At 47.6% G+C, this 243,666-nt stretch overlaps 7 protein-coding genes across 37 annotated transcripts; 4 read left to right on the top strand and 3 right to left on the bottom strand.

Moving 5' to 3' along the window:
• Positions 1-12,889: 12,889 nt before the first annotated feature.
• Positions 12,890-33,304, top strand: NAGK (N-acetylglucosamine kinase). Of its 2 annotated transcripts, XM_088660739.1 has the most exons (11): positions 12,964-13,113; positions 19,523-19,683; positions 20,253-20,337; positions 21,457-21,555; positions 22,341-22,482; positions 24,372-24,482; positions 25,159-25,271; positions 27,524-27,611; positions 31,365-31,462; positions 32,596-32,674; positions 32,940-33,304. In XM_088660739.1, exons 4-11 carry the CDS (start codon positions 21,496-21,498, stop codon positions 33,128-33,130), a joined length of 882 nt encoding a protein of 293 aa, XP_088516865.1. In that variant the 5' UTR covers positions 12,964-13,113; positions 19,523-19,683; positions 20,253-20,337; positions 21,457-21,495; the 3' UTR covers positions 33,131-33,304. The 2 variants fall into 2 exon arrangements, with proteins under 2 accessions (XP_034959607.3, XP_088516865.1); XM_035103716.3 differs by lacking the exon at positions 19,523-19,683 and having other exon boundaries at positions 12,890-13,113.
• A 1,735-nt stretch (positions 33,305-35,039) lies between these two features.
• On the bottom strand, positions 35,040-71,284 carry PAIP2B (poly(A) binding protein interacting protein 2B). Of its 5 annotated transcripts, XM_088660751.1 has the most exons (5): positions 48,372-48,542; positions 47,278-47,325; positions 45,028-45,191; positions 38,124-38,309; positions 35,040-37,470 (listed from the first exon to the last, which is right to left on the bottom strand). In XM_088660751.1, the coding sequence occupies exons 3-5, from the start codon at positions 45,181-45,183 to the stop codon at positions 37,414-37,416; spliced, it is 399 nt and encodes a 132-aa protein (XP_088516877.1). In that variant the 5' UTR covers positions 45,184-45,191; positions 47,278-47,325; positions 48,372-48,542; the 3' UTR covers positions 35,040-37,413. The 5 variants fall into 5 exon arrangements, with proteins under 5 accessions (XP_088516877.1, XP_034959575.1, XP_034959579.1 ...); XM_035103684.3 differs by lacking the exons at positions 47,278-47,325; positions 48,372-48,542 and adding an exon at positions 70,890-71,284; XM_035103688.3 differs by lacking the exons at positions 47,278-47,325; positions 48,372-48,542 and adding an exon at positions 66,072-66,220.
• A 3,829-nt stretch (positions 71,285-75,113) lies between these two features.
• LOC148687427 (uncharacterized) lies at positions 75,114-98,766 on the top strand. Of its 9 annotated transcripts, XM_088660731.1 has the most exons (9): positions 75,201-76,492; positions 77,909-79,211; positions 80,269-80,441; positions 82,117-82,178; positions 82,763-82,804; positions 84,248-84,471; positions 85,285-86,418; positions 95,761-95,936; positions 97,076-98,766. In XM_088660731.1, the coding sequence occupies exons 2-9, from the start codon at positions 78,077-78,079 to the stop codon at positions 97,151-97,153; spliced, it is 3,024 nt and encodes a 1,007-aa protein (XP_088516857.1). In that variant the 5' UTR covers positions 75,201-76,492; positions 77,909-78,076; the 3' UTR covers positions 97,154-98,766. The 9 variants fall into 9 exon arrangements, with proteins under 9 accessions (XP_088516850.1, XP_088516854.1, XP_088516858.1 ...); XM_088660724.1 differs by lacking the exon at positions 75,201-76,492 and adding an exon at positions 75,114-75,193 and having other exon boundaries at positions 95,761-98,766; XM_088660728.1 differs by lacking the exon at positions 75,201-76,492 and adding an exon at positions 75,114-75,193 and having other exon boundaries at positions 80,272-80,441; positions 95,761-98,766.
• Positions 98,767-105,014: 6,248 nt separating this feature from the next.
• LOC148687428 (uncharacterized) lies at positions 105,015-143,427 on the top strand. 5 transcript variants are annotated; one of them, XM_088660718.1, is made up of 10 exons: positions 105,015-105,191; positions 107,440-108,730; positions 109,809-109,981; positions 113,657-113,718; positions 114,314-114,355; positions 118,369-118,625; positions 120,331-121,968; positions 130,715-130,846; positions 138,264-138,446; positions 141,531-143,427. In XM_088660718.1, the coding sequence occupies exons 2-10, from the start codon at positions 107,611-107,613 to the stop codon at positions 142,085-142,087; spliced, it is 4,164 nt and encodes a 1,387-aa protein (XP_088516844.1). In that variant the 5' UTR covers positions 105,015-105,191; positions 107,440-107,610; the 3' UTR covers positions 142,088-143,427. The 5 variants fall into 5 exon arrangements, with proteins under 5 accessions (XP_088516844.1, XP_088516845.1, XP_088516846.1 ...); XM_088660719.1 differs by having other exon boundaries at positions 109,812-109,981; XM_088660722.1 differs by lacking the exon at positions 105,015-105,191 and adding an exon at positions 110,801-110,903 and having other exon boundaries at positions 108,291-108,730.
• Positions 143,428-149,660: 6,233 nt separating this feature from the next.
• LOC132592670 (P-selectin-like) lies at positions 149,661-177,816 on the bottom strand. 9 transcript variants are annotated; one of them, XM_088660742.1, is made up of 10 exons: positions 177,641-177,816; positions 176,976-177,074; positions 163,432-163,489; positions 163,205-163,252; positions 162,335-162,454; positions 161,750-161,848; positions 160,484-160,570; positions 158,451-158,614; positions 152,649-152,758; positions 149,661-149,961 (listed from the first exon to the last, which is right to left on the bottom strand). In XM_088660742.1, exons 3-10 carry the CDS (start codon positions 163,451-163,453, stop codon positions 149,787-149,789), a joined length of 825 nt encoding a protein of 274 aa, XP_088516868.1. In that variant the 5' UTR covers positions 163,454-163,489; positions 176,976-177,074; positions 177,641-177,816; the 3' UTR covers positions 149,661-149,786. The 9 variants fall into 9 exon arrangements, with proteins under 9 accessions (XP_088516868.1, XP_088516867.1, XP_088516869.1 ...); XM_088660741.1 differs by having other exon boundaries at positions 177,627-177,816; XM_088660743.1 differs by having other exon boundaries at positions 177,707-177,810.
• Positions 171,621-173,619, bottom strand: LOC148687429 (uncharacterized). Its single transcript, XM_088660738.1, has one exon. It carries the CDS (start codon positions 172,795-172,797, stop codon positions 171,685-171,687), a length of 1,113 nt encoding a protein of 370 aa, XP_088516864.1. The 5' UTR covers positions 172,798-173,619; the 3' UTR covers positions 171,621-171,684.
• Positions 177,800-221,593, top strand: LOC118079504 (uncharacterized). 6 transcript variants are annotated; one of them, XR_015947828.1, is made up of 16 exons: positions 177,800-178,059; positions 180,891-182,145; positions 184,206-184,267; positions 184,864-184,905; positions 185,912-186,258; positions 186,776-186,972; positions 189,321-189,382; positions 189,978-190,019; positions 191,021-191,406; positions 198,266-198,588; positions 201,641-201,702; positions 202,298-202,339; positions 203,094-203,773; positions 204,423-205,058; positions 215,093-215,712; positions 215,862-216,626. XR_015947828.1 is itself a non-coding variant. In XM_088660713.1 (15 exons), exons 1-15 carry the CDS (start codon positions 177,815-177,817, stop codon positions 219,673-219,675), a joined length of 4,695 nt encoding a protein of 1,564 aa, XP_088516839.1. In that variant the 5' UTR covers positions 177,800-177,814; the 3' UTR covers positions 219,676-221,593. The 6 variants fall into 6 exon arrangements, 5 of the variants coding, with proteins under 5 accessions (XP_088516839.1, XP_088516838.1, XP_088516843.1 ...); XM_088660713.1 differs by lacking the exons at positions 215,093-215,712; positions 215,862-216,626 and adding an exon at positions 219,362-221,593; XM_088660712.1 differs by lacking the exons at positions 215,093-215,712; positions 215,862-216,626 and adding an exon at positions 220,609-221,593.
• Positions 221,594-243,666: the final 22,073 nt, after the last annotated feature.

Consider the following 243,666-nt stretch of genomic DNA (forward strand, 5'->3'; position numbering starts at 1 on the left):
TGAGTTCCATAGTCTGTGCTACATGAAGAAGTCCTTTCTTTTTATCTGTCCTGAATCTTCCAACCCCACCCTTGGACGTCCACAAGTTTGCGTGCTAGGAGAGGGAGGAATTTTTTTCTCCCTGCTGTGCACAGTCTTGGAAACCTCTATCCTGTTGCCTTTCCCTTCCTCTAAACTTAAATGTCCCAAATGCTGCAGCCTGTCTCCCTGGGGGAGCCACTGCAGCCCCTCGATCTGGAGGGCACCAGGTTGGCCAAGGGGAGCAAAAGAGACTCCAGGTGCGAGGAGAAGATGGCAAGTCTGCCAAGGTCTGAGCTGCGCAAAGAGCGAAGGAGGAAAAGGCACAGAGCCTTCTAGGATGGAGACGGAGGTGGAGAGGGGAAGAGGAAGAGGAAGAGGAAGAGGAAGAGGAAGAGGAAGAGGAAGAGGAAGAAGAGGAAGAAGAAGAAGAAGAAGAAGAAGAAGAAGAAGAAGAAGAAGAAGAAGAAGAAGAAGAAGAAGAAGAAGAAGAAGAAGAAGAAGAAGAAGAATTTATTATACCCCACCCATCTGCCTGGGTTTCTCCAGCCAGTCTGGGGAAAGGATAGCAAGTGATTTAAAAGGAGGAGAGGGGATGAGAGGAAGCCTGAAAAAGTGGACCAAACAGAAAATAAAAAAGAGGAGAGTCATAACCAACACATCACTCCCTGCTCAGCTGCCCACCTGTCAATCATCTGATGTGCCACTGACATCAGGTGACATATTTGCCCCCCCTCCATCCAATTTTAATTCTGCAACCCAACTCTGTGATTGAATCCCACCCAAAAAACGACGGCCACCGTCTGGTGGAAGCACCTGTAGACCTGTGCCGTTCTCTGTCTCTCCCCCCTCTCTTTTCCCTTCGCCAACCCCCCAACCCACAAGCGCTTCCCTGCCAGTTCATTAGCTTCCTTGACATCCTGACTAAACGTTTGGGGATTCTGCCCGTTGAGCAGATGCCCCCCTGGGCGGGGGGCAGCCAGGCCGCAGCATCTGGGGCACCGTCAGCCCACGCCGGCCTCCCTACGCCAGGGAGTCACATTCAATTGCTGCTCTTCTGATCTGAGGCGACAGGGAAGCAGGCGGCAAAGGTCAGAGTCAGAGCCTGGCGCCTCTCGGCAGAAAAGGCACGACTGGAGAGGCCAGGCAGGAGGGAGGGAGGGAGGGAGGGAGGGGGACCCCTTGCGTCTCCCTCCCTCCCTTCCCTCTCTTCCCTTCCTCCCCCCTTCCCCATCCTTTCTCCTTTCCCCAAATGGGAAGGGCACCAGCAACCGGTGCCAGGCCTGTGTTCGAAATGTGATGCTGGCACACAAGACGGCAAAGAGATCTTCTTCCAGGGCTGCCATAAGTCCGGAATTTCCCACACACACCTGGGATTCGCCCACCGGAAATTGCATCTGGGCAGAATTTTCAAAAATGGCAGCCCATATCAGTGTTGATTTTTGGTCTCAGGAAGGCATTCCCCAGGCCAGGTTTGGTTCTCGGTTTAAAGCCCTAAATGGCCTTGGTCCAGTATACTTGAAGGAGCGTCTCCACCTCCATCATTCTGCCCGGACACTGAGGTCCAGCTCCGAGGGCCTTCTGGCGGTTCCCTCGCTGCAAGAAGCCAAGTTGCAGGGAACTAGGCAGAGGGCCTTCTCGGTGGTGGCACCCGCCCTATGGAACGCCCTCCCAACAGATGTCAAAAAGGAAAAGAACTACCAGACTTTTAGAATACATTTGAAGGCAGCCCTGTTCAGGGAGGCTTTTAATGTTTAATAGATTACTGTGTTTTTTTCTTTTGTTGGAAGCCGCCCAGAGTGGCTGGGGAGACCCGGCCAGATGGGCGGGGTATAAATAGTATATTATTATTATTATTATTATTATTATTATTATTATTATTATTTAAAAGGACTTCCTTTCCGCCAGCTCCAGTGGGGCTACCCTTGGCTCCTTTTGGAAGCTCCAGCTGGTGCAGAATGCTGTGGCCAGATTGCTGACAGGGGCATCTAGGCCGAGAACGTGGGACACCATTGCTAAAACAGCTGCACTGGGTTCAAGGTTCTTGTATTAATTCACAAAGCCCTGAAGTACATCTGCGGTCCAGAGAATGTCAGGGACTGCCTGAACCATTATACTGTAATATGCATTCTGTACGTATTTTTGTTTTGTATGTTTCTGCGGTCTTTGGCTAAGGGGTTGGGCAATTTCAAAAGTCTTTAAAAGTTGCTACATACTTTGTTCGGGGTCCTCACCTCCTTGCAAGTGGCAGCGGGGGGGCAGGGTCTGTTACAACAGGAAAATAAAGTTCTCCCTTGCTTTCCTTCTACTGTTTTCTGCCTCCATTCATTTTCCTCTGACCAATATCAAACTTAGGGGCTTTTGCTGCCCAACTCTCCATCAATGGAGAGCTGGGCAGCAAAAGCCAACCCCAACTGTTTCTATAACACAGCTTTGAAGGGGATTTAAACCAGCTCATGAAATGTTTCCCTCCATGGTCATTAACCCCCCTGATAGCCCAGTGGAGCCTCCAGGTTCAGAAGCAGTCTACCTTTGGCTGCCAGAGGCTGGCTGCAAACAGGGCTATTGCCTTCCTGCCTGGATTGTGAGCTTCCTGGAAAAGTCTGGCTAGCCAAGGAGGCAGAATTGGAGAGGCCTTTAACCCGATGCATCAGCAGCGCTCTTCTTAACGCCATTAATCGGTTACCATTGTTTTAAAACAGCTGTGCTGACTGCCAGCTCATTTCCAATTCAAGATGCTTGTTTAAAGCCCGGAAAGGCCATCTCATTCCACACAGACCCTCTCAGGTGCTGAAATCGGCAGGGAGGGGGACTCTTGGCAGTTCCTCCGCCCTCAGAGACTCGGAGTGATGGTGGTCCAGAGGGAGAGGGTCTTCTGTGGGGCAGCCCCTAAGCTATAGGTCTCCCACCCCACAGAGGTGCACCTGGCACCAGTATACCTGAAGGAGCGTCTCCACCCCCATCCTTCAGCCCGGACACTGAGGTAGCAGCGCCGAGGGCCTTCTGGTGATTTGCTCACTGTGAGAAGCGAGGTTACAGGGAACCAGGCAGAGGGCCTTCTCGGTGGTGGCACCCGCCCTGTGGAACGCCCTCCCATCAGATGTCAAGGAAATAAACAACTATCCGACTTTTAGAAGACATCTGGAGGCAGCCCTGTTTAGGGAAGTTTTTAATGTTTGATGTTTTATTGTGCAATTTTCTGTTGGGAGCCGCCCAGAGTGGCTGGGGAAACCCAGCCAGATGGGCGGGGTATAAATAATAAAATTATTATTATTATTATTATTATTATTATTATTATTATTATTATTATTATTGCACAGGATGCTGAAAACGCAGCTCTTTGGTCACCGGAGATGCCATGCTTTTAGGACGGGCCTTACTTTTAGGATTGCAAGTTGGTTTACATTGTTTTTTATCTTGGGTTTTAGCTCTGTAACCTGCCCAGGGACCTTAGGGTGAAGGGCAGGTAAATCATAATAATGACAGCAATGATAAAAATGATTAAATAGTAATAGTACTAACGATGATGGTTTTAAAGGAGTCAAAGAATCGCCCTGCATTTCAAGAGGTGTAATGTTGCAGGAAAAGTGTTACAGAAATGGAAGCAGGCAAAGAGGGAAGATATATGCTGAGAAGCAGACAATTCACTGGAAGAAAGTTCACCTCCATAGTCCCGCATGCACACAGAAACGTCCCTAAGTCAGCCTTCCTCGGGATTTCTTTCTTCGAAGTTCTGGCGCCTCGTTCCACCCGGCCAGCTTTCACGAGATTTCAGCTCCCCAGCTTTTGGCGTCCGAGAAGGGGCTGAGCCCTATGGAAAGGTCAAAACCCAGTCTCCCGGTCTGCCAGCATGTGGGATTTCGAACCCTCTGAGCCCTTGTATTCCACAGGTGCCAGGACCAATGGCAAAGGCACGTTCAAATCGCTGGTGGTGATTTAGGAAGCGTGCAGCGCGCCACTCAGTTCAGGTGAAAATAGCCAACAGCAGCCCTGTTCCCAAATCGGCATTGGAGCGCTGCAATTCAACCCTCTTCCGACGGTTCTGCCCCTTGAGCAGCTTGCTCCTCCAGGCTTCCCATCCCATTCTCCTCGCCAGGACCTGATCCCAACATCCAACAAACTCGCATCAACCCAAAAGTGTTCCCCTCGTCACAAAGACCACAGCCTGTGAGTCCTCTGTGTGGCATGGCTGAAAGATGCTCGAATGAGACGTCGGATTCCCAAGGCCCGTCATTTGAGGCAAAGAGAGGAAACTGCACATCCAACTTTGCATCTCCCATTCCTCTGCCGCCAACAGAATGGTCCATATTCAGAATTTCGGGTCGGGGTCCCTTCCGCCCTTCCTTTGTTGCTGTGGCGTTCACCCTTCATAGCCGTGGCCGATTCGCCGTAAGAGTGGAGGGTCCTGCTCCATTGTGCGGAAGCGTTCCTCTGAATTTTTTTGCTCTCGTAGCCTGAATCCGGTCAGCTCTGAAACAACAACAGAAGCATAACCAGAAGGGAGAGTAGCAGGAAAGCCCAAAGCACTGTCGAAACACAGGCAATTCCCTTCTCCGTGTTTTCCATGCTGTTTTAAAGGCAAACAACAACAACACGCCACTGTCACGACGAAACAATACAAAGCCACCTCCTGTCCCCCTCGCACCTGAGTCCAGATCTCTCTCTCACTTTATTCAGGCTCTCCTGCCCCCTCCCTCCCTTTCCACCCGGACAAAATGTGCCTTGGAAGCTCTCCTTACTGCTTGCTCTGGGTGGGCGGCGCCAGGCACAGTATTTGGGTCACTCGGCACCACTTACAGTTGGCGGCATCAGCAATGACCCTCCAGGAATCTCTGCCCCTTGGAAGGCCACTCCATCGCTTGCTAGTTAACAGAGGGCCGAGAACCACCCGCCGGATTTGATGGGGAGCAGGAGTTGGAAAGTTTGTGCATTTGCACCGTTGGCAATTAGCATGTGATTAGCATGCGATAGTTGATTATGCGCACAACTGCATGTTTGCACACAACCCTAGCTTGCACTGCTCACATTTCTCTTGAGCAGCAGAATGCCGCCTCCTCCGACTGGAGTCTACCTTTTCGATGAAACATTAGTCAAAGTATTGCAGAGGAAGAAGCAGGAAAATCCACCTGCAGTTGTGAGGAGGTCATGGAATCAGAGAGATGGAGGAGACCCAAAGAGCCATCTAGTCCAACCCCCTGCAAGGCAGGAATCACAGCTCAATGATGTCACGTAAATGAAACAGGTTCATGGAAGTCAGGGTCGTCTTTTCGGTTTGTCAAGTTTCTCCAACATTTCCCCCCTCTGTACTAAAGGCTGGCTTGAATTAGGCATGGTGGCCTCAAAATACGAGTCCTGCCATCGTCACCTGTATTTTGCATGCAACTGATCCCTCTGGGTTTCCAGAGTCAGCACCAGCGGGGGAATCCTGAGAGGAGAGGGAAATGACCCTTCTCAGTTGGTAAACAGCAGACAGCAAACACAACAACATCCATTTGTGGAGGGACAATCTCTGGGGAGGAATCTGGGGCCTCGGGCCAAGACGATTTATCCGAGGAGCATGCAAAACCATCTCCCCACAGATACTGTGCTACATTGAACGACATACAGGGATGTTGCTCTTTCCACCAACGTCTGAGGTTGTTCCTAAAAAGGCAGGCTTTTTTCTTTTTAAAAAACCCTTTATCGATTAAAGACAATAAACAAAGAACTAATTCAAAGTGCAGACAGCGAAAGGATTCAGAGGTCAGGAGCTGGAAGGACTGTAACGGGTCCAGAATGAAATCCCATCACGAGTTTAGTTTAAGAGGAGGAGGAGGAGACTGGAGATACTGTAGCTGGCTCCTTTGGGAAGAAAGGCAGGATATACATTTAATTAATAAAATAAAGAAATGAACAAGGAGAGAGGCAGACAGTTTTCTGCAGCGAATTGAACGGCGGTCGAGAGGGGCGATTGCTGCTTTTGAAGCAGACATGCATCCGATTTTTTGCTTCTTGGCAAACGGGTTTGATGGGAATAAGTATTGCTTCAAAAAAACTTCCTGCCTGCCATGGGGAGATCCACTTTCTCTAGCCAAACCTCCAGAGGGGTTTATAAACAGCCCCACTAGTCCATTGCAGCAAAACCCATGACACCTCGAAGGCCGGCATATTTGCAGTGGTGCAAGCTTTAGTTGGCAACAGTCTACTTCATCGGATATGCAAAGCGGACTCAAATATCTATCTATATCCCATGGGAGGCCAAATGCATAAGAAAAATCGAGGTATGCCAGTCGGGTGAGCCCCAATTCAATGAAGAAAAGATGCAGGATTCCTGGATGACCCATTCTTACCACAGTCATGGACAACTCTTCTGACAGAAGAGGCGAGCCGTTTCCACCCCCAAGATACTGTGCGTAAGACAAAGGTGAATGGACCTTCTCCAAAGGGAAGCAGAGTCTGGTGAAACCTCAAGAGGACCACCTGAGTGTTGGGAGCTGTTTGCCTGTGGGATCCGCTACAAAGGGCAAGATCACGAGACCACCTTCCTTGGAGGTCTCCAAGCCAGGCTGCTTGGTGGTGTTTGAGGTCCGGGATCCCATCCTTCAAAGATCAGGAGATCCACCAGGTCTTCCTTCCAGTCCTGACATCCCTGAGCGCCAAGGAAACTCCTTACAGGGGAGGGAAGACAAGAGGACTTACCTGAGTGTTGCTTCCCCAGCTTGCTCAGTGCTAGACTGAAACTTTGTCCCAAGTCCACACTGAAAAAGGGGGAGCAGAGCATCCTGGGGGTCTCTCTGCCGCTGCCTCCTCCTCCTCCTCCTCCCGGCGTTCCCATCACATGGGACAGACAGGCCGGTGCCAGAGGACTCAGGGAGTTAATGAGGTGAAGAATCGAGTGGGAGGGCTGGACTCCCCATGCACAAGCCTGGCTGTTTTTCCTGTAGGGGGGGGGGCTTAACCCTCGCCCTGCCATTGCTCCTGTGTGCAAGTCAGTGGGGGGGGGGAGGAAGGAAGGAAGGAAGCGGAGCTGGAGTCCTAAGTGAGAAAGGCAAGACTGTGCTGGGATGGGAAAGGGGACAGAGATCTCGCTGGCACGCATGGATAAAAGAGAGAGAGAGAGGCCAGGCCATGCAGGAATGTCGTGTCATCTGTGGCTCTTAGGTACATAAGAGCATAGAAGAGTCCTCTGGGTCAGGCCAAGAGCCCTTGCAGCCCATTGCCCTGTTCTCTGTGGGAAAGCAGCAAGCAGGATTCGAGAGCCAGAGCACTCCTGCACTTTCCTGCAACCGGTGTTCAGAAGCCCCTTGCGGCTTCCGACTGAGGAGGGCAGATCATGGTCGTTGTGGCTAGGAGACATCAGCAGAACTGGGACTCAGCTATATATAACGTTTAAAATAAGGTTACCAGATGTTTTCCCGGGGACACAGTCCCCGGATTTACAAATCAGTCCCCATACAAAATCAATTGAAGTTGAAAAGTGTCCCCAGATTTATTGGAAAAAATCTGGTAACCTTAGTTTAAAGTGCGTTTAAAGTGCATTATGCAAACGCGACACTAGATAGCGATGGTGAGCTTATGGCAAATTTGATGTATTTTTCAAAACACTTTTTTAAAAAACATTTGGTGGTGGACGTGCAAGATAACAAAACCATTCTGGGAAATTATATAAAATGAGTTGAAAAAAAATGTTTAAAATAATGTTTGTGGAAAAACCAGCAGCTTTTTTACTAGGGATTTTAGATGCAGAGATCCCAAAGGAGCAGAAAGGAATAATAAGGATTAAGGAATAATTTATTGGCCTAGTACCAAACGTACTTGGAATTTTGCTTTCACTACATTGCAATGTAAACGTACATTATACAAACACTGTTATAATGATGATGATGATGATGATGATGATGATGATAATAATAATAATAATAATAATAATAATAATAATAACAACAACTTATTATGTATACCCCGCCCACCTGGCTGGGTTCCCCCAGCCACTCTGGGCGGCTTCGAACAGAAATATTAGAATACACTAATTTCTTAAAGATTAAAAGCTTCCCTAAACAGGGCTGCCTTGAGATGCCTTCTAAAGGTCTGGTAATTGTTGTTCTCTTTTATCTCTGGTGGGAGGGCATTCTACAGGGTGGGTGCCACTACTGAGAAGGCCCTCTGTCTGGTTCCCTGTAACTTGGCTTCTCGTAACAAGGGAACCGCCAGAAGGCCCTCAGCGCTGGACCTCAGTGTCCGGGCAGAACAATGGAGGTGGAGACGCTCCTTCAGGTATACTGGACCAAGGCCGTTTAGGGCTTTAAAGGTCAACACCAACACTTTGAATTGTGCTCGGAAACGTACTGGGAGCCAATGCAGGTCTTTCAAGACCGGTGTTATGTGGTCTCAGCGGCTGCTCCCAGTCACCAGTCTAGCTGCCGCATTCTGGATTAATTGCAGTTTCCGGGTCACCTTCAAAGGTAGCCCCACATAGAGCGCATTGCAGTAGTCCAAGCGAGAGATAACTAGAGCATGCACTACTCTGGTGAGACAGTCTGTGGGCAGGTAGGGTCTCAGCCTGCGTACCAGATGGAGCTGATAAACAGCTGCCCTGGATACAGAATTAACCTGCGCCTCCATGGACAGCTGTGAGTCCAAAATGACTCCCAGGCTGCGCACCTGGTCCTTCAGGGGCACAGTTACCCCATTCAGGACCAGGGAGTCCTCCACACCCGCCCGCCTCCTGTCCCCCACAAACAGTACCTCTGCCTTGTCAGGATTCAATCTCAATCTGTTAGCCGCCATCCATCCTCCAACCGCCTCCAGACACTCACACAGGAACTTCACTGCCTTCACTGGTTCTGATTTGATGAATACCCAGCCCAAACCCCCTGATGATCTCTCCCAGCGGCTGCATGTAGATGTTAAAAAGCATGGGGGAGAGGACAAGTGAGAGCCCAGGGGTCTGAACACTCATCTCCCACCACCACTTTCTGAACACGGCCCAGGAGGAAGGAGCGGAACCACTGTATGACAGTGCCCCCAGCTCCCAACCCCTCTACACGGACCAGAAGGATGTTATGGTCGATGGTGTCAAAAGCCGCTGAGAGATCCAGCAGGACTAGGAAACAGCTCTCACCTTTGCCCCTAGCCCGCCGGAGATCATCGACCAGTGCGATCAAGGCAGTTTCAGTCCCATGATGAGGCCTGAATCCCGACTGGAAGGGATCCACTCACAATACAATAGCACAGCAAAGGAACCTCACCCATAACTGGCCTCCCCTTCTGCTGTTGTTTAATCGTGTCTGACTCTTTGTGACCCCATGGACCATAGCACGCCAGGCACTCCTGTCTTCCCCCTTCTGCTCCACAACTACAAATTTAACAATTTGATGGCACAAGGGGGGAAAACTGTTCCTGTGCCTACAGTAGCTGTTTTTGTGTATAGAGTCCTGTAGCGACGTCCAAATGGAAGTAAATCAAACAGATGGTGACCGGGATGCAAAGGATCTGCGACAATTCGCTCTGCTCGCTTCCTAACTCGGATAGCGTTGTTGTTGTTGTTGTTTAGTCGTTTAGTCGTGTCCGACTCTTCGTGACCCCATGGACCAGAGCACGCCAGGCACTCCTGTCTTGCACTGCCTCCCGCAGTTTGGTCAAACTCATGTTCGTAGCTTCGAGAACACTGTCCAACCATCTCGTCCTCTGTCGTCCCCTTCTCCTAGTGCCCTCAATCTTTCCCAACATCAGGGTCTTTTCCAGGGAGTCTTCTCTTCTCATGAGGTGGCCAAAGTATTGGAGCCTCAGCTTCAGGATCTGTCCTTCCAGTGAGCACTCAGGGCTGATTTCCTTCAGAATGGATAGGTTTGATCTTCTTGCAGTCCATGGGACTCTCAAGAGTCTCCTCCAGCACCACAATTCGGATAGCGTAGATTGTCTCTATTGAAGGCAAACTAGCACCAATTACCCTTTCTGCAATTCTTACTGCTCGTTGGAGCCTTTTCTTGTCCATCTTGGAGGCTGTGCCATACCAGACAGTAATAGAATTAGAATTACAGAGAACAATTTCAATGGTACCTCTGTAAAATTGGATCAACACTTCTTGGGGCAAATTAAATTTTCTTAGTTGACACAAGAAATACAACCTCTGGTGGGCCTTTTTAATAATACTATTGATATTGCCTGACCAATTTAAGTTTTGAGAAATTATAGAGCCCAGGAACTTATCTCCTCTTCTTCAGGCGAAACCTACCCAACTCCTTCAGCCGTTCTTCATCAGGCGTGGTTTCCAGGCCCTTGGTCATCTTGGCTGTCCTGCTGTGAGCATGTTTCCCATATCAGCGCTGGATTTAGGACAGTGCGGGAGGTTCAAGCCGAGAGACTGCAAAACAAGAGCAATAATCATTGTCATTATCATGGACCAACTTGGCCCCTGCAATCGGGATCCAAGGCCCTTCTTCGTATTCTCCCTCTGCAGAAGATCCAGAGCGTGGCAGCCAGAGCACGGGCCTTTTCTGCAGTGGCTCCCCATTTGTGGCCTGCTCTCCCCAAGGATGTAGGTCTCTTGCTTGCCTTATCTACCTCCTGAGGAACACGCAGAGAAATGGGCTCAGGGCCCATCGAGGGAGACTTGGCAGCGGGTGGCCTAGTGACTCTGAGCTACTGGATGGTGTCCTGCAGGGGCTGAGGACACCCTTGGCAGGAGCGTCCAGAGCAGGGTTCGAAATCAGCCAGGTGCCAGGCGCATTTAGCGACCACGTGGGTAACTCTGGTTGGGGAAAGCAAAATGCCGCTTTTGAAATATTTTCCTTGACGCTTGAATGTGTTTGATTCGGGATTGTCTTATTTGATTTTTAATGTGTTGTAAACAACTTTGAGATTTGTTCTTTAAAATGTAAAGCAGTATAGAAATGGAAATAATAATAATAATAATAATAATAATAATAATAATAATAATAAATGCTTTTTTCTGGAGGGCACAGGGGAACACATACCCCTAAATGTTTTGTGAATCTTTGTACTTTTGTCCATTTCCTGTATTTATTTTTCCCGATTTGAACTATAAAATGGTGGTTTTCTTGAGTCAAAATGAGAGTACCCCAAAACAAACATTTTTTTAAAGAAAAAGCACTGATGATGATGAAATTATAATAATAATAATTTATAATTTATACCCTGCCCCAGCCACTCTGGGCAGCTTCCAACAAAATATTAAAATACAATACAGTAGTCTGTTAAACATTAAAACCTTCCCTAAACAGGGCTGCCTTCAGATGATAATGATAATGATAACAGCACCTAAGGGTGCCATGTGTCCGGGTTTTCCCGGACATGCCCATCGGAGGAGGGGTTGCATTTTATATGAAATGTCTGAGTGGGGGGGGTGTATTATTATCATTAAAAAACTGGCACTCTGCTGCAGAAGCAGTTGCTTTGGCTGGAGGTGAGCATGCAGAAGGGTCTGTTGTTCGCACCGTCGCATTCAATTCGCTGCACAAACTGTTGGCAGATCTCCCCATTTAATTTGGCGATTTCCTCTGCCCACGGACACAGGGAGAGAGCAGCCCAAAGGGAGGCCAGAGCCCCTCAGGGTGGCATCATGCCAGGGCCCTCCACTCTCCTTTCCAGCTGCCTTCAACAAGTGCATCAAAAAATATCCTTATGAAATCCAAACATCCCGCCAACTGTTTATTTACTAATCTCTGGCACCCTCTGATGTCGGCCCTGGAAAACTGCTCCAGATTCAGCCAAAGCAAGGGAGAAAACTGAAGACCGGAAAATATCCCCACCCACCCCCAGGAAGTTGTAGGTACTGTAGATTGAAAGAATGGCCTTCGCTAGTGAGGGGCGGGGGATATGTTGTGCTCATCCCAATATTGCCGCCAGTGAAATAGGGTATGCAAGGCTTGGTGGTGTTATTTTGCAAAATGCAAACAGCCCTGAAAATGAGGCGCAAGTCAGGGCACTCTGCTCCATCCAGCTCAATCTATTATTTTCATTATTTATGGTGTTTCCATGCACTGCTCTGGTTCACCACATGACCCAGAAAAACTGTCTGCGGACAAACGCCAGCTCCCTCGGCCAGTAAAGCGAGATGAGCGCTGCAACCCCAGAGTCGTCTGCGACTGGACTTAACTGTCAGGGGTCCCTTTACCTTTACTATTTATATTTAGCATTGCATGACATTTTCAGAAGGCCAAACTTAAAATTATTTGGTTTTCCAAAAGCAGTTTGTGGGCTTCTTCATCAAACGTGGACTTACCAAGCTAAACCAAAGAATCCCAGAGCTGGAAGGGACCCTGATGGTCATCGAGTCTGACCCCCTTGTGATGCAAGAACTTCAGCTAACTTCAGCATCCATGACAGGTAGCCATCCAGCCTGTTTTAAATCTGTTGGGAGCTGCCCAGAGTGGCTGGGGAAACCCAGCCGGATGGGTGGGGTATAAATAAATAAATAAATAAATAAATAATAACAATTATTAAAAACCTCCAGGGAAGCCCACAAATTAATAACAATAATGATGATAAATAATAATATTCATACTGCAATATAGGCCTAGGGTAGCTCAGTCGGTGGAGCATCTTAATCTCAATGTGTTGGAGTGGGGGGGATGGACTGGAGGACCTTTGGGGCCCCTTCCAACGCTGTGCAGGTCCTTGGCAATCGCTTTTTAAAAAATAATTCCCCTGCAGGGAGACACGTAATTAACTTCCCAAGCCGGGCGGCGGGGCGTTCCCAGGACCGAAAGGGAGGCTTTTACGCAGCCCTTCCCAAGCGGGGCAGAGGGGTCTCCCGCGATGCCGGGGCAACGGAGAGCGCGGAGAAGTGGGGAGGGGAGGTCGATGCGGGGGGCGGGTCTTCTTCTTCCTTTTCCCCAGGCCCCTCCCCCCCGCTTCCCAAAATAGCACCTGGCGTCCGTGGGAGGAGCAGGAGGCGGAGCGAGAGGCGGCGCCTGCCTGCCTGCCTGCCTGCCTGCCTGCCTTCCTCCCCTCTCCGGCTGCGCCTCGCGCGCTCTCGCTCTTCTTCCTCTTCCTCTTTCTCTTCCCAGGGCTCCTCGCTCGGTGTCCGGGTCGGGTCGGCGGGCAGGTCCCTCCCGGAGGCTCCATGGCTGCGATCTTCGGCGGCGTGGAGGGGTGAGTGAGGCCGGAGCGGGGACCCGGGGGGTGTCTGCTGCAGCCGGGCAGAGGGGAGGAGATGGGGCGCGTCCGCCTCCCTACCTGGACGCACATAGGGGGGTCCTTGTTTACCCCCAGCCTTGCCCTCACCTGGGCTGGATCCTCAAAGGCAAACCAGCCAGATGGGCGGGGGTATTGCTATTATTATTATTATTATTATTATTATTATTATTATTATTATTATTGGCTCGCAGCGCCGCCCCTGCCACTTGTGTTCATTCATTGACTTCCTTGCTTGCGCGTTTCCTTTCTGCAGCTGCCCTCGCGATCCCGGCTTGCAGGGCTTTCCAACATTGCAGCCAGGCGCCGCCCGCGGGGAATCCTAGGGTTGTAGGGCCGGAAGGGAACTCCCGAGGTGCTCTAGTCCGACCCGCTGCAAGGCAAGGATCTTGGCTGAAGCATCCGGGACAGGCTGCCACCCGATCCCCGCAAATGCATTATAATGCAGCCTGTTAAATGCGTCTTGGATGTACTCAAGGGAAAGGTCTGGTGCTGAATCCTCTCCAAGCACACACTTCAACCCCCTTAGGAACACAGGAAGAGCTCTGCAGCTGGATCAGGCCAAAGGGTCGCCCAGGACAGGCCCCCACAGTGGATATGCCCACTTACAGTTCCCATAAACCAATTATTCAGACACAGTAGTAATAATGCCGAACACAGTAGCAATAATAATTTTCAATCATAATTTATTGTTTATATTTATAGCTATTGTGGCTGATAGCTCTCTATTCCACAAATTTCCTGCTCTGAAAGCCATCCGGGTTGGTGGCCATCACTGCCTCCTGTGGCAGGGAGTTCCATAGTTGAACTCTGCACAAAGGAGGACTTTCTTTTCTCTGTCCTGAATCTTCCAGCCTTTTGCTTCACTGGATGTCCACGAGTCTTAGTCTTCTGGGAGAGGGAGGAAAACTTTCCTTTTATCTGCTTTCTCAACCATGTTATACTTTTATAAGCTTCTATCCTGTTGCCTCTTCCTTGCCTTTTTTCTCAACGAAAAAGTCCCAAACTCTGCAGCCTTTCCTCATAGGAGAGTTGCTCCCCTGGAGAGCTCCGTCGGTTAAAGCCTGGTGCTGATAACGCCAACCTTGCAGGTTTGATCCAGCTGCATATTCCTCCCTTGCAGGTGGTTGGACTAGAATCTCAGGCATCCCCAAACTGCGGTCCTCCAGATGTTTTGGCCTACAACTCCCATGATCCCTAGCTAACGGGACCAGTGGTCAGGGAAGATGGGAATTGTAGCCCAAAACAACAGGAGGGCCGAAGTTTGGGGATGCCTGGACTAGATGATCCTTCTAACTCTCTGCTTATTTATATTTTGGTGGCCCTTTTCCCAGCTCTACCATCTCCTTTCCCAGAACTGCACATGTTATTATTCCACGCGCACCACAGGTTTGTATTTACACAGAGCGACAGGTGCTCAGATTGATGAATTTTCCATTTCTCTCATCTCTGCTCTTCCACCTGGAGACTCCCAGAGCAGCAGACACCATTTAAAACGCTACGGCAAAATCATTTTAAAAAGCAAAACCTACCCTATGCAAGCAAGCAAGCAGGATCCAAACAGAGATCTCCAGGAGGCAAATGAAAAGGGCTTTCCCTGTTGCTGAAAGGAGAGTGTGCAGGGCACCAGGGGAGGGGTCCAAAGGGGGGGGGAGGCGCGAACCTGCGGCAACAGAATCCCATGAACCCCTGACCATCCTTTCCTGGTACTGATGGGTCCTGGAGTCCAGCAACAAATGCAGAGCCATAGGAAGCCGCCCAGAGGGGCTGGAGCAATCAGATCGGTGGGGTATAAACATAGAAACAATTCTATAAATAATGGAATCGTGGCATTGTAGAGTTGGAAGGAACCCCCAAGGGTCCTCTAGTCCAACCCCCTGCAATGCAGGAATCTCAGCTAAAACAACCAAGACAGAAGGACATCCAACCTCTGCTTAAAAACCTCCAAGGGGGGAGAGGCCGCCACCTTCTGAGGGAGTCTGTTCCACTGCCAAACAGCTTTTGTTGTCGTCGTTATTAATATCTATCATCTCCAGACATCTTTATTGGAAGTTAGAAGGTACATAATTATATTGCACCAAACATGGTGAGGCATACATAAAAGAGAGAAAGAGAAAAAGAGAAGGGAAAGTGAAGGGGGGACGACCCAAAACTGTATACTTCAAAAGTTGTTATTGCAATAACAAAGTTGTTGTTGTTGTTGTTGTTTTTGTTGTTGTTACTGAGTGGCTGCCCCTGGTCTAAACAGCGCCTATGATCCCTTTATTCCTGTTCTATGACATATTATTTTTAAAAAAATTGTTGTTCTTATTCGTTATATTTTGAGGGGTTCTCTATCGCTTTCTAACCCTGGGTTGAGAACAGTGGAAGCCAAAGTTGGGGGGAAAGGAAGCTGATACATTAGGAACCGGGAAATCCCATCATGGAAATAATGCAAATGCATCTGGGGGCAGGGCTATAATTGGAGGAGGAAGCTGGGTGTCCTGGAGAGGCAAGGGGACACTGGCCTGGTGCCCATTTACAGTTTCGCTTCCTCCCGTTTGTGCTGAGGTTGTACGAAAGGTCTATCTCAGCTGCTCTCTTGAGGCTGTGGGTGTTGCCGGAGGGGTGTGTGAGCGCTGCACAACTCAGCTATGCTCCCTGCACGGCTAGTCAGCCGGAGGGTTTCAATCAGACGTGTGTGTTCTTGTCTGATAAATCTCCCACGTGATCCACAGAACCGATCTCATCAAGTCACGTCCCCAGCGGGAACTGACTGTTGCGCTCCGTTTTGGGGTGGGGGTGCTGTTTTTACCCCAGTGTCTCACATGGCTTGAAATGGCAGGTGGTTAGAGGTGAGGATGGTGATTGCCTATAAAGAACTGGCTGTGTTGCCAGATGTGCCGAAGGTTGCAGGAAGTTAAATTCGTGGGTTTTCATTGATTTCTGTGCAGCCACGAGGGATGAGACTTGGCAGAGGAATCTTGGGCTTCGAAAGGCCCAGGTGGGGCTATGCGTAGATCTTTTGGCAGGACAGAGTTCCAACCCTCTTTTTAATATAAAGCACCTGCCTCCCCGCTTTCCTTTTCCAAGGAGCTTTCCTTGGTTCTAGAATCTAGATCTTAAACGTGCAGTTTGCTGGCTTCGGTGCCGGGCTGCAAGGCCTTGTAAGTTGCATGTGTCTCTGCTATTTTGGGGTTTCCAGCACAGCTACGGTTGTGTTCAAGGAGACTGGGTAGATGGGAGCGATGCCTAGACCTCTGAAACTGTTCAGCACTAAAGACACTGCAAAGTTGTCTGATCTACGAGATTCCTCTGTCACAGACAGTTGTGTGGCTTGGCTGTGCATCAGTGTACTTGGGTGACACCAATGGACACCAATGGCGCTGCCCGATTTCCGGTGCCCAGCATAGCTGCCAAGTTATCCCTTTTTTAAAGGGATTTTCCATTATGCTGAATAGGCTTCCTCGCGAGATAAGGGAAAACTTGGCAGCTATGGTGCCCAGACATGGGCAGAGCGGCAGCGAAAGAAATCCGGGGGAATTACGGGATATTTAACATTCGGGATGACAGCGGGAAACGGCTTTATAAACGGGGGTTTCCCGGGGAAAACGGGAGACTTGGCAGCTAGGATCTCCAGGCAGAGCCCAGAAAGACTTCCCTCTCTGATATCCTGCAGACAGTTGGCGTAGCAGGGGTCAGCAAACTTTTTCAGCAGGGGGCCGGTCCAATGTCTCTCAGACCTTGTGTGGGGCCGGACCATATTTTGGAGGGAAAAAATGAACGAATTCCTATGCCCCACAAATAACCCAGAGATGTATTTTAAATAAAAGGACACATTCTACTCATGTAAAACCACGCTGATTCCTGGAACGTCCGCAGGTCGGATTTAGAAGGCGATTGGGGGGGATCCAGCCCCCAGGCCTTAGTTTGCCTGCTCATGGCATAGAGAGTGCTGCACTGCATGGGACGGTTGTCAGACTTCTCCTGAGGAAGCTTCTTGCAAACCCAAGGATCCAAAAAGGAGCAGCCCAGGACAGCATGCCTTTTGGTTGCTCAATGGTCATGCCCAGTTTTGCAATTCTGGGCTGTTCGATGCATCCGTTTGCAAAAGACGGCACACCCACCTGCTTGTACCTGTTTAGGGAAGCTTAATGTTTAATAGATTATTGTATTTTAATATCCTTTTGGAAGCCGCCAGAGTGGCTGGGGAAACCCAGCCAGATGGGCGGGGTATAAATAATAAATTGTTATTATTGTTATTATTGTTATTATTATTATTGTACTCTGCAGAGAACATAATTTAGCTCCCCACTTAACATTGCTCAGTTGTGTTTATGGCTGCATGTGGAGGCTTCCTTAGGGGGACAACCAAATTTAAGCACAAATTCAACTCATAGCTGTGAGGCATTTGCGAGCTTTTTTGCGGAGAAAGTCCTGTTGCTTCACCGTGACCTCCCTGCCAATTTAGATACAGTAATAGAACTGGACGCCCCTCGACTGTCTTCCGGTCCAGTGTTGGACCATTTCGATTGGATACTCCCTGCTGATGTAGATAGATTCCTTTGAGCTGGTAGGCTTACCACTTGCCTCCTTGATCTGTGCCCGTCTTGGCTGAGTAGGGCGTGGCCAGAGGTCGTGCAGATCGCCCTGGTTGAAATCATCAATTTGTCCCTTGGCACGGGGACATTCCCAGGGGAGCTGAAGGAAGCAGTGGTGTGTCCGCTCTTAAAGAAAACTTCATTAGATCCTTTAGATCTATCAAATTACTACCCAGTTTCGAATCTTCCGTATCTGGGTAAGGTAATTGAGAGAGCAGTTGTTGAACAGCTTGGCAGGTTTCCAGAGGAAACATCAGCTTTAGATCCATTTCAGTCCGGTTTCCGTCCTGGTTTCAGGACCGAGACGGCTCTGGTCGCCCTAACAGATGATCTCCGTAGACAACTGGATCGTGGCGGGTCAGGACTGGTGATTCTCTTAGATTTGTCAGCAGCCTTTGACATGGTCGATCATGATCTTCTGGAACACCGCCTCGCCGACGTGGGGATACAGGACATAGCCTGACAATGGCTGTGCTCTTTTATCTCTGGTCGGGGATAGAGGGTGGCGCTAGGGAGGGAGATGTCGTTGCGCCACTCCTTGGTGTGTGGAGTGCCACAGGGAGCAATCCTCTCCCCGATGCTTTTTAACATCTTTATGCGCCCCCTTGCCCAGATTGTCCGGAGTTTTGGGTTGGGTTGTCATCAATATGCTGGTGACACCCAGACTTATCTGTTGATGGATAGCTGCCCTGCCTCAGCCCCGGACACACTGACCAGGTGCTTGGAAGCTGTGGCTGGATAGCTATGTGGGAGCTGATTGAAGTTAAATCCTTCGAAGACAGAGGTCCTCTGGTTGGGTCAGGACGACATGGGAATGAGGGACCAAATCTCTTCTCTTGTGGGAGCCCAATTAGTATAATCCTTGACACCTCCCTTTCCGTGGAGGCGCAGGTTACAGCAACAGCCAAGGCAACATTTTCCCACCTTCGCCGCATCAAGCAGTTGGTCCCTTACCTTTCCCGCCCCAATCTGGCCACAGTGATCCATGCGGCAGTCACCTCCAGGCTTGACTACTGTAATTCGCTCTACATGGGGCTGCCCTTGAAACTGTCCCAGAAACTCCAGCGGGTGCAGAATGCTGCAGCGAGGCTCCTCACGGGGTCCCTGCCATGGGAGCATACTCACCCAGTGCTTTTCCAGCTGCACTGGCTCCCGGTGGAGTACAGGGTCAGATTTAAGGTGCTGGTTTTGACCTTTAAAGCCCTTTACGGCCTAGGACCCTTGTATTTACGGGACTGTCTCTCCTGGTATGCCCCACGGAGGACCTTAAGGTCCATGAATAACCATAGTTTAGAGGTCCCGGTCGCTAAGGAAGTCAGACTATCCTTCACCAGGGCCTTTTCAGTGATGGCTCCGACCTGGTGGAATGCTCTGTCCCATGAGACTAGGGCCCTGCAGGACTTGATCTCCTTCTGCAGGGCCTGTAAGACAGAGCTATTCCACCTAGCCTTCAATTTAAATTTAGCCTAATCCTTTATTCCCCTTCTCTTCCCTCCCCCTCCCCTTTTATGCAGATTACACAATCTGGGACCCCACAGCTAACTCTCCCCTGGCCTCCTCACTGGCCCAAGGAGGACTAATTTACTCAGCTAGGCCTGGTGACCATCTAATGTTTAGTGGATGGGTTTCCCCCCAAATTGATTTTTGAACTTTGAATTTTATTATTACTCATGCTTTCATACTGTATTTTATGCTGTTTTTATGTTGTATCATAATTAAGTGTTTTAAATTTGTTGTTAGCTGCCCTGAGCAGGGTATAAATAAAATATTATTATTATTATTTACAGTGGTACCTCGGTTTAAGTACACAATTTCTTCCAGAAGTCTGTACTTAACCTGAAGCGTACTTAACCTGAAGCGCACTTTCCCATTGAAAGTAATGGAAAGCGGAGTAATCCATTGCAGACGGGTCCGCGGAGTACTCAACCTGAAGCGTACTTAAACCGAGGTATGACTGTATTATGAAGCAGGTCGTGTCAAAGTCTTGACGAAAATCTGATTCTTTAAAATAAAATAAAAAGTTTGATGCTTTATTATGTTTTATATATTCTGTAAGCTGCCCAGAGTGGCTGGAGGAACTTAGCCAGAGGAGTATTAATAATAAAATGATGGTGATGATGAGGCCTTTAAAAGGAGCCCAGCGATGGCTTCGAGACTCTCCACGCTCAAGGCGTGGGCATATTCCCCAAGCATCCTCTTGTGCCGCCATTGTTAGAAACTCAGACACTTAAGGGAATTGCCAAATGACACCTTCAACAAAGGACGCCTGGGGAAGGTCTAAGACGGTCTTACTCATCACACCGAGTGCTGCTCTCTCTGGAAGGCAAGGTTTCAAAAAGTCCTCTCTTTCCTCTGTCCCAAATCTTCCACCGTCCGGCTTCCTCGGACGACCACGGGCTCTACTCTGAGGAGAGAGGGAGGAGAATTCATCTCTATCCATGATAGGCATGATTTTACGAACCCCAACCGTGCGGCTTCTTACTCGGCTATTTGGGCTTTTGTTTCTCCCCACCGCAGGGGAGGGACCCACTCCCAGGTGGTTCTGATCTCCGAAGATGGCAAGATCCTGGCAGAGGGTGAGGGACCCTGCACCAACCACTGGGTAAGTAGGCCCACCGTGGCTTCAGAGGTCATAACATCAGAGAATTGTAGAGTCGGAAGGGAACCCCAAGGGTCATCCAGTCCAACCCCTGCAGTGCAGGACTCCTTTGCCCAACGTGGGTCTCGAACCCCAAACCCTGAGATTAAGAGTCTTATGTTCTCCCAACTGAGCTATATGAATTTTTGGAAATGCCTCTTAGTCATAGAATCATAGAATCATAGAGTTGGAAGAGACCACAAGGGCCATCCAGTCCAACCCCCTGCCAAGCAGGAAACACCATCAAAGCATTCCTGACAGATGGCTGTCAAGCCTCTGCTTAAAGAGTCGCAAGGGACTAAGTCCTTCTTAGAAAGGGAAGCAGTTAGGGTTTTTTAAACTCAAAACATTCCATCTCTCTCTCTCCCCCCCCCCAACACTCCCCTTGTATCTCAGGCGGCAACAGAGACAACTTTCTAGAATAATGTAAGGATCACAATAAATCTCTGTTCATATTCCGCAAGGCAGGATGTTCATATCCCTTGGATCAACCCAGCTAAAGTGTTCTACTGTTATTGATTGATTTGTTTGTGGCATTTAGATCCCACCTTTGGCTCCAAGGTGGTGGCAAACACAATTCTCCTGCCCCATCTCAACAGCCCTGTGAGGTTGGCTGGGCCGAGAGAAAGCATCGACTGGCTCCCGACGTCAGGCCCCCCCACTGAGCTTCATGGCCGAGCGAGGATTCGAACCCTGGCCTCCTCCCAGGTCCTAGTCCACCACTCTAACCACTATACCACACTGCTGGGGCCTCGCTCTCCTTTTGAGGTCCTGCATCGCACATCATTGCTCACCCTGAGCAGCTTTGTGTGCTCATTTGGCCTGCCAAGTCTGTGCAGGTCCAGCATCTGCTAAGGGACAGTTAGCTCCAAGTGGAATGCTGTGATTGACGGCTGCCTCCCTCCCGACAGAGTGATGCCCATATCCCAGAAGGGCCCACTGAGGATGGGATGCCTTTCTCCTTCCTTTCCAGAAAGCTAGGATAGAGGAGCAAGCGGTGCTCTTACGGGGGCCTGTCTGTGCCTTTAAGTTTGGGGTGCGGAGGTGACTGGGGTCTCCTTGCTTTCTCCCCTTCGCGAGCAGCTGGTTGGGTCAGACAGATGCCTGGAGAGGATCAACACCATGGTCAGCGAAGCCAAGGGCAAGGCAGGGGCTGATCCACAAGTTCCACTGCGCTCCCTGGTGAGTAGTCTCTCCTCCTCCTCCTTTGCCCAGCGGGTCCCCATTGGCCATTAGGACCTGAGAATCTGCTGGATCAGACCAGGGGCCCATCTAGTCCAGCACCCTGTTCTCCCAGGGGCCTGCAGGAAGCTAGCAAGCAGGATCCGAGCTGCCTCTGCTGGGAAGCAAGCCAGCAATTGCTTCCATGATGCCACAGTAGCCACCCCAAGGGTTAGATTCCTCCCCCTGTGTCTGGGGTGTGTGTGTGTCCCCGAGGTTCCCCAGAATCTCCTTGGTGGTTCCTCAATGGGATGAGTGGTTCCCAATCTTTCCCAGGCTCCCGCCCCTTTGTTTCATGAACCCTACCCTCTAAAAAGCATTATTCAGAAGAGGGGTTTGCGCAACCCGCTAAGGAAGGATAGGAACACAATTCAAAACAGCGGCAACTCCTTGCTGGGTATCCATGAGAGAGAGTTTCTCCACTGCAGCCGATCTTTTCCTGTAGCATCTAGCTGCAAGCAAGTTTCTTCCAGAGAGAATTGGGGAGCCTGGCAGCTCACCCCCCCCCAATAAACTATGGGGTACAGAGTCATAATTCTAGAGGAGTCTCAGGTAGAACCAGCTGCAGAATTTGCTTCAGGCAGAGCTGCTACCACGACTCCTCTGAAAACTGAACTCTCTCTGGGCTGAACTCTCCTGGCCATGCGTGGTTCTTTTGTAGCCCTGCCTTGCTGTCCGGCCCGGATGCTGGTGGCTGGGGCCAAGCCCAGGGTTGGGCTGGTGACGGTGCGGGTGTTTTGGCACAGGGCCTCTCTCTCAGCGGAGGGGAGCAGAAGGAAGCCACCAACAAGCTCATAGAGGAGATGAAGACCCGCTTCCCCTGCCTGAGCCAAAACTACTACATCACCACAGATGCCATTGGAGCCATGGCCACAGCCACCGACCACGGTAAGAGGGCCGGGTTTTGTGTCTCGGTACGGCCGTTGCTGGCGCAGGTGGAAAAGGGTAGAATCATGGAATCATAGAGCTGGAAGGGACCTTGATGGCCATCCAGCCCAACCCCCTGCAATGCAGGAATCTCGGCTAAAGCATCCAGGACAGGTGCTGGCTGGATCCGGCCAGCACCCATCTGGTCCAGCATCCTGACCAGGTGCACCAAGGGGAAGCCTGAAAGCGAGGGCTGAGCTCGGCAGCCTTCCCCCCCCCCCGCTTGCAACCCAGCATCTGGCTGGGGCGGATAGGGGTTGTCGTCCAAAATGTCGGGCCCCGGGTTAACAGAGGGTGCGCTAGTCTCAAGCGATGTCATTCCACACTAATGCCCATTGAGTGGGAAGGTACCCTGTACACGTGAGCACTCTTTTGGCAGGGTACCGTTGGGCTGGATGGGATGAAGGGGAACTGAGCATCTCTGCCCCTTGGCACCATGGGGGAGGCATCTCAAGAGCCACAGGTCTGGAGAAAGAGGAGGAAACAGTCCACATTGGCCTCCGTCTGTCTCGAGAGACAGTGAAGTCAAACCGCTGCGTCAGCAGCACCAAAGTCAGCTCCACAGGGTGCAAGCCTGGGCCACGTGTCTGGGGTGTGTGTGTCCTGGGCTGCCTCGATGACAAGATCCCCCTCCTGGGCATCACCGATGGGGTCCAAAGGAAAGCAGAGCAAGACGTTTGGCACCAGCTTGGTGGCAGGAGCTGCCGGAAGGAGGCACATAAGGCGCCATCCAACCACCTTAGGGACTCCGCTCTGGATCTGTGCAAGGTTTACTCCTTGGCCTTCTCTGGACGATGTCCTGCAAGGCAGCGGAGGTTTAGGATCAGGATTTTCCTTCTCCTAGATGAGCTACCTTCCCAGGGGGGTGAGCCCCACCTGCCTCTGCCTCTCTCTCTCAATTTTTTTATTTGTAAAAATTTAAGGATACAACAACAGTTCAAAATCTAAATACAGTGGTGCCTCGCTAGACGAATTTAATTCGTTCCACGGGTCTTTTCTTATAACGAAAAATTCGTCTAGCGAATCCCATAGGAATGCATTGAATTTTTTTTGAATTCCCCCCCATAGGAACACATTAATTGAATTTCAATGCATTCCTATGGGAAACCGTGATTCGCTAGACGAATTTTTCATAAAACGAATTCGTCTAGCGAGACAACCTCCGCTCGAAAAATCCTTTTGTTAAGCGAAAATTTCGTTAAGCAGGGCATTCGTTAAGCGAGGCACCACTGTAGTGAGATTACTCTGAATCTCCTGACTTCCCCCCATCCCTTCCATGGGTCCTAATGAAAATATTTACAACTACATATCCATATTTATCCAAATATTTTTATTTCTGAATTATCCATAGTGTCCGTTGCTTTGCAAGTGTGATTAAAATCCTGCCCATGTTTTGACCTGCTTGCAGTGGTCTTGTATATAAACTATAAACTTTCCCCATTCTTTTATAAAGTTCTTGTCTTCTTGATTTCTCAGTTTCCCAGTTAATCTTGCCATTTCGGCAGAGTCCATCATCTTGATTTGTCATTCTGCTCTGGTTGGGGTTGACTCTTCCTTCCATTTCCGGGCCGGTAGTATCGCCCCTCTCTTCTCTCTACAGCAAGTGCAGGAACGGCCTTCTTGACCGTTGGAGCCCCTCTTGGTCCTGTCCGCTCAATCCACCGAAGCCTCTTTTCAGAGTCAGCCCCTAACTCACTGAGGGTTCAAGACCCATCTGCTACCCTCACTTGGTATACAATATATAGAATTTCCATGTTCTAGGACAGAGGCCGCCCATGGCGGAAAGACATGTGTGCATGGCTGTACTCACTGTGTATATCCTGCTCATGTGCTCCTCTTCCCCCCTCCAGGCGGTGTGGTCCTCATCTCTGGGACAGGCTCCAACTGCAAACTCATCAATCCGGACGGCTCTCAGGTCAGCTGCGGGGGATGGGGCCACATGATGGGCGACGAGGGGTCAGGTGAGGTCAGGACACCTGGTTGGTGGGTGGGGTGCTTTGCTTGGGAGATGTTGGGCTCAGGTTCGCTGGGGATGAAGTAAGCCACTTGGCTCTACAGAGGACAGCTCAGGAGTGGTGCAGATCTTCCCCCAAACCTCTGGATTGGACCCCATTATCCAATCCACATGGCCAAAAGGGAGCCCAGGTGCTTGGAAGGCCTTGCCACGTGGCTTCAGAGCATGACTTGGCACCAGAGGTCGATGGTCACACTTGGGGGGCTTCTGGCAATTTTCCGCAGGCCTCAGAGCTTCCTTCATAAGCACCTAGGGAAAACCTGCTGGATCAGGCCTGAGACACAACTTGTCCAGCATCCTGTTCTCACAGGGGCCAACCAGATGCCCATTGTGGGGAACCCACAAGCGGAATTTTATCCTGAAAGCTGTGGTTTCCAGTAACTGAGGTTCAGAAGCATTGCTGCCTGTGACTCTGGAGGCAGAGCCTCCGATAGCCTCTCCTCCTCCATGAATTTGTCCAATCCTCTTTGAAAGCCATCCCGGTTGGTGACCATCGCAGCCTCCTGCGGCAGGGAGTTGCATAGCTTAACTCTGCGCTGCGCAAAGAAGTCCTCCCTGTTCTCCGTCCTGAATCTTCCTACATTGCTAGTGCCGGGCGTAATCTCCTCTTTTGGTGTCTGTAGCTTATTGGATCGCTCACCAGGCGGTGAAGATGGTCTTTGACAGCCTGGACAACCTCGAAACACCTCCGCACAACATCAGCTACATCAAGCAAGCCATGTTTGACTACTTCCAGGTAAACTGCCCATCACGTGGTCATCCCCCCCCCCAAAATAATAATTGTGCTTTCGTTTGACTCATGGCGAGAGTTGGGGGGCGCGAGAGGCTAGTCACTGGCTCCGGGATCATGGGAGAGAGGTCTCGGGTTGTTGGCAAGGGACAAAATAGAGACACAGCCCATTGAAACCAGAACCGGACTGCAGAAGCCCTCTGCCCTCCTGCATTTTCCAGAAACTGGGATTCTGGAGCATTTACGGTGTCCAGCTGCAGGCAGAGCAGAGCCATCATAGCTCAGATGTTCAAGAGGCTTGTTTGCGCTCTGAGACCTTTTTTATATTTCTTGGTAGGTCATAAACAGGAGACCTTCCCTCTCCTATAGTGCCCCCTTTCTGGCTCCGCCCTTCCCCTTTATCCCCTTTCGCCCGCCTGGCACCCTGCCACTGTTTGTGCTGTAACTCCCAGCCAACATGGCTCTGCCCCTGCTGGAGATGATAGGACAAAACAGCTGGAGGGCACCGACTTGGCAAAGGCTGCCTTAAATGTTCTTTGTGGCTGCTGGAGCCAGAGAGGAACTTGCTCTGGAATAGTCAAAAGCAGGTTCACAGGTGCAACTATCTCCTCCATGGAGCATCCTTAGCTGATGCTTTTCCCAGGCTGCAAAGGTAGGCCTGGACGCAAGGTGGGGGAATATTATTTGGGGGGGGGGTCATCTCCAGTGCCAGAGGACTTATTTGCTTAAGAAGCAGAATTTCAGTAGCAGAATATATCATTGTGACTGGGCAAAAATGCAATGGTCTCTTTAACTGTTCAAAATTCAGACTTGTTTTCCTTCGTAAGTGCAGAGTACATGCCCTACGTATGTCCTGAAAAGCTCTTCCTTCTTGTGCTGCATCTTCCACGCTTGCTCTGGGGTGGGGCTGGCTCCGGCCGTTTAATGATTAGCCTCTTTGCTCCCTTTTAAGCAGCTGCCAAAGTCCACCTGGCTCATTAGGGTTCTCATGTCACCTGACAGCTTTTATGGCTTGTTTCACCTGGCGTGAAATGAGCCTCTGCATTGTGCTTCCTTCTGCTTTCCCATTTCCTGAAGTTCGCTGCTTTTGGCCTCGGAAGGGGAGGGGCCACAGCCGCCCCTGTTTTGCAGATGACATCAAGGCTGGGCGATATCTGGTTTTCAACATCGTGATGCATCACCAGCTAACCGCTGTGATAGGGTGATGTATCACAATGTCTGGAATAAGGAGGGGGGGGGCTGTGCAGGGAGGGAGGGACCAGGAGGATGGAGGAAACCCGCTTGCAGGTAAACGCCATCTCTGGCCCCCTCTGCCAAGGGCGGCGCTGCGTGAATCGATCTTCTTAAAAGCACCACAGTTCTTTTAATTTTACCTTTCGGATTTGTACTTGGTGTCACAATCTCATTTGCTGGTGCTTCTCTAATGTTCCCCAGGGTTGCAATCAGCATGGATAAAAATCAATGATTTTTTTTATTTAAAAGAATTTGGATTTTAAAAAATTTAAATCGGATTTTTAAAAATAAAATGCTTTTGGAGGAAAAATCTTTCCAAAGATAGTTTTCTATTTAAGTTACATTATACTCCAAAGGCTGTTCACCAGGAAAAAAGGATTCGTTTTAAGTTTTTCATGTGTGCTAAAACTCTAAGTTGTTAAAAAAAAAAGTTTAACCATCAGTTAACAAACATGGATACATAGGTATGCTATAATGTTATTGTTTTAGTTAAATAAATTGTTTAGATTGTTATTAAGGAAATGATTATTTTTCTCCTTCCAATCAAGTACAGCAGAAAAGTTGTCCCAAATATAAACAGTTAACTTATTAAGCGTCACAATAATTTCATAATTATCTGCCATGTATTTCTAATAGTACTGTATAACCAAACCAGCAATTTTTGATATAACTGTAAAAACAACACTAAAAATTTATTCCAAAAATGAAACCTTCATCTGCTTGTGAATATTAAGATTATACCAGCAAGAATGAGTCTTTCTGTAAAAAATAATAATAAAATTTAAATCAAGTCTTACTGACAAGTGATTTAAATCGTGATTTAAATCAATTTGATTTAAATCAAATCCACCTTGGTTGCAATCTTAGCCAAAGATACGCTAGCCTGGGAAGACTCAGATCACTATTGGCACATAGCTTACATTACACCAGGCCTTTTGGGGGGGGATCCTTTCAAGTCAAAAGATCAGGGCAGAAATCACAGAGAACTTGCATGCAACTGAACTTGTTTTCTCCTGTTCCTGCAGGTGACGGACAGGATGGGCCTCCTGACTCACCTCTACAGAACCTTTGAGAAGTCCAAGTTTGCAGGGTTTTGCAAGAAGCTGGCTGAAGGTAGCTGGGGGAGGGTAGCCTCGGGGGGGGGGGGGGGCGGTGAGCTGGCTTGGGGTGTACCTTGCTTCTGAACTTCCCAGAGACCCCAGTGGTGTTCAGAGTTGTTGTTGTTATTATTATTTATTGAGTTTATATACCACCCTATACCCAGAGGTCTCAGGGCGGTTCGCAGAAAAGATCACAACATACATAATCAACAACCTAGCCCTAGTAACAGGACAAAGGAGCTCTGCACATGGCTAGTAGCACTGTATTGTTATTTCATGCTATTGTTATTTAGACAAAGCATGGACCCTGGAAATTGTGTCTTGCCAAGAACAGAAAGCCATGAATTGTCTGTTAGGTCGCTATCTGTGGATCACTGGGCAGGGGACAGAAAACAGCCCGCACCACTTCCAGGTGTTTAAATTCACTAGTTAGGTAAAAGACTAGATAAATTATCATAGTCGTATACATGTATTAGCCAGGCTACAAGCATCTCATGGGTCAGTCGAGATTCACTAGCGTGACCAAAAGCCCATAACCAGGGCTGATAGTGCTCCAAACTGATAACTCTGTGCTAACTAGAGGCAACGCAGAATTGCAATGCTCCCTACACCAAGCGTCAGCAAACTTTTTTGGGAGGGGGCCGGTTCACTGTCCCCCAGACCTTGTGGTGGGCCGGACCACACGCGCATGGCAGAGGGGGCTTTTCTCTCTCCCCCAGCCTCTCCCCTCCCCCTGCCTACCTATGCTGCTGCTGTCGGCACTGCGCTCTCCCGACCGTGGCTCCTGTGGCTGCCCTTGCGAGAGCTGCTTTTGGGCTGCTCGTCCCGCCGCCGCCACTGACAACGGCCTCTGCCACACGCAAGGGTAGGCACCGGTGCAGCTGTCGGCGGTGGCGGGGGGACAAGCGGCCCAAAAGGGCTGGCTGGCTCTGGAGAGGTGCAGCTCAGCCCAGCCCCCTTCCTCCACCATGCAGGGTGGGGAGAAGCCAGGAGGAAGGGAGGGAGGGAGGAGGCGGCATCACGGTGTGTGAGAGGGAGGGGGGTGCCGAAAAAAATTGGTGGCACCTAAAAAACATTAACGAAAACAACAACAGAATCGCCGATCCACGGAACGTCCACGGGCCGGATCCTGAGGGCAATTGGGCCGGATCTGGCCTGTGGGCCGTAGTTTGCTGCCCCCTGCCCTACACTACTACCTGTCCTTCCTCATGAGAAAGAAGGTGGTCACCCCAGGTGCTACATTCCACTTATTGGTTCAGCAGGCAACAGGGAGAGCCATGGTCCTGTGGTCTGTTGTGCTGGCAGAACATAAGACCCCTGTGAGATCATACCCTGGGCCCCTCTAGTCTGGCGTCCTGTTCTCCCTGTGGCCAAACGGATGCGTCTATCAGGAAACCCACAAGCAGGATCCGATCCCCAGAGCAACTCTCCCCTCCTGCTCTTTCCAGCAACTGGCATTCAGGAACATCGCTGCCTCCGACTGTGGAGGCCGAGCAGAGCCATCCTGACCCACAGCCATTCTGGCCCTTTCCTCTTTGCATTTGCCGCATCCTCTTTCAAAGCCACCTAGGTTGGTGGCCACCACTGCCTCCTGCGGGAGGGAGTTCCACAGTTTAACTATGCACCGTGAGAGGAAGTGTCAGGTGGATGACGGGAGCTGCAGTCCAAAATGGCCAGGGGGCAACAGGTTGGGGAAAGCCGGGCCTTATTCTTTTTGCACACTGCTGCAGAATTTATGCGAAGGGAAAATTCTCACCGATTTGAAAAGGAAATGGCATCCCGGATGCCGAAGACTCGTTTTTCAGCTTTCAGTCTGCCTGGGGCTTCTTGCAGATCTTCCTGTAGGATCTTGAAGATGCCTGCAATATCGCTTATTTGACCCAAATGGTTCATGCTTTCAAAGAGGGCGGGCTGTTTTCAGGACCAACACTATTCCTGTCACTGCAATTTGTTTTTGTTTAGTCGTTTAGTCGTGTCCGACTCTTTGTGACCCCATGGACCATAGCACGCCAGGCACTCCTGTCTTTCACTGCCTCCCGCAGTTTGGTCAAACTCATGTTCGTAGCTTCGAGAACACTGTCCAACCATCTCGTCCTCTGCCGTCCCCTTCTCCTTGTGCCCTCCATCTTTCCCAACATCAGGGTCTTTTCCAGGGAGTCTTCTCTTCTCATGAGGTGGCCAAAGTATTGGAGCCTCAGCTTCAGGATCTGTCCTTCCAGTGAGCACTCAGGGCTGATTTCCTTCAGAATGCATAGGTTTGATCTTCTTGCAGTCCATGGGACTCTCAAGAGTCTCCTCCAGAGACTGCGATTTGGCTCAGCTGTAAATTCTCAATTTCAAATTGCTGCCAACCCGCCCTGGGACCTGTGGCAAAGGGTTCATAATGGCAACGATTAACCGTCGCAATAAGTTTCCTCCCTTCCCAAATCATTTCCATGCTTGAAACCAGCCAGTTACATTGATCAGCCCTTTCCCAGATTCCCAAGCCGCCGCTCGATTCAGAAAATATCAACTTTCCCCATGTCTGCAGACAAGGGCTGTTCCACTTGGTTTGAAAAATCCTCCGGAAAAGAAGTAATACAAGCAAAGCTGCTGCTGCGTTTGGTGCTGGGACTTCTGCGGCATCGGTTTCAGATGCTGACCCTGGTTACCCTTTGGCCAAAGGGAGCTGGCTGGGAGCACACTGGGAGCTGCCAGTTAAATTCCCTGCTGCCCCAAAGGCATTGCGGGAACTTTTTAGTGGCGACCCTCCGAATTCCCCGCTTGGGCCCATCAGGAGGCTTCAGAGCAAGCCACCACGGGACATGTCGAGGGGTTCACAGCTGCCCTAGGAAGCCCCCAGGGTGATGTCAGGCCTGCCCTGAGTCGGGAGGGACCCAACGGCAATCTAGACCAGGGGTCGGTAAACTACGGCCCGCGGGGGTCATTAAACCGGCCCCCAGCCCTTGCCGCTTGCTTGGTCAGTCCCTGTGCAGAACTAAACCGACTGGCTTCCAGGACTCAGCCAATAGGAAGCCGTAGACGCCTCCTCCTCTCCCTCCATGGCTCTGAAAGCCAGCGGGGAAAGAGCGGTGGGCGTGGGCACATGTGCACGGTGTGCTTGAACGTGTCCAGAGGAGGGCAACCAAATGGCCAAAGGCCTGGAAACGATGCCTTATGAGGAATGGCTTAGGGAGCTGGGTATGTTTAGCCTGGGGAAGAGAAGGTTAAGGGGTGATATGATAGCCATGTTCAAATATATTAAAGGATGTCATATAGAGGAGGGAGAAAAGTTGTTTTCTGCTGCTCCAGAGAAGCGGACACGGAGCAATGGATTCAAACTACAAGAAAGAAGATTCCACCTAAACATTAGGAAGAACTTCCTGACAGTAAGAGCTGTTCGGCAGTGGAATTTGCTACCAAGGAGTGTGGTGGAGTCTCCTTCTTTGGAGGTCTTTAAGCAGAGGCTTGACAGGCATATGTCAAGAATGCTTTGATGGTGTTTCCTGCTTGGCAGGGGGTTGGACTGGGTGGCCCTTGTGGTCTCTTCCAATTCTATGATTCTATGTGTGCGCGCTCCCACGCGTGGGTGATCCGGCCAACCAACAGAAGTTTGCCACCCCTGATCTAGACCAACCCCTGCAATGCAGCACCAGGGCTGCTTTTCTTTATCTTCCGTACTGTTAAGGTTATTCTTTTAGTCGCTTCGTGAGCCACGTTTCTACACTCCAGTGGTGTAGAAGTTTTGTGAAATGAATAAACAAGGGCAACATCTTTCTCCATGCAGGAGCCGAGGCCGGGGACCCCCTTTGCTGCTATGTTTTCAACAAGGCTGGAGAAGTGCTGGCCCGGCACATCGTGGCTGTGCTGCCAAAGGTTGACCAGGTAGGCCGTGAAAGGAAGGGGCGGTGGGGGGAGGTCAGAGCAGAGGAGTCGGGGGGCTAGATCTCCCCAGGACGTGGTCACCAAGAGGCCAGCCAGCCCAGAAAAGACACTGTTCTGTGCAGTTGGAAACTGCTTGGTGGGTGTGCTCTGAAAAGCAGTTTCAGTATAATATTAAAACAATAATTTCATTATTATTATTATTATTAGTAGTAGTAATATTACTCCATCCATCTGACTGGGTTGCCCTAGCCCAGGGGTCAGCAAACTTTTTCAGCAGGGGCCGGTCCACTGTCCCTCAGACCTTGTGGGGGGCCAGACTATATTTGGAAAGGGAAAGGGAAAGGAAAGAACTAATTCCCATGCCCCACAAATAACCCAGAGATGCATTTTAAATAAAAGGACACATTCTATTCATGTAAAAAAACCGCTGATTCCTTGACCATCTGCAGGCCGGATTGAGGTGGTGATGAGGCCGGATCTGGCCCCCGGGCCTTAGTTTGCCTACCCATGCCCTAGCCACTCTGAGCGCCTTGCAACATGGTAACAGTGGGGCGACATTCTTAAAAAGGACTCCACCCCCCCCCCCCCCGGCAAAACCCTCTGGAGATTATGCCACTCTAGCTAGGTTAGTAAAGATGACCACTGCCTGTTGGGTTGGAGTGCCACGTTCCTCTGGTTGGGGTCCAAGCAGGCTTCCTGCCTTGTGGTTTACTGTATTTCAAAATTCCAGTTCTGTCCTGACCAAAGGGATAGAATCATACAATTGTAGGGTTGGAAGGGACCCCATGGGTCATCTAGCCCATGCAGGAATTTCAGGATAACTTGCATGTGCACCTAAAGGTGCCAATGTGGTTATTTGTACAGATGCCTTTGTCTTATCTCGCCTGGAAACCTGAAACCATAGAGGGAATTGTAGAATTGGAAGGGACCCCCGAGGGTCATCCAGTCCAAACCCAATGCCACACGTTCCCAGAGGCACCTTACTCTGCTGGCATGCTGGGCAGCCACTTTGCTGAAGGTCTGGGCAGTGGCAGAATGGGAGCCTTCCTGAGAAAGGGGGGGGGGATAGGAAATAAATGTCAGAAATGAATCCTCCGAGGCTCTTTTGTGCCTTTCTTTCTCCTCCCTGCCAGAGCCTCTTCCTAGGAGACCTGGGGCTGCCCATCGTGTGTGTCGGATCGGTGTGGAACAGCTGGGAAATGATGAAAGGAGGTGAGTGGCTGTCAGGGATGAAGGCAGACGAGAGTCGCGCACCTCCTTGGCAAAGCCGGGGAGGTTTTGCTGCAAAGAGTATTGTGGAATTGCAGTTGGAAGGGATCCGAGGGTCATATGGTCCAACCCCCTGCGATACGGGAATCGCAGCTCCCATGCTGCCTCTCGTTTGCCTGCGCGGAGTGCCCATCTGGGTACCGAATTAGCACTTGGTAGGGATTGGTGTCCTCCGAATGACTGTTCCCCGCCTCTTTTCCTCTCCCAGGCTTCATCCAAGTCCTTGACCAGGCGCACAGAGAGCAGCTTAGCACCGCCTTCTCCAAGTTCAGCCTCCTGAAGCTGAAGCAGTCCTCGGCGCTAGGAGGGGCTAGCCTGGGGGCCAAGCACATTGGCCAAGCCCTCCCCCTGGACTACGCTGCCAACGTGAATGTCTTCTACACACACTCCTTTGCCTAGAGGTGCAGAATGCTCCTCCCCCCCCCCACCTGTCCCTCTCTTTCTCTCTCTCTCTCTCTCCATGCCATGGACCTGTTTTTTAAATGACCAAAGACTGCCTGTTCTGCTTTGGAAGGACGTTTTTGTAGGGGCATGTTTCGTAACATTCATTAAAAAAAGAAAAAAGCAAGACCACCAAGCCGCAGTGTTCTTGGTATGGTGGGCTGCGTGTCGCAGGAAACTGTCCTTCAGCCTCTTTGCGGGCAACAAGCATCGGGCTGCAGCATCAAGGAAGTTCCTAGTGAGTTGCTGATGAAAATTCCTCTCCTCCAAGCTGCCCAGAGACGGAGAGGGGTTCTTCCTTGCGGTTAGCATGGCAGACCCCTACTGCAGAGCTTTCCAAACTTGTCATGTTGGGGACACATCTCTTTAGACCTGCATCATTTCACAACGCGGTAATTCAGTTTTACTAGCAAAAATGGGAGTTTTAACTGACCCCTTTCCAGCCCCAGGACAGCAAGGAGCATTTGTGTGACAAACCTACGCACTGATGTGTCGTGACACACAGTTTGGTAAGCTCTGCCCTACTGATTTGGGCTTTGACAAGGCTGGGGCAGGTTTCTATAGGAGCAGGCTGAGAAACCATGTCCCAGCACCTCGTTTCAGGCTTCAGACCCAAGATTTGGCTTTCGTATTTGCAAAAGCCCAAGTGCTCTCCTGCATAAAGATGCTGTCACTGTGAGGGATAGTTTGTGAGCCAGTTTAGCCATTTGGGGATGGTCAATAATTGTCACGTTTCAGGTCACAAAATGACAGTTAAACTCTCTCCTGAAGATGTGTCACCAACCTAATGGCTTTAAAAGGAGCATATCGTTCACCCTGACCCTGAGGTCCAGCTCTGAGGGCCTTCTGGCTGTTCCCTCATTTTGAGAAGTGAAGTTACAGGGAACCAGGCAGAGGGCCTTCTTAGCAGTGGCACCCGCCCTGTGGAATGCTCTCCCATCAAATGTCAAGGAAATAAACAACTAGCTGACTTTTAGAAGACATCTGAAGGCAGCCCTGTTTAGGGAAGTTTTTGATGTTTCGCTGTGTTCTTTTAAATTTTGTTGGAAGCCGGCAAAAGTAGCTGTGACAACTCAGTCAGATGGGTGGGGTACAAGTAATAATAGAAAATTATAAAATAGGATTAGACAAATTCATGGAAAGGGCTATTGATGGCTCCCAGCCACAATGGCTGTGCTCTGCCTCCATGTTTGGGGGCTGCAATGCTTCTGAGTCCCAGTTGCTGGAAACCACAGGCGGGAGAGTTGCTCTTGGGCCGAAATCCTGCTTGCTGGTTTCCCACTGAGTCATCTGCTTGGCCACTGTGAGAACAGGATGCTGGACTAGAGGGGCCCTTGCCCAGATCCAGTATGCTCTCCTTATGTTCATGTGCAAGTGTTACAAGGGTTGCAAATGCTGCGGGTTACGTGATTTCGGGTTGTGCTCTATGCCGAACCCGGAAGTACCGGAATGGGTTACTTCCGGGTTTTGACGCACACACATGCACAGAAACGCAAAATAACCACATGCATCGAAACGTTGAATCGCATCACGCATGTGCACAGACGGGACGCTGCTGGTTGCGAACACGCCTCCCGCATGGATCATGTTCACAACCCGAGGTATGACTGTAGTCCTTATGATAGACAGAGAAATGTGCAAAAGTCCTACTCTATATCCTGCCCTCTTAACACCCTTCACCCCCCCAAAAAAACTTATTCCAATGCCCATTCTCCACGTTCCTTGGAGCCTGGACTCCCCCTTTCATGAGATGGTACAAAGGAGAAACCAGCCTCTTCTGCCACCACCATGTTTTTATCCATCGCCACCTACTCCCCTCTCTGTCAGGAAGCCCCTCTGTCAAAACTGGAAAGAACTCTGCATCACACCCAGCTCAAAACCAATTTATTTTAAGAATGCATTGTTTTAAAAATGGACAGAACATAATTGCAAAGACTTGCTCAGAAAGAAACCAGAGATTGCAAGTGGGGGGGGGGAGAGAGAAGAGCAAAGGGGGAGGGAATGAGGAAGAGAGGATATGGCCCCACACATTGCTCTGTCCAATTATACTGCTGATTATTTAAATAAGCAAGCCTGAAACGTGGCTTTGAAGAAATCTGGATCATGGAGAACTTGCCCATCTCCCTTTTTTTTAAAGTCTCCAAGACCAAGAGCAAAGCCAGCTGCCTCTGCCCTTCTCTACAAATGCCAAATGCAGGCAGATAAGGCAAATGGACAGGTGACCATTGAAAGCCAGGCTGGCCTCTGCCCCTCAAAGAGTTTGGAGTGGAGAACTCTGCTCATGCTCCAACAAGTCAGGTAGCTGTGCAAGACAAGCTGCTCCAATGTAGATTGACACTTGATACGCCTTTGCAATTGGGAATCCATGGAAAGAATCTGGGGAAGGGATCTTGATGTACATATAGCTCCACGGTTAAGCTGCTTTTTCACTTGCAACTGCAAGAGGACAGGCTCCCTGCTGGATCCCTTCTGTCAGTCTCTCCGCAAAAAAAAAGTCAGACTTGGTGGGGGGCACCCTATGTATTCAACAGGAGCCAGATTTTAAACAGCGAGGAAGGGGGCAAGCTGGCTGCCCTCCTTGGCAGTGAAGGTCTCTGCCCCGCCGTCTCCTGGCAGCTTGCTTTGGGGACCTGGATCCAGACTGGCTGAACTGCAGCTGTCCCACAAGGCCATGAGAGGGGTGTTCTTCCCATGGCCCCCAAGAAAGCAAGAGGGCTAAGCCAAGGAGCTCATGAACTGGGCTAGCTGAACTGGCAATGCTGATGGAGAACTACTGCCCCCCTTTTTTTGCAGATGAAGCTAGGTGTGCTCATGCTGTAAAAATCCCCCCAGCAACTCCAAAATATTCCCTCACAATTTTCCCTCCATGGGGGAACCCTGGAAAGAGACAAAGCTTGGATAAAAAGACCCCTGGCAGTAGGGGTGGGGTGAGATAGGAAAGTTTTCCAAGCTCCTGCCTAGCTCTCCTTCCCTGCTCTCCCAGGTTAGATGCAGAGCATGGTATTGTCTTGGGTCTTTTGCTGAAGGTGGTGGCAGATACCGGACAACCCAGAAGCCCAGAGGATGGGGAGAAGCTCCCTCTGTGCTGTTGGGTGTGCCTGGATTTCTGCAAGCTGCTTAGGGCCCGTTCGGCTGGTGTGGCCCACCTGTTTTTTCTGGTCCGCAGATGAGCCCAACTGCAGTTCCCCAAACGTCTCAGCAGCTAGGATGTCGCGGGAACTGAGCTCAGTTGGAGAAAATAGACAAACCTGCCGGAATCAGAAACCCCCTCTGCCTAAGGCTCCTGGGCAGGAGTGGCAAAGAGCCCAAAGTCTCCCTCCTCAGGGAGAGAGGCGTCCTTTGTTTGCATTGGATCAAGCAGCTGCCAGGTGGAGAAAATGTACCCTGTCGTTCCTGATTACAATTATTTTAGTTGGGGGCCGAAGCAGGGAGGAGGAGGAGGATAGGAAAGCTGAGAGAGAAAAACAGTGATGCAGAAGACCAGGAAATGGTTCATCGTGCCTCAAAAACTCTGTGGACATCCTGGGACCACCCTGCCTCCTCAGTGGGAGGCCATGTGCTTGCAAATGGTGGGGGATGAGGTTCGAGCCAACTCCCCCAAGCCCTCAGGCTCCCCTGCCTTCAAGACCCCCAGGGGTTTGGTGGTTGGAGAGGTCACTTTGCAGGCTGAGGCCCACCCAGCTGCAGCCCCGCCTGCTGGAATTGCAAGAGAGGGCAAGAGGAAGGGAGGTGCTCCAAAGCCAGACAGAAGAGGAGAAGCAGAAGCACCGGGCTGGCTGGCTGGCGGCAGGGCTGGCCTGCCCTGCTTGAGAACTTCCACCAAGGAGAGACGTCCGGGAGGCCTTTCCCCACCACGCAGCAGGGCCTGCAAAGTGTCCAAGCATGCCCAGCGAAGGGGCTGCCCAGTGGGGGGGAGGAGGAGGCGGGCGGGCGGGCAGGAGACCCTGCTGACGGTCAGGCTAGGCTGACTGCTGTTAAACAGGAAAAGGTGAAGGGGGGAACCAAGAAAAACCAAGGAGGTGACCCGTCTGGATCTGTGTCGAGTCCTGTGGTGGGCATTCCTTCTCGTCAGTTTGTCTCAAAGTGTCCCGACGCAGCAAGAAAAAGAGGGATGAAGTAGCGTAAAGAGTCCCACCGATTTGCCCACCAGGAGTCTATTTGCCCCACTGCTGCTTGCGGGTCCCGCTGCCCCACCCCCCACCCCCACCCAGGGCAAAAAGAAATTGTCTTTGCAAGAAGGTTCAGTACTTCACTCCGGGGACAAACTCCTTGGCGTCAGGGTTTAAGGTGCTTTTGCTCTGAAAGGGAGATGGGGGGGAATGAGAGGTCAATCAGTTGCAGGCAGGAAAGAACACCCCCCCACCACCGGGTTGCTCCTCTGCTTTTAACTGGCTTTCCCTCCTCTCACACGCCCAAGTCCTTCCATTCCCTCCTCTCACCGCCCAAGCCCTTTCCCACCATGCCCCTCTCCCACTCACCCTCTTCCTGTCCACACCCAATGGTCCATACCGCATCCAACGGTTTAGATCACTGTTATTTGTCTAAGTTAAGAGCCGTAACAAAATGAGGCAAACTGACCGAAAAATGATAAAAGAAGAACGTGCTTAAGCCAGAAAAGAGGTGGCAATTCCATCACCAATCCAGTACACATTTTACTTCGGAAAGTGGCTCGGAATACTGGGCCCCGTGTGGTGGGTCATTTATTACTAGTTTACAGAGACGGACAGGCGGGTGAGAAGGAGCAACCCAGCCCCAAGGGAGCGCAGGGAAGACCAGTTGGGGAAATGGCTGGATTTCAGGACCTCAATGATTTTCACTGGGCCAGAAAAGTGTGCCTGAGAGCAAGGGAGCCCACCTTTTTTCTCCCTCTTCACACCCCTGCCCCTAATCTGTGCCCAACTGGCAGAGCCAGGTCCCCATGCCCATTTCCAGTCCGTGTCCCAGGGCTTACCAAAATGTCTTCCGATACGTGGCTGTGGGTGTTGTCATTGACCGAGAGCCCGTTCAGCTGCTGTTGAAGCTGCCCAATGCCCTGGGGCAGGTCACGGGACGGGATGAACCAATCCTGGTCCTCTTCATCCAGCATCTCCTGGAAACAGCGGTCGAGGAATTCCTGCTCCTGAAGCTCCTCCTCCACCTGGCCAGGAAGCAGATCCACAAGGGAGGGTCACATAGGAAAAGATGTACCTCCAACTGCACCAACCCCAAAATAGTATTTATTTCTTTATACAATCCCTTCCTTCCATCATGGAACCCAGGTGGCCATCCGGAGCTGCAACACAGGTGGCCATCCGGAGCTGCTTAGCTTCAGCAACACGGTGGCATCCATCAATGGCCTTCAGACCCTGGCCTGCGATTCCTCCCTGGCTCGCCAATGTCAGCTGTCATGGAGAAGCCCCACAAAGAGGGATGCAGCTTGGAGAAACCTGATGCAAACAAGGAGGGCAGCTCCTGGCTGGCCCCCGCTCTTCCAGATACTAACCTCTCACGAATCGCCAATGGCAGGCCTCTTCCCTTGTCTGACCGCTTTTAAAGCCACCTAAGCGAGTGGCTGCCGTTTCACAATGAATTAATTCTGCACTCCTTGAGGGACTCTCCTCTCTCAGTGGATAGGAGCACATTGTTAAACTACGGAACTTGCTCCGCAGGAGGCAGGGAGGGCCACCAACTTGGATGGCTTTAAGAGAGGATTAGAGAAATTAATGGAGGAGGAGAGGGCTGTGCTCTGCTTTTGAATGCCAGTTGTTGGAAACCCCAGGAGGGGAGAGGGCTCTGTTTCCCCTAATAGGCATCTGGTAGGCCACTGTGAGAACGGGGTGTTGAACCACATGAGTCATGGGCCTGATCCAGCAGGGCTCTCCTTATGTACTTATGTTACCCTCCAGCTATTTTCTACTATATAGCATGGGCTGTGCTGACCGGGACCAATGGGAACCAAAGCCCCAAACAGCTGGACAACACCAGTTTGGGGAAGACTGTTCCAGGATTAGGAGGGAAGAAAAAGATTTCCACCCACTCCTCCCATGTCATTCTCAATATTATTTGGAGGGTGAGCAGAGATGCACACAGTATTGTGTTTTAAAGTATGGCCACTCCACAGGTGCACTGTGTGGCGTTCTGGTAGCCATCCCTTAATCTTCAATGCCTTTCTCTAATCCTTCCTTCTGCACAGGGCAAATCCATCTCTTCATTAAGTTTCACTCATCAAAGTCCGGAAGATCTTAGGGGTGCCAAGCCAAGGTTCCCACAGACCCTTGTGTGTGATCTCTAGCCTCTCAGTAGAGCCCATTAAAACAAGAAAAAAGGGCCAGAGAAACCCTGACCCTTCCCTTCCCAATCATGTCAACCTTCAAATCACCAAGCTGGCAGCGCAAGAGCAAGCAGATTTCACGTCTCGTCAGCTCAATTGCAGGTGGTGCTGTACTTCAAGCTGGCGCACGGTGGCACTTGGGACCCACCGCTGACATGCGTCCCTGAGAGGAGGGAGAATGGGAGCTGCACCGGCCCCAGCAACATCGCAATTTTTCCAACATGTGCTTAATACAGACGCCACAGCAAGCACTAAACACCCCCACTAAATACTATCCTGCATTAGGGGGCATAGCAACACAACCATGCATGCATGCGTCTGACCTTCAACTGGGGAAAGACAGAGACAAGCAGGTGACAACCTGCAGTCAAATCCAGACTTAGCTGTGGATTCATTGGGCAGCTGCCTCCCTCCCCTCTCCTCATTACTATTAATCTCCAATCTTACGGTACCCGTGTCTGTTTACTGAAAGCTGGAAGGTCTCTTGGCTGAGATCCTGTGACATTTGGCTGTTCTGCAGGATGCAGCCCCTAACATGCTACTAGTAGTGAGTTAAACAGCTGCTGCCTTTTAGGGCTACCTTAATTTAGGATATTATCCCTGGACACTAGAGAGTCTTCCCAACTGACTTGGAGAAAACCTCCCTAGACAGAGTGGCACTACCACTTGACTGCCAATTTGCTGCAGAAATCAATGCATTTCCTGTTTCCCAATGTTATTAATACAAGGCTGTATTGCTGCTGCCACCGCTTTAATTTATTGTTATACCACTCCGTTGGGTGAATGGACACAGCAAACACCATTTCCTATAAGCAAGTGGCTAGGGAGTGTTTTTTGTCCCTCTCTTTTAATGCTAATTAATGCCTGTGGTCACCCAGTGATGGCGCATATTGGAAAATTCAGACTAGCTGTGATTCTTGCATTACAGGAGATGCGACCAGATGACCCTCTGGGTCCCTTCCAACTCTCTAACTCTGTGATACAAAGGAAGACCTCCTTCACAAAGCCAAACTCTGACATGAGCTACTGCAAGGTGTAATAACGGCCACTAACTTGGATGGTTCTGATAAACTCACGGTGGATCCGGGGGTGAACGGCTACTTGCCACACCACCCAGTATGCCCATATATGTGAGTTGCTGGGAAACAAGGGTGGGAGAAAAGGGGGCTGCTCCTGTCCCGCTTGTGGGCTTTCCACAGGCACCTGGCAGGCCACAGAGGGAAACAGGATGCTGGGGGAGCAGGGCCTTTGGCCTGACTCAGCCGTAGGGCTCTTGCGTCCTCATTCCAGGGGTTTCCTCTCCCCTCAAAGTCCAAACCAGGGAACACGGTTAAAAAGCAAGGAGGACTAGGAACATGGTTTCTCAAGCCTCACCTCAGATTGTTTGTTGGACAGTGGGTGAAATGCACAGGCCCCAGCCATGGCCAACCGGTCAAGGCTGCCTGGCCATCACCAATTATTCCACAGGGCCAAACACAGCCTTGCGCAACCTGGCGCTCACCAGACATTTTGGATTACAACTCCCATCAGCCCCAGCCAGCATGACCATCCTTTTGTATTTGTTACTTATTTAATGCATTTCTAAGTTGCTTTAGACAAAAAGAATACCTCTCAGTAAAGATGAAGCACATAAATCAAGTAAAAGCAAAATTAAAAAGCATTGTGCAGTGCAAAACCCCTCAAATGCTCACCCAACAGCACAGTAAGAAGGAAAAGGCCTGGCCCATCCTATTAAAAGATGAGCAGCACAACAGAGATGAACTTAACCACCTGAAGGCTGGGTAGAACAGAATACTGTAGAGTTTGAAGGGACCACAAGAGTCATCTAGTCCAACCCACTGCAATGCAGGTATCTGTTGCCCAATATGGGACTTCAACCCACGGCCCTGAGATTAAGAGTCTCATGCTCTACTACTGAGCCCAAGGACTAAATAAACATGTCTTAGGCCAGCGCCTAAAAACGAAGCATGATGGTGTCAGGCAAGATTACCCAGGGACAGCATTCCTCAAGGATGTGCGTGTCACCCAATGAAAAGGCTGCTTTCGTGTTGCCCCTTTTTACTCCTCCTGCACATGAAGCAGATGGAGAAGGGCCTTCAATGAAGGCTGCAGGGTCTGAGTCAGTTCATGTGGAGAGAGACTGTCCTCCAGGGGTTGGGATCCTGAGCCGCTGATGTGGTCCAAACAGCTGGAGATGTGGTCCAAATCATTGGGAAGGCCTCAGAGTGGGGAAGACGTTTCACACTTCAAGGCAAACAGTACCCCAGACCCCAGCTCCCCTTCTGCTTGTGAAGCTCAGCTGCATTTGCAAGCAGGGAAGTTCCAGCCGGCAAATCCCACGGCTTTTGTGGCTTTCATTTGCACCAGCCACAGAGCAGCCTCTCCTGGACCAGGGACACTTCATTCATCCCAGTAGCTGTCACAATGCAGGCATGCCAAGAAGCCCTTGAGAGGCCAACTTCTCATGGTTGCAGCATTTCTCACTGCACACAGAATGCTCGACAATCCCTCCACCTTCACAACCACTTTGTGGGTCAGGTCCCCTTATGGGCAACAGAGGCAGAGAGGGAGCAACTAGCCAAAGCCAGCCAGCCCACTCAGTTTAGGAGCCCAGCTTAAAGTTCAACCAGACCCTGTGCCACGGGGGCACACCTGGCCTCTCCGCACTTCCATGCATGCCTCCATCCTGGGGCTTCTCCACTTCCCCTGAATGTCCTGCCTTTGTGCTCTTTCAAAAGAAGGAGAATGAACGTCTCCCTGATGACTCTGGCTTGTGGCTTGCCCTGCCCACAGAGAACATTTTGCAGGAGCTGCCGTCCTCCTTCCTCAGTGGTCCCGCTGCAAGCCTTCCTATCTGCTTCCAGGCCCTACCCAGAGGATGCCCTCCCAAACAGAAGAGACTCAGTGTTGATGCAACTGGGTCCTGGAAAGCAGCAGGGCTGGTCTGCTCACCCCCAAGAAGGAAGGAAGGGTTTCAGATTTCTTGTTTTCAGCTGAAGCCTCCTCCTCCACCAATGAGACCCTCAGAAGGCAGGCGGGGCTTCTCCTGTCATCCCTGGGCAAGATTCCTTCCTTTTGCGGAGGCTTTCCTTGCACACTGCCACATTGCAAGCTTGGCAGCTGGACAGAGGCCCCGAGAAGACAGGAAGCAGCAAAACCGCCCCGCCAAGGCTTGGAGCGCAGCAGGCTAAGCAGTTCCAGACCTCCCAGAGCAGAAGGGAGATGCTGAGATAAGAACCAGGGAGCTTCAGTCGTAAGGTCTGAGGACTCAGCTCCCACCAAAACTGCCCCCCCCCAGCTCGTCCTCAGTGGTCAAGCACAAAGAGTCCGGGAGGCAGGAATATAGGGAGCTGTGTCGCAAAAGCTCAGCCCCCTCATCCAGGTAGCCTTGTACTGTCTCCCCCAACTGCCAACCATTCTCCTGGACCTCAAGTGGAAAAGAGCTTCCCCATCACCTGCCAGCTGAACCTTTCTGCTGGAGATGCTGGCAGAGACTGAACTCGGGACCCACTAGAGGCCCATTCCGCCAGACTGCCTAAGCGAGAGAGAGATGGGAAGCAACGGAGGCCCAGCTCCATCAAGCACCTCCCTGCCCCTGAACTGTGCCAAGCTGGTCATCAGAGGAGCAACTGTTCAGAAATTGGTGCCCGAGTCTTTATTTTCCCCTCCCCCCCCAGTCCCTTTTGCCTTGCGTGTCAGGTTTCTTTTCAGATAATGAGCCTGTGGGTAGCGTCCGTCTTGGCTACACGTAAGCCGCTCAGGGAGCCTTTTGGGCACAAATGCAATAAATAAATAAAGCCTGCCCTGCCCCATTCAGCTATGGTCCTTTCCAAGGAGCTTCCTCAGCAGTGATGGAGTGGGCATGGGAAGGGAACCAAGGTGGACAGGGAGGAAAAGCAGCCAGGGAGGGGAGAGGCAAGGACAGAGACAGACCCAAGGACTCTGGCAACAGATGCAGGGAAGAGCATGTATCCTAAAGAAAAGTGGCAGCAAGCTGCAGGATCCTTCTCCCTGCCACCTCCTACAGCCCAGCCTTTGCAGCAGCTCTGCCCTTGAAAAGGCATTGAGAAGCGCAGCGAATGCTCCATGCCGAGGAGCTCGTCCTGCCTGTTTGGCAACTGCTGTGCTGGCAGCTGCTGGGCCTTCTCTAGGCGGAATTCAAGGCACTCCTGCTTACCTTTCAAGCCCCTTGTGGCGTTGTAGCTGGGGGGGGGGGTACCGCTGCCTCTTCCTGTGGGAGCTCCTACGGCAGCTACAGGCCAAGCCCAAGAGGCAGCCAGAACTTGGGACTGCCAGGAGAGGAGCCTTGAGGCCAGTAGCCCAAAAGCTCAGGGCTGCCATCCTGGAGGAGGCACGGCACCGCTCCTCTCTCTTCTGTTTTCCCCCCTGGTTTTTAATGCTGCTGGATTTTACTGAGTCCTGCCATTTCTAAAGTTTGCAATCGGAAGCCACCTCAAGGGTAGAAAAAGTGGGTTGAAGATAATCTAAAATGAATAGATTCATAAAGACCAAATTCCTAGCTGTCGTGCAGCCAGAGGCAGGTGGAGGCTTGCCATCAGAGAGATAAGGGAGAGACTGGGGCTTCCTGAAAGATCAGGGACCGTCGTTTTAGTGCCCCAAAAACTCATTCCTCCTTCCCTCCGACGTCTCCTGTGCCTTCTACATCTTACTTCCCTCCTTCCTCCATCTGTCGGCCTGGTCTTTACCCAAAGATAAAGTTCTTTCAAAGAAGCTTAAACATACCCCTTGATTAAAGCCACATCTTAGTAGCATGATTTTAAAGGTAGGCAAATCTCTTTCTATTACTAATGCAGGTGAAGGAGAGCCACTTGCTCAAGGCTGAGGCGAGGTTCTAATGGCAGACTTCCTGCCTCCCATGGCCCTTCTGTAGACAGGGCTAAACTCTTGCTCAACATGGGAGTTAAACGACAGAACTCCCTCCCACAGGAGGCAGTGATGGCCACATAGTTAGATGGGTTTAAAAGAGGATTAGGCAAATCCGTGGAAGAGAGGGCCAGAAATGGCTACAAGCCATGACAGCTTTGCTCTGCCTCCACAGCTGTAATATTTCCAAATACCAGTTGCTGGAAGCCACAGAAGGGGAGAGTGTTCTTGTCCCTGAATGCTGCTTGTGGGTTTCGCAGAAGAGACATCTTGGTTGGCCGCCCTGAGAACAGGATGCTGGACTAGTTCTTATGTAAAGTCATAAACACCAACCCCCTGCCCTATCCAGAGTGTGGGCTGCCCCAACCTGTGAGTGAGGACGACACAAAGGGGGGGGGCAGCCTGAGCATCGATCTGATTTTCTAATGGTGTTCTGTACTCTACTGGCATTTCGCTTCTCATAATCCCTGCAGGCTGCCCCATAAAAACCATAGCTGCCAAGTTTTCCCTTTTCTCGTGAGGAAGCCTATTCAGCATAAGGGAAAATCCCTTTTAAAAAGGGATAACTTGGCAGCTATGATAAAAACTGTGGCCTATAAACCACGTACCAAGGAACAGACTGGAGAGTCAGCAACTGCAGCAAGCCCCTTGACTGCCTCACCTGCCGGTTGAAGTCCTCTTCGTTCTCCATCCACATGTACTCGGCAAAGGGGTTGTTCTCCTTCTCGTCATGCCCGTTCACTACCTGGTCCTCCTTGGATTTTGCAGGGGTGGTGGCAGTCGTGGTCGTGTTTGCCACGCTGGAACCATTCATCATTACGGAATCTGAGAAAGGAAGACGAAAAATGCATTAGGAATAGAGAAAGGGATACGGGACACTTTCACAGCTCAGGACTAGCAGCAGGTGCCACCCCCCACCCCCAGGTATAATGGTCACGGTGCTTCATGCATCACCTCACAGAAATACTGCCTAGGGATTGAGAATTTCTGAAAGTTTGGCTGTCTGGGAAGAAGAGATTTCTCCTGTTCCTGGGCAGAAAGAAGAGAGCCTCTGCTGGCATTGGGGCGGGAGTAAAAGAGAAAGAGATCCACAGTGCTGACTTGGCTCTCTTACACACTAGACTGCACACAGGGCACTGAAGTCCTGCAATGAGCCCCCATCAGCCTGGGAGATGAGAGGCAGAGGTGGGCAATGTGTGTGAGAGAAGGAGATTCCATAGCTACCCAGTCTTCTACATGTTTACTTGAAAGGAAGTACCACTGAACTCAAGGGGTTTCTCTCCCATGGAACAGGATACAGGGTTACACCTTCCCAGAAGGAAAAAAAAAGATGCCCCCATCCATTGCAGTCTCAAACCATTAACTTGGAAGAGAAGCAGTCTGTTGTCTGCCTCAGCAACAGGAACCATGAGAGTGGTCGCCGGCACAACCAACAGCAGCTGCAACCCCTGAAGAACGAGGCAAGAGCAACAGCAGAAAGGCAAACACGTCAGGCCATGATCCTCTGCAGGACTAGAAAAGAGCAGGCCCTGTTGAACTCAGGGGAGTGTTGCTTCCTATTAAACATGCCCAGGCTGGGGCTGTTACTCCTCTCTTGTGGCAAGACATGCAAAGAAAATCCATATAAAATAAGAGCTGGGGAGGGGAACTGCTAAGAATCCCACCATGGAGAGTCACCACAGATAAGTTTCTTACCCACCCTAATTTCCACTTGCTGCACCTGCAAACACCTGAGAATGGTGCCCGTGAGTGAGAGGGATCCCATTGAGACAGGCAAGCCTGCAAGTTGACTTAGGACTTTGAAAAGGATCCACCAGCACTCAGGACTGGACATGGAAAGAGATTAGGAGCCGCACATCTGCCTCAGCACTAGTGGCTTGGGTTCTCAATCCTGAAGCTGTATTCTGCATGGTCTTCAAGGAGAGTCCAATGGGCAGTGCATTCAAGTCATCTAGAGGTAAACAGCATGATGGATCACTGGGTTAAGACTCTTTCCCAGACAGAATAAGAAAGGGTGACATCAGGGGACGTTTCTGCTTGAGCTTCTCCTGAGCATTGCCTCAGGCTAAGTTGGTCTTGATTGTGACAAGGAGGGACACAGGCAAAAGAGGGTCTTCTCCACAGCAAGGAGGGCAGTGCCAGTGATGAAGGAAAAATTATACTTCCAAGTCTGTTAACTGGGTAGTGGAGGGCAAGGAGGAGTCAGGAACTAGCACCTAAAAATGTAACAGAGGAGCACTGATCATGCAAACCACCCCCGCCCACTCCAAGGGTCACTTCCTGCCACTCCAAGTGCTTCACTCACCTGAAAAAAGTCTCTCTGCAAGGCCCTGTCTACGAGATTCTGGCCCCAAACAATCCAGCACAGTCTACTATGCAGCACCAATGAGCAAGCTAGAATCCCAGCCCCATTGCAGGCTAGAAAGCTTTCAACTGCAGCCTCTTGATCAGCTGTGACACCTAAGGCCACCGAGGGGGTCAACCTGTGAACTATTGCAACTAGAAGCTCAGACAAATGCCTGCCTCTCCTTGTCTTCTCTTTTGCCACACGATGAAAACTTGGTGAACTGCCCTGAGATCTACAGTACAGATATAGGATGGCAGGCAAATTTAAAAAATACTAATATGTAATAGCATGCCAGGGAGGAGGGCTGTATGGGTGCCTTCCTCCCTGACATGGTAGTCCTCTTATGCGCAGGGGAATGTTTTGTATGTGTAAGAAGTCCAATCTTGAGAATTCATACCAGCACTTTGACATGCTGCAGTGGGACAATCAGAGAGAGACGTAGGCTTCAGAGAGGCCTGAATGCAAGTTCTGAGTTTGCAGCAGTTCATAAGGGCAACGACAGAGCTGTTGTGCCAATTCATGGGGGAAATGCTGCAAGGCACCCTGTGTGGTACAGAAACATACCTGCAGGCTTCCCACAGGCATCTGGTTGGTCACTGTGTGAACAGGATGCTGGAAAAGATGCAACAGAGGAGGCTACTGGCCTGATCCTGCAGACTCTTCCTAAGTTCTTAAACACCAAAGCTACTAGCAACACATCAGGACTGCAGCACCAACACTGTCAGGCAAGCGAAGACGCCATGTAGCAAATAATACTGTCCTACACAAATCCAAGTTGTGGGGCCACAGAGCCCAAACCCTATCCAGGTGGAAAACAATATGCAAAGGAGGACAAGGGTTGGATTTGGCCATCCCGCCCATCCCACCAAAACTAGCTACCATGCTAGAGAAAGCCAGATGCCCTGTTCAAAATTAAACAATACTTTTCATTAATAACGTTTATTTCATTCAATAAGTTTATTGTGCTAGCCAAAGGCCATGACAAAATCATCCAAACACAAACATTTATTCATACTAAGCGGCCGCAAGACAGACCAAACTCCCAAGGGACCGTTTGGGTGACGTGACGTGAGAGCTTGAGAGAGTTTGGCAGTGAAAACTACACAAAGGCACAGGAAACAGCAGCAGAATGACAACATGGGGAGGGAGAACAGCATCTAGGCACCAACACTTCCCAGCTGCAGTGCTCCCTCACCCACCCCTGGAGCAACATTTGGGGTATTCTCGGTGGGTAGGAGGGATGCATAGCTGCAACTAGACTTGAAACTGGGACAGCTGGATTCAAGACCCCATCTCTTCTACACATGCTCAGAAAATTCATTTCCTTTCAGGCTCATCTGTAAAATGGGAATACAAAGAGCTATAGAAAAGGGGGGGGGGCTTGTCAAGGTGCACACAAATGACCACAAAATGTGTGCTCCAAAGTTAGCAGAGGGAAAGGCACAAAAATATGTGGATAGGTTGCAGTACCCCACAACCCCTTTCCATGCCACCAACCAAATGCATACTCCAACAGGGAGGGAGGGTGTGGCTGGAGCTTCAATCCCAGAGGATGTTGCCACAGCCTCGTGCTGCAAGCTCCATACCTGCACATTTAAAAGATCTGCATGCAAAAATCACTATTTTCTAGCCAAACTGCACAAGGCCTACTCTCTCACCAAAGCCCTCCGCACAGGGCTTATTATGAACTCCACATGGCTTTCTTCAAGGAGACATTTGGACAAGGTATTTTGACTGTCCAGGCTGAGCAAGCCCTGGCTCCATGCTTAGTAATCATCTGAGGGGCCCTTCTGCCAGATCCAGAATTGTTTTTGCCAGTGCTTCTACACGGATTTATGCAAGTGAGTCGTGGGCAACTTATAACCGTCGGGAGTGACGCTTCAATGCTTTTAACAGACATCATGTCAGGAGGGTTTTGGGTATCACATGGCAGGACAGAATTCAAAACAAAGATGTGCTCCTCCCAAGCTCACATTCCCAGCATGTTTGCACTCCTGTCTCAGCGATGTCTACACTGCCTTGGTCATGTCCACAGAGTGAAAGATGGCAGGATCCCCAAGGACGTGCTGTACGGGGATGTCTGCCAATGTGACATGAAGGCTGGCAAAAACAACCCCACCATGTGGGAATCCCTTGCAGATGAGCACAGTGCCTGGAGGCAGGCAGTCAGGTCATGCATCCATAGTAGCGACCAGAGGAGGAATGAAAGCTTGGAGGAGTGCAGAGAAGAAACGCCCTGGCCCATCCGCAGCAGCACAACCAGATACCTCCTTCTGCCCCAGTTGCAACAAGACATGTCTCTACAGCCACAGGAGGCGCTGTAACTCACCAGCCGTTTGACCTCCTCCATTGTCTCCCGAGACGGACGGATGCCAAGCAACCAACCATAGACTGACCCTGAAGTTCCAGTTGCAAAGTTGACTTGGCTGAGCCATTGCCCTGAATCAAAGTGCTGGCCTGATCCTCCGGCAGCCTCAGATGTTGTGGGTTCAGGGGGCTTAGTTGACAGGACGTGGGCAGGAAGAGGATGTTCACTGCTTCACATGGGACTCCCTCCCTCTCTCTCATTCACCTACACCCACGTATCATCGGAAGCTGCTTTATCTTGAGTCAAACCATTGGTCCATCTACTTCAGTACTGTCTGCAGCTGCTCTCCAGAATTTCGGGCAGGGGTCTCAGCCAACCCATGTCTGGGGATGTGGGGATTGAACCTGGGGCCTTGTGTTTGCAAGACAGGTGCTTTATCACTGAGTCTTTCCCCATATGCACTGGAAAGGCCCTGTGTCGGATTTTGGAAATTACTCGAAGTTAAATGAAATCTCTAATCTCTTAATTCTCTTTAAAATTCCATTGCTCCTGTATAAACTTGGCCTTAGGACATAACTGACGGATACACCAAGCATTTCATAACAAAACTTGCCCAAAGTAGCCCTTTATCGGTTTTCCAAGTCCTATATGCTTGAGCAGAAAGTACTTCCATCGAGGCGGGTTGCCAAAACCACTGGCTACTGCCCCCCCCCACCTTATTTCTCCCTCTCTGCTGAGTAAATGAGCGGTTGATCCAGCAAAGCCACAAGATTCATGGAGACTGGGCTGGTGAACTCCAGGCGCTGGCAAAGACGGACAAAATCTCCTGCCAGAGTGAACTCCCCAAGATGGGCAGAAGCCGCACCAGTCTCAACAGCTGAATGCTGGCAGGCGAGGGGGCCCTGCTGGGGCAATGGGTGAAAGAGATCTTCTTGTCTCAGCCTCTGAATGTGGTCCAAGCTGCATGTTCCAATGCAAACGATGCCTATCAAGTTCAGGGAAAAGAGCAGAAGTAAAACTTTCTGCTTTGAACAGTCTCTGCAGGCCACGTGCAGGTCAGTTCCTGTGAACAGATAGCCTTTGGGGACTGCATCACACACATCTTCAGAAATGCCCTCAGAAAGACAGCGCCCAATTATTTAGAAAGATCTCCACTGCCCACGTTTTTCCTTTCCATACTTTGTAACAGGCCATTTCATTCAGTGCTGTTATGTGGCAGGTTTTCCTCAGCCACTGGTCAATGGTTGGAGCCACAGTGTTTCCCCCAAATTTTTGCTTCTGCTTCCAAGACGAGAGCCCGCAGTTCCAGTTCTCTTCCAGTAGACAGTACTTGCTTTGCAAGTAGAAATCCCAAATGCAACCCCATGTGGCATCTCTGGCTTCAAAGCATGTGCACAGGAGACTTCAATCTCCTGCACCTGGAACGTGCCTTGCCTAGGCCTAGCTAAGGGAACCTGTTTTGAAAACCAGAGAAACAGCATGCCTCTGAGCATAGGCAGAGCCCCACTCCTATTCAGGTCAGATGAAAGCACAGTATTTCAGAAGAACCTTGGTCCCAAGGTTAGGGGTTCATAACTGCCCCTTTGGACTGAAACGGGGGGGAGGGGGCTGGCTAGGATGCTGCTCCTCCAAAGAAGCCCCCCAGGCCCAGGGGCTCTTTCGGAAGGGCTCCACCCACCGCGGGATTCGCAGCCATTTCCTGAGCAGCCAAAAGGCTTTCCCAGCCATTTGCCAGGTGCTGAGCAACAAAAGCTGGGAGCTGGCGGATTCTCCCACCATATGGGCTGTAAATCAGCCCAGTCTGCGCCGAGGCCCCAGAGAAGAGAGTCCCTGCCGAGCAGGAGTTGGCAGGAGAAAGGGAACCACGTCACCCGGAGAGGCCGTGGAAAAACACCACGCGCCGATGAGATAAATGGCAAGAGGGACCCTGGGAGGGAGCTGGCTGGCTCTTGGCCAAGGAGAGGAGGAAGGCACTGCTCCTGCAACAGTGGAGGGGACTGAATCCCCCCCTCGAGTCTTGCAGCAGCATTGCAGCTTAGCAAGCCTTGCATGGGGAAATAGGTCAGCCTAAGGACTTCCCAATCGACACAGAGGAGCCCGAGGACAAGGGGGGGGGCTTCCACCACCAGACCACCAAAAGAAGACAGAGCATAGCAAACTCAGCTGCCTGGTAACAGGACAGCAGCTGGTGAGAAATGGGAGGGTTTGCAGGGGGTGTCATTCAGAGTTAAGGAGCTGCGTCAGACACAGCTTCTGTGCAGCTGAGGGCAAGTTGAGCAGGGCGAGGTTGGCAGAAGGCCATCTGCAGCCAGCAAGAGCAGACCAAAGAGACAGCTTGACTGTTTCTATAGGTGTGCAGGCGGGATCAGTTGAACCGCCCTGGCTCACCAGGGCAGAGAGGCTTCCTCAGCTTCCAGCTGAGAAGTAAGGAAAAACTGGGGAGGAGGGGAGGAGGGAAGAAGGTATGGAGCCCCTTCTACCCTTCATCAGAAGACTGACTGATTGAGAAACAGGCTTGCATGGTGCTTTGCAGAAGGAGAGTCTCAAAGTGGTTGCCAATCCCCAACAAGCGCAAACAGCAATCGCAAAATGCAACCGTCGATCTGGCTGTGAGGGGGACCTGTTGCTGTTCCTCCTTCCCTGTGCCTATTGTGCTTTGCCCTCTTGAGCAATGGAGGATGCAGAGCGTCAGGTAGCTATAATCAATGCCAGCCTCACCCAATGCATGGGTGGGAGCCCACCACGGCAGCCCCCAGCTGGATGGCTTTCCAGAGCGACCTGACGAGGTTCCTCTTCCTCCAGGTCTGAGGCTTGGATCCAGGAACCACAGAGACCAGGGCTTCATTTCCTAGGACTTTCAGAAATGTCTGAGTGGCTCCACGGAGGGCTAAGGAGGGTGTTGGGCTTCTCTGCTATAGAGTAGGCCTGCGGAAGTTGCTCCAGTTTCATCGCGACCGCTGCTGGAGCAGGGTTGCCAGCCAAGGATGTGATGTCCAGAGTTTTAACTTTTAGCGTGGAAACAGCCACCCACAAAGGGCTCACAGCTCACCCAACAAAACTACCATTTCCCATAGCTGGACCCAGAAGAACCCAACCAGGCATCCTACCCTGGCCTTGTGTCTTGCTCTTTACATGCTCGTTGCCATGGGGGAAAGCGAAACATTTATTTGCTACCAACACAAGATGCGATCAAAGCCCATAATAAAAAGCCTCTCCATGGATCCCAGGCCTGATGCCAGATCCTTGGATTCCAGTGTTTTGCATGAAGGCAGAATTCAGTACTCGGCAGTGTCTTCAGCACTCAGAAAAAAGGTTTCCCCTGCTCCCCACCCCCAGAGCAGAATTTTAGACTTATGGCTGCAGAAAAGAACTCTGAACGTGTGCCCAGACAACCTCAGAGTGAAGGCCAAGCTGGACTAGCTACAGTCAAAAAGTGGGGATTCAGTACGCCCTACCCCAAAAGCTTCTTCTAATGGAATCACAGTGAGTTAAATGTTCATGAAGGGGCTCCTCTAGACAGGTTCAGACTTCCTGGCAAAATCTCAGCACAGAGCCCATACACAAATTCACAGACCTAGCACACTCATTCACAGGGGCGGGGCATTTCCCACATGCTCAGGAGCACAGCCATCTCACAGAAGGGTCTTCAACAGGGTGGGGCTCTCAGCAGGCAACCAAGCGGCTTAAAAAACGCATAATCTTTATAAGGTGCCTCGGAAGCTTGAGAGGCAGAGGACTCCTCGGTGACTGAAATGCTGCCAGCGTCAGCACATGCAACCTTCTAATTAAAGAGAGAAGCAAGGCATGCATTTTATGGCTGCTCAGTGAACAGCATGATGTGCAAGGCACAACCACCGCTTGAGATCTGGAAGGCACGAGGCTGCTGGACAGAGAGCCAGGAGGCACAGACACAGAGGCGGGCAGGGAAGCAGGCCATGGGGCAAGGACGGTCAGTTTAACCTTTGCCCCTCCCAGACACACAAAGGTGGGCAGTTTAACTTAAAGGACACAGGGCTTCTGCATCAAGATTTCTAAAACCAGGCAGCTCCTCCTCCTATGTTGCCTCCCCGAACAGTATTCTGCAAATACACCCAAAATTCCTAGTCCATACAGAACTATGCTACTTAATTGTGGTGCACCGGCACCTATGGTTAACCTATTGGTATTTTAGGTGATACTTATTGATCCAATGTTATTGTAGTTTTACTACTGGGGTAGTTTGTTCACCCTTGGTCCCCACACTGCACTCAGATCTCACCCATGGCTCCTAAAGCTGTCAGGATGTGACAGTGGCCACAACCCAGGGGCAGCTCTGATTTGCTGGCTAAAGCAAGTGAGGGTAGCTGACAGGTCTCAAACCCTCAGTGAGTTAGGAAATTCCCCTGCATGCAAAGACAGGCTTTGGTGGATTGAGCAGACAAGACCAATAATGGGTCCAAGAAGGTGGTTTCTGCACATGCTGTGGAGGGAAGTGAGGGTCAGATGGGGCTCATCAACTTGGAAAGGGAGCCCAGCTAGAAGGAAAACTCTGACCCAAAACCTCCATTTCCTTGTGGAATATCTTCAGAGAAGAAAAGTCTCAGGAGTAAACCCTACACAAATCTGGAGCGGAGTCCCTAAGGTGGATGGATGGTGCATTCTATGGCTCCTTATGGCAACTCCTGCAGCCAAGCTGGTGCCAAAAGTATTGCTCTGCTTTCCTTTGGACCACATCACTAAGGCTAAGGTGGGGGGGGGGGAGAGTCTTGTTGTTTGGACAACCCAGGACCTCCAGACACACTGCCCAGGCCTGTGCCCCAGGAAGGTCCCTTTGTTGCTGCTTATGCAGTGCTTTGCCTTCACCCCGAGAGGTGCACTTCCCTGTTTCTTGATAGACACCAACAACTACCACTGTTTGCTGCTTTGGTATCATTTTGATGTGAAAGCAGTAAAAAAGTTATTTTAATAAAATCAATAAAAGAGAAAGCACTTTTCTGCTTAGTTACCTGGAGGGAATTCTGAACTCGCCCCAGGCAACCAAGATGGATAAGCTTCCTTTTTCAGCTGTACCTCCCCTCCCCTCCCCTCTACCCCACAAAAATAGATGTTTTCATCACTCTGAACGCAAACATACAGGAGCCAACCCACCCCTTGTGACATTTCCGACATGCCAGAATTCTGGCGTCAACTAACTGGGTTGTGGCGGGTGCAAACCTGAGCAGCTGGAATAGGCCTGGGATCCTGCTGCTGCAGCAGCCTCTGTGGAGGAATAAGAGCTGCCTTTTGGCAGGGCCAAGTTGAGGTGCCTTTTGTAAATGATCAGCCAGTCAACAAACTGAACGATTCTCAAAGCTATTTATAGGAGCTCAAATGGGAACCCAATCGCAGGTGGCCTCTTCGCTCACCTCACCCTTGACATTCCCACCTCCAACAGCTCTTGACCGAAACTCTGCCTTTGGGAAACACCAAGCCAGTGGGAGAACAGAGGCAGACCCTACTTTCCACCAGGACCTTTTACTCAGCCTTGCAAAAAAGCCCACTCAAGTTGCTAGTCCACAAAAAAACACCGACTAGCCTGTCTGTGCCTGTTTAGGGAGGCTTTTTAATGTTTAATAGATTATTTTATTTCATTTTTCTGTTGGAAGCCGCTCAGAGTGGTTGGGGAAACCCAGCCAGATGGGCGGGGTATAAATAAATTATTATTATTATTATTATTATTATTATTATTATTATTATTATAGCAATTTTCACTGGAAATACTTAAAAGTAGGGTTTCATTGAACAAAAGGGGGGGCAGACAGTTTTCAATAAATATCTGGCAGAACTTTAACCACAAGAGCAAATCATCCGACATCCTACAACCATGGTTACAAGCTTACCCACATCTAGGCCCATTGTACTACTCAAACACTATGTACTGTATATGTCTGAAAGACAGGGTCAGTGAGCCCCCCAGACTCCTCCTTGGCCTTCTGGCCCAAGATGGCGCCTGTTTAAGGTGGTAGGCCATCAGAAAAAGCTGCTCACCCATCAGCCAAGTGCAGGTTCACAGCCTCACCAGATGGCCAAATCAGCCAGGTTTGCAAAATCTTTAGGTTGTCGCACAATTAGAGCGCATTTCAGTCTCAAAATCAGATGTTAATACTCGTCCCTTAATCAGCTTTGAGCAATAACCAACAGAGATAGGAATCTTCAAGCAGAAAAACAAAGGGGCAGACTCACATGCTAAGAGGGCATCTGAAGAAGTGTGCATGCACACGAAAGCTCATACCAAAATAAAAACTTAGTTGGTCTTTAAGGTGCTGCTGGAAGGAATTTTCTTATTTTGTTTCGACTACATCAGACCAACACGGCTACCTACCTGCAGCTAAGAGGGCAGTCACACACTTGTATCACATACAAAAGTTGAGCAAGACTACTTTAGAAAGCAATGTAAATCATTTCATAGTAACCCTAACCCACACAATCTCTGGAAGTTCTTTGCATCAGTCTTTTCCATCCATGAAAAACTACAAAACCCTCAAACTTAAAAGAAGTTCGCTTCTTGTTGGAAAACATCAGCAAAGTTTCAGCAAAACCTATCAATAGATTTGGAGTATTTTCCCTGCTGCTGCAGTCAATAGTAGTAATATATTGTTGTTCATGTAATATTGACAGTCAGGAGTTCCTTTCCCTTGATAAATATTGAGGGAGGAAAATATGACTTCACAAAAGATTGCTCTCCATGATCATATGTAGGGATTTTGTTTTGTTTTTCGGTAAGGAGGCATTTTTTAAATGTTTGCTATGTTTATTGTATTTTTTAATGTTTCCAACAAGAATGCTGTTAAACACATTGTGAATGTTTTAAATGCTCTTCTTAACAGAATTGGCACCACCCCAACACAGCTATGGTTTCCAGTTGACTAAAAGATCAACCCAGCGAGACTCACTTGTGAGAAGGTATGGATTGAGCAGCAGAGTTTATTCAGACTTTCCCTACAGATATAATTAGGGTGGGGGAGGAATGCAGAAAGCACCACTTGAACCAAGCTGCCAAGGTATTGTGGTTTTGATAGAAATACCAACTCAGCGGTGTTTTTCAAATCACTTGGATTTAGCAGCGCTGCCCCCTTTCAACTGTGTGATGCAGCAGCAAAAAAAGTGAATGCTATTCTAGGCTGCATCAACAGAAGTCTAGTGTCTCAAACAAGGGAAGTCATAATCCTGCTCTATTCTGCCCTGGTCAGACCACACCTGAAGCCCTGTGTCCAGTTCTGGGCACCAGGGCCGGCTCTAGGTAGACCCCCGGTGGCGCAGGGCACCACAGCGCCGGCCCGCCAGGAGGGCGCCGCGAGCTGCGCCCGCCCGCTGGCCGGCCCGCCGGTTCGACGCGCAGCTGCGCCCATGGCAACCGCACTGCACCTGCCCGCCCGCCGCGCAGCAGCGCCTGTGGCAGCCGTGCTGCGCCCGCCCGCCCACCGCGCTGGGAAACGGGGCGGGGGGGGGGGCGCCGGAGGAATCAGTCGCTCCACGGCGCTAGGGGCGCTTAAGACGGCCCTGCTGGGCACCACAATTTAAGGTTATTGAAAGGCTGGAATATGTACAGAGGAAGGCAACCAGGATGATCAAGGGTCTGGAGACCAAGTCATATGAGGAACAGTTGATGGAATTGGGTATGTTTAGCCTGGTAAAGGAGAGACTGAGAGGAGATAGGATAGCTATCTTCAAATATCTAAAGCAGTGGCTTTCAACCAGTGTGTCGTGGCTTGGACAGCTGTTTATTGCAGCAGCCCTGGCTATAGGCTCTGCAGGTGAATGGTGCCTGTGAGAAGCACCTCTCTTTGGGGTGGGGGGTGGGGCAGCTCAGAGACCAGGGACAGCAGCAGCAGCTGCCCAGATGACTCCCAGGGAGAGGAAAGGAGGGCAAAACTCCGCAAGGGAGTGTTAAAAAAAAGGGTGAGAGGCTGCCAGCTCTGCAGGCAAGGGGTGACCTAACTGGGCTCCTGAGCCCCACAGCGGAGCCACAGAACTCAAGGGACACATGGACTCAAAAAGGTTGAAAACCTCTGATCTAAATGGCTGCCACATGGATGATGGAGCAAGCTTGTTTTCTCCTGCTCTGGATAATGCTGACCTGCCTTACTGGCTTGCAGCCTTACTTGCTTGCAGAAAGAACGACCACAGTCCACTCGCAGATGAAGGGGCATGACTTGGGGCTTCCCTTGTGCTTGGTCTGGAAACTGCAGTTAGTGCAGAATGCTGCAACGCAACTGCTTTCAGGACTGAGGGTCTGTCAGCATACTATGCCCACATTCAAAGATCTGTGTTGGCTACCAGTCTGCCATTGGGTTGAGTTCAAGGTGTTTCCAGTGCCCCTAAAACACAGAACTGCTTGGGAACAGATGACGTAAGGCAGTGGTTCCCAACAGGTGGTCCGGGGACCCCCAGGGGTCCGCGAGCTATGCCAGAGGGGTCCGCAAGATGCTATTAGAATAAAAAATATATTAAATATATTTCGTATGATAACAGATTTTTTGTTTTGGCCGCTTCCTGCATGAGCAGAGTCTAGCGCAAAACTAGAATTAGATAGAGGCAGTAGTTCTGCTGTATGCCGTTAGGTGGCGCTTTACAAACACGACTGTTTTGCAAAGAGGCAGCGCGCGCATTCTACTAACGCTCACCTCCCCAATATGCTTTGTGCGCGTTGGCTTCATTTGTGCGCTACTGCGCAGGTACCCTGTCTTCTCCATTCCCCTCCCTCCTCCCTGGCGCGAGCTGCCTCTTTGCAAAACAGTAGTGTTTGTAAACAAAGCGTTGTTTTTCGCGGAAGCTACAGTTCGCGTAGTTAAAAATGGACCGTTGGTTAAAAAGTGGTTTGTTAAAACGACAAAGGCCTACAGATGAAGAGGAAGAACTGTAAAAAACGTATAAATATAAAATATAAAAAGACTCTTAATTTGGCTCTCACTTTTTAATTTTAGGATTAGGAATTAATGGGGGTCCTTGTCACAATAGTGGCTCAATGAGGGGTCCTCGAGAAAATTTTGTTGGGAACCCCTGACGTAAGGGATCACCTTAGCCCATTCATGCTGACTCAACTGATTCGCAGAACAAGTGCCAGGTAACATCCATTCTGTGTTTTGTCAGGAGTTTTATGCCTTTAGTGGGGCAGCACCTGTACTTTGGAAGCCCCTGCCTATGGGCCATTGTTTTATTATTTTCTATGCCTGCTGAAAACTTTTGGTTTGACAGACCTATGCAAATATACATGACTGGCTACATGTTTTGCTGTGTTTCACTCTTGTTAACAAATTTTAAATCTTTAAAAAAAAATCAGATGTGTTTACCACTCTAGGCTCCTTTGGGATGAAGCACAGGATGTAAATCTGATTTATAAAATGTATAAACCAATAAACAACGCAACAGAGGCTTCAACAGGCCTTTCCCCTTTGCTCTGGAATGCAACACTCTTGCGAGACACACAGAGCAAAATTAGCCTCCAGGATGCTAACACCCAAGCCACTTGCACTGGATCCTAGCCTGCTCACATGCAGTACTGATGATGCCTCTTGGCTTCTGCTCCACATGGTATGTGATGTTGGAAACTTCCTGCTGAGCTCCAACGTCATATAACTTCCCCAAGATAAGGAAGTCTACCATCACTACTGTGCCTGACAAACAGGTTGCCGCGACTCCCAACTGAGAGTCTGGGAACCAAGGAAAGGCAACTAAATCACCAAAGGACTACACATATCTCATTGGAAAGGACACTCCTCTCGCCTCCAAGCAAAATGCTTCTTTAATAATGGGATACACACTCAAGACTTATTCCCGAAACAGATGAGTGCCTAAAGACGAGCATTGTTGATAGACAATCAATTTTTGTCACAAAGAAACAGAGCACCACCTGGGGTTGCAGCCATCTACTCTGGAGAAGCAGCAGGAAGACACACGTAGGTCAAATGAAAGGAAGGGTAATTTTCGCTTTCTAAAATTCTATTTAAGCAGTCTTGCAGGGGGACTCTGACCTGGCCCTGCTTACCTCACTTAGTTATTGGTGACCTAGAAGACAACACACAAAAATACACACACACTTAAAGTTGGCCTGCCATAGGCAAGTGGCTATTTGCAAGCCTGTCCTGTATTTAAATATTTCTTGGGAAACTTCCTGTTCCTAGTTCACCAGTGGGGTAGACCACGATCAGAGTAAGTCAAGGTGAGTTGCAGTTATGCCACTGGCAAAGCAGGACAAAAAATAGCAGTCCCTATTTATGCCCTTGAAGTGTATGACATAGCCCACTGAACCCTGCAATTTGTAAGTCATAATTAATCAACAATATGCCCATTAATATGGGACGCAGGTGGCGCTGTGGTCTAAACCACTGAGCCTAGAGCTTGCCGATCAGAAGGTCGGCGGTTTGAGCTCCCGTTGCTCGGTCCCAGCTCCTGCCAACTTAGCAGTTCGAAAGCACGTCAAGTGCAAGTAGATAAATAGGTACTGCTCTGGTGGGAAGCTAAGCGTTTCCATGCACTGCTCTGGTTCGCCAGAAGCGGCTTTGTCATGCTGGCCACATGACCCGGAAGCTGTCTGCGGACAAACGCCAGCTCCTTTGGCCAGTAAAGCAAGATGAGTGCCGTAACCCCGACTGGACTTAACTGTCAGGGGTCCCTTTGCGCCCAGTAATAGGATGTGTGGGATGTGGGCAGAGAATCATTTCTACGTCGCAAGGACATTTATGAGCTTCCTCTAAACGCACCAAGGCATGCAGACCTTCTTGGGAGGCCAGACTTTCCTGTTGCAGGGGTGGAGGGCAGGCAGTGCCCCCAACCAGCCCATTAGTTTCCCCAGAGGAGCAACTGACAGATACTCTTCCTACATGAAAGAAAAGTCAAGGGGAACAGTCTAGGACCCCATTTGGGTGCAGTGATACAAGCTCCCAAGAGCAACTAAGTCTTCCACCCTCTACATCCACTTGAGTTCAGTTTCTGGATCAGATTAGATGTAAAGTCAGGATCTGGCTTGAACTCTCCTAGTACTTCTCAGGCTGCATGCATTTCAAAATTCTTACTCTTCTCACCTACAACCCTCTTGGCAGGTCGGTATGACTCAAAGAGCAGAACTTGCTCTTCTGTATGCTTCATTGAGGAACAGGAGTCACCTACTGCCCTAAGCCCTAGCAATGCTACAGTGGACTGTATACTCCTGAGGGCAGGGACTCGTCTAATGTATCTATTGACTCAGTAAACAACCATGAACATTGATAGTGACATATAAAGAAACATAATAATTACGCAAGATGTCTCAAAATGACGCATGGAAAAAAATAGGAACAATAAGAGCTAAACCCAGCTACAAATAGAGTAATAAAAAGACCTAAAAGACTCATTCAAAAGAATATATAAAAGGAAGAAATCTTACCCACACTACTTTAAAGGCTAAGTACAAAAAAGAAGCCACAGACATTAGTGACCCTCCCAAGGGACTGGGTAAAGAATGACAGGCACGTCTAATGAAGCGCAACACATCTGCTTCTCTGCTTTGCAATGTTTGAGGCCTTTCACAATCCAAAGGATTCTCTCAAGAACCAGAACAGTATGGAGGGGAGAGAGACCAAGAAGGCTCTGCTCTACCTCCACTGTCGAAGGCAGCAGGCCCTTGAAGACCAGTTGCTGGAAACCTCAGGCGAGGCATCTGGATGGCCACTATGAAAACAGACTGTGGGGGGCCCTGGGCTTGATTCTCTTAAGAACATAAGGAGAGCCTGCTGGATCAGGCCTAGGGCACATCTAGTCCATAGCTGCCAAGTTATCCCTTTTTTTAAGGGAAATTCCCTTATGCTGAATAGGCTTCCTCGTGAGAAAAGGGAAAACTTGGCAGCTATGATCTAGTCCAGCATCCTGTTCTCACAGTGGCCAACCAAGATGCCAATTATGGGAAACCCACAAGCAGGATTTGAGCACAAGAGCAACTCTCCCCTCCTGCAGTTTCCAGCAACTGGAATTCAGAAGCATTGCAACCCCCAAGCGTGGAAGCACAGCAGAGCCATCCTGGCTAGAAGCCACCAATAACCCTCTCCTCCATGATTTTGCCTAATTTAATTGTTAAAGCCATCCAAGCAGGGAGCAAGTTCCATAGCTTAGAAACAGAAGACACAGGGAGCTCTCTCATGGAGATTCACAGGCAGACCACATTCTAGGACTGGCCGTGCTGCTGTGCAGCCAGCAGAAAAATAATAAAGATCAACAGCAACCCTACCAAGACCCAGACGGAGCAACTACACAGCATTCTTGACTGAAGGTTTGATCCAGCCCTCACAGAGGCAATACTGCCAATACAAGCAGGAGATCAATGGGGCAGGCAGATGTCCACAGGATCAAAGTTCTGGGGCTGACCTGGTCACTTGCAGCATATTTAATAGAGACAAAAAGACCCTGACACACTCTATATGTTATTGGACTCCAGTTCCCATCAGCTTCAGCCAGCATGGCTAAACATCAGGGATGACGGGAGTTGCAGTCCAACACCATCTTGATGCCCACAGGGTCCTCCCCTGGGTTTAATGGATCACTCTGGTCCTTGTGAAGTCAAGCACACCTCTGCAATTAGAGCAACACAGAGAATGGGGAACCGTCACTCTCCTGTGGCAAGAAAACACCAAGCCCTATCACTGCTTAAAGATTAACAAATCTGTTGTGGCAGGAGCTTATGTGGGTGCCCCCCTGACAGACACACGAAGAGGTCACCTCAGGAGGAAAAGCAGCAGATGGAAAGCCAAACAGAAAGATGTCTAGGGAGTGGCCAAGGCAGGCCTGAGAGAGCAGACCATGAAGCCTCTTCCTATGGATAGTATAAACAAATAGCAGATTCAGCCAAAGGGAAAGGGAACCGTACTTTTAGAAAGAGGAGCAGCTTATTGGCAGAGCATCTTCTTGGCATGCAGAAGGGCCGAAATTCCATCCCCTGTGTCTCAGGAGAGACCCCGGCCTAAAACCCTGGAGAGCTGCTGCCAGTCAGTGTTGTCAACACTAAGCTATGAGGCTTGCTATACGACAGCTAAACGCAGGAAGTCACCACCAGACTCAATATTTACATGTACTAACGTGGGGAAGTAGGAGAAAGTGAAGCAGTGCTTGTACCAAGCCAGACCATTTCAGCTACTACGGTACTTCCCAATCCGACTGCCTTGGAATATGTGTCAAGCCTCCCCTCTGCCCACGATTCACAGAACCAGGGCTTTGAGAAGCACCACACAATGCTGTGAGAGAATAGGTTCTGCATGCTGGTAGCCCCCACCCCACCCCACCCCATGCCCAGGAGCAACAGGGCCAGGTGGCTGGAATGCACCGGCTGCCTCCATCACTTTCCTCCGCCTGGGAGAGAGAATTTGCAGAGTTCAGCCAAGGAAGGTGCAGCTGCTCGCCAGGATGTTCCCGTAACAATATCCAGCCGTGTTGATACATGCTTTCCTGTGAAACCTGAAGAAGGAGCAGGGAGTGAGTCCTGGGGACATGCAAAGCAAAGGAACAGGCTCAGTTGCCGCGGGGGGGGGGGGGAAGCTACGCACCAAGCAGAGGCGCCCAAGACCTGCCCCCAATGGAGAAGGTAAGGGAGCTCAACTGACAGGCCAGCCAACCCTGCACTCACAACAGTCTCCCACCTGCCTCTATACTCTGGAGAAGTAGAACAGGGCAAAATATCCATCTGCTTCAACAAACAGAGACACTTACAAGGACCACCAAGCTTACTTCTACTGTATTTGGTGGCTACATTTTATTTCAATAAAAAGAGCACATGCCCAGCATAATTAAACCTCACAGTGGCTACAACTGAGGCACCAGTAGTGATCAAATCAAGAAGTCCAGTGGACCGGCTGGAGAGAGCTTGAAAGTTTCCACAGTGGAGAAACAGCAGGGGGAGGTGATGCAACCAGACCTAAGTTGGGGTGGAAGATTCCCCCTGGCTTATTTGTTTATTTAGTGGGGCAGGGTGCACATCATCAGGTCATCAGCATGGTCATTGGATGGACGCCAATTGCAAATGCAACATTAGGCATGTTTTTAGCCTTGTTCACCAAAAACAAGTAAAACTAGCATGCTGGATCAAATCGCTCTCTGGGGAAGCCTTCTACAACTAGGTGCCCTCCAAACATCTTGGACTACGACTCCCATCAGCCCCAGCCAGCAATGTGCTCACACCCCAAAGATAGGAAGCTCAAGGATGCAGAAAATCTGCTAGAGGCTTCGCAGAAAAGGTGGGGTCTGGGGCAGCTTGAAAAACCAAACGAACTATAATTTGACACCAGGTAACTCCATGTGGAAGAGTGGTCATGAAACCTGGCCTAAGCAAAAGTGATATTGCAATTCTTTTGACTGTCTCAGGGGTGGGTGGGGGTGTGGGGTGTGTGAGAGAGAGAGCTTGACTGATGTGGGGATGAATTCCTTCTTCTTTGTCATTTGATCTTAGCACACAGAAGCAACAGGCAATGGCATCCTTTTCTCATTTATTACAGTGCTAACCCACCCTTCCTTTAAGAAGCCCAGCAAATGACACTTCCCCATTTTGCTACTCATCAAGAGACCAAGGGAGAAGGTAGAAAAGGCAGTCTTTAAGTGTATAACCAAAGTTTTCCTGCAGTATTGGACCAACCCAATTTTATACTTAAAGGATCAAATAAGAGACCTTCTTCCTCCCCACAAAGGGCTAGATTGAAAGAGGGCTCATTACTCCACCCCTCAAAAAACTCTGCTTGGCCAAAGTCCAAAATGGCAAATGTTTGGACAGTGCCAGATCACCACAGCCCAGCAAGGAAGTCCAGGGAAGGATGCAAAACACCAAGAACAGTTCCAACATCTCATGGAATGGGGAAGAGCTCATTGGGATTAGATTCATGGGATTGAGGGGAGGCTCCAGCTAGTTCCACGTCCGTGGTCAGCAAGATGTGTGGCCATACACAGAACCAGCAGCTTTCCTGCATTCCCCTCTCAGAAGCTATGGCAAATCACTGGGAGCACCAGCGGCTTGGACTACAGCTGTGGGGCATGACTGCGTTCACCACTGTGAATCAGCACAGCCTCCTCTCGCCTTGATCCACTCCTTGTCAGCTATGTAGAACAACAAATGGGGCTAAAGTGGGGTGTGTGTGTGTGGAGGTGGAAAGAGATAGGCATCTGAAAAGGCTGGGCAATGCTGACCAAAGTTGTAGGTCAAGACTTCTCCAACACTGCCATTCCAAGCCTCCTAAAAGTTGGAGAAGCATCCGACTAGAACAAAAACTAAGGGCAGATGGCAGAGGCAGCAGTGCCAACCCCGTTCCCCCCCAAGGGCAAGCAGATGGAAGGAGGGTGGAAGGCCTTCTGCCACACTGGACTGTTCCTTTGCAGCATCTCCTCTTGCCAATCTGCTTACGTTCCTCATCCGTGAATCCCATCTTCCCCTTTTCTACCTATTCAGTTGCTTGGATCCTAGAGGATAGTGCGGAGCTGCCCACACCGTGAACTACTAGGGCCACAGACTCTCCAAAGAGCATCTCCCTGGGTAGAAACAGGTCAGGTAACAGGAGTGACTACCACCACCTGACCACAGACCTTCCCCAACTGGAAGGGATGTAATGGCTCCCTGTTCGAGTTGCTTAGGCAGCAAGAGACTTCCTAGTGTGCCTGCCTGGGTTGCACCTGATGGCTGCCTACAGCTAGGCTCTGACACCACCCTTCTGGCCTGGCTAGACTACTACTGCTTATATCTCCCAATCTACTATTCCACTCTGACCCCGTTGACCTATTCTATTCAGACGTCATGATAAATCAGGAATGAGGAATTTGTGGTTGGAATATATCTCCCCTGACCACCAGACATGCAGGTTTGGGCTGATGGGAGTGGTAATTCAACAGCATCTGGAGAAGCACAGATCCTCCCCCAGTCCTAGGATAAACCAATATTTATTATGGCAGTAACAAACTGCATGAGAAATAAAAAGCTTTTACTTCTGTTCTTAATTAACTGCAATTTCATGTTGCAGCCAAACCTGAAAGCTGTAATTAAACTTAGCTATTGTTCGAAACAAGCAAACTTCACAACCCATGGTTTTGAAGTTTGTTTCAAACAAACCATGGCTAATATTGACCAGAGTGCAGGATTTGGACACAACACTCAACTGTGATTAATGAAAAAACAGAGCTCTGATTTCCTCCTTGATTTCCACCAGAGGAGGAAAAGGAAAGGAGCACACAAATCCCAAGGCTTGCTCAACCCCTTCCTGTCACCATAATCCATGGTTTATTGCGATGTCAGAACCAGCTCAATGGCCTCTGCCATGCTGCGCTGGCTCAAACAACCTCCTCTTCTCTTACTCATCATATATCTACATATACATCTATATAGCTATATGTTTACACGATTCCTCCCCACACTTCACCATAAGGTCCCAGGGCAAATTATAACAATATAACGACAATTAAGTCTATGACTTTAAATATGCTCTCTGGAAGGCAGACTCCAATGAAAGTTAATTGAATATACTTACAAGATACTGTTGCAAGAAGTGGCCCCAAAGCAAAAGGTTATTTGACAGGTCTGATACAGCAGATGACCAAAAGATTGTCAGTCACATTATACCGACATGAAAGTTGCTTCATTATAAAGTCCTTTTGCATCTCAGCAGCTGCTCAGTTTGCTGCATTTTTTAAATTTATTCAGTTTGCTGCAGTAACCTTTTCTGTAAAAACAGCATCATCCCCTAAAAAAAAAGTTTTGCTGGACTAATAAAAAGCAAATCTAAAAAACACGCAATTCTCCTGTGATATTCCATGATAAAAGCCACAAAAGAATAATTAGGGAGCAAAACTATCTTCTGCTACTGTAGCAGAGGCACGACTAGAAAGGTCTCATACACCTGTCCCATTTGAAACAGACAAGAGCTGGGTAAGTTAAACGCTCCACTCAGACTTCATCAAGGCTAGAAACTCCATCATTAGGCCCTGATCCCAGAAAAATATGGTGTTTTATCTTGGTTAGAAAAGCCCTTGTCAAATCTGCAAAAAAACGGGTGCCTGAAGGATATTAACACAAGTTAGTCAGATGAGCACTGCTTACTCCAATGATCTTCGCTCTGGAACTTCTGAAGCCCAGAATTTGCAATGCTTTCCCCACCTCTTATTTCTGGACAGGCCCAGAAGCCGCCAGCGTTCCCACACTGTTGTGGCTTGCCCTTGCAAACCTGTCCGACACACACGCTTTGCTCAGGGGCCCCTTTGGTGCGTGCTGAACAAAGTACAAGTTTTTCTGGCTTGGCAAGTGTCGGGCTGCGCAAGGACTGATTCCTAATTGGATATGGGTATCCCCTCCCAGAAGCAGCAGCATCCAAGCTGGTGCCAGGCACCAAAACAGAGGCTAAGCCTCTCCCAGCTCATGCCACAGCACCTTACCCCACCCCTCGGACTGGGGCTTGCTGGCAAACACCAACACGTGAAACGCCTGCCAGTCACAAGAGCTCAAGGAACAGCGCTGACTCCAGACATGCAGCTCTACCATAGTCCTCATTCACAAAGGATCTGTGCTGGCTTCCAGAAGGGCATGATATCCGAGGAAAAGAGAACCTGAACTCCATCAAATCCACCCATCTCATGGAGAAGCAAAAAAAATGGACCCAACAGCTGCAAGAAGTGGAATGCACCCCTGCCCTGAAAGAATGGCAGATCCACAAAGCTGAGAGAGATTCTAAGGTCAGCAGACCTCCTAGTCTTTCACTCCTCCCCAGTCCACAAATCCACCTCTAACCCACAGAAGGCAGGAGCAAACAGTGGTCTATGAATGACTCACATAAGTGTGCCAAGCTTCAATATGGAGATGGCCAAAGAAACACTTCAGAAGCATTTCCTTGTCTGGCCTTAAGAGAAAGCATTGCTGTATTCCCCCCCCAGACACTGTTCAGTCTGCTCAGGTGTTAAGAAAGACCCAACCACCAGGTCTCAAAAAGAGAACTGCTACCGAAGGAAAAGTCCAAGTAATCCCACTGAGCTCCACTCTGAATGGTTGCCCCCCCCCATGCCAAAGTTCACAGATGCAAAAGGCTGGGGAGAATCCTCCAGGTTTAGCTGACGTGGGAAAAGGAATGTTTCTTCATTATACAGGGTGCCTGAGGAAGAGCTCTGTGCACGAAAACTCAGAAACTGGCATAACTAAATCCCAACAATGCCCCACCCCCCTTGGTGCTCTTTATCTTTGGGACTACGTAGCCTGAACTATCTATTGCAAAACCAGAAAACAAGTCGGACCAAGCTGGTTTTCAGGTGTCAGGGCAAGGAACTGGGGAGAGAGGGGCAGTAGCTTCATTCACTGACAATCTGTGTAAAGGGCAGGCAGCACAGCCAAGGAAGCACTTATGCTGCCAAGCACTGACCACAAAGTTACCCCTAGAGGACCAGCCCCCAAGGCTCTTGAAATTATCCCTCTGTGCCTACCGTGTTTCCCCTTTTTTAAGACACCGTCTTATAACTTTTTTTCCTCAAAAAAACACACGGTGGCTTATTTTCAGGTGGTGCCTTATTTTTTTTATTACCACATAAGTACCGGTATGGTAAAGCAATCTACAGTACATTTATCCAGGGCTGTCTTAAGGGTGCTGCCGGCGGGGCTGGAGCTGTTGCTCGGAGGCGCAGTGTCCAGCCTCGCCTCTTCCTTGGTGCCCTCCAGAACTGCGCCTATCACTATATCTTATTGCCAAGTCTTGCGGGGGGCGGCGCGGAAGTGACACCACCCACTTGGCCACCTCCTGCGATGCCAGAATGTTCCCAATCAGAGGGGAGGCAAAGCGTGGTGTCCAAAAGCCCCCCCCCCCAAAGAGCTGGGTCTCTGAAGGTTTGTAAGTCCTACACACCAGATCCTCCTCCAGGAGAAAGGGAGAGAGAGAGAGATTATTCAGAGCCCACCAGAGCCACTCCTCCTCCAGATTTGCAGTGGGTCTGTTGGCAAAACGAGACGGGGAGGGGATGTCAGTTTTTTAAAAAGCCAGAAGGTGAAGCCATTCTGAACCACCCTATGGCCATAGAACATCTGTAAGCAGCATTGCCCAGGAAGATACCATTACCTTCCCCATTGGGCAAATGTACACCCAACTGGAGCCACTTTATGCTTCCAAAAGCATGAGAGAGAGAGAGAGAGAGAGAGAGAGAGAGAGAGAGAGAGAGAGATGTGCACACGGGGGGGGGAGAGAGATACGCGCGCGCAAACACAGAGAGACAGACGTGCACACGGGGGGGAGAGACGCGCGCGCAAACACACACAGAGAGAGAGACGCGCACGCACACAGAGAGAGACAGAGAGAGACGCAAGGGGAGAGAGAGACGTGCGTGTGCACAGAGACGGACGTGCACACACACACACACACAGAGAGAGAGAGAGAGAGAGAGAGAGAGTGCGGCGCTGCTTTGCGCTTTGTCGGAAGCGGCGGTGGCTGCAGCGTTGACAAAGCACGAAGCAGCACCGCACTTAGGGGAAGATGCCCAGGGAGGGGTCTGCGGGGCCGAGGCAATGTGTGAAAGGGACGGATGGCGAGGAGGAAGCGGGGAGTAAACCGATTGGGGCTTTAACACGCCCGCACGCGCAAAAGGGAGGCTCGGAATGTGGAGATCGTTTCTCTTAAAGTGCCGCAAGTAACGAGTCTCTCTCTCTTTCCTCCTGCCGCTCGTGCCCTTGGTGCTCCGTGCGGCGCTGCTTCGCGCTTTGTTAGCGCTGCAGTCGCCGCCGCTTCCGGGCGCCGACCTGACCCGGCAGGCTTCCTCCTCCTGCCGCAGCCGGCATTGCAGGAGCTGGGTCCTGCTGGCTTGTGCCCTCGGTGCTCCGTGCGGCTGCTGCACGCTTTATCGGCTGCTGCGCAGCCGCTTCCAGGCACTGACCCGACCGGGCAGGCTTCCACCTCCTGTAGCGGCCGCCGTGCTGGGTCCCACTAGCTGGCTGGGGCACTTGGTGGTCTTGCTCCGCGTGGCACTGAAGTATGGCTTATTTTCAGGGTATGCCTTATATGTCTCAAATGCTTAAAAACCCTGCCCTGGCTTACTTTTTGACTATGTATTAAAAAAGGGGAAACACGGTACAAGAGAAAGCGTGGCCATGCTTCAGGAGCAGAGCGCAACCACTAGTCCCTTCGGGTGGGATGCCCTTTGCAAACTCAGTGTTCAGGAGCCCCTCCTCTTCTCTGCTGGGGGGGGGGCGCAAAATGCAGGCGGAAAGGCAACAATGTAATCCGCAAATTGGCTGGCCAGAAGCAGAACTGGAGTGCTGAAAATCAGGTTGGATAAACTGGACGAGGCACCCCAAGGCAGAAAAAACTCCTGCATCTGCCAGATAGGAGAGGCTCCTCCTTGGAGAAGGCCTGGGGTGTGCCTGCCGTCCCTCCTGCAAAGTAGGGCAAACAGCAGCAGCAGCAACCCACCCTATGGCAGAAGAGAGGCTACAGGCCAGCCCTGCTGCAGAGCACCCCAGGCTCCCATGCCAAGGCTTCCCCAAACTTTCAACTCAAGTTCTGCCCAAACAAAGGGGCAGAGCCAAGTTCAGCTGAGCCTCAGCAATTTGGGACAGGGACCCATCTCTTTGTCCTCGCTCCCGCTGACGGGGCTGGAGTCACAGGAGCAGGCAGTCTCTGGCATCAACCTCTCCTGGGCTCCGCCAGAGTCTCCCCCTGCCCCAGGGAAGCGGCCAATACCTGTTTATTTGGTCGGCTCCCCTGCCCCACCCTCGGAGCCCAACCCTCGGGGCAAGGGGCGATTACAACATCTTAAAGAGACACAATGAAGCAACATAAAACATGTAGAGAAAACTCCTTCCCAGCCAGGCACTTTCCTGCCGACAACAAAAGCCAGGCTAGCTTAAAGAAAGTTTTGCCGTGGTTATTGTTTACAAGAGAAGTGGCTGGAGGATTTTTTATTTTGTGGGGGGGGGGGGCTACTTTCCAGCTGCTTGTGCTTTCATATGCCCAAAGAGCTGCCATCACACACAAGAGAGCAATGGTTGGGGGGAGAGGTTCCCACCCTATCCTTATGGCTCCCGTATTCCAGCTGAACGTCTGATGGGAAGCGCAAGCCCAGCAACGGGAGCCCTGACCCAGAAGGCTCCTCCAAGACCGGCCGCCATCTGCTGGGGGACGTCCAAGCCCTGGGTCCCCTCCATCCGGCAGAAGGATGGGTCAGACCTGAACCGCCCTCTCCCCACGGACAGCATTCCTAGTGGGCAGAGCAGCTCCCTGGGTCTTTCTCTGCATCCAAGCGCGTGGGTGAAGTAATGGCGGGGAGGGGGACGCCCGAAGCAGCGGGGCCCCCACTTGAATAAAATATTGGGGGTGGGTGGGACACCTGTCCCGCATAATCGATCAAGACGCCGCGCGTGCGCACTATTTGAATGGCAATGCACGACAACCCGGGGGGCGCCCCTCAAATATTTTATATGGGGGGGGGGTTCCTAAGGGACCTTGGCTCCTAAGTCCTGAAGCCACAAGCGAGCCCGCTCCGGGTGGGCTTCGGGACGACAGCGTGGAGAGGCGCCACCCCTCCGCCCGCTTTCCCGAGTTCCCAGCAGAGGACGGGGGGGTGCTTTTGTCGGGGGGGGGGCGGGTGAGGAGAGGTGAAGATTGACAGGTCAGCTGGCCAAAGGGTGGGGGGCGGGTAAAGTAGCCCCTCCGCGCCCAGAGAAGCGCTTCCAAGAGAAGGAGGAGGAGGAGAAAAGAAAGGAGCCCCCCCCCTCAACCTTTGAAATCGCCCCCGGCAGCCCGCGAGCACCCGGCCCTTAGTGCGCGTCCGTCCGAGGTGGGATCCCCCCGGGGAGGGGTCGAGCGCGGGTCCCGGGGGTGAGGAGGGTGTTCCTCGAAGGCCCGAGCCTCGGAGGTGGGTGCCGGACAGATTCCCCCCCCCCTCGCCGTACCTGGCGTGGGCCCCGCAGGGCCGCTCTCCGCGCGCTGCCCGCCTGCCTCGGCCGCTTCCACAGCCGTCGCCGCCGCTGCTGCCTCCTCCGCCGGCCCTCGCTTCTTCTCGCTCTCCCTCAGACACGCCGCGCGCGAGGCCTCCACACCGCCATTGGCCGAGCCGCCCGCCACTCACCTCCGCCCCGCCCACGCCCTCGCGCTCGGGCGCGCACGCTCGGCGGCCCGCGACGGGATAAGGGGACGGCCGCTCCGCCAAGCCGAGGTCCCATTGGTCGCTCTCCGCGACGTCGCGCCTTCCCTGCTTTCCTTTAGGCGTTCATTGGCCAGCGGCCCCCGTCCATCTCTCTGTAGCGTTTCCCACCCGCCTACCCTCGCTTTGGCTCGCTTTCCGCTCAAAGGCGGCGAGGCCCCCGTCGAGCACTCAAGCGCTGATTGGGCAAGGGCTTTTTCTCGTAAGCCCTCCCCCCGTCCCCGCCTCGGCTCCGAAACGCGGCAGGCGGGAGGCGTCCCCCACGTGGGGAGGCAGCGCGCGACGGCGATTGGGCCCTCGGCCGGTCCGAACCACGCGCGGCGCCGGCGTGCATTGGGCGAAGAGCCTGCCGCTCAAAGTTGGGACTCAATCCGGGAAGGCATCTGCGGACTCAACCATGGACGCAGCGGCGGGGGGGGGGGAGCACAGAGAACAATGTCTTCTTCGTTTGCTGCTGCATCCACTGGCTCCACTGGGGGGGGGGGAATAAAAGCAGCAAGTGCGGGGCTGGCGGTTCTGCCTGGCCTTCTGGCATGTGCCTTTGCCTGCATCTGCTGTCTTTATAAGTTTTTATTTAAAGGGGGGCTGTTGTTGTTTTAACCCCATTCCTGAGTCAAACAAATACCGGTACTTGATCCCTCACCATCTGACACATGTCACAAAAGGAAAAGGGACAGCGAGGGCAGAGAAGCCAGAGCAAACACTTTTGTATTTCTCCACTGCAGAATATCAGTAATGACCAACTGCAACAGGGAGATTTCAAGGCGAGGAAGAGCTAAAAGCTGTTCATCGTTCAGCAGTTTGTTTATTCAGTTTTTATCCCGTCCTTCCTCCGGGAAAGAGCTCTGGAGATCCACTCCAGTGCCTGGTGGGATGACTGTGGCAGATCACAATGATCAGCTTTGAGGAGCGTGGTGGAAAAACAGCATACAAACCTGCTAAAACTGCAACCTGTCTGTGTGAATTTGGCAGACCTGAAGAAACGTGATTTTCATACAGCAGCAAGAAAACACAGGCAGTATAACTTAGGTTTCAAAAGGGCAAATGCCTCTACCGGTAGATCAGGCACGTCCAACAGGTAGATCGTGATCTACCAGTAGATCACTGGACGTCTGTGGTAGATCACTGGTAGATCAGTGGCTCCTCCCAAAGAAGCTGAACAACTTGGGCTCCCCTAGAAAAACTCAACATTTTGGCCCTTCACCCCCCCCAAAACGGGCCTTCCCTCTTCCCTAAAAGAAGCTCAACAAGTTTGACCTAAACCCCACACAACAGGGCTTTCCTTCCTAATAAAAAAAGCTCAAAAACTTTGACCTGAACACCCAAGAAACGGGCTTCCCTCTTCCCTAAAAAAAGCTCAACGACTTTGACCTGAACCCCCCAAAAGGGGGTAGATCACTGCCAGTCTTTAACTCTGTGAGTAGATCGCAGTTTCTTGGGAGTTGGCCACCCTTGCTCTAGATTATTTGTACAGAAACACAAAGATGGCTTGTTTAAGCCATGCGGTTGAAGCTTGGAGCATTCAGCTCAGACCTGACTGGTAGCATTCACATGGTGGGAGAACAAAGAATTTGGTTGCCCTTCTAAGGTGAAGGAATGTGACCTAGGCCTACCTGGCAGGACTGCTTCCCCTATGGACTTAATTCCTTCATACATGTTAGTTATAGTAGGCAGATTTATCCCACACCTCTGGAGGGCCAAAGGTTCCCATATAGGAGTTACATCAAGCTTGGATGACTTTAATGTGCTGCACACTTTGAGGTGTGTTTGGAAACTTCAGCTGGAGAACGTTCAGCTGCAAGGCATGTTGGTCTCGGCTGCTGTATTTTTCTGGGACCAAAATGCTGGCCATAAATGGTCCAAGGCTGGGATATCTAAAACACCCATTTCCCGAGATTCCCACTAATATTGGAGACTCGGTTGCTGGAAGCCCGCCTTAGAGTGTTGCCATGTCCTGTCTCAGAAGACCTGTCTCGCTCCCCTCCCTCCTGCCCAACATCCTTCTGCTAGCAGAAATATGCCTGCACTCCCACTGTCCCCATTTAGCTCTCCTTTGTTTGCTGACTTAGGTGGAATCTACACATATATTTAAAAAATGCTGTGAAATTGCTAAAAAAAGAAAAGACATTGACTTTGCTATAGCTCATTGTTACCATCTCATTTTTATGTTGCATTTTACAACACACTTAAAAGGTTTCATTTGCAGCTGCGTAGCTGAGTCCTTACATTATCTACAGGTTCCCGTCTTGGTTTATTTACAGGCATTTGGAGCTCACCCTTTAGCATGAGGTTCCGGGGCAGGTTACATATAAAGGTAAAGGGACTCCTGACCATTAGGTCCAGTCGTGACCAACTCTGGGGTTGCGGCGCTCATCATTACATATACTGTAGCTCAATGCAAATTCTGTAATGCCTAAATGTCATGAATCAGAATACCTAAATGACTAGGCCATGCATTAAAGTGAATAAACAAACAGCTATAGGAAACAATGTGGTGGTTGCTCGATTTTATTTATAAGATTTTTTACCCTAATATTCTTCTTCAACACAAGCTCTCCAGGCAAATACCAACAACATAATCAGGCAAAACAAGTACAGTAAAGCAATTCCAAAGAAAGTCATTTAAAAAAAAAGGTCATGTATTGACTTTGTTTTTTGGATCATGTTGTAAGGCACAAGTGTCTGATAATGGGACAGTAAAATGGGATATTATGAATCTTGTTAATTAATTAAGAGGGGGGTCTTCTCAGTGGCTACTCCCAGACTTTGGAACTCCCTGCCTAAAGAGGTTAGACGGGCAGGTTAAGACCTTCTTGTTCCAACAAGATTTTGGGAACTGACTGCTTTTAATGAAAGGGTTGGGGCCATGCTCTTTCTACTGTAATCTGGGGCAACCCAGTCAGATGGGTGGGGTACAAGTAATAAATTATTATTATGACAATGACTATTATATTTAATTTTTTAAATAAATTTGACACACGAACACACACACACACTTCCATTAATGTTTAGTTGTTTTTAATGATTCCCCCCCTTTTTTTTCACTCTTGTTTTAACTGTAAGCTGCCAAGAGTCCCTGCCAGGGGAAAAAGTAGGGATATACTGTATTGTATAATACAAGGTGAGTCTTTCAAAAGAGGCCCCTTGGAAAACAGCAATTCTCTGGTATTGCTGCCTGAAGCTAGTGGCCAGCTGCTGGCTCTCAAATTTATGGCTTGCTTTGTTTCCGAAAGCGGAAGGTGGTGCCAAACACACAGTGTCTTGTGAAGTGGGTCCCTCAGCTGTCTCTGTTAAAGAGCTTTCCCTGGTGCAGTTGTGGGGGGGGGGCATTTTACCCTCCAGATGTTGCTGAAAGACAACTATCAGCCACAGCAAGCGAAATTTAAGACACTCACCGCACGTGCAGGAAACCTCAATCAGGGCGTTAATTGCCACAGAATTGTAGCAGCATTGGAAGGGACCCCCAAGGGCCATCTAGTCCAACCCCACTGCCATGCAGAAATCTCAACAAAAGGACCCGTGACAGTTGGCCATCCAACCTCTTGCTTGAAACCTCCAAGTGGCTGGGCGTTTCAGGGACCGAGTGCGGCGGGATTCGAACCCTGGTCTCTTCCAGGTCCGACACTCTAAAGCCCCATGTCCATCAGCAGCCTATCGTACGTGAGATAAGGAAGAGCCCTGCCGATCCTGACCCCTTTCCCGCAGATGACGCCATCCGGTCCCCGGGTTAGATTGCCTCTGGCCACGGAGGCTCCACCAGTCAGCAAACAGGGGCGGCGGCGCCGACAGCGCACGCGCAGGAAGGATCACGCGGAGCGAGCGAGCAAGAGAGAGCGCAATCGGTCGGCACCGCCCCCTCTGCCCGCTGGCCAATCTGCAGCCAGGGGCCCGACGGACACGCGCGCGCGCGCGCGCGCAGGAAAGATCACGCGGAGCGCATGCGCCCCTTCTCCCGACGCCCCCTCTGCCCGCTGGCCAATCCGCAGCCAGGGCCCCTGTCAGCGCCTGCGCATAGCGCTCCGAGGGCGGTTGCGGGTAGAGGTCTGGGCTGAGGTAAGCGGGGCAAGATGGCGGGCGGGGAGGGGGGCGTCGGGGGACCGGAGAGGGAGGGTCCGCGCCTGGAGAGGCCTCGTTCTCCTTCCTCCCCTCGCCGCCATGGCTCCGAGGCGTCTTCGTCCTCTGCCTCAGGGAGGGAAAGAGCGGGCCCTGAGTGGCTGCCCCCATAGGCCTTTCCAGTTGCCAGGCAGAAGCCGGAATGGCGGGTCCCCTGGGAGGAGGAGGAGGGGGCGCGGCTGTTGTTGTAATTACCATTTATATATATATATGTATATATATATATATATATGTATATATATAATTGGCCAAGGGAGCCGGTGTACAGCTTCCAGGTCATGTGGCCAACATGACAAAGCCGCTTCTGGCAAACGCAGAGCAGCACATGGAAACGCCGTTTACCTTCCATTCTTATTAATGGAATTACCATTCTTATTAATTGTGGTTCATACCCCGCCCATCAGGCTGGGTTTCCTCAGCCACTCTGGGCGGCTTCCAACAAAATATTAAAATTCGGTACAATAATTCATCAACTATTAAAAGCTTTCCTAAACAGGGCTGCCGCCTTGTTGTTATTGTTGTTCATGGTTGTTTTCTTCTTGTTATTACTACTACTACAGACCCTCCAAGTGTCGCTGTTTTCCAGGGACAGTTGCGGATTTACAGAAGCCTTCCCAATTTTTAATATGATCCCGGAATGTCCCATTTTCCCTTTGGACAGTGGAGTCCAAACTTTTTTCAAAGGGGGCCAGATTTGATGAAGTGAAGGGCTGTGAGGGCCGACCAAAGTTCTTGACCTTTTTTTTAGGATTGTAGTGCTTGAAGGTGTTTTTTTTTTAAAAGGGCTGAAGTTGTTGAGGTTTTTTTTAGGATTTTACCCCTGCCTTAGGACGTCCCTGTTTTCATGGGAGAAATGTTAGAGGGTCTGGAGTTACGTGACCCCCAAGCCAAAGAAATAAGTAACTGTACAACCTTTAGAAGACATCTCAAGGCAGCCCTGGATAGGGAAGGTTTTATTATATTTTTATATATGTCGGAAGCTGCCCAGAGTGGCTGGGAAACCCAGTCAGATGGGTGGGGTATAAAGAGTAAAATTATCATCATGGAATGGGACATCCCTATTTTCATTAGAGAAAGGTTGGAGGGCATGTTTCTGCCTTGGTCAGACCACGCTTGGAGTCCTGTGTTCGGTTTCGGGGCACCACAATTTAAGGAGGAGATCAACAAGTTGGATCGTGTGCAGAAAAGAGTGACCCAGATGACCAAGGGTCTGGAAACCAATCCTGAGGAGGGTGCTAGGTATGTTAAGCCTGGAGAAGAGGACGCGGAGAGCTGAGATAAGTTGTAGCCAAAAATACGGTATTCAACCCCCAAGGCAAATCAGGCTTCTTGTCAAAATTTGCAGACTTTCAGCTGTTTGCCACGAGCAAATCAAACAAAACCAGTAGAAATGACTCAGCAGAAGGGATGCTTCAAGTGGCTTCCCCAAATTCAGCTGAAATGGCAACTTATAAATTGTAAATTTTGATAATAAACCCAATTTGCAATGGGGGTTGAATAATTTTGATTGCAACTGTATGAAGGCCAGTTCTAAGTGTGAAGCTCTTCTCCCCTTGTGTTTCGCACTTCTTGTGAGCCTGAAGGTAGGGGCTTGCTTTGTTCTGTTGGACAGCTGAGTAACAAATGCTATAAATAAGGTAAAACAATGTGATGTATGTCAGGGCAAAAATATCCCTTACCTTCACATCTTTCCTTGGGGGGGTCTGAGCTAGCAGTGATGGACCAGGAACGAGTCCTTGAGGTGGTGGTAGTAGTACCCTGTTTCCTTTATTTTAAGACATAGTCATAAAATAAGCCATAGCAGGATTTTTAAGTATTAAAATAAGACATCCCCTAAAAATAAGCCATAGTGTGTTTTTGTGAGGGGGGGGAATATAAGAAAGTGTCTTTTGTTTTTGAAGAAACACAGTAGTAGTAGTAATAAGATGTCTGTCTTCCCCCAGAGACTCTGGGGGGCCTCCAACACAAGACGACCTCAGCCATCAAAAACAGGGCTACCTTTGGATGTCTGCCTTGGCAGTGGCACCCACCTTGTGGGACAACCTCCCGTCAGTTAAGGAAGTAAACAATTATCTGACTTTTAGAAGACATCTAAAGGCAGTCCTTCTGTGTGCCTCCTCAAGAGGTCTGGAGGGTGGCAACACGAGAGCAGGGTCTTTTCTGCAGAGGCTATCCCCGGGGAGGCTTGCCTGGTGGCTTCCTTATTTTAGGCTCCAGGCAGAAAATTTCCTCGTCTGCTAAGCCTTTGGCTAATTGACAACTGATGCCCTTTTAAACTATGTGGGGAATTTTGTGTGTGTGGTTTTTATTGTCAAGTGCCCTGTAATCCTCAGATAAAAGGTAATACAGAAATTTAATAAATAATACCAGTAATAGTGTTAATAACTATGCACTGGAGACTTCGTAGAGCTGAACAATACTCCTACCTTCTAAAAATGGCCACCCAGTAAGAACTGAAAGCATCACGAAGCTGTGTCGCCCACCCACAATTTGGATAGGTACCCTATTATAATACCATGATCTATATTCCTAATTACCATCAACTATTAGGATTCCTCCACCTCTCCCTGGAGGACTATCCTCAGCACAAGAGGACAACTGAAGCCTCTGCACCCCTCCTTCCTTTCTGATTACATTTTGTGTTTTTACTTTCAGCTTGGTGGTGGTGTCTGCTGTGAATTGCAGATTTGGCATTTCCCTCCGTAGTGTCCCTCTGCAGGTTGTTCAGTTTAAGACCAAGCAATCTCAGTGGTTGAACCCTGTTGCTTCTGACCATTATGCCACACTTCAGGCTTCATTAATTTGACACAGGTGTAATTAGTCATGGTCAAGTCTAAAAAAAAGAAAAACCAACAGAATAATGGGTATTGCCAGGATTATAGGTGGGGACCTGGAGGAAATATGCCCCCATGGATGGGAGGTCCTTGCCCAGATGACAAGTGGGGACCTGGAGGAGATATGCCCCCATGGATGGGGGGTCCTTACCCAGATGACAAGTGGGGACCCGGAGGAGATATGCCCCCATGGATGGGAGGTCCTTGCCCAGATGACAAGTGGGGACCCGGAGGAGATATGCCCCCATGGATGGGAGGTCCTTGTCCAGATGACATGAGAGGACCGGGAAGAAATATGCCGCCATGGATGAGAGATCCTTGTCTAGATGACACGGGGGGACCCGGAGGAGATATGCCCCCATGGGCGGGAGGTCCTTGTCCAGATGACATGAGGGGACCGGGAAGATATATGCCCCCATGGATGAGAGATCCTTGTCTAGATGACACGGGGGGACCCGGAGGAGATATGCCCCCATGGGCGGAAGGTCCTTGTCCAGATGACACGGGGGGACCGGGAGGAAATATGCCCCCATGGATGAGAGATCCTTGTCCAGATGACATGTGGCAACCGAGGAAACGCAGAAAATATATGCAGCCAAATATGAGAGGCCCCTGTCCTAATATGGGTGATCCTAGAGAGAACATGTATTCAGGACCTAATGCACCTGACCAAAGGCAGTGTAGGACTTTTGGAGGGCCAGGAAAGTCATTGTCTGGGAAGGAGCAGCCGATGGAGAATGGTCGGGACAATGGTCCATTGCCACCTGGTAATTGTAGCTCAGATCAGCCTGCTTCATTAAATTTGTTCGATAAAAATAATTTTAAAAAAAGGAAAGATCAGCCCACTTCAAGAAATGCTGCAGAAAGCGCCTCAAATACTCAGAAGCATTACAGAATGCTTACAGAAGAGGGTGCTGCAAGAATTCTATCAAACTTTGGCTTATCTACTGAAGATTTGGTGGAATTTGGCCATTATTCAGATGATCAGCTGAAGCCTGAAAACATGGCTATGATTTTGAGGGACATCGTGGAGCGCAAGAAGGCTCGTCAGTTGCCCACTTCATCTCAGGGCAAAGAAGAGGAAACCTCTAGCAGACATGGCGGATCTGATTCCCTGATGAAAAGTAAGTCCAGTTATGAATATGGAAGTAAGTGTGTAGAAACCAGGCTAACCAGTAATCCCATGAAGACTTCAGGGTTAAACTATGGCATTTGCTACCACATGATGCAGTGACAGCCACCAATCTGGATGGCTTCAAAAGCGGATTAGACAAATTCAGAAGGAACGGCTTGTTATGATGGTTGCTTGTTATGATGAGGGATGCAACTTCCAGGATTGGAGAATGGGCACATCTGTATACTAGTTGCCGGGGAACAGAAGCGGGCAGTGCTGCTGAGCTCTGCTCTTGCTTGTGAGCGCCACAGAACTGGCTGCTGGACTAGATGGGCCGCTGGCCTGATCAAGTAGCTGGGCTCTTTTTAAGCTCTTACAAACATTGGTGGAGAAGAAAGACAACAGATGGGGTTCCAGGAAAGCACCGTAGATATCTAGCCCTGGGTACTATAAGCTCATGGGTACTATAAGCAAGGAGGGCTTTTGTGGGGGAGGGGGCATTTATATCCTGCCTTTCCGGATCCAAATCCTTCCAAAGTGGTTTACAGGTAATGTTAACCTACTTTTAAAAATAATAATAATGCCTGAGTATAGAATCCCATCAGTATCCTGCCTACTGGGCAATGTCTGGCAGAATTATTAATTTATTGGCTCTCCCTCTCCTCTTTTAGTGCTCACAACTACTCTGTATGATAGGTTAGGTTGAGAGGCAGTGACTGGCCCAAGGTCCCTTTGCAAGCTTTGTGGCCGAGTGGGGATTTGAACCCTGGTCTCCCAGGTCTGTGTCCGACCCTCTAACCACTACACCACAGTGGCTCTTCAGAATGGCCCCGGGGGTGGGAGGGGCTCAAATGGAACAGACCCTGATGCATTATTTGCTTACTGTCCCCTCTCTACTGGACACCTCACTGCACAGAGTAGTTGATGGGAAATGATCTTTTTGGGAGGCTGGAAGGGGAAATCCAGTAGGAGCAAGCTCCGAGGTGGCCCTGGCCCTTGGTCCCCTCTCACCTGGAATTTTGTTGGTATCCGTCTGTGTTGCATAACAGATTCATGCCTTCCTTCAGCAGGACCTGTGGTACCTTCAGCAGCTCAACCCACAACAACACCTGCGGCTTCATTTATGCCTCAGTCTTCAGTATCTCCATCTCCGTCAATGATGAAAGATTATCATGCTGTGTCACCAACAGTACTTCCACACGTGTGTTCTCTATGTAAAATAGAATGTGCAAATACGACGGTGAGTTCTTAGTTTTTGCAGAAAGAAAGTGCACATGGTTTTACAGTCATACCTCGGTTTAAGTACGCTTCAGGTTGCGTACTTTCAGGTTAAGTACGTGGCGGGTTTCACCGCGCGCATGCGCAGAAGCGTTCTGTGCGCTTCACGCATGCCCAGAAAAGTTCTGTGTGCTTCGCGCAGGTGCAGACGCTCTATCAGCGCTTCGCGCCCGCGCCCTATTGCCACTCGGGTTAAGTACTTTTTGGAGTTCAAATGGCACCCCGGAACCAATTAAGTACTTAACCCGAGGTACCACTGTATTGAGCCCAGGAGGAGTGCATTTTCCACTCTGGCTTTCCAGCAGAACTTATGCTATGAGGACTGGTTAATGTTATCCTAGGGAAGTCAACATGGTGCCTTCCAAATGTTGTTGGACAGCATCACTGCAGCCTGTTTCCCCTCCCCTAAGCCCCAAGGAGACATCTCTGCCACCTCAGGGAACCCCCACATCCAGAAAGCCCTTTGACATTGGTGGGATTCAAACCTGACACCATGTCTGGAGACTGTCCTATCTAACCTTGAGCTGCCGTGGTCTATTTGAATATTAAATGCATTGCCCAGTATTGAACGTTGTCCACTATTAAAACTCAAACACAGGATTGAAGGGCACGTGAGTGTGTTTCTACTCTGCTATAGAAACTCAGATATATAAGCTTGCCGGGGAGCAGAGGAGTCACTTTGGGGCGCAGCCGAGCTCTCACTCCCCCAGAAAGCTCAATCGGGGCTCCTTTTGGGGAGCCGCGTTGCTCTCACGGCTCTCCCCCTCCCACACAGCGCCAGGAACCTCTGAGCTCGAGGATTCCTCACCAATCAATGCTGGCGGTAGACCGGAAGTCCGAGTGTGTTTCTGCTGTACAAACTCAGATATATAAGCTAGGTGAGAATTGGCTCCTTAAACCAAGGTTGCAGTTGGCAAAACAGAATGTCTAGTTGCCATTTTGGGGCCAGATGGACCTAAAGTCTTATTTTTCAAATGATGGACTGACTAATTGATTATCAGTTAAACATACGGCTAGTTCAGATGACAACCTTGAGCCAGGTTAAGAACTTTGAGAACTTAAAGAAGAAAAATCACTTGATTGCAGGGACAGTCCACATATATACCGGCCTATTCCTACCTACTTTTCTGAATTGTGTCCTGGACCAAAATATAACTGATAGAATTCTACAGGATGTGGTGTTAGTGTGTGACAACTATCCCAATCCAAGGATCCCCAGGCATGCACCTCCAAGTTGTGGAGATGTCAGGTGGCATCCTGGCACCCAGGCATCTCTACTTGGTTGTAAGTGTCTGATATCTAGATGCAGAATGTGCTTGGCACCTGGCTAGTTTTGAACACTGCCATGGACTCTCATGACCGTAAATGACGAGATTATGCAGTTTTATAGACAGAAGCCTATCACTAAGTGGAACTCAGTGTCTTATTTTTATAAAAAATGTATATACCACTTTTTTAAAAAAGTTCCTCGTGGGAGAAACAGCAGCAGAGGAGGGCCATTTTGTGGGTTTCTCAGAAGCATCAGGCTGACTGCCGCAGGAGATGGGATGCTGGACTAGGTGGCGTTTTGTTCTCATCTAGCAGGCAGGCATTTTTGTGTTCTCATGCTGATTTCTTCCCTCCCTCGCTCCCTGTAGGACTGGAATCTGCACGTGGGCACTACTGCACACTCCAAGAAATGTGCTCAGCTACGCCAGCAGTAAGGCCTTTCATTTTAATTTACTGGGAATAGATTGAGGATTTGAAATGGTTTGAAAATTACTGCCTGGATACCTCAGGGCTTTGCTAAAAGCAGCAGAGCCATTGCTTACATGCCTTGCCACAAACCTCAGCCAAGGAAGTTGTGGGAGCTCACCTTTGAAGGAACAGTGCCTGCTCTAGGTTCTGTTTTGCATGAATTTGCAGAAGTGGTCTGTAGGCCAATTGTGGAGCTGAACCAGGGAAGAAGGTGGAAGCTCAGTGGCATCTCATCTTGTGTTCTGTGGCTGTGGAGCATGAGCAGAGTTTTATGACGTGTGGCTTCAGGACAAACTAGTTCTTGGAGGAGCTGGGACCTGAGTCTCATTCCAGGGAGCTTTTGGAAATCTGGGTCAAAGAGTCAGGGAACCCTTGTGGAATCATCTTTAAACTTCCCCAGAAGATCAGTAGTAAGAGATAATAATTTGGACAAAAGGGAGAGAAATAATTGACAGTTTAGAAACTTTCCTGAAAGATAATGGAATGGAATACATGTACTGTGTCAAATGAATAACACAGCTGTTTTGCTGGCTTTTCTTGAAACAGGTATCCTGACTGGAATCCAGAAGACTGCTCTTTGTTACAGAGGTAACCTTTTAATCTCAACATGAATACTCTGTTCAGTTTCTGATAATTGGTTCTCATGGGAAACTTACAGATTCTTGCTTCACACAATTAACTCTTGGCAGAAAGCCTAGGTCTGCCTGGCCTGGCAACAGCTCTCTCATTGGTTAATGACCAGCACTGAACTCTGTTATCTAGGAATGCTAGCACAGTTGTTTCTTGTTGGGTGTTAGGAGTAGGAGTGCTGCGTATGGTTCGAGAGAGACAGAGAGGATTTATTTTGCTTTGCTTTGTGTGCAGAAACTCTGCTGCTTTTATTTTCTTTTAATAAATCCTGTAAATAGTTATTTTGCGTCTAGCCGACTAGTCATTTCCACCTCAACTAGCTTCTGCGCTGTGCAGGAAAACTCTGCTACGTTTGGGCTAAAGCCACTAGAGCTATGCTTGACACTTCAAAATTCTAAGATACTCAGTAATGAGAATTAGGCTGCAGCAATCTCAGTTCCCTGTTGTCCCTGATGGTGTGGGTTTTCGGAGACATTTTGAATGGGAAATTTGCGTCAGGGCATTCTGCACTGGGACATTTTCTGATGCCCAAGAAAGTGATCTGTGATCTAATTGTGGTCTTTCATTGTATTTAGTAGAGAAAACTCAAAAATGTAAAACTGTCAAGTATCTGCAGTTGGCCCATGTTCACTACCTGCTTAGAGACTACCGTATGTAACAAAAAACACTTTTGCAGAAAAAGTAACACAACACACACACAGACACAGACAGATAATATTTTCCACCCCAGGTTCCTGGTTGTCACTGACCAGTACATGGAGGAGCTGCTTAACTCAGACTGCAGGCCCTCGTGTCTTTGTTCTAAGGCTCTAGAGCAGGCATAGGGAAACTCCAGCCCTTCAGATGTTTGGGACTACAATTCCCATCATCCCTGACCGTTGGTCCTGTTAGCTAGGGATGATGGGAATTGTAGTCCCAAACATCTGGAGGGCCAGCGTTTGCCTATCCCTGCTCTAGGGGCCAGCTGAGTGAGCAGCTGTGGGTTGCACTGGAGCTAAGCCACTAGCAGGCAGTTAGCTATTCCCAGTGCAGGTGGCAGCCATACTTTTCTGGTATGAAGCTGGGCATTCTGTTGCCAGCACCTGAGTTCCTTAAGTCATTGGATGCTGCAGGCCCATCAGCTTGGAGCAGTCAGGAGTGCAGAGATGACTTGTGTGTGGGGGGGGAGAGCTTTCCAAGTGCCCCTCTCTCTATGTTTTTTTAAATCTTTAAGGAATTAAATGGTTAATAAACACTGCAGCTGTATTTTGTAGGCTTTTGATGCTTTTAGCTTTAACTCTGAGAGTTCCTACTTCTAGTTTATTTCCGTTTGCAAAAAGAACATCTTGGCAGATCTGATTTCTGCTTTTACATTTGAAAAAGAAAAGTCATTCAAATCCTTTTTTTTTCTGCCTCTTGCAGATATGAAGGTGATAAGAAGGAAAAACATATTCCACTGCCATGCTCTACCAGTTCTAAGCCGGATGCTTCACAACACTCAGTCCCTGGCCATGCCTCAAGTCAGACTCGGTCACGATCCAGGAGCCCCAGATCCAGGTCTTCAGAGCGACCAAGCTCCCCCAGCTCGAGTTCTCAAAGCTCTTCTATCCAGAAGAGAAAACTGGGAAGATCAACTAGATCTCCAGGTAAGGTGGATGTTACAGATGCTTCAGTGACTGGGCTTCGGTTTTTTGTAAACAGGATTATGTGTATGAGAATGGCAGGTGTGCTGCAGTGGCTTTGGCTCAGTGAATACCGTATTTTTACGTGTATAAAACTAGGTTCCCCCCCCCCTAAAAAATAATATCAAAATTTGGGGGCGTCTTATACTCTGGGCCAATTCCCCCCATTTTCTTAAATCTGAGCCCCCGAAAATAGGGGGCGCCTTACACATAGGGGCATCTTGTAGATGGAAAAATACGGTTCTGTTCTGGGGGTTTTTCCCTGACTTTGTCATTTTGACAATATAATGCCTGCCAAGGAGACCAGGCTTGTTCCTATATTGCATTGTGTGAGTGACTCTGCAACCCATTTCAAAAGGGGATGTTGGTTGATCTCAGCCATTTCACTGCTCTGGAGTTTCCCCCACCTGCTTTGTAGTTTTAACACTTGCTTAGTACAATGATCCTCTTTCACTCATGCAATGCATGGTAGAACTTTGTTGCAAATTCAGCTGTGACCAAGGATCAGGGGAGATATTCTGCTGCTTCACTGCAGTATTGTCCCCGAAGGTAGACCTGAAGTTGTTGAAATAGAGCGTTGATGAACTGCAGGGAGGTGGGGGGTATTGATTCCATTTTGTTCTTGTTTTTATTTTATATCTTTTGGGTTTTTAATCATGTATTTTTATGTTGTGAACCACCCTGAGATGTATGGATGGAGGGCGGTATACCAATTTAATAAATACTACTGCTAATAATAATAATAATGAGCCACTTGCTTTTTCTCCCCCTGTTTAGCGTTGTCTGCAAAAGCAGGAAGCTCCAGGCAACCTCCAGCCAAACCTGATGTGACAGAACAACCACCCAACAAGTCAGAGCATCCACTGCAGACGAATCCTGGCCATCAGAAGCTTCCCAAGAAGGAGGCAGCAACACAGAAACAAGGAGACAGGCAACTCCCAGCCAAATCTAATGTGGCAGCACAACCACCCAACAAGTCAGAGCATCCACTGCAGACAAATCCCGGCCATCAGAAGCTGCCCAAGAAGGAGGGAGCAACACAGGAACAAGGAGACAGGCAACCTCCAGCCAAATCTGGTTTGGGAGAACAACCACCCAACAAGTCAGAGCATCCACTGCAGACAAATCCCGGCCATCAGGAGGTGCCCAAGAAGGAGGCAGCAACACAGGAACAAGGAGACAGGCAACCTGCAGTCAAATCTGATGTGGCAGAACAACCACCCAACAAGTCAGAGCATCCACTGCAGACAAATCCCAGCTATCAGACGCTGCCCAAGGAGGAGGCAGCAACACAGGAAGAAGGAGACCGGCAACTTCCAGTCAAATCTGATGTGGGAGAACAACCACCCAACAAGTCAGAGCATCCACTGCAGACAAATCCCGGCCATCAGGAGGTGCCCAAGAAGGAGGCAGCAACACAGGAAGAAGGAGACCGGCAACTTCCAGTCAAATCTGATGTGGCAGAACAACCACCCAACAAGTCAGAGCATCCACTGCAGACAAATCCCAGCTATCAGAAGCTGCCCAAGAAGGAGGCAGCAACACAGGAAGAAGGAGACCAGCAACGTGAAGATCTGTGGCACTTGGTATTGACGCCTCTTGCAGAACAAAGTGTCATGCAGGCCCTGTCGCTGCTGCAGTCTGGAGGCGCAGTCGGTGCTGGTCTCGCCCAAGGAACGGGCTTGCCCCCACTTCCTCCTGGTCAGATAGATCCAGCATCCCTTGTCTCCATAATGCAGCAGGTTGCAACACAGGTGGTGGAAGCTGCCTTAGCCTCCAAGGAGACCTCAAGTGTGCAGGGAAGCCCAAGTGTGGCTGGAAGTCCCCAGTTAAGTATTCCTGCAGAAAGCGAAGAAAAGAAGCAGGAGAGCAGTCAGCAAGTGGTGCCAGGAGTCGCTCCTTCTTCCGCAGGTGAGGAATTGTCGGGAAGGGGGCTGAGGGTGGGTCTGGATGTAGAGGGAGGTTGTTCTGTGTTGGAGGTCTCTGTCAAGACCTGCATTGGTGATATAATGGAAGAGAAGCTTGCATGTGTAGCACAAACCCTGCTCAAATTCAGGACTGCCCTGAGATCCAGCCGGCTTCTCTGGTAGTGGTGGCCACACCTGTGATGTTGCTTCTAGGGGGCAGGGATCCTGTCTGCAATCTGTTGGTTCTGGTGACTGGTTCCTTTTGTGGCATACAAAATACACAAATAGTATGTGATTTTACTGATTTATGGCTACATTTCTTTTCTTTTTATGTTTAAAAATCCTTTATTGATAAATTCAAATAAAAATATACATATGTTCAATTGAAGCATGCATAATCAGATAAAGAAAAGAAAATGCATACCAGCAAATTATGTCATAGACAATTATTCGAAATAATCATACATCAATTTTCATGAAGAAGGAAGAAGAAAAAGAAGAAAGAAAAGAAAAAGAATTACTCCATAAGTGGAATGTCGAAATAAGTCAGAAAGGAAGGAAAAAAGAAGGAATAGAAAAAAGATAAAAGGAGAAAAAATAGCATTGAATAACATTGTACAACATTTGCGACTTCCACTGCTTCTCCGTACAGTAGTTATCTCAGCATGCATAAAAGTAATCTGCCTTTTTATTATTTTTCTCATTTTAATTTATTTTCCATCATGAATTTTCTATTGTCCCATTTTCCAATTTCTGCAAGGTTATTCTAGACACAACCAGATTTTTGCTCCCAGACCATGTTTCCCTAAATATTCATTTAGACACTCCCATTGTTTTGTTTTTTTAACTTTAGATTTGTGTTGAATTATATCTATCAATTTTGCTAATTCTAACTATTAACGTAATTTATCCACTCCCCCTTTGTTGGAATATTTATACTTTTCCATTTGTTCGCTATTAATGGTCTCGCGGCTGTTGATGCGTATATGAAGATGCTCACTTTTTTGCTGGGTATGTTGTTATTTAGGATGCCTAATAAATACATTTCTGCTTTCTTGGCAAACGATGTTTTTTGTTAATTTTTTAATCTCTTCGTGGATTAGGTCCCAAAACTTTTTAATCATTGCGTATGACCACCACATATGAAATAAACTACCGATCATGCCATTGCACCTCCAGCATTTGTTATTGAGTGAATTGTTCATTTTTGCCAATCTTTCTGGCACCAGGTACCATCTGTGGTGCATCTTCATGTAATTTTCTCTTAAAGCAAAACAAGCAGTAAAGTTTATACCTTTCGTCCATAATTTTTTCCAGTCTTCATATTCTATTTCATAGCACAGATCTTGCTCCCATTTTGTAGATATATCTTCGTCGTGACTCTCCTTTACACCCCTCACGCGAAGGGTCAGTTCCTTTTGTTTCATCTCCAGAACAGCCAGTGCGTCATAGGTTTCTTCTTGTATTTTCCTTAACTCGTCAATTTCTTCCATATTTTTTTCCTGGTATCTTTTCATATCTTTTTGGTCTTGTAGAATTTTTTTCATCTGCTCCTCTTGTTTCTGAGTTTTGGTTTTAACTTCTTGCACCGTTGTTTCAATTTCTTTATTTTTTACAGTCAGTTGGTTGATTTGTTCTGAAAGATCCACAATTAATTTGGAATTCTTTTCTATCTTGGAGCCCATATTTTCCACTTTATTGTCTATTATTTTTATATTTCCATCTAATGTTGTAATTTTGTCACTTAAATTCTTTTCCATTCTCTCCATTGCTGCTATGAGGTCTTTCATCTCCATATAGCTCTCAGTTTCTATTATCGATGTTCTACGTAAATAATTCAAAGCTGGATTTAAGCCACTCGCTGTGAGTCCTTTTTTTGATCCCATTAGGAATTATTACTTTTGTTTCCTTTTTACCCTTTTCTCCCTCTCTTGGCGGTCTGTACTTGTCAGGGAATTCCCTTTATTTTCACTTATATGTCCATTTTTTAAATTTACATGTAGTTCATAAAGTACTTCACTTCTCTTGATTTGGTCTTCTATATCTTTTATAACAGGGGTGGCCAACTCCCAAGAGACTGTGATCTACTCGCAGTTAAAAACTGGCAGTGATATACCCCCCTTTTTTTGTTAAAGTTGTTGAGCTTTTTTTTTTAGGATGGAAATCCCTGTTTTTTGGGGATCCGGGTAAAAGTTGTAGAGCTTTTTGTAGGGGAACAAAGCTTGTTGAACTTCTTTGGGGTGAGCCAGCAGTCTACCAGTGATCTACCACAGACATCCAGTGATCTACCAGTAGATCACGATCTACCTGTTGGACACGCCTGTTTTATAAAATTATTTTCCCCCTGTCGTTCTAGTTCTGGCCTGTAGGTGGCATTCGCCTGTGTATTCCAATTTGTGTATTCTCTAAAATGACTACATGTGTCGCTGTTCTCAATCCCAGGGGTTTCCTTGTTCCTCCCGCTTCCTTCTATGTTGTTTCTCCAGTCCTCTCTTTGCTTTCTTTTCCATTTTCTTTCCTGGAGGCTTCCGTTAATGGTGGGCAATGGCATTTATTCCCCTTTATTTGCCGTTTCCCCTGGCACACAGGTAAGTCGGATTTATAGCCAGTTTTAGTTTTAATTTTCGTTTTTTATTCAGATAGCAAAATGGAGTATTTTCACTGCTCCCCCCCCTTTTAGAAAGTCTGTAAGCCTTAGCTTTAATTTTATTACGTTCTTCTCTCCGCTTTCGTGAAGTTTGCTTGTATATTGGGCCCTTGCTGGTTGCGCTGACAGGCGGTAGCTGTACTTTGTCGCAGTCCCCCTTCTCCTTCCTAAAATGGACTCTGTTTTGAATGTAATTTAAAACTCCTTCCATAGTCTCTCCCCAATCCCCCGCTTTCGCTGCGTGGGTTTTATTAAAGTTTGTCTTAGATTATTTTGCGGGACTTGAACCACGGCTGGAGCCCCTGCTTTGGCAGCAGCCCTCCAGATGTCATCCATTGAATTGTGGAGTTGGAACGGAACCCAAAGGGTCATCTAGTACAACCCGCTGCATTGCAGGACTTGCATGGATGCTTTATAGGTCTCATTTTTTGAGGACAGCTGGGGTTGCCTCATCAGCTGCCTTGGGGGGCTTCGAAAAGTCAGTAGCACAGCCCCAGGGAGGTGCTAGTCATTTCCCTACAATTATAGAATCATAGAATTGTAGAGTTGGAAAGGACCACGAGAGTCATCTAGTCCAACCTGCTGCAATGCAGGAATATTTTGCCCAATGTGGGACTTGAACCCCTGTCCCTGAGATCAAGAGCCTCATGGCCTACCAACTGAGCTACATAGGCTGCACTCAAAGGGGTACTTGGAGGCATCACTGGCGGCATTATGTTGGCTTTGTTTGTTTAGTTGCAGCCCCTGCCCATAAGGTTTTCTGGACACAGTTGTGTGCCATGCAAGGAAGTGCATGCTGGCGTCTGGGAGAGGATCCCACCTTGGGCTGGGTCACAGGCTGCACGTCGTGTGGCTGGGTTAGGAGGACATGAATAGGGAGCGGCTGGTGCCCCTGCTTTGGCAGCAGGCAGCGGCCCTCCAGATGTTACCCTGCAGATGGGCGAGAATCACCTGGGCACACAGAAAGGCATAGAGCTCAACTGGAACATACAGAGGGACTTGGTCTGGTGCAGGGAGCAGTTCCCAGGAGCTGAGATCATCTGGTCTGCTCTGTTGCAGAGGCTTCATTGGAAAGACATCAGTGCGCCTGCAAAGATTAATCGTGCACAGGGGGGAATCAACAGGGTGATCACATTCTTTGTGACGTCCTGTGGCCGGGCATTTATTTTGATCGCTCAGAACTACACGGAAGATGGCTTTAACTTTCTCAGACAAGGACATTGACATATGGCTGAAGAACATCTGTTTTGGTCTCTTGGAGCTGCTGTAGCTTCCATTGGTGAGGCGTCAGCCCAGCTTGGACCTTGGCAAGAACTATAGTGGTGCTGCTGGGTATTGTGCATAGGGAATCTGAAGATGCCAATGGAGAGGGATGCTTCCTTAAGGAGCCATGGCACTTTGAGTACTCAGCTGGTCAGCACTGGAGCCTTAGCTTGGTAGCTGCAGGCACATTGAGCAGTCCGCATTGTCTGCTGCTTTGAGCTACTCCTCAGGTTATCCACCACTCATTTTTGTCTCTTGCCAGCAGCCGTCTCTGGACTTCTAATTCCCTCATCTAATTGTCATCACGTGAGCAAGAGCTGGGATTTGTGTGCCTGCCTCCCTTCCTCTGTTGCATCCTCTTACTGCCCTGTTGCACTTCCATGCGTTGGGAAAGTGAACGGCCGCAGTGAGGGGATCACAAAGAATTCTGAATCTCTTAAGTCTGATCTCATGGGAAAGCTGAACATCCAAACAGAGCTAATATTTGGGCTGCCTCTGTCGACTCTGCCAAGGAAGCTGTCAATGAGAAAAACACGGCCTGTTCCAACCCAGCGGTGCGTGGATTCCTGAAGTTGGTGCAAAAGGTTGCAAAAACTGAAGACGTCAGAACAGAAAATTCACAGGATGGCAAAGTGCAGGAGAACATGCTGTCTCCTTGGAGAGTACCGATCAACGCAAGGCTTTGCACCTGAGACAGTGGATTTCTGGCACGCCTGTACAAAGAAATGACCTGTGCAAGACTGTGGAATGGGTGCAAATAGTGCAGGCCTTGCTGTTTAACCCCTTGGAGTTCTGTGCGTAGATACAGAAATTAGTCCAGTTCTTGGTTTGGAAACCATATAACCCAGGAAATAGTTTTCTGGGGGCTCGGTTCACCCTTCCCTTTGACTTTCTGGTATACAGCCTTGGAATGTGTTTTGAAATATTTGGGGCTGTTTTATTGGGAAGCTCAGTAAACAGAAATTGCTCCAAGCATGTAGACAAGAAAGCTTGTGAATAAAGAGCCAGGGAGGTGTGAAGAAGACCCTCAAGTAATGCTGCAGTTCCTCCAATGCAGTTGAAGTTGCACATTGACCTTCCCAAAGCTCACCCATCCAGTGGTGGGCACAATTTGTGATCTGGCGTGCAGGATCCCCAACCCATGGCAAGGCACGGCAGGTTGTTGAAGCGGGGCCTCCCCTCTGCGCCACGGAGTGATGGGGTGACCACCAAAACGCCGTTTCAGATAGACGAGGCATTTCTAACAAGTAGATAGTGATCTACTACTGGTGGATTGCGGGGTGTTCCTAGTAGAACTTTGGCCCCTCAGTTATCTCCTCCCCTCCCCCTAAAAAAGGGGGGGGAACAATTGTACCTTTCCCAAAAATCTCAACAACAGTGGCTTCCTAAAAAAGCTCGACAACTTTGGCAGATCATTGCCAGATCGCACTCTGGTCTGCTCTGTGGCCTTAAAAGGAGGGCAGAGCCTGCGCTGGACGCACATTCAGCTAGGGAACCCAATGTGCTGAAATACATGGTTTATCATAAACTGAAAGGCCTGGCCCTTAATACCCTGAGCCTTCACAGGGCAGCTGTCTTATTTCAGCAAATGTTTTTGGCGCCCCGACCCCTGCAACACCTTCCATGTTAAAAATTGCTGGATGATGACATGCACACCTGGCAGTGCCTGGCACCAGTAGTGGTGTGAGGTGAGAATATTCTCCAGAGAATATTCTTGACAATTTAGCATCGCTAGACACAGAATTGGTGCAGCCACTTCGGCCATGCACTTGGGTCTGTCATCCGAGAGGATTCAGGATTTGGGGAGGTGGAAGTCGAACGCTTACAAAAGGTACCTTCGTACCTAGCATGACCTCAGTGGCCAGGCTGATCCCCGGTTGTCATTCTTTGTTTTACAGGTTGTCAGCGCGTGCGGATCTGGATAGCCGGGCACAGCATAGTACAATTGGCCCGGGAAAGGGCAACTGAAACTGGTCTGGGGAGTGGTCTTGGCCTCCCGGAGAACGTTACAGTCTCATGGATTACAAAGAGGGACATGCTGTGGAATGAATTGCTGCCAGCCATCCAGAACCGGGCTGCTTCACTGGGCCCCCCTGACATGTTGGTCGTGCAACTGGGGGAGAACGACCTCCCCTACCGTAACGCGGTGGACTTGAAATTGCATATATTCCATGACTTTGATATTTTGAGTGAAGCTTACCCGCGGATGACGCTGCTTTGGTCCTCTTTGCTCGAAAGGTGCTCCTGGCGCGATGGTCGTTGCCCGAATGCATTAAACAAAACAAGGAGGCTCCTGAACTCCGTTGTGATCCGCAAGGTTCTAGCTTTGAATGGTCAGGTTATCTCGCACCCAAACTTAAAACGCAGTGAAGCAGCCCTTTACTGTTTTGACGGCGTACACCTCTCACCCTTGGGGAATGATATTTGGCTAGATGACGTAGTTAGGGGGATAAGAGATTGGTTACAGGCGTGAGCGGATTTGGCGGTGAGCCTTGGGGGGCTCGAGTGGCGGTTAGGCATTGGAAATTTGCATAACAATGAGACGGGGAGGGGCAGGTTACGTCAGCAACTGCCCAAATTTGGAGAAGTAATTCCGTTAAAAGGATTCCGGGGGCGGGGCTTGGTCCTGAGCCTGGAGATGCCAGGGCTGTAGGGCACGCCCCTTCGGTGGCCACAGGAGGAGTTCCGGTAGATGTACATCACTGGGCTTCCGGTAGATGTACATTACTGGTGGTCAACTTCTCATGGGCTCCAACACACGGGTTGGAGTCGGATATAGTCTGATAGGTTCCAACGCCTAAGCCAATTCCGCTCAACGTTCATAATCAATAAAGTTGTGGCCTTAACCACCCAATTAAACTCATTTACTGCGTCTTGTGTCTTTATTACATGGGAAGGAGGGACATTGCCACACAATTTAGCATCGCTAGACAGAAGGAAGCCCATTACTGCAGATACATTGTGGCGGATATGGGGTGAGTTGCGCAGCGTCTGCTGGTCCAGTTGTTCCGGGGCCCCTTATTCATTAGCGTTCTTCGGGGCACTCCATATTGGCGAGTGCATTGGGGGTTCATCGCCTTCCTCTCATGATAGTTTGGGTGTTAGTGGTGTAAGTTTTCACAGTGCGCTTTGCAACTCAGAATACGTTCTTCTAAAACTGATCCAGTTACACACGGGAACCATCCTAACGCTTGCACCTTCATCACAAAACAGTCCTTGTCCGATTATGGACACCCATAAGTTCCTGAGGGTCTGTCCTAATGGTACAATATCATTGAAGTTAATAAAAGAATTTATTACTACTAGAGCTAATATTATTGCAAGTTATCGTGATTATAAGTTCAGCCAATTTAATTAATCATTATTAAATTTCATTATTTGGTTTTAAAATTTTAAAGGTCGATTATAAATCTATTGAATTATTACTAAAGGGAATTTAATACCGCTTGAGTCAATAGGGTAGTCAGTATCATTGCAGGTTAGAGCATTGTTTCTTAAGCCTGGTTTGCAGTGTATACAATACTGAACTAGCCGGATTATAGTGTTATCTCAGCGTGCTTGGGTACCTTTGTGGTTGGGAGTTTATAGGCTACTGTTTGCAGCAATAGAATGGCCTCGAAAAGAAAACAGCAAGCCCCATCCTCCGGCCCTCCCTCCAAACACCGGGGGGGTGTAATAAGGGCTTATGCCAAAGGCCTAATTGTAAGTACGTGCACAATTGTGAGAAGTGCTTGGGGAATCACCTGGTGACTTCCTGCTTTAAAGGCAAGCAGTCCTTTGTGGGGGTAAGGGGGAATTCCCACCATGGGCCTGGGAACGCTCCTGGACCGTCCCAGGGATCAGGCACAAACCATTACTAATATGTCCCCTGGTCTGGCATTCTCTTGCACCTTTAAAACTACTGCTTTATAAATACCCCAACAAAATGGCTGTGAAGCACCTATGGGAAGGGTTTTCACTGGGCTTTAGGATACCTGTTGGGCACCCACCCATTTCAGGTTACTCTCCAAATAAAAAAGCAGTTAGGGAAATGCCTGAAATCGCAAAAAGGAAAATCAATAAGGAAATCTTGGTACACAGGGTGGCTGGCCCCTTCCTTGATCCCCCCATATCTGGTCTACACATATCTCTACTAGGTATAGTACCAAAAAATAATCCAGGGGAATTTCGCTTGATACACAATCTTATCCTAAAGGTTACAGGTAGGTAGCCGTGTTGGTCTGGGTCGAAGTAAAATAAAAAAATTCCTTCAGTAGCACCTTAAATACCAACTAAGTTTTTATTTTGGTATGAGCTTTCGTGTGCATGCACACTTCTTCAGACCTATCCTAAAGGTGTCTCTGTCAACATTGGAATCCCAAAGGAACTTTGCTCTGTGAAGTTTGCCTCTCTTGACCAAGCTATAAAGCTGATTCAGAGGTATGGCAGGGGGGCCTTATTGGCAAAGACCATTACACTCATAGAGTGTAGTGGCATTTGTGGACGAGCCTGAGAGAAATCTGGGAGGGGGTGGGCTGTGAGTTAGGCTGAGTCACGGGGCGTGCCTAGAATTTGATTGACAGCCACTTCTAACTTAACGACTGCGTTGCTTTCGGTTTCCTCAGTCTTTTGAAAAGCTTGCGAATCTGCTGGTCACTCTGCTGGTTCCTGCTCATCAAGAGGCTTTAAAACGGTTGTATCGTTTGTGAATTCCTTCTTACTCCTTTGTTAATTCTTTACTCTTAATTTAGGGTATCCATCCCTACACCATCCCTGCCCTTCCTTTCCCTTCCCCTTTCCCACCCCTCGCCTCCAGGGCGCTTCAACGGCCTGTGACCGGCTGGGAAGTGTCCGTCTTTCTTAATTCCCCCCCCTCCTTCCCCCCCATCTTTAGCAGTTTTAAAAGGTAAGCCTCTTCCTGGTCTTACCTTGTGGTTTATTGTTGCGTTTTTGAGTGCTTGCCGCCTTTCCTGGTGGGGTGCTGCATCCAGCGGTGCGGGGGCGGCCTGCCGGGGGGGGCTGGTGTGGCTCCGGGGGGGGGGGTGTTCACCCTCGGAATTGTTGCTCTCTATTGGGAGCTCTAAAACGGATCAATCGGGCAGGGGTTCAGTCATGCGTTTGTCTGCTACGGGCCAGAAGGGCCCCTTCCCAGTTAAGGAAGTCTCCAAATATTTGGCTGATAGGCCTCCTGGGGACGGGCCTCTGTTTAAACATATCGACAACGCTCCCCTGACAAGGCAACAAGTCACGAGAGTTATGAGGAAAGTGATAGCGGCGTGTGGTTGCTCTGCCGCTGATTACGCTCCTCATTCGTTCCGCATTGGGGCGGCCACCACGGCCGCCCACTGGGGTTTGTCGGTTGGCAGAATCAAAGATTTGGGGCGGTGGAAGTCCAACGCTTACAAGTCTTATGTGAGAAAACGTCACTAATGTGCTTGTTTATTCTGTTCTTCCCAGGCCGTAAGGAAGTGCGGATTTGGATAGTCGGACACTCCATTGTCCACTGGGCGGGCACCCATGCCGCCAAATCCACCCTGGGGCTCCAGCTCGGCCTTCCACCTCACGTTCGCTTAACCTGGATGGGCAAGAGAGACATGCGATGGCAGGAACTCCTCCCATTGCTCCAGCGCAAGGTTTTGGCTCTCGGGTTCCCCACCGCGTTGGTTCTACAGCTAGGCGAAAATGATCTCCCAGCTATGGACACTCTTTCTTTGCGCATGGCCATTCAATCTGATTTGACACAACTAAGGACATTAATGCCGGGCGTTACTGTGATCTGGTCTCAGCTTCTTCAACGGATCGAGTGGAGGGGCAGCCTTCGCCCGGCTGCCACGGAGAGAGCTAGGAAACGCATTAACAACGCAATTTCCAAGATAGTCTTAGACTCAGGGGGGGCTTTAATTTTGCACCCGGATATTACATTCAAGGCCACTTCCCTCTTCTGCCCAGATGGCGTTCATTTGTCCCCGGTTGGGAATGATACCTGGTTGAGGGATGTTTCGGAGGGTTTAAAAAGATGGCTAGAGATATGAGTGTTGGCGGCAATGCCTACCCCCCATTACTTGCTCCTCATAGAAGTATTCCGTTAAATGAATCCTGGGGCTCAGGGACTCATCCGGCCATAGGCAAGGATGGTGTGTCCATTACAGAGCCGAGCCTTGGGGAACTCTCCTTGGGGGAAGGAGAGTGCTGTGAACCGTACCTCCAATCCCTTGGGGTGTTTACTTGACTTACCAACCACTAGGTAAGTCGGAGCTGGTCCTGACCCAATTGGTGAGATGGAATTGGTCCTGCCCAAATGGGCAGATGGTATGGTCCTGACCCAATGGTCAGGTGGAATTGGTCCTGTCCCTTAGAGTGGACAGAAGGATTAACCAAAGCCTAAGCCAACACTCAGAATTAAATTGTATTTTAAATAAAGTTGTGGCCAAAATAATGCCCCCAAAACAAACCTTAAATATTGTGTCAGTTGTGAGTTATTGGGATTTGGGGGGGGCTTTGTCACACAAAATGCAATATCTAGTCCACGTTCCGCCTTCTGCCAGTCCACCCTCAAGATTTCAGGTGGTTGGGCTTTAGGTTTGGAGGGGCATTCTTCATGGACAAAGCCATGCCAATGGACTGCTCGGTAGCCTGTTCAGCGTTTGAGACATTCAGCTCAATTTTAGATGGAACCCTTCGCTTCAGAACAGGTTTGGGTGGCGTGATCCATTACCTAGATCATTTTCTTTTCGTGGTAGGGCTAATACTTTGGATTGTGCTTTTCTTTTAGAGGCTTTCGCATCCCTTGCTAAGGAACTTGGAGTCCCTTTGGCAGCAGACAAGACGGAAAGGCCAGTTTCAACCATGACCCACTTAGGCATCGAGTTGGACACTATCGCTCAAACATCCCGTTTACCAGAAGAGAAGTTAGCAGTCCTTAAGGAAACAGTATTGCAGCTTCTCCCTCTTGAAAAGGTCACCCTTAAGAAGATTCAATCCCTCCTTGGACATCTGAACTTTGCCGGCCACCCCTTCTATGCACATTTGGCTAGACTTTCTGCTGGACTCCGTGCCCCTCACCACAGGGTACGCATTTCTAAGAAGGACAAGAAGGACCTCGAGGTATGGTTAAGGTTATTGGATAAGTTCATCATGAGGAAGAAGGAGTGATTCATCAGGCGGATGGATGTTCTAAAAAGCTTGGCTCATTGAACTGTGTTTTTAAAGAGCCTTAATGCGACAATTAAGAATGTCTTGTATGCTCCCCATCTTCAGGATAATCTTCTGAGTGTTTCTCAACTTACCAGTATATACAAAAACACTCTCACAAAGCTGCAGAAACACTTCAATATGAAAGATCTCGGAGAAGTCAGCAATTATCTCTCTCTAGAGGTAGAGAGGAATGCACAGGGTGATGTTTTACTACATCAGACGCGAAAAATCAATGATGTAATTGAAAAGTTGAACCTGAGTGATGTCAATGCTGTAGACACCCCCATGGTTACAGGTTACCAACATGACAATACTGTGATGTGTTTCCTGGTACCACATTTTTCAGAAGTGTATTAGGTAAACTCAGTTTTATCGCAAGGTGTACTAGACCAGACATTGCTGTTAGTGTGAATCTGCTCAGCAGAATGCAAATCAACCCACAATTCTAGACTAGAAGGCGCTGAAACACAAATCGAGATATTTGAAGGGCGCTATGCATTATAGATGAAGGTGTACGAGCCAAAAATCTGGAGGTCTTTAAATTTACGCCGACGCAAGTTTTGGTAGTGATGCAACTGATGGCAAAAGCACTTCAAGGGGTGTGCTATCTGTATAATCAACGTCTATTTGATAGGTCTTGTAGAAAGCAGGCAACGGTAAGCATAAGATCATGCAAAGCGGAACTTAACACTTTGACTCTTCCTTATGGACATAGAGTGGTTATTACAGCTATGTGAAGATGTAAAAGTGAACGTTCCCTGTCCTGTTCAAGTCTATCAGGACAATAAAGCTTGCATAGCTTTACTCCACTCTGAAGGGTGCAAACAGAGAACAAAGTACCTACAAATTAAGCTTCACTGTGCAAGAGAATGCATCCAAAGAGGAATTGTAAAAGTGTTATACATGCCAGGGAAAGAAATTCCTGCGGATGTACTGTACTGACAAAAGTTGTTAACACAGAACAATTGAGTGCATATGTACATAAATTGCAAATGTGTTAGATTCTGCAATGGTTGGTATGAAAAGGGGGAGGTTATTGGCATTTTCACCCCTCCCATTGCAAGAATCGCCTGATTTTTTGTTCTGCTTTCATGTCATGAGAAAGGAGGGGGCGGAAGCTGCTCTTCGGTTCTTCCGTCTCTGGTACAAAAGGTTTTCACTCTTATCTGTGTAGAGATAAGATGGCTGTATGAGAGCTGCTCCTCTCGTGTATGTCTGTAGTGATTTGTTGTGACTGTTAGACATAAATTAGGTATGCTTCAAAACCTCCACAGTTTTGCTTCCGTTACTCTGCTGAGTTTGAGGTGCTCACAATGAGCAGATGTGAGTCCACTGCACCAGGACCTGTTCTCCAGGAATGCTGTGTCTATGATCCTGTGATCGAAAGATCGGTGAAGGTGCTCCAGTCACCTAGCCCATGCACACGCTTACTAACACTGGATCACCCCAGTTTAAGAAACATGATTGATAATCTGGAAAGTGTTCAGAGAGGGGTGACCAAGATGATCAAAGGTCTAGAAGCCTAAGGCTTATGAGGAACGGTTGAGGGAGCTGGGTATTTTTAGCTTGGAAAAGAGGAGACTGGGAGGAGATAGTATACCCTTCTCCAAATACCTAAAGGGCTGCCACATGGAAGATGTAGCAAGCTTGTTTTCTTCCTCTCTGGAGGGTAGGACCTGAACCAGTGGCTTCAAGTTAGAAGAAAGATTCTGAGTCAACATCAGGAAGAACTTTCTGATAGTGCGAGCTGCTCAACAGTGGAACGGTCTGCTTCGGGAGGTTGTGGACTCTCCTTCCTTGGAGCTTTTTAATCAGAGGTTGGATGGCCATCTGTCATGGATGCTTAGCTGAAATTCCTGCATTGCAGGGCTGGACTAATTGGCCCTTGGGATCCCTTCCAACTCTTATTATATGATTCCATCAGTTCTCAATGTTCAGATTAGGGTAGGGGTGGTAACAAATATGACCTATACCTGTTGAGCAACTTGGGGAGTAGAACATGCATTTTAGACAACAGGTCTACAAGTTGGAATGTTAAGAGGTAAGGTGTCTCCTTGTACAGTATTTTCCGGTTCAGGCCAAAGTGCTTGCAAATGTTTCATCTGACTTTAGGCTTAGGAAAACGTTGGTGGGATGGGAGAAGGAATGCCCCTCCCAGCCATCATGGGGAGGCACTCTGTGTCTCCAAATGAGGCTGCATTATTCAGTGCGTAATCTATGGGACTCATTTCCACAAGTGGCATTGTTTCTCTTTTTATTTTCTAGTAATAGGTTTGTAGTTTTTAAAAAGGAAATCTGTTTTTAAGGGGATAGTTTCAGGGTGAGCCCTAGCCAATGGGATGGCTTGGGTAGGTTCTAATGGGGGGGATTTATTGGGACACCCGATTTCAGTGATCATGGGCAGGAGGAGGAGCTCTGCTAGGACCAGACCATGTCGTTACTGAGGGGGCAGGATTACTCGTTGATTACTCGACTATCCCTGCCTCCGGGTCTGGTCCTGACCAGAAGTTTACAGGTATCAACAAGGGTGTCCCACATGACCTTAAGGTGCTGCTGTGCAATGCCAGGTCAATGATCCAGAAGACCACTGCCGCCCATGGCTTGATCGTGGATGGAGGAATTGAACCATACCCTGAACAGGGAAGTGGAACTGATCAGAATGGTCCACCTCAGCAACTTAATGGATCCAGATGGTTTCCAGAGAGTGGTAGGGGATGTTTTATCCCATGATTATGGCCTTTCAGCTGATTTACTGGTGGCCCATTGGAATGCGGTGTTAACTAGGGCTGTTGACTTGTCTGGTTCCAAAGTGCCCTCTCCGATTGCATGGAGCTTGGGCGACCCTGTGGTTCTTTCAGGGGCTGTGGGCAATCAAACAATGGCTAGAGTGCCAGTGGCAGAAAACCCACTCTGAATCAGACTGAACACAGAGCTCAACGTCAAGCCTACCAAGTCTTGATAACGACTGCGAAGAGAACCTTCTTCACTGCCTCTATTGCATCTGCATCTTCCTGGTGGTCTGGCGTTTAACGGATCCACCTTCACCATCTGAGTCCAGTCCTGTGATGACTTCACAAAGTTCTTTGCAGATAAAAATCACTCAGATTAGGAGGGAGATAACCCCCACCATGGGGCAGGGTTGGGGTGGGAGAGTGCCAGAGCTCTGTCTAGTCAAGTCACATGGGATCAATTCCATCAGTCTGTCACATCTGAGGATGTGGAGAGGCTGCTTGGACAAGTGAAACTGACCACCTGTCTCCTTGATCCTTGCACATACTGGCTCATAAAAGAGGGCTGGGCAATGAGCTGTGTGGGGTGGTGAATGTTTCCCTCTGTGAGGGAATCTTCCCAGACCCACCCACTTAAAGAAGCAGTTATTAAATGGCATCTTAAAAAAGCTATATTTGAGCAAAGCCATTATGGCCAACTATCGCCCAGTCTCAAATCTTCCATTCTTGGGCAACCCCAGGCACATCTGGAGGATCATGGACCATTTGGATCGCTTCCAATCTAGATTCAGGCCTTATGGGACTAAAACTGCATTGGTCGCGCTGGTTGATGATCTCTGGCGGCCTAGGGACAAAGGTGAGAGCTGTTTCCTAGTCCTGGATCTCTCAGCAGCCTTTGACACTGTCGACCATGACATCCTCCTCACCGTCTAGAGGTGTTGGGAGCTGGGGGCACTGTCATACAGTGGATCCGCTCCTTCCTCCTGGGCCGTGTTCAGAAAGTGGTGGGGGGGGGATGAGTGTTCAGACCCCTGGGCTCTCACTTGTGGGGTGCCTCAACGTTCTGTCCTCTCCCCCATGCTTTTCAACATCTATTTGAAGCTGCAGGGAGAGATCTTCAGGGGGGTTGGGCTGGGTGTTCATCAGTATGCAAATGATACCCAGCTCTACCTCTCCTTCAATTCACAAGCAGTGAAAGCAGTAAAAGCCCTGTGTGTCTGGAGGTGGTTGGAGGATGGATGGCGGTTAATGGATTAACGTTGAATCCTGACAAGACAGAAGTATTGTTTTGGGGGGACAGGGTGGGCACTTGTGGAGGGCTCCCTGGTCCTGAATGGGGTAACTGCCCCTGGAAGATGACGTGTGCAGCCTGGGTGTCATTTTGGACTCACAGCTGTCCATGGAGGTGCAGGTCAATTCTGTGTCCAGGGCAGCTGTTTATCAGCTCCATCTGGTACGCAGGCTGAGACCCTACCTGCCCGCAGACTGTCTCGCCAGAGTGGTGCATGCTCTAGTTATCTCTCGCTTGGACTACTGCAATGCGCTCTACGTGGGGCTACATTTGAGGGTGACTCAGAAACCACAACTAATCTAGAATGTGACAGCTAGACTGGTGACTGGGAACAGCCACCAAGACCATATAACACCGGTCCTGAAATACCCACATTGGCTCCCAATACACTTCAAAGCACAAAATGTTGGTGCTGAACTTTAAAACACTAAACAACCTCAGCCCAGTATACCTGAAGGAGCATCTCCAGTACCAAGGCCCTTCTGGCAGTTCCCTCACTGCGAGAAGTGAGGTTACAGGTAACCAGGCGGGGGCTTTTTAAGTAGTGGCACCTGCTCTATGGAACACCAGATGGTGAAGAGATAAACTACCGGTATATGTTTATTTGAAGGCAGCTCTATATAGAGAAGCTTTTAAAGTTTGTTTGTTTCCTAAGTTTTTTATGTATTCTGGAAGCCTCGCAAAATGGCTAGGGAAACCTAGTTAGATGGGCAGGGTATGAATAATAAATTATTGTTACTACGGTATTACATGAAGAAGGAGGCTTTGCCACTGCCACTCCTGTGCATTCTGAGATCACACATCTGTGACTACCAGGTTCCAGCAAGAGATCCCAAGAGGTCTGTGAGATCTCCCTGGAATCTGGAAGCCACAGCCACTTCTCGTTGCTTTTCTGGTGGAGCACTTTTTTGCCACAGGAGAAGTTAGGAGACGCTGCGGCCGTGGCGACATCTTGTGAGACTTCAGTAGGAGCAGGCGGGGTGCCTTTGCGGGATTCCAGCTCTTGAGGAGGCTGCCTGAGTCCGCTTCATGTGTGGTCCGGCCCTCCCTGCGATTTCCCAGTCTGTTGTTCTTGGAGGTTGAGGTTCTACTGAGGACGCGATCCAATACTGACCGAAGAGCTTGGTGGTGCTGTTAAGCCCACTCTTGGAGGCTGATACCTGCTCAGTGATTGCCCTTGAGGAATATGCAGAGTGTAGAGGCAACTCTCCAGGGATCTTGATTCATTGTGCGCGTGGGCATCTTTGTCCGAAGTTTCAGTTTGGGGCAGAGTGGCTGGGGAAACCCAGCCAGATGAGCAGGGTATAAATAATAAATTATTGTTGTATTATTATTATTCTGCATTACTTTTGTTCTAATTAAGAGGGGACCTTCTTGGTGGCCACTCCCAGACTGAAGCTCCCTGCCTAAAGAGGTTAGATGGGCAGGTTAAGATTTTGGGAACTGACTGCTTTAAATGAAAGGGCTGGGGTCTTGCTCTTTCTACTGTAATCTGGGGCAACCCAGTCAGATGGGTGGGGTACAATTAATGTTTAATTGTTTTTAATGATGGTTTCCGCCGCACCCTATGTTTTCACCTCTTGTTTTAACTGTAAGCTGCCAAGAGTCCCTGGCAGGGGGGAAAGTAGGGATATAAGAAGGATACTGATAAGCTGGAACGTGTCCAGAAGAGGGCAACCAAAATGGTCAAAGGCCTGGAAACGATGCCTTATGAGGAACGGCTTAGGGAGCTGGGTATGTTTAGCCTGGAGAAGAGAAGGTTAAGGGGTGATATGATAGCCATGTTCAAATATATGAAAGGATGTCATATGGAGGAGGGAGAAAGATTGTTTTCTGCTGCTCCAGAGAAGCGGACACGGAGCAATGGATTCAAACTACAAGAAAGAAGATTCCACCTAAACATTAGGAAGAACTTCCTGACAGTAAGAGCTGTTCGGCAGTGGAATTTGCTGCCAAGGAGTGTGGTGGAGTCTCCTTCTTTGGAGGTCTTTAAGCAGAGGCTTGACAGCCATCTGTCAGGAATGCTTTGATGGTGTTTCCTGCTTGGCAGGGGGTTGGACTGGATGGCCCTTGTGGTCTCTTCCAACTCTATGATTCTATGATTCTATAAATATACTGAATAATACGAGGTGAGTCTTTCAAAAGAGGCCCGTGGAAAACAGCAATTCTCTGGTATTGCTGCCTGAAGCTAGTGGCCAGCTGCTGGCTCTCAAGTTTATGGCTTGCTTTGTTTCCGAAAACGGAAGGTGGTGCCAAACACACAGTGTCTTGTGAAGTGGGTCCCTCAGCTGTCTCTGTTAAAGAGCTTTCCCTGGTGCAGTTGTGGGGGGGGGCATTTTACCCTCCAGATGTTGCTGAAAGACAACTATCAGCCACAGCAAGTGAAATTTAAGACACGGCACGTGTAGGAAACCCCAATCAGAGCGTTAATTGCCACAGAATTGTAGCAGCATTGGAAGGGAGCCCCAAGGGCCATCTAGTCCAACCCCACTGCCATGCAGAAATCTCAACAAAAGCACCCTTGACAGTTGGCCATCCAACCTCTTGCTTGAAAACCTCCAAGGTTTCCAAACACCTTCCTAGTCCTCTCCTGCTCCTGATGCTCAGCACCTGGTCTTGGTAACATTGAGGTAGACTGCCTCTGGAGCTGGATACAGGTAGGTAGCCGTGTTGGTCTGGATCGAAGTAAAATAAAAAAATTCCTTCAGTAGCACCTTAAAGACCAACTAAGTTTTTATTTTGGTATGAGCTTTCGTGTGCATGCACACTTCTTCAGATACAGTGAAATGGAAGTTTCCAGGCACTTATGTAGAGAAGGGGTGGGGAGGGGTGGGGATGGGGAGGGGGGATCTGGAGCTGGAGATTGTGCTTGGCTATCCTAGCTTACCAGCTGCCTACTTCTTTCATTCATTTTGCCTATATCGATAATAATAATAGTAATTTCCACGAAGGCGGTGCGCGTAAGTCTCCTCCTCCACTCAACAACCCTGGTGACGTAGGTTAGGCAGTAACTGGGCGTTTCAGGGACCGAGTGCGGCGGGATTCGAACCCTGGTCTCTTCCAGGTCCGACACTCTAAAGCCCCATGGCCACCTATCGTACGTGAGATAAGGAAGAGCCCTGCCGATCCCGAACCCTTTCCCGCAGATGACGCCATCCGGTCCCCGGGTTAGATTGCCTCTGGTCACGGAGGCTCCACCAGTCAGCAACCAGGGGCGGCGGCGCCGACAGCGCACGCGCAGGAAGGATCACGCGGAGCGAGCGAGCAAGAGAGAGCGCAATCGCTCGGCACCGCCCCCTCTGCCCGCTGGCCAATCTGCAGCCAGGGGCCCGACGGAGACGCGCGCGCGCAGGAAGGATCACGCGGAGCGCATGCGCCCCTTCTCCCGGGAGCTCATTCGGTTGGCACCGCCCCCTCTGCCCGCTGGCCAATCCGCAGCCAGGGCACCTGTTAGCGCCTGCGCATAGCGCTCTGAGGGCGGTTGCGGGTAGAGGTCTGGGCTGAGGTAAGCGGGGCAAGATGGCGGGCGGGGAGGGGGGCGTCGGGGGACCGGAGAGGGAGGGTCCGCGCCTGGAGAGGCCTCGTTCTCCTTCCCCCCCTCGCCGCCATGGCTCCGAGGCGTCTTCGTCCTCTGCCTCAGGGAGGGAAAGAGCGGGCCCTGAGTGGCTGCCCCGGTAGGCCTTTCCAGCTGCCAGGCAGAAGCCGGAATGGCGGGTCCCCTGGGAGGAGGAGGAAGGGGCGCGGCTGTTGTTGTAATTACCATTTATATATATATGTATATATATATATATATGTATATATATAATTGGCCAAGGGAGCCGGTGTACAGCTTCCAGGTCATGTGGCCAACATGACAAAGCCGCTTCTGGCAAACCAGAGCAGCACATGGAAACACTATTTACCTTCCATTCTTATTAATGGAATTACCATTCTTATTAATTGTGGTTCATACCCCGCCCATCAAGCTGGGTTTCCTCAGCCACTCTGGGCGGCTTCCAACAAAATATTAAAATGCTGTACAATAACTCTTCAACTATTAAAAGCTTTCCTAAACAGGGCTGCCTTCTTGTTGTTCTTGTTGTTCATGGTTGTTTTCTTCTTGTTACCGGTATTACTACTACTACAGACCCTCCAAGTGTTGCTGTTTTCCAGGGACAGTTGCGGATTTACAGAAGCCTTCCCAGTTTGTGATATGATCCCGGAATGTCCCATTTTCCCTTTGGACAGTGGAGTCCAAACTTTTTTCAAAGGGGGCCAGATTTGATGAAGTGAAGGGCTGTGAGGGCCGACCAAAGTTATTGACCTTTTTTTTAGGATTGTAGTGCTTGAAGGTGTTTTTTTTAAAGGGCTGAAGTTGTTGAGGTTTTTTTAGGATTTTACCCCTGCCTTAGGACGTCCCTGTTTTCATGGGAGAAATGTTGGAGGGTCTGGGGTTACGTGACCCACAAGCCAAAGAGATAAGTAACTGTACAACCTTTTGAAGACATCTCAAGGGAGCCCTGGATAGGGAAGGTTTTATTATATTTTTATATATGTTGGAAGCCACCCAGAGTTGCTGGGGCAACCCAGTCAAATGTGTGGGATATAAATAGGAAAAGTATCATTATGCAATGGGATGCCCCTGTTTTCAGGGGAGAAATGTTGGAGGGTACAGAGTTATCTGACCCCAGAGCTGTCGGAAAGCAATCCTGTTAAAGAGAAGTTAATGATTTATTATTATATTTTCTCTATGTTGGAAGCTGCCCAGAGTGACTGGGTAAACCCAGTCAGATGGGTGGGGTATAAAGAGTAAAATTATCATCATGGAATGGGACACCCCTATTTTCATTAGAGAAAGGTTGGAGGGCATGTTTCTGCCTTGGTCAGACCACGCTTGGAGTCCTGTGTTCAGTTTCGGGGCACCACAATTTAAGGAGGAGATCAACAAGTTGGATTGTGTGCAGAAAAGAGTGACCCAGATGACCAAGGGTCTGGAAACCAATCCTGAGGAGGGTGCTAGGTATTTAAGCTTGGAGAAGAGGACGCGGAGAGCTGAGATAGTTGCAGCCAAAAATACGGTATTCAACCCCCAAGGCAAATCAGGCTTCTTGTCAAAATTTGCAGACTTTCAGCTGTTTGCCACGAGCAAATCAAACAAAAGCAGTAGAAATGACTCAGCAGAAGGGATGCTTCAAGTGGCTTCCCCAAATTCAGCTGAAATGGCAACTTATAAATTGTAAATTTTGATAATAAACCCAATTTGCAATGGGGGTTGAATAATTTTGATTGCAACTGTATGAAGGCCAGTTCTAAGTGTGAAGCTCTTCTCCCCTTGTGTTTCACACTTCTTGTGAGCCTGAAGGTAGGGGCTTGCTTTGTTCTGTTGGACAGCTGAGTAACAAATGCTATAAATAAGGTAAAACAATGTGATGTATGTCAGGGCAAAAATATCCCTTACCTTCACATCTTCCCTTGAGGGGGTCTGAGCTAGCAGTGATGGACCAGGAACGAGTCCTTGAGGTGGGGGTAGTAGTACCCTGTTTCCCTTATTTTAAGACATAGTCATAAAATAAGCCATAGCAGTATTAAAAAGGTAATATAGAAATTTAATAAATAATACCGGTAATAGTGTTAATAACTACGCACTGGAGACTTCATAGAGCTGAACAATACTCCTACCTTCTAAAAATGGCCACCCAGTTAGAACTGAAAGCATCACGAAGCTGTGTCGCCCACCCACAATTTGGATCGCTACCCTAGTATAATACCATGATCTATATTCCTAATTATCATACCATCGACTATTAGGATTCCTCCACCTCTCCCTGGAGGAATATCCTCAGCACATGCCGATAGTCATGCATGGGACGCACAGTGCAGTACACTGGAAAGCCTCCGCACTTCTCCTTCCTTTCTGATTACATTTTGTGTTTTTACTTTCAGCTTGGTGGTGGTGTCTGCTGTGAATTGCTGCAGATTTGGCCTTTCCCTCCGTAGTGTCCCTCTGCAGCTTGTTCAGTTTAACATCAAGCAATATCAGTGGTTGAACCCTGTTGCTTCTGACCATTATGCCACACTTCAGGCTTCATTAATTTGACACAGGTGTAATCAGTCATGGTCAAGTCTAAAAAAAAGAAAAACCAACAGAATAATGGGTATTGCCAGGATTATAGGTGGGGACCTGGAGGAAATATGCCCCCATGGATGGGAGGTCCTTGCCCAGATGACAAGTGGGGACCCAGATGGATGGGAGGTCCTTGCCCAGATGACATGTGGGGACCCGGAGAAGATATGCCCCCATGGATGGGAGGTCCTTGCCCAGATGACATGTGGGGACCCAGAAGAGATATGCCCCCATGGACGGAAGGTCCTTGTCCAGATGACATGAGGGGACTGGGAGGAAATATGCCGCCATGGATGAGAGATCCTTGTCTAGATGAAACGGGGGGACCCGGAGGAGATATGCCCCCATGGACGGAAGGTCCTTGTCCAGATGACATGAGGGGACCGGGAAGAAATATTCCCCCATGGATGAGAGATCCTTGTCTAGATGAAACGGGGGGACCCGGAGGAGATATGCCCCCATGGACGGGAGGTCCTTGTCCAGATGACACGGGGGGACCGGGAGGAAATATGTCCCCATGGATGAGAGATCCTTGTCCAGATGACATGTGGCAACTGAGGAAACGCAGAAAATATATGCAGCCAAATATGAGAGGCCCCTGTCCTAATATGGGTGATCCTAGAGAGAACATGTATCCAGGACCTAATGCACCTGACCAAAGGCAGTGTAGGACTTTTGGAGGGCCAGGAAAGTATTTGTCTGGGAAGGAGCAGCCGATGGAGAATGGTCGGGAGAATGGTCCATCGCCACCTGGTAACTGTAGCTCAGATCAGCCTGCTTCATTAAATTTGTTCGATAAAAATAATTTTAAAAAAAGGAAAGATCAGCCCACTTCAAGAAATGCTGCAGAAAGTGCTGCAAATACTCAGAAGCATTACAGAATGCTTACAGAAGAGGGTGCTGCAAGAATTCTATCAAACTTTGGCTTATCTACTGAAGATTTGGTGGAATTTGGCCATTATTCAGATGATCAGCTGAAGCCTGAAAACATGGCTATGATTTTAAGGGACATCGTGGAGCGCAAGAAGGCTCGTCAGTTGCCCACTTCATCTCAGGGCAAAGAAGAGGAAACCTCTGGCAGACATGGCGGATCTGATTCCCTGATGAAAAGTAAGTCCAGTTATGAATATGGAAGTAAGTGTGTAGAAACCAGGCTAACCAGTAATCCCATGAAGACTTCAGGGTTAAACTATGGCATTTGCTACCACATGATGCAGTGACAGCCACCAATCTGGATGGCTTCAAAAGCGGATTAGACAAATTCAGAAGGAACGGCTTGTTATGATGGTTGCTTGTTATGATGAGGGATGCAACTTCCAGGATTGGAGAATGGGCACATCTGTATACTAGTTGCCGGGGAACAGAAGCGGGCAGTGCTGCTGAGCTCTGCTCTTGCTTGTGAGCTCCACAGAACTGGCTGCTGGACTAGATGGGCCGCTGGCCTGATCAAGTAGCTGGGCTCTTTTTAAGCTCTTACAAACATTGGTGGAGAAGAAAGACAACAGATGGGGTTCCAGGAAAGCACCGTAGATATCTAGTCCTGGGTACTATAAGCTCATGGGTACTATAAGCTCATGGGTACTATAAGCAAGGAGGGCTTTTGGGGGGGGAGGGGGCATTTATATCCTGCCTTTCCGGATCCAAATCCTTCCAAAGTGGTTTACAGGTAATGTTAACCTACTTTTTAAAATAATAATAATAATGCCTGAGTATAGAATCCCATCAGTATCCTGCCTACTGGGCAATGTCTGGCAGAATTATTAATTTATTGGCTCTCCCTCTCCTCTTTTAGTGCTCACAACTACTCTGTATGATAGGTTAGGTTGAGAGGCAGTGACTGGCCCAAGGTCCCTTTGCAAGCTTTGTGGCCGAGTGGGGATTTGAACCCTGGTCTCCCAGGTCTGTGTCCGACACTCTAACCACTACACCACAGTGGCTCTTCAGAATGGCCCCGGGGGTGGGAGGGGCTCAAATGGAACAGACCCTGATGCATTATTTGCTTATTGTCCCCTCTCTACTGGACACCTCACTGCACAGAGTAGTTGATGGGAAATGATCTTTTTGGGAGGCTAGAAGGGGAAATCCAGTAGGAGCAAGCTCCGAGGTGGCCCTGGCCCTTGGTCCCCTCTCACCTGGAATTTTGTTGGCATCCGTCTGTGTTGCATAACAGATTCATCCCTTCCTTCAGCAGGACCTGTGTTACCTTCAGCAACTCAACCCACCACAACACCTGCGGCTTCGTTTATGCCTCAGTCTTCAGTATCTCCATCTCCGTCAATGATGAAAGATTATCATGCTGTGTCGCCAACAATACTTCCACACGTGTGTTCTCTATGTAAAATAGAATGTGCAAATATGACGGTGAGTTCTTAGTTTTTGCAGAAAGAAAGTGCACATGGTTGTACAGTCATACCTTGGGTTAAGTACGCTTCAGGTTGTGTACTTTCAGGTTAAGTACGTGGCGGGTTTCACCGCGCGCGCATGCGCAGAAGCGTTATGTGCGCTTCGCGCATGCCGAAAAAAGTTCTGTGTGCTTCGCGCATGCGCAGAAGCGCTCTATCAGCGCTTCAGGCACACGGCCTATTGCCACTCGGGTTAAGTACTTTTTGGAGTTCAAATGGCACCCCGGAATCAATTAAGTACTTAACCCGAGGTACCACTGTATTGAGCCCAGGAGGAGTGCATTTTCCACTCTGGCGTTCCAGCAAATCTTATGCTATGAGGACTGGTTAATGTTATCCTAGGGAAGTCAACATGGTGCCTTCCAAATGTTGTTGGACAGCATCACTGCAGCCTGTCTCCCCTCCCCTAAGCCCCAAGGAGACATCTCTGCCACCTCAGGGAACCCCCACATCCAGAAAGCCCTTTGACATTGGTGGGATTCAAACCTGACACCATGTCTGGAGACTCTGTCTTATCTAACCTTGAGCTGCTGTGGTCTATTTGAATATTAAATGCATTGCCCAGTATTGAACGTTGTCCACTATTAAAACTGAAACATAGGATTGAAGGGCACGTGAGTGTGTTTCTACTCTCCTATAGAAACTCAGATATATAAGCTTGCAGGGGAGCAGAGGAATCACTTTGGGGCGCAGCCGAGCTCTCACTCCCCCAGAAAGCTCAATCGGGGGTCCTTTTGGGGAGCCACGTTGCTCTCACGGCTCTCCCCCTCCCACACAGCGCCAGGAACCTCGGAGCTGGAGGATTCATCACCAATCAGCGCTGGCGGTAGACCGGAAGTCCGAGTGTGTTTCTGCTGTAGAAACTCAGATATATAAGCTAGGTGAGAATTGGCTCCTTAAACCAAGGTTGCAGTTGGCAAAACAGAATGTCTAGTTGCCATTTTGGGGCCAGATGGACCTATAGTCTTATTTTTCAAATGATGGACTGACTAATTGATTATCAGTTAAACATCCGGCTAGTTCAGATGACAACGTTGTAATTTTTATTGATTTTACACAATAAAGCAAGATATACATAACATATTCTTCCCCTTCTACCCCCTCCCCGCGAGCCCCCTCCTGCCACGAGAGTCCTATGCAAAGTGGATAGTTGAAGGTGGTCCATTTTATAATTGGGTTTGTCCCCTCCTCCCTCTCTCCCCGCCCCAGAGCCCCCTCCTGCCACCAGGAAGCTCTGGGATGGCGAGGGAGGATAAAGGAGGATGTCCACCCAACTATCTATCTATACATATCTTATAAAAAAGAAAATCCCCACCCCACCCCATAAAAAAGAAAAGAAAAGAAAACAGAAAAGGAAAAGAAAAATACCATATCCATTCATTATCCATAAACATTATTTTGAAGGCTTCCCCTACCTCCCCCCTTCCCCGCTCTTCATTTTTAATTCTCCTTTAACAGATTTTTTATCATTATTCCCTTTCTTTTTGCCAATTTTTCTAACCCTATTTTAAATATACTAATCCTTTTTTCCTGTAACTTCTTGCAACATTCTAAATTTAATATTATCAGTTTCATAACATATCTTAATTCAACCTATTCAAAATCTATTTTCTTCCCTTGCCTAATCTTTCCTCCAAAAACCTCCATAACTTTTAAACCATTTATTCATTCCTAATTTTAATTCGCTGTATGACTATCCTCTAATATACCTTCTCTTCCCCTATTCCCAGCTAACCCATTCCAGCAAGTTCCATAATCGTCAGTCCAGTTTTCAGTCCTTTTAATCAGTCCTAGTAATCAAATGTCCATTCTCCCTTCACCCCACCCCCTTTCTCCAGTGTTTTAAAACCCAGCTATCATTGTGCCCCCCCCCCTGGATTTTTCCGCTTCTTTGAACGTCCTTTTCCTTGTGGGTGTTCTGAATTCCTACAAGTTACTGTCCTTCCCTCCACATAAGAGGGATATTCCTCAGGCCTTCTTGTTGTACAGCCTCTTTTCCTTCGTGGTGGGCTTCATTTTGGTTTACACTATCACTGTCACTGTCTTTCGATTCAATTTCTGTACTGTCTTCATCTGGTATTCCATTATTAGTGTCCTCCATCTGTAATTGCTGCTTTATTTCTTGCAGTTGTATTCCGTCATGGTACATTCCAATCTTCAGTTCCCACAGGCTTCTCAAAACATTTTGCTGAAACCCAGGTGGATACACTTTTGTTGACATTTTCCAGTCCTTTCAAGGTCAAAACTTGTCTTGGGGGACGGGAAATGGTCGCTACTTAGTTCCCCAACCGCATTTTCACAAAAGTGGCTGCAATGTATCTTCTCAAAGTCCTGTTACATTAAATTCTATGCAAATATTTAACATATAAATTCCAGAAAGTCAAAAACTCTTTTCCTTCTTTTCCTTTATAATATCCTAATAAACTCGCTGATCTGTCAGGGCTGCCGGCTCCAGGGAAGAAATAGGCTTTTCCCAATTCTGATTCCTCTCTTTGCAGGGAATTTTAATCACCAATATCTTTCTCCCCTTTTACCCTGCTTCCAGGGGAGAATCTTTTTTAAGTCCTTGGAGATATCTTTATATTAAAAAGAAACTTCTGATCTCGGCTTCGGGTACTTTTATTAACTGCTTCTTAAAACTACCAGTTTTTTTCTCTCTCCCATTTCCAAATTATAATCCAATAACATGCTTTTAAATCCTTTACTCACAGTCTTTCCCCCCCAGCTTATTCTTTGGAAGTATCCAGCACTCTCCGCCTCCGGCTCGGAGCTTCACTCCGCTAGGGTAACGCTGTCGCTCAAGATGGCCCCTGCGACTACCACCCTTCTCACTCCGGGGCTCTTATTAGAGCTCACCGGAGAGTTGGGGAGTCCGGATTGGGGCTCTGCTGAGCAATTTCGTCCCCGGGATGCTCGACCCGGGATTCTTTGGGGCGCAGCGAGTTCAGATGACAACCTTGAGCCAGGTTAAGAACTTTGAGAACTTAAAGAAGAAAAATCACTTGATTGCAGGGACAGTCCACATATATACCGGCCTATTCCTACCTAATTTTCTGAATTGTGTCCTGGACCAAAATATAACTGATAGAATTCTACAGGATGTGGTGTTAGTGTGTGACAACTATCCCAATCCAAGGATCCCCAGGCAGGCACCTCCAGGTTGTGGAGATGTCAGGTGGCATCCTGGCACCCAGGCATCTCTACTTGGTTGTAAGTGTCTGATATCTAGATGTAGAATGTGCTTGGCACCTGGCTAGTTTTGAACACTGCCATGGACTCTCATGACCTTAAATGACGAGATTATGCAGTTTTATAGATGGAAGCCCCATCAATGGGTATTGGGCATATCACTAAGTGGATCTAAGTGTTTTATTTTTATAAAAAAATGTATATACCACTATATGTGATATATATATATATATATATATATATATATATATATATATATATATATATATAAGTTCCTGGTGAGAGAAGCAGCAGCAGAGGAGGGCCATTTTGTGGGTTTCTCAGAAGCATCAGGCTGACTGCCGCAGGAGATGGGATGCTGGACTAGGTGGCACTTTGTTCTCATCTAGCAGGCAGGCATTTTTGTGTTCTCATGCTGATTTCTTCCCTCCCTCGCTCCCTGTAGGGCTGGAATCTGCACGTGGGCACTACTGCACACTCCGAGAAATGTACTCAGCTACGCCAGCAGTAAGGCCTTTCATTTTAATTTACTGGGAATAGATTGAGGATTTGAAATGGTTTGAAAATGAATGTTTGGATACCTTAGGACTTTGCTAAAAACAGCAGAGCCCTTGCTTACATGCCTTGCCACAAACCTCAGCCAAGGAAGTTGTGGGAGCTCACCTTTGAAGGAATGGTGCCTGCTCTAGGTTCTGTTTTGCATGAATTTGCAGAAGTGGTCTGTAGGCCAATTATGGAGCTGAACCAGGGAAGAAGGCTGAAGCTCAGTGGCATCTCATCTTGTGTTCTGTGGCTTTTAGATGCCTGTGGAGCATGAGCAGAGTTTTATGACGTGTGGCTTCAGGACAAACCACTTCTTGTAGGAGCTGGGAGCTGAGTCTCATTCCAGGGAGCTTTTGGAAATCTGGGTCAAAGAGTCAGGGAACCCTTGTGGAATCATCTTTAAACTTCCCCAGAAGATCAGTAGTAAGAGATAATAATTTGGACAAAAGGGAGAGAAATAATTGACAGTTTAGAAACTTTCCTGAAAGATAATGGAATGGAATACATGTACTGTGTCAAATGAATAACACAACTGTTTTGCTGGCTTTTCTTGAAACAGGCATCCTGACTGGAATCCAGAAGACTGCTCTTTGTTACAGAGGTAACCTTTTAATCTCCACATGAATACTCAGTAATGAGAATTAGGCTGCAGCAATCTCAAATCCCTGTGGTCCCTGATAGTGTGGGTTTTCTGAGATATTTTGAATGGGAAATTTGCACCAGGGCATTCTGCACTGGGACATTTTCTGATGCCCAGGAAAGTGATCTGTGATCTAATTGTGGTCTTTCATTGTATTTAGTAGAGAAAACTCGAAACTGTAAAACTGTCAAGTATCTGCAGTTGGCCCCTGTTCACTGCTGCTTAGCGACTATGTAACAAAAACACTTCTGCAGAAAAAGTAACATAACACAGACACACACACAGAGTTAATATTTTCCGCCCCAGATTCCTGGTTGTCACTGACCAGTACATTTAGGAGCTGCTTAACTCAGACTGCAGGCCCTTGTGTCTTTGTTCTAAGGTTCTAGGGCAGGCATAGGCAAATCCCAGCCCTCCACATGTTTGGGACTACAATTCCCATCATCCCTGACCGCTGGGCCTGTTAGCTAGGGATGATGGGAATTGTAGTCCCAAACATCTGGAGGACCAGAGTTTGCGTATGCCTGCTCTAGGGGCCAGCTGGCTGAGCAGCTGTGGGTTGCAATGGAGCTAAGCCACTAGCAGGCAGTTAGCCATTCCCAGTGCAGGTGGCAGCCATAATTTTCTGGTATGAAGCTGGGCATTCTGTTGCCAGCATCTGAGTTCCTTTAGTCATTGGATGCTGCAGGCCCGTCAGCTTGGAAGAGTCAGAGTGCAGAGATGATTTGTGGGGGGGGGGGGAGAGCTTTCCAAGTGCCCCTCTCTCTGTGTTTTTTTAATCTTTAAGGAATTAAATGGTTATTAAACACTGCAGCCCCTTCATGGATCAATGCCTTGTTGTGGCGAAGGGGCTTGAATAACTCAGAGAAGCTATGAGCTATGCCATGCAGGGCCACCCAAGATGGACAGGTCATAGTGGAGAGTTTTGACTAAACGTGATTCACCTGGAGAAGGAACTGGCAAGCCACTCCAGTATCCCTGCCAAGAAAACTCCATGGACAAAGACAACAGGCATATAAAAGTTATGACGCTGGAAGATGAGCCCCTCAGGTCGGAAGGCATCCAACATGCTACTGAGGAAGAGCGGAGGACAAGTACAAGTAGATTCAGAGCTGATGAAGCGGCTGGGCCAAAGCCGAAAGGACGCTCAGTTGCGGATATGCCTGGAAGCGAAAGGAAAGTCCGATGCTGTAAAGAAAAATATTGCATAGGAACCTGGAATGTAAGAACCATGGATAATGGTAAGCTGGATGTGGTCAAAAATGAGATGGCAATAATAAATATTGACATCCTGGACATCAGTGAACTAAAATGGAAGGGAATGGGCGAATTCAGTTCGGATGAGTATCATATCTACTACTGTGGGCAAGAATCCCATAGAAGAAATGGATTGGCCCTCATAGTCAACAAAAGAGTGGCAAAAGCTGTAATGGGATGCAATCTCAAAAATGACATAATGATCTCGATACGAATCCAAGGCAGACCTTTTAACATCACAGTAATCCAAGTTTATGCACCAACTACCGGTGCTGAAGAAAGTGAAATTGACCAATTCTATGAAGACTTACAACACCTTCTAGAAATGACACCAAAGAAGGATGTTCTTCTCATTACAGGGGACTGGAATGCTAAAGTAGGGAATCAAGAGATAAAATGAACAACTGGCAAGTTTGGCCTTGGAGTTCAAAATGAAGCAGGGCAAAGGCTAATAGAGTTCTGTCAAGAGAACAAGCTGGTCATCACAAACACTCTTTTCCAACAACACAAGAGACAACTCTACACATGGATATCACCAAATGGGCAGCATCGAAATCAGATTGATTATATTCTCTGAAAGATATGAAAGGAACATTTCGTACAAAGATTACCATAATAAAGGACAAAAGTGGTAAGGACCTAACAGAAGCAGAAGACATCAAGAAGAGGTGGCAAGAATACACAGAGGAATTATACCAGAAAGATATGGAGGTCTCGTACACCCCAGGTAGTGTGGTTGCTGAACTTGAGCCAGACATCTTGGAGAGTGAAGTCAAAGGGGCCTTAGAAAGCACTGCTAATAACAAGGCCAGTGGAAGTGATGATATTCCAGCTGAACTATTTAAAATTTTAAAAGATGATGCTGTTAAGGTGAAGAAGAAGAAGAAGAGTTTGGATTTGATATCCCGCTTTATCACTACCCGAAGGAGTCTCAAAGCGGCTAACAATCTCCTTTCTCCTCCTCCCCCACAACAGACACCCTGTGAGGTGGGTGGGGCTGAGAGACTTCAGAGAAGTGTGACTAGCCCACGGTCACCCAGCAGCTGCATGTGGAGAAGCGGAGACGCGAACCCGGTTCCCCAGATTACGAGTCTGCCACTCTTAACCACTACACCACACTGACTCTCCCAATTTGCCAGCAATATGCTACACCCAATATGCCAGCATGTTTGGAAAACTCAGCAATGGCCAGAGGATTGGAGAAGATCAGTCTACATCCCAATTCCAAAGAAGAGCAGTGCCAAAGAATGCTCCAACTACCGCACAATTGCGCTCATTTCACACGCTGGCAAGGTTATGCTTAAAATTATACAAGGCAGGCTTAGGCAGTATGTGGACTGAGAACTCCCAGAAGTGCAAGCTGGATTTCGAAGGGGCAGAGGAACCAGAGACCAAATGGCAAACATGCGCTGGATTATGGAGAAAGCTAGAGAGTTCCAGAAAAACGTCTACTTCTGCTTCATTGACTATGCAAAAGCCTTTGACTGTGTCGACCACAGCAAACTATGGCAAGTTCTTAAAGAAATGGGAGTGCCTGATCACCTCATCTGTCTCCTGAGAAATCTCTATGTGGGACAAGAAGCTACAGTTAGAACTGGATATGGAACAACTGATGGGTTCAAAATTGGGAAAGAAGTACGACAAGGTTGTATATTGTCTCCCTGCTTATTTAACTTATATGCAGAATTCATCATGCGAAAGGCTGGACTAGATGAATCCCAAGCCGGAATTAAGATTGCCGGAAGCAATATCAACAACCTCAGATATGCAGATGACACAACCTTGATGGCAGAAAGTGAGGAGGAATTAAAGAACCTTTTAATGAGGGTGAAAGAGGAGAGCGCAAAATATGGTCTGAAGCTCAACATAAAAAAAACCAAGATCATGGCCACTGGTCCCATCACCTCCTGGCAAATGGAAGGGGGGGGGAAATGGAGGCAGTGAGAGTTTTTACTTTTTTGGGCTCCTTGATCACTGCAGATGGTGACAGCAGTCACGAAATTAAAAGACGCCTGCTTCTTGGGAGAAAAGCAATGACAAACCTAGACAGCATCTTAAAAAGCAGAGACATCACCTTGCCTACAAAGGTCCGTATAGTTAAAGCTATGTTTTTCCCAGTAGTGATGTATGGGAGTGAGAGCTGGACCATAAAGAAGGCTGATCGCCGAAGAATTGATGCTTTTGAATTATGGTGCTGGAGGAGACTCTTGAGAGTCCCATGGACTGCAAGAAGATCAAACCTATCCATTCTGAAGGAAATCAGCCCTGAGTGCTCACTGGAAGGACAGATCCTGAAGCTGAGGCTCCAATACTTTGGCCACCTCATGAGAAGAGAAGAATCCTTGGAAAAGACCCTGATGTTGGGAAAGATTGAGGGCACTAGGAGAAGGGGACGACAGAGGACGAGATGGTTGGACAGTGTTCTCGAAGCTACGAACATGAGTTTGACCAAACTGCGGGAGGCAGTGCAAGACAGGAGTGCCTGGCGTGCTATGGTCCATGGGGTCAGGAAGAGTTGGACATGACTAAACGACTAAACAACAACAAAAACACTGCAGCCATATTTTGTAGGCTTTTGATGCTTTTAGCTTTAACTCTGAGAGTTCCTACTTCTAGTTGATTTCCATTTGCACAAATAACATCCTGGCAGATCTGATTTCTGCTTTTACATTTTAAAAAGAAAAGTAATTCAAATCCTTTTTTCCTGTCTCTTGCAGACATGAAGGTGATAAGAAGGAAAAACATATTGCAATGCCATGCTCTACTAGTTCTAACTCGAATGCTTCACAACACTCAGTCCCTGGCCATGCCTCGAGTCAGACTCAGTCACACTCAGTCCCTGGCCATGCCTCGAGTCAGACTCAGTCACAATCTAGGAGCTCCAGGTCTTCAGAGCGACCAAGCTCCCCCAGCTTGAGTTCTCAAAGCTCTTCTATCCAGAGGAGAGAACTAGGAATATCAACTAGATCTCCAGGTAAGGTGGATGTTACAGATGCTTCAGTGACTGGGCTTCATTTTTTTGTAAACAGGATTATTTGTGTGATAATGGCAGGTGTGTTGCAGTGGCTTTGGCTCAGTGAGTAGTCTGTTCTGTTCTGGGTTTTCTCCCCCTGGCTTTGTCATTGTGTCAATATAATGTCTCCCAAGGAAACTAAGCTTGTTCCTATATTGCATTGTGTGAGTGACTCTGCAACCCATTTCAAAAGGGGATGTTGGTTGATCTCAGCCATTTCACTGCTCTGGAGTCTCCCCCACCTGCTTTGTAGTATTTACACTTGCTTAGTACAATGATCCTCTTTCACTCATGCTATGCAGCTTGGTTGCAAATTCAGCTGTGACCAAGGATCAGGGGAAATATTCTGCTGCTTCACTGCAGTATTGTTGCCAAAGGTAGACCTGAAGTTGTTGTCATAGAGCAAGGGTCAGCAAAGTTTTTCCGCAGAGGGCCGGTCCACTGTCCCTCAGATCTTGCGGTGGGCCAGACTATATTTTGAAGAAAATAATAATGGACGAATTCCTATGCCCCACAAATACCCCAGAGATGCATTTTAAATAAAAGTACACATTCTACTCATGAAAAAACACACTGATTCCCGGACCATCCACAAGCCGGATTTAGAAGGGGATTGCGCAGGATCTGCCCCCCAGGCCATAGTTTGCCTACCCATGCAATAGGCCAGTGATGGCGAACCTATGACACGCATAGCCATTTTCGGTGACACGTGGCTGCATGCCGAGAAGGACGCATCTCTGGGGGCCTTGTGGACTTCCGGTGAGGCAAAATGGCGATCGGCACGTTATCGCGGAGCTCTTGAAAACGGCCAGCGTACCTGCGCTCCCTGACCAGCTTCGGAGCCGCCAGGATTGCCACCGCCCTCGCGCAAACATCAGGGGAGCCCAGAGCAGCTGCCAATGGAGCCGCCGAACCTCCCCCTCAACGCCCCACACCGGGCCGAAGCTAAGGGGTCCCAAGGCCTGAGACCACCTACCTCGAGGCGCGCTGGCGCCATGGAGAGGGAGGAGAAGGAAGGTCCCGACCTCCCCACTGCAACCGCTGCCAATACCGACACCGTCAATGCCACTGCATTTAAAAAAACTTTAATAATTTTTCCCTCCCCTTTTTCCTTTTTTTAAACTTTTTTTTTTTTAAGTGACACACCACCCGAGTTATGCTCGGTTTTTTGGCGAATTTTGACACACCAAGTTCAAAAGGTTGCCCATCACTGCAATAGGCCATTGATGAACTTCCAAGGAGTGGGGTATTGGTTCCATTTTGTTCTTGTTTTTATTTTGTAAATTTTGGGTTTTTAATCATGTATTTTTATGTTGCGAACTGTCCTGAGATGTATGTTTGGAGGGCGGTATACCAATTTAATAAATACTCCTGCCAACCTAGCAGTTCGAAAGCACGTCAAAATGCAAGTAGATAAATAGGAACCGCTACAGCGGGAAGGTAAACGGCGTTTCCATGTGCTGATCTGGTTTGCCAGAAGCGGCTTTGTCATGCTGGCCACATGACCTGGAAGCTATACGCCGGCTCCCTCGGCCAATAATGCGAGATGAGCGCGCAACCCCAGAGTCGGTCACGACTGGACCTAATGGTCAGGGGTCCCTTTACCTTTACCTTTACTGCTAATAATAATAATAATGAGCCACTTGCTTTTTCTCCCCCTCTTTAGCGTCCTCTGCAGAAGCAGGAAGCTCCAGGCAACCTCCAGCCAAACCTGATGTGGCAGAACAACCACCCAACAAGTCAGAGCATCCACTGCAGACGAATCCTGGCCATCAGAAGCTGCCCAAGAAGGAGGCAGCAACACAGAAACAAGGAGACCAGCAACCTCCAGCCAAATCTGATGTGACCGAACAACCACCCAACAAGTCAGAGCATCCACTGCAGACGAATCCTGGCCATCAGGAGCTGCCCATGAAGGAGGCAGCAACACAGGAACAAGGAGACAGGCAACCTGCAGTCAAATCTGATGTGGGAGAACAACCACCCAACAAGTCAGAGCATCCACTGCAGACAAATCCTGGCCATCAGGAGCTGTCCAAGAAGGAGGCAGCAACACTGGAACAAGGAGACCGGCAACCTCCAGCCAAATCTGGTGTGACAGAACAACCACCCAACAAGTCAGAGCATCCACTGCAGACAAATCCCGACCATCAGAAGCTGCCCAAGAAGGAGGCAGCAACACAGGAACAAGGAGACCGGCAACCTCCAGCCAAATCTGATGTGACCGAACAACCACCCAACAAGTCAGAGCATCCACTGCAGACGAATCCTGGCCATCAGGAGCTGCCCATGAAGGAGGCAGCAACACAGGAACAAGGAGACAGGCAACCTGCAGTCAAATCTGATGTGGGAGAACAACCACCCAACAAGTCAGAGCATCCACTGCAGACAAATCCCGACCATCAGAAGCTGCCCAAGAAGGAGGCAGCAACACAGAAACAAGGAGACCGGCAACCTCCAGCTAAATCTGGTGTGACAGAACAACCACCCAACAAGTCAGAGCATCCACTGCAGACAAATCCCGGCCATCAGGAGGTGCCCAAGAAGGAGGCAGCCACACAGGAGCAAGGAGACAGGCAACCTGCAGTCAAATCTGATGTGGGAGAACAACCACCCAACAAGTCAGAGCATCCACTGCAGACAAATCCCGGCCATCAGGAGGTGCCCAAGAAGGAGGCAGCCACACAGGAGCAAGGAGACAGGCAACCTCCAGCCAAATCTAATGTGGCAGAACAACCACCCAACAAGTCAGAGCATCCACTGCAGACAAATCCCGACCATCAGAAGCTGCCCAAGAAGGAGGCAGCAACACAGAAACAAGGAGACCGGCAACCTCCAGCCAAATCTGGTGTGACAGAACAACCACCCAACAAGTCAGAGCATCCACTGCAGACAAATCCAGGCCATCAGGAGCTGCCCAAGAAGGAGGCAGCAACACTGGAACAAGGAGACAGGCAACCTGAAGATCTGTTGCGCTTGGCATTGACGCCTCTTGCAGAACAAACTGTCATGCAGGCCCTATCGGTGCTGCAGTCTGGAGGCGCAGTGGGTGCTGGACTCACCCAAGGAACGAGCTTGCCCCCACTTCCTCCTGTGCAGATCGATCCAGCATCCCTTGTTTCCATGATGCAGCTGGTTGCAACACAGGTGGTGCAAGCTGCCTTAGCCTCCAAGGAAGCCTCAAGTGTGCAGGGAAGCCCAAGTGTGGCTGGAAGTCCCCAGTTAAGTATTCCTGCAGAAAGCGAAGAAAAGAAGCAGGAGAGCAGTCAGGAAGTGGTGCCAGGAGTCGCTCCTTCTTCCGCAGGTGAGGAATTGTCGGGAAGGGGGCTGAGGGTGGGTCTGGATGTAGAGGGAGCTTGTTCTGTGTTGGAGGTCTCTGTCAAGACTTGCATTGGTGATATAATGGAAGAGAAGCTTGCATGTGTAGCACAAACCCTGCTCAAATTCAGGACTGCCCTGAGATCCAGCCGGGCTTCTCTGGTAGTGGTGGCCACACCTGTGCTGTTGCTTCTAGGGGGCAGGGATCCTGTCTGCAATCTGTTGGTTCTGGTGACTGGTTCCTTTTGTGGCATACAAAATACACAAATAGTATGTGATTTTTGTTAGAAATTTGGCCTCTGTGAACGTGCAGCTCAGCACACTATAGCAATTACCGTAAGCACCTGGTGAATGACTCAGCTCTGCACGTAGTCTGCCCAGAGATAGTAACCTAGCAACAGCTAGTAGATTGGTGTAAGGAACAATAAAGATAGAGACCAACATGTGCTCTGTGTGGAGAGTTAGTGGAGAGTGGAGGTGGTGGATGATGTGGAGAGATTATGCTGGAGTTTGTTAGAGTTAGAGAGAATTACTGATCTATGTACTGTTTGTTGTTTTTTTGTAAATAAACCTGTATATAGTTACTCAGTAATAGTGGCAGTGAGTTCCTGTGTCTATACTACTTGCTTTCGGCTGCGACCAAGATGTTTCTGCTGTGCCTGTGCTACTCTGCTTAGTTCAACTGGTATAGTTGGCATTTATGCCAGGTTCAGCCTTGCTGGTGTCTAACAGGTTATGGGCCCAGTTTATGGGAATGCCCAGAACTTGGTTGGCAGTAAGCTGGTGAAGCTGTGGAAACTTGGAGTTGCCAAGAACAGACTACAGTTGCAGCAGTCGAGCTGGGTGCTGTGGATCTGTCCTCTCTCTCTAACAGAAGCTGTGAGTAGTGGGTTCCTGTGCTTGCAGTAGGAAACAGTGCTCTCAGATGGTGCTCTCAGATTCACAATCTTTCCTGATGGTTTTTGAACGCCTGAACAGCCTGAACAGCCATACTTGCTATGGTCAAAGTGGGTGCAGGCTGTGCTCCAGAGGGACCATCTCTGGGAGGCAGTGCACAGACCACCGGTCAAGCCTGATGCAGAAGAGCTAGACCGCAACCAAAGAGCAAGGGCCACCATCGTACTTGTTCTGGATGATTCCCAGTTGCCGTATGTACGTGCGCATAAGACTGCAAAGGCTGTGTGGGTGGCGTTGAAACACTTCCACATTCGTGAAACGGCTACCTCCAGACTCTCCATCAGAAATTCGCTGTATAGAGCAAGGTTGCAACCTGGGGTTTCCATGCAGGATCATTTGCACAGTTTGCAGATGAAGTTTGTAGCGTTGCAGGAAAGAGGCTGTGAGCTGGATCAGGAACAACAGATTTGCATCATCTTGAACTCTCTTCCTGAAAGCTGAGACACTTTAGTGTTGACGCTGGAAGCTATGCATGAGCAGGATTTGACTCTTAGTTTTGTAACCGGGCGTTTGCTTGAGGAAGCACAGAAGCAGGAGGACAAAGCTTCGGAGGCTACGGCAAGCGGTCGGCTTGCAAGGAGTGCAGACAGTCTGGGGGAGAAGCAAGAGAAGCTGCCACAACAGCGTCAGTGTCAAGTGGCTGGTGAGGAATCGGCCTACGTTGTTCGTCGTTGTTTCCGTTGTGGGTCAACACAACATTTAAAAGCCCAGTGCCCAGAGGTGACCAGATTCCAGGGCTAGGGCCAGCGGCAGAAGAGGAAGAAGAAGTTCGGCAAGAGCAAGCAGTCAGCTCAGGTTGTTACAGTCGTAGCGCAGTCTGCCGAAGAGAGGTTGAACACCTGAGTGGTTGATTCAGGGAGCTCTCAGCACATTGTGAATTCAGAGGAGTTGTTTGTTACTAAGGGTTCAATGCAGCGCAGCCAGGTAGCGTTGGCTGATGGCAGAAAATCCGAGGTACTGTCGGGGGGTTCTGTCTATGTTGCCTGTTTACGCTCCAACTTGGACAATGTACTGTGCGTGCCATCACTGCGTAGTAATCTGATGTCAGTGTCGTGTTTGATGAAAGCCGGGTTTGGCGTTCATTTTGAGGATAACTTCTGTGTGATTGAGAAGAACGAAGGGACTTTGGGTACAGCTGTTCAAGAAAACGGGTTGTTTGTGCTCAGAGACTGTTCTGAATATTCTGCAGTAATTAGTAATGCTCAAAATGTGTTTAAGAATGAGCCTATGCATAAGGATTGCATTCATTTACTTCATCGCAGGCTTGGACATGCAAATTGGAAAAATGTGTTGAAAATTCCTGATTTAACTGAAGGATGCAAGTTACAGAGTTGTGAAAAGTATCTAGACTATAACGTTTGCAAGAAAGTTAAAAGTCACAGAGGTTCTTATCCTAGAAGTGACAGGGTGTCTGAAATTCCATTTCAGCTTGTCCATGCTGATGTCTCAGGACCGTTCCCTGAGAGTAGGGGTCGTTCACGTTTTTCCCTTACGATTGTGGATGATGCCACACGTTTCGGCTGGTGTTATCCCATGAAGCACAAAGGTGAAGTGTTCACCAGGTTTAAAGGTTGGGTTGCTATGGTTGAAAGGCAATTTGACCGTAAAGTCCGGAAACTTCAATCGGACAGAGGAGGAGAATTTATGTCTGGGGCATTCCAGAATTGGCTTCAAAAGAAAGGCATAGGGCATAGGAAAACCAATCCTTTTAGTCCTGAAGAGAATGGCATTCCGGAAAGAAAAGGGAGATTTTTACAGGCTATGATGTATGCCATGCTTGAGGACGCAGGTCTTTCAATGGGTTATTGGGCGGAGTTGGTGTTAACCACGAATTATTTGCAGAACAGGTTGTTCCATAGTGCTATTGGTACAACTCCATACTTTGAATTGTTTAAAAAACAGCCTAAGGTTGACCATCTGCATACATTTGGAGTACAAGCCCTGGGTACACATTCCCAAAGCCCAGAGGTGAAAAGGCGACCCTAAGTCCAAGCTGCTTGTGTTTGTCGGGTACCAAGATCTTGGCAAAGGGTATCGATATGCTGAAGGGCAAAGTGGGCTGGTAATTTCCAGAAACGCAACATTCTGTGAACAAAAAGACTGGGAGAAATTGCACACCAACTCAGAAGTCTGGTTACAATATTCTCAAAAGTTTACTGGCAGTAAAGAACAGGGAGAAGGGAGTACAGATTCTGAGGGGGAGAAAGAGAAGGAAGTGCAGGTTCAAAGAGGAAAGAAAAGAACGTTATCTTCAGACTCAGAGCAGGAGACTTTGCCTGTTGCCAAGCAAGGGGGGCTAGAGACTGAGAAGGATGAGTGTAAAGTGGAGGAAATTTTTCTCGAAGACGTTCTCAAAGGGAGAACAAAAGAATTCCTCCGAAAAGATTTTCCCCTGATACAGCAAATGTTTTTCACGTAGCCTGTGAACCTCTAAGTTTCCAGGAGGTTTTGGAACTGCCAGAAGAACAGGCTTGTCTCTGGAAACAGGCCATGAGTGAGGAAATGGATTCTTTGAGGGAACATGAGGTTTTCACATCCATGCCACCTCCACAGGGTGCCAAAATTGTGGGGTGCAGATGGGTATTTAAACTAAAGCCATTACCATCTGGTGATTACAAGTACAAAGCACGGGTGGTAGCGCAAGGTTTTTCACAGAGACCAGGGTTGGACTTCGATGAAGTGTTTGCACCTACGGCTAGAAGTGATAGCATACGCTTGATGTTTTCACTAGCAGAAAAATGCAAACTGGAAGCCCGTCATTTTGATATACAGACGGCTTATTTACATAGAAAGCTAGAAGAAGATATTTACCTAGTTGAACCACCAGGTTTTGAGTCAGGGACAAACAGAGTGCTTAAACTACACAAGGCTCTGTATGGCTTAAAACAGTCAGCTCACAACTGGAACAAGTGCCTTAATGAAGGATTAATTTCTCTAGGGTTCCAGCACAGTGTGGCTGATAACTGTGTCTATATGCTTGGCGCTGTGGGTTAAACCACAGAGTCTAGGGCTTGCTGATCAGAAGGTCGGCGGTTCAAATCCCTGCAACGGGGTGAGCTCCCGTTGCTCGGTCCCAGCTCCTGCCCACTTAGCAGTTCGAAAGCACATCAAAGTGTAAGTAGATAAATAGGGACCGCTCCGGCGGGAAGGTAAACGGCGTTTCCGTGCGCTGCTCTGGTTCGCCAGAAGCAGCTTTGTCATGCTGGCCACATGACCCAGAAGCTGTCTGCGGACAAACGCCGGCTCCCTCGGCCTATAGAGCAAGATGAGCGCCGCAACCCCAGAGTCGGAAACATCTGGACCTGATGGTCAGGGGGCCCTTTACCTTTAATGAGAAACAGGAATTTTGCGTGATCTTCATTGATGACTTGTTATTTCTAGCCAAGACTGACAAACAAACCAAAACGTTTGCTACACAGTTAAACAAAAGGTTCAAGGTTAAGGACATTGGAGAGGCTAAATCTCATCTTGGTTTGGAAGTGTGCTGGGCACCAGATGGGACCTGTTTGCTGAATAAAAAAAAGTAAAATCAAACAGATGTTAAATACTTACGGCATGCAAGATTGCAAAGGGGTGACCACACCTATGGAGCCTGGTTTTATTAAATCACTGCACAATGATAGTCCAGAATTTGATCAGCCAGAATTGTTTCAATCAGCAATTGGAAGTTTACTATAGCGCAGTGGAGTCGCCCTGATATTAGCTATGCAGTAGGCATTCTTTCAAGACAGGTTACTAAACCAACAGTCAGTGCCTGGAAAGCTGTAAAACGTGTTCTTCGCTATCTCAAGCACACGATTGACTACATACTAAGGTTTCGTTCAACAGGTGATGAAGTATTACAATGCTATTCAGACAGTGACTGGGCAAATTTAACTGGTCGTAAATCAGTTACTGGTCTATTGATCATGTTTGGTGGAGCTCTAATTGGATGTAAATTAAGGTGTCAATCCATTGTTAGTGTGTCATCCACTGAGGCAGAATACGCTGCTCTGAGCGAGTTATGTAATGAATTGTATTTTTTCAGACAATTGTTAAGTGATCTGGGAATAAATTGTAATGCTCCAGTAAAAGTATACATTGTCAGTCAAGCCTATATAACGTTGAGTAACACAGAGAGTTTTAAGTCTAAGTCAAAACACGTGTCTATAAAATACCAAAATGTGAGATGCAATGTTGAAAACAAGGCTATTGAATGTGTTTATGTATCCAGTGATCAGAACATTGCAGGTGTCATGACTAAACCGTTAACATGTGTGAAAAATAAACTGATGTGCGAAAATTTGGGTTTGTTTGAAAAATGAGTTTAAAAGCACTTTGCTTATGCTCAGGAGCTAATTGCTTAGATGTGTTCGCTGTGAGGGGGTGTTAGAGATTTGGCCTCTGTGAACGTGCAGCTCAGCACACTATAGCAATTACCGTAAGCACCTGGTGAATGACTCAGCTCTGCACATAGCCGAAGTCTGCCCAGAGATAGTAACCTAGCAACAGCTAGTAGATTGGTGTAAGGAACAATAAAGATAGAGACCAACATGTGCTCTGTGTGGAGAGTTAGTGGAGAGTGGAGATGGTGGATGGTGTGGAGAGATTATGCTGGAGTTTGTTAGAGTTAGAGAGAATTACTGATCTATGTACTGTTTGTTGTTTTCTTGTAAATAAACCTGTATATAGTTACTCAGTACTAGTGGCAGTGAGTTCCTGTGTCTATACTACTTGCCTTCGGCTGCGACCAAGAGGTTTCTGCTGTGCCTGCGCTACTCTGCTGAGTTCAACTGGTATAGTTGGCATTTACACCAGGTTCAGCCTTGCTGGTGTCTAACAATTTTACTGATTTATGGCTACATTTCTATCCTCCAGTGAGCTCAAGGTGACACACATGCTTCTTCCCCTCCTCATTTCACTCCACAACAACCCTGAGAGACTGTGACTGGCCCAACATCACCCACAGAGTTTAAGGCTGAGTGCGGATTTGAACTCGGGTCTCCCTGACCCTAGTCCAGCACTCTCACCACTGCACCAGGCTGGCTCTCGGGCCAGTGAGGATAAGTTCTAGTTGAGGCTTCAAGAGCCGTGCCAGGAGCATTGCTGTTTAGGTGTTCTCATTGCTGTGGATGGATCTTTTGTGCTTCAAATACAGCTTGATGGAGAAGCAAGCGATTCTCAAGGAAAACGGAAGTAATGAAGTCAGATCAGGGTTGTGTCAGAGCACATGTTGCTTATATTGTCTTTTGAGGTTTTGCTGAACAGGAAGCTACAGGTGTTCAAGTATGGTAACTGAGTATGGAAAGGCTTGCAAGAGTTTATAATCCTCCAGTTCTCTTTCGCAGAGAGTTTGTGGATAGTATCACATCTAGATATTTTGCTAAGGGTCAGGGATGATGGGAGCTGGGAGTCCTGCATTGCAGGGGTTGGACTAGAGGACTCTTGGGGACTTCTCCAACTCTACAATTCTATGATTCCATTAACAGCACCCGGATGGCACCAGGATCCCCTATTCTTGACATAGCCCAGCACTGCCATGGACATGGGGTGAGTCAGAGATTTGCTTGCAGGTCACCAGTCTGGGTGATTGAAGTGGATTGTAAATGCACCAGAGTGTTCTCTTTATTCAGTCATATGGGGTGGGGTGAGCATTCTTTAATGGAATCACAGATCCTTTGAATTGTGGAGTTGGAACGGAACCCAAAGGGTCATCTAGTACAACCCGCTGCAGTGCAGGACTTGCATGGATGCTTTATAGGTCTCATTTTTTGAGGACAGCTGGGGTTGCCTCATCAGCTGCCTTGGGGGGCTTCGAAAAGTCAGTAGCACAGCCCCAGGGAGGTGCTAGTCATTTCCCTACAATTATAGAATCATAGAATTGTAGAGTTGGAAAGGACCACGAGAGTCATCTAGTCCAACCTGCTGCAATGCAGGAATATTTTGCCCAATGTGGGACTTGAACCCCTGTCCCTGAGATCAAGAGCCTAATGGCCTACCAACTGAGCTACATAGGCTGCACTCAAAGGGGTACTTGGAGGCATCACTGGCGGCATTATGTTGACTTTGTTTGTTTAGTTGCTTTGCTTTCCACGTATCTCCCCAAAGCGCGTTTGGATTTTTGTGCACTGGGTAGCTGCTGAAGCAGCCGTGATTCGCCGGGGACAAAACACCTGGGCCTCCACCCAAGGGTGCACATCATCTGTCATGGCCAGTGTGGGATTTGTTGGGATTGTCTCCTACCAAGCTTGCACCAGGCTCTTGCGTCTCTTGGCCCATCAGATGACGTGCAGATCCACCTGGGCGAGAATGACCTGGTCGCCTAAAAGGGCATCATTCAAATCAAATCGGCAATTGCAGACACTCCGGGAATTGTATCCTAATGTTACCATCATGTGGTCTGAACTTCTTCCACGCCTGCAATGGCAGGGCACCCTCAAGGCACCTTATAGATTGAATTATGTGGTGGTAAAAATCTACACGACTGTCAATTGTGCAATTATATATCATGGCGGCCAAGTGGTGAGCAATAAGGACATTAAAACTAAGAGGGTGGAATTCTTCAGACCTGATGGGGTGACCCTGGCCACGTTAGGGAATGAACACTGGTTGGACAATGTCAAGCAATGCCTAGAGGAATGGTTGGCAAGATTCTAGCAGTTCTTTCAGCTGTAGGTAGTCTTGGCAGTGAAATTGTGATTTTCACAGTCTCAAATGGCGGTTTTAGACCTTGGGCAAAATTCTTTTAGTCTATCAATCAAATAAGGGGGATGTGAAGTGGCGACTCATCTCTCTTGCAACAACATTTCCAAGGTTCCCATTAAAGGGGAATGTGCGAGGGGAGTCATCATCCTAACACTGAAAGGCATTCAGTATACTCCACTAAGCTGCTGTTATCTGGAGATGCTGCTGGGGATTGAACCTGGGAACTTCTGCATACAAAGCAGGTGATCTGCCACTCCATGGCATTTGATTTCAGGTGTGAGGCTGGTGGGTGTTACTTGGGGAAAACAGTGTCACAGGTCAAACTGAGGCCTGTGCCGGGACAGAATAATCTTGTGGGCCGGAGATTTCCTACGTCAGTCATAAAAGGAGCAGGGAAGGGTGCAATGAATCCGGCAGGCTGCTCTGGAGATCTGTATGCAACTGCTATCGGGACTTGGCTCAGATTTTGGGAGCGCAAGGGTTCCTTTCTGAAAGAAAGGAGCGGATTTATTGACTATCAGTAACCTGAGATATTTGGGTGGGGTGGTTGGGTGGCTAATCTGGCCTCCCATAAGATGCTGAATTGCAACTCCCATCATCCTCACTTCTTTGCTTTGCTGGACAGGGCTATTGGCAGTTGAATTCCAGCAACATCTGGAGTGCCAGAAATTAGCTACCCAGGTTTAGGGCCACAGCTGTAATGTATACATTCTTGGAACAGCTAGGCACCTGCGTACAAACCCCTGATGTAAAACTAAAATGTGAGAGAGGGCACATGCTCTTCATGCAAAAGGCCTCAGGTTAATGCTTAATCATCCAGTTTGTGGGTTGGAGTAGGACCTGTGTATGCCTCCTCCTGCAGTTACTTGCATGGTAGAGGGATTGCGATGATATCTCGAGAAGGGAGCAGGAGGCAAGGAAGCCAAGGGCAATGCTCAAAAGAAGTGCACCAAACAGCCTCAGGATTCTTCTTCCAAATGGGAGGCAGGCCCAGACATGGAGTCCGCTGGAAGCCACGGAGTGGGTAGCGAGTAAGAAACTTTCCAAATCAAATACGACGGCTAGTAAACCACCTTTGCTTGATATTGCAGCATGTGTGGAAAGATCAGAGGCCTCAGGTAGTAAAGGGGGGTTAACTCCCTCGACCTTGTTCACTGTGCCATGGCCTCAGAAGAAAGATGCAAGACGTCCGAAGAAGAATCTTCCAGCAGAGATACCGGCAGGTGAGAATCTGGCACCTACCTACACAATGATGGGGTTGGCTGGCTTGGTGCTGGGTTTCACCATGGGGCTCCTGTTGTGGGGTTGGAGGGGTTACACAAATTTGGCCATTGCTACAGCCAATTTAGGGGAGGTACCAAAGGATGGGACAGAGCTGACTGAAGAGACGTTACTGGTGCAGCCAGGAGAACTTTGTGCAGCCACCCAGACCGACAGTCGATTGGGCGCAGTCGGGTAAGAAGGTGGACGCAGTTATGAATGGTATCGCATACGGGGAAGCCTCGAATTGGCCTGGATATCCTTTATTGCTTCCCATGAGTAAATATGAAAAGGGGAGTTTGTGGATGTGTTTGCCATCTCTCGATTTATTTGTCCTTTTTATTAAACGTATTTGTCACTTTCTTACAAAAATAACTAAAAGCAGATTGCAATATTTTAAGCAAGCAAGCAAACGAAAACACACACACACACACACAATCAATCTATATGTACTTATAGTTGTCTCTATAGGCATAATTTTATTAATTACACAAAATGTAAGCATTTAGTACAATTTATACCAAGTAATTAAGTATAATGTGATGTTTTGGTACAATACATGTGAGTGGCATTTTATTGTTTATGTTTACTTGTTTAGTACACCGTTTGCTTAATTGTTCCATATAATTTTTTCAAAACCATTTGTTTTTCATGTAAATTATCAACAGGTTTTATCTTAAATAAATAAATATTGCAGAAAATAATAGTATGCAACTATTATTGCTCTACATAAAACCTAAAATTTATGTTTATTAGTTCACAATTTAACATACTGAGAATTAAAGAAGTCAAATTCCTATGTTTTTATCACTCGTAGTGAGGCAAAATTTCAATCTGTAGGAGCAGGATCTAAATATTAACCGATTTGTCCCTAATTTGAAATTTGACTGTGTTTATACCATACGCCTGAGATAAGATCAAGGGAGGAAACATTTTTATGACCCACCCTAATATTTAGGGTAAGAGAACAAATGAATAAAATCAAAGGGAACGTGAATGAGGAGATAGAAAGAAAAAAATGTATAGTAATTTATTTATTAAATTTGTATGCCACCCTTCATTCAAAGATCAAAGGCAGCTCACAACATAAAAAATACAAAATGAGAATGCAAAATTGAAAAATGAATCAACCTGGCCAGCGGGATTTTTGACACCTGGTGGAGCGATATTGAAGAAATGGCCCAATAAAGGAAGAGTCCTGATGGGCTAATGAAATTGAGGGGTTATAATGAATTTGTTGGTGGAGAATGGTGAGCCGTTTAAGACGCAGGTAACCTTTGGTGGTAGTTTTGATATGGGATAGGCACAGTGTTCCAAGCTCCATTGTTCTAGGGAATTTCATTAGTGGGAGCAGTTTCTGAGCACCGCGCAATACTTTGCCTAAACTTTCAGATTAAAACTGCAGAGTGGAAGGAAAGGAGGGCCTTTTTCTGCCTCTTCACATGAAGAGATCCTCTTAATATTAGGGAGGTGAGCAGGAGAAGGACTAGACCATGTGAAAAATGAACATGATATTCTAGCTGCAGTTCATTCATTTTCAGCTTTGTATTATTGTTATTTAAAAAACTTGCCTAAACATTCTGTTGTTGTGCCCATAGCCTAGGTCTAAGGTGCCATTGAGCTCCTAGCTTCCATATCTCAGTTTCTAACACTGGATTTGCAGGAGACAGAGCTCTGTTACAATATGTGTTAGGGTCCAAGTAGAAGAAGAGTTTGGATTTGATATCCTGCTTTCACCACCTGAAGGAGTCTCAAAGCGGCTAACATTCTCCTTTCCCTTCCTCCCCCACAACAGACACTCTGTGAGGTGAGTGGGGTTGAGAGACTTCAAAGAAGTGTGACTAGTCAAAGTTCACCCAGCAGCTGCATGTGGAGGAGCGGAGACGCGAACCCAGTTCCCCAGATTACGAGTCTACCGCTCTTAACCACTACACCACACTGTCTCCCGCTTCCTCTCCTCTGCACCCCCAGTAAATTCTGTTTGTAATAATTGTTTGTATATACTATATTTTTAATATGTTAGTTGTGATCATTTTATGCCCATTAAAATTGTGCATAGTTATATTTTATGTTTCTAAAGTAACAGAATGCCTTTCAGTCTGGAAAAGAAAAAAGAACTGCTAATGAAGCATTTTCTCAATTTTTCCGAAAATTCCCGTTTCCCCCCTGAAAACCCCCCAATAAAAACCAAGTTTTTTTCGAACTTCAAAATTTCCGGAAATTTTACATCTCTAAGACTTCCGCTTGAGGCGCAACGGAAGATGGCGCAACATTCCATCGCTCAGACTATCAAGGGTTAATTAGAGGCTGTTATGGGAGTAAAGTAGCCTACCAAATTCTTCCCAGAGAAGGGAAGATGCAGTCTTTTCCGCAGATATCCACTACCCGGTCCCAAATTCGGAAGGAAGGACTGGAAGGAAGCACTGGAAGGAAAGCCCCCGAGATAGCCTGGATCTCCCAGACGCTATCTCCACCAGCACATCAAGTTCCATGATTTAAGAGGAATAATTGGATTTAAATTATGGATATGCTTCAGACGAAGAGTGGAATGACATTGCCAAAAAATTCAGCCATTGGGGAGATAAGAGGATTTGAGGAAACATCGCATTAAAGACAGTGGTATGTCAGATGGAACAGAAAGGGAAGCGAGACTCTTTTTTAAAATTACAGTGGTACCTCTACTTACGAATTTAATGCGTTCTGAACGCACATTTGTAATCGAAAAAAATTGTAAGTCAAATCCCATAGGAATGCATTGGGAGAAAAAATTCGTAAGTCGAAGCAACCCTATCTAAAAATTCGTAAGTAGAAAAATCCTATCTAAACCACATCCAAGATGGCAGACGGAGCTCCGTTCGTAAGTAGAAACATTTGTAAGTAGAGTTATTCATAAGTAGAGGTACCACTGTATGTTTTAAGATTTTACTTAACAAAACCTCTCTAGAAGAACAGTCTACAAAATCTAGAACAAGCAAGAAATTATAAAATACAAACTGTGTGGAAATTGAAATATATATAATTAAGGATTTATTTATCTATTCTTTGATAAGCTTGCAAGATCAAAGCTTCCCTAATGTAGATTTCATCAGCAGCTGGAGTTTGTTAAAATCTTTTGTGGATGGTTTTAAGAAGATTTATGGCTTGTGACGCAGTTATAATTGAATCTTGGGGTTCAATCTTGGGGTTGAGGCTGGGTTGCGGATGGGCAGTCATAGGGCGAGGGAGCCACTGGTATGTTATCAGATGTGTGTTTTCTATTTGGACTTGGCTGACCGTCTCCTGGAAAGCCTGTAAATCTGCAGCCGGAGAAATTAATGAGCAGACGCTCAGACACGATTTACTGGAATTGGCTGAAGATGGCGGCTGCCAGCATGATAAGACACTTTTTTTCAAATAATATTTATTCATTGTATAAAAATAAAAAATAAAATAAAAAAGGGTGGTCTCAGTAAAAATCCCAGCGCGGAAGGAGAGATTGCAACAGAATTTATGGGGAAGCAGAGATATAAAATCCACACAGAAATAGATATTGTTTGGTTAATCTCACTTGTGGGAACATCTCAGAGGCTGTGAGAAGACTGAAGGATAATAACAGAATTATTGGAAATGATCTGGAGTATATTGGACTACAGTGGTCCCTCGATTTACAAATTTAATCCGTTCTGAATGCACATTTGTAGGTCGAAAAGTGGTTAGCCATAGGAATGCATTGGAAACAGAAAAATTCATAGGTCGGGTAAACCCCTTCTAAAATTCGTAAGTCGAATTTTTTTCCATAAAAGTCGGAAAAACCCCATGTAAACTGCAACGGTTTTCCTTTCGGCTGTTGAAAAAACCGTAAACGTGAGGCCATTTTTTTTCATTCGTAATTTCGTAAGTTGAGTACTTTGTAAGTCGAGGGACCACCATTGGAAATGATTTGGACTATATGGATTAGAAAGGCAGAAATTGGTCGTTGATCAGAACCCACAGAGTCTGAAGCATGGGGAGCAAAAAAATTTGTAATTTGGCAGAGTATTTGGATTAATTGATATGCATTTGTATAATTTGGAATAATTAATGTGATATGATTCGATTGTTAAAGTGAAAAATTTAATAAAAATGATTTATTCACAACAACAAAAAATCCGGAAATTTTACATCTCTAAGCTGGCCTCCCCAGATGATGCTCAATTGCAACTCCCATCATCCTTGCTTCTTTACCTTGCTGGCCAGGGCTCCAGCAACATCTGGAGTGCCGCTGGTAGTCCAACGCATAAAAGGCTTACGTCAGGAACTGGCATTGAGGTACAGCTATAAATGTTTTGTCTCATTCCTAGGTCCGTCTGCCCTGCATATCTGGATAGTCGGCCACAGCACTGTTCTCTTGGCTGGCCAGCGGGCAGTGAAGTCAGGACTTGGGCGCCGGCTCGGACTCCCCAACCACGTGAGCGTCTCTTGGGTGTCCAGACGAGGAATGCGTTGGGAGGACCTTCTCCCAACGTTGCGGTTGAAGGTGTCTGCGGAAGGCACTCCTGCAGCAGTGGTGGTGCAGCTGGGCGAGATTGATCTGATGGAAACTACAACTTTGATCTTGCGGACCCGCATGCAGAAGGACTTGGATGAGTTGGCGACAGCTCTTCCTGGACTCAAAATATTCTGGTCGCAGCTGCTGCAGCAACGTGTGTGGTATGGAAGCCACAGCCCACTTGCCGCCGAGAGGGCCAGGAAGCGCGTCCAGTCTTCAGTGGCCAAGAAGGTTGTGGCCTTGGGTGGGACGTTGATCTTTCACCCAACCATTAAAGCTAAGGATGCTTCCCTATACACGGAGGATGGGGTCCATCTGTCTGTTGTTGGGAATGATGTGTGGCTGGCAGAAGTGTCAGCAGGTATAAGGGCTTGGTTGCAGGAGTGAGTGGTTGGCAGTGAGCTGCAGGTTCTCATGTGGCCGAGGGGGGAGCTTGCTGCGGAAACACGTTTTGCAATGCCCCTTCTGATCTGATTAACCCTGCTGTGCCTCAATGCCCCGTCATGGGGACTGAGAGGGATACATGCCCAGTGCCTAAGTCAAGGTTTCCTCTGCCTGAAATTGTTAATAAAGTTGCGGCCATTTTAAATCCCAAAATATGTCATCATGTGCAATCCTTGCTGTTGGACTGACTCCCGGAGGGGTGGGGGTCTGCGCCTGGGCACGCAATGCAGTAGCCTCAGTGCCCTTTCTACTCTATCTTCTTTCTGGACAGGACCCTCACCACCCTGTGCTTCCACTGGGTTTGAGGTTACTATACATTTAGAGGGGGTTGGAGTAGATGACCCTTGGGTCCCTTCCAACTCTACAGTTCTGTGAGTCTATCCAGTCACTCAAGCAGAGAGGTATATCAATCAGGGCTAGTTTGGGTCTCAGTTTGGAAGGTGAGCAGCAGCAACAGCAAGACCCTCTCACCTTTGTTTGCAGACACTTTGGATTCGGACCCCACCTGCAAGCAGACATCTTGCCTTTGCAGGTGCTGCCTGCCCGTAACTGTGTCTGCCTTGCTACGCAAAGGAATTCCACTCCTTAGGGCAGCCATCCCTAAAGCAGGCGAAGGAATGCCTGTTTTCCCCTCACAATTGGCCTGCTGTAGCCTCCTAGGAGGCTGTGTGATACGGAGTCAGATCATTGGTCCAGGGCGGTCCAACACGTGGTTGGGAAGCCCTTGGCAATGTTGGACTATCCTACGTTGATCCACCTGAGCTCCGTATTTTCTATACCAATGTTCCTCAAACTTGAATTCCCAGCTGCTGTTGGACTACAACTCCCATCATCCATAGCTAGCAGGACCAGTGATGAGGGATGGTGGGGGTTGTCCAAGAACAGCTGGGAATTCAAGTTTGAGAAAAAATGGGCTGCACGGACTAGTGGCTTCAGGCAGGGAGTCTCCCCCAGCCCTATTTGGAGATGCTGGTAACTGAACATGGGACCTTTTGGTGCTGGATGCTGCATCATACTGAGTCAGACCACTGGTCCATTTAGCATAGTATTGCCTCATTGACTGGCAGAAGCTCTCCAGGGTTTCAGGCATGGAATGCCGTCAGCCCTACGGCCTCAGCCCTGTATACCTGAAGGAGTGACTGCACCCCTGTTGCTCGGCCTGGACACTGAAGTCCAGCTCCGAGGGCCTTCTGGCAGTCCATTCATTGCTGAAAGTGACGTTACAGGGAAACAGGGAGAGGGCCTTCCCGGTAGTGGCGCCTGCCCTGTGGAACACTTTCCTGTCGCTTGTCAAAGAGATAGGAATTCTGAAGTCAGCTCTGTATCGGCAAGCTTTTAATGTTTGACACTGTGTTTTTGTTGAAGCTGCACAGAGTGGCTGGGGCAACCCAGTGTGATGGGCAGGGTAGAATAAATTCATTGTTTCGTTGTTTTTGTTTTAATTACTTCTTTGTCTTTTTATCTTGTGAACCATCCTGAGATGATTTGTTAAAAGGCAGTATATAAATCTAATAAGTTGTTGTTGTTATCTGGAGATGCTGCTGGGGATTGAACCTGGGAACTTCTGCATACAAAGCAGGTGATCTGCCACTCTATGGCATTTGACTTCAGGTGTGAGGCTGATGGGTGTTACTTGGGGAAAACAGTGTCACAGGTCAAACTGAAGCCTGTGCCGGGACAGAATAATCTTGTGGGCCGGAGATTTCCTGCGTCAGTCATAAAAGGAGCAGGGAAGGGTGCAATGAATCCGGCAGGCTGCTCTGAAGATCTGTATGCGACTGCTATCGGGACTTGGCTCAGATTTTGGGAGCGCAAGGGTTCCTTTCTGAAAGGAAAGGAGCGGATTTTTTGATTATCAGTAACCTGAGATATTTGGGTGGGGTGGATGGGTGGCTAATCTGGCCTCCCATAAGATGCTGAATTGCAACTCCCATCATCCTCACTTCTTTGCCTTGCTGGACAGGGCTATTGGCAGTTGAAGTCCAGCAACATCTGGAGTGCCAGAAATTAGCTACCCAGGTTTAGGGCCACAGCTGTAATGTATACATTCTTGGAACAGCTAGGCACCTGCGTACAAACCCCTGATGTAAAACTAAAATATGAGAGAGGGCACATGCTCTTCATGCAAAAGGCCTCAGGTTAATGCTTAATCATCCAGTTTGTGGGTTGGAGTAGGACCTGTGTATGCCTCCTCCTGCAGTTACTTGCATGGTAGAGGGATTGCGATGATATCTCGAGAAGGGAGCAGGAGGCAAGGAAGCCAAGGGCAATGCTCAAAAGAAGTGCACCAAACAGCCTCAGGATTCTTCTTCCAAATGGGAGGCAGGCCCAGACATGGGGTCTGCTGGAAGCCACGGAGTGGGTAGCGAGTAAGAAACATTCCAAATCAAATACAACGGTTAGTAAACCACCTTTGCTTGATATTGCAGCATGTGTGGAAAGATCAGAGGCCTCAGGTAGTAAAGGGGGGTTAACTCCCTCGACCTTGTTCACTGTGCCATGGCTTCAGAAGAAAGATGCAAGACGTCCGAAGAAGAATCTTCCAGCAGAGATACCGGCAGGTGAGAATGCAAGACGTCCGAAGAAGAATCTTCCAGCAGAGATACCGGCAGGTGAGAATCTGGCACCTACCTACACAGTGGTGGGGCTGGCTGGCTTGGAGTTGGGTTTCACCATGGGGCTCCTGTTGTGGGGTTGGAGGGGTTACGCAAATTTGGCCATTGCTACAGCCAATTTAGGGGGAGGTATCAAAGGATGGAACAGAGCTGACTTTCTTACGAAAATAACTAAAAGCAGATTGCAATATTTTAAGCAAGCAAACGACAACACACACACACACACACACACACACACACACACAATCTATTTGTTCTTATAGGTGGTCTCTATATTTAGGCTAGCAGAACAAATGAATAAAATCATAGGGAATGTGAATGAGGAGATAGAAGAAGGTGTATAGTGATTTATTTATTAAATTTTTATGCCACCCTTCATTCAAAGATCAAAGGCAGCTCACAATATAAAAAATACAAAATGAGAATGCAAAAATAGAAAAACGAGAACCTGGCCAGCGGTATTTTTGACACCTGGTGGAGCGATATTGAAGAAAAGGCCCAATAAAGGAAGAGTCCTGATGACGTACATGGGCTAATGAAATTGAGGGGTTATAATGAATTTGTTGGTGGAGAATGGTGAGCCGTTTAGGATGCAGGTAACCTTTGGTGGTAGTTTTGATATGAGATAGGCACAGTGTTCCAAGTTCCATTGTGCTAGGGAATTTCATTAGCGGGAGCAGTTTCTGAGCACCATGCAATACTTTGCCTAAACTTTCAGATTAAAACTGCAGAGTGGAAGGAAAGGAGGGCCTTTTTCTGCCTCTTCACATGAAGAGATCCTCTTAATATTAGGGAGGTGAGCAGGAGAAGGACTAGACCATGTGAAAAATGAACATGATATTCTAGCTGCAGTTCATTCATTTTCAGCTTTGTATTGTTATTTAAAAAACGTGCCTAAACATTCTGTTGTTGTGCCCATAGCCTAGGTCTAAGGTGCCATTGAGCTGCTAGCTTCCATATCTCAGTTTCTAACACTGGATTTGCAGGAGACAGAGCTCTGTTACAATATGTGTTAGGGTCCAAGTAGAAGAAGAGTTTGGATTTGATATCCTGCTTTCACTACCTGAAGGAGTCTCAAAGCGGCTAACATTCTCCTTTCCCTTCCTCCCCCACAACAGACACTCTGTGAGGTGAGTGGGGTTGAGAGACTTCAAAGAAGTGTGACTCGTCAAAGGTCACCCAGCAGCTGCATGTGGAGGAGCAGAGACGCAAACCTGATTCCCCAGATTACGTGTCTACCGCTCTTAACCACTACACCAGCGTTTCTCAACCGCTGTTCCGCGGCACACTACTGTGCCGCGAGACGCTGGCTGGTGTGTCGCGACGTGCGGCGGCGAGAAGGGCGATTTGCAGAACTACCGTACCTATGTGCGGAGAACCTTCTTAGCATGGCTGCATTTGAGCGCGCCCTTCACAAGATGGCGGTGATTCCTGTCATAACCCGCCTGCCTGCCCCGCCCGCACCACCACCACTCTCCGCTCTCTCTCTTATCTCTATGGTTCCTCCTCGAGCGTCCCTTTGACTTAGTTGTCTATGGTCTTCCGCACCTAATCGAAAGCCGCCGAGCGCTCCCCCTCCCCTACTCACCATCTCTGCAGCCGCAACCTCAGCCCAGACCCCCCAGAGAGGAAAAAGCAGCAGAACCCCCAGTATCCCAACATGCACCGCAACCTCGGGACGGCCCAGCCGGGTTCGACGGGAGGAGCGGAGCCACGTGGAAATGAAACGATGCATTTTGTAACGCATAAAAATCGCACAGGGACTCCATAGGTGCATAGAGAAGAGCCTCTTTTGTCCAACCAGCATCCAAACTGTCACTCTGTCAGGGAGTAAGCGGCCTCTTCGGCGAGGAGCACGAGCTGGCAGGCAGAGAAATCAGCTTGTGAAGCCTTATTACAGGAGATTGCAACCAACACAGCAATTGGCAAGTGTTTCTTACAGTCATAATTATAGTCAATATAGAGCGGCACAGAGTTAATTTTTTTAACTTTTTTAATGGTGGTGTGCCACGTGATTTTTTTCACGGAACAAGTGTGCCGTGGCCCGAAAAAGGTTGAGAAACACTGCACTACACCACACTGTCTCCCGCTTCCTCTCCTCTGCACCCCCAGTAAATTCTGTTTTTAATAATTGTTTGGATACACTATATTTTTAATATGTTAGTTGTGATAATTTTATGTCCATTAAAATAGTCCATAGTTATACTTTATGTTTCTAAAGTAACAGAATGACTTTCAATCTGGAAAAGAAAAAAGAACTGCTAATGAAGCAATTTTTTTGAAAATTTTCATTTCCCCCCGAAACCACCACCCCCGATAAAAACCAGGTTTTTTTCCCCGAGCTTCAAAATTTCCGGAAATTTTACATCTCTATAAGACTTCCGCTTGAGGCGCAACGGAAGATGGCTGAACATTCTATCGCTCTGACTATCGGTTAATTAGAGGCTGTTATGGGAGTAAAGCAGCCTCCCAAATTCTTCCCGGGGAAGGGAAGATGCAGTCTCTTCCATAGATGTCCACTACCCGGTCCCAAATTCGGAAGGAAGGAGGGGCTGGGGGGCAGTGGATGGAAAGCCCCCAAGATACCCTGGATCTCCCAGGCGCTTTCTCTGCCAGCACATCAAGTTCCATGATTTAAGAGGAATAATTGGATTTAAATTGGATTATGGAAATGCTTCAGACAAAGAGGGGGATGACACTGCCAAAAAATTCAGCCATTGAGGAGATAAGAGGATTTGGGGAAACATCGCATTAAATACAGTGGTATGTCAGACGGAACATAAAGGGGAGCAAGACCCTTGTTTAAAATTATGTTTTAAGATTTTACTTAACAGAATTTCCCTAAAAGTACAGTCTACAATATCTAGAACAAGAGTGAAATCATAAAATACAAACTGTGTGTGAAAATTGAAAAATATAAAATTAAGGATTTATTTATCTATTCTTTGATAAACTTGCAAGATCAAAGCTTCTCTAATGTATATTTCTTCAGCAGTTGGAGTTTGTTAAAATCCTTTGTGGGTGGTTTTAAGAAGATTTATGGCTTGTGACGCAGCTATAAATGTTTTGTCTCCTTCCTAGGTCCGTCTGCCCTGCATATCTGGATAGTCGGCCACAGCACTGTTCTCTTGGCTGGCCAGCGGGCAGTGAAGTCTGGACTTGGACGCCGGCTCGGACTCCCCAACCACGTGAGCGTCTCCTGGGTGTCCAGACGAGGAATGCGTTGGGAGGAGCTTCTCCCAACGTTGCGGTCAAAGGTGTCTGTGGAAGGCACTCCTGCAGCAGTGGTGGTGCAGCTGGGCGAGAATGATCTGATGGAAGCTCCCAGTTTCAACTTGCAGACCCGCATGGAGAAGGACTTGGAAGAGTTGGCTGCAGCTCTTCCTGGACTCAAAATATTCTGGTCGGAGCGGTATGGAAGCCATTGCCCAGCTGCCCGCAAGAGGGCCAAGAAGCGCGTCCTCTCTTCAGTGGCCAAGAAGGTTCTGGCTTTGGGTGGGACGTTGATCTTTCACCCAGGCATTACAGCTAAGAATGCTTCCCTATACACGGAGGATGGGGTCCATTTGTCTGATGTTGGGAATGATATGTGGCTGGCAGAAGTCTCAGCAGCGATAAGGGCTTGGTTGCAGGAGTAAGTGGTTGGCGGCGAATTGTGGGTTTTCGCGTGGCCGAGGGGGGAGCTTGCTGCGTAAACACGTTTTGCAGTGCCCCTTCTGATCTGATTAACCCTGCTGTGCCTCAATGCCCCGTCATGGGGACTGAGAGGGATACATGCCCAGTGCCTAAGTCAAGGTTTCCTCTGCCTGAAATTGTTAATAAAGTTGTGGCCATTTTAAATCCCAACAACATCGTTGTGTGCAATCCTTGCTCTCGAACTGACTCCTGGAGGGGTGGGGGTCTGCACCTGGACACACAATGCAGTAGCCTCAGTGCCCTTTCCACTCTATCTTCTTTCTGGACAGGACCTCACCAGCCTGTACTATACATTTAGAGGGGGTTGGAGTAGATGACCCTTGGGTCCCTTCCAACTCTACAGTTCTGTGATTCTATCCAGTCACTCAAGCAGAGAGGTATATCAATCAGGGCTGGTTTGGGTCTCAGTTTGGAAGGTGAGCAGCAGCAACAGCAGGACCCTCTCACCTTTGTTTGTAGACACTTTGGATTCAGACCCCGCCTGCAAGCAGACATTTTGCCTTTGCAGGTGCTGCCTGCCCGTAACTGTGTCTTCCTTGCTACGCAAAGGAATTCCACTCCTTAGGGCAGCCATCCCTAAAGCAGGCGAAGGAATGCCTGTTTTCCCCTCACAATTGGCCCTCCGTAGCCTCCTAGGAGGCTGTGTGATACGGAGTCAGATCATTGGTCCAGGGCGGTCCAACACGTGGTTGGGAAGCCCTTGGCAATGTTGGACTATCCTACGTTGATCCACCTGAGCTCCGTATTTTCTATACCAATGTTCCTCAAACTTGAATTCCCAGCTGCGGTTGGACTACAACTCCCATCATCCATAGCTAGCAGGACCAGTGATGAGGGATGGTGGGGGTTGTAGTCCAACAACAGCTGGGAATTCAAGTTTGAGAAAAAATGGTCTGCACAGACTAGTGGCTTCAGGCAGGGAGTCTCCCCCAGCCCTATTTGGAGATGCTGGTAACTGAACATGGGACCTTTTGGTGCTGGACGCTGCATCATACTGAGTCAGACCACTGGTCCATTTAGCATAGTATTGCCTCATTGACTGGCAGAAGCTCTCCAGGGTTTCAGGCATGGAATGCCGTCAGCCCTACGGCCTCAGCCCTGTACACCTGAAGGAGTGACCCCGCAGCTAAACATTCTTCAACTAAGATAAGAACAGCTGTTTAGTAATTAAGTTTGTTGTTTTGTTTTGTAACTTTTCCTGTTGTCTGAGAACTGTTTTTACGTTTTATGCTTCTGTTACTTTTGGTGGTTAACCTTTTCGTTTAATAAATCTTAAAACTCACTTTGTGTTGGGGGTTTCACTCGTCCTGGTCGCCAGAGCTAAACCAGTCCTTCTGCAAGACCATTCTACCGGATTGTGAAGTATTGGCGGGTGCCCTCGGGAGGAGGGGCCCTGGTGGCAGCAGTTACCCGCAGGTTGGAGGGATTCCACCTGTGTATGCCCTTGCCACGCACTGTCTACCTTGCTGGAACCCAGCTGCCCTCGGAGAAGGGACTGGGGGGGGTGAGCCCATGACGGAGTGGTGGCTTGGGGAGTAACACCTGTGATGGGTGGTACACCATGACAATTTGTATGCCACCCTTCATTCAAAGATCAAAGGCAGCTCACAACATAAAAAATACAAAATGAGAATGCAAAATTGAAAAATGAATCAACCTGGGTTCCGGTTTCTGCCTGCAGGAATGGCTGACCTGTTTTCCATCCCTCCGACCTTCATAAGGAATTTGGCGGTTGCTAGGGGAGTAAATGGCAACCCCCTTACCTCTCCGGGGGTTACGGAGAGGGGCCGCTGGCCCGCGATGCCCCCTAACCCACTCGGATTGTTAAAGGAGTGGGGGGGGGGCTTGGGCTGAAGCACTTATGAGGTATGTCGGAACTCCCGGACGCTAACCTGCATGGTGTGGATTTCCATGATTAAAGAAGATAATTAGGCTTAAATCCATGGACATACTTCAGAAGGAGGGGCAGAAGCTCTGTTTACTACTGAGGAATTTACGCTGCTGAGGGTGAGGAGTCAAAGGCTGTATTTTATCTGAAAGGAGGATTGATGGGGACGGAACGACAAGGGAAGTGAGTCTTTTTTTAATTTTTTGCATATGAGTTACTTCGTACCTTCCCAGACGTGATGTCCTGGCTTGTTTGGAACGAAAGAGAAATAAAAGGTATCTGTGTGAGTTGAATTTTATAAACTGTTGATACTGAGTATATTTTTTGAAGATGTGGAGTTGCTGACGAGAGAAGCCCCCCTCTAGCTGGAGGGAAGGAGTGCCTGGAATGCGTTCGGAGGATTTATGAGATGTGACGCACTTTGAATTTGAACAGCGACCTGAAGCTAAGTTCAGCTATAGGGCAAGGAGAGCCACTAATTTATCAAGAATCTATGCATAATGTGATGACTGGATCTTCTGCCTGGAAAAGCTGTAAATTGCATAAAGATCGTTAATCTACATAGTTATGAGAAGAAAACGAAACTGATTTGAGTTTTCTAAGATGGCGCTGCTTCGTGTTGAAAGAACGACGCAACAGGGACGCTCCAGACCAAGAAGATTTATGGGGAGGCTGGACTGATTAACTCACACAGGAGAAAGAACATATGTGAAATCTTGTTTGATATTTATCTCAGCAGCTGGGGAAAAATCGGATGAAAGAGGAAAACATCTATGTGACTGTAAGGGAAAGATCGGGACTATTATAGACTTTGAGTGATGATTTGGACTTTAGAAAAAAGACGGCAGTGAGCAGTTGCGAGGAATCCCCAATTTCTTGAAGCATGGGAACCCCGAAAATTTTAGATGATTTGGCATAACATTCGGTTTGATTGATATGTATTTGTATAATTCGAAATAATGGATGTGATATAAATGTTTTTAATTGGAAAATTAATAAAAATATATTATAAAAAAAGAAAAGAAAAATGAATCAACCTGGCCAGCAGGATTTTTGACACCTGGTGGAGCGATATTGAAGAAACGGCCCAATAAAGGAAGAGTCCTGATGAAGTACATGGGCTAATGAAATTGAGGGGTTATAATGAATTTGTTGATGGAGAATGGTGAGCCGTTTAGGATGCAGGTAACCTTTGGTGGTAGTTTTGATATGAGATAGGCACAGTGTTCCAAGTTCCATTGTGCTAGGGAATTTCATTAGCGGGAGCAGTTTCTGAGCACCGTGCAATACTTTGCCTAAGCTTTCAGATTAAAACTGCAGAGTGGAAGGAAAGGAGGGCCTTTTTCTGCCTCTCCACATGAAGACTGAAGAAGAGATCCTCTTTATATTAGGGAGGTGAGAAGGAGAAGGACTAGACCATGTGAAAAATGAACATGATATTCTAGCTGCAATTCATTCATTTTCAGCTTTGTATTACAGTGGTGCCTTGCTAGACGAATGCCCTGCTAGACGAAAATTATGCTTAACGAAAGGATTTTCTGATCGGAGGTTGCCTCGCTATACGACGAGGTTTTCTATGGCCACTGCTTCATCTTGCAAAGCTTGGCCATAAAAACCTCCGATCAGAAAATCAGGGCATTCATCTAGCGAAAGGGGAACCAGCTGTAGCAAGGAAAGAAGGCAAATGAAGATCAGCTGTGAGGCGCTGACAGCTGTCAGTGCCTCTCAGCTGATCTTCCTTTGCCTTCTTCCCTCTCTGGTCTCTGCCGAGCACAAAAAGGAACATGATATTCTAGCTGAAAAAGGAACATGATATTCTAGCTGCAGTTCATTCGTTTTTAGCTTTGTATTATTGTTATTTAAAAAACGTGCCTAAACATTCTGTTGTGCCCATAGCCTAGGCCTAAGGTGCCATTGAGCTCCTAGCTTCCATATCTCAGTTTCTAACACTGGATTTGCAGGAGACAGAGGTCTGTTACAATGTGTGTTAGGGTCCAAGTAAGTCACTTTTGTTGGTAGGTCCATCAGTGAGCCTTGGGTGAATAAGCAATAAAACATCCACACATCTCCTCAAAGTACGAGGCAGCTGCCTGCTCTTTTGGATCTGGTCCTCAACACGACAAAACTGATTGACCAAGTTGAAATACCAGGAAATTGGGAGGAAGTGATCATGTCCTCCTGGGTTTCATGATATAGAAGGAAGGGAAAGCAGAGTATAGTCGGACTATAAGAAGGCCTATTTCAAAAAGCTTAAGGAGTTACTGAGTGAGATCCCATGGTCAGAAATGGGAATTTCTGAAAGGTGAAATATTGAAGGTGCAAAGACAATTCCAACCAGAAATACAAGTGGGAGGCATCTAAAGAAACTGGTGTGGCTGCATAAGGAGCTTACAGGTGAGCTGAGGTTTAAGAAGGGCATGTGTAAGAAATGGAAGAAAGGAGAAATCACAAAGGTTTAGGGTACACAGTAGCCAACATTTGCAGGGAGACGGTAAGGCTTTTGACAATTTTCTCCATGATAGTCTTGCAGAGAAACTGGTAAAATGTGGGTTGGATGAGGTAACAGGTGGGTTGGTAGCTGGTTCACTAACTGAACCCAAAGAGTGCCCATCAATGGTTCCTCATCATCCTGGATGTGGACCATTTGGATCCCTTCCAATCGGGATTCAGACCCTATGGGACTGAAACTGCCTTGGTTGCACTGGTCGATGATCTCTGGTGAGATCGGGACAAAGATGAGAGCTGTTTCCTAGTTCCGCTGGATCTCTCAGCGGCTTTGACGCCATCAACCATGAAATCCTTCTGGACTGTCTAGGGGAGCTGGGGGCACTGTTATACAGTGGTTCCGCTCCTTCATCCTTGGCCATGTCCAGAAAGTAGTGTTGAGGGATGAGTGTTCGGATCCCTGGGTGCTCATTTACTGATGATATTTTTTGTTGACAGATGGCTGGGATGGAGGCAAACCTGTCCGAGTTGTCATCGCAGGCCAGAGTGTGGTTTTTCAGGCCAGACGTAGAGCAGTACAATCCAGTCTGGGACTTAACTTGGGTTTGAGCCCAATGGCCTTTATTCGCTGGTTCATCAGGAAGGATTTGCTGTGTGGTCAAGTGTTGTCCGCCTACTTAAACAAGGTGGTCCAGCAGAAGCCAGACATGATGGTTTTGCACATAGACGGCAATGAAATTGGGGTGGTGGACACTGAGGTTATAGTTTCCCAAATGGTAGCGGATTTGAAGGCGATTAGGCAAAGCTGCCCGGGGATTGTTATCCTGTGGTCCAACATCTTCCCTAGGAGAGCCTGGAGCGCCAGCCCTCCGATGATGAAGGTATTCACCAAAATGCGAAAAACTTTTAATAGTGAAATGAAATTTGCGCTGTTCCCAACGGAGGACAGAACGATATCTCACCCCCAAATTAATTCCAGTAGCTGGCAACTTTATGGACAGGATGGGAGTTCCTTGTCTGCTGTTGGAAACGACATTTTCCTCTCTAACCTCCGCACCGAAATAAAAGCACATATTCTGCGGCGGTGGGGGAAGAAGCACTAAGCCATGGCTTTATCCTCTGCAAAAGGGAAGAAGTTGGCAAAACTGGCGAGTACCCAGAATCACTTTTCAGGTTGCTAAGCAGTTCCAGGGTCTTGCCCGCGGGGCTATGGGACCTGTGGGGCAGGAAAGGGATCGCTTGAGGTTGACCCGTGTCACTTGCCTGGATTTGTGGGGCTCCAAGGGTGCATGAGTCAGCCAGAGCTCACCTTAAGGGGTACGGTGTGGGGAAAGGAGAGCAATAGAGTACCTCCCTGCAGGGTAGGCTTAGCCAGTCACGACCGGATTTGGAGTCTCAAAAGAGACTTGGACTCCTACCCACACGTCGCCTACTTTCCTGCCTGCGGTTTGTAAGTTACTCTGCTGTAGTTAATAAAGTGACCCTCCTTAAATCCCACACTTTGTGTCTTGCCTCTTTAGTTTTGGTGCCCTGATATAGCTATCTTCAACAGATCCAGATCTGAGACCTACTATAGGCAGCTCCTTCAACTGTTCCTCATATGGCTTGTTTTCCAGACCCTTGATCATCTTGGTTGCCCTCCTCTGTACATGCTGCAGCTGGTCTATATCTGGTGCCCAGAATTGGACACAGTATTCCAGGTGTGATCTAACCAAGGCAGAATAGAGCAGGACTATTCATTCCCTTGATCTGGACACTAGACTTCTGTTGATGCAGCCTAGAAGAGCATCGTTGATGAATTTGTTTTAGCTTGCCATTGTTTGTTGCCTGGAACTGCAGTAAAGGTTGCTCATGCCCTACATAGAGTTCGCATTTAGGTCAGACAAGCAGGCTGAAGTCCTGACCTTGCCTCTTGGATGTGACTGATCCCGACGCTAAGAAAACAAACCTGACCCTGTGTGTGGCAGCGATCCTCCCCCAAGATTCTTGGCCTCAAGTCCAGGCAGCTGGACTTGAGTGACAGCCAGCTCTGCCTTTGGACGGCGCATTCCAGGGACAGCTAATGAGACCCTCTTGGCACAGGCAGACGGCGGAGTACAGCGTGTCCCTTGCCCAGAGGTGGCTGAGCTGTCATTTTCCCTTCCTGCCATGCGGAGAACGTGAGACGCTTCTCCCCGGTGGACAGTCCCAGGCAGCTGTCCAGGGCAGCTGTCTTTCAGCTCCATCTGGTACACAGGCTGAGACCCTACCTGCCTGCAGACTGTCTAGCAAGAGTGGTGCATGCTCTAGTTATCTCCCGCTTGGACTACTGCAATGCGCTCTACGTGGGGCTACCCTTGAAGGGGACTCGGAAACTACAACTAATCCAGAATGCGGCAGCTAGACTGGTGACTGGGAGCGGCCGCCAAGACCACATAACACCGGTCTTGAAAGATCTACATTGGCTCCCAGTACATTTCCGAGCACAATTCAAAGTGTTGGTGCTGACCTTTAAAGCCCTAAATGGCCTCGGTCCAGTATACCTGAAGGAGCGTCTCCACCTCCATCATTCTGCCCGGACACTGCGGTCCAGCACCGAGGGCCTTCTGGCGGTTCCCTCACTACGAGAAGCCAAGTTGCAGGGAACTAGGCAGAGGGCCTTCTCGGTGGTGGCGCCTGCCCTGTGGAACGCCCTCCCAACAGATGTCAAAGAGGAAAACAACTACCAGACTTTTAGAAGACATCTGAAGGCAGCCCTGTTCAGGGAGGCTTTTAATGTTTAATAGATTATTGTGTTTTATTTTTCTGTTGGAAGCCGCCCAGAGTGGCTGGGGAAACCCAGCCAGATGGGCGGGGTATAAATAATAATTATTATTATTATTATTATTATTATTATTATTATTATTATTATTATTATTAATGTATGAATGAACAAAATGTGCATCAATTTTTAAATAAATAAATACATGACAAATAATTCAACTTCTGTTCCCTGGATGATAGAAAAACATTTCTACGCTAAAAGCTTCAGGAAAGAGAGGGCTGTGATCCCGTTAGATAAACCTTGATCTAATATCATAGGAGTCCTTTCCAGACCTCGTAACCTATCAATAATCAAAAGGACAAACTAGAAACCAGATCTATCTGTTCTAACATTGGTAGGTAGATACACAGAGTTAAATCTATTGAAACATACATAGCTATGACTGAATTCTTCCACACTTTATTTCAGTGCCCAACTAAGCCTTTGCAGGTGTAAAACAATGGCTTTTTTCCCCGAGCCTCAAAATAGCAGGATTGACAAGGTGGCATAGAGTGCAGATTTCCAGTTATTTCATCCACTTTTGAACAGGATTCATTTTGCAGATGCACCGTTTTAGGTCGTGGCAAAAAACATCATGCCAACAGTGATACATATGCTCACAGCCCCTTCTGATGATGACACAGTTGGCCGTATCTGGTTGTGCAGGACCTTTATTTTCTGGTTTATTATAATCCCAGTAGCTGAAAAGGAGAGGAGAAAGTACTCAGTCTGAATACTTACTTTATTGTGTACCTCTTAGAATGAAATGCTTGCCTATCCTCCACACACTTATTCATTATTTTTGCAGTAACCTAGAGGAGTAACATTCAGAGGAGAATTCTCTTTCGGTCTTGAGGACTCCCCTGCCTTTCTGCCCTACCCTGTAGTCAGAGTTTACACATTTTCTGCTCTACCACCAACATCAGATGAGTCTCATTTTATTCACTGTATTGTGAAGTTTTCAATTCTTGAATATTTTTATATTTGTGAGCTGCCCAGAGTGGCTGGGGAAATCCAGCAGATGAGCGGGAAATAATAATCAGAATTAGAAGAAGAAGAGTTTGGATTTGATATCCCGCTTTATCACTACCCGAAGGAGTCTCAAAGTGGCTAACATTCTCCTTTCCCTTCCTCCCCCACAACAAACACTCTGTGAGGTGAGTGGGGCTAAGAGACTTCAGAGAAGTGTGACTAGCCCAAGGTCACCCAGCAGCTGCATGTGGAGGAGCAGAGACATGAACCCGGTTCCCCAGATTACGAGTCTACTGCTCTTAACGACTATACCACACTAGCTCTCGGTGTCTGATTGGAAGGCAAATCATGTGGTAAACACATACATCTTACAAGCACTTATTGTGCTTTCCTCAGGAAAATAATGGGGGAAATATTCCTATAGGCAAACCCTATAAATTAAAATAAAAAAATTCCTTCAGTAGCACCTTAAAGACCAACTAAGTTTTTATTTTGGTATGAGCTTTCGTGTGCATGCACACTTATTCAGATATAAATTAATAAATGGTAGGATTTTGATTATTTGGAGTGTTGAAGGGAAGATTGCAGGCCAGTGGAAAAATACAGGCTAAACTTCCTTTCCAAGGCAGTGCCTCACCTGTGACAAAGTTGCACAGCTTACAGAGAGGGCAATCCTAATACGCTCCTTTTGCAAGAGGACGGCCCTAATCAGCTCCACCAAGCCATTTGATGGTAGCATTTTCCAGTCTTTGTCTTTTGTTCATTCAGAGAACAAAGCACGACAAGGCAGAGAGGGAACAGGGGTTGTGGGAGGGGTGTCTACCATTGGCAAGTGCCACAGCTCAGTAGCAGAGCATCTGATTTAAAAGCAGAAAGTCATTTTATGACTTACTAAATATGTGCACTATGTTTGTGCTAGGGAAGTTGGGAGGAACCATTGAAAGTGGGATACTTTGGAATTCACTGGAAAGGGGACATTTTTAAGGGTTTACAGCTGACATTTCCACACTTTTATTTGCTGCATCTTTTGCTATTTTTAATCTCTGCTGGGGTTCTCTCATCAAAGAGTACTCACCCCACACTTGGGTCTTGGCTTCCAGGATTCCCAACACACGGAGTGTGGGCTGCCTTTACACTCTGACTGAAGCATCAGAGAATCTTGAAAAGCAATTGCTTTGGTGCACCCCAGGTCTCTTCCCTCTGGATTCCAGGAGGAAGTGGAAGGGTGGTGGTAGCAACGGTCAGAGAGTAAATCCCACTGGTTGCCCTCCAGGGTTGTTGTCATTTAATCACAGCTTTCCTGCCGGTGCATTTAATACTTTTCTATTTTAACCATGTGCAATTTTTTTATGTTTTGTAAACCACTTTGAAGCTAATCTATCTATATATATATAAATGTAAAGTGAGCATGTTTGCGTGTCTCCACTTTTCATCAAAACCGCTTGACTGATTCCGTTAAAATTTTGACACATCACATGCGAATACGTTACACAGTTTGCGTAGACAGATGTCACACCTGAGGCAGGTAAAAACATGATTTTAGGTTAAAAAACAGCACCCTCCAGTGGACGTCAAAGGAACTGAAGCCATATCCTTTAGTGCAACAATAGGGCCATCTGCTGGGTGTCAACATGACCTCAGCTGCTGCCATTGGCTGCAGACTATTGGTGACTTGGGAAAGATTGAGGGCACTAGGAGAAGGGGATGACAGAGGACAAGATGGTTGGACAGCGTTCTCGAAGCTACGAACATGAGTTTGACCAAACTGCGGGAGGCTGTGCTATGGTCCATGGGGTCACGAAGAGTCGGACACGACTAAACGACTAAACAACAACAACAATTGGTGACTTCACAACAGACCATGGCAACCAACTGAATATGGGCCTTTTACAGAAAGCAACAGCAATGCCCAGCGTTGCCCAGCCGAGAGAACCGGCTAGGCTGCAGGGGTTTGCGAGGGGGAGAGATAGAGGGGTTGGGGTGACGGGTGCCATCACGTGAAAGGAAGATGACGTCACGCAGCGTGGGGAACGAGAGAGGGGTGTCGTGCCGTCATACAACTGGGGTGAGGAATGGGGGCACTGAGTGGAGGAGGGCCCTGCCTTTGGGGAGGATGAATGTGTCGCGGCGGGGTGGGGGGATTTCACAGAACACGTGTGGGTGGGGGAGTCAGGGTTAAAGAACACGTGTATTGGGGGGAATGATTGTATGCAAAATGAAGGGGGGCTCTGAAGGTTAGGGGACTCTGAAGGTCCATTTAACAGACTGAGCCACAGCAAGGTGTGGCCGGGCCAGCTAGTTGGAATATAAATTAAACCATCATCATAAAGAAGAATATAAGCACATATATCTCTTGGCTCTCTTCAAAAACTAATTGGTTATGAAAGTTCCCAGGTGATGAGGAATATAGACTTACAATTCATTGATTCTAAACGATTTATCATGGCAAAGCCAATCTGAGTCTACCATGGAAACTCCAATAAAATAATCGGTCGGTCTGTTCCTCACATTGGATACAACAAAGGCCTACAACACAGAAAAGAAGAAAGTCCACTTCTCCTCTTAAAACTTTCCAAATAATGCCCCTTCCGCAGGAAGACAAAGTAGGCTATATATTGTTCTGTGTGTAGCAGCAGCTCACAGTGGCAGGATTTATCATAAACTACAGTATACACAGTACTGTCTACACAAATGTCTGAATGGAGCTGTTCAAATGTCTGAATGGAGCCGCCTTGACTGACACATGGCGAGCTCACTACATGACTGGAAACTCTGCAAAGTCAGTGTTTATTTATGGGCAAAACCCTCTGCCAAGGGTAGAGATGGCAAGCACAATGATGTGTCTTTTTCTTCTCTGTGTTACTGTGAGGCTCACTCTTGGGTTTGACATGTACAGTAGGGCTGCCATAAGTTTGAATTTTCCCAGACATTACCAGGATTTCAAAGGTAGAATAAAGGTCCAGGGGGAATTTCTGAAATGTAGCGCAGTCTGAACAATGGCGTCACAACATCACAACTAAGAGAGCTTTTACAGCCCTTTATTTAATCTTTTCCTAAAAAAAAAAACTTTATTGGTTTCAATAGATGCATTACATACATACATACATACATACATACATACATAAAAAACAGAACAAAATAAACAAAACATGTAAGGACAAATAAAGCTTCAATACATATCATAAATTCTTTGAGTCTTTATTTACCCCTCCCCCTCCCCCCCGCTACTGTTTTCCCCGCTACTTCTCAGCCTTCACTAAGCTATGCAATAAATTTTATATTTACATCTACATACAGTAATTTTGTCTTTCTTCTTCTTCTTCTTCTTCTTCTTCTTCTTTTTCTTCTTCTTCTTCTTCTTCTTCTTCTTCTTCTTCTCATTATTGTTAACGTTGTATTACTCTTGATCGTTTAAGGACCTTTTAAAATTTACCATTCATTCATATTTTGTCACTTTTTCTTCCCTTATCTTTTCTGTTTTTCTCTTTCAATTATTTGAGTATTTAATATTCCGGGAAGAGATTAGGCTTTTCCACCTGGCACTTGATATAATCTATAAGTGATTTCCATTTCCCCCCACTCTCTTCTTTTTTTATCCCTTTAACCTCTTCATATTTTATTGTCATATTGTAATACATCAGTAGTTTGGTCTGCCAATCCTCCTCAGTTGGAATTTTTCGAGATTTCTAATCTTTGGCTATTAATAATCTAGCTGCAGCTGTGGCGTAACTTACTAAACACCTGTCTTTTGATTTAATATAATCTCCCAACATGCACACCTAAGAGTGCCCAATAGAATTTCGTCTAATTTTGAAATCTCTTTCCCAAATCCAATTTTTCTATATGGTTGAAATATCTGATTTATTTGGCAATATTGCAGCCAACTACTTAGGTACTGCTTGACTTCTGAATAATCTTTTAATTTCAATATCTCCTCTTTCTCTTCTAACAAGGTTTTATAAGTTGGCCAATCATTCTCCATGTTACGTCTTTTGACTGCTACAATTTCTAATGGCGATATCCACCATGGTGTTCTGGGTTCGAAGAGCCTTCTATACTTCTGCCACACATTATACAATGATTTTCTTATGGTATTATACATAAAAATATTTTTCTTGTCTAATTTTTCTCTCATTAAATACCAGTGCCACCCAAAAGCGAGACCATCTCCTTCCAAATCTAAAAGATCTACATTTTTCAAATCAATCCAATCTTTAATCCATGTTAAGGCTGCCACGTCGTGATATAACTGCAGGTCTGGTAACCCAACCCAACCCCCTCTTTCTTTGATCTATCAGAATCTTATATTTTATTCTGGGTTTTTTTCCCATTCCAAATGAATTTGGAAATATCTCTCTTCCAATCTTTAAAAATTTTCTCTTTCCCTAACACCGGTAAATTTTGGAATAAGTGATTAATTTTTGAAATTACACTCGTTTTAACTAATGATATTCTGCCCATGAAGAATATTTTTAATTTTGCCCATATTTCCAGCTTCTTTTTTATATTTTTCCACGTATTAACATAATTTTATTGTATCAAATCGATATTTTTGGCCGTCATCTGAATTCCCAAATATTTCAAAAAAAATGGCTGATTTTTAATCCTGTTTTTTTCCTGTAATTCTCTTTTTTCCCTCTGGTTCCATATTTCTGACTAACATATTTGTTTTATCGTAATTTATCTTTAAGCCTGCCAGATTCCCATACTCCTTGATTTTTCCTATTGCATTAGGGATACTAATTAGAGGGTCTTCCGTTGTTATCACTATATCGTCAGTGAAAGCCTTAATTTTATATTTTTTGATGCCTATTACTATATCTTTTATATGCTCATCATGTCTAATATTCTTTAACAAAATTTATAGTGTAATTATAAAAAGCAGTGGTGATAAGGGGCACCCTTGCCTGGTACCTCTGGTTATATTTATTTTTTCTGTAATTTTTCCATTTATTATCAACTTTGCTTTCTGATTTTCGTATTTTTCCTTTCGAATTTTTTGCCTAATTTTACCTCTTTTATTATTAACATAAATGGCCATGAGAGCCTATTGAAGGCTTTTTCTGCATCGATAGCTAATATTGCTGCTTTCTTATCTCTCCTATTCTCTAGGCATTCAAATATATTTATTATGTTTCTTATATTTAATCTTTTCCTAAGAGCAATGATATTCATTAGTTGAATAGTTTCATAGGTTAGCTAACCTCTAGTTTAAACAACTATAGTCTTATCTTGGGGAAGTTTATCCCTGACTGCTATGAAATTTTCAATTCTTTTCACAGTTTACAGCTCCTGTTTAGTTTTTGATTATAAGGAAACCTCAGCCCCTAAACATTTTCCTTCTGAGGAAACAGATAGAAATTTTTCCAGTGAAACGAGTCACTTAGCTGGCACCTCGTCAAGGTTTACTTTATTTAGAGGTTACTTTGGGCAATTCATGTCTTTTCTATACCAAGTTTCTTTTGGGAAGTTTAAACCTATTATGTTTATTTGAGTAATCATTAGTTGAGTTCCAGTATTATTCACTTCATCAATCTCGTTTCAGGGATTTATCACGGCATAGTTTTGCTCTGAAACTGACACAATGGCTGCTACACTGGCAGACCCTGTGCTCATAAAACCTTAAAATCAGCCATTTGGTGTTCAGGTGAATACAGGTTAAGAGGGGTAAAGGGTGCATTTGTGGATGCAAATGTTTACAAGATTCCTTTGGGGGAAACCTCTATCCCTTTGGGATGTCATTTTCTTCCATCAAGAAAAGCAAGAAAAAATGGAGGGGTGAGTATGTTGATATCTTTTCAGTCCTTTTCAGGAGGTCTGAAAAGTATGGATAAGGCCAATAAGAATGATAAGGGGGAAACGAAGGAGCAAAAATGCCTAAGTCTTTATCTCACTGAGGAGCAGGAAACGTCAGCTGGTGAAAAATGCAATGGCCAGATTGATCACCAGAGCAAGTCGGTTTAAGCATGTAACACCAATCAGGGCACAATTGCACTGGCTTGCCAATTAGTTTCAAGGCCCAATTTGAAGTGCTGCTGTTGACCTATAAAGCTTTACAGACAAACAGATTCTTGAAATACATGCAATACAGCAAAATAACATTCACTGTAACATTCACTATGTTATAAAAAGAAAAGAACAGAAGAAAGAAAAAATAAAGAGGAAGAAGAAGAATGAAAGTGTGAATAAAGGCAAAGACATAATGATATTCGCTGATTGAATCAGCAAAGAAAAGGAACTTCCGAATATACCCATTCTACTAATTTACAATTAAACTATTTTTTTACACAGTTGTGTGAAGTTGTTTTTCGTTAACTTAATTCAACTTTATCTAACAAATACTTTATATTGCATGGCTCATTCAATAGCTGTCAGAAAGCATCTGAGGCCTTTCTCAGAGAGGTTAGGACAGGGGTCCCCAGACTACGGCCCGGGGGCCGGATGCGGCCCAATTAGCCTGCCAATCCGGCCCGCAACGACCCCCGCCGCCCGCCGCTGCCGCCCGCTTTCATGGTGCGCAGCGCGGCAGCGCTCTTCCGGGTTGGGAAAAAAGCGCCGAAAATCCTTTGTGCGCATGCGTATGGGCCTCTCCCGACCCGGAAGAAGTCATTTCTGGTGCACTTCCGGGTCGGGGGAGGCCCACGCGCATGCGCACAACGGATTTTCGGCGCTTTTCCCACCCTGGAAGCGCGCCGCCGCGCCAGTAAGCGCCCGTGCGCATGTGCACGGGCACGCACTCCCCCGCCCGCCGGCCCGCACAGGCGCGCGCTCCCACGCCCTCCGGCCTGCCGCACGATCGGCGTGGTGGGAACCGGCCCAAACGCCGGTAAGTCTGGGGACCCCTGGGTTAGGAGGATTTCAAAAAGAGAAGGAGCCTTTTCTGTGGTGGATGTTCTTCCCAGGGAGGCTTCCCTGGCACCATCATTACATGACTTTAGACCAGTGATGGGCAACCTTTTGAGCTTGGTGTGTCAAAATTCGCCAAAAAACCGAGCATAACTCGGGTGGTGTGTCACTTAAAAAAAAAAAGTTAAAAAAAGGAAAAGGGGGAGGGAAAAAATTATTAAGGTTTTTTTAAATGCAGTGGCATTGACGGTGGCGGTATTGGCAGCGGTTGCAGTGGGGAGGTCGGGACCTTCCTTCTCCTCCCTCTCCATGGCGCCAGCGCGCCTCGAGGTAGGTGGTCTCAGGCCTTGGGACCCCTTAGCTTCGGCCCGGTGTGGGGCGTTGAGGGGGAGGTTCGGCGGCTCCCTGGCAGCTGCTCTGGGCTCCCCTGATGTTTGCGCGAGGGCGGTGGCAATCCTGGCGGCTCCGAAGCTGGTCAGGGAGCGCAGGTACGCTGGCCGTTTTCAAGAGCTCCGCGATAACGTGCCGATTGCCATTTTGCCTCACCGGAAGTCCACAAGGCCCCCAGAAATGCGTCCTTCTCGGCATGCAGCCGCGTGTCACCGAAAATGGCTATGCGTGTCAGTGCTGACACGCGTGTCATAGGTTCGCCATCACTGCTTTAGACAGTAGGCAAATCCATTCCTATTAAATAATCTATAGCCTGTTAAATAATCTATAGCCTGTAAAAGTATCAGGCTGTCAGTTAGTACGCTTTTTTATTATTTTATTGTGTTTCTATTACTGATATTCTATAATGTGTTTTTAATGTTGTACACCACCCTGGGTTCTTTTGATGAAGGAATCTTTTGATAAATGGAATAAATAAATACCAACACTAATATGCAACCTTTTCCTCCAAAGGAGCTCAAGGTGCTGCATGCCCTTCTCCTCTCCCCATTTGTCCTCACGACAGTCCCATGGGGTAAGTTAGAATGGAAGGCAGCCCTGACCAGTAAGCTTCATGCCACAGTGGGGGTTCAAATCCCAGTTTCCCAGGTCTCATTATTCCTGGTCTCTCCATACAATTGTATCCTGAACTTGAGTCCTTGTAAAGAGGTTTCTGACTCTTGCTCATGGATCAGAGGAGCAGGAAGCCATAATGTTCCCACTTACACATGATGGCAAGTTACCCAGAGGATCAGGATGACGCATCATCCTGCTGTGATGGGCAATCCTACCTCTTATATATTATATGTATATATAATGCCAGAGCTGCAACAAAACGTGTCTGTCCCTTACCAGTCTCTACAACCACAGAAGAGGCTGTAATCTACCCCCAAAGTCACACTCCTCCATTGTCTCTTAAGAATTTATTGCATGATCTACTCACCTCCTCCTCCTCATTTTCAATACATATCAATTTTGTATTGTATTTCATGCTGTTACAGAGTTGTATGCACTGTTTCCAAGTCCTTGGGGTGGCAATGAAGTCAAATAGATATAGGGCTCCATGCCAAACAACCCATTCCTCATGTAACCTCTGCTCAATTTCACCTTTCAGCAATGCCCAGAATGTGAGGAATAAAAAGAGAGAAAGGACAAGTGAGGTTTTAGGAGAAGCCAGCTTGTAGGACTCTGCAGAGTTTAAAACACTGATATTAGGGGGAACTTCGGGAGCTGCTTGGGTGGGGTAACCACCCCCACTGAAGAAAATCTAGCATTGTCCCCAAAGACCCACTAGGACCCACTGGCTATGCATTTAAAGGATAAAGTGGATCAACTTCAGAGTGCATTTGTTTCCCCAAATGTTGCATCTCCAGTTGAAGAACCCCGTGCCTCTAGAGAGGATGTTTTGTGGGGTCAGTTATGCAATTAGCTGACGTGAACAAAGTACTGGCAGCAATGCATCCAACCACATGGCCCCTCAACTCCAATCCCTCCTGGCTTATCAAATCTATCAGAGGGGGCTGACTGGCTGGGTCCAGATTGTGGTTAATGCGTTGCTGCATGAGGGGGTGGTCCCTGCTGCATTGAAGGAAGCAGTGGTGTGACCACTCCTAAAGAAAGCAACTCTGAACCCTTTGGATTGGAACAGCTATGGGCTGTTGCCAATGTTCCCTTTTGGGGGAAGGTAGAGGAGAGGGCCATGGTAGATGCCCCAATGGTTAGAAGTTGCTTTTACCAACTGCAGCTAGTTCAACAGGTCATTCCTGGACCAGGATTCCTTCCCACAACAGTTTATAATTTGCTCAGCTCAAGACTGGATTACTGCAATATGCTCTAGATGAGGCTTCCCTCGTGCTTGACCTGCAGTTGTTGCCAAATGCTGCAGCATGATTTCTGACAGGAGTGAGGCCTTCTCAGCATATAACCTCTTTGCTCAGGGATCTGCGCATAGCTGATTTGGTCTGAGAAGTACCATTCATTTCCTTCCCTCTTTCTCTTTTTGCACCCATTAAAAATTCACTAGCCAGCTTTCCAAGACATTTGGGTCAACAGCCAAAAGTACCAGACACAGACTGAGAGGTGCAAGGGAGCGAAATTCCCTTGCACCTTGTGAAATTTGACCTTCCTGTAGCCAATTCCTTCTAGACAGTTCAGAACTGTTTTTGAGTACAGAGTAATATACCCAAAAAACTAGAACAACCCATAGGAAACACAGGAAACAAAAGCTGTAGTACTGACAAGATGGGAAAGAAAAAACTTTTTTCGTATTTCACAGGCTCCTCTGTCCTTCCTCAGGATGAATTCCCTTAGCATGGAAAGGAGGACATGTGGGGACTGGTCATTGATTCGTGAGTCAGGCACAGAATTTGGCCCTTAGGACAAGTGCCTCAACAGACAACTGTGTCCTCCAAATCAGCCTCCTGATTTCATCATGCTAATACACCCGCTTGTTCTTCAAAGGACTATGGTATTAACCAGACATCCGTAACAATAATAATAATAATAATAATAATAATAATAATAATAATAATACCCCACCCATCCGGCTAGGTTTCCACTGGAATGGAGCCGTTGCCCAGAAAGGCTTAACAACATGGCCTCTTTGACTGTGCCCATACTATTTATAATCCTGTACCTAATAGAGAACTTGTATATAGTACAGAGAGAACTTGTGACCTTCCCTATGTCACCCTGCAATTTCACAGGAAAGAGCCCTAGTGGGCCAGAGCTAGTATGCTCATCCCTACAGCCCTCTGCACACGTGGTCACTTAAAACACCTGAAGAGAGCTACCCATTCTCTGTTTCCAGGTCCGCTAATCTGACTGATATTTCAGAATGGGATTGGCACCAGAAGGGGTCATTCTAGTCTGTAATGGAAAAGTGAAGTCCATCCCAATGGCTCAGAAATCGCCTATTGCATCAAAATTTCTGGCACCTTGACTTCGACCAATAAAAGTGGTTTCTGAGTAACTTACGAATAGCATGATCTATTTCATTGATTTTCCTTCTCTCTTCGAATATCGCCATAGATAAATTCTCAGCTTTCTTGAATTTGGTGATATCTAAGAGAGTTGCAACAATTGAAATCAGGAGGAATCTCAAACAAGCCATACTGAAAAGCCATGTTTCTCAATATCTAATATTTACTTTTCATATATAGGAACCTAGAAAGCTGCCTTATATTCAGACCATTCATTAATCTTGATGAGAGTTGCCTATGCTGACTAGCAATGGCTCTCCAGGGCTTCTGGAAAAGGTCATTCCCACCTCTGCCAGGAGATGCTCAAAATTGAACCTGGGCCCTTTCCAAAAACAACAACAACAATGACATTTGCACATCCACTCAGCTGCTGTCCTTTCCTGGAGCTTCTGGATAGCTCAGTCAGTAGAGCATGAGACTCTTAATCTCAGGGTTGTGGATTTGAACCCCACATTGGGTGAAAGATTCTTGCACTGCATGGGGTTGAGCTAGAAGACCCTTGGGATCCCTTCCAACTCTACAACTCCAAAACGTAGGTTAATCAGCCTCATGTAACCAACATGCTGAACTCTAAATAATGCATTAAGGTGTTCAAGCCATAGAGTATGCTGTCCTGCCAGACTCAGCTATATTGGGAAGAAAGAGGTAATCAAGCCTATTGTTTCCCCCCAGGCTACTTGAGAAGCTCAGCATGCGAAGAGGTTTGACCTGGTTGCTCAAGCTCAGCCACATGCTTCTCATGAGCCACTCTTGAGTTCCTGTAGGAAACTAGGAAATTCCTCCACATTGTTGCTAAGCTAACTTTTCCTACCGTGCACTTTTTCCGAAGCACATATATCTGACCTTTGAAGAGTTTGCAAGCAAATCATTCTTTAACTTACCAAGTATGTGGTCTCCCCCTATGCTGAGGGAAGAGGGAAACTTTGGAACTCACTAGGAAGAGCCTATTTTAAAGGTCTAGCAGCCTATACTTTCATGCTGACAGTTGCTACATATTTTGTGACTGTAAATCACTGCTGGGTTCCCTCATCAATGGGTACTTGCCTCAAACTTGGATTTTGGCATCCAGGAATTTTATTTCTTATACCAATATTTTTCCCCCCACCTACACACACACCATGCTTATGGAGAAGTTAAGAATAGAATGAGCTTGAGGCAACCCACCCATTCCTCTTCAACTTCTCTCAACTGAGCAATGAGAAGAAATCACATTTGGTGGGCCATGGAAGGAGCTCCTGACAAAAAATAACATATGACTTACCATCTGCCCCACAAAGATCTGGATAGAGGGATTCTATCGTTTTCAGAATCCTTGACGTTCCTTCTTCAAATATGGCTCTCCTTTGCAGTTCCTTAACATCTAAAGGTGATGGTGGGGAAAGTTGTTCATCACATGTGGGAGAATAGCTCTACTTCCCCCAGCACCCACTTGGAGGGGATTAGGTTGCATTTGGATTGAGACTTCTGTGGTAGAAGTTTAAGTATGTAACGTACTTCGCAAAATTTGTAAAGGAATTATTTCTCCACCAGGAAGACCCATTTTTCAGCCTCAAGATCTTGTTTAGAGTCCTTACCCCAATATTTTCATATATGTGCGCTCACACACACACACACACACACAGCATTTCTGCAGGGACAACCTACAGTGCCACTGGTTTCAATGGGAGAGAGTATATTACATGTTTATCTCACCGACTGAAATCGGGGGGGGGGGGTGTGAAAGGGCTTAGTGGAGACCAGAACCCATCCTTTCCTTTTAAAGGTCTACACTGAAATGAAGCGAGCAAGAGTGAATTGTAATTCTGCCCATTACCCTTTTATATTTCCCTGGAAGACTGGAACTTACATAGGTAGGTCAGCATTGTTGCCCCTATAATGGAGCCCATCACAAACAGTCCGCCAGCATACAGGCAAAAAGGAGATTTAAGAATTCTTTTCATACGTTTCCTGAAACGTGTTCTTTTTCCTTGATGGAAAGGAAGAGAGAAAATTCTGCTTTAGCCATCAACAGACAACATCCCAGTGCCACCCAAGTCAATAAATTCCCCATAAACTCTGGCAACCCACCTAGATCAGCATATGGCAGTCAGCTTCCTAAGCCTGGGGGGGTTTGCTCCACTGTGAAATGCCAGGGGGCCGGACCCTTGGGAGGTTAAGTGGATGAAGGATTCTGGTCTGACCCAGTAAGCTCTTGCTATGCTCTCATAGAATCATAGACCTGTAGAGGTGTAAGGGACCACAAGGGTCATCCAGTCAAACCCCCTGCAATGCAGGAATATTTTCCCAATGTGGGGCTCAAACCCATGACCCTGAGATTAAGTGCCCCACTCCACCCACTAAGCTTAATGTTCTTATATTGAAAGGTAGAGCTGGGGAGAGACTTCACATTGAGACCTTTGATCCTCAACTAGCAGAGTGGATTGGGCACCCTCCATGTGTCTGTTACCCTGGCCTGGAACAAGGGCACAGCATACTCAGGGGAAGATTGGGGTTGTGGAGTTCATCTTGCTGCCCTCCCTCAAGTAAGTGGAAGGGGCTGCAGCAGTGGATAGGGCCCATCAAGGACAGCTTTCAGTTCACCCTGGGGCTGTTCACTGCAAGCAGCAGATGGTGGATACAAGCTCAAGTTCATTGCTCCTCAGTTGGACCTGGTGGATCCCCTGGACCTATAGAAGATTTTTGTCCTCACTTTGGTCCTCCCCATTATAATACAGACCTGATGCTTTTCTTGCTCGTTTTTTTGGGGCTTTCACTGGCTTCTCACCTATATAAAGAAAACATGAGTATTGTAATATGATATTATGATATATGATATGATCTACACAAAAACAACAGCCCGAAATATCTCAGCTCTGTCAAGAGTCTCCAGTACAATGTACTAGGGGGACCGTATCGAGTCAGTAAATCTCCTGCGAAGAGAAAATGGTAACTGAAGGGATTTACCTTGTGGCTCTTTAGGGGCCATTGAACTGGTTTCTTATTTTATTCTCAGCCTGTGGGACTATAAAGTAGACAGTGAAGTCAATGCCTTATTTCAAAGCTGAGTCACAATGGGCAATTCATAGGCAGTGTTGTCATGGGGACCCTCTCCCAGTTAATGTCATTGTTAGAGTGATGGTTACAGGTAGGTAGCCGTGTTGGTCTGGGTCGAAGTAAAATAAAAAAATTCCTTCAGTAGCACCTTAAAGACCAACTAAGTTTTTATTTTGGTATGAGCTTTCGTGTGCATGCACGAAAGCTCATACCAAAATAAAAACTTAGTTGGTCTTTAAGGTGCTACTGAAGGAATTTTTTTATTTTATTGTTAGAGTGAGTTACTGTAACAATGCACTTTGCTGCATTTCTTATCCCTCTGATCTACCTCTCTACAATCCCACTCCTGAATATCATCATTATCACCACCATCATTTTATTTGTATGCCGCCTTTCCACAGTTAAAAACAATGCTCAAGGCGGCTTACAACATGACAAGATTTACATAGTTACAAAAGTAATAAATAATAAATTGTTGTTGTTGTTGTTTAGTCGTTTAGTCGTGTCCAACTCTTCGTGGCCCCATGGACCAGAGCACACCAGGCACTCCTGTCTTGCACTGCCTCCCGCAGTTTGGTCAAACTCATGTTCGTAGCTTCGAGAACACTGTCCAACCATCTTGTCTTCTGATGTCCCCTTCTCCTAGTGCCCTCCATCTTTCCCAACACCAAGGTCTTTTCCAGGGAGTCTTCTCATGAGGTGGCCAAAGTATTGGAGCCTCAGCTTCACGATCTGTCCTTCCAGTGAGCACTCAGGGCTGATTTCCTTCAGAATGGACAGGTTTGATCTTCTTGCAGTCCATGGAACTTTCAAGAGTCTCCTCCAGCACCAGAATTCAAAAGCATCCATTATTCGGCGATCAGCCTTCTTTCTGGTCCAGCTCTCACTTCCATAAACCACATCAAAAAAAATACACAACCAAATGGAAAACAATTTCCACATAAATCAAAATCTAAAACTAAGAATACAGCATTAATATCACAGTTTAAAATGACATAGGTAAAAAATAACAGCAGTTTAAAAAAACCAACAAAAAATCAAAAAATGAAGCCCTCTCTGCCCCGCAGCAGCAGCCGTCCTTTATGAAGCCCGTCAGGCTTCACCCTAGGCCAGGTGGTAAGTGGCAGGACAGGGGCCCTCAGGCGCTCAGCAGGGGAGTCTATCATGTCTGTCATGTCTATAGAATGCTGCAGGTATCTGTTAAAGTGTAGTGTGGTTCTCAATAACACAATACTTTTTTTGTCCATAAAATGTATTGCTTTGGTTGCACAAAGACTAATAAGGAAACTCTGAGGATGTTTTTATAATGCTATTTCCTTCATAAAGGTAAAGGTAAAGGGACCCCTGACCATTAGGTCCAGTCGTGACCGACTCTGGGGTTGCGCGCTCATCTCGCATTATTGGCCGAGGGAGCCGGCGTATAGCTTCCAGGTCATGTGGCCAGCATGACAAAGCCACTTCTGGCGAACCAGAGCAGCACATGGAAACGCCGTTTACCTTCCCACTGTAGCACTTCCTATTTATCTACTTGCATTTTGACGTGCATTCGAACTGCTAGGTTGGCAGGAGCTGGGACCAAGCAACAGGAGCTCACCCCGTCACAGGGATTTGAACCGCCGACCTTCTGATCAGCAAGCCCTAGGCTCAGTAGTTTAACCACAGCGCCACCTGGGTCCCTTTCCTTCATTTTGTTGTTTAGTCGTTTAGTCGTGTCCGACTCTTCGTGACCCCATGGACCATAGCACGCCAGGCACTCCTGTCTTGCACTGCCTCCCGCAATTTGGTCAAACTCATGTTCGTAGCTTCGAGAACACTGTCCAACCATCTTGTCCTCTGTCGTCCCCTTCTCCTAGTGCCCTCAATCTTTCCCAACATCAGGGTCTTTTCCAAGGATTCTTCTCTTCTCATGAGGTGGCCAAAGTATTGGAGCCTGAGCTTCACGATCTGTCCTTCCAGGGAGCACTCAGGGCTGATTTCCTTAAGAATGGATAGGTTTGATCTTCTTGCAGTCCATGGGACTCTCAAGAGTCTCCTCCAGCACCATAATTCAAAAGCATCAATTCTTCGGCGATCAGCCTTCTTTATGGTCCAGCTCTCACTTCCATACATCACTACTGGGAAAACCATAGCTTTAACTATACGGACCTTTGTCGGCAAGGTGATGTCTCTGCTTTTTAAGATGCTGTCTAGGTTTGTCATTGCTTTTCTCCCAAGAAGCAGGCGTCTTTTAATTTCGTGACTGCTGTCACCATCTGCAGTGATCAAGGAGCCCAAGAAAGTAAAATCTCTCACTGCCTCCATTTCTTCCCCTTCTATTTGCCAGGAGGTGATGGGACCAGTGGCCATGATCTTGGTTTTTTTGATGTTGAGCTTCAGACCATATTTTGCGCTCTCCTCTTTCACCCTCATTAAAAGGTTCTTTAATTCCTCCTCGCTTTCTGCCATCAAGGTTGTGTCATCTGCATATCTGAGGTTGTTGATATTTCTTCCGGCAATCTTAATTCCGGCTTGGGATTCATCTAGTCCAGCCTTTTGCATGATGAATTCTGCATATAAGTTAAATAAGCAGGGAGACAATATACAACCTTGTCGTACTCCTTTCCCAATTTTGAACCACTCAGTTGTTCCATATCCTGTTCTAACTGTAGCTTCTTGTCCCACATAGAGATTTCTCAGGAGACAGATGAGGTGATCAGGCACTCCCATTTCTTTAAGAACTTGCCATAGTTTGCTGTGGTCGACACAGTCAAAGGCTTTTGCATAGTCAATGAAGCAGAAGTAGACGTTTTTCTGGAACTCTCTAGCTTTCTCCATAATCCAGCGCATGTTTGCTATTTGGTCTCTGGTTCCTCTGCCCTTTTGAAATCCAGCTTGCACTTCTGGGAGTTCTCGGTCCACATACTGCCTAAGCCTGCCTTGTAGAATTTTAAGCATAACCTTGCTAGCGTGTGAAATGAGCGCAATTGTGTGGTAGTTGGAGCATTCTTTGGCACTGCCCTTCTTTGGAATTGGGATGTAGACTGATCTTCTCCAATCCTCTGGCCATTGCTGAGTTTTCCAAACTTGCTGGCATATTGGGTGTAGCACCTTAACAGCATCATCTTTTAAAATTTTAAATAGTTCAGCTGGAATATAATCACTTCCACTGGCCTTGTTATTAGCAGTGCTTTCTTTTTTTTTTTTATAATTATTTTTATTAAAGATTTTCTTAGATTACAAAGGTAGTGCAATGTCTCGGTTTTTTTTTTTCATGCATCATTTTTACACATCAATTTTTAACTTGTTGAGACATTATGAGGAAGGGGGGAAAGGGGGGGAAAGAGGTAGGTGGGATGGGGAGTTGGGTGTGGTGGATTGCCGATGTTTCTGTTTTTCTTGATATGTGTAGGGGTTCGGCGTCAGCGTCGTTTGTGCAGGTTCTCTGTTGTTTGTTCGTGCTTCTTTGTTGGTGAGAGAGGTCAGGATGTGTCTTAGAATGTGGTTGTTTGTTTATGGTTGGCTGTGATGATCCTTAATTTCTTGCGTGAGTGGGGAGGGAGGGTGTTTTGATCAAGTTAGCCATATTGATTTGTATGCTGACGGTAAGTGTTTGTCATTGTCCTGTTGGGTTGTATAAGTGATGAAGGGGAACCATACTGGGGTGAAGGTGTCTTCTTCTGTTTGTCCCCGTGTCAGTTTCAGCTTACTGGTCAGTTTTTCTAGCAGGGCTGTTTCCCATACAACTTGGTACCATTGGTCCAAGCCCACTCCCGATAAGTCCCTCCAGTGCCTGGCTATGATGCTTCTGGTTGCTGACAACAGATGGATTATAAGTTCTTTATGATTTGCGTGAGCGTTGTTATCTTGAAAGATATTTAGTAAAACCAATTCTGGGGTAATTTCTAGCACTTGCTTAGTTATGTTACAAATTTCTTGCATGGATGTCTTCCAGAATGATTGAATTTTAGGGCACTCCCACCACATGTGGAGGTACGTGCCTGTGGAAGTGCATCCTCTCCAACATTTTGATGAGATTCCTGATCGTATTAGTGATAATTTTCGTGGAGTCAGGTACCATCTGTGAGTTAGTTTCAATGAGAGTTCTTTTCTTTTCATTGATATAGATTTGAAAGGGGGTTTCGACCACATTTTAGTCCATTGGGTAGGGTTGATTTCATATCCTATGTCATCCTCCCATTGTCGTTTTATCTTGTCCAGGGGATCTATGGGATTCTGAATCAGTATCTTGTAAATTGCAGATACCATCCCTTTTCCGTGTCCTTTTGGCAATTGGAGGAGGCTTTCGAAAGCTGTCAGGGGTCTAGTTGCTGCTGGTTTTACAGTTGGGTTGTTCAGAAAGGCATGTAGTTGATGTTGTGCTAACCAGGACATTGGGATGTCTTCTAGTTTGTCCTGTATTTCTTGTGGTGACAAAGGTTTGTTGTCTTTATAAAAGTCTATTAAGCGATGTAAACCTTTGGTTTGCCAGGTCTTCATCTGGAGGTTTTGTGCTGCATGATGGAACAAGGGATGGTAAGCCAGGGGAATTAATGGGGATGGGGATGGAGATAGTTTACTAGTTTCTGCTTTCCATGTTTTGAACATGGTTTGTGTGTATCTGTTGAGTGTTGTGGGAATCTTCCTTAATTTGTTTGGGAGAAATGGATATGCTGTGGTGCAGATATTTTCAATTGAGTCCCTCTCCAGATGTACCCATTGTTTTGTCTCGTCTTGTAGTATATATGGGATTATATGGCGTATTTGGTTGGCGTTGTAGTATGTTTCTATGTTGGGGATTCCCCATCCTCCTACTGAGGTGGGGAGGTGAAGGTATTTGGTGCCAATCCTTGGTTTTTTATGTGAGAAAATAAAAGAATGTAATTTTCCCTGCCATTTGCGAAGTTGGGTTGGGGGGATCCAGATTGGGAGGGTTTGGAATAAGTATGTCAGTTTTGGGAGGGTGACCATTTTGACGATGGCTATTCTGTCTGAAAGAGTGAAACTCATACTGTCCCATTTCTTTAGGTCTTTGTTTATTTGTCGCCACATGGGCTTGTAATTATGGAGGTATAATTTATTGAGGTTCTTGGTTATTTGTACCCCTAGATATCTGAATTTGGTATGACAAAGTTTTATTTTGGTGATATTAGTAAGTTCTTTTTGGATATGGGGAGGGGTGTTGAAGCACATGGCTTCTGATTTTCCAAAGTTTACCTGTAGGCCCGACACCATTGCAAATGTGTTGAGTTCTCTGATTAGGGAGGTTGCTGTATTTAATGGGTCTGATGTTGTGACCATCAGGTCATCTGCAAAGAGCCCTAATTTATAATTTTTGCCTTTTATTTCCACTCCCTTGATGTCTGTGGCTGCTCGGATTCGGATTGCTAGGGGCTCCAAAGCTAGGATGAATAGGAATGGAGACAGCGGGCATCCTTGTTTTGTGCCTCTTTGAATTGCTATGGTGTTTGAGTCCATATTATTAATTCTGCATTTTGCTGAGGCTTGGGAATATATTTGTTTGAGGATTTGTAGGAAGTTGGGGCCAAATTTCATGTTAGTTAGTACTGCTAATAAGTATTTCCACTCCAAGCAATCAAAAGCTTTGAGGATATCTAGGGACATAATTGTCAGTGGAAGTTTAGTTGCCTTACTGTGGTTGATTAAGTTTAGTAGTTTCCTGATGGGGTCTGTAATATTGCGACCAGGGACGAAGCCAGTCTGGTCTGGGACTATTAAATTGCCTAGAAAGATTTTTAAACGATTGGCCAATATTGATGTGAATATCTTGTAATCCTGATTTATTAATGAAATTGGGCGGTAAGATTCTACTTTGAGGTTGTCCTTTAATGGTTTTGGGATGGAGACTATTTTAGATTGATTCCATGTTTTGGGAATGAGCCCCCCTTTCATGATATCATTGAATAGGCGTATCATGTAGGGCATCAGGGGTTCTTTGAATTTTTTATAGAATTCTGCCGTGAAGCCGTCTGGGCCCGGGGCTTTATGTGGTTTCAAGTTTTTAAGGACCGTATCTATTTCCTCAGGGGTGATAGGGCTGTCCATAAATTCCTGTTCCTCGTTGGTTAAGGTGGGCATGGTCAGTTCTGCCAGGAATTTTCTAATTCCCTCCTCAGTTGGGTTGTGAGAAGTGTACAGATTGGAGTAGAATTCTGCAAATTCAGAGGTTATTTCTTTCGGGGAAAATGTCACGTTGCCGTCTTTTTTGGCGATGCAGTGTATTCTTGTTTTAAGTGCTTTTTTCCTGCATCTATTTGCTAATAGTCTGGAGTTTTTCCCTCCATACTCATAGAAGCGCTGTTTAGAATATAAAATATTGATCATTGTTTTGTTGATTTCTAAGGAGTCTAATTCTCTTCTCTTTTGTTCTAGAAGTTTAAGTAGTTTTTTGGAACCTGTTTGTTTGTAACGTGATGAGAGGGCAGTGATGTCTTGTTCTATTTTGTTAATTTTTGAAGAGGTTTGTTTTTTAAGGAGTGCTTTCTCTTTTATGCAAACTCCTCTGGTCACCGCTTTCATAGCGTCCCATAAGAGGGGGGTATTTATATTGTCTACATCATTCTCCTTAAAATAGTTTTGGAGAGTTTTTGTGATACTTGCTCTAATTTGGGTGTTTGTGGTTAGAATGGGACTGAAAGACCATGATGGAGTAGTTTGCGTTTCTTCACCTATTTTAACAGTGACTTCTACTGGGGCATGATCTGTGATTTTGATGCTGCCTATGTTTGTTGATTCTACCAAGGGGATCAGACCCTGTGTGAGCAGGATGCTGTCCAGTCTGGACGTTGTACCATGACGTCCGGACTGGAATGTGTGGGTGATGTCTCCCGGGTTGTGTTCGCCCCAAATGTCATAAAGACCCCTGTTTTTTAACATTTTTAGTAACTTGTAAGAAGCCTTAGTTGTTTGGGAGGGAGGGTTGAGGAGGGTTGCCTGTGAGTTTACAGGATGTGTGTTTTCCAGAGTTATGCCCTTAATATTTAAGTTAAGGTCGCCTCCTAGAATTGCTTCCCCCTCAGAGAAAGAAAGGAACTTGTTTAGTGTTTTTTGAAAGAATTCAAGTTGTCTCGAGTTAGGGCCATATAATGAGCCGATTGTCAGTTTAATTTTGCCATCTAGTATTCCTTTAATGAAAATGAATCTACCTTTTTTGTCCTTTAGGACTGTTGTGGCGTTGAAATTTAAGTCCCTACTAATTATTACAGCTACTCCGCGGGCCTTTCCTGAGCCTTGTGCTACCCATTGTTGACTAAAACGAGGGTCATTCAGGAGTTTGTTCCCTTTGGGTGGGTTGTGTATTTCTTGTAGGAAGGTGATGTGTGGTTTCATGGTATTTATGTATGAGGTGATACGTTTTCTCTTGATTGGGTTTCCCAGCCCCCTCACATTTAGTGTGATTGCTTTTAAGCTAGCCATCTTGTTTATTTATTCTGTAGGATGGTTCCTTGCCAACCCGTTTGGGTTGTCCTATGTCCCTCACTTCGTGTCGTGTATTGAACCATTGGAGTTGCGCTGACTTATGATGTGGCAGGTGGGGGTTCAATGGGATCAGAATTAGAATCGGGTTAAAGAGTGGGAGGTAAGTTATAGAGGGTTTCCTATATGTAGTTATATAGGTGTTCGTTTGGGGTATTTTGGACCTTTTGGCGATTAGCCGGTTGGTCCTTGGTCTCGGCTGATGTGAAGGGCTGTACTCAAGGACAGGCCTTCCCCTTTGTCGTTTGTGACAGGGGGTGATCAGCGAGACGGTGTAGAGTGGTTTTATAATGGTAGCGTCAGGTATAAGGTTCGTGAGCAATGTTGCCAATGTTAATAGCAACATCACTGATGTGTTAGAGTGTGTGTATGTGTTGGCGCGCTCTGGTGCCACCATGTTGTTGAATAGGTATCATGTTTTAGCCTGATAGTGAGTTGTGTTATGGATGTTGGGGGAGTTGTTTTTCTCTTGTTTGGTATGAAAGGGATTCTGGAGATATGGGTTGTGGTTGATGGGGAATGTGATTGAGGTTATCTGGACTGGTGTTGGGGTGGGGTTGGGATGGGGGTAGGTTCTATGGAGGGGTGGTGTTGGGTGGGATATTGATGATGTTAGTTATGTTCAAGGCCTATGGGGAGGGGGGGGAGGGGAATCACCAGTCTTGCAGTTCGAGATGTTTTCCAGTTGCCTCATTCAGCTGTGGTTGTTGTTGTAGTAGCAGTAGTAGTAGTAGGGTTGTTCTTCAGTGATGTTTTGGGTCGGTTGATCATGGTTTGGCGTCCTGTGGAGAATGTTCGGTAGAATGATTTTGTGCGCGATGGTAGATGATTGAATCGGCGAGTCTTGACGTATTGCTTCTGTTGTCTCTTTCCCCTCTTTACTTCCATCCATTCATGTACTGTTGTTCCATTTTCTTGATCTCGGCTGTCACTTGGTAAGTCTTTCTGTTGCTGGTTCGATGGAGGGTCGAGCCCAAGGTTCCTCAATAGTTGTTGGGTTTCCGTTTCGTTGGTAGCCATGTATTGCGTTGTATCGGTTGCCACGATGAGACGGAAGGGAAAGCCCCAACGGTACCGAATCCCTTTCTGCTGAAGAAGCTGAGTGTACGGACGTAGGCTTTTCCTCCGATTTAGGGTGTCCTGGGATAGATCTTGCAGGACCAATATGGAATTGTCTTTGTATCGGAGGTTGGTTGAGTTCCTGAGGCTGTTCCATATCTCCTCCTTTTTTCTGTAGCGTGAAAAGCACACTATGATGTCTCTTGGGTGGGCACCAGGTTTTGGCAGAGGTTTTAGAGCTCTGTGTGCCCTTTCCAGATCGGATACCTCGAGTGTCAGATTTGGGATTGTATCTTTCAACCAGCTCACAATTAGGTCTGCTGGGCTTTTCTCCTCAGCTTTTTCTGGGAAGTTGCGGAAGCGGATATTGCAGCGTCTGTTTCGGTCTTCGATGTCTGCTTGTTTAATTCTCAGTTCTTCGTTTTCTCTTTCCAGTTCGCACAATTTCTCATTCATGCGTGTGGTTTCATCCCGGTATTGCTCTATTGTTCTTTCTTGCAGTTGATTCTTCTTTTCTAGAGCTTCCACTCTGGAGGTAAGATTGCTGATTAGTAGCTGTATAGGGGTCGTTGCGTTTTCCACTGCAGCTTCCAATTTACTTGTCATCCTCTCTTCCATTTCTCTTAGGTGTTGTAATATTTCATCATTTTGAGGAGGTGTTGCGGTCTCAGTGTTTTTTGTCATCTTTTTAGTTGGTGACACCTTCATCTCCTTGACGTTTTTGGTTTGAGGTTTGTTTGGCATTCTCTTGGAGTGGGACGTGTTGCGATTAGAAGTTATGGCGATGATGATTTCTGGGTGTTGGATAATGGATTAATCAGGCGTTGTTGACTGGTGGCTTCTGCAGAGCGTTCAGTTTAGGCAATCATTTGTGTCATGCCTTGGCAATGTTATAAAGACTTCTCTGAGGTTGTCGTGTTCGCCTCAACAGTGCTGTCAAAGCGGTGGTCAGGTACTCAGAGAGGCGGGTAGACCAATGGACAGATAGACAAAAAACAAAAAACAAAAAACAGGTGAGAGCAGACAAACAAACAGGTGGGGAAAAGAAAGAAAAAAGAAGAAAAGGGGGGGGTTCAATTCAGAGACGAGCAAAAGAGCACTCCAGCAAGCAAAGAAGGTATAAAACAAGAGTAGGGGTGGGGGGGGGGTGAGAAGTGAGGTAGGAGGGGGAGATAGGGAAGAGATGATTAAAGGGGAAATTGAGTGACTGGGAAGGGGTTTAAGGGGAAGGTTTATGTATTGGAATGAGGGGAATAAGATAAAGGTAAAATAGGGGTGTTTGTTGTAGAGGGAGGTGATAGATGGGAGGAAAGGTTTCCCTATTGGAGACAAGTTGATAAACAGACTAGATGGAGGGGTTCGATTTAAAAAGAAAAAAAGAAAAGAAAAGAAAAGAAAGGGGGGGGAGAAGGGACCGAAAAGGAAAGAGAGAGAAAGAACAGAAGACAAAGGTGGAGGTGGGAAGTAACAAGTGGAATGGAAGGTAAAAATAAGGAGAGGCTATGTAGGGAGGGTTAAGTGTCTGGGGAGGGTTTTAAGGAGTATTATGCAGTGAAGAAGAAGGAATAATATGAAGCTAAGGTAAAAAAGGTTAGGAAGGGTAGAACAACAGCTTTAAAAAGGTAAAAACGTAGTAAAAGGACTGGGAACTTGGGGGGGGAGAAGACGTTGGTATTGTCTTTGTTTTGTTATTTTTTAAAGGATTGAAGTGTATGCAAAGAGTGGGTGGAAGGTGGAGGGGGTAAATGGTAATAATACTAAGATATAGGTTAAAGAAAACAATTAAATAAATTATTATTAATAATAATAATATATTTTTTTTAAAAAAAGGGGGGAAGAGAAGGAAAAAATATATATTTCTATTTATTATTTTTATAGGGGAAAAATTTTTTATAAAAAGGGGAAAAAGGAGAAAAGAGAAGTATATATATAACTTATAAAAATATTTAAATATATATTACAAATAAAATCTAGGAAAAAAAATATTTATTTATTTATCTTTTTTTTAAAAAAAATTTTTTTAAAAAATAATTCAATCAAAAAATAAAATAAATTATTATTATTATATATATATATATTGTTAAAAAAAAACAATACTATATATATATTATATATAGAGAGAGAGGAAAAAAAAATATATTGAAAAATATAGGAAAATCGAGGCCTTTCCAATGGGCCTCCCTCTGGGCTCCTGGCACGCTAGACGGCGGGAAAGTGGGCTCAGGTCGGGCCTAGGCCTAGTTGCGTGTCACCTCGCGGCCTCAGTCCGTCCTACCTCTCCCGGGTATCGGCAGCTGTAGCGGCGGTAGCGGCGGCTGCTCGGCGACGGGACAGCTATGTTAGGACCTCTCTCCTTCCCCCCGCACCCCCCGCTAGCCCTTGGGTCTCCCCGGACCCGGGGCTCCGAGCAGCTGGGCGACCTCGGTGCGGCAGCGCAGCAGCAGCAGGGAGGAAGGATGGCAGGTCCGGGGCTCCACTTTCCAAGGGGCTCTTCTCCCTCTTCAGATCTAGCGCGATGGCAGTGGTGGCGGCAGCGACAGCAAAAAGGTCGGGGCTGTTAATGGCTCCTTTTCTTTTCTTTTCTGTTTGAGGTCCCGGCGTGTCGCAAGGTGGGAAATCCCAGGCCTCTGGGCTCTGGGGTTCCACCTAATTAACAGTTGACGGTCGGTCGGGCGCCCTCGATTTTAATCTGCCGCGTGCGCTAGAGTGGGGGGGCGATCTCTCGGCCAGTCCACTGGACACCCCTCGGCACTCACGCGACAGCAGCGGCGATCTCGGCGGCTCAGGAGCCGTTTGGGCAGCGCAAACACTTCGGCCGCCTTCAGGAGCTCCGTGGCGCCGTGGCGCCCACCATTTTTCCTCGTCGGAAGTCCCATTAGCAGTGCTTTCTAAGGCCCATTTGACTTCACTCTCCAAGATGTCTGGCTCAAGGTCAGCAACCACACTACCTGGGGTGTACGAGACCTCCATATCTTTCTGGTATAATTCCTCTGTGTATTCTTGCCACCTCTTCTTGATGTCTTCTGCTTCTGTTAGGTCCTTACCACTTTTGTCCTTGATTATGGTAATCTTTGTACGAAATGTTCCTTTCATATCTCCAATTTTCTTGAACAGATCTCTGGTTTTCCCCATTCTATTGTTTTCCTCTATTTCTTTGCATTGCTCATTTAAGAAGACCCTCTTGTCTCTCCTTGCTATTTTTTGGAAATCTGCATTCAGTTTCCTGTATCTTTCCCTATCTCCCTTGCATTTTGCTTGCCTCCTCTCCTCCGCTATTTGTAAGGCCTCGTTGGACAGCCATTTTGCTTTCTTGCATTTCCTTTTCCTTGGGATGGTTTTCGTTGCTGCCTCCTGTATAATGTTACGAGCCTCCATCCATAGTTCTTCAGGCACTCTGTCCACCAAATCTAAATCCTTAAACCTGTTCCTCACTTCCACTGTGTATTCATAAGGGATTTGATTCAGATTGTATCTTACTGGCCCAGTGGTTTTTCCTACTTTCTTCAGTTTAAGATGGAATTTTGCTATAAGAAGCTGATGATCTGAGTTACAGTCAGCTCCAGGTCTTGTTTTTGCTGACTGTATAGAGCTTCTCCATCTTTGGCTGCAGAGAATATAATCAATCTGATTTCGATGCTGCCCATTTGGTGATATCCATGTGTAGAGTCGTCTCTTGTGTTGTTGGAAGAGAGTGTTTGTGATGACCAGCTTGTTCTCTTGACAGAACTCTATTAGCCTTTGCCCTGCTTCATTTTGAACTCCCAGGCCAAACTTGCCAGTTGTTCCTTTTATCTCTTGATTCCCTACTTTAGCATTCCAATCCCCTGTAATGAGAAGAACATCCTTCTTTGGTGTCATTTCTAGAAGGTGTTGTAGGTCTTCATAGAATTGGACAATTTCACTTTCTTCAGCACCGGTAGTTGGTGCATAAACTTGGATTACTGTGATGTTAAAAGGTCTGCCTTGGATTCGTATCGAGATCATTCTGTCATTTTTGAGATTGCATCCCATTACAGCTTTTGCCACTCTTTTGTTGACTATGAGGGCCACTCCATTTCTACTACGGGATTCTTGCCCACAGTAGTAGATATGATAGTCATCCGAACTGAATTCGCCCATTCCCTTCCATTTTAGTTCACTGATGCCCAGGATGTCGATATTTATTCTTGTCATCTCATTTTTGACCACATCCAGCTTACCATTATCCATGGTTCTTACATTCCAGGTTCCTATGCAATATTTTTCTTTACAGCATCGGACTTTCCTTTCGCTTCCAGGCATATCCGCAACCGAGCGTCCTTTCGGCTTTGGCCCAGCCGCTTCATCAGCTCTGAATCTACTTGTACTTGTCCTCCGCTCTTCCTCAGTAGCATGTTGGACGCCTTCCGACCTGAGGGGCTCATCTTCCAGCGTCATAACTTTTATATGCCTGTTGTCTTTGTCCATGGAGTTTTCTTGGCAGGGTTACTGGAGTGGCTTGCCAGTTCCTTCTCCAGGTGGATCACGTTTAGTCAAAACTCTCCACTATGACCTGTCCATCTTGGGTGGCCCTGCATGGCATAGCTCATAGCTTCTCTGAGTTATTCAAGCCCCTTCGCCACGACAAGGCATTGATCCATGAAGGGGCTTTCCTTCATACATCACCATTATTGTTTAAAGCAGTTAAGTAATCACTGTTTCACTGCTTGTGCTATCAGAAACGAGTTTTGTGTGAGTGTGTATGCGTGTGAGTGAGAGAGAGTAGGCATACCTTGGTTGTCAAACTTAATCCCTTCTGTGAGTCCGTTAAACTCTCAGAACCGTTCGAAAACCAAGGCATAGCTTCCGATTGGCTACAAGAGCTTCTTGCACTCAATCAGAAGCCACGGAAGCCACGTCGGACGTTTGGCTTCCAAAAAACATTCACAAACCGGAACACTTACTTCCAGGTTTGTGGTGACCAGGAGCCGATTTGTTTCAGAGCCAAGCTGTTCGACAAGCAAGATACTACTGTATTGAAGCTGGAGTGTTCAAATTTCAACCTGACCAAAACAAAAATGTGACATTAATTTATTTAAAATGTTAATTATAAAGCACATTAAAAAGGCTTGAGAATATGATTTAGGAGCAGACATAGTATAAACAGCTTTGTATGAGTAACCTTCCCCCTATCTTAGTTGTGTTCAAATGTTATGGCAGCCTCTTCAGTTTTGCTTAAAGTTGTTGAGCTTTTGGAGCAAAAACACACAAAAAGGCTGTTTTTGAGCTATTTTTATGGGAAAACAGCAAAATCGGCACTTCCGACATACACCCGGATTTTCCTGGACATTTGTCCAATTTTACGCCTGGTCACTGCTGTCGGCGGCAGTATTCTGTGTAAATCTGGGAAACCCTATGGCAATTTTGTTTTGACTACAGTACGTCAGACCAACACGGCTACCTACTTGTAACTATAAAAATAGAATTGTCCAGTAGCACCTTAGAGACCAACTAAGTTTGTTCTTGGTGAGAGATTCCCTGACAGGTATCTGAAGTGTGCATGCACACAAAAGCTCATACCAAGAACAAACTTCGGTTTATATATATATATTTACATATTCCTTTTTACATATTTCCTCTGAGCCATAGGAAACATATATCGGAGCAGCACCAATCCTTGCAGCGAAAGCCCTACGAAGTTAAAAGCCGGCGTTGTCCTTGAGCCCCGGGATTAGCCCCTGACGAAGAGACCTGCGGGACCCGGAAGCTTGCGTGCTTCGCCGGGCGATTTCTCTGCCTGCGCATGCGTGGCTTTGTCCCGCGCATGCTCCGTCCCTTTCCCGCCGATGTCCGGCTGCCGCTGCTGCTTTCTCCCTTCCCCCTCGTCCCCATCCGGGAACCTCCGAGCGCGCATGCGCAGCCACGCCGTCGGGGGCGAGGCAGGAGCAGGAGGAGCGCGGCGCCCGCGGCCTTCGCTGGAGCCTCTCTCTTTCCCCCTTTTCCCTCCGCGCAGGCGGGACCCGAGGCCCAGCGCGGCGCCCGGCGGAGGTAAAGTTCAAGGGAGGGGACCTCCGGGGGGGGGTCGCCGGGAGGTAAGACAGGCCTCGGCGCCCGGGAAGCCGCCTCTGAGTTCCCCTCAGGCCTCAAGCGAGGGGACCTCCGGGGACGCCCAGGGGGAAGCCGCCTCTGAGGGCCCCTCAGGCCTCAAGGGAGGCTAGGAATGGTCAGAAATCCTAAGAAAGAACAACGCCGGGAAGGGGGGGGGAGGGGGGTTGGAAGCGGCCCTCAGCTCCTGAAGGGAATGGGGCCCTTGCTGTGTCCAGCTGTTTGTGTTGAATAGGAAGCCTTCACAACACAAAACACGGGGCTTGGTTTTATTGGTTGTCATCCTATATTTTGGAAATGCACATTCAGTTTTTCCCCCCTTTAATTTTTTTTGGGGGCCCAAAGGTGTAGCTTGTTCACCTTATGCATTAATTCAGCACTGCCTGTAAACATTTTGTGAATCTAAGTGTGGCCTCATTGAGGGGCAGTATTTGAATATGAGTGGGAAAATGAGAGTGCTCCTAAACATTATTTTAGGAAAAAGCACTGATTAATAATAATAATAATAATAATAATAATAATAATAATAATAAGGCCCCACTGAAACCCTCCCCTCTTTGTGTGTGTGTGAGTGGGGGGGAAGTGAGTGCCTCATGCGATGCTACATCTAGCTGCCCTGAGAACAACGTTATGTTGTTGTTGTTATTGTTGTTGTTGTTATTATTGGCTCTTCCCTCCTTGCCTTGCCATTGTGGCTTCCTCTGGTTTTGCATTTATTCTCACACTGTACACATCCCCAATCTGTCTCACCTTTTCAGGATTTGTTTTTGGCACCCATGTCAGCTGTGACATGAACTCCCTAGCCAGGATCCACGCGTATCCTGCAGAAAAGACAAAGAAAAAACGATGACTCTTGCCCCTCGTGAAAGTTGGCAGCTGGGAAAGGCGGCTTGGGGAGAAGGAAGCCAGGCGGGAGAGAGAAATCTCTGGGCTTCTTGGTCCTTCCTTGCCTCTGCTTCTTCTTCCAGGTCCTGCCTGTGGGTTTCTTCCCATTGGGGCATCTAGTGGAGAGCTTGAGGCTGACTGAGATGGGGCCCCTTTGACTGCTTTTCATTAAATTTATGTACCACCCTCCGTCCAAAGATCACAGGGCAGTTGGTTCACCTTTTGTGGTGTCCCTAATTCCCATCAGGCTGGTATTTCCAGGGATGAGTCTAGAGTCCACTCGCCTTACATGCTGATATTCTGCACAAACTGGACGGTGCTTGTAATTCCCCCCCCCCTGGTATTTAGCCCTCTCTCCCTTCTACCAAAACAGCTCCCAGGCCAGCTTTCAGAAATCAGGACTCTTATCTTTAGTTTGAAATGAAAAGAGCTGCTTTACTGCTTCTTTGGCCTAGGCTGATCTCAAACACAGTGGTCCTGACCTATCCCGTCCCCCTCAACCCCCCCCCCAGGCAAGTCAGTACCTCCATTTGGCCTAGTCTGTAAAGGCTTCAGCCTAGTATGTAAACGGGAAACGAGGTGCTGTTGAGAGGGAAGTTTTTTATAGGTGCAGTACCAGTATAGCTGCTGCTAGAGGGTGCTGGTTTGCAACCTGGTGCTTTTCCCAGCATGCATTTTTGTCTGAGTGGTGTGTTTTGAAACACGGGGTTTTTGGGGTTTTTGCCTGGCACAGGTGTGACATCTGTCTTTGAAAATGGTACGGGGTTACTCTCATATTCGCATGCGGCATTGTGTCAAAATTTGAATGCAATCAGTCACATGGTTTTGGTGAAACGTGGATACTAACGGATATGGCCAGTTGACATTTATATATATATATATATATATATATATATATATACACACACACACACACACACACACACACACATACACACACACACACACACACACACACACACACACACACCTCTTTAGTCAGTGAATGAGGTCATATAAATAGTGCTTATAGCACATCTTCATTGTCAAATACATTGTTTTATAGGACAATCCTTTACCTAATTACTTGGAAGTAAGTCACATTGAATTGAATGGAGCTTGCTGCCTAGTCACTCTCCATATCATTGTAGTGTAAATTATTATCTTATTTTTCTAATGGCCTGTCAGGGCACTGCCCAGCAAGACCTTACGGCTGAGAGAAGGAGGACAGGAAATAGCAGAAGGGGAGGGGGTGGCAGGAAGTACCGGTAGGCAGGGAGTGAAAGGGCTTGGGGATGCTGAGCAGGAGCCTCAGCACCGCTCCACCAGCTTGGGAACGGGGAGATTACCCAGGTCCCGTCAGCCAGGGAGAGACGGGAGTGGAAACGTAGAACACAGAAGCGGAGATTAGGGCTGCCTAAGCTTTTATGTTGGAGAAGAAGCCGCCAAAAGTTACTTCCTGGATCTGAGTGTACGGATGGCTGAATGATGTCGGCAGCTTTGTACATATGTAAATAAAGACTGAAATATGTATGGCTTTGAGTGATCATCACCATTTCTTGCAGAGAGCACCCCCAATACCCTTACATGGCCTAAATAAATTGCACTTAATTCGTGGCTAGAATGCATTAAAATCACATGGGTTTTCAATTGAAAATGCTTGTTTGCTTGGTTGGTTTAGAGTGGGATATAAAGCCTTTTAAATTCAAAAGCTGTAGTGCGTTGAAACACATATGAAATAACTTTCAGTTGACAAGTGAGTAAAAACCCCAACCCCTTTGTTAAAAAAGTTATTGAGAAAAAAATTAAACAGTTGTGGTTTTCCAACAATTTACTTACAGGCAGTAGAACCATTTTAGAAAGTAGATTAAAAATAAATGTGATCCAATGTTTGTGTGTTTAACTTTCAGCTTTGTGGTGTTCTTGGAAAATTCTGCACCTTTTGTGAATTCTCTGAACCTTGGCATTGCCAGCCCACTTCTGTTGGGCCCTCCTCCTCCTTTGCAGCTTGCTCAGATTAAGACACTGTTGGCTTTTCACCAGTTGAACTTGGTAGCTTCAACCCATTCTATAGCATCTTATGCTTTGTTAAATGAAGCATTTCTGAAAATTGCCATGTTTATCCCTAGAGGAAACATGCCTCCAAGGCCGAGGGGACCTAATGTACCTGATCCAATGCCGTGTGCCCCTTTTCTGGGGCCAGGAACTGGACCGGATGGTTTTCAAAAGGAACACCTGTCTCCCCCTCGCAGAATGCCTCAAAGGGTCATGGAACCAGAAATGAGGGCAATATTCCCAAGACCAAATGTTCAGGTCATGCAACATGGAATGGATCCTAGAAAAGAGCAGCAGCAGAAAGAAGAGGGATGTGCCTCTCACTGCGACAATCCATTTCCGCCTGTAAATAGTAGCCAGATCACTTCAGGAAAGTTTACAGAACAAGCCACACGTATCCAGAACCGTTGTACAACTGAGAGTGCTTTGAGCATCTTAGCAAGCTTTGGCTTATCGAATGAAGACTTGGAGGAACTTAGTCGGTATCCGGGTGATCAGCTGACGTCAGAAAACCTGCCTTTAATTTTGAGAGACATCCGAATGCGCAAAATGACTCATCATTTACCAAGTTTACCTTCTCAGAGCAGAGAAAAGGAAATGTTTCACAGTGACGATGGTCATAGTACCATGGTGAAGTGGAAGGTAATCGATTACGGGCATGGAAGCAGGTATGAATATACTGAAACTCCTTCCAAGGTCAAAAACTACAATTCTGATGCTTCAACTGAAGGGAACGTGAAAGGATTTCCAACACAGCAGACGGCTCTCGTGTCTTTGGCACCCTTCGGTTTAACCAGTAGTCAAATGAATGCGGTAAACGAGCTGATACGAAAGATGGGATTGCAGAGAAGCACACCAAGTACGCAGTCCTTTCCCCCCATGGATGCTTCCAACAAGGGGCCACTGCTAGGCCTCCCTCCAGAAAGAGATAAGATGCCTCCTCCAATTGGTGTGGTGAAAGCCACTTGGCTACCAGTTGTTTCGCAGGCAGTTGCCCAGAGGCTGAAGAGATTGCCAACTCCGTCGATGATGAATGATTACTACGCTGCATCTCCAAGAATATTTCCACATACGTGTTCTCTGTGTGATGTAGAATGTACACATTTGAAGGTGAGTCACTCACCCCCCCCCCATGATTACATACATTTGTACAAACGTGTTCTATGTACTGGGTTTAATTAACTTCTGGGTATCTGTAGATTTTATTCCTGTAAGATGTCCAACAGCCAAGAAGCTTGGGAATAAATACTGTGTGTGTCTGATTTGCACAATGTAACTGGCTGTTTCTGCAGGTTTCACCCGTAAAGGCTGCCTTAAGATAGACATGTTCTCATTTCGCTTTGGATTCCCAGTTCCCTCTACTGCTTCCTCTGTCTATAATTAAACTTGCTCTAGTAGCTTCTGGGATCAAAGGAAGTTGGACTTCAAGTAGAAAGTGGGTTGAGGTTGTAGTCTAGTCAGAAACATTGGTATAGAAAGCATTTATTATAGTGTTAGAATGTAACATAAGAATCATAGAAGACTGTCTTATCTAACCTTGAGCTGCTGTTCTCCATTTGAATATTAAATGCATTGCCCAGTATTGAACGTTGTCCAGTATTAAACTCATACACAGGATTGAAGGGCAGGTGAGTGTGTTTCTACTCTGCTGTAGAAACTCAGATATATAAGCTAAGTGACAAATGGCTCCTTAAACGGATCTAAGTCTTATTTTTCAAATGATGGACTGACTGTGATTGATTCTCAGTTAAACATCTGGCTAGTTCAGATGACAACCTTGAGCCAGGTTAAGAACTTTGAGAACTTAAAGAAGAAAAATCACTTGATCCAGGAACAGTCCACATATATACCGGCCTATTCCTACCTACTTTTCTGAATTGTATCCTGGACCAAAATATAATGGATAGAATTCTACAGGATGTGGTGTTAGTGTGTGAGAACTATCCCAATCCAAGGATCCCCAGGCAGGCACCTCCAGGTTGTGGAGACGTCAGGTGGCATCTTGGCACCCAGGCATCTCCACTTGGTTGTAAGTGTCTGATATCTAGATGCAGAATGTGCTTGGCACCTGGCTAGTTTTGAACACTGCCATGGACTCTCATGACCTTAAATGACGAGATTATGCAGTTTTATAGACAGAAGCCCCATCAACGGGTATTGGGCATATCACTAAGTGGAACTAATTGTTTTATTTTTATAAAAAACTAGTGTATTTCAGCCCGTTTAATAACAGGCGCTAGAACATCCTGGGGTTCGGAGAAGCGCTTGTGCAGCGCTTCTCCGAACCCTGGGACCTGTCCTTGCTGTCGGTGGCAGGGGGACAGGAACGGAGGAGGAGAAAGCGCTGCGTTCTCCTCCTCCGTTCCTCTCCCGCAGCCGCCGACAGGAAGAAGACATCCCAGGGTTCAGAGAAGCGCTTGCGCAGCGCTTCTCCGAACCCTGGGACCTGTCCTTGCTGTCGGCGGCAGGGGGACAGGAACGGAGGAGGAGAAAGCGCTGCGTTCTCCTCCTCCGTTCCTCTCCCCCAGCCGCCGACAGGAAGAAGACATCCCAGGGTTCGGAGAAGCGCTTGCGCAGCGCTTCTCCGAACCCTGGGACCTGTCCTTGCTGTCAGCGGCAGGGGGACAGGAACGGAGGAGGAGAAAGCGCTGCGTTCTCCTCCTCCGTTCCTCTCCCCCAGCCACCGACAGGAAGGACGCGCGCACTCTCCCCCCCTGCCTCCTCCAACCGCCGCTCCTCACGGCCAGGGAGGGTTGTGAGGAGGCCTTCGCCGGCCTCCACCCTCGCTGACGTGCCCTGCAGTGAGGCGGTGTCCGGCGGGAGCGGCGGTTGGAGGAGGCAGAGGGGGGGGGAGAGTGTGCGCGCGCAGTCTCTGCTGTCCAATCCCTGTATCCCTGGGGCACATGCGCAGTACCCCAGGGACACACGGGACAGCTTGGACGCAGGGACAACTTGCACATTATTATATAGGATGTATATACCGCTTTTTAAAAAAAGTTCCTCGTGGGAGAAACAGCAGCAGAGGAGGGCCTTTCTGTGGGTTACTCAGAAGCATTTGGCTGACTGCCGCAGGAGATGGGATGCTGGAATAGGTGGCGCTTTGTTCTCATCTAGCAGCTAGGCTTTTTTGTGTTCTCATGCTGATTTCTTCCCTCCCTCGCTCCCTGTAGGACTGGAATCTGCACATGAGCACTACTGCACACTCCGAGAAATGTGCTCAGCTACGCCAGCAGTAAGGCTTTTCTTGTTAATTTACTGGGAATAGATTGTGGATTTGAAATGGTTTGAAAATGAATGCTTGGAAACCTTAGGACTTTGCTAAAAGCAGAAGAGCCATTGCTTACATGCCTTGCCACAAACCTCAGACAAGGAAATTGTGGGAGCTCACCTTTGAAGGAATGGTGCTTGCTCTAGGTTCTGTTTTGCCTGAATTTGTAGAAGTGGTCTGTAGGCCAATTATGGAGCTGAACCAGGGAAGAAGGCTGAAGCTCAGTGGCATCTCATCTTGTGTTCTGTGGCTTTTAGATGCCTGTGGAGCATGAGCAGAGTTTTATGACGTGTGGCTTCAGGACAAACCAGTTCTTGGAGGAGCTGGGACCTGAGTCTCATTCCAGGGAGCTTTTGGAAATCTGGGTCAAAGAGTCAGGGAACCCTTGTGGAATCACCCTTAAACTTCCCCAGAAGATCAGTAGTAAGAGATAATAATTTGGACAAAAGGGAGAGAAATAATTGGCAGTTTTAGAAACTTTCCTGAAAGATAATGGAATGGAATACATGTACTGTGTCAAATGAATAACACAGCTGTTTTGCTGGCTTTCCTTGAAACAGGCATCCTGACTGGAATCCAGAAGACTGCTCTTTGTTACAGAGGTAACCTTTTAATCTCCACATGAATACTCAGTAATGAGAATTAGGCTGCAGCAATCTCAATTCCCTGTGGTCCCTGATAGTGTGGGTTTTCTGAAACATTTTGAATGGGAAATTTGCATCAGGGCATTCTGCACTGGGACATTTTCTGATGCCCAAGGAAGTGATCTGTGATCTAATTCTGGTCTTTCACTGTATTTAGTAGAGAAAACTCAAAAGTGTAAAACCTTCAAGTATCTGCAGTTGGCTCATGTTCACTGCCTGCTTAGGGACTATGTAACAAAAAACACTCCTGCAGAAAAAGTAGCACAACACACACACATGTAATATTTTCCGCCCCAGGTTACTGCTTGTCACTGACCAGTACATGGAGGAGCGGCTTAACTCAGACTGCAGGCCCTCGTGTCTTTGTTCTAAGGCTCTAGGGCAGGCATGGGAAAACTCCAGCCCTCCAGATGTTTGGGACTACAATTCCCAAGATCCCTGACCGCTGGTCCTGGTAGCTAGGGATGATGGGAAATGTAGTCCCAAACATCTGGAGGGCCGGAGTTTGCCTATGCCTGCTCTAGGGTCCAGCTGACTGAGCAGCTGTGCGTTGCAATGGAGCTAAGCCACTAGCAGGCAGTTAGCCATTCCCAGTGCAGGTGGCAGCCATAATTTTCTGGTATGAAGCTGGGCATTCTGTTGCCAGCAACTGAGTTCCTTTAGTCATTGGATGCTGCAGGCCCATCAGCTTGGAGCAGTCAGGAGTGCAGATATGATTTTTTTAGGGAAAGAGAGCTTTCCAAGTGCCCCTCTCCCTGTTTTATTTTTAAACTTTAAGGAATTAAATGGTTTTTTAAACACTGCAGCCGTATTTTGTAGGCTTTTGATGCTTTTAGCTTTTAACTCTGAGAGTTCCTACTTCTAGCTGATTTCCATTTGCAGAAATATCATCTTGGCAGATCTGATTTCTGCTTTTACATTTGAAAAAAAAGTCATTCAAATCCTTTTTTCCTGTCTCTTGCAGACATGAAGGTGATAAGAAGGAAAAGCATATTGCAATGCCATGCTCTACCAGTTCTAACTCAAATGCTTCACAACACTCAGTCCCTGGCCATGCTTCGAGTCAGACTCGGTCACGATCTAGGAGTTCTGAACATAGCAGGAGAAAACGGTCACGATCTAGGAGTTCTGAACGTTCCAGGAGAAAGCGGTCACTATCTAAGAGTTCTGAACGTTCCAGGAGAAAACGGTCACGATCTAGGAGCCCCAGATGTAGGTCCTTGTCTTCAAAGCGACCAAGCTCCCCCAGCTCGAGTTCTCAAATCTCTTCTACCCGGAGGAGAGAACTAGGAAGATCAACTAGATCTCCAGGTAAGGTGGATGTTACAGATGCTTCAGTGACTGGGCTTCGGTTTTTTGTAAGCAGGATTTTGTGTGTGATAATGGCAGGCGTGTTGCAGTGGCTTTGGCTCAGTGAATAGTCTGTTCTGTCCTGGGTTTTCCCCACCTGGCTTTGTAGTTTCTACATTTGCTTAGTACAATGATCCTCTTTCACTCATGCAATGCATGGTAGAACTTTGTTGCAAATTTAGCTGTGACCAAGGATCAGGGGAGATATTCTGCTGCTTCACTGCAGTATTGTTGCCAAAGGTAGACCTGAAGTTGTTGAAATACAGTAGAGCATTCATGAACTGCAGGGAGGTGGGGGGTATTGGTTCCATTTTGTTCTTGTTTTTATTTATATCTTTTGGGTTTTTAATCATGTATTTTTATGTTGTGAACCACCCTGAGATATATGGATGGAGGGCAGTATAACAATTTAATAAATACTACTGCTAATAATAATAATAATAATAATGAGCCTCTTGCTTTTTCTCCCCCTCTTTAGCGTCCTCTGCAGAAGCAGGAAGCTCTAGGCAACCTCCAGCCAAATCTGATGTGGCAGAACAACCACCCAACACGTCAGATGCCCAGAAAGTGAAGAGATTGCCAACTCTGTCGATGATTAATGATTACTATGCTGCATCTCCAAAAATATTTCCACATGTGTGTTCTCTGTGTAATGTGGAATGTAGACATTTGAAGGTAAGTCAACCCCCCGCCCCCCATGATTACATACACAACATGTTCTATATACTGGGTTTAATTGACTTCTGGATATCTGTAGTTTGGGAATAAATACTGTGTGTGTCTGATTTGCACAATGTGACTGGCTATTTGTGCAGGTTTCACCCGTAAAAGCTGCCTTATGATAGACATGTTCTCATTCCCCTTTGGATTCCCAGTTTCCTCTACTGCAGGCATCCCCAAACTTCGGCCCTCCAGATGTTTTGGACTACAATTCCCATCTTCCCTGACCACTGGTCCTGTTAGCTAGGGATCATGGGAATTGTAGGCCAAAACATCTGGAGGGCCGCAGTTTGGGGAATGCCTGCTCTGCTGCTTCCCCTGTCTATAATTAAACGTGCTCTAGTAGCTTCTGGGATCAAAGGAAGTTGGACTTCAAGTAGAAAGTGGATTAAGGTTGAAGTCTAGTCAGAAACATTGGTAAAGAAAGCGTTTATTATAGTACTAGCTGGCCCTGCCACACATGTGGCTCATCCGTGTGATTCCCCACACCCTGTGCTGATCCCTGACGTATCATTCCCCCTTTCCCCCCCCCACCCCGGCTCCTCTCTGTGACTGGCCCCGCCGTGTCCTGACCTATCCCATCCTCTCCCCCCCCCAACCCCCACCCTGGCGAGTCAGTACCTCCATTCGGCCTAGTCTGTAAAGGCTTCAGCCTAGTATGTAAACGGGATATGAGGTGCTGTTGAGAGGGAAGGTTTTATAGGTGCAGTTCCAGTGTAGCCGCCGCAAGAGGGTGCTGGTTTGCAACCTAGTTCTTTTCTCAGCATGTATTTTTGTCTGAGTGGTGTGTTTTGAAACACGGTTTTTGGGGGTTTTACCTGGCAGAGGTGTGACATCTGTCTTAGCAAACTTTCCTATAGCCTTTGGACATTTGCATGTGATGTTGTGTCAAAATTTCACCTCAATCGGTCAAGCGGTTTTGGTAAAAAGTGGAAACACAACCACATGCCCAGTTTACATTTCTATATATATAGATTAGAATGTAACATAAGAATGATAGATGACTCTGTTTTTTTCTAACTTTGAGCTGCTGTTGTCTATTTGAATATTAAATGCATTGCCCAATATTGAACATTGTCCAGTATTAAACTCATACACAGGATTGAAGGGCAGGTGAGTGTGTTTCTACTCTGCTGTAGAAACACAGATATATAAGCTAGGTGGCAAGTGGCTCCTTAAAGCAAGGTTGTAATTGGCAAAACGGAATGTCTACTTGCCATTTGGGGTCCAGACGGATCTATGTCTTATTTTTCAAATGATGGACTGACTCTGATTGATTCTCAGTTAAACAGCCAGCTAGTTCAAGTGACAGCCTTGAGCCAGATCAAGACCTTTGAGAACCTAAAGAAGAAAAATTTGATGCAGGGACTGTCCACGTATATACCGGCCTATTCCTACCTCCTTTTCTGAATTGTGTCTAGAATTCTACAGGATGTGGTGTTAGTGTGTGAAAACTATCACGATCCAAGGATCCCCAGGCAGACACCTCCAGGTTGTGGAGACGTCAGGTGCCATCCTGACACCCAGGCATCTCCACTTGCTTGTAAGTGTCTGATATCTAGATGCAAAATGTGCTTGGCTCCTGGCGGGTTTTGAACACTGCCACGGATTCTCATGGCCTTAAAGGACGAGATCATGCAGTTTTATAGATGGAAGCCCCATCAATGGGTATTGGGCATATCACAAAGTGAAACTAATTGTTTTATTTTTTTAAAAAAATGTATGGTTTTTTTTTTTAAAAAAATAGTTGCTGGTGGGAGAAGCAGCAGCAGAGGAGGGCCCTTCTGTGGGTTTCTCAGAAGCATCTGGCTGACTGCTGCAGGAGATAATATTACAGTGGTATCTCGCTAGACGAATGCCTCACAAGACGAATTTTTCACAAGACAAATGCATTTTGCGATTTCAATGGAGACTCGCAAGACTTTTTTTTATTCGTCTTGCGAGGCACCCTATGGGAAACCGCACTTTAATGTGTTCCTATGGGAGCCGCTTGGCAAAATGAATTTTTCGCTATTCGAAGCGACTCGCGGGACGAATTAAATTAATCTTGCGAGGCATCACTGTATAATATAATAATAATTTATTATTTTTACCCCGCCCATCTGGCTGAGTCTCCCCAGCCACTCTGGGCAGCTCCCAATCAAATATTAAAACAATACAGCATTAAATATTAAAAACTTCTCTAAACAGGCTGCCTGTTTGGCAGAGATGGGATGCTCAACTAGGTGGAGCTTTGTTCTCATCTAGCAGCTAGGCTTTTTTGTGTTCTCATGCTGATTTCTTCCCTCCCTCGCTCCCTGTAGGACTGGAATCTGCACGTGGGTACTACTGCACACTCCGAGAAACGTGTTCAGCTACGCCAGCAGTAAGGCCTTTCATTTTAATTTACTGGGAATAGATTGAGGATTTGAAATGGTTTGAAAATGAATGCTTGGATACCTTAGGACTTTGCTAAAAGCAGCAGAGCCGTTGCTTACATGCCTTGCCACAAACCTCAGCCAAGGAAGTTGTGGGAGCTCACCTTTGAAGGAACGGTGCCTGCTCTAGGTTCTGTTTTGCATGAATTTGCAGAAGTGGTCTGTAGGCCGATAATGGAGCTGAACCAGGGAAGAAGGCTGAAGTTCAGTGGCATCTCATCTTGTGTTCTGTGGCTTTTAGATGCCTGTGGAGCATGAGCAGAGTTTTATGACGTGTGGCTTCAGGACAAACTAGTTCTTGGAGGAGCTGGGACCTGAGTCTCATTCCAGGGAGCTTTTGGAAATCTGGGTCAAAGAGTCAGGGAACCCTTGTGGAATCATCTTTAAACTTCCCCAGAAGATCAGTAGTAAGAGATAATAATTTGGATAAAAGGGAGAGAAATAATTGACAGTTTAGAAACTTTCCTGAAAGATAATGGAATGGAATACATGTACTGTGTCAAATGAATAACACAGCTGTTTTGCTGGCTTTTCTTGAAACAGGTATCCTGACTGGAATCCAGAAGACTGCTCTTTGTTACAGAGGTAACCTTTTGATCTCCACATGAATACTCAGTTATGAGAATTAGGCTGCAGCATTCTCAATTCCCTGTGGTCTCTGATGTTGTGGGTTTTCTGAGACATTTTGAATGGGAAATTTGCATCAGGGCATTCTGCACTGGGACATTTTCTGATGCCCAGGAAAGTGATCTATGATCTAATTGTGGTCTTTCATTGTATTTAGTAGAGAAAACTCGAAACTGTAAAACTTTCAAGTATCTGCAGTTGGCTCATGTTCACTGCCTGCTTAGGGACTATGTAACAAAAACACTCCTGTAGAAAAAGTAGCACAACACACACATATAATATTTTCTGCCCCGGGTTCCTGGTTGTCACTGACCAGTACATGGAGGAGCGGCTTAACTCAGACTGCAGGCCCTCGTGTCTTTGTTCTAAGGCTCTAGGGCAGGCATGGGAAAACTCCAGCCCTCCAGATGTTTGGGACTGCAATTCCCATCATCCCTGACCGCTGGTCCTGGTAGCTAGGGATGATGGGAAATGTAGTCCCAAACATCTGGAGGGCCGGAGTTTGCCTATGCCTGCTCTAGGGGCCAGCTGACTGAGCAGCTGTGCGTTGCACTGGAGCTAAGCCACTAGCAGGCAGTTAACCATTCCCAGTGCAGGTGGCAGCCATACTTTTCTGGTATGAAGCTGGGCATTCTGTTGCCAGCACCTGAGTTCCTTAAGTCATTGGATGCTGCAGGCCCATCAGCTTGGAGCAGTCAGAGTGCAGAGATGATTTTTTTGGGGGGTGGGGGAGCTTTCCAAGTGCCCCTCTCTGTGTTTTTTTTTAAATCTTTAAGGAATTGAATGGTTTTTAAACACTGCAGCCGTATTTTGTAGGCTTTTGATGCTTTTAGCTTTAACTCTGAGAGTTCCTACTTGTTTATTTCCGTTTGCAAAAAGAACATCTTGGCAGATCTGATTTCTGTTTTTACATTTGAAAAAGAAAAGTCATTCAAATCCTTTTTTCCTGTCTCTTGCAGACATGAAGGTGACAAGAAGGAAAAACATATTGCAATGCCATGCTCTACCAGTTCTAACTCGAATGCTTCACAACACTCAGTCCCTGGCCATGCCTCGAGTCAGACTCGGTCACAATCTAGGAGCCCTGGGCCCCACAGCAGAAAACGGTCACGATCTAGGAGTTCTGAACGTAGCAGGAGAAAACGGTCACGATCTAGGAGTTCTGAACGTAGCAGGAGAAAACGGTCACGATCTAGGAGTTCTGAACGTAGCAGGAGAAAACGGTCACGATATAGGAGCCCCAGATGTAGGTCCTTGTCTTCAAAGCGACCAAGCTCCCCCAGCTCGAGTTCTCAAATCTCTTCTACCCGGAGGAGAGAATTGGGAAGATCAACTAGATCTCCAGGTAAGGTGGATGTTACAGATGCTTCAGTGACTGGGCTTCCTTTTTTTGTAAACAGGATTATTTGTGTGATAATGGCAGGCGTGTTGCAGTGGCTTTGGCTCAGTGAATAGTCTGTTCTTTTCTGGGTCCCCCCCCCCCCCCGGCTTTGTCATTCTGTCAATATATAGGTGAAACTTGGAAACTTAGAATATCGTCAAAAAGTGCATTTATTTCAGTAATGCAACTTAAAAGGTGAAACCAATATATGAGATAAATACATGATATGCAAAGCAACATATGTCAAACCTTTATTTGTTGTAATTGTAATGATTTGTCATTAGACGGGTCAATTATAAATGGAATGTAATTAATGCAATGTAATAGCGATTTTCTTTTTTGTATTATGATAACTATTTGTTATATTACAGTGGAATTTCCAAAATAAAGTATTTGTAAAAATTAAAAGAAACAAAAAAATAATAAGTTGCATTATTGAAATAAATGCACTTTTCGACGATATTCTAATTTTCCGAGTTTCACCTGTAATGCCTGCCAAGGAGACTAAGCTTGTTCCTATATTGCATTGTGTGAGTGAATCTGCAACCCAGTTCAGAAGGGGATGTTGGTTGATCTCAGCCATTTCACTGCTCTGGAGTCTCCCCCACCTGCTTTGTAGTTTCTTCATTTGCTTAGTACAATTATCCTCTTTCACTCATGCTATGCAGGGTAGAACTTGGTTGCAAATTCAGCTGTGACCAAGGATCAGGGAAAATATTCTGCTGCTTCACTGCAGTATTGTTGCCAAAGGTAGACCTGGAGTTGTTGAAATAGAGCGTTGATGAACTGCAGGGAGGTGGGGGGTATTGGTTCTATTTTGTTCTTGTTTTTATTTTATATATTTTGGGTTTTGTCAGAGGGCCTGATATGGCTACTCTAGAGTAACGACTCCAGCATGGTCTTTTAAGGCTTTTATTAAGTGCTGATTATTTACAGTGTTCAGAGCAGTAAAAATGCATCCTTAAGGTGAGGTGTCAGAACCTCCGAATGGCGATTGGCGCGTTTTCTTCCAGCACCAAAGCTTTGGCAGACCCAACCTCTTCCCCCTACGTTTGCGTCGCAATTCGGGAGTTGGGGGGATTGGCCTCCCCCCCCCGTGCGTCCAACTTCCTGTCCCACCTGAGGCATGGGCTCCACAACCTTGCCTGAGCCTCGGACACCACTTCCTGACTCTCCGCTGGAGGCAGAGCTCTCCTTACTCTCTCCAGCGCTTGGGGATGGGCTGGAACTTAAGATGGGAGGGACTTCCCTGTATCCCTTGTCCCTCACATCCACCCCCCTCCCAGGCTCCTCCCCCCCCTCCCTAGGGGCTCTCTGCTTGCTGGGGACGAGTGAAACCCCAAGAAGTCTGTGGCATCCGAGCCTGTGGGTGTAAAAATTTCCCCCCAATCCGGCGATCTTTCCCCCTCCCCGTGAGAAGACGGGAATCCCAAGAAGTCAGTGGCGTCAGAGCTGGTGGGAGTAAAAATGTTCTGCCAGTCCTCTCCTGCCTCTGACGTCGTCGACCTCGGTGAAACCCACACCTCTTCTTCCGTATCCTCAAATTCCGCTTCCCATCTCCATGGAGAGCTGCTGCCTGCGATCCCTTCCTCCCGCCCCTCCCCCTCTTCCTCCCTTTCCATGTGCCAGGGCTTGGGCCTGTGGGGGAACAGGGCGTGGAACTCTTCTACTAAAAATTCCTCAGGTACTTCCGTGGCTGGTATCCACTCATTGTGGGACGGCGGAGTGTCCTCCCATGCTATCAGGTACTCCAGCCCTCTCACCCCTCTCCTTGAGTCTAAAATCTCAGTTGCCTCATTGAGCTGACGGGCGTTTCCCGTCTCCCCCCCTCCCTCTGGAGGCTGATCGCTGTCCCTGAACCTAGTACTTTCTCTGTACGGCGACAGCAGCGATCTATGAAACACTGGGTGCACTCTCATGTCCTCAGGCAGTGCTAGCCTGAAGGCTACCGGGTTGACCTGTTGCGTGACCGTGAAGGGGCCCAGCCTCCTGGGTGCTAACTTCTTGCATCGCCCCCTGGTGGGAAGACCTTCCGAGGATAACCAAACCTTGTCCCCCACCCTGATGACCTCTCCCGGTCGCCTGTGGCGATCTGCCCCCTTCTTGTACGCTTCCTTGGCCCTCTCCAAGTGTTCTCTGAGCTGCTGGTGCACCGTCTCCAGGTCCTCTGCCCAATCCTCTGCCTGTGGGCCCTCTTCCTCCTCCTCCCCCTCCCTCTCCGGGAAAGATCTGAGGTCGCGCCCGTAGTTGGCCTTAAAGGGCGACACCCCTGTGGAGACGTGCACCGCATTGTTGTAGGCAAATTCTGCCAGTGGCAGGCGATCCACCCAGTCCGTTTGCCTCTGGCTGACGTAACATCTCAGGTACTGCTGCAGAATGGCGTTGACCCGCTCCGCCTGTCCATTGGTCTGCGGGTGCCGAGCCGTAGACAAACTGACCTCCACCTGCAGGAGGTTCATTAGCCGCCGCCAGAACCTGGAAACAAATTGGCGGCCACGATCCGAAATAACTCTTAAAGGCAATCCATGCAGTCTGAATACGTGGTCAACAAACAGTTTGGCCGTCTCTTCTGCCGAGACCGCCCTGGCACACGGTATAAAGTGGCACATTTTGGACATGAGGTCCACCACCACCAACACTGCGGTCTTGCCCCTGGACGACGGCAGGTCTGTGATGAAGTCCATGGACACTACTTCCCACGGCCTGTGCGGTGTGGCTAAGGGCTCCAGCAAACCTGCTGGTGGCGCTCTGACCACCTTTGCTCGCTGGCAGGTGTCACAGCCCCTTACATAATCCCTCACATCCTCCCGCACCCCTGGCCACCAGAAGTGTCTCATAACTAGGTGAGTGGTTTTGTCCCTTCCGAAATGACCCGCCGTTGGGTTGTCGTGCATCTGCTTGAGGACCTTACCTCTCAGCTATTTGGTGGGCAGGTACAGGGCTCCCCTGTAAAAAAGCAAACCCCTCCTTTCCTCAAAGTCTTTAGCCTGCTCCCTCCCCCCTCGCAGCTCTCTGAAGATGCGGGAGGCAAACTCATCTGCTGCCGTCAGTGCGGTGAGTTCTGCCTCGCTCACCACTGCTGCTCCGCAGGACCATGCTGATGGGGGGAAAATGTGCCTGGGCGCTGGTGGCAACTCCTGCTCCATGTACTCTGGTTTGCGGGAGAGGGCATCCGCCCTGACATTCTGCTCCCCCAGGATGTAGTGGATGGAGAAGTTGAAGTTCGAGAAGAACTCTGCCCACCGTATCTGTCGCTGGTTGAGCACCCTGGCCGTTCTCCAGAACTCCAGGTTCTTGTGGTCTGTGCACACCTGGATGGGGTGCTTGGCGCCCACCAGGAAGTGTCGCCAGTGCTGGAAAGCAGCGTGGATCGCAAGAAGTTCCCTATCAAACACCGTGTAGTTGCGTTCAGGCTGTGTCAGCTTCCTGGAGAAGAAGGCACAAGGTCTCCACTCTCTGTTGGCGTCCAGTTGCAACAGGATCGCTCCCAAAGCCCGGTCCGAAGCATCGGTCTCAATGCGTAGGGGCGCATCCTGCACTACGTGGAACAGGTTCTGGTCGGACGCGAACACCCTTTTGAGGCTTTCGAACGCTGCTTGCGCCTCTGGCGTCCACCTGAACTTCTGCTTGCCTCTCAGGCAGTCCGTGATGGGAGCCGTAACCCGCGAGAAGTTCTTGATGAATTTCCTGTAGAAGTTGGCGAATCCTAGGAGGCGTTGGGCATCTTTGCGCGTCCTGGGGCTGTGCCAGTCCAGGATGGCCTGCACCTTGTCCTTGTCCATCGCCAGCCCCTTGTCTGACAGCTTGTAGCCCAGGAAGTCCACTTCCCTGGTGTGGAACTTGCACTTCTCCAGCTTCACATACAGGTGGTTCTCCTTCAGGCGTTGCAACACCTCCCTGACATCCTTCACATGTTGCACTGGGTCAGCGGAATAGATAAGGATGTCATCCAGGAAGACCAGGCAGTTCTTGAAGAGAAGGGACCCCCAGGACGTGGTGCATGAAGGCCTGGAAGCATGCTGAGCCCCCTTGCAACCCGAAGGGCATCACCAGATATTCAAAAGAGCCCAGAGGCGTGAACATCGTGGTTTTCCACTCATCGCCTTCCCGGATCCTGATCAAGTTGTACGCCCCCCTCAGGTCTAGCTTGGTGAAAATCTTGCCCCTGCGTGCCGCTGTCAGGAGATCGTCCACTCTGGGCATGGGGAAAGCCACTGGCTCTGTCACTGTGTTGAGCCGTCTGAAATCCACCACAAGACGGCGCTGTTGCGTGTCTTTCTTGTCCACCCAGAAGACCGGGCTGCCTCCTGCTGCCTTGCTTTCTCTGATGAACCCCCGTTTGAGGTTCTTGTCTATGAACGCACGCAAATCCTCGAGTTCCTGATCTGACATGGCGTACAGCTTGGCTGGGGGTATCGTTGCCCCTGGTACCAGGTTGATCTGGCAGTCGAAAGACCTGTGTGGGGGTAGGTGGTCGGACTCCGCTTCGCTGAAGACCTCCTGCAGGTCCCAGTACTGCTTGGGTATCGCCTCACCCCCTTTGACATGCATGGTGGCCACCGTGGCTATTGGAGGCCCCTCCCCTGGTTGGTGCTGCATGCAATGTTCCAGACAAAAGTCCGACCCAAACGTGATGCATCTCTGGTGCCAACTTATGGAGGGGTCGTGGCGCGCCAGCCAGCTCATTCCCAAAACGATGGGGGGGTCTGAGATGGTTGTGACGTTGAAAGCCAGTGCCTCTGAGTGCCTTCCCACCGTCATTCTCATGGGGGGGGGGTTGATGAGTGATGGCCCCTCCCAGCAACTCTCTGCCGTCAATGGTGGCTACGTGCAGGGGAAAATCCAGCTGCAGAAGCTGGATCTGGTGCTCTTCTGCAAAGTTTCTCGAGAAGAAGTTGGCTGAGGCACCACTGTCAATTAATGCGAGGACAGTCAGGGGATAGCCATTTGGGAGCGTTAGCGTGACTTCTAGAACCACTCCTGCTCTGGGAGGGGTGGGCTGGCTCTGCTCCTCTCTGTGCGGGTGGGCGGGCTGGGGCTGTTGTCTGCTGACTGTGCCTGGCTGCTGCCCCTTGTCTCCTGCAGCCAGGCTGTCTCGTTTCCCTGCTGTGGTGCTGCTTCAGTGGGGGAAGGTACAACCGTTCCCGCCTTTCCTTGCCACTCTCTGCGATGAGGGCAGTCTCTGACGCGATGCCGGGGGGAGTTGCAGAGAAAGCAATTCCCGCCCCTTCCCTCCTTGCGTCTTGGCGCCGCCGGGGTTTGAAAAGCCCGCGCGCGCGCTCCACCGATCTCCATCGGTTCTGGCTCTGGGCTTGGTCTGGGCGGGTCTGGGGGTGGTCCCTGGGGTGGGGTTTGGTGATGTGGTCTGTCCTGGGAGCGTGGGAACCAAGGTTTTGCTGCGCGCGTCGCTTGTTTGTCATACCATCTGGATTCCTGTCTCACCCCCACCGCTAGCGCCGCTTTGCTTAACTCATCCATAGTCCGCGGTCTAGGACCTCTTGCCAGCTCATCCTTAACATCTGCATGCAAACCCAGGTAGAAGGCTGATTTCACTGGCTCACTTTGCAGATCCCACCCCAGTTTGTGCACCAGCATGGTGAATCTCGCCCAGTAGTCCCTCACTGTCGATTTTCCTTGTGTTAAGTTATGAAGCTCCTGTTTAGTGGCCTCCATTTCACTGTCACTAGCGTACATTATTTTTAAAGCTTCTAGAAATAATTTTGCGTTCTTCATGCAAGGATTTTTTTGCGCGATGAGCGGTCTTACCCATTCCCGGGCGGCCCCCGTCAAATGCTCTATGATAAAGGAGACTCTGTGCGCGTCATCTGGGAATTCTGCTGTATGCAATTCCAGCGCATAATTTATTTCTGTCTCGAATCCTAGGTACTCCCTAGGGTCGCCGCTAAACTTGGTGACTAGGCTCTGTCCCCTTCTCACTTGGACTAGCTGCGGCTGGGGCGCCCCCCCACCTCTAGCGGCTTTCTCCTCTTCCAACTTTTTCTGCAGGTCCAATACCATCACCCTTAGCTGTTTCTCAGTCTCCTCTTTTGTCCTCACCTGGTCCACCAGCTTGTTCAGCTCCTCCTGCGCCCCTCGCGCTTCCTCCTGAGCGGCATGCAATTGCTGCTGTGCCTGCGCTGTGAGGTTCCGTAGCTCCTGCTTCGCTGCTTCAGCCTCCAGCCTCCACTGCTCAGCCTCTTGAGCGCTCATCGCTGCACTCCAAAGTAGCCAAAAAAGGATTCGGAGGTTGCTGTCAGAGGGCCTGATATGGCTACTCTAGAGTAACGACTCCAGCATGGTCTTTTAAGGCTTTTATTAAGTGCTGATTATTTACAGTGTTCAGAGCAGTAAAAATGCATCCTTAAGGTGAGGTGTCAGAACCTCCGAATGGCGATTGGCGCGTTTTCTTCCAGCACCAAAGCTTTGGCAGACCCAACCTCTTCCCCCTACGTTTGCGTCGCAATTCGGGAGTTGGGGGGATTGGCCTCCCCCCCCCGTGCGTCCAACTTCCTGTCCCACCTGAGGCATGGGCTCCACAACCTTGCCTGAGCCTCGGACACCACTTCCTGACTCTCCGCTGGAGGCAGAGCTCTCCTTACTCTCTCCAGCGCTTGGGGATGGGCTGGAACTTAAGATGGGAGGGACTTCCCTGTATCCCTTGTCCCTCACAGGTTTTTAATCATGTATTTTTATGTTGTGAACCACCCTGAGATATATGGATGGAGGGCGGTATAACAATTTAATAAATACTACTACTACTACTACTACTAATAATAATAATAATAATAATAATGAGCCACTTGCTTTTTCTCCCCCTCTGTAGCGTCCTCTGCAAAAGCAGGAAGCTCCAGGCAACCTCCAGCCAAATCTGGTGTGGGAGAACAACCACCCAACAAGTCAGAGCATCCACTGCAGACAAATCCCGGCCATCAGAAGCTGCCCAAGAAGGAGGGAGCAACACTGGAACAAGGAGACAGGCAACCTCCAGCGAAATCTGGTGTGGGAGAACAAGCACCCAACAAGTCAGATGCCCAGAAGCTGAAGAGATTGCCAACTCTGTCGATGATTAATGATTACTATGCTGCATCTCCAAGAATATTTCCACATATGTGTTCTCTGTGTAATATAGAATGTAGACATTTGATGGTGAGTCCTTCCCCGTCCCCCGATTACATACATTTGTACAAAATGTGTTCTATGTACTGGGTTTAATTGACTTCTGGATATCTCTAGATTTTATTCCCATAAGATGTCCAACAATCAAGACACTTGGGAATAAATACTGTGTGTGTCTAATTTGCACAATGTGACTGGCTGTTTCTGCAGGTTTCACCTGTAAAAGCTGCCTTAAGATAGACATGTTCTCATTTCGCTTTGGATTCCCAGTTCCCTCTACTGCTTTATCTGTATTGTAGCTTCTGGGATGAAAGGAAGTTGGACTTCAAGTAGACAGTGAATTAAGGTTTAAGTCTAGTCAGAAACATTGGTATAGAAAGCATTTATTATAGTGTTAGAATGTAACATAAGAATCATAGAAGACTGTCTTATCTAACCTTGAGCTGCTGTTCTCCATTTGAATATTAAATGCATTGCCCAGTATTGAACGTTGTCCAGTATTAAACTCATACACAGGATTGAGGGGCAGGTGAGTGTGTTTCTACTCTGCTGTAGAAACTCAGATATATAAGCTAAGTGACAAATGGCTCTTTAAACGGATCTAAGTCTTATTTTTCAAATGATGGACTGACTGTGATTGATTCTCAGTTAAACATCCGGCTAGTTCAATGACAACCTTGAGCCAGGTTAAGAACTTTGAGCACCTAAATGTCAGGGGATTGCTGCGGCTACTCCTGAGTAAAGACACTCCAGCCCGCTCCGTCTTTAAGGGTTTTATTATGCATACTATTTACAGTGCAGAGATAACAGAAAACATGACCTTCTAGACACTTGCAGAATCCGGCAATGGCGCCCTTCTGCTTCGGGGCCAGCATAAAATCTTGGGCACCCCGAAACGCCGTTCTCTAACCCTGCATTTGGTCGGATGCCTCAATTCAGGCGCTGGAAGGGGCTGTGCTCCCTCTTCCACTTGTTGGCTAGGGCAGTGCCGGGACTCTGCTACATCGCTGAGCCTTCCCTCCTCCACTTGTTGGCTTGAGCGGTGCAAGGGCTTAGATACCTCACTGAGCCTTCCCTCCTCCATTCCGCTTCCCCCTGACCCGCTGCTACCGCTCTCGCTGGGCGAAGTTCGCTGGTCAGGATGATGGGCGGAGGCTCCCTGTAGGGAGCCCCCCCCCTGACAAAAAAGAAGAAAAATCACTTGATGCAGGGACATCCACATATATACTGGCTTATTCCTACCTCCTTTTCTGAATGGTGTCACGGACCAAAATATAACTGAATTCTTCAGGATGTGGTGTTAGTGTGTGAGAACTATCGCGATACAAGGATCCCTGGGCAGGCACCTCCAGGTTGTGGAGACGTCAGGTGCCACGCGTTGCTGTGGCCATTTTGAAAAATTGGAAATAGAAATTTAATGTTGTAAAGTTTTAGAATATTACAACACTTGTTGATAGACAATATTTTTTGTTGTTCCATTGCTTGTTAAGATAGAGGGATTTTCTGGTGTTTCAACTCTTGAACATGCAACATACAATTTTCCATGTGAGAAGCTTTCTGTTTGTAGATCCAAGCCGCAGAATTTCAAAGATTGGCCTTGAGATTTGTTGATGGTAATTGCAAATGCTATTTCGAATGTTGTTGTTTAGTCGTTTAGTCGTGTCCGACTCTTCGTGACCCCATGGACCATAGCACGCCAGGCACTCCTGTCTTGCACTGCCTCCCGCAGTTTGGTCAAACTCATGTTCATAGCTTCGAGAACACTGTCCAACCATCTTGTCCTCTGTCGTCCCCTTCTCCTAGTGCCCTCAATCTTTCCCAACATCAGGGTCTTTTCCAAGGATTCTTCTCTTCTCATGAGGTGGCCAAAGTATTGGAGCCTCAGCTTCATGATCTGTCCTTCCAGGGAGCACTCAGGGCTGATTTCCTTAAGAATGGATAGGTTTGATCTTCTAGCAGTCCATGGGACTCTCAAGAGTCTCCTCCAGCACCATAATTCAAATAGGGATTCGAATAGGGAATGGTGATCTTTTTAATAGAAATGGTATATCTGTAGGAATGACAGGAATGCGTGGAATGAGGACATCTTCACCTTTGAAAGGTCCTGTCAAGGTTGTTGCTTCAATTAAGTTGGGGGCGGGCTGCCTCTCAGGTCTCTTATCCGCTGGCTGGCTGAGTATGTTGGGCCCAGCCTGACCTGGGGGCGTGTGCTCTGGCCTGGCCTCGGGGCGTGGGGTTTTTGCGGTTCTGTTTGTGACAGGAGCTGGTTCGGCCGCCCGTTTTTGGGGGGCCATTAGCTCCATCGCTGCCTTGGCCTTTGGGGCGGGCTGCCTCTTGGGCCTCGGTTCCGTTGGCGGTTGTGGCTGTTTGGCCTGGCCTGGCCTCGAGGCGTGGAAGGTTTTATAGCTGCAGTACCAGTGTACTCACCGCTAGAGGGCGATGTTTTGCAACCTTTTCTGTTGTTTTTTTGTCTGGGTTTTCCAAAAACTTTGACTTTACCTGTGTCAGGTATGATATATGTATAATCTATATATATGCAAACACTCCAACATCCGCATGGAACGTTGTGTCAAACTTTCAAAGCAATTGGTCAAGCAGTTTCCAAGAAAAGTGGAAAGCCCCAAACATGGACCTTTTACATTTTTATATACAGTGGTACCTCAACATCCGAATGCCTCGACTTCCTAAGGATTCGACTTATGAAGTCGGCAAACCCGAACGTATTTTCACCGCACGCGCGTTCTGCGCCGAAGCGCAAAATAGCACTTTGCGCAGGTGCAAAATGGACGCTTCAACATCCGAAGGTTTCGACTTACGAAGAGCGCCGCGGAACGGATCGCCTTCGTAAGTTGAGGTACCACTGTATATAGATGTATATACCGCTATGTGTGGTTTTTTTTTAAAAAAAAATTGCTGGTGGGAGAAGCAGCAGCAGAGGAGGGCCCTTCTGCGGGTTTCTCAGAAGCATCTGGCTGACTGCTGCAGGAGATGGGATGCTGGACTAGGTGACGCTTTGTTCTCATCTAACAGGCAGGCTTTTTGTGTTCTCATGCTAATTTCTTCCCTCCCTCGCTCCCTGTAGGGCTGGAATCTGCACGTGAGCACTACTGCACACTCCGAGAAATGTGCTCAGCTACGCCAGCAGTAAGGCCTTTCATTTTAATTTACTGGGAATAGATTGAGGATTTGAAATGGTTTGAAAATGAATGCTTGGATACCTTAGGACTTTGCTAAAAGCAGCAGAGCCGTTGCTTACATGCCTTGCCACAAACCTCAGCCAAGGAAATTGTGGGAGCTCACCTTTGAAGGAATGGTGCCTGCTCTAGGTTCTGTTTTTCCTGAATTTGTAGAAGTGGTCTGTAGGCCAATTATGGAGCTGAACCAGGGAAGAAGGCGGAAGCTCAGTGGCATCTCATCTTGTGTTCTGTGGCTTTTAGATGCCTGTGGAGCATGAGCAGAGTTTTATGACGTGTGGCTTCAGGACAAACTAGTTCTTGGAGGAGCTGGGACCTGAGTCTCATTCCAGGGAGCTTTTGGAAATCTGGGTCAAAGAGTCAGGGAACCCTTGTGGAATCATCTTTAAACTTCCCCAGAAGATCAGTAGTAAGAGATAATAATTTGGACAAAAGGGAGAGAAATAATTGACAGTTTAGAAACTTTCCTGAAAGATAATGGAATGGAATACATGTACTGTGTCAAATGAATAACACAGCTGTTTCGCTGGCTTTCCTTGAAACAGGCATCCTGACTGGAATCCAGAAGACTGCTCTTTGTTACAGAGGTAACCTTTTAATCTCCACTTGAATACTCAGTAATGAGAATTAGGCTGCAGCAATCTCAATTCCCTGTGGTCCCTGATGGTGTGGGTTTTCGGAGATATTTTGAATGGGAAATTTGCATCAGGGCATTCTGCACTGGGACATTTTCTGATGCCCAGGAAAGTGATCTCTGATCTAATTCTGGTCTTTCATTGTATTTAGTAGAGAAAACTCAAAAGTGTAAAACATTCAAGTATCTGCAGTTGGCTCATGTTCACTGCCTGCTTAGGGACTATGTAACAAAAACACTTCTGCAGAAAAAGTAACATAACACACACACACACACAATATTTTCTGCCCCAGGTTCCTGGTTGTCACTGACCAGTACATGTAGGAGCTGCTTAACTCATACTGCAGACCCTTGTGTCTTTGTTCTAAGGTTCCAGGGCAGGGATAGGCAAACTCCGGCCCTCCAGATGTTTGGGACTACAATTCCAATCATCCCTGACCGCTGGTCCTGTTAGCTAGGGATGATGGGAATTGTATTCCCAAACATCTGGAGGGCTGGAGTTTGCCTATCCCTTTAAGGAATTGAATGGTTTTTAAACACTGCAGCCGTATTTTGTAGGCTTTTGATGCTTTTAGCTTTAACTCTGAGAGTTCCTACTCCTAGCTGATTTCCATTTGCAAAAATAACATCATGGCAGATCTGATTTCTGCTTTTACATTTGAAAAAGAAAAGTCATTCAAATCCTTTTTTCCCCCTGCCTCTTGCAGAGATGAAGGTGATAAGAAGGAAAAACATATTGCAATGCCATGCTCTACCAGTTCTAACTTGAATGCTTCACAACACTCAGTCCCTGGCCATGCCTCGAGTCAGACTCGGTCACAATCTAGGAGCCCTGGGCCCCACAGCAGAAAACGGTCACGATCTAGGAGTTCTGAACGTTCCAGGAGAAAACGGTCACAATCTAGGAGTTCTGAACGTTGCAGGAGAAAACGGTCACGATCTAGGAGTTCTGAACGTAGCAGGAGAAAACGGTCACGATCTAGGAGTTCTGAACGTAGCAGGAGAAAACGGTCACGATCTAGGAGTTCTGAACGTTCCAGGAGAAAACGGTCACGATCTAGGAGTTCTGAACGTTCCAGGAGAAAACGGTCACGATCTAGGAGTTCTGAACGTAGCAGGAGAAAACGGTCACGATCTAGGAGTTCTGAACGTAGCAGGAGAAAACGGTCACGATCTAGGAGTTCTGAACGTAGCAGGAGAATACAGTCACAATATAGGAGTTCTCAGCATTGCAGGAGAACACAGTCACAATCTAGGAGTTCTGAAGGTTGCAGAACACAGTTACGATCTAGGATCCCCAGATGTAGGTCTTCAGAGCGACCCAGCTCAAGTTCTCAAAGCTCTTCTATCCAGAGGAGAGAACTAGGAAGATCAACTAGATCTCCAGGTAAGGTGGATGTTACAGATGCTTCGGTTTTTTGTAAGCAGGATTATGTGTGTGATAATGGCAGGCGTGTTGCAGTGGCTTTGGCTCAGTGAATAGTCTGTTCTGTTCTGGGTTTTCTCCCCCTGGCTTTGTCATTGTGTCAATATAATGTCTCCCAAGGAAACTAAGCTTGTTCCTATATTGCATTGTGTGAGTGACTCTGCAACCCATTTCAAAAGGGGATGTTGGTTGATCTCAGCCATTTCACTGCTCTGGAGTCTCCCCCACCTGCTTTGTAGTATTTACACTTGCTTAGTACAATGATCCTCTTTCACTCATGCTATGCAGGGTAGAACTTGGTTGCAAATTCAGCTGTGACCAAGGATCAGGGAGAATATTCTGCTGCTTCACTGCAGTATTGTCCCCGAAGGTAGACCTGAAGTTGTTGAAATAGAGCGTTGATGAACTGCAGGGAGGTGGGGGGGGGTATTGGTTCTATTTTGTTCTTGTTTTTATTTTATATCTTTTGGGTTTTTAATCATGTATTTTTATGTTGTGAACCACCCTGAGATATATGGATGGAGGGCAGTATAACAATTTAATAAATACTACTGCTAATAATAATAATAATAATAATAATGAGCCACTTGCTTTTTCTCCCCCTCTTTAGCGTCCTCTGCAAAAGCAGGAAGCTCCAGGCAACCTCCAGCCAAACCTGATGTGGGAGAACAACCACCCAACAAGTCAGAGCATCCACTGCAGACAAATCCCGGCCATCAGAAGCTGCCCAAGAAGGAGGGAGCAACACTGGAACAAGGAGACCGGCAACCTATAGCCAAATCTGGTGTGGGAGAACAACCACCCAACAAGTCAGAGCATCCACTGCAGACAAATCCCGACCATCAGAAGCTGCCCAAGAAGGAGGCAGCCACACAGGAACAAGGAGACCAGCAACGTGAAGATCTGTTGCACTTGGTATTGACGCCTCTTGCAGAACAAAGTGTCATGCAGGCCCTATCGGTGCTGCAGTCTGGAGGTGCAGTGGGTGCTGGACTCGCCCAAGGAACGAGCTTGCCCCCACTTCCTCCTGTGCAGATCGATCCAGCATCCCTATCCCTTGTCTCCATGATGCAGCTGGTTGCAACACAGGTGGTGGAAGCTGCCTTAGCCTCCAAGGAGACCTCAAGTGTGCAGGAAAGCCCAAGTGTGGCTAGAAGTCCCCAGTTAAGTATTCCTGCAGAAAGCGAAGAAAAGAAGCAGGAGGGCAGTCAAGAAGTGGTGCCAGGATTTGTTCATTCTTGCTCAGGTGAGGAATTGTTGGGAAGGGGGCTGAGGGTGGGTCTGGATGTAGAGGGAAGTTGTTTTGTGTTGCAGGTCTCTTGTCAAGACTTGCATTGGTTGATATAATGGAAGAGAAGCTTTCATGTGTAGCACAAACCCTGCTCAAATTCAGGACTGCCCTGAGATCCAGCCGGCTTCTAGTGGTGAACACACCTGTGCTACGTTTCTATCCTCCAGTGAGCTCAAGGTGACACACATGCTTCTTCCCCTCCTCATTTCACCCCACAACAACCCTGAGAGACTGTGACTGGCCCAACATCCCCCACAGAGTTTAAGGCTGAGTGCGGATTTGAACTCGGGTCTCCCTGACCCTAGTCCAGCACTCTCACCACTGCACCACGCTGCCTCTCGGGCCAGTGAGGATAAGTGCTAGTTGAGGCTTCAAGAGCCGTGCCAGGAGCATTGCTGTTTAGGTGTTCTCATTGCTGTGGATGGATCTTTTGTGCTTCAAATACAGCTTGATGGAGAAGCAAGCGATTCTCAAGGAAAACGGAAGTAATGAAGTCAGATCAGGGTTGTGTCAGAGCACATGTTGCTTATATTGTCTTTTGAGGTTTTGCTGAACAGGAAGCTACAGGTGTTCAAGTATGGTAACTGAGTATGGAAAGGCTTGCAAGAGTTTATAATCCTCCAGTTCTCTTTCGCAGAGAGTTTGTGGATAGTATCACATCTAGATATTTTGCTAAGGGTCAGGGATTATGGGAGCTGGGAGTCCTGCATTGCAGGGGTTGGACTAGAGGACTCTTGGGGACTTCTCCAACTCTACAATTCTATGATTCCATTAACAGCACCTGGATGGCACCAGGATCCCCTATTATTGACATAGCCCAGCACTGCCATGGACATGGGGTGAGTCAGAGATTTGCTTGCAGGTCACCAGTCTGGGTGATTGAAGTGGATTGTAAATGCACCAGAGTGTTCTCTTTATTCAGTCATATGGGGTGGGGTGAGCATTCTTTAATGGAATCACAGATCCTTTGAATTGTGGAGTTGGAACGGAACCCAAAGGGCCATCTAGTACAACCCGCTGCATTGCAGGACTTGCATGGATGCTTTATAGGTCTCATTTTTTGAGGACAGCTGGGGTTGCCTCATCAGCTGCCTTGGGGGGCTTCGAAAAGTCAGTAGCACAGCCCCAGGGAGGTGCTAGTCATTTCCCTACAATTATAGAATCATAGAATTGTAGAGTTGGAAAGGACCACGAGAGTCATCTAGTCCAACCTGCTGCAATGCAGGAATATTTTGCCCAATGTGGGACTTGAACCCCTGTCCCTGAGATCAAGAGCCTCATGGCCTACCAACTGAGCTACATAGGCTGCACTCAAAGGGGTACTTGGAGGCATCACTGGCGGCATTATGTTGACTTTGTTTGTTTAGTTGCAGCCCCTGCCCATAAGGTTTTCTGGACACAGTTGTGTGCCATGCAAGGAAGTGCATGCTGGCGTCTGGGAGAGGATCCCACCTTGGGCTGGGTCACAGGCTGCACGTCGTGTGGCTGGGTTAGGAGGACATGAATAGGGAGCGGCTGGTGCCCCTGCTTTGGCAGCAGGCAGCGGCCCTCCAGATGTTACCCTGCAGATGGGCGAGAATCACCTGGGCACACAGAAAGGCATAGAGCTCAACAGGAACATACAGAGCGACTTGGTCTGGTGCATCGAGCAGTTCCCAGGAGCTGAGATCATCTGGTCTGCTCTGTTGCAGAGGCTTTGTTGGAAAGACATCAGTGCGTCTGCAAAGATTAATCGTGCACTGGGGAAAATCAGAGAGGGTGATCACATTCTTTGTGACGTCCCGTGGCCGGGCATTTATTTTGATTGCTCTGAAGTACATGGAAGATGGCTTTAAATCTCTCAGACAAGGGCATTTAGTCAACAAACGGCACGTGGAAGAAGTTTGGGTGTTTGGGAAAGGACTCTTCAGGCCCCTACATGAAAGTCCTCAATACACAAAGTAAAGTGTGTATTTCCTTTCTCCATCACATTTCGAGGAGAGAGGAAAGGAGGGAGGGGGAAATACCCACACACCCAACTGTGGACTTGATTACCTCCAGGCGATTCCCAGTTGACAAAGTGCTTGTCTCCCAAATATTTTTGTCGTTACCATTTGAATGTTGTTTTTTCTTTATCTCCATTGTCTGCTAGGAGCAAACTGTTTAAATGCAAATGGTTCCCCTCCTTCTGTCTCTCCCATCCCACCCCTCAAACACACCCACACACACCCACACACCCAGATGGCCTTGGAAAGAAAAGGGCATCCCTTGTTTTTATTTTTCCGAGCGACGTTATTTATTTACTCTAGGCCCTATCTTGGAGGAAATAGGGTGAACAGAGGGGATCTCTGAGGTGGGGAAGGAGGCAAAGAGGCAAAAAATAAAGAAGTTCAGCCGGGAGACATGATTGAACCCTAAGCAGGAAAACATTGTGTGTCCCCCCCCTCAAAAAAACCAACAAAACACGAAACCAGCAGCGGAGCCTTCCCTCCCTCCCTGCTCCGCACCATAGAATCATAGAATCATAGAATCATAGAATCATAGAGTTGGAAGAGACCACAAGGGCCATCCAGTCCAACCCCCTGCCAAGCAGGAAACACCATCAAAGCATTCCTGACAGATGGCTGTCAAGCCTCTGCTTAAAGACCTCCAAAGAAGGAGACTCCACCACACTCCTTGGCAGCAAATTCCACTGCCGAACAGCTCTTACTGTCAGGAAGTTCTTCCTAATGTTTAGGTGGAATTTTCTTTCTTGTAGTTTGAATCCGTTGCTCCGTGTCCGCTTCTCTGGAGCAGCAGAAAACAACCTTTCTCCCTCCTTTATATGACATCCTTTTATATATTTGAACATGGTTATCATATCACCCCTTAACCTTCTCTTCTCCAGGCTAAACATACCCAGCTCCCTAAGCCGTTCCTCATAAGGCATCGTTTCCAGGCCTTTGACCATTTTGGTTGCCCTCTTCTGGACACGTTCCAGCTTATCAGTATCCTTCTTGAACTGTGGTGCCCAGAACTGGACACAATACTCCAGGTGAGGTCTGACCAGAGCAGAATACAGTGGTACTATTACTTCCCTTGATCTAGATGCTATACTCCTATTGATGCAGCCCAGAATTGCATTGGCTTTTTTAGCTGCTGCATCACACTGCTGACTCATGTCAAGTTTGTGGTCAACCAAAACTCCTAGATCCTTTTCACATGTACTGCTCTCAAGCCAGGTGTCTCCCATCCTGTATCTGTGCCTTTCATTTTTTTTGCCCAAGTGTAGCACTTTACATTTCTCCTTGTTAAAATTCATCTTGTTTGCTTTGGCCCAGTTGTCTAATCTGTTAAGGTCATTCTGAAGTGTGATCCTGTCCTCTGGGGTGTTAGCCACCCCTCCCAACTTGGTGTCATCTGCAAACTTGCTCAGGATTCCCTCAAGCCCATCATCCAAGTCATTGATAAAGATGTTGAACAAGACTGGGCCCAAGACAGAACCCTGTGGCACCCCACTAGTCACTACTCTCCAGGATGAGGAGGAGCCATTGATGAGCACCCTTTGGGTTCGGTCAGTAATCCAGCTACAAATCCACTGAATGGTAGCATTGTCTAGCCCACATTTTACCAGCTTCTTTACAAGAATATCATGGGGCACCTTGTCAAAGGCCTTGCTGAAATCAAGATAGGCTACATCCACAGCGTTCCCTTCATCTACCAGGCTTGTAATTCTGTCAAAAAATGAGATCAGATTAGTCTGACATGACTTATTTTTCAGGAACCCATGCTGACTTTTAGTGATCACAGAGTTTCTTTCTAGGTGCTCACAGACTGTTTGCTTAATGATCTGCTCTAGAATCTTTCCTGGTATTGATGTCAGGCTGACTGGGCGGTAATTGTTTGGGTCCTCTCTTTTCCCCTTTTTGAAAATAGGGACAACATTTGCCCTCCTCCAGTCTGCTGGAACTTCGCCTGTTCTCCAGGAATTTTCAAAGATTATTGCCAGTGGTTCTGAAATCACCTCTGCCAGTTCTTTTAATACTCTTGGATGTAGTTCATCTGGCCCTGGAGACTTGAATACATCTAAACTAGCCAAGTATTCTTGTACTACCTCCTTACTTATTCTGGGCTGTGTTTCCCCTGCTGAATCATCTGCTCCATATTCTTCAGGTCGGGCGTTGTTTTCTTTCTTGGAGAAGACTGAGGCAAAGAAGGCATTGAGGAGTTCTGCCCTTTCTCTGTCCCCTGTTTGCATTTCACCATCTTCTCCTCTGAGTGACCCCACTGTTTCCTTGTTTTTCCTTTTGCTACGGACATACCCATAAAAGCCCTTTTTGTTGCTTTTAACCTCTCTGGCGAGCCTGAGTTCATTCTGTGCTTTAGCTTTTCTGACTTTGTCTCTACACGTGCTGGCTATATGTTTGAATTCCTCTCTGGAGATTTCCCCCCTTTTCCATTTTTTGTACATATCCCTTTTAAATCTTAACTCAGTCAAAAGTTCTTTAGATAGCCAGCCTGGCTTCTTTAGGCACCTTCCATGTTTCCGTCTCATTGGTATTGCCTGAAGTTGTGCTTTTAATATCTCCCTTTTAACAAACTCCCAACCATCATGAACTCCCTTCCCTTTTAGTATTACTGTCCATGGGATTTCACCCAGCGTTTCCCTAAGTTTTCTGAAGTCGGCTTTCTTAAAGTCTAGAATTTGGACCTTAGTATGCTTGGTTGCTCCTTTCCGCTGGATAATAAACTCCAGAAGAGCATGGTCACTCCCACCTAATGATCCTGCCACTTCTACCCCACTAACCAAGTCATCACTATTGGTTAGGACCAGATCTAAAATGGCTGATCCTCTTGTTGCTTCTCCCACTTTCTGGACAATGAAGTTGTCTGCAAGGCCAGTGAGGAATCTGTTCGACCTTATGCTCTTGGCTGAGTTTGACATCCAACAAATATCAGGATAGTTGAAATCCCCCATTACTACTATCTCACTTCCTTTGGAATGCTTGGCCATCTGTTCCAGGAAGGCATCATCTGTGTCCTCAGTTTGGCTTGGGGATCTATAGTAAACTCCCACAATGAGATCACTGTTGTTTTTCTCTCCCTTAATTTTGACCCAGATACTCTCAATTTGGCTTTGAAGTTTTAAATCCTGGATCTCTTCACAGGTATACATATCCCTAACATATAAAGCTACTCCTCCTCCTTTCCTGTTTGGTCTATTTCTCTTAAATAGATTGTATCCCTCTATTACTACATTCCAGTCATGAGACTCATCCCACCAGGTTTCAGTGATGCCTATTATGTCATATTTAGTTTGCTGTACCAAGAGCTCAAGTTCATCTTGTTTATTTCCCATGCTCTGTGCATTAGTATACAGACATTGAAGACCGTTGATCATTCCCCCATGTCTCTTATTTAAGGATATTTTCGTCCCACCACTAGGTCTGCATGCTGCTTGCTCCATTTGGTCCTTGACATTTGGATGATCATCTTCAGCATTTGATAGACTCCTACCTTCAGGACCACTGTCTCCCTCCCCCACATAAGTCAGTTTAAAGCCCTCCTGATGAGGTTTTTGAGTTTTGTGGCAAAAACATTCCTCCCAACTTTTGTGAGGTGCAGTCCATCACTTGCCAGAAGTCCATCATCAAGAAACTGCAGACCGTGATCTAGGAATCCAAACCGTTCCTGTTTGCACCATTTGCGAAGCCAGTTGTTCACTTCCCCTATTTTTCCCTCTCTCCCTGGGCCATGTCGTTCAACTGGGAGGACAGAAGAGATGACAATTTGTGCATCTAATTGCTTCAACTTCCTGCCCAGAGCCTCATAATCATTTTTGATCTTCTGTAAGCTATGGCTTGCAGTGTCATTGGTTCCCACATGCACCAAAAGGAAGGGGTATTTGTCGGTGGGTTTTATTATTCCTTGCAGCCGTTCTGTTACATCTTTGATCTTGGCCCCAGGTAGACAGCACACCTCTCGAGACATCTTGTCAGGCCCACAGATCACTGCTTCTGTACCCCTCAGTAGGGAATCCCCAATCACCACTACACGCCTCTTCAGAGGCTTGGTTGGGATTCTTCTATGTGCTGTCCCTTCCAAGGTTACCTGCATATTTCCAGAGGACTGACTTGGTTGCTCGTCTTCATATTCCTCATCAACTGTGATGAGGGAGAGATCCTCAGGTGGAGTCTGTTCCTCGTCTTCCATGAGCACTTCAAAACGGTTGTTTAATTCTAAGCACTCAGAGCGATCCCTGGGCCTTCTACTTCTATGAGTCACGTTCCTCCATACATCTGGCTGCTGTGTTGGGGAACTGACCTCCTCCTCAGGGAGATCCCCTGTCTCCTCCTTGGTGCAGACAGTGTGCTCTGCTGCATCCAAGAAAAGCTCCAGCTCTTTAATTCTCTGGAGCGTAGATACACGCCCCTGAAGCTGCTGCACCTTCTCTTCCAGAAGGGCAACCTTGTTTTCTAGTAGGGCAACCAACTTGCAATTGTTGCAAGTGTAGCTACCAGTTTTCACCTGCCCGACAGCTGCCAGCAAACAATGCCTAACTGGGGTGTGGAAGGCGAGAGGGAGGGAGGGAGCTGGAGGTGGCACCGCCGCCATGTCCAGCTCACCTCAATGCTTCCACAGCCCTGCAGGCAGGCAGCCTGGGCACACCTCGCCTCTCGCAGGGGGGCGGTTGGCCATGAGGGGAACCCAGAGGGTGCAAGGACTCTCACTGAGAGGAGGCTGAGGGGCACCCGGCAAAGACCCCGCACGGCCACGTGCTTTGCAATCTACCCCGGGGCTGCCCAGACGGGGAGGAGTTTGATGGGGAAGGGACGGGCAGCCCTCCCCGTTTCCCCTCTCCAGGCTCCTCCGCGGGTGATTTTCCTTGGCCCAGCTCCTGGCCGATCTCCTCACCGCCGCAGCCCCTCCTCGCTTTCCTCCTGCACTCACCTCGCCGGTGTGCGTCCTCTAGGCTTCCTTCCAAGAGCGCTTCCGGGAAGGCAGCATTTGCAAGAATCACGCTTCTTCGTCTCGCCCTCTCTCCTCCCGACCTCTTGGCAATCCCGACTCTTTTTCTTGGTTGCTCACCGCGCTTTTTTCCCCACCCCACATCCAGGGGCAGGAGGGGATGCTTCTCCAGCCGGTGCCAAGCAAGGCTTTTTACTGGGCGGCGGGGCTCGGCTTGGGAGTTGCGGGGTGTGTGTGTGCCGAGTCTCACCCCCCCCTCCAGGGTGGCACCTAGGGCGGCCCGCCCCCTTGCCCCCTTGCTACGCCCCTGCCTGTCGACTCTAGGAAGCTGCCAACGAGAAAAACATGGCCTGTTCCAACCCAGCTGTGTGCATGGATTCCTGAAGTTGGTGCGAAAGATTGCAAAAACCGAAGACGTCAGAACAGAAAATTCACAGGATGGCAAAATGCAGGAGAACATGCTGTCTCCTTGGAGAGCACCGAACAACGCAAGGCTTTGCACCTGAGACAGTGGATTTCTGGCATGTCTGTACAAAGAAATGGCCCGTGCAAGACTGTGGAATGAGCGCAAATAGTGCAGGCCTTGCTGTTTAACCCCTTGAAGTTCTGTGGGTAGTTACAGAAATTAGTCCAATTCTTGGTTTGGAAACCATATAACTCAGGAAATAGTTTTCTGGGGGCTCAGTTCACCCTTCCCTTTGACATTCTAGTATACAGCCTTACAATGTGCCCCGAAATTTTTGGGGCTGTGTTTTATTGGGCAGCTCTATAAACAGAAATTGCTCCAAGCATGTAGACAAGGGAGCTTGTGAATAAAGGGCCAGGGAAGACCCCCCCCCCGAGTTGTGAAGAAGACCCTCAAGTAATGCGGCAGCTCCTCCAATGCAGTTGAAGAGGGATTTGGCTCTTTACATTATAGTTTATTATTTGCACATTGACCTTTCCAAAGCTCACCCATCCGGTGGTGGGCCCAATTTGCGGCCTGGCATGGGGTAACCCCGGCCCTTGGAGCTGGGCCTGCCCTCTGTGCCGCAGAGCGATGGGGTGCCCGCCAAAACCCCAGTTCAAATAGACCAGGCATGTCCAACAGGTAGATTGTGATCTACCGGTAGATTGTGGGGTGTTCCTGGTAGATCTTTGGCCCCTCAGTGATCTCCCCGCAAAAACAAAAACAACTGTGCCTTCCCCAAAAATCTCAACAACTGTGGATTCCTTTAAAAAAAAACTCTACAACTTTGGTAGATCACTGCCAGATTTTTTATACTGTGAGTAGATTGCAGACTATTGGGAGTTGGATGTCCCTGAAATAGACAAATTGGCATTGTGGGGGACATGGCCAGAGGAGTAGACCAAGGGTGAGCGGGCTTCATCTGGTCTGTGGCTGTAAAAGGAGGGTGGAACCAGCGCTGGACGCACATTCAGCTAGGGAATCCGATGTGCTGAAATATATGAATTAAATTGAAAGGCCTGGCCCTTAATACCATGAGCCTTCACAGGGCAGCTGTTTCTTATTCAGCAAATGTTAAAAATTGCCGGATGGCGACGTGCACACCCAGCAGTGCCCGACACAAGTACAGTGGTACCTCGACTTACGAAGGCGATCCGTTCCGCAGCGCTCTTTGGATGTCAAATCCTTCGTAAGTCGAAGCATCCATTTTGCGCATGAGCAGACCGCGCATGCCGCTTCTGCGCATGCGCAGACTGTGCATGCGGCAAAAATATTTCTGGGTTTGCGGACTTCGTAAGTCGAAACCTTCGTAAGTCGAGGTACCACTGTAGTGATGTGAGGTGAGAATATTCTCCGGAGAATATTCTCGACAATTTAGCATCGCTAGACATAAGGAAGCCTATTATTGTAGATACATTGTGGGCTGTTCAATTTTGTGCACATATTTTGAAGCCTTCAGTACCTTTTTGGACTGGGCATTGCATGCCAAGACTGTCTTGAGGGGTGTGTCCCATTACCTAGACTATTTTTTGTTGATTTCATCAGCAGATTCTAATGATTGCCTGCTATTGTTGCAGGCATTCAGTGCCTTAACCAGTGAGATGGGTGTCCCATTGGCAGCAGATAAAACTGAGGGCCCTTCTACAAGGTTGTCCTATCTGGGTATCCAGCTGGATACGATTGCACAGACATCCTCCTTGCCGGAGGAAAAATGGTCTGCCCTCTGTGACGTTATTATTGATTTTCTGCCCCGGGAAAAGGTTACCCTTAGTCAAATCTAGTCCCTGCTGGATCACTTGAATTTTGCCTGTAGAGTGGTCGCTCCGGGTCGCTCATTTTGCGCCTGTTTGGCAGGCTTTCAACTGGCCTGAGGTATCCACATCATAGGGTTTGCTTGCCTAGCGAGGTCAAGGTGGACCTCAAGATTTGGCTGGAATTCCTTAGGGAATTTAAAGGGGTATCCTTGTGGCAGGATACTTTGAACTTGAGGTGTGATTTCCAGGTCCATTCTGATGCAGCTGGATCCTTGGGTTTTGGGCTCTATTTCTGGGGCCGGTGGTGTGCTCAGCCTTGGAAGAAGAAGAAGAGAAGAGTTTGGATTTGATTTCCCGCTTTATCACTACCCGAAGGAGTCTCAAAGCGGCTAACATTCTCCTTTCCCTTCCTCTCCCACAACAAACACTCTGTGAGGTGTGTGGGGCTGAGAGACTTCAAAGAGGTGTGACTAGCCCTAGGTCAACCAGCAGCTGCATGTGGAGGAGTGGAGAAGCAAACCCGGTTCACCAGATTAAAAGTCTACTGCTCTTAACCACTACACCACACTGGCTCTCATGGGTAGGCAAAGCAATTACACATGATTTAACCTACCTTGAAGTTTCCCCCATTGTAGTCGCAGTGCACATTTGGACCATGGAATTCAAGAACCGACAGGTCTGTTTTTGGTCCAACAACCAGGCTGTGGTGAGCGTTTTGGCAAGGCAGTCTGCGCTCTAGTGGAGTCTCTGCCCTTTTGCGCAACTTCGTGTTGTGCTGCCTCAAGTTTAATATAGTGTTCTCTGCCAGTTTCATCCCTGGAGCAACTAATGATATTGCTGACATTGTATCCCGTTTTCAGATGGAGCGCTTCAGATCCCTGGCTCCGGATGCCCGCCAGCTTCCGGAATATTTCCTCGTTCATCTTTGGAACCTTGGCAGCACCTAGTCTGAAGCTAGGGAGTAGTAGCTTCAGTTTCACCACCTACATTGCGGTCTTATAAGAAGGCCTGGACTGATTTCTTAGCTTTTCACTCACAGCAGTTGGAGATTGAATGTAATTTGATACCATCAACAGATCAGGTGTTGCAGTGTCTGGCACACCTGTGGCAATTGGGTCGAGCTGTTAAGTCCATTAGGATTCAGTCCTCTGCCATTTCCTTCTTTTGCAAATCTTTATATGCTAAGGACACATATTCAAAGTTTGTAGTACGCAAGGCGCTTGAGGGCTAGAGTAAACTTCAGCCCTCCAAAGCACCGGGCAGGAAGCCAGTCACTTTTGACCTTTTATGCCCGATTTGCAGCACCGCGTGTGGGCGAAGTGGTGCTGGAGTTAGCACAGGGACAGGCCTCAAGGAGCTTGTTATTGCAGGATGTCCGAAGGGGAGCTCGTCACCACTATCAGGAATTCCAAGATGGACCAGTTGGGCAGAGGTGCCTTGATGAGGCTGCCTGCCACTGGAGAGCTCAGCCCATGTCCAGGTAAGGATGCCAATAAATATTTATCACTCGGCCCTTCTGGGGATGGCCCCTTCTTGATTCATGAGAATGGGGTCCCATTGGACATGTACAAAGGTTACGTCAGGAAGCGGCATTGAGGTACAGCTATTAATGTTTTGTCTCATTCCTAGGTCCGTCTGCCCTGCATGTCTGGATAGTCGGCCACAGCACTGCCCACTGGGCTGGCCGGTGGGCATCGAAGTCTGGACTTGGATGCTGGCTCAGACTCCCTGACCACGTGAGCGTCTCCCAAGTGTCCAGATGAGGAATGCATTGGGAGGAGCTTCTCCCAACGTTGCGGTTGAAGGTGTCTGCGGAAGGCACTCCTGCAGCAGTGGTGGTGCAGCTGGGTGAGATTGATCTGCCGGAAGCTCCTGGTTTCAGCTTGCGGACCCGCATGCAGAAGGACTTGGAAGAGTTGCCGGCAGCTATTCCTGGACTCAAAATATTGTGGTTGCAGCAGCTGCTGTGACATGTATGGTGTGGTAGCCACTGCCCAGCTGCCACCCAGAGGGCCAGTAGGCTCGTCCAGACTGCAGTGGCCAAGAAGGATCACCGTCCCACCCAACCATTTAAGCTCGTGATGCTTCCCTGTACAGGCAGGATGGGGTCCATCTGTCTGTTGTTGGGAATGATGTGTGGCTGGCAGAAGTGTCAGCAGGGATAAGGTCTTGATTGAGGAGTGAGTGGTTGGCGGCGAATTGTGGGTTCTCGTGTGGCCGAGGGGGGAGCTTGCTGCGTAAACACGTTTTGCAATGCCCCTTCTGATCTGATTAACCCTGCTGTTCCTCAGTGCCCCGTCATGGGGACTGAGAGGGATACATGCTTGGTGCCTAAGCCAAGGTTTCCTCCGTCTGAAATTGTTAATAAAGTTGCGGCCATTTTAAATCCCAAAATACATCGTCGTGTGCAATCCTTGCTCTCGGACTGACTCCTGGAGGGGTGGGGGTCTGCGCCTGGGCACGCAGTGCAGTAGCCTCAGTGCCCTTTCCACTCTTATCTTCTTTCTGGACAGGACCCTCACCACCCTGTGCTCCCACTGGGTTTGAGGTTACTATACATTTAGAGGGGGTTAGAGTAGATGACCCTTTGGTCCCTTCCAAGTATACAGTCCTGTGATTCTATCCAGTCACTCCAGCAGAGAGGTATATCAATCAGGGCTGGTTTGGGTCTCAAGTTTGAAAGGTGAGCAGCAGCAACAGCAGGACCCTCTCACCTTTGTTTGTAGACACTTTGGATTCAGACCCCACCTGCAAGCAGACATTTTGCCTCTGCAGGTACTGCTTGCCTGTGACCATGTCTTCCTCACTACGCAAAGGAATTCCACTCCTTAGGGCAGCCATCCCTAAAGCAGGCGAAGGAATGCCCGTTTTCCCCTCACAATTGGCCTGCTGTAGCCTCCTAGGAGGCTGTGTGATACGGAGTCAGATCATTGGTCCAGGGTGGTCCAACACGTGGTTGGGAAGCCCTTGGCAATGTTGGACTGTCCTACGTTGATCCACCTGAGCTCCGTATTTTCTATATCAATGTTCCTCAAACTTGAATTCCCAGCTGTTGTCGGACTACAACTCCCATAATCCATAGCTAGCAGGACCAGTGATCAGGGATGGTGGGGGTTGTAGTCCAACAACAGCTGGGAATTTGAGAAAAAATGGTCTGCACGGACTGTTGGCTTCAGGCAGGGAGTCTCTCCTAGTCCTATTTGGAGATGCTGGGAACTGAACATGGGCCCTTTTGGTGCTGGACGCTGCATCATACGGAGTCAGACCACTGGTCCATTTAGCATAGTATTGCCTCATTGACTGGCAGAAGCTCTCCAGGGTTTCAGGCATGGAATGCCGTCAGCCCTACGGCCTCAGCCCTGTATACCTGAAGGAGTGACTGCACCCCTGTTGCTCGGCCTGGACACTGAGGTCCAGCTCCGAGGGCCTTCTGGCAGTCTATTCATTGCTGGAAGTGAAGTTACAGGGAAACAGGGAGAGGGCCTTCCCTGTAGTGGTGCCTGCCCTGTGGAACACCTTCCTGTTGCTGCCCTGCCCTGTGGAACAGCTTCCTGTCGCTTGTCAAAGAGATCAGCAAACTTTGAATGTTTTGATGCTGTATTTTTGTTGAAGCTGCACAGAGTGGCTGGTGCAGCCACCCAGACTGACAGTCAATTGGGTGCAGTCAGGTAAGAAGGTGGACACAGTTATGAAACAAACGCTGGCTCCCTCGGCCTGAAAGCGAGATGAGCGCCACAACTCCATAGTCGCCTTTGAGTGGACTTAACTTTCCAGGGGTCCTTTACCTTAGGTGGGTTGGTAGCTGGTTGACTGGACCCAAAGAGTTCCCATTAATGGTTCCTCATCATCCTGGGCAAAAAGTGACAAGTGGGCTACCACAGGGTTCTGTCCTGGCCCATTGTTCAGTCTCTTTATATATGACTTGGATGGTGGAATGCTTAGCTGAAATTCCTAGAGTTGGAGTAGTTGGCTCTTGGGGTGCCTTCCAACTCTACTATTATATGATTCCATCAGTTCTCAATGTTCAGGGGTTGCATGGCGAGCTATAGCTCAGGTGACAACAGATGCGGGCATTTCATTGGGGTCCTTTGGCCTAAGCCTGGCTTCCTACAGTCAAAGCCCACTGAGTGTAAAACACAAGGAGCTGCTCCTGCACAAGTCCCACTGAAATGGGCTACGACTCCGCAGGAGTCTGTTGTGAGATGGAGAAGCCCCTGATATGAGATCCTCCCTGGAGGTCATGTGCAGGGCTTTGTTGCCCGTCCCTTCTCCAAGCTCAGTGCATTCTCCAACCTTTGAATAGCTTTCAAAGAGGACCGGGCAGGAAGAGAGAAGGGTTGCCATATTTTAAAAGGTGAAAATATGGAGAACCTTTTTGGGCAAAGTTCTTGAACTCAGCAATAACATACATTACAAAAAGTAACCAAAATATACTCATTGTAAAACAAGTGAAGGAGTTTATTTGAAAAGATCCTAGGTGAGATATGGCAGAGGATAAGTATTATGGGATTTTGCGATGGTGGAGGGAAGCAAGGGAGGTCCAGGAGAAAGCTGGTTGGTTTGGATTAAGGGGATGGATCCTTTCACAATCAAGTATTTATTGCAAAATGTCAAGGAAAAGCTGAAGTGCAGCCCTCAGCACCTCCACTTTGGAACTCCCTGCCTAATGATATCAGCCATGTACCTTTGCTGTGCTTTACCCCCAGTCTGCTAATATCATCTTTCCATATAGGCAAGCCTACCTGGATGTTCATAAAGATGGTGCGAGTTTAAATTTGTTTCTGTTTGAGAATTCTCAAAGCCTTAAATTGTTAGTAATTCTTCCTACTGATCATTTTAGATGTTTCCATAAACCACTTTGTGGTTTGTTTATTGGTTCGACAATCAGATGGTGTGTAAATTTTATGAAACAAGCAAATAATGAATAGATTGTGGGGTAGGTATAATTGGGAGGAAGTGTGTCTGACCAAAAAGCAGCAGCAAAGAAAGTTTGTGAGCAGGTTTTAGGTCAGACCCAAAGATTGCCGTGGCCAGACGTGTTTCTGAGCTGAGGGGGACGGAGTCTGAGTTGTGAATGACAACCCTGAATGACAGCCCAGTGTGGCTCTTCTGTTGTGTTCCCATTGTAGTGGCATTGCATATTTGGACCAAGGAATTCAGGGACCGTCGGGTCTGCTTCTGGTCCAATAACCAGGCAGTGGTGAGTGTTTTGGCAAAGCAGTCTTCATGCTCCAGCAGAGTCTTGGCCCTCTTATGCACTTTCGTTCTGCACTGCGTAAGGTTCAATATTGTGTTTTCTGCCCGGTTCATTATGGGAGCTTCCGACGACATTGCTGATGCTCTGTCCTGTTTTCATCTGGAGAGCTTCAGGTCCCTGGCTCCGGATGCACAGCAGCTGCCAGATTTTTTTCTGGATCATCTATGGAACCTTGACAGCATTTAGTTTTACGGGGAGTAGCGGCTTCCGTTTCCCCTTCAACAGTTAAGTCGTATAAGAAGGCCTGGACTGACTTCTTAGCCTTTCGCTCGCAATCCTTGGCTATCAGTAGGAGTTTGTCCTCATCTACTGAGCAAGTGCTGCAGTATTTGGCGCACTTGTTGCAGCTTGGTCGTGCCTCTAAGACTATCAGGATTCAGTCCGCTGCAATTTCATTTTTTTAGCAAATCACTATTTTCTAAAGACCCTTGCACTGAGTTTATCGTGCGCAAAGCCTTGGAGGGCTGGAGTAAGCTCCAATCTCCCAGAGCGTTAGGGAGGAAGTCTGTCACATTTGACCTTCTGTGCAGCATTCACAGTAAGTTAAGACTTATCTGCTGGACAAAATACAGGGCTGGACTTTTTTAAGCTGCATATCCATTGCATTTTTCAGAGCACTATGGGTTGGTGAAGTGGTGCTGGAATCTGCCCAGGGTCGAGTTTCCAGAGGTCTATTGCTGCAGGATGTATCGTTATCAGCAGTGGAACTCTTCATTACTCTCAGGAATTCCAAGACTGACCAATTGGGCAGAGGTGCCACGGTTAGGTTGCCTGCCACTGGTAGGGAAGGCCCTTGACTGGTTAAGGATACCAGGAAATATGTGGCTCTTCGTCCCCCTGGGGCTGGCCCATTCTTAGTGCACGAGAATGGGGCCCCGTTAGCTAGGCATCAGTTTACGCAGGTGATGTGTAAAGCTATTTCAGCCTGTGGTTTGTCAGCCACATAATATGCGCCTCATTCTTTTTGCATAGGTGCTGCCACAACAGCATCACATCAGGGCCTGTCGGTTGACAGGATAAAAAATATGGGACGCTGGAAGTCTGACGCTTACAAGGATTATGTCAGGAAGCGTCACCAGCAGTGCGTGTTCTGATGACTGCTTGTTATTCCCTTCTCAGGTCTAGCAGCCGTGCGTATTTGGATTGTCGGCCACAGCATTGTGCACTGGGCCGGTCTGCGGGCTATGGAGTCTGGACTGGGGCGCCATCTTGGCCTTCCCAATTACGTGAGCGTATCCTGGATGTCCAGATGTGGAATGCGATGGGATGAATTTCTCCCAATGGTGAAGGCAAAGGTGTCCTGTGAAGGACCTCCCGCAGCGATGGTGGTGCAACTGGGCGAGAATGATTTGGCGTTGGTACATAGCTTTAGTTTGCGTTTACGCATGCAAAATGACTTGGAAGAGCTGGCAGCTGCTCACCCTGGACTCAAAATATTTTGGTCGGAATTTCTACAGCGACGTGTGTGGCTTGGTAGCCGCTGCCCAACTGCCATCGAAAGGTCCAGGAAGCGCGTGGATCATGCCGTGGGCAAGAAGGTTGTTGCCCTCGGAGGCTCTGTTATCCACCATGCGGGCATTACTTTAAAGGATGCTGGCTTGTACAGGCCAGATGGTGTAAATCTTTCCAATGCTGGAAATGATGTTTGGCTGAGCAACGTGTCAGTGGAGTTGATGGGTTGGTTGCAGATGTGTTGGTTGCAGGTGTGAGTGGTTTGGCGGTAAGCACAGGTGTTCGTGTGGCAGTTAGGCATTGGTTCAAGGTGTGGTCAAGGGGAGGTTGTCACACCTGCCCCTCCCAATGCGCGAATGGGGTATTCTGTTAAAGGAATCCAGGGGCTCGCCTTGCTTTTCTCCAATCCCCTTTCAGGTGTTAGGGCCACGCCAGAGCCCCTGGGAGCATTTGGGGTGAGCTTGAGACTGCCTGGTCCAATGCTCCCCCAGTTTTCCCTTACTGACCTCTGGTGTGGTCCAGTTGTCAATGGCTGCCCTGCCAAGGTGCACGGGCAGTTAGTCGGGAACCAATGCCTAAGCAAACTACTCACATTCTGTAATTGATAAAATTGTGGCCAGAATTAATGCCAGTAAATAATCTTAAACTCAAATTGGTGTCAACTGTGTCTTTATTTGTGAGGTCTTTGGGGGTCTTAACATGCAATTCAAACTGACACTAATGCTCAAAAGTCCCTTGTTCCTGATTACATGGTGCTATCCAAAACCCTTTCTTGGTAAGCTTTTATCAGCCTTTGTTCCTGCCTGTGACAGAAAGTTGGTTGTTTCCTCTGTGATCCTCAGCAGGGCAAATCCAAGCTGGAAATGTCACTTCAAATATGAACTGAGGGTTACTAGGAGAAAGATCAAATAACCTCTTTATAGTCAACAGGTGCAAGCATTTGGACACTTGACAACCATTGTTCTCCTTGAAATGCTGACATTGTGCACCATTGAAGAAAGAGAAGATGCTGTACAATGGAGAAGCTTATATTTTGATGTGTGTCACTTCCAAGGGTAATTACTTGCCAAACTTTCAATTTCTGATAACGATAATCTTTATTGTCATTGTCACCTTGTGGGAACAACGAAATTACTCTGTTACCACATCCACTCAGATAAAGCATTCCACATAATCCAAAATTACTTTGTTGTTGTTTAGTCGTTTAGTCGTGTCCGACTCTTCGTGTCCCCATGGACCAGAGCAAGCCAGGCACTCCTGTCTTCCACTGCCTCCCGCAGTTTGGTCAAACTCATGTTCGTAGCTTCAAGAACACTGTCCAACCATCTCGTCCTCTGTTGTCCCCTTCTCCTAGTGCCCTCCATCTTTCCCAACATCAGGGTCTTTTCCAGGAAGTCTTCTCATGAGGTGGCCAAAGTATTGGAGCCTCAGCTTCACGATCTGTCCTTCCAGGGAGCACTCAGGGCTGATTTCCTTCAGAATGGATAGGTTTGATCTTCTTGCAGTCCATGGGGCTCTCAAGAGTCTCCTCCAGCACCATAATTCAAAAGCATCAATTCTTCGGCGATCAGCCTTCTTTATGGTCCAGCTCTCACTTCCATACATCACAACTGGGACAACCATAGCTTTAACTATACGGACCTTTGTAGGCAAGGTGATGTCTCTGCTTTTTAAGATCCTGTCTAGGTTTGTCATTGCTTTTAAGTTATAACCTTTAAAATACTGTGATAGAAAGGTGGTATTTGGAACGCTGTGGTTGAGATCTTTGGTTTTGCTTGCTTCTGCTTGGTAGACATTCCATCTCTTCTTCAAGCTGTGAGATGGAGCACTGAGCTCACCTTGAGGATCCTCCAATTATACCCTGTTAGCGGTAAAGCTATGAAGGCCAGATATACCCATTTTAGCACAGAAATTTGGTCTATTTCTAGCTTTTCTGCAGCTTTAAACAAATACATTCAGATGCCTACCAAGCCATCAGATAATGGTGAGTGCCTCTTCAGCACAACAAGATAACTATTGGTCAGGACATTCATAGTCTTCTCATGAGGTGGCCAAAGTATTGGAGCCTCAGCTTCACGATCTGTCCTTCCAGGGAGCACTCAGGGCTGATTTCCTTCAGAATGGATAGGTTTGATCTTCTTGCAGTCCATGGGGCTCTCAAGAGTCTCCTCCAGCACCATAATTCAAAAGCATCAATTCTTCGGCGATCAGCCTTCTTTATGGTCCAGCTCTCACTTCCATACATCACAACTGGGACAACCATAGCTTTAACTATACGGACCTTTGTAGGCAAGGTGATGTCTCTGCTTTTTAAGATCCTGTCTAGGTTTGTCATTGCTTTTAAGTTATAACCTTTAAAATACTGTGATAGAAAGGTGGTATTTGGAACGCTGTGGTTGAGATCTTTGGTTTTGCTTGCTTCTGCTTGGTAGACATTCCATCTCTTCTTCAAGCTGTGAGATGGAGCACTGAGCTCACCTTGAGGATCCTCCAATTATACCCTGTTAGCGGTAAAGCTATGAAGGCCAGATATACCCATTTTAGCACAGAAATTTGGTCTATTTCTAGCTTTTCTGCAGCTTTAAACAAATACATTCAGATGCCTACCAAGCCATCAGATAATGGTGAGTGCCTCTTCAGCACAACAAGATAACTATTGGTCAGGACATTCATAGTCATTGATTGATTGATTGATTGATTGAATATTATACTTGCACATTATTTTTAAAATACCATTTTATCAGTTTTAAACAACATGGTATTTCAAGTTTGCTGGAGAATGGGTCTTTCTTTCTTTCTTTCTTTCTTTCTTTCTTTCTTTCTTTCTTTCTTTCTTTTATACGGCACCTTCTTCCCTGATGGAACCCAAGGCGGTTTACAGATAAAAACAGGAACTGCTTATAACTCCATTCACAGTCAGTCGATGGCAATAAGAAAAGAGATGACATGCATTATCCATGTCAAATCTGGACATGGGAGAACAGAGTCTACACTTATACAAATCTGTGTGTTAAGGGAGCTAGCCTTTTATTTCCCAGGAACAAGAATATTGCTATTCTCAAGTGAGGTAATTCGATAACAGAGTATGGCTTCAACAAACAGGTGTGGTTTTTCTATTGGTTAAATCTATCTGTCTACAATGGACCCTCGGGTTACATTACCTTCGGGTAACGTACCATATATACTCAAGTATTAGCCGACCCGAATATAAGCCACGCACCTAATTGTACCACAAAAAACTGGGGAAACTTATTGACTCGAGTATAAGCCTAGGGTGGGAAATGCAGCAGCTGCTGGTAAATTTCAAAAAAAAGAAGAAGATACCAAATAGATACTGCACGCTCCAGCCAATGGAGCCGGTTCTAGGCCACTGTCAGCAGCGGCAGGGGAGGACTGGGCAGCCCGAAAGGGCTGATTTGGGCTGCCCAGTCCTCCCCCTCCCCCTTTGCTGCTCGCATAGAGCAGGCATAGGAAGCCATGGTTCAAAGAAGCGCTGCACTTGTTGTTGTTTAGTCGTTTAGTCGTGTCCGACTCTTCGTGACCCCGTGGACCAGAGCACGCCAGGCACTCCTGTCTTCCACTGCCTCCCGCAGTTTGGTCAAACTCATGTTCGTAGCTTCAAGAACACTGTCCAACCATCTCGTCCTCTGTCGTCCCCTTCTCCTAGTGCCCTCCATCTTTCCCAACATCAGGGTCTTTTCCAGGGAGTCTTCTCTTCTCATGAGGTGGCCAAAGTATTGGAGCCTCAGCTTCAGGATCTGTCCTTCCAGTGAGCACTCAGGGCTGATTTCCTTCAGAATGGATAGGTTTGATCTTCTTGCAGTCCATGGGACTCTCAAGAGTCTCCTCCAGCACCATAATTCAAAAGCATCAATTCTTTGGCGATCAGCTTTCTTCATGGTCCAGCTCTCACTTCCATATATCACTACTGGGAAAACCATAGCTTTAACTATATGGACCTTTGTCGGCAAGGTGGTGTCTCTGCTTTTTAAGATGCTGTCTAGGTTTGTCATTGCTTTTCTCCTAAGAAGCAGGTGTCTTTTAATTTCGTGACTGCTGTCACCATCTGCAGTGATCAAGGAGCCCAAGAAAGTAAAATCTCTCACTGCCTCCATTTCTTTCCCTTCTATTTGCCAGGAGGTGATGGGACCAGTGGCCATGATCTTAGTTTTTTTGATGTTGAGATTCAGACAATATTTTGCGCTCTCCTCTTTCACCCTCATTAAAAGGTTCTTTAATTCCTCCTCACTTTCTGCCATCAAGGTTGTGTCATCTGCATATCTGAGCTTGATATTTCTTCCGGCAATCTTAATTCCAGTTTGGGATTCATCTAGTCCAGCCTTTCGCATGATGAATTCTGCATATAAGTTAAATAAGCAGGGAGACAATATACAACCTTGTTGTACTCCTTTCCCAATTTTGAACCAATCAGTTGTTCCATATCCAGTTCTAACTGTAGCTTCTTGTCCCACATAGAGATTTCTCAGGAGACAGATGAGGTGATCAGGCACTCCCATTTCTTTAAGAACTTGCCATAGTTTGCTGTGGTTGACACAGTCAAAGGCTTTTGCATAGTCAATGAAGCAGAAGTAGATTTTTTTCTGGAACTCTCTAGCTTTCTCCATAATCCTGCGCATGTTTGCTATTTGGTCTCTGGTTCCTCTGCCCCTTCGAAATCCAGCTTGCACTTCTGGGAGTTCTCGGTCCACATACTGCCTAAGCCTGCCTTGTAGAATTTTAAGCATAACCTTGCTAGCGTGTGAAATGAGGGCAATTGTGTGGTAGTTGGAGCATTCTTTGGCACTGCCCTTCTTTGGGACTGGGATGTAGACTGATCTTCTCCAATCCTCTGGCCACTGCTGAGTTTTCCAAACTTGCTGGCATATTGGGTGTAGCACCTTAACAGCATCATCTTTTAAAATTTTAAATAGTTCAGCTGGAATATCATCACTTCCACTGGCCTTGTTATTAGCAGTGCTTTCTAAGGCCCATTTGACTTCACTCTCAAAGATGTCTGGCTCAAGGTCAGCAACCACAGTACCTGGGGTGTACGAGACCTCCATATCTTTCTGGTATAATTCCTCTGATAATTCTTGCCACCTCTTCTTGATGTCTTCTGCTTCTGTTAGGTCCTTACCCCCTTCTGTTAGGTCCTTACCCCCTTCATGGATCAATGCCTTGTTGTGGTGAAGGGGCTTGAATAACTCAGAGAAGCTATGAGCAGGTCATAGTGGAGAGTTTTGACTAAACGTGATCCACCTGGAGAAGGAACTGGCAAGCCACTCCAGTATCCCTGCCAAGAAAACTCCATGGACAAAGACAACTGGCCACTTTTTATAGTTATTTCAAATCCCATAAACTTTGGATGCGCAGCACGCACCACAATGGGCCTCTTTGGGCAAGATGACAACCTCGATGGCTTTAAAAGACGACAGGAGGAACGGATGGAGGAGATGGCTCCTCGCCAGGATGGTTGGAGGCAGCAAGGCTTCTGAGTGCCGGTTGCTGGAAGCCGCAGGAGGAGAGAGGGCTCTAGCCCCATTTGCTGGTTTCCCCCAAGCATCTGGTTGGCCCCTGTGAGAACAGGATGCTGCACTAAATGGGCCATTGACCTGACCCAGCAGCGTCTCTGACTTCACCCCCAGAGGCTCACCCCATTGTCTCTTGAGACAGAAGGATGCCAGTAACTATGAATGAAGATCAGGGGGGACAAATCCTGATGTGGAAGGTGGGAAGGGGACCGAGGAAGAGTGTGAGCCCAGAGGATTCATAGTGTTCCTTCATCTAAGATGAGCCTGACGTTATCACGCCTGCCTATCTCCATATTCAGCAGCGTCTGAGCTAAGCCTCTTAACCTTGGCATTTAGCAGGCAGTGAGAAAACAACTGAGTGGATCTAACCTTGGCACAGTTTGTATTTTAGGAACATTTAATGTTGCCGTTCACAAAGCCTCCTTTTCTCCATTTAAAAATACATGCATACATGCCTGAAGCTATAAAAGGAGCAGCTTAGGCTACAAATAAACCAATGAGTAAAATGAGTCTTAAAAAAAATTAAAACAATCCGTTTGGAATTGGCCTCTCAGAGGTCTGGCATGCCAAGTGGGCTTTTCATTCTGCTGTGCTTGAGCATTCTGAAGGAGAACATGGGCTCCCTTGGCATCTGCTCTCCAGGTCCCCAAACCACCTGCTGCTTACAAATTCCCTGACTTTGCTGCAAGGTGTCTTGCATGGAAACAGAGGTGGGGTGAGGGGCTTTAACTAAGCGCCCATCCCTGTCGAGGAGCATGACAAAGGCATGGTTGCCTCCCAGCTGCTATGGCACTCCTGTATTTTGGAAATAGGCAAGTGACCTGTTTGGGATGCGGTCACACTCCCTCTGAAGGAGCAGGCTTGCTGGTACACCTTTGTCACTAGGATTGTACACAAATCCAGTGAGTTTTCAAGAGTTCTGCATTCTGATTCCTGGAGCCAAGAAAGCAAAAGGGAGTCGCAAAAGGAAAAGGGACCTCATTGGGAATAAGCCAAGGCTGACTCCCTTCAGCACCAGGCTGGCAAAACTAAGAAGTGCTAGAAAGTGCTGTCGTGCCAACTTCTCTGAATCACACTGGGGAGAAAAGGTGAGCTGCGCAGGCGGGGCAAAGCCGGCTTAACATATCCACGATGCAAACGCTCTCTGAGACTCTATTTAATTTCTATCCAATTCAAGTTTTGCACAGCCAACACTTTGACCCTAAGGAAGCACCCAGCAATTTGGGATGCATAATATATTCAAAAGGTTGAACGTTACAAACTAGGACAGCGCCTTAACAGATTTTAACTTTTGTAATCTGTTGTGGCAGATGCGCTTTATAACGCTAAAAACAGGGCGCTGATTACTCAAACGTTTGCAGGTATAATTTCATTAGAAAACAGAAAAAGGATACAGCTGCTATTAGCCCCTCTGAAGCAAACAGGCAGGGCAGATCACGTTATGTAAAATGAACAATCAGATGCATTTTGATCATGTGTGATCTTCCTCAGTGGCCTTTTGGGATCTGTGTTGGGGGCAAGGACCAAACAGGTACATATCTAGAAAGGAGAATTCCCTGGATGCCAAGATCCAAGTTTGGGGTAAGTGCTCTTGGTCAGTTTGCATTTCTTGGTACAGAACGTATTGATCTGATGTGTAGAGATCTGTCCTATTCTAATTAATTCAAGAGGGTTCTGGAAGCTTCTCTGTGTGAAAGAAACAAGCAGAAGGTTCCTGGTGTTTGGTTATTGCTTCAGAGAAGCTGAGTACGGCTGGCTTCAACTGGGCCTGTTCTCTCTTCTTCAAGATAATGCTGACTATAATAATAGGCCAGAAGGAGCGTGGGTTTCACTCTTCTTTCTGTCTTTCCTTCTGGTGTGATGTTCTTTATATAGTGTTACGGTTTTAGTCTTATTATAAGTTATTGTAAGTTTAAGTTACGTTTGCTGCAGCTGGATGTTTTATGGACAGTGCCAATCTTGAATGTATGGGATTTATGACCATTATGCTCATTTGCCTTCAGTAGCAGTAAAGCTCTGCTGGATGAAATATTAATTGCCTCTGGTCTATTTTTTGGGAATCCCGCAACATGTTTAAATTTTTACTCTGCTAACTATACATTGGAGTTCTGCTCTGGGTCAATAATAAGTAGAATTCATGACACTCTTTGGTAAGAGAACCCCAGCAGCAATTTAAAATCACAAAACACACAGCAAAATAAAGCATGGAAATATAGGCTGCTGGACCTTTTAAATATGTCTTTGTGAGTTCCACAGCTTCCCACCTCCCTTAGCATGTTTGTTGAGTTAGAAATGGTTTACTTCCAAGCTCTTTCAAACTCTCCAAAGATCAGATTCATGTGCTTTCCCATACAGCATTCAGAAAACACAAGGCAGTAAAACTTGGCTTAGTGATGAAAGTTCCTAAATTATTGGTATAGGAACACAATGACTTGTAGGAGCCATGTGGTCTGAGCTTCAATAACCAGCTCAAAATCTCTTTACATGTTGAGCTTGGATTACCTAATCCCTCCTGAGCATAGCTGCCAAGTCTCCCATTTCCCCCGGGAAATCCCCGTTTTTCCAGCTGTTCCTAGCTGAAAAAACGGATTTTTTTGTTTTTTCCTGGTTTATTCTGGCGCGGTGGCCATTTTGGAACTGGGCGGAGCATGCTCAGAAGCGACTTTTGATGCTGCTCTGCCCAGTTCCAAAATGGCTGCAGTGCGTCTTCTGGCGCGATGGCCATTTTGGAACTGGGCAAAGCAGCATCAAAAGTCACTTCTGAGCATACTCCGCCCAGTTCCAAAATGGCGGCAGCACTACTTCCGGTCTGCTATTTCCGGCCCGGTCCCTTATTTCTCTGACAGCAACTTGGCAGGTATGCTCCTGAGGTGAGCTAAGCCCGGCAGGATAGGTGAGTCTCTGGCATTAACCCCTTTTTGCATTAATTAGACTTAAGCATGTTGGTTAGATGAGGCTGATTCTCCAAGAATCTGACTGTTCCCAAAGCTCCTATAGAAAGCAATAGCCTGCCTTTCACCGTTGTTACTGATAACCTGCCTTTCACCATGGTTACTGAAAGCTCTCTTAAAGCTGCACCATCTAAAAACAACATATTTCTTAAAGGTCTTGTGCAAATAGATGCACATATAATAATTGGCTGATCAATTGAAACCCCTTTGTTTAATAGATGGAGTCTTCTTTGCACAGCTGGCCTTTGACCCCTCATTTAGATGTTTATTGTGGGTGTGTTTATTTCCATATAGGAATCGTGTCACATTGACCATGCGGGGAACATCTTTTTCTTGTCATGTTAAGAAAAGAATGCTCCCCCCACACACAGTATCTTGAGTGAGGGCGGATTGAGTCTGCCTTTCATCTGTGGGTGAAAAAACAGGAGGAGGCTGTTGCAGGGGATTTGCACGAGGCTCGGTGGGCAGGTGGGCTTTGCTTATTTTCATGCCTTTAGAAGAGAAACCTTTGCAAACCTAGATTCAGGTAGGTTGCCATGTTGGTCTGACGCAGTAGAAATCTATATATATAAAAATGTAGGCATTGCTCACGCGGATGTAACAGCCTTTCTCCGTAACCGCTGAACTGTAATGTAGCAGATTTGGCCACAACCTTCCATGTCCATCAGTGAGGGATCTGGCATAATTCCCCCCCCCCCAAAAAGCAAACCTTTCATACCTAAAATAATGATTAAACACAAAAAGTGGCGCCCAAGTTAGACGTCACCAGCAGAAGCTCTGAAGACTCCAGCAGCATCGAATAGAAAGGCAGATCGCCCACTGCTGCCTCGAAAGCCGCACCACCAGATGACATCACAAAATTCCACAGCAACCAACTGAAAACAGGCCTTTTGCAGCAACAAGGCCCAACCAACTGAAAACAGGCCTTTTGCAGCAACAAGGCCAAGTGGAGGTAGGAGCCTGCCTGGGGGGGTGGGGGGCGAATAGGGGGCAGGGATAGGTAATAGGTCAGAATGGGGGGGGGGAGACACAGGGATGAAACCTGCCCTCTCCACAGTATCTCGCCTTGGCTTTGCAGACTAGGCTGAGTGGATTTAGGGGCCTGCCGGGGGGTGGGGGGCCAAATAGGCCGCAGCATAGAATCAACTGAATATGGGCCTTTTACAGGGCCGTGCCTTTGGGTAGAATAAATGTTATTTCACATAACACACATGGGTAGGCGAGTCAGGGTTGGGACGGCAAAATTTTACAGAACGCGCATTGGGGGAATGATTGTGTGCAAAATGAATGGGTCACAGGGATAACTGGGGGGGGGTTGGATGGAGGAGAGGAGGGAAATCACAGGGGTAAGTGGGGGGGCTTAGGGGGAGGAGAGGGAAAATAAGGGATAAGCTCGAGGGAAGATGGGGCATAATAGGTCATGGATAAGGACAGTTTGGGGATTCACAGGGATGAGGGTGGGGGATGAGGGAGGAATCACAGGGATAAGCTGGGGGTGAGGGGAGGAGTGGGGGAATCACAGGGATACATCATGGATCAGCACAGGGTAGGGAAAATCGCACAAATAACCCACAGCAACTCGTGGCAGGGCCAGCTAGTCTATATATATATATATATATATATATATATATATATATATATATATATATATACATACAGTGATACCTCGACATCCAAACGACTCGACTTCCGAAGTTGACAAACCCAGAAGTCTTTTCACCGTGCGCGCGTTCTGCGCAGAAGCGGTGCACGCAGTTGGCATGCGCAAAATGGGTGCTTTGACAACCGAAGACTTCGACTTATGAAGAGCGTCACAGAGCAGATCACCTTCGTAAGTCGAGGTACCACTGTATATAAATGTAGGCATTGCGTGCGCAGATGTAACAGCCTTTATCCGTAACCGCTGAACCGTAATGTAACAAATTTGGCCACAATGTTCCATGTCCATCAGGGAGGGATCTGGCATTAAAAAATTATCAAAAAACTACACCTTTCACACCTAAAATAATGATTAAATACAAAAAAGTGGCGCCCAAATTAGACGTCACCACCAGAAGTTCTGAAAACTTCAGCAGCATCCAATAGAAAGGCTGATCACACCCTGCCGCCTCCAAAACTGCGCTGCCAGATGACATCACAAAATTCCACAGCAACCAACTGAAAACAGTCCTTTTGCAGCAACAAGGCCCAGCTTTTTCAATAGGCCGCAGCATTGCCAAGCAGGAAAAACTGAGTAGGTTGCACCATTCAGTAGGCCACAGGCAAAAACAAACAGAATAGGGCCTTTCACAATGGGAGGGGGGGGGTCACAGGGATGAGGCACAACAAAGGGAGGGGGGAACCCGGAGTCAGCCAAAGCAGTGGGGGGTGGAGACATTTTCAGGAACACGTGTGGGGGGGAGTCTTATTTTTGAAACTTATACAGTAGGGGAGTCAGGGTTGGGACAGGGCAGGTGAGGGGACTCTGAAGGGAGACTCTGAAGGTCAATTTAACAGAAAAGGGTCCATTTAACACAGAAACCCACAGCAACACATGGCTGGGCCAGCTAGTATAAAATAAAAATAGAATTGTCCAGTAGCACCTTAGAGACCGACTACGGTATGTTTGTTCTTGGTATGAGATACCCTGACAGGTATCTGAAGAAGTGTGCATGCATACGAAAGCTCACACCAAGAACAAACTTAGTTTTTTATATATTTTTTACATTTTCCTTTTTACATATTTCCTCTGAGCCATAGGAAACATTCTGTTGTTGTGCCCATAGCCTAGGTCTAAGGTGCCATTGAGCTGCTAGCTTCCACATCTCAGTTTCTAACACTGGATTTGCAGGAGACAGAGCTCTGTTACAATGTGTGTTAGGGTCCAAGTAAGTCACTTTTGTTGGTAGGTCCATCAGTGAGCCTTGGGTGAATAAGCAATAAAACATCCACACATCTCAAAGTACAAGGCAGCTGCCTGCTCTTTTGGATCTGGTCCTCATCACGACAAAACTGATTGACCAAGTCGAAATACCAAGAAACTTGGGAGGAAGTGATCATGTCCTCCTGGGTTTCATGATATAGAAGGAAGGGAAAGCAGAGTATAGTCGGACTATAAGAAGACAACTTTCAAAAAGCTTAAGGAGTTACTGAGTGAGAGCCCATGGTCAGAAATACTTAAGAGAAGGGAGTCCAAGATGGATGGGAATTTCTGAAAGGTGAAATATTGAAGGTACAAAGACAGACAATTCCAACCAGAAAGAAAAGTGGGAGGCATCTAAAGAAACTGGTGTGGCTACATAAGGAGCTTACAGGTGAGCTGAGATTTAAGAAGGGCATGTATAAGAAATGGAAGAAAGGAGAAATCACGAAGGATTAGGGTACACATTAGCCAACAGTTGTAGGGAGAAGGTAAAGGTCCCCCATCGTCTTGCAGAGAAACTGGTAAAATGTGGGTTGGATGAGTAGTTCGAAAGCATGCCAGTGCAAGTAGATGGTACTGCTGTGGCAGGAAGCTAAATGGCATTTCCGTGCGCTCGGGATTCCGTCAGTGTTCTGTTGCGCCAGAAGCGGTTTAGTCCTGCTGACCAAATGACCCAGAAAACTGTCTGGACAAACGCCGGCTCCCTCGGCCTGAAAGCAAGATGAGCGCCATAGTCGCCTTTGAGTGGACTTAACTGTCCAAGGGTTCTTTTATCTTTTTTTAACTTTACCTTTAGGTGGGTTGGTAGCTGGCTGGCTGGCTGGCTGACTGACTGAACCCAAATAGTGCCCATTAATGGTTCCTCCTCATCCTGAAAAAAAGTGACAAGTGGGGTGCCACAGGGTTCTGCCCTGGGCCATTGTCCAGCGTCTTTATATATGACTTGGATGATGGAATGAAGGGGTTGCTCATCGAATTGGCAGGTGACACAAAACTTGGAGGGGTAGCTAATTCAGCAGAAGGCAGAATTGGGATTCAAGATTACCTTAACAGGTTGGAGAACTAACAAAATTAGTTTCGATACGGACAACTGTCAGGTTCTGCACTTAGGCAGGAATAACCAACTTTACAAATATAAGACAGGAAATACAGTGTTTTCCCTATTTTAAGACGTACTGTAGTCATAAAATAAGTCGTAGCAGGATTTTAAACCATTTGCACAATATAAGCCATACCTCGAAAATATGACATACCCCGAGCCAGTGGGACCCAGCATGTCGGCTGCAGGAGGAGGAGGAGGAGGAGGCCTGCCAGGTTGGTGCCCGGAACCGGCTACTGCTGTTGTGCTGTGCCGCGCGGAGTGAGACTGCCAAGCGCCCCAGCCAGCGGGACCCAGCACACTGTCTGCGGCAGGAGGAGGAGGCCTGCCGGGTCAGTGCCCAGCAGTGCTGCGCCCCCCCCCCCCCCGAGCCAGCAGGACCCAGCAGCAGCAATGCCGGCCGCGGCAGGAGGAGGCAGGCGCCTGGAACCATACGGTACTTAATGAAAAAATAAGACACCCCCCGATATAAGATAGTGTCTTGTTTTAGGGAAAACACGGTACTTGGATTGCCAGTAATACATGTGAAAAGGATCTAGGGGCCTTACATAAGTCAACAGTGTGCTGCAGCAGCAAAAACAGCTAATGCTATTCTAGGCTGCATCAAGAGAAGTCTAGTGTCCAGATACAGGGAAGTAATAGTCCTCTGTTCTGCCTTTTTCAGACCATACCTGGAGTACTGTGTCCTGTTCTGGGCACCCCAGTTTAAGAAACATGATTGATAATCAGGACAATGTTCAGAGAAGGGTGATCAAGATGATCAAAGGTCTAGAAGCCTAAGGCTTATGAGGAATGGTTGAAGGAGCTGGGTATTTTTTGCTTGGAAAAGAGGAGACTGGGAGGAGATAGTATACCCTTCTCCAAATACCTAAAGGGCTGCCACATGGAAAATGTAGCAAGCTTGTTTTCTTCCTCTCTGGAGGGTAGGACCTGAACCAGTGGCTTCAAGTTAGAAGAAAGATTCTGAGTCAACATCAGGAAGAACTTTCTGATAGTGCGAGCTGCTCAACAGTGGAACGGTCTGCTTCGGGAGGTTGTGGACTCTCCTTCCTTGGAGGTTTTTAATCAGAGATTGGATGGCCATCTGTCATGGATGCTTAGCTGAAATTCCTGCGTTGCAGTGTTGGACTAGTTGGCTCTTGGGGTCTCTTCCAACTCTACTATTATATGACCTGTCACTTCCCCTTCTCGTGACCTGATCTCGCATCACTGAGTTTCTGTGTAGCAGCCTTATCAGCTCTCCTTGCCCTTGGAGAAATAGGCTGGACGCTTTCCAGTGAAGGGGAGTCGGTTTTCTTTGTTCCTGTTCTGCTATTCCTACCGGTAGCTGTTCTCCACCCAGCTCTGCCCAGCTGTTGTTTTCTGAACTATGTCCCTCTGCAAACCAAGTCTCTAAATCTATACTTCTCCACTGTTCCTGGGCTGCTTCAGGATCCTGGTCAGGAACAGGAAGTGTGGGAGGTTCCCACCATTCCTCCTCAGAGCTGTAATCCTCAGACTGGTCTCTTACAATATCCTTCTTAAATTGTACCCACAGTTGGACACATATTCCAGGTGTGAGCTAACCAAGGCAGGATAGAGCAGGACTATTCCTTCCCTTGATCTGGACACTAGACTTCTGTTGATGCAGCCTAGAAGAGCATCGTTGATGAATTTGTTTTAGCTTGCCATTGTCTGTTGCCTGGAACTGCAGTAAAGGTTGCTCATGCCCTACATAGAGTTCGCATTTAGGTCAGACAAGCAGGCTGAAGTCCTGACCTTGCCTCTTGGATGTGACTGATCCCGATGCTAAGAAAACAAACCTGACCCTGTGTGTGCCAGCGATCCCCCCCCCAAGATTATTGGCCTCATGTCCAGGCAGCTGGACTTGAGTGACAGCCAGCTCTGCCTTTGGACAGCGCATTCCAGGGACAGCTAATGAGACCCTCTTGGCACAGGCAGACGGCGGAGTACAGCGTGTCCCTTGCCCAGAGGTGGCTGAGCTGTCGTTTTCCCTTCCTGCCATGCGGAGAACGTGAGACGCTTCTCTCCGGTGGACAGTCCCAGCCAGTGGCATAAAGAGGAGAAGGGTGGGAGACCGTGAGAGGCAGGCAAGGTCCAAGGGTGACCCGGACCTCTAAGAAGTTGGGGAAGAAGGACCTGGTGTTCCCTGCGCCCTTGTGAAAGGGCAGTCTCCTGTGTCCTCTCCGTCTTCCAGCATCTTGGAAGGAGGACCTGTTCTCCGCACAAGCCACCCTTTGGCCAGGGAGTTTCTCTCCCCCGTTGATAGAGGAGCAGAGGCCAATGTTGACCGAAGGATCGGCTTGGATTGGATACCCTTGAGCCAAATATCTCATGCTTAGCCTGCACCCTTTGGCACTTCTCCCAAGAAGCCCTGGGGGGAGGAGGTTTCTGCCTGGGTTCCTGCCGACCTCTCTCATGGGAAGATGCAAGCCGGGAAGAAAGCAGCAAGCACCAAAGGGAACAGGGTGCTGTCTGGTGAAGCGGCTGCTCAGCACCCTCTAGATCCACTGAGACGGTAAGTCCATGCTGGACCAAGATGGCCTTGTCTTGAGTCACAGTTAGTAGCCCAGAGATAAGCTTTTTGCCCACCCATTGTCAGACTTTGGAAAGGATTTCGAGGGCCATCTCGCTCAAGCTCATAATACCGTGACCGTAATGCCTGGATGCTGGTCCAACATTTATTGGTTCCAAGGACAGAGATCCTCCCTGTTTCTGGGACACTTTGATCCCTTGTTAATTCATGCTTTTGTGAAAGGACTGGTTGGTTCTCTTACCTGGGTAAGCAAGGGCTTTCAAGTTGACAGACCTCCAGAGGATGTGCTCTGTAAAGAAGGATCTAGGGATGGTAAAGCATAAAGAGCAATGGCTTCAGCTGTGCAAGAAAAGAAATAAAGTTGGAAGGAAGGAATAATTTTCAACCACCAGGAGGTAGATTTAAATATGAAGGAAGAAGTGAAGTGAAGTCTTTCTAGGTTAAATACAAATAAAAAATCCTTCCAGTAGCACCTTAGAGAACAACTACCGGAACGTTTGTCATTGGTATCAGCTTTCGTGTGCATGCACACTTCTTCAGATACACTGAAACAGAAGTCACCAGACCCTTATGTATAGTCAGAGGGTGGGTGGGGTGATGGGAATGGGTGATGGGCTGATAGGAGTGGTAAACCTGTTGATGACTGTGACTGTTAATGACTGCAATTAGTCTTGCAGGAAAAAGCAAGGGCCGAGGTGCTAAAGAAAGCTTGATCATGTATAATGAGATAAGAATCCAATGTCTCTGTTCATACCAGGTCTCTTCGTGGTTTTAAGCTTGGTTGTTGTTGTTTAGTCATTTAGTCGTGTCCGACTCTTCGTGACCCCATGGACCATAGCACGCCAGGCACTCCTGTCTTCCACTGCCTCCCGTAGTTTGGTCAAACTCATGTTCGTAGCTTCGAGAACACTGTCCAACCATCTTGTCCTCTGTCGTCCCCTTCTCCTAGTGCCCTCAATCTTTCCCAACATCTTTTTTTTAAAAAAATATTTTTATTAATTTTCCAATTAAAACCAATTATATCACATTCAATATTTCAAATTATACACATATATATATCAATCAAACCGAATGTTATGCCAAATCATCTAAAGAATTTTTTATTTGGGTTCCCATGCTTCAAGAAATTGGGAATTCCTCGCAACTGTCCACTGCCGTCTTTTTTCTAAAGTTCAAATCGTCCTCCAAGTTCATAATAATCCAGATCTTCCCCTTACAGTCACATAGATGTTTTCCACTTTCATCTGATTGTTTCCCAGCTGCTGAGATAAATATCAAACAACAATCTTTCCCAACATCAGGGTCTTTTCCAAGGATTCTTCTCTTCTCATGAGGTGGCCAAAGTATTGGAGCCTCAGCTTCACGATCTGTCCTTCCAGGGAGCACTCAGGGCTGATTTCCTTAAGAATGGATAGGTTTGATCTTCTAGCAGTCAATGGGACTCTCAAGAGTCTCCTCCAGCACCATAATTCAAAAGCATCAATTCTTCGGCGATCAGCCTTCTTTATGGTCCAGCTCTCACTTCCATACATCACTACTGGGAAAACCATAGCTTTAACTATACGGACCTTTGTCGGCAAGGTGATGTCTCTGCTTTTTAAGATGCTGTCTAGGTTTGTCATTGCTTTTCTCCCAAGAAGCAGGCGTCTTTTAATTTCGTGACTGCTGTCACCATCTGCAGTGATCAAGGAGCCCAAGAAAGTAAAATCTCTCACTGCCTCCATTTCTTCCCCTTCTATTTGCCAGGAGGTGATGGGACCAGTGGCCATGATCTTGGTTTTTTTGATGTTGAGCTTCAGACCATATTTTGCGCTCTCCTCTTTCACCCTCATTAAAAGGTTCTTTAATTCCTCCTCACTTTCTGCCATCAAGGTTGTGTCATCTGCATATCTGAGGTTGTTGATATTTCTTCCGGCAATCTTAATTCCTGCTTGGGATTCATCTAGTCCAGCCTTTCGCATGATGAATTCTGCATATAAGTTAAATAAGCAGGGAGACAATATACAACCTTGTCGTACTCCTTTCCCAATTTTGAACCAATCAGTTGTTCCATATCCAGTTCTAACTGTAGCTTCTTGTCCCACGTAGAGATTTCTAAGGAGACAGATGAGGTGATCAGGCACTCCCATTTCTTTAAGAACTTGCCATAGTTTGCTGTGGTCGACACAGTCAAAGGCTTTTGCATAGTCAATGAAGCAGAAGTAGACGTTTTTCTGGAACTCTCTAGCTTTCTCCATAATCCAGCGCATGTTTGCTATTTGGTCTCTGGTTCCTCTGCCCTTTCGAAATCCAGCTTGCACTTCTGGGAGTTCTCGGTCCACATACTGCCTAAGCCTGCCTTGTAGAATTTTAAGCATAACCTTGCTAGCGTGTGAAATTTAAGCTTGGTAATGAGTTGCAATTCAGCAACTTCTCTTTCCAGTCTGTTTCTGAAATTTTTCTGTAATAAAACAGCTGCTTTGAGATCTTGTATAGAATGTCCTGGGAGATTGAAGTGTTCTCCTACTGGTTTCTCTGTCTTGTGATTCCTGATGTCAGATTTATGTCCATTTATCCTTTGGCGTAGGGTTTGGCCTGTTTGTCCAATATAGAGAGCTGAAGGGCACTGTTGGCATTTGATGGCATACACAATGTTAGAAGATGAGCAATTAAATAGTCCTGAGATGGTATGTTTGATGTTGTTGTGGCCAGTGATTGTGTTGTCCGGGTGTATGTGGCAGCAAAGTTTGCATCTGGGTTTATTGCAGGCTCTGGTACCAGTGTCCATGTTAAGTCTGGTGGTTGTATTATTGTGGGTGAGGAGTTGTTTAAGATTGAGTGGCTGTCTGTAGGCAATGAAAGGTCTTCCTCCCAGAGCTTGAGAAAGAGAACTATCATTGTCTAGGAGAGGTTGTAGATCTCTGATGATGCGCTGTACTGTTTTAACTTGGGAGCTGTATGTGATTACTAGTGGTTTTCTGTTATTTTCTCTTTTGGGTCTGTCTATACGGACCTTTGTTGGCAAGGTGATGTCTCTGTTTTTTAAGATGCTGTCTAGGTTTGTCATTGCTTTTCTCCGAAGAAGCAGGCGTCTTTTAATTTCGTGACTGCTTTCACCATCTGCAGTGATCATGGAACCCAAGAAAGGGAAATCTCTCACTGCCTCCATTTCTTTCCCTTCTATTTGCCAGGAGGTGATGGGACCAGTGGCCATGATCTTAGTTTTTTTGATGTAATGAGCTTCAGACCATATTTTGCACTGTCCTCTTTTACCCTCATTAAAAGGTTATTTAATTCCTCCTCACTTTCTGCCATCAAGGTTGTGTCATCTGCATATCTGAGGTTGTTGATATTTCTTCTGGCAATCTTAATTCTGGCTTGGGATTCAACTAGTCCAGCCTTTTGCATGATGAATTCTGCATATAAGTTAAATAAGCAGGGAGACAATATACAGCCTTGTCATACTCCTTTCCCAATTTTGAACCAATCAGTTATTCCATATCCAGTTCTAACTTTAGCTTCTTGTCCCACATAGAGATTTCTCAGGAGACAGATGAGGTGATCTTGCACTCCCATTTCTTTAAGAACTTGCCATAGTTTGCTGTGGTCGACACAGTCAAAGGCTTTTACATAGTCAATGAAGCAGAAGTAGATGTTTTTCTGGAACTCTTTAGCTTTCTCCATAATCCAGCGCATGTTTGCAATTTGATCTCTGGTTCCTCTCCCCCTTCAAAATCCAGCTTGCACTTCTGGGAGTTCTTGGTCCACATACTGCTTAAGCCTGCCTTGTAGAATTTTAAGCATAACCTTGCTAGCGTGTGAAATGAGCGCAATTGTGTGGTAATTGGAGCATTCTTTGGCACTGCCCTTCTTTGGGATTGGGATGTAGACTGATCTTCCCCAATCCTCTGGCCACTGCTGAGTTTTCCAAACTTGATGGCATATTGAGTGTAGCACCTTAACAGTACCATCTTTTAATTTTTTTAATAGTTCAGCTGGAATATCACTTTAATAGTTCAGCTGGAATATCAGAACTTATGGTGCTGGAGGAGACTCTTGAGAGTCCCATGGACTGCAAGAAGATCAAACCTATCCATTCTGAAGGAAATCGGCCCTGAGTGCTCACTGGAAGGACAGATCCTGAAGCTGAGGCTCCAATACTTCGGCCACCTCATGAGAAGAGAAGACTCCCTGGAAAAGACCCTGATGTTGGGAAAGATTGAGAGCACTAGTAAAAGGGGACGACAGAGGATGAGATGGTTGGACAGTGTTCTCGAAGCTACGAACATGAGTTTGACCAAACTGCGGGAGGCAGTGGAAGACAGGAGTGCCTGGCGTGCTCTGGTCCATGGGGTCACGAAGAGTCGGACACGACTAAACGACTAAACAACATCATCACTTCTACTGGGCTCGTTATTAGCATTGTTTCTAAGGCCCATTTGACTTCACTCTCCAGGATGTCTGGCTCAAGGTCAGCAACCACACTACCTGGCGTGTACGAGACCTCCATATCTTTCTGGTATAATTCCTCTCTGTATTCTTGCCACCTCTTCTTGATGTCTTCTGCTTCTGTTAGGTCTTTTCCACTTTTGTCCTTTATTATGGTAATCTTTGTACAAAATGTTCCTTTCATATCTGCAATTTTCTTGAACAGGTTGATTATTATACTTACAGATTATTTTAAAAATATCATTTTATCAGCTTCAAACAACATGGTATTTCAAGTTTGATGAATGGGTTTTTCTTTGGCTATGAAAAGAGAGATGACATGCATTATCCATGTCAAATTGGCACACATTCATTTGAATGGGAGAACAGTGTCTACACTCTTACAAATCTGTGTGTCAAGGGAGCTAGCCTTTTATTTCAGAGGAACAAGAATATTGCTATTCTCAAGTGAGCTAATTTGATAACAGAGTATGGCTTCAACTAATAGAGGTACGGTTTTTCTATTTGTTAAATCTATCTATCTACAATGGACCCTCGGGTTACGTTACCTTTGGGTAACGTAATCTTTGGGTTGCGAACACGTGAAACCCGGAAGCACTCCGCATACCGCGCGCATGTGCAGAACAGGCGCCTCCGGTTATGAAGATTTTGGGATATGGCTGGGCCTCCGGAATGGACCTCATTCATAACTGGAGGTACCACTCTATCTACCTATCTATCTATCTATCTATCTATCTATCTATCTATCTTTCATCTATCTATAATCTATCTACCTGTATCAGACAAAGGATCAGACAAATTAAAAGTAACTAAAGATAGAAATAAGACAACAATCTATGCAAAATGAATGAATTCATTCACACCCCTGCTTTTAGTACTAAAGCAAGACTAGATGACCCTCATGGCCCCTTCCGATTACCAGTCTATGATTCTGTAAGTCATCAATAGCCCAAGAGAATGATTACGATCCCTTCTTCCCATCTCAGTCTCTATCAAGAGATATCCTCTCTTTTCCTACCCCCTCTTGGACTTGTGACCATGGTTATATCACAGTTAGCAGGCTCAGGTTTTAGTTTATGTTACTCCAACGGACTCTCTCTCAAAGAATATCTTTGTCAATATAGCAAACATCAGGCTGTCGATCACATTTGGGCTCTGCCACATGCCATTGCGACCCTGTTCTCCCGTCTCCATCCTCTCCTCTCACACATTCAACATTGCTGGAATGTTTATCTGAAAAGGGTTTAAAGTTTTATATAATGTGACCCTGATACGAGAATCCAGGATTTGACAAAAAGATGTTAGTGCTTCTTTATCAGTACCTGTGGTTGTTTCCTAAATAGGCAATAAATAGACTGGGGAGATGAGTTTTTGGCAGATGCTATGTGAAAGCCAAACTCGATGTACTTATGATGGGCTATTTATTCCTCCTCAATAAAAAGTAGCCAGGTGCCCCCAATCCAGAGTGATACCAAGGGCAGTAGAGTGGCATTAACCTTGCATTGTTTTTCTGCTGAAAATTTGCCTCTGAAGCTTCTATTTAGCTCCAGTGGTACTATTTAGAATCATAGAATCATAGAGTTGGAAGAGACCACAAGGGCCATCCAGTCCAACCCCCTGCCAAGCAGGAAACACCACCAAAGCATTATTGTCATATGCCTGTCAAGCCTCTGCTTAAAGACCTCCAAAGAAGGAGACTCCACCACACTCCTTGGTAGCAAATTCCACTGCCGAACAGCTCTTACTGTCAGGAAGTTCTTCCTAATATTTAGGTGGAATCTTCTTTCTTGAAGTTTGAATCCATTGCTCCGTGTCCGCTTCTCTGGAGCAGCAGAAAACAACCTTTCTCCCTCCTCTATATGACATCCTTTTATATATTTGAACATGGCTATCATATCACCCCTTAACCTTCTCTTCTCCAGGCTAAACATACCCAGCTCCCTAAGCCGTTCCTCATAAGGCATCGTTTCCAGGCCTTTGACCATTTTGGTTGCCCTCCTCTGGACACGTTCCAGCTTGTCAGTATCCTTCTTGAACTGTGGTGCCCAGAACTGGACACAGTACTCCAGGTGAGGTCTGACCAGAGCAGAATACAGTGGTACTATTACTTCCCTAGATCTAGATGCTATACTCCTATTGATGCAGCCCAGAATTGCATTGGCTTTTTTAGCTGCTGCATCACACTGCTGACTCATGTCAAGTTTGTGGTCTACCAAGACTCCTAGATCCTTTTCACATGTACTGCTCTCAAGCCAGGTGTCACCCATCCTGTATTTGTATTTGCAGCACATGGTGCTACATTACCACTCAGGGCTTATTCACACTTCCATTTGCCCTGTTGCTTTCATCCAAGGAAGCCCATTCTTTAGAGATGAATTGGAACAAACAGCAATCGGGTTTTGGGTGGATTGCTGTTTGTTGCAATTTAGCACTAAAGAGTGAGGTGGGAAAACACCATCCATCCCTAGCTACTACTACCTAGAGCAAAGTCAGACGTATGAGAGGGTAGAACATATGGAGAATTATGCTAATTGATATTTAACTGATATTTAGCGTGAGCCTCCTATGCATAAACCATCAGCCTTCACTTGACTTGCTCTCTTGATTATAGCTACAGCTTGCCTCTTGAGCTAGTAGTAGCTACTATTCTTAGAAGGGGTTGTGCAATGGGACCTAAAAGTGTAGCAAATTCAGTTATATTTCAAGCTCCACACTTTGGCTCCATATGCAAATGATTCCATGTCCGGTGCACGCAAGATTTTCAAATAGTTGATTTGCAGTATGTTGGTGAAATATACCAGTATACCTGATGAAATAATTATAACTTTACCTCAACTTCCATTCATTACACTGTGCTTCAGTTAGACCCCCGAGTTGGACAGCACTTATTTTTGGGTAATGGCAAACTAGTGAAACAAGGGCTTTAAATTGTATCATTACTCTGTAAGTCAGGTTTTGTGGAAAGTTTATGAACTTCACTTTGTAAATACAATCTGCACCATTTTGAAGATTTTGCGTGGACACATATAGATCAACAGCTCGTATGGATCAATGGTTTTCTTCTGGCTGATCATTAAAAGAGGTAGGTGGCACCTATAAATTTTGTACATTTAAAACCCTATTGTCCTGCTGCAACTTAAAAAAGATTGTAAGGGAGGTTCCGGTTTCCGCCGGCAGGAATGGCGGACCTGTTTTCCATCCCTCTGACCTTCGTAAGGAATTTGGCGGTTGCTAGGGGAGTAAATGGCAACCCCCTACCCTCTCCGGGGGTTACGGAG

Source organism: Zootoca vivipara, chromosome Z1 (genome assembly GCF_965207765.1).
Source record: "Zootoca vivipara chromosome Z1, rZooViv2.hap1.1, whole genome shotgun sequence".
NCBI lineage: Eukaryota > Metazoa > Chordata > Lepidosauria > Squamata > Lacertidae > Zootoca > Zootoca vivipara.

Coding starts and splice junctions, on each gene's coding strand:
- NAGK (XM_035103716.3), top strand. CDS start 13,085: ATGGCTGCGATCTTCGGCGGCGTGGAGGG. Junction 20,338..21,456: donor GACCCTGCACCAACCACTGG/GTAAGTAGGCCC, acceptor CTTCGCGAGCAG/CTGGTTGGGTCAGACAGATG. Junction 22,483..24,371: donor GGCCACAGCCACCGACCACG/GTAAGAGGGCCG, acceptor TCCCCCCTCCAG/GCGGTGTGGTCCTCATCTCT.
- PAIP2B (XM_035103684.3), bottom strand. CDS start 45,183: ATGATGAATGGTTCCAGCGTGGCAAACACGACCACGACTGCCACCACC. Junction 38,310..45,027: donor AAGAGGACTTCAACCGGCAG/GTGAGGCAGTCA, acceptor CTTCCTGGCCAG/GTGGAGGAGGAGCTTCAGGA. Junction 37,471..38,123: donor ACGTATCGGAAGACATTTTG/GTAAGCCCTGGG, acceptor TCTCCCTTTCAG/AGCAAAAGCACCTTAAACCC.
- LOC148687427 (XM_088660724.1), top strand. CDS start 78,077: ATGGTCAAGTCTAAAAAAAAGAAAAACCAACAGAATAATGGGTATTGC. Junction 82,179..82,762: donor TGTGCTCAGCTACGCCAGCA/GTAAGGCCTTTC, acceptor TTCTTGAAACAG/GTATCCTGACTGGAATCCAG. Junction 84,472..85,284: donor AAGATCAACTAGATCTCCAG/GTAAGGTGGATG, acceptor CCCCCTGTTTAG/CGTTGTCTGCAAAAGCAGGA.
- LOC148687428 (XM_088660718.1), top strand. CDS start 107,611: ATGGTCAAGTCTAAAAAAAAGAAAAACCAACAGAATAATGGGTATTGC. Junction 114,356..118,368: donor GACTGCTCTTTGTTACAGAG/GTAACCTTTTAA, acceptor TGTCTCTTGCAG/ACATGAAGGTGATAAGAAGG. Junction 138,447..141,530: donor TCCAGCAGAGATACCGGCAG/GTGAGAATCTGG, acceptor TCTCCTTCCTAG/GTCCGTCTGCCCTGCATATC.
- LOC132592670 (XM_088660742.1), bottom strand. CDS start 163,453: ATGGCCCCTAAAGAGCCACAAG. Junction 158,615..160,483: donor TGAAATAGATCATGCTATTC/GTAAGTTACTCA, acceptor CATTGCTGAAAG/GTGAAATTGAGCAGAGGTTA. Junction 149,962..152,648: donor TCGTTTAGAATCAATGAATT/GTAAGTCTATAT, acceptor TCTCCTTTTCAG/CTACTGGGATTATAATAAAC.
- LOC148687429 (XM_088660738.1), bottom strand. CDS start 172,797: ATGCCAAACAAACCTCAAACCAAAAACGTCAAGGAGATGAAGGTGTCA.
- LOC118079504 (XM_088660712.1), top strand. CDS start 177,815: ATGCGTGGCTTTGTCCCGCGCATGCTCCGTCCCTTTCCCGCCGATGTC. Junction 184,268..184,863: donor TGTGCTCAGCTACGCCAGCA/GTAAGGCTTTTC, acceptor TCCTTGAAACAG/GCATCCTGACTGGAATCCAG. Junction 198,589..201,640: donor TAGAATGTAGACATTTGATG/GTGAGTCCTTCC, acceptor CGCTCCCTGTAG/GGCTGGAATCTGCACGTGAG.